This window comes from Engystomops pustulosus, chromosome 4, assembly GCF_040894005.1.
Source record: "Engystomops pustulosus chromosome 4, aEngPut4.maternal, whole genome shotgun sequence".
NCBI classification, from domain to species: domain Eukaryota; kingdom Metazoa; phylum Chordata; class Amphibia; order Anura; family Leptodactylidae; genus Engystomops; species Engystomops pustulosus.
In genome coordinates this window covers 81,921,231-82,209,588 of record NC_092414.1, presented here as the reverse complement: position 1 = coordinate 82,209,588, position 288,358 = coordinate 81,921,231, and the positions used below count along the sequence as shown (strand labels likewise).

The window sequence follows — 288,358 nt, the reverse complement described above, 5'->3', positions numbered from 1 at the left end:
TGGGGCCGCTCATATACTGCCGACGCCGAGAATTGCGGGGCCTACCTCTGTCACGGTCTCTCAGGTCTACTATGCCTCGTCCTCCTCCTCCCACCCCTCCTTCACTGCCTCCTCCGAATTACCATCCGTGGGCATGGCGCCATCAGTCGGTAGCTCTAGGCGCAGCAGCAGTGTCGTCGCTAAGCGACAGCAGGCGGTGCTCATACTGCTGTGCCATGCCTGCCCATGTGTTAAATCTGATATTTCATCGGTTCCTCAAGACGTACCCCAATCTGTCTGATTTGCTCACGAAGGTGCGCCTATTTCAGAAAGTCGACCAGAGATGCTGCCGCTCTCAGGGCAGCGCAGCGCCGCCTCCAACTGCACGCTCACCAACTGTTGTGCGGCATGCCCACGAGATGGAATTCCACATTAACCATGTTATCCAGAGTTTACCAGCAGCACAGAACGATTGTAGACTGCCAGATGTCAACTTCCATCAGAACTGGTAGTCAGGTCAGTCAGCTTCCTCAAATCTACAATGAGGAGTGGACAAGGATGTCTGATATCTGTCAGGTGCTGAGTAACTTTGAGGAGTCAACACAGATGGTCAGTGGCGATGCCGACAATCATCAGCCTCACCATCCCGCTGCTTGGCCTGTTGAAAAACTCTCTGGTCAGCATGAAGTCGGAAGCTTTGCGCTCGTCACAAGAGACGGGGGAAGAAGATTCCCTTGTTGATAGCCAGAGCACCCTCCGGTCTGTTTCTCAGCGCATATCGGAGAAGATGGAGGAGGATGAAGAGGAAGAGGAGGAGAATGTCGGCGAGACAGAAGAGGAGACCATTGCTCAGTCGTAATTAACTGTTCAGCGTGTATGGGCAGAAGAAGAGGAGTTGGAGGAGGAGGAGGAAATAGAGAGTCAGGCCAGTGAGGGGAGTGAATTCTTGCGCGTTGGGACTCTGGTGCATATGGCAGATTTCATGCTAGGCTGCCTATCCCGTGACCCTCGCATTCAAAGAATTTTTTCCAGCACCGATTACTGGGTATGCACTCGCCTGGACCCACGGTACAAGCAAAATCTTTCCACTCTCATCCCTGTAGAGGAAAGGAGTGTGAGAGTGCATGAATACCAGCAGGCCCTGGTGCACAAGCTGAAACAGTCTTTCCCATCTGACACAGCTAGCGTCAGAGGGCGTACTTCTGCGGGACAAGTAGCGAGGGAGAGTAGGCAAGCAGGCAGCTTGTCCAGCACTGGCAGGGGTATGCTTTACAAGGCCTTTACCAGTTTTATGTAACCCTAGCAAGACACTGTCACCTGTCCCCAGTCTCGGAAGAGTAGGGCTGATCTTTACAGAAAGATGGTAAGGGAGTATGTAGCTGACCATACCATCGTCCTAAATGATCACACAGCTCCCTACAACTACTGGTTTTCAAACCTGGACATCTGGCCCGAACTGGCGCTGTACGCCTTGGAGGTTCTTGCCTGCCCTGCCGCTAGCGTGTTGTCAGAGCGGCTTTTCGGTGCAGCTGGTGGCATCATCACCGATAAGCATGCACGCCTGTCGACTGACAGTGCTGACAGGCTGACGCTTATCAAGATAAATCAAGCATGGATTTCTCATAATATCCATTCTCCACCAGGTGAAAGCAGCATTTAATTTTTCTGGAATGCCACCTAACCGGTCCTCTGTTTTGAAAACTTTTTTGGACTGCCACATACAGGCACTATCCATATTTAATTGTCTCAATAGCAGCCTCTACACGTTCCCAAATTTTGGCATAATGGTGCAATTAGGCAGCCTCAGAGGCATCCATGCATGCTGCCCCTGCTGTTTCCTGTCCATTTCCATGGTAATTCCATAATTTCCATGGTTTCCAGGTTTTTGGTCAAGCTTCCCTGTGCAGAGCCTTGGTCCCCTTGAAAAATGCTCAAGTCTCGCATTGACTTCAATGGGGTTCATTATTCGAATAACGAGCACTCGAGCATTTTAGTGCTCCCTCATCTCTCGCTCATACATTAATCAAGTTCACAGCTGCACTACTTTAAGAAGCTTAGTTTGGGTGCTCGCCCTTCTCAGTGGTTTAACTCTACACCTCTTCATACATAAAAGTAAAAAATAGGCTGCACACCACAATGTAAAAAGAGTGGGTACTTTATTCACCCAAGTGTTTGCTATTGCTCTGTACACTTTCTTTGGATGTGTGTTTTTTGTTAACATGGAACATACAAGAATCCAGGCTACTGGTAACTGGTTGTTAATCTAAGGGGAAATGATACATAGATTTAAAGGAAACCTTCCTTAAAAATCATTCATGATAAACCAGAGACACTAACATAGAGATACTGGCACTTACTGGTCATGGCACAAGTGCTGAGAGTGCAGGATATAGAGTGAGACAGTGCAACAGCCCCCTGAGGAAGCGGCAACGCGAAACACGCGTCAGGCTACCACACAACACAGAACACGGGTAAGCTGACCTTGTCATCTCAACTTACTGTGAGAAGGGCATATGGCACTTTAACTTTACATTACATGTTTACACCGGGTTGGACTACCATTGATTTTTGCACTGGCACTTTACGGTACTTTTCTGATAACTTAGTTGTAGTCATTTATCCTGATTGATATTTATATACTATATACCTGTTGTTTTGTGAAGTGTGGATGCTTTTTGTGGAACTCCAGAGGGCAACATACCCTTGATTGTATTTCTACGCCATATTGTCATACTGTTGATTTTTAAAAATATTTATGTTTAAATAAAAGAGAATTTGAATTTTAGCACAATGGCATAATGAGGAATTTATGAACCAGACAGCACTCATATGTTTTTCTAAGGTTTTATCAAGTTATAAATAGAGCGGGTTCGCATAAACTTATAGACAAATGACATGGTTTAATTCTGTGCTAATTTTTTGGTTTTCTGTAGAGTAGAGCAAGATCACAGAGGGGCTTAGGTAGCCCCTGAGGCTCATTAGCAAAATGTAAAAAGATTTTTGAGGAGGCTATGGATAACAAATATAAGAAGATTACCACAAATCACAGTCCTACCACAATCCTTGATTTTGATGGTAGCTTTCCTTAAGTGGTTGTCACAACCAATTCTCCTAATTCCACCAGTCATTGGGCCAGATGTATCACTTTTCTGCGTGTAAGTGTAGTAGTTGTGACTATATTCTAGCGCATTGTTGCACCTGAATTATCACAAGCTACAACCATCTGTGATAAGTTGAATTCCTGCCTTTTATTAATCACTTTACTTTAACACAGTTTAGGTGCAATGTTAAAATGGGGCACTTACATGTGATCCTCCTACAAACTCCTCCCTGCTTCTGCAGCACCAAGCTGTGTGACACCCTGCACCCAGTGATCTCCTCAGCATTAGCTTCTCCTGGAGGGGATCCCCCAGTGCTGATCTCCCGCTGCCCCCCTGTAATTCTGGCCAGTATCCTCCTCAGGGATGATCCTGCTACACGGGGGACACTTCTCTGTATTATCTACAAAATCCTGCAAACTTCTCTTCTCTTCTGCTCTGAGCTGAGGCTTCTGAAGATTGTTTAGTAAGTAGAAGCTCATGAACTGTAAATAGAGTCTGCAGGTCCTGTCTGTAGTGTCTGCAGTATCTGTAATGTGTGCACTAGAGTCTGTATTATCTGTACTAGTGTCTGCTGAGCTCTGTTGCTAGGGATGAGCTGCTCTGCACAAGAGCTCAGTGTTCTTGTTCTCTGCACAAGAGCTCAGCCTGAATGAAAAGGCGTAAGAGATGAATATCATAAGGCGCAGTAAAATTTCTGGATTGCTAGGATAAATGAGGGAAACATGATTATTTTTGCCGTGCGAGTAGTTTAGTCGCAAAAATGCAGCAAAAACAGTGCGACAGTATGAAAAGGTGCAAAAACACCAGGAAGAAACAAGTGAAGCGGCCCAATATCTTTTATTGGAGGCTTTGCTTATTCATAAATTTCTACTGCAGCCATTACTACAGGCAGAATGTATTATTACATGTTGGCTTTAACCCCTTAATGACCGCCCTATTGGGAATCTACGTCGGTCATTAAGGGTACTTCTTCTGACGCGACGCCTTTCTACGGCGCCGCGTCAGAAGAAGATTTCGGGACATTGGGTCAGTATAGTGCCGGTGTCGGGCTGTGATATCTCCGATCCGAAAAACTCAGATCCCGGGTGTTTAACCCCTTACACACCGCGGTCAAGTATGACCGCAGCGTGCAAGTGTGTCCCATGTGGATCGGACCGCCTCGGTGTGCTTACCGGGGGATCCAATCCCTCCAGCCGCTGCCCCCGAGTCCGACGAGTGACCCGAGGCTTCCGGATCCTCTTCTCGCCGGGTTCTGCCTTCCTGGCAGGACCCGGCTGTATGTAACTGAGCATGCGCAGTTACATACACTGCAATACAAGTGTATTGCAGTGTAGAGGCTTGATCAAGCGATCGGATGATCACTTGGTCAAGCCAAAAGGTGGAAAATGTATGAAAGTAAAAAAAAAAAAGTGTAAATCATTTTATAATAATAATTAAATAAATAAATAAAATAAAGTCCAATAATCTCCCCAGTTACACATATAATGCAAATACAGTATATAAAACACAAAAACACACGAAAAATTTACATATTTGGCATCACCGCGTCCATATTAATCTGTATAATAAATCTAAATCAATATTGAACCCGCTCGGTGAACGACGAAAAAAAAAAAGACGAGAAACTTCCCGTAATATACAATTTTTCATCAAACACCATCACAAAAAATGTTCTAAAAAGTAATCAAAAAAGCTACGTTCCCTAATATGATACGACTGAATAGAACAACTCTTTTCACAAAAAATAAGTCCTCAACCAGAACTGACAACAGAAAATTACAAAAGTTATGGCCCTGAAAAGTTGTCAATAGTAAAAACAATGCGATTTTCTCCAATATTGGTTTTGCTCAGTAAAATTGAGCAAAGATAAGAAAAACGATATAAATGAGGTGTCACCGTAATCGTAGTGAAGCAGAGAATAAAGATGAAATATTATTTTTACGTTACCGTGAGCGGGGAAAAAAAGTGCTAAAAATCCAAAATAGAAATTGATGATTTTGTTTGTGTCACCCGTGAAATAGTTAATAAAATCTCATGAATAAGCTATAGACCCCCAAAATGAATTACCTATACATTGTAACTCACCACGCAAATAATAAGCCCTCATATGTTCGCATTACTTATAGCTTGTACAATATGACAATACAAATCTGCTGTACATGCCGCTGCTTTGATCCTATGCTCGGCCGTGCTCGGCCATACAGCTCGGCCATACAGCAGTTTACCACCAAGTATGGGGTATCAGTACACTCGGGAGAAATTGGGCATTAGACATTGCAGAGCGTTTCATCATTTTATTTATTATGAAACTGTCAATTTTGGCCTAAATTAATGTATTTTTCAAAAAAATCCCAAAGTTTCTAAATCGCAGGTCCATATTGTTTTAACCCATGTAAAACACTTAAAGGGTTAATAGACTTAATAGAAGTTGTTTTACATACATTGAGGGGTGAAGTTTCTATAGTGGGGTAATTTATGGGGTTTTATTATCATATAGGCCTTACAAAGTCACTTGGAAGCTGAGTTGTCCCTCAAAATGTGAGTTTTAGCAATTTTCATGAAAAGAAGAAAAATCGCACCTAAAGTTCTGCACCTCATAACATCCTAGAAAAATGAAAGAACGCATAAAATATCATCCCAACATAAAGAAGACATTCCGTAAATGTTAATTATCAAGCTTTTTGGGTAGTTTTATTTCCTTTCTGGAAAGCAGAACATTTCAAACTTGGAAAATGAAGAATTTTTAGAAACTTTTGCCAAATTTTCATTTTTTTTCAGAACGAAATGCAAAACTTATCACTTAAATTTTATAACTAACATGAAGTACAGTGTGTCACGAGAAAACATTCTCAAAATCACCTCGATATGTTAAAGCGTTCCGAAGATATAAAAAATTATCATGATACATGTCAGATTTGAAAAATCGAGTCTGGTCATTGAGCTGAAAACTAGTGTCGGTGATAAGGGGTTAAATGAATGAACAATCATACAATCATCATGGGAAGTACTATCCATTCTGGCTATATTTATTCATGTTCATTAACACTGTTAATTATTCCATAGCTGCAAACATTTAGAAACTAGAAATGCTCCCTTGTACAATGTTTTCAATTATTATACCTTCGCTACCCACTTAAAGATTCTCTAAATAGTTTAGTACTTTCCAGAAATCTTGCTGTTATAAGGTCAGTTCCCCTGTATACTCTATAGGGGTTTTATCATTTATTAATAGTTATTTGGTGCTCATGATATTTATAACTCTACTTGATGAATCCAGAAATTCTGGAAATGGCCATATGTTGTTTACAGCTAATATACCTAGTTCCCATGTTTGTGAAAAACAACAGTAATAATGGAGTCAAATGAAATGCAAAATCAAATTATTTCACATAGAAATTATTTGTGAAAGGTCAGGAATAAGCATTACAATATCACACCAGGTTGTCATTTTATCCTTACATCTGGCCAAAGCCAGTTCTCATATATTATTCATTGACATGGGAACTGTTATTTGGTTTGTACACCTTTAAATAAATTATATACCAGCTGCTTGTTTTATACTTTTAACACATTCAGAATGTGAATAGTAAAATTGAAATCCTAAAGCTATAGAAGTGTATGCAGTTGACCCCTACGGTAATTAATTATTTTGCTAGATGTTACAATGTTTGATTAACTATCAATGAAAGGAAAATGATACATAGATGTCTTTTTGTGTATAATCTCACAGGAAGACTACTAAAAAATCATCTATTATAGGCAACAGCGTATGAATCTGTCCATATTTCTGCTGTACAACAAAGATACAACGTCTAGTTCTCAAATCACTCTCAATTTCCAATATCAGTTCCTGTACTGGTTATTCATCACAAAATAATCCATTATGGTATAGCTACCATGATATTTGAAGGCCTCCGAGTGAACAAAAAGCATCATAAGAATCAGGATAAACGAAAAGTAAGTAATAAAGTTATGGCAAAATATTTTGTTCAGTTAAGTTTCTAAGCACTAAACATCTTCAAGGAGCACTGTTTGACCCATCATCTGTATATAGAAATATGACAGAACTACATACTTAATAAGTAGAGATGAGCGAGCACTAAAATGCTCGGGTGCTCGTTATTCGAGACGAACTTTTCCAGATGCTCGAGTGCTCGTCTCGAATAACGAGCCCCATTGAAGTCAATGGGAGACCCGAGCATTTTTTTAAATAAAACTGAACAGTAAAAGAACAGTGCAAAAAAAAAATTCCAGATGTTTGCAGATGTTTTACTTGTAAGAACACATTGAAATAACACTATTATTCACTTTGCAGGTGTTCGCGCGTGTCTCCCGCTAAGTTAGGAGATGTGCACGAACATCTGGAATGTGAAGAATATTGTTCTTTCAATGTGTTCTGCACTTAAATGTTCGTGTTTTCACTGTTTTTAATGTTTTAATTCTATTCTTCACATTGCAGGTGTGCGCGCGTGTCTCCCGATAGGTTCGGAGATACGCGCGCACACCTGCAAAGTGAAGAATAGAATTAAAACATTAAAAACTGTGAATACAGGACCATTTAAGTGCAGAACACATTGAAAGAACACTATTCTTCACATTCCAGATGTTCCGAACATCTCCTAAATTAGCGGGAGACACGCGCGAACACCTGGAAAGTGAAGAATAGTGTTATTTCAATGTGTTCTTACAAGTAAAACATAAAAATACTTTTATTCAATTTATTTTATTAATTTACTGCTCGATCTCGAGCCGGCGAGATACTCGTCCGAGTAACGAGCCGGTCCGAGTATGCTAATACTCGACCGAGCAGTATACTCGGACGAGTATACTCGCTCATCTCTATTAATAAGACATTAACATCACCCTAAACGGACATCATAGAGAGGAAGAGGAGCCATGGGTCACTGGAGGAACTTTGGAAATCCACAGGTCAGATTGAAGAATCCACAGATTGACTTTGCTAAGTATGGGAAGATCTGGTCAGATGAGAACAAAATGGAACATTTTTGCCTAAATACCCAAAGCAATGGAACACATCTTTTAAAAGTAAGTGCAAGCCTTATGAGTGTGCAGTGTGCACCAAATTATTATTAGTACTGATGCACAGTCTTCAATAACCTGGACCCCCATTCACTGCTCTGAAAGTTTGGACCAACTTTTTTTGGTGCACCTTTAAAATACAGTGTGCAACACACTTCTGTTGAGTCGCCGTATAAATGTGGTGCACGTTCCAAATCGGCATCGGAATGCCTCTTTAGGTGCAGATTTTTATGGCACAGCAGACACAGTGCAGCCACGCCACAAAACTGGCACAAACACTTCTTAAATACATGTGCAATTAATTAGCATGCTCTTTTTTATACAAAGTCAGCCAGAAAATGGGCACTAAAAAAATGTGGGCCAATATGTGCAGGAAAGAACACTACACATCATCCTGAACACTTCATACACACTGAGAAGCATGGTGCTGGTTAGCAGTATGCTGGGGGATGCTGTGCTATATCAGGGACTGAAAATATTGTCAAAGTGGATGGGAAGATGGATACTGCTAAATTCATAGCAATCTGTTAGAGGCTGCAAAACATTAAAGGCTGGGGTGTAGGTTTACCTTCCAGCAGGACATTCATTCTAAACATACATCCTAAACTACATTGGAACGGTTTATATGAAAGAATATTCATTTGTTTAAACAGCCCAGTTACAGCCCAGACCTATATCCTACTGAGAATATGTCACTTGACTTGAAAATTGCTTGTAGCTTGTAGTAAATGTGCCCCTTTGTGTTACTTTAAAACATAAAATATCATTAAAATAAATGTTCGTTTCTGGCAATAACATTTGAAATGAGGAAACATTTAAGGGGTAGGTATTTTGCAAACTATTGTATGTAGTAATGATGCATGCAGAGAGAAGTAATCTTCATATAAATACAGGCAGTGCCCAGTTTACATACAAAATAGGCTCTGTAGGTTTGTTCTTAAGTTGAATTTGTATGTAAGTCGGAACTGTATATTTTATCGGTCTCTGTGACAATTGGAAGGAAGCGTGGGCGAAACGCGTGTTGGGGTGTCTGAGAGCTGTTCCTACCACATCACACTATGGGTAAGACACTGGTCTTTTACTTTCATCTTCACCAATGTTTATTACTATAATTAGTAGGTGCATTCCATGGGATATATGCACTTCGGAATTTATTGTAAAAGCACCAACTGTGATAGGTCTTTGGTGAATATACCCTTTTGTGTTAGTGAAGTGGGCAGCTAACTCGGACCAATATTATTGGATATCCTCCATTTAACATCCATTGTAATCAATTTTTAATATGTTAACTAAATAAAAAAAAAAATTGAAGATGTGGTTTTTGGATTTTAAAAATGTTGGATCATAAGAACCAGGATTAACATTAATTGGTTAAGGACCGGGCCCTTCCCTGTTTTTTCATGTCCATTTTTCACTCCCCACCTTCAAAAATCTATAACTTTTTAATTTTTACACGTAAAGAGCTGTGTGATGGCTTGTTTTCTGCGTAACAAATTGCACTTCATAATGATGGTATTAAATATTCCATGCCATGTACTCGGAAGCGGGAAAAAAATTCCAAATACAATGAAAATGGTGAAAAAACACATTTGCGCCATTTTCTTGTGGGCTTGGATATTACGTCTTTCACTGAGCACCCCAAATGACATGTCTACTTTATTCTTTGGGTTGGTACGATTAAGGGGATACCAAATTTGTATAGGTTTTATAATGTTTTCATACATTTACAAAAATTAAAACCTCCTGTACAAATATAATTTTTTTGATTTTGCCAACTTCTGGCGCTAATAACTGTTTTATACTATGGTGTACGGAGCTGTGGGTGGTGTCATTTTTTGCGAAATTTGATAATATGTTCAATGATATCATTTTTAGGACTGTACGACCTTTTGATCACTTTTATAGATTTTTTTTTATTTTTCAAAATGGCAAAAAAGTGCCATTTTCGACTTTGGGCGCTATTTTCCGTTACGGGGTTAAACGCATTGAAAAACCGTTATCATATTTTGATAGATCTGGCATTTTCAGACGCGTCGATACCTGATATGTTTATGATTTTTACTGTTTATTTATATTTATGTCAGTTCTAGGGAAAGGGGGGTGATTTGAAATTTTAGGTTTTTTTATTATAATTTTTTTTTTTTTTACTTTTTTTTTTTTTTATTTATACTATTTTTCAGACTCCCTAGGGTACTTTAACCCTAGGTTGTCTGATCGATCTTATCATATACTGCCATACTACAGTATGGCAGTATATGGGGATTTTCTTCCTCATTCATTACAATGTGCTATCAGCACATTGTAATGAAGGGGTTAAAACGAAATAGCCTCGGGTCTTCGGAAGACCCGAGGCTACCATGGAGATGGATCGCCGCCCCCCGATGACGTCACGGGGAGCGGCGATCCCAGGTAAGATGGCGGCGCCCATGCGCCGCTATCTGTTTGAGGCTGCCGGCAGCTTTGCCGGCAGCCCATGCTGTGAAAACACCCGCGATCGGTGCTAGCACCGATCGCGGATGTTACCGGTAAGCCTTTACTGCAATATGCAGCAAAACTTACCGGCTATGGAGAGGGTTCAGCCCGTGAGCCCTCTCCATGCAGCTTGACGCGACCACCGCCGTGAATACACGGCGGGCGGGCGCGAACCGGTTAAAGCTTAATTGCAGACACCATTGATAACCGTTATAGCTGTTTATTGTCACCTAGGGCTATAGTACAGTAACTTACCAACATCCAGAGGTCCGCTTGTAACTAGGGGTCGCCTGTAAGTTGGGTATTCTTAAGTAGGGGACCGTCTTTATAAGTAATCTTGATATGCTTGATATAATGTGGTTATGAAAGTTATTACAAATATCTGGCATGTGTAAGGGATCATCATCTAAGAAAGTCCATGTATGTAGAATGAATACAGGCGGTTTCCTGCTTAAGGACACCCGCCTTACAGACAACCCATAGTTACAGACAGACCCCTCTGACCTCTGATGAAGCTCTCTAGATGCTTTACTATAGTCCCAGATTGCAATAATCAGCTGTAAGGTGTCTGTAATGAAGCTTTATTGATAATCCTTGGTCCTATTACAGCAAAAAATGTTTAAACTCCAATTGTCACTGGGGCCAATTTTTTTTTTTGTCTGGATCTACAATTATAAAATATACAGTTTCAACTTACATACAAATTCAACTTAAGAACAAACCTCCGGACCCTATCTTGTACGTAACCCGGGGATTGCCTGTAATAGAAAAAGGGCAAGAGCAGCAATAACCTGTCCCACAGTGTATGGAGCCGCAGTTGCTGCTGATGTTAGTTATCAGAGGGGGGTTTAAGGTTTGAAACCCCACCCCACCATCTAATATTGTTAATAGATGTTCTATCCTAAAGATACATTATCAACTTTAAAATCCTTAATTCCACATTTTCCACTTGCAGAGTGGTGTGACTTGGTTGTGCATTATGTCCTATAACAAGGATTGATTTTTTTTTTACTTAAACTATTGACTTTCTCTAGAAAATAAACACTTGCCAGAGTAAATCGTCCACCTCCTTCACAAGCCCTAGAACGGAATTTTAATGTGGGTATGAAACCCGCCCATCTGTTGAGTTTTAATGTCTTGTTTATATGTATATCATTGGTTGAAATGAATCATTAAGGTTGTAATCAATGTAATTGCAGTGACATTGGATTCTGAAGTGTTTATTTGATATCTTTGATTTGTAGATATGTGTGTAATGTATAGTGTGGTTTATTTTCCAAGTGTACAACATGGCATTATATAGATATACAATGGTGTAGAATGGGATTGTGTGCTGAATTTCAGATGAGCTACACTGACTGTGTGCAGCACTGCATTGTACCAATTATAGGGAAGGAATGCTGCCATTCTTCTATTCAATGTGCCATAGTTAGACAATCTACATTTTTTATGTAATATGGCCTTCAGGCAAAGTAGAAAATAGAGTGACAATTCTGTATTCCTCTTCTCCACCACGTCTTTTAATACTATACATATATTCATGCATCATTTTATTCCTAATGTACCTTCACAATACACCTCCCGAGCACAGTCCATAAAATAAGACTGGAGATGAATGCAGAAACATTCAGGCATAGGAGAAACCTAGAGGGTTCACTTAGTAATATTGAATTTAGGGCCCAACATGAATTATTGTTTCACATTTGAAGCAGTAAAATGGACAGATGTGTTAACAAACAAGGCAGTTTTTCCACAAATTGTTCACCACCGAATTGCCAGTAGATTCATTAAGTGGAGAATTAAGACTGTAGAGAGATTGCAGGCCCCCTAAATACACATATGCAGCCTGCTACCTCTAACCCTACATCATGTCCACCAATTTTACCAGGCTAACCTTAAAAAGGAACAACACCATAACCAAAAAACACAGACAACATCCTCGCATATCACCCACAGGTCGTATCTGGAAGAAAGACTTTCACGGACACAACACATGAAGAGGGTTATACTAGAAGGTCAGTCAGCGACTACAGTACTGATCAGTAACAGCAAAACGAAAAATGTCACTGACACCTACAATATAATATCACCTGGATTACAGTGCAGCTCACACCACAAGTGTCCGCACTGTCACCATGTTAATAATAGGAAATTATTACATTATACCTCATTAATATATGTATGTTACACTTTAAATAATATATACAGTGTAATATAATGAATACAGCACCCTCAATTTATTGTACAATGCATAATGTCCCCAACCACATGTTTATTAATTTAATCACCCTTATAACTAAATTACACAATAAATCACTTCCTAATAAATCAATATAAAATTATATTCAGCATAGTGATATGCAGGACCCCATTATGCAGATATTTATATGCAACATGCCTAATTATCATAGCCAGCCACCTAGTATATAGCTCCAACCCTCCAGTATATACTATATCCAGCCCCCAGTATATAACTCCAGTTCTTTTTCTAATAAAAATTATGTTTGCTTTAATGGAGTGCTTGGGCTTTACGCTTTGTGCTTTCAAAACCTGTGTGTAGCTTAGAATACTGTAGAAAAAGACGCAGGTCCATCAAGTCCAAACTATAGGATTAAACAAATGTTTTTTATCCATAACATGATGGCATCACACAGTTGCCGCAGATTTGTCGGCTGCACATCCATGATGCGAATCTCCCGTTCCACCACATCCCAAAGATGCTCTATTGGATTGAGATCTGGTGACTGTGGAGGCCATTTGAGGACAGTGAACTCATTGTCATGTTCAAGAAACCAGTTTGAGATGAGATGACATGGCGCATTATCCTGCTGAAAGTAGCCATCAGATGTTGGGTACATTGTGGTCATAAAGGGATGGACATGGTCAGCAACAATACTCAGGTAGGCTGTGGCATTGCAAAGATGCTCAATTGGAACCAAGGGGCCCAAAGAGTGCCAAGAAAATATTCCCCACACCATGACACCACCACCACCAGCCTGAACCGTTGATACAAGGCAGGATGGATCCATGCTTTCATGTTGTTGACGACAAATTCTGACCCTACCATCCGAATGTCGCAGCAGAAATCGAGACTCATCCGACCAGGCAACGTTTTTCCAATCTTCTACTGTCCAATTTTGATGAGCTTGTGCAAATTGTAGCCTCAGTTTCCTGTTCTTAGCTGAAAGGAGTGGCACCTGGTGTGGTCTTCTGCTGCTGTAGCCCATCTGCCTCAAAGTTCGACGTACTGTGCGTTCAGAGATGCTCTTCTGCCTACCTTGGTTGTAACGGGTGGCGATTTGAGTCACTGTTGCCTTTATATCAGCTCGAACCAGTCTGCCCATTCTCCTCTGACCTCTGGCATCAACAAGGCATTTCCGCCCACAGAACTGCCGCTCACTGGATGTTTTTTCTTTTTCGGACCATTGTTTGTAAACCCTAGAGATGGTTGTGCGTGAAAATCCCAGTAGATCAGCAGTTTCTGAAAAACTCAGACCAGCCCTTCTGGCACCAACAACCATGCCACGTTCAAAGGCACTCAAATCACCTTTCTTCCCCATACTGATGCTCAGTTTGAACTGCAGGAGATTGTCTTGACCATGTCTACATGCCTAAATGCACGGAGTTGCCTCCATGTGATTGGCTGATTAGAAATTAAGTGTTAACGAGCAGTTGGACAGGTGTACCTAATAAAGTGGCCGGTGAGTGTACATAGACTCCGCCATCACAACCTCCTGCGGCAGAGAGTTCCATAGTCTCACTGCTCTAACAGTAAAGAATCCCCATCTATAGTGATAGGAGAACCGCCTCTACTCTAGGCATAGAGGATGATCCCTTGTCCTGGTCACAGGCCTAGGTATAAAAAGATCTTTGGAGAGATCCCTGTACTGTACATTTAGATATTTCTACATTGAATTGAGGTCTCCCCTCAGCCGTCTTTTTTCTAAGTAAAAACCTGGTATCTAAACATGGCTAGATAGAGTTGAGGTGGACGTGACCTCCTCCGGCTGAATCCAGCAGCTCCTCTCCATCCTATCGCTGGATGCAGATTCAATGTCATGTGACCAGGGTGACATCATCACAGTTCCTATGACTTTTGTAGCATTAGAAACTGTACACTAAGTATATATCTCATGTATCACATGAAATCACAGCAGCCTGCATGGAGTGGAGTATAAATCCATGCAGGCTGCTGTGATCGTTTTATGTGGTCAGATATGTATATGGGTTACAGTTTGATAATATTAAGTAGCTTAAGGACCTTTGATGATGTCACCTTGGTCACATGACATTAGGCCACGCCCCCTCAAGTCGCTCCACAGATGCATAGATACCAGGCAAGATTATAACTCTGATTTTATGTGGATCTGAGGAAAACTATTTTTAGCTAAAAGCAGGGTGTCAGATAGTTACTAGGACTCTATAGGAACCTCTCCTTACCTATATTTGTGAAAAACGTGGTGACGTTTAACTTTACAACTTTAATAAGTTGTAAACCAAATTTTAGTTACAGTAAGGATCGGCACCACTATCTATAGTTCCTTCGTTCAATTAGTAATTGTATGTGCACATTTATATTTTACAAATCTTTATATTAATGGGAAATAAGGATCTAGTGTTTCTTGTGGCTTCTAATAAACTATGTGAGTGTTTCTAATATTAGACCTCATTAACATTTTTACTATGGCATAAAACCTTTAGCACAAATTACCTTGAGGCCTCACGGAGCTGTTCTTCTAGAACCATAATTCAGAATGATTTCCCGCAGTGTCATTTTAATAATACACCTGGCTGAGACTACCCTGTCATTATCTGCTCAAGATAGCTATAAAATGTGTGTCAATTATATTCTAATGTATTCAACAAGCATGCTGGAAGGCTGATTTTCCTTGAACATTATCACAAATCAGTACAACTCGACATTATTCAGGAAACACTTGATGGATGTGTTTCTAGTACCATTTGTGTGCAGATTATACTTTGACTTTATGGTAAGATCTTGTTGTCATCTGACAGGCACAGATGCAGTCAGGTATTTATTTCATTGCAGATAACTTAATTTTGTAGTCTAAAAAAACAATAAAAAAGAATTATGAGAAATGTTAGTATAAAACAGTGCAATGTCACTACATTTGAATGTACAGACACATTCACATATCACAATAATCATTGTCATTTGGTCAAAATGATCATTTATTACCAACATTTCCAATGATCAAACTTGCATTTAAATATTCATCGATACTATACAGTGTAAACAGGTCCTAAAGACGATCTGTCATCTCACTCCTCACTGCAATGAAAAAAACTATAATAAAACCTACTTACTTACAATGTAGCATTGAGTTGTTTCTCTGCTACTAAAATTGACAAAACTATGACAACTGGGTGTTACCAGTTTTGTGGCCGGGGAAGGTGATCACCCACTTCAAAGTATATTGAAAAATATTTAAAAAACAGCTAACTTTCCCATATATACTTGTGTATAAACTTACATACTCCCATTAGGATGCTCCCCACGGTTCCTCTTCCTTTTTCTATTCACTTGGAGCAGAGCGGGTAAAGACTTGTCAATGCACTCTACCCACTGGGGCACACTGAGATGTCGCCACATCATAGAGTACGCCCACCCTGCTATGTGTGAAGAGAAGAAGGAAGAGAAGCTGCGGAGAGTATCATTTTTTTATACACCGCGGTGCTGAAGAGCATGACCTTAATAGGGGGACTGCAGGAAATTTCATTAATGGGGGACTGCAGGGCATTTCATTAGGAGGGTTGCAGAGCATTTCATTTCGGGGATTGCTGCAAGGTATTTCATTACGGAGGGTATTGGATTACTCGGAAGACTGTGACCAATGCATTTTCCACCTATATACCTTATAATAGGGTCAATGGGGGATATTTTATTTGTGGTAAAATTAGGGGCCTCATCTTATACTCGAGTAGGCTTATACATTCCTAACATAGGAAAAGGAAATGTATTTCTAAAAAATGTGTAAAAATGTACCTTTTTATCACGTTCAACAAATTATGAAAAGAAATACATCAATGTTTCAATATAAAAGTTATTGTTAGTAAATAAAAATCTGAAAGTCGTAGTTGGCAATGGCTTTGTGCCCCTTTAGCTGGGAAATGACAAAACATGTCAGTAAGGATCATGCACGGAGAGAAACAATGGAGTATTTATTATTGTACCTCACAACAATAAGCTAATCTTGTTTATGAGGGATCATTTTTTCAAATGCATTTGGTTCTGTCTCCAAATTATGTAAAAGAAGTTAAGTTGTAAACATGAATTTGTTATACTGTCACTCAGTATTACATTTGTATATACATTAGACCAATATAGAAAAGTCCCGGTTGTTGGATTTGTTTCTTGTACTTTATATTGAGTCCTGTTGTTTTGACATGGACGGTTTATTTTCAGATTTTGAAACCAAGAGCATGTGCTCAGTTTTACACATCTGCTGAAGACACTGTTCCAATCTTTCTTGAACATCATGTACTCTTCTTGCTGGACTTTTGCCAGTTTTATTATAAGACAAAACAATGCAATATATACCATGCCTCTGGCATCACTTGAAACACAATGCATTGATTTAAATTATGGGATATAACATATCTATGATTGTAAATAATATTCCATTATGTGGCGTTGGGTTTTTAAACTTGTAGGGAATTGATTTCAATTTTTACTAGTTGTCCCCTTAACAGAAAAACATGAAATATTACAATTACAATTATTATTACAGTAATTACGTACATGTCCGAGGAGTTCACCCGAAGTGCATTCTTTCGACAATAATGCACTCTGCTGCAATTCACTAAGATTGTGCCGCCGATAGCATCTGTTGCTTCCCAGATCAGGTCTGCCAGAGTTCACCTTCTTCTCGGTGTATACAAGTGCATGTCTTGCGACACAATTTTAAAGTTAAATCCCGTGCTCAGTCTGAATCCATCCGATGGCCCGCCCCCCGCCCATTTCTGTCGCATGAAAGCCGGCATGATTACTCAAAATCCCATCGCGTGCGACACAATCCCCTTCTAAATATCTGTTCCAGTCGTGCAATCCCCGAAATGCGATCTGCGGACCCTGAGTAAATAGGCTCCTATTTGTCCACCGTACAGTTTACTAGGTCTGGAGGGATTGCTTGTAGCTACTAGAATCGGGTTAAGGTTACATAAAGCTTGCGTGATTGGGGATTTTGCTTTACACACAGCATGACCAAATCACAGCTCTGCTTTTTACATCAGTCTTGAGAAGATTAGGCTTTTTACTTGGCTAACCTAAGAAATCAAATGGTGTCCAATAAAATCGGTGGACCTTTTATCATGCTATAATGCAGCAACATATTTTGGCATTGCTCAGAAAAGTCTTTCTGTTATTTTAGTATGTGTCCTACACGTACAGTCAGTTCTCTCTATACACTTAAGTTATTTCCACTTATTTCTACTTTTACTGTATTAGAAAACAAACATTTCCATTCCACTTTAAACATTAAAAATGAGCAGTCACCAGAGAGTGGATTTTCTTTTAACGTTAACCAACAACAAGAAAAATTGGATGACAGAAACTCCTCCAGTAAGTTATACTTCACAAATTGAGGTTCATGGTTCACCATCTGCTTTTCTATGTGCAATGAGGTTTCAGCTCCCTGGGACAGCTTATTCGCCTGGCTCCCATCAGAGACCCCAGACTTGGTCAGAGACTGAACCTCTGACTGCAACCTGCAAAAACTACACAAACTGCCAAATATTTCCTTAACCATAGGGTTGACTGTAAAACCACAAAAAAGGCCCTGTTAGATTTTGTACTTTTAGATTTGGATATCACCTATTTTAAGTCAATCTCTTTTTATAGATCTCCTTTCTTTTGCCTGATCTGCTCATGCATGCTAATGATTTCAATGACAACAAATCTAAAGCAGGTTTCTAAGGATTCGTTTTTCCATTTGGAATGAAATTTGATGATGTCATATATTGACTTCAACTCGGCCTGCAGCTGTTCATTTCTTTCCTATAACCTCTGCATTCAATGAACTCTGGCCACTTGTTAATACAGCTGTTCCACCTGCGAATGGAGTGTTCTGGAGATTTTTCCTCTGTACTTAGATGAAACTCTCCCTTTTGTGCTTTTCATTTCCATCTAGGGCAGTTATCTTACAAGCAATGCTGCTAGAATTTTGGTATTAAATTGTTCTATCTCAATATTTTCAGTCTTGCTTGTATAAAAGCTACTGACAATTTAGTAACTTCCTCTAAATCCTGACTTTACTGAAATAGAAACTTGTACCAAAATTTAGATCTGAAAATATAAAAGTAAACAGTCTGGGGAATAGTTAAAATGAGCTTGTGTATAAAGTCAGCTATGAATATATGTATACACATATAAAAGTTTATTACAATCAGAATGTAGTCTGCAGTGGCTTTACTACACCTGAACCAGCTGTTCCAGTCATTCCGCTTCATTAACTAAGCAACGTACAATATTTTTCTAGGGAAGTACTAAGCCATATAGATTGTTATCCCTGCAGGGCACCAGAGAGTCCAACACTGCAAAGTGCAGATTTATCACAATTAAAATCAAAGCAAAATATTATGACATAACAGATTATACTAGAAAATATACTTCATTTTATATGGCATGAAAAATACATGAATAGGGCAGATAGAGTGTGGTACACATATTAAGATTGCTTAAAGGGGTTGGCCACTTTATCTTTTGTTTTTTTTGTAATGTGTGTGTAAGTGTGGGGGGCAGGATAATAGGTAATTTACCAGTATACATCTATTAAAAGTTCTGTTCCGCTTTCTTGCTATATAAAGTGAAACCTCCCTTCTTTTATCTCTTCAGCCAGACATTCATGTTCCTAAAATGGTAGCAGATGGAGGGTCATGTGATCTCTAACTTTTCCTTGAAAGAGAAAACATTGAAACAATAAAATGGCCAGCCTGAGTCCTGATCTTAATCCAATAGAAAACCTCTGTCACCTAGGATTTTCCAAAGTTCTTCCCAAGAAACCAACAACAGTCATAGAACTGTGAAAGAGACTGTAAGAAGAATGGACTAAAATCCCACCAGAGCAGTGCGAGAGACTAGTCATGTCCTGTGGCTGCAAATATGCGTAAGTCATTCACAGCAAAGACCTGTATACTTCCTACTGACTGGTGTAACCAGGTTGTAACCTCCAGAAATGTGATTAGAATCTTTTCTGTGCTACAGTCATTGCTGTTCTCTAATAATGTTCATCATGTTGCAAAGTAAAGGTTTTATGTTGATATAAAGGTTTTATGTTGGTAATTTTGTAAAACACTGTTCTAGTGGGACACTATGACATCAGCCAGCAGCACGCAGGGCCGGAGCATCTGAGAGCCAGAGCACAGGGAGAAAGAAGAGGGGGCATCTGAAAGGTGAGTACGGAGTTTATTTTTTTATTGGCTGGGCATACTAGGGGGCAGGCGTTGGCAGGCTATATACTAGGGCCAGGGGCTGACAGGTTACATACAAGGGGCATGGGTTGGCTATAAACTTGGGAAATTGGCTATATACTAGGGGGCCTAGCCTTGCTATATACTAGGTGGGCAAGGACTGGCTATACACTGGAGGGTATGGGCAGGCCGGCTATATACTAGGGTACATGGGCTGGTTGGCTATATACTGGGGGCATGAGCTGGCAGGCTATATATCCGGTTGATGATCAATGAGGTCATATAACTCGCATCATAGTCCTAAAAAGAGGAATGTAGGTGGAGGCAAATTGACCTAAATGCTTTGTAAACTATCAACAATAACAGATTATGGGGCACATTTACTTACCTGTCCAAGAAGTTCACCCGAAGTGCGTTGTTTCGACGATAATGCACTCCGCTGCGTTTCACTAAGATCGTGCGGGCCGATATCCTGCATCTGTCTCTTCCCCACTCAGGTCCACCAGAGATCACATTCTTCTTCTCGGTGTATGTAACTGCATGTCTTGCGACACAATTTTACATTTAAATCCCGCGCTCGCCATTTATGTTGTATGAAAGCCGTCGCAATTGCGCCAAAATCCGATTGTGTGCAACACAATCCCCTTCTAAATACCTATATGTCCACCGTACTGTTGACCAGGTCTGGATGGATTGTTTGTAGCTACTAGAAGCAGGTTAAGGTTACATAAATGCTTGGGGATTTTGCCAGCTTGGGCTGGCAGGCTATATACTGGGGGGGGGGGGGGCATGGGCCGGCTGGTTATATACAGGGGGGCATGGGCTGGCTATGTAATAGGGGGCATGGACTAGCTGGCTATATACTATGGTATGGGCTGGTTAGCTATATAATATGGGGCATGGGCTGGTTAGCTATATCCTAGAGGACTTGGGCTGGAAGAAAGCAATTTACTGGGTGAAGGTTATGACCAATGCATTTCCCACCCTAGGCTTATACTGGAGTCAATAGGTTTTCTCAGTTTTTGTGCTAAAATCATGTACCTCAGCTTATACTTGGGTGGGCTTATACTCAATTATACACAGTTTATTCAAATTATTTTTTTATTGTTTATCATCTATAGCATAGTTCATTAGAATTTTAACAGCTTATTTGTTTTTGTTTTTCAGGGAGATATGTAAGCTGCTACCAGAGATATCTTGAAGTGACTTACTCCTATCTTGTCAAAGAAAATGCCATTGGCTACATTAAGCAACATGTCTAACTTTGAACACTCTATTACTTGACTCAATTTATCCTAGAACATGCATCACATTTTGGTTTTTTTTAATAATTTTGGCACACGTCCCTTCTCCTGTCAATCCATTCCTTTATTGTACTAGTTATAAAACCTTTGATAAATGTGCTGCAAAGCATTTGAGACATTTTCTGAATCAAAGCAAGACAAATTTCTGTCTTTGACACATTGGGGGTCATTTACTAAGGGCCCGATTCGCACTTTCCCGATGTGTTACCTGAATATTTCCGCTTTGCGTGATTTTCATTGTATTGAACCGGGATTTTGGTGCACGCGATCGGATTGTGGCGCATCGGCACTGGCATGCATGCGACAGAAATCGGGGGGCGTGGCCGAACGAAAACCTGACGGATTCGGAAAAACTGCCGCATTTAAAAAAAAAAGTGTTGTGGGACTTGCGCTTGCCTTCACTAGGAATAGGCTGGTGAACTTCAGTGCATTCCGGTTGGACTGGGGAACTTCAGTGCAGCAGCTGGAGGAACTACCTTAGTGAATCCCGGCCAGACCCGAATCCACCGCAGAGAACGCGCCGCTGGATCGCGAATGGACCCGGAAAGTAAATCTGCCCCATTGAGAAATATAATTGGTCAAAGTGTGGAAGGGGTTGGGTGAAAGTGTTTGGCCAACATCTTCAATTTCCTGACTGACCTTATAAACTGATGCCAAGCTTTTACTGTTGTTCCATATGAATATATTTTCATTCTGTAATTGTAATGTCTTATTTTATTTGTATATGTCCCAACATAATTTGCAGAGTTCTGTGGAATATAATGGCACAATATAAATAAAGATTATTATTATTATTATTATTATTAAGTTTAGCAAAATATTTAAAGGGGTATTCCAGGAATAAGCGGAATTCATATACAAATGGGTCATTAAAATATAAGCTAATATGTAAATAGTTTACATACACTGTAACAAAAAATGTATATGCTACTGGCCCTTTAATCAATTCTATAGATTTTTTTCCGTGCAGAGCAGACAAAGGACAGAAGATGGCCCCTGGTCACATGTCCACATCACATGTCCTACACCTGCCTGGGCAGGTTACGTAATCACCATTATGTTTGGCTGTAGTCGGTTAGTTGCAGTACATCCAGTATGGCCAGTGTTGTTATTATGATACTAGCGCAAAAAAGTCTGTAAGATCATCACTGGGAGAGGGAGCATAAGAAGGAGTATGGGTTACTAAGAATTATAGGATCATGGGACTTGTAGTTTCTTGTGTGATAACTCCGCCTACTTTTGAAAGCCCATAATATTTTGTGGATCATAAAATCAAACTATTTAAGCTCCATTTGGTGACTAATAACATGAGTTATTAAGGTTAGAGTTATTAAAGTTATTAAAGGGCCAAAGCCACATTAATAAATCTAATGGGCAGTGGAGCTCAAAAGACAGTAATAGAAATGTTGCAAGGAGCTTACCTAATAATAGATGTCTGGTATAAGCAAAACCCCCTTTCCCCTGGAAACCTTAGACTCCTCCATTCAGGGGTGTACCAAGCCTGTCTGCTGCCTGAGGCGAGCCACAGAGACGCCCCCAACCCCCCCCCCCATATACGTAATATATCAGGTAGTGTCAGGACCAAATCCATCATATTGGTTTGGTGTGAAAATAAAGCAAAGCAAAATGCATATAATGTACCGCCATGTAGTATAAAATGCATACAGTGTACCCCCATGTAGCATTAAATGCATACAGCGTACCGCTATGTGGTATAAAATGCATACAGCGTGCCGCCATGTAGTATAAAATGCATACAGCGTACCGCCATGTAGTATAAAATGCATACAGCGTACCGCTATGTAGTATAAAATGCATACAGCTGGAGCGGAGGTTGGGGAGCGGAGGAGAGGGGAGGGAGCAGAGCAGACCGGGAAGGAGCAGAGCGGAGCAGACCGGGAAGGAGCAGAGCGGAGCAGACCGGGAAGGAGCAGAGCGGAGCAGACCGGGAGGGAGCAGAGCGGACCGGGAGGGAGCAGAGCGGAGCAGACAGGTGCTCATGGGGATGTGGCGGCCGGTGGGTAAAAGAGGATGTGCCGGCTGGCGGGAAAGAGGATTTGCCAGCTGGCTTGCATGGGGTGTCAGCCATGGCGGCGGCACAGGCCGCATGGTAGCACGAGGTTCCGGCGTCAGCATGGTGGGAGGCAGCATGAACGGGCGGGGGCACAACCCCGCACCCTCGTCCAGCAGGTGGCGCGCCGGCCTGAGGCGAGATTTTCAACTCGCCTCATGGCAGGTGCGCCCCTGCATCCATTGCTATTGTAAATTGAATTCAAGAGCAGCCATTTCCTCTGTTCCACTAAAGGGTAAAGCTGAAATGTTCTGACAAAAAGCCAGGTAGTAAATCCATAGATTAAATTTCTAAAGTTTTAATAGATAAAAAGTTTTGGTCAGTTTGTTTATTTTTTTAATTTATTTTTTATATTAGTTGAATGACTGGGGTTGTAATACATTTTTTGACTGTTATTGTTTATTTTTTAGCTATGTTAAACTCAATAGTAATATTTCTCTGACACTTTGGTCTGAATAATCTGCATATGAAACAGGAGTATTACTCGTTTGACACTTTAATCTAGATGAAATGCAATGTCAGCAAAACGCGCCAGCACAGATGTGTATTAAACAAAGCCAATGTGATCTATATTGTACATGAATTTCTCAAGACAGTAAGGCAATATGTTCATGCATCATGTATTTTGTCACAGTATAGAAACTCTTGCATTTATCAGTAAGACATTTCTTCAGGTTCAGGTTCAAGTTTAGTAATAAATAAAATATAAAAAAGTCATGTAATCATACAACCGTTTCCTCTATGAGAAGAGATGGCATACTTAATAAAAAGGAAATGCTTAAAATGTCCACTAGGTCCAATGCCATCTTTAGGACCCATACTTGTCCCCTGCTGTTATTTATGCTTGCCTTATTGTTGGGCGCCAATAAAAGTGAACTGAGAGAGACATATATTTAATTGAATTTCAGTTTTTTTGTCATTTTCAGGTGACAAAAATCAATGTTAGATGATTAAAATATTCACAAATTAAAAAGGCCCCAAAACTGAAAATGTAGCAAGGTTTAGCATATTAACTTGTAATAAAGATTATAAAAAGACCAGATGATCTAATGTTTTTTTTAGGTTAATATGCAAATTTTCCAAAGTTCCACTTCCACTTCATCATGAGGTTCCATAGCTCGCCCATAGTTAATTCCCATGTTTTTGCTCAATATACATTTTGTAGGATGAGTCTACAAAATGAGTCAACTATGCTTTTCAATACAGCTAAAAATATTTTTATGCATTTTTTGGTCAATCTAAGCCGTAGGATTCATTTAGCACATGGATTGATCAAAAAATAACTTTGACTTTGCTACAAACTAAGTAGTTGAATCAGCAACATTGTAAATTTGCAGACTAGTATTGCTAAAACATCATTATACACCATGAAATCTCACAGTTCTAAAGGTAATTTTAATTTTCTCGTTGTCGGTTTAAATACAGTATAATTGCTTTTACAGAGGTATGACTGCCCATTCCCAATAACACTCGCCAGCAAATGAGTTTATCCAAAGTTTAAGCCTTGTTAGACCTCTGCAGCCAAGATCTTAAATAAAAATGATTTGTCTTGCTACATGTTATAGAAAGAATGTACATTCCTTGTTTTCCCAAGACTGTAAAGTTGTCAATTTCAATGTAACCAAATGTGTGAAAATTTTATCCCGGAGACAATTTACAAATATTTAACAAAGGAAAATTTGGATTAACGTGACATGTGGCTTTATGGAACACGTTTCATATATAAAAAAGTGACATGGAAAAGGCCTAGAGCTATATTTAAAGAACTCTTTCTTTTCATTTTTTTCCTTTCGCTTTTCTTTACATTACAGTCTATAGTGCATAACCATGAAACAAAAATATTTCAAATATAGAAAACATATAAAAAATAAATTATTGCATAGCATATTCGGTAAGGGCTCCTTTGTGTGGTTGAGTTGTAGTTACTATTGATATGTATGTTGTGGGTGATATGTATGATGTCTTGATCACCTTTTATTAATTTTTTGGTGGGGTAGTGAAGTGGCATGGGACAAAAGGTTTGGAGGTTTTAATTTGATTTTTGTTGATTTTTATTTGTAAAATAAGGAAAAAGCGGAAGATTTTTAGTTCTATTTAAATGTAAAAAAAAGGAGTTCAAATGTTTGTACTGTATATTTAGCCCTTGTTTTGGGTTTGGAACTGTGATCTCTGAAATATTATAGTTTTGCAATATCTGCAAATCCTTAAAAAAGGTTTTAACAATTTAGCAAATTAAGAGTTATGTGGCACAGAGCCCCTTAGGCTCATTTGTATAATTTTGAAAGGCTTTGTTTTATAAAAACAAGGGCATAAGAAGCTAAAAGAAAAACAGTTCCTGCCAGTGGGGTCGAACTCCTGCATGTAAGTGTGCTTGGTTTATAATCCTTCATCCTGGTGGTAGATTTCCATTAAATATGATTTATTATTATGGGATTGGGTTCTAACTTCTTAAATGTCACACTCGACTACACTACTGTAACTTACAAATAATTGGTGTTCCTCTTACTAAACTATCTTCTCTACAATCTATCTTAACGCAGCAGCCAGGCTTGTCTTTCAAACAAAATGTAACATGGATTCCTCCATTCTTTGCCAGTCACTGCACTGGTTGCTTGTCTCCAGTATAAACTTAGTATAAACTAATCCCCCTCATCCAAAAATATCTGCTCAATGCTGTACCTTCCTGCCTCTGTTCTCTCACCTCAGTCTATTGCCCAACCCATGCTCTTTGGTCTGCCAGGGATCTTAGATTGTTCTCTTCTATTTTTCGAACCTCTCACTCATGTCTCCAGGACTGCACCAATTCTCTGGAATGCCCTACTCTGGTCTATCGACCTAATACCCAAACGCCAAATCTTCCAACTTGCTTTAACTCTCTTTTTACTAAGCCATCCTGTGTCCTCCTCCCTTCTGTTATCCGGCAAACACCAAAAAACAAGCTACAGCCTTCACTGCAGTCCCATTAACCTTGGACACTGTATATACGATGGAGACTGATGACTGGTTCAAGCAGCATTCTTATTTATTGAATTATTTTGATACTATAATAAAGAATGACTGGGCATTATACACAATCTTATACCTGTGGGAAAAACTACTGACTCGAGTATAAGCCGAGGGTGGGAATACAGCAAGCCCCTAATAGTATACAGCAAGCCCCTAGTAGTATACAGCAAGCCCCTAGTAGTAAAAAGCAAGCCCCTAGTAGTATACAGCAAGCCCCTAGTAGTATACAAAAGCCCCTAGTAGTATACAGCCAGCCTGCCCCCACGGCCCTTAAAAATATAAACTTAAATACTCACCCTCCGATGTCGACGCGTCTTACCGATGTCCCCGATGTCAGCGCACCCAGTCTTCTTTCTTCTCCGCTGCTCCTCTTCTCTCTTCTTTCTTACGGCATGGACGCGGCCATGTTTTCTTCTAGCATGCGCATACTATAACGCGGCCGCTGCTGACGTCATAGTATGTGCGGCCACGAAGAAAACATGGCCGCGTCCATGACAGAAGAAAGAAGAGAGAAGAGGAGCCGCGGAGAAGAAAGAAGACAGGACGCGCTGACATCGGTAAGCCGCGCCGACATTGGGGAGCCGCACTGACATCCGAGGGTGAGTATTTAAGTTTACACGAGTAAACTTATATACACGAGTATATACGGTAATTATTTTTACTTTACTAAATCTAAACTTAAACCAACCTAAATATTTTACATATTATTGGAATCACACAATATTTGTTATAAAAATTGTATCTTTATGCATCATTAAATATTAAAACACCCCAAAATTATTGTTATACAAATCTATCTGCAGGGCACAACTCATATACAGTATATGCACACTATCTGGAACAGACCTTCTTTCCCAATACCATATTATAATACATAAGACAAAATATATGATTATCCTACATAGAATTACATACACATTTACATGTCCATCTTTCGTTCATACAATTCCTTTGGTAAAGGGAGTAACAATGTTCATTATTACTACACCTGGAAAAGTCTAATAAGGGAAGTGAGGAGGCTGTGGGAATGAAAGACGGACATGTATATAAATCTATGTAGGATAACCATATCCTTTGTGATGCATTATAATATGGTATAGGGAAAGGGGGTACGTTGCAGATGATGCGTATACTCATGGGTTGTGCCCTGCAGATAAATTTTGTGATGCTTTAATATTTTATGATAAAGATACAATTTTTACAATGTATATTGTGTGATTCCTCTAATATGTGAATCATTTAGGTTGGTTGCCTTTTAAGCAATCGTTTTCTAAAATGTCCTTTTAATTAATATTTCCTTTACCCAGACAAGAGGACAAGTGAGGAAAGGTGGTAAATTTAGAATAAACAGAAGCTGCAATCTCGCTGGTACTCACTTCTTGCTCATCCAAAAGTTATTCATACATTGTGATAGCTTCTAATACCTCCAACATAGGAAAAGGACCAAAGTACAGTATCTGATTTTAAAGTTTTTTTAAAGAGGAAATTCCTTGCAAACAAACAAAAAAAATTTATTGTCATGATATCATCAAAAAAGGGTTCTGGACAAATGGTAAGGCCCAGGAAAAGTACTGATAAATGGTCACGTGAAAAAAAACTATATCAAGTTGTGCCAGCACATTTCCCTCAGATGTATTAAGCTTTTGCTTCACAAGTATCATATCTTCTTCTGCTGATCAAAAACATTTAAGCTATCAATGACTCAAAATACAAACTAGAAAAAATAATTATAGTGGTAAATAACAAACCAAATTACAATCACATATTACAACTTCAGTAAGCAAAAATAATAAGCATCCAATAACTATTGACTGCAATTATTTGTTGGGTTTCTATTATTGCATCCATCATTATTCCAGACAGCAGTGGTAGCTAATGAAATCTCTGATTCAGATGTGAACTTGGCTTAACATTCATAAAAAATATATAAATTAATTACTTAAAAAGCATTCAATGATTTTTATGTCTCTTTTTTTAATAGCAGAAAATAGAAAATCTGTATAGATATAGAATGTAGTTTATGGTAAAATTGTACAGTCTTTCATTAAAAAAACCTTTATTTGCTAAAGGTACAATACTTCTGCTATTTTATTATATTCCGCAATGTAGTATCTTCCTTCAAATATTCATGAATGATTTTAATAAATTAAGACCATCAAGCCAAGCCAATGTGGTTTGTGCTAGAAAACCCAAGAAATCCAAGAAAACTTATATAGCCCTGACAATGTTTCCAAAACTTACATATCTAAAACCCATGACCCACAAAAAGTTCACATTGGATTATAAGTTTTAAAGAGGTTATGTCTAGATGTGAGCGGACCCGATGTCCACTTTGGGGGTTATGCAGCCTGGACATATTGCCGGATTGGAGGCCAAACAGCCAATGTGGCAAAATGATACCCCTAGCAACTAACCATAGCTATGATTGGCCAGGGGTGTCTCTGGCCTATAATATTGTAGTGTAAGTGGTATTCCACCTTAACCTTTATTTCAGTAGTAAACCATGGACAAAAGAGGTTCTGTTTTAGGGCATGTATTTCTAATCTTGGGGATTCCCTCATGTTATAAAATAAAATGAAATGATAACTTTTATTGAATAACAAACATCACTCCTGAAATGTGAAGTTTGTTTTAATAATTACATTTCTGAATAGTCTTCATTTTTATAACCTCCTAGAGTACAAAACCTCCAGCCGGAATGAAACTTGTATGGTCTATTGGGATGGCGCACTAAAATGGAGACGGTAGACAAGAATGGTGATTCAGATGGGTTTTATTAACATTGAAGTCTTGACATCTCAACCTGTTTCAGGGTGAAATGCCTTAGTATGGTACCATTGGTTGCTTCCTTTATAGAATGGATCATCAGCCTTAAAATATTTACATCACAAAGTCTTTCGTGGTGAAAATACCCTTTTTCAAGTGTAAAAGACTGCCACAATGGGGAAAATCATGCGAATCGGCAGTCTTTTACACGTGAAAAAGGGGTATTTTCACCACGAAAGACATTTTTCTGTTAATATTTTAAGGCTGATGATCCATTCTATTAAATGAAGCAACCAACAGTACCATACTAAGGCATTTAATAGTGTTGTGCCTATCCTTAACGGAACTGTGAGCCTCATTTCTCCTCTTTTTTACATATTATTTAAATGTTATCATACTATTAGTGATTTTTTTCTGGTCTTCTCTCTTGCCACATTGTACTATACACGTCCAGCTGGTAACACCCAGTTGGCTTATTGATTACATCAAGATTGAATAACATAGAACTGTCACTGGAAAATGGTTGGTGGGAATGCAAGTATTTAATACAATAGCAATGAAAAGTCCCCTTGAACATTTTTACATATACAGTATATTGGTAAAAATAAAAGAAAACAGGATGACACTTGTAGAAAAATCACATTGTTAACATCTGACAATCCTCTGACAAAAAATATGTAACTTTGTGCATATTTCTGTTGGTCCAATGCAATCACTGGCTCAAAGTAAATGCTAGCCCACAAGAAAAAACACACAATGATCTTCAAAGGGCCGTTTGTCAGGGATGACATCATGGAAATAAGAATTTGTGATTAGTAATTCTGTCAACGGAATAAAGATTCCATGTAATTTATTCCTTGGAAACGCTTGTTGGAGCTGATGTCCAAGGTTTTGATCTCTAAATATAGTTTTATATTAAAATAAAAAAAAGTCTGTATGACAGAAAAAAATAAAGCTGTGGAAATAATAAAATTGAGGAACAACCTTGATGCAGTATTCCAGAGGATTATGATTTTACATATGATTAAAATACCGACATATATTACAAAATATAGATAAAGAATATTACCATAATAATAAAATACAATAACCTGAGTATCAATAATACTAACATACAGTCAGTCATAGCACACAAAGGCGGTTCAGGTGGCATCACAGATATCTAATAAATGTACCACTTGATCGCTTTTGAATAGACAGTTTACATGGATTATCCTTCCCCTAAAATATTAGTTGCTAGAGGCATGTCTTAATAGAATTCTTGTCATTCACTATTGTAAAGGCATAAACACTGCAAAATATATGTATTGCAGTAGATGATATCAAGCTTCCTAAAGGTAAGTACCCTAGTTATCCTGACTACAGTAAATTTAAAATTCTAATTTTAGTCTATAAAGAATAGCCCAAAATGTATAGCTCAAAAACCTAAGTCAGAATTGCTAATTTGGCCACCTCTAACCCCCACCACCCAAAAAGAATTGAAAAACTTTTTCAATACATTGTTTGAACCCTAAAATGGTGCTATTAGAGTGCACAATTAATTCTACTATAAATCATCCCCATCTGTGGGTACATTAACAGAGAAATATAATGTTACAATTGTTTATTAAATAGAGAAATCCTGGCAAGGGCTACATTAACAGACTGGATCATAGTCCTTTTGGAAGATGAATTTTTCCACTAATCAGATTCCCAGAGGGCACTGCAACAGGCATTGATCAACAGTCTTGATTGATACTATTGGTATTGATCAATAGTCTTTCTATCAATAGTCTTTATATACATTGCTCCATTTATCAACCTGCAGTTGAAAAGCATATCAACTGTATGATGCTGCCACCCCCATGTATTGCCACAAAGATGGAAGTATACTAGATATGAGCAGCGTCAGTTTTTTTTCCTGGGAATTAGGGATTAAATTTTAGTCTCATCAGAAAAGCTTGCAATATTCGGTCTGAGAGGGTCATTTATCTTATTATTTTCTTTATTCTCTTTCTTATATCCGTGCAAAAATTTGCAACTTCTTCGCTAGGCAAGTAAAGTTCCCCAAAGTTTTTCGGTGTTGCACTTGGTAAAACTTTAGAAACCAGATGCACATTTAAAAAGTTTAAACTTTTTGCACAATCGTGGTAAAAAGTTAAGGTCCAGTCCCGAGCATGCGTTGACATTTTTTTTTAAGGGTTGCAGCCTTTTGTGCAACTGACTTAGATGACAAATATATTACCTTCTAAGATATATATCGAGTCAGCCCAAAACCAGAAAAAAAAGGCAGGCACAAATTTCCATATTAAAGTTAAATGACCCCCTATGAGTCCTTACTTGGAGGTTCAGGTACAAAGTCCTATAAAGTGCTAAGGAACAATGGCGTATGTTCCCACATATGGTACTACCAATAGGAAAGATAAGGAAAAACACAACTTATACCAAACATTCTTTAAATAAGAGCAGAATTTTTTTCATTAGAGTTTCAAACAGTGTTCGGAATTGTGCTGTTTTTCAAAATTGAAAAATGGAAACATTCATACTACAAAAAATAGCTACATTGTGAACATTAACAAGCACCAAGCCAGAGAAACAATGTGTCTATAGTTTAAATCTCAAGAGATGAATATGACAAAAATCTTTTGACAGAAGTCAAATGAAAGATAATAAGATAAACATTGCAAAAACAGAGGGCACATTAAGACGACAGACCAAGGAAGCTAAACATACAGGAAAGATATAGAATTACAAAGGAAAATTTCAGTAAAGGCGTATTGGAGTCAGCAAAGGAGACAGACTTCTATCAACTTCCATTTTAATAGCAGGGGCAGAATGAAAGAAAAGAAAATTTTACGCTGCACACCCAGGTAGATGATGCTAAACTTAGACAAGAATTTCTGTTACATCTACGTCTTTGACCAACTGCAAACTCCAACTGGTCATCTTTAAAAGCACATATACTACACAGGTATGAAAAGCTACATTCATCCTAACTCCCTTTAGGTGAGCTACTAAGAAAAGATAAAGTTCAAATAATTAAAGATGCCTAAAAAAGGTCCAGATAAATAGTAAAAAAAAACAAGTAGTTACAGTACGTTTTGTGTTGTGAAACAGGGGTATAGGTCATTGCCTTCTCCCACCTAAAAACAAATATACATTTTGCCCCTAATGAATTTATCTATGGTGCCAACTTGAATGTGGCCAATAATACGGGTTACTTACCTGTTAGACAACAGAAAATGGCAGCACTCCAATTATGTGAAAAAAAGGGTGTTTATTCCATCCTATGCAACGTTTCAGCTGTATCCCAGCCTTTGTCAAGCATCATGTGAGGTGTTACAAACAAGCATATAAAGGCACAGGCCAGTGACATCATCAGTGGGTCATTAACATATTCGTGCAAAAATATCAAGAATCACTTAGAGAAGTATATACATACAGATATCCAAGCACATCAAAGTTACATAATAACACCTGTATGTACATCAAAAGACATAAATAGTGAAAAAGTGCAAAGACTTGTCTAGATATTAATTAATATATGCAATCACCTGTGTGATGAGGGATGTAGGATACCCTCCTGACCAACCAAGAGTCGCAAGAGCGATTAGCGTCAGATGAACGCGACTAGCACATGTCAGTGTTATCGTGAAGAGCCATGTAAACAATAGACGCGTGCGCCAGAATACACGGCGCGTGCGCACAAATAAAAGGGCGCATGCACGTGCGCACAAATAAATGGCACATGCGCACCAAAGGATGTAACTAAGGGTGCGCCATCTTGTGTCCAAGCTGCGACACATATATGGCGCATGTGCACAAGTCAAATAGGAACAAAGCAACCATCTTAGATGAGGTCAATAATAGATGAGATCAGACCTAAAGAAAACGGACTGAAGTGGGGAGAGAAAATTTGGAAGGCTGATATACCAAACAAAAGTGTAGATATAAGTGTTAACACTGGTGTCTATGGCCTAAGAAGGTGTCAAATATGACACCTAAAAAAGAAAACCAGGTAGTCACAAAATATGGGCTGGGTATATGAGTGAAAAGAAGAATAGGAGACTGCAAAAAGATGAGTCACAATGAGTCCGACCCACAGACGTGGGTGTGACGCAAGTGTGGGGTAAGTCACCCTGTAGTCAGAAGGGAATACCAACTGATCGCAAGGGACAAACCTCTCCTCAATAGAGGAACCCTATCTAAAAAGCACTAGTGGTTACCTAGAATCTAAATGTAAATTGCCAACCAGTGACACTGCGCCTAAGAGAACTCAGAAGAAAAGTCTAATATGCTCAAACGATAACACCATGACATGTAATTTAGAGATGGTTCGAGAGGAGGCTCGAGTGTGGTGGGATGCAGAGACACTAAGCTCATATATTGAGAAAAATATGATACCCAGAGGGTTGAGGATCAAGAAATTCCCCACCACAGAGTACTCCAAATCATTCCTGGATAGTTGGCATGATGTCCTGAGCGAATGCTCAATAAAACTGATGCGCCTTATAGTGGAACAGGAACGAACAATCCTGCAGGAAGTTAAAACTGAAATAAATGAGGTGAGAGATTCACTTCAAAAAAACTTACCAGAATCAGTATTTATACAACAAACATCAGCTATAGAAGAGAAAGTTAAAGAATTGGAAGACATCATCACTACAACAAAAAGAAGGAAATTCGAACGTGATATCATAGACTATCGCAATAATGAAGTCTATGTCTGGAAACGATATGAGCAGGGTACGCACATAAATACCAATACACCAAGATCAATTTTAAAAAAGCGCAACAAGAGAGGAAAGAGGAGAAACTATAATCCTTGAGTGAGCTTCTCAGATACAGATGACTCCATGGATAGCTTGTCCTCTAGTCAGATGTCGACTCAAAAAGAAGGAGAATCAAGTGGAGCAAGACCAAAAAATCCAAATAAAAACATTATGAATAAATCCAAATCAACAGATGACCTGAGACCTCACAACAAACCGTCAAAAAACGGGTTAGAAGGTCGGGACGGAAACACAGGAGATATGGGAGTGAAAACTCGGGCCAAGAAGCCCAAATGACAGAGTCTGTTGTGAATCTATCCGGCAGGATTCTATCTGAGGACCAATTAAGAGTACTTGCCAAAGGCCTTAAATTCTCTCCTACAGTGGACTTCAACTTGTTTAACACTCTGCTGGACATTAATAAACTAGCACGAAATATCACGTTAAAGAAACATTTTAGCGATGTAATTGTGTCTATATACTGATACAGCAGGTCAAATTGATAGCCCAGAACCAGCGAATAATAAATACAATGAATACATAGCAGATCTGATGAGGTCTGATATGAATATGGGTTCCTTTCAAGAACAAGGAAATATGTTGACACTAAGGTCACTAATATGTGAACAATGTGAAGTTAACAATTCAGTCAACAGTAAATATCAAACTTCTAATGTAGATTTTTATCCCATTAACTCCCGTGTCTCTGTTCTGGACAATTTCCAGGACATAGTAGAGAGGGAACTTGTCACACTACATAAGAAAGTAAAAAAGAGGGGCTCACATCGCACACATCAGAATTTGTGTAAAGGCGAGAAAGAAGCCTTACAACAACTTAAAGAGGATCCAGATGTTGTCATTAGGTCGGCAGATAAGGGGGGGGCCATAGTGGTTATGGATGCCGCCCTATATAAACTTCTCAATGAAAACATGCTTAAGGATGGGAACACCTATCGCACTCTTGAGTCCAACCCCACTAACCTAGTCCAGAAACGTCTATTAAACATCTTAGATAAGGGGCTAACATCGGGCATCATTTCACAGAGGGAGAGGGACTTTCTGTATGTGGAAGACCCGGTCACTCCAGTCTTCCACTCACTCCCCAAGGTCCATAAAAATGTATTTCCACCACCTATGAGACCAATAGTGGCTGGGATCGGGGGAGTGGGTGAAAGGCTGGGGGAATGGCTTGACCATTTCCTTCAACCGATTACCAGAGTCACTCCGTCTTTTTTACGTGACACCAAACATTTATTACAAATTATGAAAAATTTTGAATGGCATGAAAACTTTAGCTGGGCTACGTGCGATGTCACCGCACTATATTCATCTATCCCTCATGAATTGGGATTGATATTCCTACGGAGACACTTGGATAGATATAGTACGTATAGTTCAGCTTTAAAGGAGTATATAATTTTGGCCACGAATTTTTTACTTCAGAATAACTTTTTTTACTTCGATGGGAGATATTATTTGCAAGTGGAGGGGGACCCAATGGGGGCAAAATTTTCCCCCTCCCTTGCCAACATTTATATGTCACAGTGGGAGGAGGCATATGTTTTTTCATCATCCAACCCACACCAGGCGTCTATAGTATGGTTTGGCCGATACATAGACGACCTGGTGTGGGTTTGGAGGGATTCAGAAGCATCCTTTAAAGATTTTGTAGATTATCTCAATGATAACCCCATGAACTTGAAATTTACATCTATGTTTGGGGGAAGATCCATCCCATTTTTAGATGTCACTTTAATAGGGGAGAATAACAGAGTCAAAAGTATACCCTATAGGAAGGAAATGGCGAGGAATACTACTCTTTTAGCCTCATCTTGCCATCCCCCACATGTGACACAGAACATACCATACGGAGAACTAATAAGACTGAGAAGAAACTGCACAGACAATGATGACTTTGAAAAGGAGAGAATTAGTCTTAAATCTAGGCTTTATCAAAGAGGTTACAAAAAAGACAACATAGAGAAAGCGGAATGCAAGATTAAACACATCAAACAAGAAGATTTATTAAAAGATAAAGAACATAAACATAAAGATGAAAATAGCAATGCTCCAGACACAAATAAATCCGGAACTCCTATAGTGTTTACCACAACATATAGCAGACAATATAAAGAAATAACTAAGATTGTCCAAAAATTTATCCCGATTTTGTTACAGGACCCAACTCTATATACCATATTAAATAATGGCATTAAATGTGTGGCGAAAAGGGCTCCCACTTTGGGTGGGTCTTTGTCACCCAGTTTATTCAGGAGTCAGAACTCCAGTGGATCATGGTTAAATACCAAAGGTTGCTTCAAATGTGGACACATACAGTGTAAAGCCTGCAGTTACATCACGGTAGACACAAATATAACATCGAGTACCACCAATAAAAGTTATCCTATCCGGTCATATCTCAATTGCAACACATGCAATGCGATATATTCCATTAAATGTACTAAATGCAACATCCAATACATAGGACACACTACAGGCCCCCTTAAAGTCAGAATACGTCGTCATTTATCAGACATCACTAATGAAGCAGTAGGAATATCAGCAGCCTCTAGGCATTTTAGAGAGTCACATAAAAAATCTACAAATTTTTTCACATGGACTGGGTTTGAAAAAGTCAGTCAACCAATTAGAGGAGGCAATATGAAGAGGAAACTAATAAACAGGGAAAGTTACTGGATCTTCATAATGGAAAGTAGAACTCCACAGGGTATGAACAAGAGGCAGGACATAATTCTAACATATTAGATAGCGTTATGTCACATTCCCTGTCACACTCCCTGACTCAGCCCTTCTAAAAACTTCCAGCCCACTTTATGACTTTATAAATTTAGGGGATCCTAAGACTATGGTTATGTATCACAAGTATTTTGAGTACATAGATATGTCATGTATGCACATAAACAGACAACATAATGCATAGTGCTCATGGGATACATGAGATATATATTTGGGTTTATATGCCATTCTATGTGTATTGCATGACGTTCTAATTCCAATTCCTTTTTCCTTTAAATCTTCTAGGAATGTCACTAAAGAATAGACTATAGTACATTATTTTTATACTCTTTTTGATAACCAGAATGATATAAGTGTAAGGTTTTTTCTGAATAAGAGACTTGCATTAAGAATAATTTATATTATATTCCGCTATATCATAGGTTGTTCCCTTTGTACAAATTTACTGACATCCATTTGGTAAACATTGTAAACAACTGACACCAATGGATTTGCCAAAATGTTTTTACGTAATTGAGGTTTTTAAGTATGTATTCACTCACCTGAGCTGTGCATTCTCGAGCCGCGTTCCCGGTCATGTGACTAAGGTGGGAGGAGTTTCCGTCATGTGATTCGGGGGCGTGACTCGATCCACGTGACAACTGCACAGTTTAAAAGGTGCAAGCTCAGAGAGCGTTTGGCAGGTTATGATTAAGACGGTCTCCGTCGAAACGCGTCAACCTATCAGTCCTCGTGTCATGGCGTTTTAAAACAATAAAGAAAACACTTTGTTATCGCACCCTGTGACGTCCTTCTTGAAGTGCCGGTATTTTGTGCCTTTTCCCTGGATTTGCTACATGGCTATGGACTAGTTATCCGAGCACAAGAGGACCCTCACGGAGTGTGGACAACCAGGACGGTCTAATGGTTGGGTGAGCCGGCTTATTTTTCTACTTTCTCTTGAAAGTGTTATGTTTTTTCTTAGAGATGGTTAAGTTACGGAACAAGAGAAATCACGTTAATACGGAAAGGACTTTTGTCAGGAGGGGTCCATATGTTGTAGACAAGTATATTCAAGTGCAAGTGGTTCATAGTGCAGATAGGTGCAGAAGTGTTTCAAAGTGATGTATAATCTGAAAAAAAAGAAACAAAGTATTAAAATCTTACACCAATACCAAAATATCAAATATCAAAAAAAGAGGGAAGTCGCAGGTAGTGGGTCAGAATGTGAAGGCAAACAAGGATCCCTAGAATAAACCACTAGTTTTGAAATCCACATTGAGGCCATTGGGTTTCAAGGTATTGAGTCTATGAATCCACTCCAATTCTCTCCTTTTGAGTAACTTCATACGGTCCCCACCTCTCCTAAGTGGTGGGATCTTATCTATCAGTCGAAATCGTAGTTGGTTCTCCCTGTGTCCACATTCATTGAAATGTTTGGGCACAGGGAGGTCCTTTCTACCAGCTCTGATTGTATAGCGGTGTTGGTTAAGGCGGGTCTTGAAATCCAGTGTCGTTTCACCTACATTCCAAAGGTTGCAAGGACACTGTAGCAAATATACGACATGGTCAGAATCGCACGTTAGAAAATGTTTAATCTCAAATTTGACATTAGTGGTTGGGTGTATGAATACATTCCCTTTGAGCATCATCGTGCAGTTGATGCATTTTAGGCATGGAAAGCAACCCATTTTAGGTGGGGCAAAGAAGGTTTGTCTTAGTTTTTTTACCAGAGCCTACATCGGCCCTAACTAATTTGTCTTTAAGACTAGGTGTACGTCTGTACAAAAATAAAGGTGGGGCATCAAATTCCAAAATGTTGGGATAGGCATCGGTAAGGATATGCCAATTACGGGAAATAATTTTGTTGATCTCACCACTAGCCTCTGTGTACGTAGACACAAACGGGATACGTTGAGTACCAGCTTTTTTGATTTTAGGTTGTAGGAGGGCAGCCCTGTCTAGTGATTGAGCCCTTGTTTTATGTTCCTCTATAATACTCATAGGGTACCCACGGGTCTTGAATTTAGAGGTCAGAGTGGTGAAGTTCTTGTCAAGTAAGGTATCATCCGACACAATACGTTTGGTTCTCAGAAACTGGCTAAATGGCAATGACCTTACCATTTTTCTGGGATGGTTGCTCATAAAGTGAAGAAGATTATTTTTGTCTGTGGATTTAACAAACAAATCCGTTACAATTTTACCATTGACCAGTTTAACATTTACATCAAGAAACTGTATCATCTCACGGGACCAAACCAGTGTGAACTGTACATCATTATCCACATTGTTCAAAAACGTCTGAAACGACAAAAGTTCATCAATATTACCCTTCCAGATAAGGAAGATGTCGTCTATGTAACGCCACCACTGCATAACATGTGCAAAGTGGTGGGATACATAAACTGACGTCTCCTCAAAATTACTCATAAAGATGTTGGCGTAGGTTGGGGCAACATTCGCTCCCATCGCCGTCCCTCTTAACTGAACATAAAACGAGTCCTGGAAGAGAAAGTAGTTACAGGTCAGCACAAGTTCCAACAATTCCATAACAAAGCTGGTGACAGGTGTAGGGTAGTCGGTGTTGTCAAGTTTACTCCTGACTGCCATCAAGCCTCTGTCATGATTGATCGAGGTATAGAGACTAACCACGTCAAAGGAGGCTAAAATAACATCATTAGGTAATGTGTCGATGTTTTGAAGTTTTGTTAAGAAATCCCCTGTATCTAAAATGTATGAGGGAGTTTCAACAGCGAAAGGTCTCAGAAAAGATGGCTATATTGTTGAGGATAGAACCCATCCCAGCCACAATGGGTCTCCCAGGGGGATTGAGTAGGTTCTTGTGGATCTTAGGCAACAAATACAAAACTGGGGTCACCGGGTGATCTATATTAAGGAAATTAAACAATGCTTCATCTATCAGGCCATCAGTCTTAGCTCTGTCAATCACTTTTCTGATTTTTCTGCCAAACTCGAATTTAGGATCGTTGGCAACTTTTCTATAGACCAAGGTGTCCTGTAATTGCCTCTCTGCCTCAGATAGATAAGTATGTGTATCCATGACGATGACCGCACCCCCCCTTATCGGCAGGTTTGATCGTGAGGTCGCCGTCATGGATCAGGTCTTGTAATGCCTGCCACTCCTGGCTAGTGATATTTGGATGATCAAAAGTACGTTCTCTTTCATTTTGTGATAACTTTCTGATCCCTGTCTTGACGCCTTGTATGAATGAGTCAACAGCTGTGTTAGTAACTACTGGTGTAAAATTACGCTTGGTAAACAGATCAAAATCTTTAAGTTTAAGCATTGTAGAGGTAACATTACTCACACTTGGTTGGATAGGTCTCTCTGAGAACCATATCTTCAATTTGACATTTCAAAAAAAAATTTCCAAGTCAATCTCAGTCCTAAACCAATCGGTAGGGGTGGATGGACAAAAGGATAACCCTATGTTCAAAAGTGAAGTTTGAGATGGTGTCAATGTTTTTGATGATATGTTCACCACTAAAGTTTCTCCTTCTTCCTGGTCACGGTTTTGTGTGATGCAGTTCTTCCCCTCTGGTTTCGTTTTTTTACTTACCTGTTAGTTATCCCATAAATTGATGACTGACTCCTCTTTTGGGCTCTTCTCCCCAAAAGGACACATCGGGACAGATTTACTTACCCGGACCTGTCATGATCCCCGCTGTGAGTTGTCTGACGAGGATTTGGGTCTGCCGCGATTTACTAAGGTCATGCGTCCAATTTCCTGCATGTGTCGCACCCCCGCTGAGGTGCACCGGAGTTCACCTTCTTCTTCCTGGTGTATGTAAGTGCTTGATCTCGTGACACAATTTCGTTTTTACATTCCGCGGTTTGTCAGAATTAGTCAGGATGTCTGACGGCCATGCCCCCCGATTTGTTTCGCATGCAAGCCGGCTGCGATGCTCCACAAACCGATCGCGGGGCCAAAAACCCGGGGCAATTTGGCGCAAAAAGGAAATATTCGGGAAACCTGACAGAAACGCGGTCCGCGGACCCTTAGTAATTGTGCACCATCATGTCATTAAGCTTCTAAGGAAGTTATGCTTACAAGGAGCAAAAGATGCATGGTTTTCCTGACCCATCTAGGACAACTTATTTGCATATTACCCAGAATCCCCCTAGTGGAGCATCAACAGCTATAAGTCTCCACGCACCTGCAAGGCACCCTTAATTGTCAAACTCTTACTCCCTGATTCTAGTAGAAGGACACGGGTAGTGCCATGGAGAGGGCCCAAGCAGATGTTTCTCAATTCCTTTTTTACCATGCCAATAGTGGGTCCAATGTCAATGGTGTAGTCTGCCTGCATTGGAGGCACACTACCCTTGAAAAGCATTTGGAAGAACCACTAAGAGACTTTAGAAGCTTTAGCAGAAGGCCGGTTGTAGACATGCAAGTTTATTCTGTGTATGCAGGACTATCCATTCAAAATATACAGCTTCACCGCTGAACACATATGCTGAATTCAGTTGGGCAGTTCCACATTCAGCCCAGGTAATCCTGCAGTCTTGAGGGGCAAGTTTGTTGGATCCAACTAACTTGTGTACAACCAGCCTAAAGATAATAATAAAGTCTTGAATGTGTTGCAGAATTCCTGGTCTTCTATAAAATATAAATGGTAGAGTTAGTGGTAAGTAGATATATCATAAAATTACTGTAGACACTGCATAAGTAAAAACCGATTTATCACAATGTTATTGCTGATATGGGTTTATAAGTATCCATAAAATAATAATAATTATCCAGATTTATTGTTTTCCATGCAAGCCCAACGCTTTATATTTGGAGTGAACACATATGAAAATACTTTATTTGAAATAATTGAAGTCATTGTAATGAAAATTTGTATTCCACACATTTCCATTTGTTACATTTTGATTCATGAAGTTATTATGATTCCTGGTTATTGCTCTAAATTTGATGTAAGAGATAAGCTACTATTTGACTAAACATACAAATTAATAAAGAATTGAAGGAGCTTAAGCGATGGAAGAAATAATGTCTGACTTTTGGTGAATGGACTAGAGCACATGTTATAGTATTTCCAACCTTCATAAAAGAAGAAAGAGAAAAATACACCAAGTAGAGGAACAAATAATAATTCAGCTTTATATGATGGATCCAGATATCAAAATCCAAATATCTCATGCTAAACATTCTTTACAAAGAATTCTTAAAATGACCGAATATTCTACTGTGAAACTGTTCATAGGATTCCACTTTTTGAGAACAGTGATTGATTTTCTCCGACATGTCAGTTGGCCCTTGCAGAGCACTTAAAGGGTTCTCTCTCAGCAGCCTTTATTTTCATGTTTAAAGTCTCAGCTGGTAATTCTGATGCATTTATTCTAAGAGAGAAAGGCGCTTGTAAGGAGGGGATTGTTTCTTGGATGACACAGAAAGAAAAGGCAGATTGTTTCTTGTTTGCTGTCCCTGTACACATTACCAGCTGGCACCAGTGCCATCTCCAAAAAATATAAACACTGTCTAGAGAAAATAAACCATTCTCCTTAGCATGAAAGGAGCATTACAAATATGCAAGCTTCTGAGTCATAGCCTATGAATTGGCAACTGTTCTTAATTGGCTCATGGGAAAGTACTCTAAAAATAAGTTGCAATAAATAGAAACAAAAAAGGGCTCATGATCCAAGATTTGCTGTCAAGAGACATGTATAGGTTATGTATCTTATCTCAAAAGATATTGTAGCATGCTGATTTACCCTTTCACGCCAATGCCTTTTTTGATTTTTGTGTTTCCATTTTTTTGCTTCCCAACCTCAAAAATCCGTAACTTGTTTACTTTTCTGTATACAGACCTATATAAGAACTTGTTTTCTATGCAACAAATTGTCATTCTTAGTGCTGGTATTTAATGAAGTACGGGAGATGCAGGCAGGTGCAAGGACTATGTTGCACAACTGTTTTTGACCCAGGTTGTAGATCTTATTCATAGATTATCTAGAGACCATATTTAGAGAATACCCCACCCACATTGCAGTTGTCCATGATGCCAATTGCAATATGGCCGCAGACAAATGCTCTCTGATTGGCTTCCTATTGATAGAAACCAGATCCTTAATTGTGAGATTATGTAAGGCCACCTGTATACATACCTGTATACAGACCACACCTGGAATGGTTTGCAAAAGATCTTTTACTTCAGAAGATGGAACAACTCAAAGCTAGTGCCAATCACACCAGTAAGAGATTTTAGAAAATCCCAGGAGTACACTACTTGCGTTTAAACTGGAGATACCATGTAGATGCCCCTCTCCCTGATTGACATACTTATCTGAGCCTCCTTCCTCTCCCACTCCCCGCTTCTTCCTTTCCCTCTAAATGTCCTTCCCTTTCCTGTTCATGTTTTGTTTTTCTTTTAGTCTTTAGGCTCAGATACATTAACCCAAAAAGTTACCTTGTTAATGTAATTTGACTTTTTGTTCCAAATTATAATGCTAAAGTGCTCACCCATCTTACTGCCAACATGTTTTGACTCCTATGAGTTATTGTGTTATTGTATTGTGCGCCATCTTTGTATTAGAATAAAGATCAAATTTGCGGGTTTGTTACCTTTAAAGGGGTATTCCCATAAAGACCAGTTTCTTAAATGTACTCAGGATAACAAAATAATAACACATTCTCTAATTCAATGTTATTATGAAAAATACAGCATTTCACAGATATAATTCCAACCTGTCTCTATCAGTCCTGGTGTACACAATTTCAGTTGCCCCTAGACACGACCCAGTAGCTTCTAACTTTAGGGTTGGCAGCCATCGTGCCTGAGGCTTCACGGAGCTTGTCTGTCTCTCTCTGCACTCTATCTTCGCCCCTTGCAGTCCAGGATAGAGCTTACTCACTGATGCACACTGATACAACTGCCGACAGCAGTATGAGAAAGCTACAGAAAGATAAGTTATTTATGGGGGAGGAAGGCACAGGAGATCTAGTGTTTTGTGGAAAAGCAGACATGTAGCAGACTTGACATTGTATGTAATAGGCATCTCATGGATCTCAACATCTGTAATCTGTCTCCTCTCTCTTTCCATGTGGCAGATACTAGCACAATGTTCAGAAGGTAAATGAAAGAGAAGATAAACATGTACCCTGATATTTTAACCACATTTTCAGCCCCCAGAACTAGATGGATCATAATGGGGCAGATTTACTTACCCGGTCCATTCGCGATCCAGCGGCGCGTTCTCTAGATCGGTGGATTCGGGTCCGACCGGGATTCACTAAGGTAGTTCCTCCGACGTCCACCAGGTCCGCCGAGGCCCGCCGGAATGCACTGAAGTTCACCGGCCTATTCCAGGTGAAGGTAAGCGCGAGTCCCGCAACACTTTTTTTAAAAAATTTCTTTGGTTTTTCCGAATCCGTTGGGTTTTCGTTCGGCCACGCCCCCAGATTTCTGTTGCGTGCATGCCAGCGCCGATGCCCCACAATCCGAATGCGTGCGCCAAAATCAATACAGGGAAAATCGGCGCAAATCGGAAATATTCGGGTAACACGTCGGGAAAACGTGAATCGGGCCCTTAGTAAATGACCTCCAATGTGTCTGCTTAGAGAGTCCACACCCTGGAATTTTACACTGATCCTCAATGACTGATAGGAGCTAAAACAGCAATAAAACTGAGTTAAACGGAGTAATTGTGAAGTTAAGGGTTAAAAATTTACTTTATTGTGTAAACATTACTAGGAGGTTGAGATTTGAGAATTTTATTTCATGGGAAAACCCCTTTAACTCTGTACATTTTACGTTATATTTGTACTTGTTCCAAATCTCGATGATTGACATAACTTCTCTATCTGTACATGTACCTCTTCCTGCATGCAATTCTGGTATACATTGCTTTTAATGTTTTACATGCTTTGAAACATTTATGCCAATAAAGGAATGTTAAAAAGTTTTGCCCTTCATAGCTGCATACAGTTATGAAAAAGTTATATGAGAATATGGCGAAATGATTGACATTTTTAAAAGACATACTAAAACTACTACTAAAACATAATAATGCCTATATTAATTTGGTATCGCCATGAACGTACCAACCCAAAGAATAAAGGGGAGGTTCGCAATTTGAATGCACAGTTTAAGCAGTAAAAACAGGATCCAAAAGAAAATGGCACAAAAGTTTTTTTTGGTCAATTTCACAGTATTTAGAACTATTTTCCAGCTTCCCAGTACAGCATGGAATATTAAATACAATCACTAGCAAGTACAACTTGTTACACAGAAAACAAGCCCTTATGCACCCCTGCACATGGAAGCATAGAAATTTACGGAAGTTTGAAAGTGGGGAGGGAAAAATGAAAATACAGGTTAAAGACTCCACTCCAATGTACAGCCTGAGCCCAGGTTCTTTCAATCCTGGCTAAAGCCTAATACACAGGGGCGTAACTAGGATAGGCTGGGCCCCATAGCAGATTTCTGCTATGGGGCCCCCCTTCTATATATATATATATATATATATATATTTATATATATATATATATATATACATATGGCAGGCACACGTCTGGCGCACTGGAGGGGAGAAGAGGTGGTCGCAGCTCACCCCTCCCCTCTCCATAGAGAATAGAGCCGCATGGCCGTTCTTACAGCCAAAGATTGAGCACGCTCTATCTCTTTTACTCGAACCAGTGAGTACTCGTTGTGCTCACCGTACCGAGCCCAGGCAGTATAGAAGCTTATGGGAGAAGTATATCCGGCAGCAAATTTGCAGCCAGATATACGTCCCCCATACGTTCTTGAGAATGTACCCCTATACAGACATGTTTATACAATTACACACATTTATACACTGATATACATTTATACACTAATACACAGAGTATATACAAACCCATTCAGTATATACCCACATACAGTATACACATTATATACATATACACACATATATATATATATATATATATATATATACATACAGTATACACTGACCATATATACACATACATGCAGGATAAAAACACCATATACACACATGCTGAATATACATACAGAATATACACACATACAGCAAATAAACACACATTCAGTATATACAGCATACATACTTACCATATACACAGCATATACAAAAACACACATACATCATATATATATATATATTTAAATGTGCACATATATAAGCTTATATAAATACAGTTTCTGCTTCTACGCATTTATACACAGTATATACATATATATACATAAATACACCGTAGATTCATATATACACATATACATAGTATTAAAACATATACACAGTATATACATATATACACAGCATATATACAGTATATACATAAATACACACAGAATATGTATTTATAAACAGTATATACATATATACACAGCATATTTACAGTATATACATAAATACACACAGAATATGCATATATAAACAGTATATACACATATACACAGTATATACATGAATACACACAGAATATATAAACATATATACTGTTTATGCATATATACACAGTATATATACAGTACATACATATATACACATATTATGCATATAAGTACATATATACACACAGATAAATACATCTGTATATACTTACCTTTCAAGAAGTTTGGGGGCTGTATTGGCGTCAGGTGGGTGTTCAGGTGCCATTCAGACGGCAGGGGGGTGCGAGCGGGGGGGGACGAGGGGGGGTGCGAGCGGGGGGGTGTGTGAGCGGGGGAGGGGGGTTTGGCGGAGTGTAAGCAGTGCTTCCCTGCAGGGAGATTAACGGGCGGGTCAGAGAGGTAGCAGGCGGGTCATTGAGATGAGCGGGCGGGTTATTAAGATGAGCGGGCGTGCCAGGGAGATGAGAGGCAGGAGATCCAGGAAAGAGTTGGGCAGACCAGGAAAGATGTGGGCGGTGGCCGGGATACAGTGGGAGGGGCCCGGGGGCACGATACGGCAGGCACCCGGCAGTGCAGCCCCCCCTGCCGTGGCAAAGCACTAGTCTGCAGGGAGTGGGACCGTGCACTTTTAATTTAGTATTCTGTTTTATATTGTACTTACATAAATATGGGAGAGATAATAAATATTATATTGTTTATAAAAACCCTGGTAATCAGTTCATGCAACAGTTATAGGGTTTGAATATTGGTGCTCTGAACACTTCCCATTATCAACATTGGGTTTGTCACTGCCTAATTTGGAGAGCAAACGCTAAGTAATCTGCTCACTCACCTCCCTCAGTGGTATATCAGTGTTAATCAGTGATTCTATAGCAAATAAAAAAAAATTACTAATGTGCCTCCAGTTTCCTTACGGCACACAAACCCACAAAATGCTACCCTTTAAGCCTCAGCCATTCTTTGCATTGTGTTTAGTCACTATTGTGCACATATACTAAGGTTTTTTGGAGCACATAGCTAGGCTCTGCTCTGCTCTAGATGAGCAAAATTAGAGTTTCTTTCCATCTAGAACTCCTGATGGAATTGGAGAACATAGATTTCTATGTAAGTAATTGTGTCCTTCACCTCTTGGATGTTACATTGAGTACACTTTTTATGACTAGGTGCGCTAGCTTCATAAGTAGGGAAAAGGGATTTCAGATGTTAACCTAGCATGTCTGATATCATTCATTACAACACAATTGTCTTTATTCCTTTACTTGAATTAGAAGCATTTAGTGAATGCTACCACATGATACATAATCACCTTTCACTGAACTGTACATTTCACAATTTAATGAGGTCACTCACTGCCATTTAGGCACAATCTATAAATATCCTCTTATAATTAGCTATGTTACATATATTGTGCTCATTTATAGGGCCAATTAATGACCAAACAATATCCTCGCTTTCCTCACGACTGCAGTTGCCTTGAAAAATTATGATAAAAATGACTTGTTGTTCTGCGTGATTCATTTTAATGGGGAATAGGAAGAAATGATAATTCTTTCTGAATTACAAACTGCACAATGAATTTCTTACCAAAAGGATTTTACACAGTGAAATGAGAGCAGTAGCAATACCAACGAGGTCACAGTAGACGAACAACATCAACACCTGAAATTCAGATGGGTACAGAAAATGTCATGCAGAAGTCATTCTGGTGAAATAAACTGAGAACAAGTTGCAGTATGATTTATTAACCTGGAAGGTACTGAATAAATACAAGCATGTCAGAGTCTGGAAGATTAAACTGAAAAGGGAAAGGCCTCATGCACACAAATATATATCAAGAGACAGGGTTCCCACTGAGACTCCAAGCATGACCTACCTTTCTAAGTCTCAGGAATATCAAATGTTCTGTAAAATAACAATAGCAATACCCTGATAATGGATGTTCACCAAACACCTGATTCAGCTCTGACACAAGGAACAGATAATATACTCCTAGGTGGAAGTACAATATGTCATATATACTATGAGGCTATGGTCTCTCATTATACAGTGTGTCTAAGTGAATTCTATGCCAAGTACTGCCTGGTATAGAAATCTGCTTGCCAGGCCCACTCCTGGCCCTCCATGCCCACATGTCATGGAGTTGGCATACAGGGAAAAAAAAGTCACAATTCCTGGCCATGCTCCAGGAATTGCAATTTTTTACGGCTTGTATTTCAGAAAACTGGCATATAAGCAATGATAAATTATCCGGTTAAGGACCGGGCCCTTTCCTGTTTTTTCGTGTCCATTTTTCACTCCCCACCTTCAAAAATCTAGAACTTTTTTATTTTTACACGTAAAGACCTATGTGATGGCTTGTTTTCTGCGTAACAAATTGCACTTCATAGTGATGGCATTAAATGTCCCATGCCATGTACTCGGAAGCAGGAAAAAAATTCCAAATGCAGTGAAAATGGTGAAAAAACGCATTTGCGCCATTTTCTTGTGGGCTTGGATATTACGTCTTTCACTGAGCGCCCCAAATGACATGTCTACTTTATTCTTTGGGTCGGTACGATTAAGGAGATACCGAATTTGTATAGGTTTTATAATGTTTTCATACATTTACAAAAATTAAAACCTCCTGTACAAAAATAATTTTTTTGATTTTGCCAACTTCTGGTGCTAATAACTTTTTTAGGACTGTACGACCTTTTGATAGATTTTTTTATATTTTTCAAAATGGCAAAAAGTTCCATTTTCGATTTTGGACGCTATTTTCCGTTACGGGGTTAAACGCATTGAAAAACCGTTGCCATATTTTGATAGATCTGGCATTTTAGGATGCGTCGATACCTAATGTGTTTATGATTTTTACTGTTTATTTATATTTATGTCAGTTCTAGGGAAAGGGGGGTGATTTGAAATTTTAGGTTTTTTTATTATAATTTTTTTAAAACCTTTTTTTTATTTTTTATTTTTACTATTTTTCAGACTCCCTAGGGTACTTTAACCCTAGGTTGTCTGATCGATCCTATCATATACTGCTATACTACAGTATGGCAGTATTTGGGGATTTTCCTCATAAAACGAAATAGCCTCGGGTCTTCGGAAGAAGAATTGCCTTCGCTAATCTTCACACGCTGTGATCACCTAGGAAAGAAACTTATAATTAGAAACCAGGAGCATAATGCTCTCCGGGATGCTAATTATGTGCGTCCACTTCATGGTGTCACTCCCTATCCAACATGGGAGAGAAAGGCATGCCTCTTGTCAGGCAGCACCTCCCTGTTTTTAGATAAAAGAAAGGTGTCAGTTACTTACTAGGGCTCTAAGAGACATTTATGAATAATGTCTTTTGCTGCAAACATATGTATTTCTTACTCTTTTTGTTGCAGATTATACAGTTTTTTGAGCCCAAGCCAGGTGTGCATTTTAAATGAAGAGATTATCTAATACACACTTTCATAAATCTCCACAGATAAGATGCTACACACCCATATAGTACCTTGTGTGTCATCACAGGGTTTCCTCTACTGGAGCTGAATTGTCCTCTTGGTATGATACATTCTGGAGTTTTGGAAGTCATTAACAACAGCTTCCCTTCAAATATAATCATCACCACTTTAATATTACTATAACATTAATATTATTATAAACATTTATATATAACATAATATTATTGAATCATAATAAAGTACTATTGTATCGTAATAGATTTTATTTTTTTAACATTTATTTAACTTATATTATACTTCACTGGTCTGGTAATGAAATACATTTTACACTATTTCTGTTACTGAGAACAGGTCTATGAACCCCAGTTATTAAAGGAAACCTACCATTTCAAATGGTAGGTGTAAGCTGTAAACACCGAGCACCAGCTCAGGGTGAGCTGGTGCCGGTGCTTAGTTTCGTTAGTGTTAAAACCGCGGTATCGCTGGTGCTCGGTGTTTACAGCGTACACCTACCATTTGAAATGGTAGGTTTCCTTTAAAGAAGCCACCCTGCAACCATATGGCAGGGTGCTACCAGAGGTAATTACTTATAAATGCAATGCCACTCGTTGAGATGCTGCAGTCAAGCTGTAAAACATGAGTATGTATAGTACACTTCTGAAGTGCAGAATGTTTCCAGTATATACTTATAAATGGTTTATGCATTAAACAGGTCAGTAATATGAGAAATAATATTTTCAAGAAAATTGCCTTCTGGGAAAGACTTGCTGGTATGGTTACCAGGCATTTCATGTTACAGGGCTTCTTGACAGTTGGGCATTAATCTGTAGAGAGCTGCTTCCTTGAAGATAGCAATGGAAGCATATTTTTCCTTTTCCTCTTACTGGAAAATGTATTTGCATATGCATTTCCCATACTTTCTAGTGAAGCATGCATGAACTTTATGGGGCACATTTACTATGGACTTTGTACCAGTTTTCTGATGGACTTTGTCTGTTCTTTTATGTAAAAACTGCTTGCACATGTATTTAAGAAGTGTTCACACCACATATGTGTCGCATGTGACCTTTTATTTTGTGGCTGCACTATTCTTCACACAAAATTTAGTTACTGAAATATGCTTCTGGTGCCACATTTAACATGCAAAGTCCCACAGAAGTGTGTGTCCAATTCCCCAGTGCAGTTTGCACTGTGTTAGTAATGTGCCCCTATTACTCCGTACACCTACAAATATGCACTAAAAAGCAGCCTCATCATGGACACATTTTACCCATCCTGACCATGATAAAAGTACATCAAAATGAGAAATTGTAACCAGAGTTAACAAATAACGATATTAAAAAGTGTCTTTCACATTTTTATGTCTTTAGTTATTGCTTTACTTATCTTCTCATAAGTCTCCTTAAGAAGAGTTGGTAAACTAACTTACACACCATCTGTCATTTGTCGCTTTAATGTGTTTGCAATTTGCGACTTATTTATATATCTTGTAGTCAAAGAATCAGTTATTTTCTGCTTCCAATTCTGCATCCCACGTGTGAATGTGACATATTGCAACCTCTGATATGATGAATTCACTAACATCTGCCAATATAAATATCATTTGTTGAAGCAAGAATATGGAAAGAAAAGTGAAAAAATTGACTCAAATAAACTAATAATAATAAATTGCGGAAAAAAGTTGTAAATGTAAGTAGATTAGCGCCTAATGAACTAGAAAGGAAACCTGGCACATTATTCTCAGAAACCTACATTCTACCACTTAGTGAAAGAGAACAGGGTGTATTAAAGGGGTTATCCAGTTTATTTGAAAAAATTTTCAACTTCAAACAACATAAAATAAAATGGTGATGAATTACAATAGAGAAAGGGGTTCAGGCACTAAACTCACCCACAACCCCTGTGCACAGGAAAGACAAAGGACAGAGCAACACAAGAGAAAATAGACAGACATGCTAGGTGAGGCAGAACTGGGTAAAATCCGGCAGAATTGAATAGCAAGAAAACTGTCAAATAATGTAGCAAGGGTAAGATACACAGAAGGCAATAGCAATGGCAAAAGACAAGTGAAGTGGACAAAGTGTCAGAAGACTGAATTAAACAGCAACCAGAACTGTGCAGATATAAAAAGGACTTCCTGGATGCCATCCCCAGCAGCTGTCCATCAGTCAATCCACAGCAAGTACAAATTGAACTCAAATTGACACACCAAGGGTTTCACTAAATGTTCCTAAAAGGCAGTTGTGTATCAAAGCACCACTGGGAGTGTTTTTCAAGCACAGAAGCCTGAAACCTAATCCCATTCAGACTTGTGGCTTGATATGTACAAGAAATCTGTTCAATTGTGTATTCTGATTTTTTCCAGCCTCCTATTAATTTGTACTCAATATTAAATTGGACGCATTCCGAATTACGATTTATAAAGAAGAAAACAAGCCCTACTTAAAAACGTTATGGCTTCTGAAAGGGGAAATATAAAAACACAATAATGATAAAGGGCTGTGGCAAAAAGAATTTGATAAATCACCCCGGGATCTCTTTTATAGTAAATTCTATGCTGGCAATTTGGGATAGGAAGTTGATGTGTATACCAATTAAAATTTTAGTTCTACTTTAGTAGATATGGTGGGGGAGAATTATCACTGCTTCTATGCCAATTTTCTTGTGCAGTGCAAGAATTAGCGATTCTTAGAGCAAGTACATCACCTCCACATCATGTGGGGGTAGAGGGAATGTAAAGGGGCACGGTGGCCAGCAGAGTGGGTATCGCGCCCATGCATGCATAATTTTGAAAAGCCTGTGAAACTAAGCTGTGCAGCTCACCACATGCACCCAGAGGCCTAAGCTCTTGTGTTGCTCTTCTTATATCTGGCGCTATCACACCAGCACAGAAGATCTGGCATATGATAACTCTCACCCATTGTTTTTATTGATACCCTATATAATGTGTACTAATATTCCCTATTTTTTGTGAAGGTGCTTTATAATAAAATTTGCAGCTCCTAGAAAATATTATAAAATTAGTAAGCAACATCATAATATCTTCAAGTACATGTCCTCTAATATAAATTAAAAAGTGGCTGACAAGCAATACAGTATTTAGCTGCTGTGCTTAATTTCTTGCTGACGGAAGAATAAATCTGAACTGCAAATCCCATTATTCCTCTTTTTATGCTGTTTTTGTAGAATGGTAAATCATACAGCAGCACAACCATGTTGATTAACTAAAATCCAGCGAATGAACTCATTATCATAAATGAAGCAATAAATTCTTATTACCCAGCGAGACACTAGAAATATTTGAAGCTCTTTCTGCATGGTGCACATGAGCGGTGATTACACGCATAAGGATATTTATATAGCTGGGCATCACTATTGTAGAATGAATCCATTTACTTAGCAATGTATTAAAGCAATACTCCAGTTTGCTCATTTGGCCTCCACTGGGAAGCTATATGATGCTATAATTTTTCATGCAGACTGTGCTTTCTTATGCAGAGGGCTAAGACAAAGTATTCTGATATACACCTTATTTTTTGTACAAAAAACACATATAAAATTGGTATTGCGATATTTGAGCTGGGCCCCATTATTAAACTGTACTGAAGAAACACAACCACATCGTAGCAGTGCTATCTACAGTTGGAGATCCGTTTAATCTGGAATAGGTATACTGGTTAGGCTTTAATAACGTCATTAGGCTTTATGAAAGTCATGCCTTACAAGGTACCAAAAGAGGTGTGGTTTTCCTTGTCCCACAACGTATCTGGAATTCATAAACCCTGGTGAACCACACAAAAGACACTTTAATATCAATGTCCACATGACTATTTTCTGATTTATAAAACATGGAATAAAAAGTAATGCAAAAAAATAATTCAACTCTTCCTGGAAAAAACATATGGCTCTCAGTATAAGCAACACAACTTAATTTTTTTTATATTTTCTATGCAAAACTAGTAAAACAAATAAAACAGAAAAAAGGGAGAATAAGCTGAAATGTCAACTATATTTCAGAGTAAATAAAAATCATTTGTATATAAATTATTTTTGAAATTTCATTTTGAAAAGAATCCAGAAATGCTATTTGTTTGCTGGTGGAACTGCCATTTTCATATTTCATATTTGTGAGCCTTAACATGAATCCTTCATAAAATAACTTAAAATGATTTAAATAAAAGAAAAATCTATAGTACATGCTTTATGAAATTTAGGCCCATTCATGAGTTTGGATTACAAAGACTATTTAAAAGCACCTGGCAGAATACTGTGTGAAAGTGACCTTAGCAAAAACTTATTAAACCATTTCATGTAACAAAAAAAAAAAAAGGTCACTTCAAAACTACCCTCTGACTCTGTGTCAAGGAAAGAGAATAGGGTGCAGGCTCTGAGCCTGTGGTACTAAAAATCACAAGAGATAGTATAACCAGCCCTGAGTAAACTGAGAACTGAATACTTACGGCCATCTTCCATCAGTTCACGATGTTCCTCAGGATTTCTTTCACTTAAACTTTGAGTTATAGTGCCCCCGTAGCACTAGTGGTCCCGCCTTTCCTCTGCTCTATGCGCTCTGGGGGTAATGGGGGGGGGGGGGGCGGGCAGCACTGCTAGTGGTACAGGGGAATGCATAAAATAAAATACAAGGCTTCCTGTGATGCGCAAGGGTAAGAAGCATAACTATATATTTCTGGAATTGTGGCATATAGAGATATATAAAAGAAGTCACGAGGAAAGATGTTCTTCAGGAGCTTCTTGTACTTGTACTTTAAGCTGTTCCTGGACCCTGCCCTAGCAGCTGACTGGCTAGGCCATCCATCACTCAACCCACTCCCGCAAACCCCCAACTCAAACAAGATGAAACCACCCAGCTTTCCACAAAACACACCCCCAGCTCCAACAAGGGAATTAACTCTTCAAAGCAGCTGTCAATCACAGCTCCAGAATAGTTTCAGAGCATTTTGTCCTTATGTTTACAGAAAAATAAAAATATCATCAACCAGTACAGACCACTTGATTCCTATTACTAGGCAGCAAAAATTACTTTCCTCTATTATCCTTCAATGTTCATATTTGGTAGTGATTTGGAATGTTAACCTGATACATTTCTACTTCACTGAGGGTATTATAGTAAATCTTACATTATTGCATGAAATACACTGTTTATCTTCAACTTTCTAACACAGTATGCCAGAAAAGATTATCTGCAAATTGCCAAAGTTAACAATATGGAAAACCAGACAAAGTAGTTTGTAGAATTTATGGTGAACTTCACAGTGTCAAAGTTCATAACTGTCTGCTCCCTAACTACTAGTTGTTACACTAATAAATCTTTCTGAACATTGGCTAGGTCATGAACATTAGTCTTAATTTATCAGATTCCAGAAAAGCTGTAAAAATAAAACCAAGGATTACAGTCACATTCATCATAACTTGAGATCTTTATATTAAACCACTACCATGTCAGTTCCAGAATACATAGACCATCATAAAAATTGATAGATAGATATTTGGTCAGGTCCTTGAAATTGATTATTTTGTATTGTGCATGAATACCAACATTTAAGAAGATCGATTATAGTATTTGGAGTATGTACAAGCATCATCACAATTTAGCAAGCTTGGAAAGGTAACTACTTGGTGCTTGAACTTAGGCTTGCTCAAGGTGGAAAAACAATGTTTTCTTTAAGATTTGGTTTTCTGTATTGTACCCTCTCCATTGTTTTCAGTTTCAGTTGTTTTCAGATTCTGCTAGTGATGTGTTCAGTAACAGCTTAAAAGTAAGTTTGTGGCGCTTATTCATCATTTGTTCATATATCAATGTTAAAGGGTGAGTAAAGCGAGACGTAAAGAGGACCTGTCAGATCCATTTTAGATGCTAAACGAACTACAGATCCTTATGGATCTGTGGGTTTGGTTCTCAAATTGACCTGTATGAGGGCTGTATGTGTGGAAAATTTTTAAAAATAAACTTTGATACGTACCTAGATGTGTACCTAGATGAGGCACTGGCACAGAACCACAGCTTCACTGAGCATGCACCATACCTGCAGCACCTGCACAGTGAAGCCAGGGTGTACTACTCCGGCTTCAATTGCCCAGAGGGAACAAGGCTAAAAACATACTAGGTTATTTGGGACACTGAACCACCAGCCCATGAGGTGAATCCAAATCACTCTGACAGGGTCCCTTTGAACACATTAATCTACTAGTCCTAAAATAAGATAATCCCTTATTTCTACCATAGTGGGGAAATTCACAGTGTTACAGCAGCAGAGAGAATACAGAGAGAATACAGCACAAATGATGACGGAACAATAATATTAGGGATAAATGAACAAAAAAGAAAAAGGGATAAAAAGACAAGAAAAAGAAGACCAGCAATGATTGTCAGTTTGATATTCACTCTGTGGATGGGTCCAGCAGGGACTTGTTAGGTGGGGGAGGGGCACATCTTACTTCTGTTTGGGCTTTGTTTGTTGAACAGCCTGATCACAGTGGGGAGGAATGACAATAAGCGAGGGTATGAAATCTCCTCTCTAGAATTCCCTCTTGTAATAATAATAATAATTCTTTATTTAAATAGCGCACACAGATTAATCAGCACTGCACAAAGCTTTCCAAATTGGTCCCTGTCCCCATGGGGCTCACAATCTAAACAACCTAACAGTATGTTTTGGAGTGTGGGAGGAAACCAGAGGACCCGGAGGAAACCCACCCAAACATGGAGAGAACATGCAGATGTTGACCTGGGTATCTCACTCATTAACCCATTAACTCATGTGAAAATGAGCAGAGAAGAGTCATTTTTAATGCGGCTAGCCATGTAATGAACCCTGAGAATTCTAGGGTGGTGATTAGTTCAATGGGGTAAAATCTGCTTTAATTTGACAAAGGATGTCTTCCTTAGCCAAGGTAATGGGAATACTGCTGAATACAATTTTGCCTGCAATGTGTGGATATAGTTTTGAAAGAGAAGTGCATCATTTTATACACAAACATATCAGTCTCCATTTGGCTTGTTTGTGAATATGTAATTTTAAACACAAAAATAACCCTTATGAGATACCAGTCAGTATATTTCAGAACAGGTGCAGTGTTGGTTGGAGGCGCTATATATTTTACTGTCAGTTTCACAGCATGAAGCAAACTCATAAAATGTGTGAACAAGTCATGTAATAATAGAGCACTGATGCTCAAATTGTTCTCTTTAAAGTCAGGCCCAAAACATTGGACAGTTTATAGTGTGATAAATGTGTAAGCTTTGACGCATGTGTTATGGATGAAACATTGATGCACTAAGAAAGGAATGCTTACTCCTATAAAAAGTGACAAATTAAACATCCTTTTGAGCAAAAATACTATTAATCACTAAAACGTGAGATATGAAAAGTCATTAATCTATTCCATCCAACACATCAGAGAGTCTACCCAAGCTGCCAGCCATGTAATGAACCCTGAGAAATGCAAGGTAGTATTTTATTATTGAAATAATATGAAACAAAATAGATTGGCCATAGAGTTCCAATGAAGAATGACTGCATTATATTTCCTCTTAGTATGTCAAGCACTGTATTCCACTTTAGTCATACCTGTTAGCCAACTAGGCACAGTTATAGGCTTTTCAACTTTACAACCTTGAAAAGTTGACCTTGTACCATGCAGTGTAAAAGCTGGTTCTAAAACGTAATTTATTCTTTCCGAATTACATACTGTGCATGTACTGAATACAAATGGGCGGTCCTATAAAAGCTAGAGCACTTTGTTGAATTTGGTCACAATTGAGTGACTTCCCTCAGTAGTGGGTTATAATATTGGCACTTTGATTAACCCAGGTACAAAGCCTTCTAGGAGCCCTGGGCCACCCAAACTACCTACCAAACTTTATAGGAGGACCTTAAAAGACAACTGTCATCAGGTCTCGGGCACAATTTCTGTCATCTCTACCTGTTGGGGTATCCCAGCCTTTATCTAGTCAATTCATACATTAATCATTATAAAATCAACTATTATTTATTATGTAAATTAGGCTAGTCACATGGTCAGAGGCAATGATGTCACTCCTGTTACCCCTCCCCTCTCCTCCCCTCACGCTGCTCATGTCCGTGTGAAATGTATAGTAAAGCATTGCTAGTGCCTGTGCTTTATCTGCTGACATGCTCTGTGCTCCCATACGCATGTGTGAGACACAGACATCAGCTACACAAGTACCTGACATGTTCTGCTATAACATGGCTGCCTGGAGCTGTTGTATCTCTCCTATACCACCAAGCACATGGAGCAGCCATTCCACCATTATAAAGGCTGTCAGTCAAGCACTGGGGGTGCGGCTGTGCCTCCCATTCATGAATAAGCTGGAAATCTTGAATATGCTAATGACTCATTGGACATTTCACAGGTCATTTGCATACAACTTTAGGACCTCATTGCTTAAGTTTACAGGCATGTAGGGGGACAATGAAGGGATAAAAGCAATGCTCTCTAATGGCAGTTTATGAAAATATATTTAGATTAGGGGGTTATTTTGCCTGACGGGTTCTCTTTAATTGGCTAAATATCAGAATGGTGGGGTCCAACCCTCAACACTCCCACAGATCCGGACAATCGGACTGGAATCAGACAGCTCAGTTCTCTTCATTAAGGGTGGTGGGGGTCCCCCAGTAATACTTATGTACAGTCCCGGGATCCCTCCCCATAAGGGACAGTTATATTGCATTTAATTTAACCATTTGCCTTCTGTCGTTTACATCTGCCTTTAGACTTATGGTTGTCATGTTTTTAATAACCACCAAACCTCTGCCCAAGGGCCGGTGATGTCGCCTGGCCCTTGGGAATTCTCGTAAGTACAAGCGCTTATTCCTGTTAAGCAGCTGTTAATTGCAGTACCCAATATGCTAACCACACTAACTTCTGTCAGGTGGGTAGTACTGAGTTGGAAAAGATATGCCTACCATATATACTCATGTATAAGCCGAAATTTTCACAAAATATCTGCTGAAAAACCCCACCTCGGCTTATACATGAGTGTATAAAAAAAATAAACTCACATACTTACCTTCCAATGCTCCCTCTGGCTCCTCTTCCTGTTTCTCTTCACTCTTAACAACGCAGGCCGAGATACGTCCATGCCCTGTGCCCACCAGCTAACACCATGGTGTAGCAGTATCGCCCCTGCTGACGTCATAGTTTGTGCCAACAGGCAGAGCGCATTGACACCTATCTGTCCGCCCTCTTACGAGTGAAGAGGAGAAGGAAGAGGAGCCACGGGGGAACATTGGAAGGTGAGTATCTAAGTTTATTAATAGGGGGCTGGAGGGCATTTCTTATTTGCGGGGCTGCATGGCATTTCATTACTAGGTGGGCTGCTGGAAGGAATTTCATTACCAAGGGGGCTGCTGCAGAGCATTTCATTACCGGAGGATGGCTGCATGGGGCATTTCATTACTGGGTCTAGCTGCTAGGAATTACATTACTGGGGAAAGCAGCTAGGAATTTCTTTACTTGAGGAGGCAATGACAATGCATTTCCTACCCTAAGCTTTTACTCCAGTCAATAAGTTTTCCTAGTTTTTTTGTGGTACATTTAGAGACCTTGGCTTATACTCGCGTTAGCTTATATACGGTAATTACCACGTTGAATGTTTGCTCGGGTAAGGGCTAGTATAAAAATTTCAACTGTTCTTCAATCAGTGGAATAAAAACAATTTAAGAATTCCAAGAGATAAAGTAAGTGAGAGTGGCGCATATGTTTAATATTTGCATATCAAAAATATGCGTTCAAAGAATTTAAGCAATAAGATTAAAAAATATGGGTTCTTTTTTTAAAAACGAAAACTTTGCCGCTGTCTACATGGAGTATTTGGTATTGCAGTTAACTCCTTCTTAATAGGCTTTGTTATAATTTTTATTATTTTATAAATTCTATTCCTTTTATAACCTTTTGATGTTAAACCAATAAAAGTCATAGTGCTAGGGCTGCACAAATATTTTAGCAAAATAGTGTTATTTTTTTATTGGGGCCATAAAGGCAACTGGTAATCTATATTTTACAGTTAAACCCAAAAGTAAAAATATACCATGGCAAACGCCCCATCAAATAAATGTACAGAACAGGCCTAAAAGAAAAGACGGAAATTATTGTCTATTGCAACCAGTCAGAGCACAAGTTTTATTTTCTAAGATAGTCTGAGAAGGAAGCCTTGCTGTGATTGGTTGGTAGATTTTATTTCTATTATCAGGCTATTCCATTTGTAATTGGTTAAAATGGAAGATTTCTTTGCTACTTGTTAAACAATAACATTTATATGTTGATAGATATCTGAATCTGGTATCTTGTGAAAGACCTTAATTTTCTATTGGAAAGTCAAATATATAGCCATCTGAAGATTTATTACCCAGTAATGTTCTGGTGTTGCGCCACAGAGGGTATAAAAATTCAAAGCTGAACATGAAACATGAAGTTTAGCATCGGAATTAGAACTTTAGCTCCGAGCAGATGTCTTTTTTATTGTACTTGTTACAATTTGCAAGGGCATGTTAGGTTTGTAAGCCATTGTAATGTCTCTGGCTTTGATGACAACCTTCAGGACTGTGGAGGATAATGCTAGGCCCTTGATTCATGTATATTATGTCTTGATACAAAAAACTGCTATTGAAGATCATGTAAATTATTATAAATTATATGTGGGACTTGAGCTAGATCAGTATAAAATAATGGGGCAGATTTATCAAGCTGTCTGAAAGTCAGAATATTTCTAGTTGCCCATGGCAAGCCAAAAACCAGGGGCAATACAGGGAAAATCGCAGCAAATCAGAAATATTCGGGTAACATGTCGGGAAAACGCAAATCGGGCCCTTAGTAAATGACCCCCAATGGGTACCAAATTAGTAAAATGCACTAAGGAAGGACCAGTACTGTAGTTGACACAATTACTTAGTGTGAGTATCAATGTGGAGGTGGCTTCATTATTACTTTCTTGGACTAAAGAGGTGCCATCATTATTGTGTGCAGTGTAAAAGAAGGTTGATATTGGTTTAGAAAAGTAAAGAGCCAAAGATACTGTACCGGGGCTGCAAAAGTTATAAACCAGTAGTGGTTGGTAGGAGTTGTGATGTGATCTGGGTTGAATTAAAGAAAGAAAAGAAACCACTTATGAGTTACTGGATGTAACAGTAATATATCAGCTGGAGCGGAAGTTTGTAACTTTATTTGTGTATGTGTCATCTATATGTACAGCAAGTGTAATGTACACAAATATACCATGAGTATATGTGGAATATGTGCAATGGGTTATCAGAGCTTGTATGCCTGAAAACTGGCATACAAGCCCTGAAAAAGTTGCGATGACTTACGCCCGGACAGGAATAGCAAGTATTTACGCCCTTACACAACCTCCATGGCAAGTGGACATCGGGGGGCATGAAGGGGGCAGTGTCCAGCAGCAGCGTGGACTGGCATTGGGTATTCCTGCTCTGCTCACAAGCTATAGAATGTGCAGGAACCAGTGGAATCCATCCGCAGTTAAGGCACGTGGTATTGACTGGACTCACTGATGCGTCAGAGCTGGGGATGTGAGGAAAATCCTGGCACAAACGGAATGCAAATGGTTTGTTACCCTAGATACTTTGGCACCTAGTGATGTGAATGAAAAGCTAAGCTTCTCATTTTTTGTATGTGATATCTCTATTCTCTTGATTTTAATGTTTCTGTTTTTCATTACTTTTAATGTGTATGTTTTTATGTATTTTTCCAGTGTGATTAATGTCTGCTTACCTGTTATCTACTTTTCCCTTGGTGAAGTTCCACTGTGGGACTTTGGCCGGTTGGATGTGTCCATCTTTTTTGGCAGCTGCTTCAATGACTACAATCCTTTTATACTATTTTGTCATTCTGTTGTTCTCTGCATTCTCCATTTTAGTGCAGCAGAAGTCAGGGGACATTTTACTGTGTGTCATTATGGATTTTGTAGGGGTGATGTGCGATGCAAGACCTCTGGGGGCAAATACAGGAACAATGTCATGACATGAGTGAGGTTACCATGCAGTTCTGGATTCCAAGGAGAAGATTCTCAACTGTAATTTGCTAGATGTAACGTTTGCCACTATCTGATGAGTACTGCAGTAACCCTGCTTTTTTTCCTATTTCCGACAAATTTAGCGACTTTTCCATTTGCCTAGCAATGGCAAGAAAAATATATAGAATATATATATATCTTTAAAATCCAAATGTGGACGTATATAAAAAAAAAAGGTAGCGATTCTGGTGCAAATTGTGGTAAAATGGTGCAAATAAACTCCAGTCCCAAGCAAGCGTAGGCAAAATTTAGAAGGGGGTTACCAAAGAATTTGCGACTTTTGTGCAAATTTAAAAAAATAAAGGTGTTAAAAACCAACAGACACACATGCCTGATATATCACCCTCTAAGATAAATTATACAAGACCAAAATGCAGAATAAGCAAAGAAAGACATTCACAAAGATAAATGAGCCCCATTGATATTCATGTTATATGATCCATGATGCTATACTGTAATGTGTACTGGAATTGGGTACAAAATCTTGATGAGTAGCCCTGCCAAAAAAAAATTTCATTGGGATGACAATTTAAAAGAAAATCTGGGGAGCTTACAGGGTCATTCCCCTTGCATTGAGGGCTGATTGGCACATGAATAAAATTGACTTTTGGACAAGGTATAGTTATGTTTCTAGTCATCACAAGGCTCAAAATGTCTTAAATTTTATAGCTGTACCCGTTTTACAAAATTATAACATTCACCATGTGTCATATGTGTCGCCCAATGTGAGGCTAGCCATGCAGGATTCCTAGCTTCATTGTAGGACACTGATCGAGATGACTGATTATAGATGAAATTTAATGGTGTGGATACCTTTAGACACATTTCTTTCAGTGAACGGGTATTATAAAGTTAAACAAAAAAAGGCAGGGGAAATGCAGAGTTGTTTCATTTGCAAACCTATTTTAGAAGAGTGACAGCTGGAACACCACAGTGTGAATGAGAATCTAAATATACACTTCTTTTGAATGTTTAAAACCAGTGCCCATGATGCAATTAGGAAATAGTCATTCAGTTGATATCATATATCCATATCCATCTCTCTCTCCCTCTTATATATCTATAGATATATATATATACACACACACACACTATGTTTGGTAAATGACAGACCTTTCGCTGATCAATCTGTCAGACACTGCTCCATCTTTAGCACCATATATGACCAAGCACTATGTGTGTTATCACCATTGATTTCTTGAATGTTTGGGTTCTATACGCTCTTTATTTTAGTTCTCTCTACAATTAGAAATAAGAGCCACTAAAGACATGTATTGCACAGACTGTGTGTACAATAAGTTTAATTGTGAATATTTCCATTTTTGCCTTAATTGGTCAAGAAAATAATATGAACACATTAGATTCTTACAGACTACATGACATTTAAGAGAACCTGTCACCTGAGATGAATTACTTGAAGAATATACAATATTTTATCTACAGAAAAATGTTCATGGCCTGTTGAAAATTCTGAATGCATTCATTCACTCATGGAGATATGTTGCAGGGGCTGTCACTATTAGAACCCCACTTTATCACAGCAGTTTGGAAGCATATATCTTATTATGAAGGACTCCGGATGAAGCCTCCTGCACACAATTGTGTGAAATCATTGGATACAGGCCCGATCCCACCGACTGCATACTATGTACAGAAGGGGAGTCCTTGCATTATACCAAAACATGATGCAAGAACTTCCTGTATGTCGCCTTGGCTTCAGTGTATTAACTCCTCGTGTGCAGGAGGTCTGAAGTAAAAGGACTCAATTTAAGTTACAAAAAGGTTGAACTGCTGTCTGTGGATGAATAATATCAACCAAAACTTTGAAATTCCAGAGGATACCTTGATACCTTTCAACAGGTGACAGGTGCTAAGCAAATATCCTGCATATCTCAGAATCAATTGCAATACATAACAATGTCAGGTACACTTGTACGATGCATTCCAAAACGGATTTTGACTCATAGTAACCAAAAATCTGGAGTTCAATGGTTTTCATATACATAGAGAAGAAAAACAACTTAAAACATGAATATGTGTTACAATTCTTCATAACCGACATCTGGTTGGAACAGTAAATAATAAATTCACATTCTGAGGCAAAACATAATACACTGCAGTTGTTTTTCTACAGGATTAATTTATAAAACAAATGCCCAAACTGCATTTTAATGTTGCTTTGATATAAAGACCCTGTTAATAACTTCTACAACCCTGTTAACACATAATAATTCTGGTATTAGCCTTAATTAGGGAAAAAAATATTGTAGCAAACCTGTGTTGCATAACCTTTAGTGCTGGAGTTACGCTACTCACGGAGACAAATTGTGTTCTCATTAGTGCAAATCTTTGAAAGAAAAGCCTCATATATTAAGGTAAAAACTCCTAAAAAAAATCTGAAGTCTGTCGCAATATTTCTCACCGAATGAAATAACGTCTAGAAGAAAATATTTCATTACTTTTTCCATAAAGTCCAAGAAAAATAAATCTCTAAAAAGTACTGGCTTTTAATATCACACAGTGATAAACATAATGCGCTATGTACATTAATATTCAGAATAAGTTATAGAGAAATCATAAGACTTGCATGTAAAACCCAGACGAGTTAAGAGGGGTGCGTTACCGTACACATTAACTGAGAAAAGTAAGAACACTGATGAGAGAAACAGTTGGTAGTAAACAATAAATGGAAATGTCCATGATGCTGCTGGCAGGTTACCGGGGTTACTTCCTCTGTTACGGCATAGTGTACCGTCTGCAGGTAGTCAAAAAAAAAAACCCAAACCCTATTTATACAAATAAAAGCATATGGCAGCACAGCAAACCCATCTGTGCTCCACAGGAAGTGGAAGACTGAACACAAAAGAGGAGCACAGAGTAAATGCTACTTTATATTTAAAAATCTTTTTACATGGTTTGTGCGTGGAAAATATACTGTAATGAAATACAGATTGGTTAGTATAGCTGCGGACCTTATTATATTTTATAATTTGGGCTTTTATTTAAATTTATTGACAAATTCTATTTTAGAATGAAAAAAAAAAAAAACGAACAAGGTTGTTTAACCAGAACAACATATTTTGTAAACTACAGAACATATTTAAGAATAAAAATCAGACTTGATTTCTCTGCCTTATAAACATTGTTTTTGGCTGTGAACTACCCTTTGTTTTAAAGGATAGTACAAGACTCCATGTATTTCTAGGGGATCATTGACACAGCTTGGGTTATGCAACCTGTGCATGAGCTGACTGCCCAAAGCACAAATCTTTGAACGTGTTCGTCTGTCTTCAACATGTGAGCGTACCTCACAAGTTGATGGTACAAGGGCCGCAAACACCTTGGTGTACAGGTAGCCTAATTCCTGAAGTTATACATTCTGTTTAGTATCTGATAAAAGAGCAAAAATATCTGATCATACCTTTGAGGACAGACTTGCCTATAAAAATGTATCAGTACTTAGATGTGATTTGTACCAAAGGACAAGTGAGAATGAGGTAAGGCCTACAATGCCCGGCGCTAATAATATGGTACAGTTTTAGATTGTGTAGTCTAACTACTAGAACATTACCAACCAGGAGATTTTGTGCTATAAGTGAACTTCGGAAATCCTTGCCCATTGCTGTTAAAGCCTACGGAACTATACAATTTTGGACTAATTTTCTTTAAAATTATTTCAACTAAGAGTTTTCTTCACTGAGTGAGATAAAGCTTTATGAATCATTTCCAAATGTAATTAAAATGTTTACAAATCTTTGGGGCTGAATCTGCATTGCATATATGTGGAAACCTTGCCCACTATTGGACATGGCTGAATTTTGTGTAAATAAATAAATAATACTAGAAGGAATATTTACAAATAAGGCCGACAGATAACAGGAGCATTACTTGATATCTAAAACGTTTTTTGGGGTTTTTTTGCATTATATTGGTTATTTTTGTAGTGTGGCAATTACCCTTTAGTGACATTTTGTGGTATTTATGTTGGTGTATTCCCTGTTTACATATTTATCTACTAGATATCTAAAGCTAATCTTTATCAGGTTGGGTTTAGATGTCTAGGATATAACCCAGAAGCAGAAATAAAAATAATACTGGAAGGAACATATGCCAATAAGGCCTACAGATTACAGGAGCATAACTAGGCATCAATGACAAACTCATCTTTATCAGTTTGGATTAGATGACTAGGAAAATCAGGGCACTGAGTACTTTCAAACAGAAAGATCACATAACCCTAGTGAAGAGAAGGATCACAAGAATTTTAGAAAAAAGTAACAGAATAAATCCAACATATTGGAGAAATGGGACATAATGAAAGAAAATCTCTTCGATATCCTATGAATTATTGTGTAGTGTAGTAGCTCATGCTGTATAGTCATGAGCAGCAGGAAGGTCTGATGAAGGCTGTGATACCTTAACATTTACTATAACAAATATTCTATGCAGGTACTTTTGGATTAACTGGTGAAGATAGCCTGGTTAAAATCAAAAGGATGTATAATTGATCATTTGCACCAATACACTAGTTGCTTAGGAAACAAAATATCCAATAAAATACTTGTCTGTATTAGGATTTTTTTCACTCCTGAACCCCAGATTTTTATTGTTTTGCTAATAAAAGCATAACAGACCAAATGTTTAGAATGACAATTGCCAATTTTTCCCAATGTGGTTCATTTGGACTCCATTAGGGTGTCTGTCACACAGGGCAGGCCTGCGTGCAGGTTACTGAAAGGGTGTCCTAAAATCACATTAACCCTATTATTACATTGCTTTTTAGCATTTTTATGCTTTTAGAAATATGGTAAGAAAAAACAATTAGGAAAAAGAAATACAAGGATTACACCTAGTAAATGAGGAGACAGAACATAAAACAAGGATGAAAAGTGATAATAAATCATATGCCACTTCTTTGCTCTACAATTATATTAATTTTGCTTCTGGATAAGTATTTATTTATACTTTATTTTGAATGAAATAGGGTTATTGTATACCCAATACACACAAGTGTATGACATAGCACTGGGCTTCAATGGACCCATGGCAACCCAATATCAGGTAGGAAAATGGAAGCTCAGCACTTAATGCAAAGTTTGCTATCGTTCTCTGTATCATAAGCAAACACTACAAAAATAAATTAAATTAAAAGACTGCACTGGAACAAAGACAGAAAGTAAGAGTCTCACTCCCATAGTAGGGAGATTTTTATAAGTTTCAGGAGTTATGAACACTTTTAGCTCTTCTACACTTGTATAACATAATTACTGGAACGTAATCTAACATTATATAGAAATCAATAGAAGACAATATTGTGGTAATCAATCTTTTTCATTTTTACAAAATAAATATTTTATTTGCCTGAAAATAAAGGAAAATCTTATGGATTTAAAAAACACACGAAAAGTAAAAAAAAAAGGTCCTTCATCACCTTCATTCACTGCCACATATTAAACTTCCAGCAAAGGCAGAGCATGGGTTGTGTCACGCTTTGATATTTCCTTGTAAAAACAAACTGTCCAGTACTAAATGTAACTATGAAGGAGGCAGAATATTAAGATATACCAATAATGGATTGTTTCTTTGTTAGAAGCCATTTATCACTGTTCAAGCTAAATCACACACACAAGTAAAAGAATATAACTCATTCTTAACAGAACTGGCAATGGAATGAGCAACCCTACCTAATCTCTTTAGTTAAGCAGAAAGTAATTGGGCAACATATTAAATAAATTTAGTGAATTAGCTTTGTAATAAGAATGTAAATAACTGTTAATTATTTTAGTATTGAAGATTACTTATATTGTTGTGTTACAATTTTATACTACTTACTATCGATTTCAGCTTACCCAAGAACCAATTGCATTGTGATGAAGACAGACCTCACTTTAAGTGCCTTTCATTATTTGGGCTAATGCAAGCATTTCCTAATCCCTTTGTGGATATTTCATATCCCCATCATTCCTGTTTTTATACTTTTATCAGCTACTTTGCCAAAGAGCAAAAACACTTTGCTAACATTTTGCAGGCTTTCCCGACACTTGCAGGATGCCCAGTTTATAGACCCTCTGGTCCCTTCGCGTCCAATATCAGAATCTAACATTTGGTCAAAAGTCTCTGGTCCTCTTTGTCACGTTTTTGACGTCTTAAGCCCTTGTTTCTCCATGATATTCCATAACTTGCGAAGGTTAGACTGAGTGATGCCATCATCCGGCTTGAACTGAAGAGCTCGGAGGTAGTTGGCTTCTGCTTCTTCTAATTTACCATTGAGATGAAGAATGGCACCCAAATTCATCAAGGCGGCAGGATACTGAAATCAGAAGACTAAAATTAGGCAACTTTGTCCAATCAGAAATGCAATTGCAAAGTTGTTAACATTGAAAACATTTAGATTGGTATACTCCTCCAAAATCATCATCCTAAAACAGATTTTACAAAATTAACTTAAAGTTATACAGAAGTCTTAATGCCATTGATCATTTTGTAACAATTTTGGAAGGCTGCAATAGTGTCTGAGCAACTAGCTCTTGTGTGGTAGGGCCACAGCTTGTCTACTTAACTGTAAAAACCCTTTACAAAACCAATACATGGATTGCTCTTCCTCTAAATGTACACTGTCCCTTTGCTCTCGGTATCAATACATACACACATTACTTAGGTCACCTCTATTGTATTTATAGTAACTGTGTAGCAGCATTGCTAAACCAGCGGACTATTGCTTGTAGCTCCCCAGCTATCAACAGTTCCAAACACTATTCAAAACTGAAAGTAACAGCATTACAATTTTCAGAGGTCAAAACTATGTATCTGGCAGTTTAACATGAGCTGTTTCAAAGTACATTGCATAAAATTATAGTATAAGTGAATGGAAGAGACAATATATGGTGTTATCAGGAAAAAATGCTTTTCCTATTTCTGTCTACCTGGTAAACTCACCGCTACATCCATATTCATTAACTTTGTGAACTCTAAGGAGACGGCAAGGAGAGGGAGCTATTGAAAAGAGACCGAAATAAAACAAAGTTGTATTATTTGTCACAGTGACCCTGCAAGAGCTGGATTCCAAATATGCAACTCATTACCACCACACAATGTCATTCATACTACTGCTATTAAGGGTGTGTTACAGAGATATAGGGGTGCAGGATTTCCTCTCATCTGTGTAGTGTATGGAAGATGTCATAGTAGTCTCCACCCAAAAGCTCAGGGAAGCCAGAAACAGTATTCGTATTCATTAATACACACAACAGCTTTTTCTGAAGAGTCACCTGAAATGACAAGTAAGCTTTGACTAGGCGAAGAGCCATTTAAATTTTATTATTCAGTGTTGTTCTATATACACTCACCGGCCACTTTATTAGGTACACCTGTCCAACTGCTCGTTAACACTTAATTTCTAATCAGCCAATCACATAGCGGCAACTCAGTGCATTTAGGCATGTAGACATGGTCAAGACAATCTCCTGCAGTTCAAACCGAGCATCAGTATGGGGAAGAAAGGTGATTTGAGTGCCCTTGAACGTGGCATGGTTGTTGGTGCCAGAAGGGCTGGTCTGAGTATTTCAGAAACTGCTGATCTACTGGGATTTTCACGCACAACCATCTCTAGGGTTTGCAGAGAATGGTCCGAAAAAGAAAAAACATCCAGTGAGCGGCAGTTCTGTGGGCGGAAATGCCTTGTTTATGCCAGAGGTCAGAGGAGAATGGGCAGACTGGTTCGAGCTGATAGAAAGGCAACAGTGACTCAAATCGCCACCCGTTACAACCAAGGTAGGCAGAAGAGCATCTCTGAACGCACAGTACGTCGAACTTTGAGGCAGATGGGCTACAGCAGCAGAAGACCACACCGGGTGCCACTCCTTTCAGCTAAGAACAGGAAACTGAGGCTACAATTTGCACAAGCTCATCGAAATTGGACAGTAGAAGATTGGAAATACGTTGCCTGGTCTGATGAGTCTCGATTTCTGCTGCGACATTCGGATGGTAGGGTCAGAATTTGGCGTCAACAACATGAAAGCATGGATCCATCCTGCCTTGTATCAACGGTTCAGGCTGGTGGTGGTGGTGTCATGGTGTGGGGAATATTTTCTTGGCACTCTTTGGGCCCCTTGGTACCAATTGAGCATCGTTGCAACGCCACAGCCTACCTGAGTATTGTTGCTGACCATGTCCATCCCTTTATGACCACAATGTACCCAACATCTGATGGCTACTTTCAGCAGGATAATGCGCCATGTCATAAAGCTGGAATCATCTCAGACTGGTTTCTTGAACATGACAATGAGTTCACTGTACTCAAATGGCCTCCACAGTCACCAGATCTCAATCCAATAGAGCATCTTTGGGATGTGGTGGAACGGGAGATTTGCATCATGGATGTGCAGCCGACAAATCTGCGGCAACTATGTGATGCCATCATGTCAATATGGACCAAAATCTCTGAGGAATGCTTCCAGCACCTTGTTGAATCTATGCCACGAAGAATTGAGGCAGTTCTGAAGGCAAAAGGGGGTCCAACCCGTTACTAGCATGGTGTACCTAATAAAGTGGCCGGTGAGTGTATATCACTTTGTATTTAAATGGAAATCTACCACATGGATGCAGTGCCTCTAAACCAAGTACATTTACATGCTAGTAGCGGCTGCTACTAAAATGCAGCTGCTACTGCAATAAAAGGTCTATAAGCAGCCGCACCTCATTAATGAAATGTACACAGCAGAGCTCCCCTTAAATGAAATTACCACAGCAGATGTTCTCTTTAATAAATTTCCATGGCAAAGCCCCTGTAAAGAAATGTCCTCAGCAGAGCCCCCCTTTAAAGAAATCTCCTCATCCGAGCTCCTGTTTAATAAAATGTCCACAGCAGAGCCCCCCCATTAATGTTATGTCCTCAGGAGAGGACACTGCCGCGTCATAGTGTATGTGCCCAGGTAGGAAGGAGAAGACGGAACAGCGGGGAGCAAAAGCCAAAGGTTAGCATAGATTTATTATATAAAGACTGATGGCGGATCTTCATATAGTTTGGGAGGGCTTCTCAGAAGCCAAGGGCTACCGGGCGCCCTCCTATACCGCCAATAACAAGATCCACCATTGCACAGAAGCTTATAATGGTTTTGTGGTCTGTTAATTATTTGTCAATTTGTGTAATTAGCAGACGACGGAGACAGAACGGGGTTTTGTGACTTTTCAGGAGCCCCTGAAGCTCAACTGCATAATTTTAAAAAGTGGTTTTCTGAAAAGTTAAACTATTAAAAGCAAAATTAAGTTCTAAACTTCAAGTTCTAAGTGTACTTGGTTTAGAACCACTGGACCCATGTGGTATATTTCCTTCAACAGAGCACAAAATATCCTAAACTTTTTAAGAAAAGAACATGGTGGGGAAGACTATGCTTGCTCTATAGAGGGTTAGCCTGGTTTTGTTTGACTGTATTTTCGAAAATATCAATGATTGAACACATCTTTTTAACATCAACAGCCTATTTTACACAAGATGTTTGTAATAAAATGGAGTAAGTACATCCACATGAAGAGAACAAACAACAAATCTCTATGCAATTGCTCTATAACAATGCTTCAAAGAAGGGATAAGCCCCTGATACATGCTCAATATTGTTAAACTAAAGCAGTCCCATATTCATATAATGGCAAGATGGCAAATAGAAAATTTCTAAGAATTCTTTCTTCACAATGGATATAAAATATGAATTTGCTCCTGTGGTGTCTTCAAACTGTGATCTCATTGGTATTTATAAGGCATAGAACTCTTCTGTGCTGAAATTCAGTATGTGACTGGAGTAAAAAGGGAAATGGCAGTTCAAAATGCAAAGAAAACAACCAAGCAACTATTACGGGTTTATGTGAAGTCGCTATAGAAATCTTCTTTGGCAGAATTATAGAAAAAGATAAAAGCAGATAAGTCCATTGATGAAAGAATAAAATCTACCTCTTTGTAGTATGCAAGTTTGTCAATCTCCTCCACAAATCCTGCTGTAAAGAAGTGACCTTAATCCAACGGTTCTTGCAGATGTTAAACTTCAACCCCCAACAGGTAACTTGCTCTATATAACATATCTGGTGCTCTATACTTTATTATGTTAATACAAAAAACAAGCCATTTCCATCTACGTAAGTCACTATATAATTAGCATCATCATCACCCAGATCCACATTAAAATAGACCTTGTATACGACCAAGGAATAAGGGTGCAGAACCGCATTTTTACCCCCATGTAAATTGAGCAGTAAAACTTCTATTTAACCGCAACTCATAGATGATAATTTCACCTTTGAGCTGTACAAAAATGTTAAAAGAAGTTATAGACAAGCCCCATGCTTCTATTCTTGGCAGGATATGTCCAGATTGAGATTTTTCAAGGTTTTCAAAATCATGACTGACTACCTACTAGCTAAAGTTATAGTTAGATACATTGTGCATGCAAAACTATGGCATTCTTTAAGGGGTATTCTGGTTACAAGAAGTGCAATCTATTTTCTACTATTAAACTACATGCTTGGCTTTGTAATAGCATGTTATTCAAAGTTTCTAGGTATTTTAATGTTAACATGTTACCCTTGGGGAACACCCTGGCCAGTGTTTTCCCACAGTTTGTTATGGTTATAGTTACTGTTGTTTTTAACTGACTCCGGTTGTACATGCTCATTTGGCATCTTCACAGTCCTACCAAGTGTCTTGTCGCATCTTTTTATGTGACCCCTGGCCTATGTGCATACATATTTGTTCTCACTATGGCATTGCATAGGCAACTGCATAAGGGAGTCTGGGAATCCTGAGCTCATCTATGCTTATGTTAAATAAAGCTGCTGTCATGTGTCTATGTTTAACATCGACTAGCGTAAATGTGCGCACAAACCTCTCTACCAAGTTTACCCGAAAATATGACTGTCATTAAATTTTGCTAACAAAGACGCACTAGGTCTTATTTTCATGGGATGTCTAATTTTTTTTTTTACAAGAACTCACATTTATTGTTGAGCAAAATAAATATCAACATTTATAAATATACTGTAGCCATGTCATCACAAACATCAGCATAAGCAGCCAAACTCTGAATTCCATCAAGAATTTCTTTTGACTCTTTTTCCATGTACAACAATCTATGGTGTATTTTCCCAATCCCACTATTTTAAGACAGTTGTATCAATTAACTCTCCATAACCTGAATTTTATGCTGAATTTCTTAGGACTCCCTTTCTTTAAGAACCGTTGGCCCCAATCTCTCATGCAACAGCACTTTCCTCAAAAGAGGATTTCTGGTGCAGTTAGCCTACTCGTTGCACATTTTCATCACTGACTTTATTCCATGAATTCTTCACCCATGTCACAAACTCTTGAAATATCTAAATGATCTACTAATCTAATGTATGACGCGCGGGGGGTGGGGATGTTGCTGCAATGACTGTCGCTAGGTCATATTTTCAGGGGACGCCTCATATTTATAAGCACTAAAAAATTGCACTAGGTTTTATTTTTTGAGGTCGTATTTCAATTAAACTTGGTAGATGTCAGGGGAACATGGGAGATGTAGTTTGAAGAGCTTGAGACAAAAGTGATGCCACCATCTTGGAGTTGTAAGATGCCTGCAATGCTTATGGCCTTGGCAAGAAGATGAGAGCTAAAAAAGACAAACCTATTGATTGCTAAATTAGTTTTGGAAAATATGCCAAGTAACCAGAATACTGCTTTAAAGGGGTATTCCCATCTGGGCATTTACATTTAAACATGTAAACATTTTTTTCAATTGGATGTTATTAAAAAATGTTCCTATGTGAAGATAATTTCTCATAAATGTAGCCATGTTACAGCCACCTCTGCTGGAGTGATTGCACAAAGAAACAAAAGGTTTTTGTATATGAAATGTCCAGGAGTTACTGTATATCCCCCAGCGTTTTTGTGGTAATGAACGCTGAATCCAGGTGGTCCGGCAGGGCTCTATAGCACATCTCTGGCCACTGAGGTGGTTGTATCTCGTGAGGAAGCTATCTTGTTTCTAAGGGACAACATGGCTACATTTATGAGAAATTATCTTCACTCAGGAACATTTTTTTAATAACATCCAATTGAAGAAATGTTTACATATGGCAAATGAATTCAGTTAAATGTAAATGCCCAGATGGGAATACCCCTTTAAGGACCACAGCCATCTGATGGTTGATGTAAGCTGTAGAAAAGTCCAATATTTACATTTACAAATTATTATAATAGAGAAATAAATATAACTAGAGATCTAATAATTATTCAGAACTATCTGGCATCAAAAACAGAACTGGCACCCACCAAATATTTCATGTATGAAAAAAATATTTTCTTTGCAGTTAACATTACTTTCCCTTTTAAGACACTTGTGTCCACTTGCAATTACTGCCTGAAACTGGATTAAACACATCAAAGTAAATAGCAGTCTTTCATAGAGAAATATTTACATGCAATTTAAGCTGCTTTACAGTAAAATAAACTAATTTATATCTCATCATTGCCTGAAGCCATTGTCCCACAATAAAATGTTCAAAGACCAAGCTAAGCCTCTGAAATACCCATCTTTAATTTCATCTGAAACTTACAACAACCATGGGAGTTCACTGGGAGGCTATTATCATTATAAAGGTAGAAATATATTTAGCTGAAATTTATTTTCATTTGGAGAACATCAAAACAGCCAAAAGCAAAAGCAGCCATGAAAAAGAGAACTGCCAACCTCTATGGGCTATAGTCTCAAGCGTGCCTGCAATACAAGTAACACTAACACCATGAAACATTCCACCCTAATAAATATTATACTGAACAACCTGTTACTTGACACCCATTAATATGTTACCTCCTAAAGTCTATAAAACATTTGTTAACATGTGTCTAACAAGTCTGTATATATCATGTACATGGAGAGGATGTTTACTTGTTTCAGTGGTTAGTACATTGGAAATTATTTTGTTGGTTATGGTATCTCCCATGAAATAGCCAACATACAGTAGTGGATTATAATATAGACGATTTGGGCTCTAGCCTGGGGCCAAAGACTTGTAGGGTTCCAAACCATCCACCAAATTTTATACTAAGAAGGACCTTCACCCATGAATTTCTTGTATATCTATACATGCTCTCAATACACATGTACACAAGAGCCATTTCAGGACTTTAATGGTCTTCCAAGGGTCAGACTGAATGCAGGTAGATGGGGCGCATCCTCCATTCCACAGAGAGCTTGATTCTAGTACCATATGTAGGAGAACTTATTTGGACTTATAGGGGCTATAATTCTGATACAGCCCAAGGCCCATGGCTGTCTTAATCTGCTCCTTCTGACACACGATCATAATATTGTAGTGACTAGCACAATTAACTACTGGACAACAATCGGTTAATGGGTTTAAATTTTATCAAGTGTAACATTTTCTTAGCATTCACATGTCCTCTTTTTGTGGAGGTTTCCTTGACATTGGATGGTTATCTACAGATGAACTGTCCTCCCATTAAAATTGTTTGTTAAGTGCTTGTGAAATAGGTAAAACTAGACATTAGGGAAATAGACCAATTACAAGATAATACAATGTAACAGAGCAAGAACGTGTACACATAAGCAAAGTGAAAAAAATGTCATTGAAAACATTCTAAAAGACAATCAAAAACACCTAAAGGAGAAAACGAAGACCGGAAGCATATGGAGTGCTGCTAAAAAGTAGTGGCTTTCAAATAGCCAAATGCACAAGGGGAATTCCTTGGGGTGTGGCGTCTTATTAACCATACATTGATGTCAAAATTCACAATTGCTTCATGTAAAAACATATTTCCTTGGAATGAATAATCATCTGCCATAATCCGGGCCTTTTGGTGGGGGCCCCTGGGTGCAAAATCTGGTGGAGACCCGAACTGAACATAGCATACATGCACATCCTCCTGCTCACTACTACACCCCCAGTAAAACATCTATATACAGCTGCCAGGGTCGTTTTAGACAAAGTGGGGCCCTGGGCAAAACTAAAAGTGGGGCCCCAAAATAAAACTAATTTATGAACAGTCACATTTTGTAAGATACTTCCTTTAGCCCAGCACAATAACAACACTTGGTACTTTAAACGCAATAGTATGGCAAGTATCTGTAATATGGGACTGTAGGACAATGTTATAGGAGATAGCCAGAAGATAGGTAGATTGATGATAGAAGATGAATATGAAAGATGATATAGATACAATATAGATGCATAAATATAAAGACGATGATACATGGATAAATGGATGGATGGATAGATAGATGGATAGATAGTAAATAAGAGATAGATAGAAGATATATAAATAAATAGACCAAACAATAGATAAATGGTTATATAGACAGATATATAGATATGAAATAGACAAATTATAGGAGTTACATAACTAGACACATACATGATAGATGATAAGTATCTACACCCGGGCATTCAACTAAGGGGTATTAAAAAAGCAATACTCTGGTAACAAATGTCCACTTGCAGGGGGGCCCTTTAGGAAAGGGGGCCCTGGGCAAATGCTCAGTTTGCTGTCCCCTTACGCCAGCCCTGGCCATAATATATAAACACAAATAACAAAGTGGAATATAAAATTATTATTAAGTGGATTTAATCTTTTTATTGTACTATTGGTAGTATGGCGCTCCTCTATTGTTTAACAAAACACAGAAATAATCAGCCAGTGTGAAAGCAGGATATCCGCAATCACTTAGGAAACGGAAAGCAAAGTGACTTTACTTACATGAATAATGTGGGAAATCCCCAGACAGACATTTGTGGCACTCGGGAAAGTTTATACAATTATTTACATATTTCTTTCATTATATACCAATTCTGCATTGCAGTTTGGTTAGATTTTTACAATTCCCTCTAATCTTCGTTGACGTTTACCTCTTCAGTGGTCATGCTCATAGACCGATTGTGCGCCTTAATTTCTGTTTATATAAAGGCAATCTGTCTGAATGTCTGTAAACTGATCGCTTACAACCCTAACAGAGTGATTGCAAAAGAGGAAGTTAGCCTATACTTGAGAGGCTTTCAATTAAACCACTCAGTCCCAGTGGGATTGTTTTGTCAAATTAGCTATATTCCAACATCATGTAAATTGGTTTCCTTATTACAAATAGAATATGGTGTAATTGCTAAAGAATGTAAATGGATACATGCTGTGTATATATATATATATATATATATATATATATACACATATACAATAAACATAAAAGTACGCACAAACCTAATTTTATTGGCTTTTTTGTTTTACCATGTGATATTGACACTCGTATACAGATGTCACGTTCCACAGATATTTATTTGCACTCACATGTACTAATCTTCTTAAGGTTCATCTGGTAAAATTATATTAGTAATACAATCATCAATGTTCACTAACCATCTAGCCTTTTGCTCTGTCTTAATCTTTCTGACACTTGACTAAGGCTAGATGAACACAGGTATAACAAAAGGCCTTGTGCTATACGTTTTTTTGGAAAAACAACAGATGGCTGCACTAAATTCAATGATTTTTTGATTTATTAATGGCCAAGGGGTTATTTTAATAGACCTGTAAACAAGTAGAACATGTCCTTTTTTAAAGGATCACTCCTAGACACATTGAGGATCAGTGAGAAATGGATACCAAATGTAAGGAAATGGCAGTCATAATGTAGAAATGATACGCTAGTGTGCGGGAAGCCAAATATTCTTAGCGCTGACAGACACACATTTCTTATTATAGGAGTTTACAAGATTGAATTATCTTTCCCAAATGCAATAAGCGATCAGAAGTTTTCGGATATAAGGCATGTAATGGCATAGTCATTTAGCATGATTTGATTGAGGAATTTTTTGTCCAGTTCAATTTATCAGCATACTAATACCCTGCATATAATTCAGATAAAGTGTTAAAATGAAAGGAATATCTTCTCCTTAATCCAACCATTTCAATAAAATATGAACATGTAGCTGCCACCCTGGCCTCATATGGACATAATTTTTCATAAAAACCGGTTGGGCAAAAAACAAACTTCCTACAGTCGAAGGCTCCTTCCACAAGAAAGTGTGCTATGCCCGGGCCAGGACGTAGCATCTATTGGCTGCAGAGGTTTCTGCTCTGTCTCCCTATTCAAAGTGCAGCAGCTTCTGCATCTTCCTGCCACCCACTAAGATTGCATCCTTGTTACTCGCAATCTGAGATAGCAGTGGCTTGCAGGAGGAAACACAAGCCACTGCATCGGAGTGTAGAGAGTGCAATGAGACTTATTAGCATCTCATCGTTAAGAGAAGCTGTTTAACGCTTGTTCTGCTTCTGATAGAAGTGCACTGGACAGCACTAAGAAAAGCTCTCCTAGTTACGCATGACTGGTGAGTTTAAAAAGGACCTGTCATCCATAAAAAAAGACCCCCACAATAATCCTCTCCCCAGCCCCTTTCTATATCTGCCAATTTTTTTCAAATTTATGTTGGGGAAGTTGGTTGTAACCGATCTGACCACTTACCAAATAATGGGTTGAATCCTCGTATCCTCTGTGCTTGAAGTTGGCTATATTCACGAAGGGGCCGGCCGACACCCCACCACCACGCCCCTGTCAGGGGGGACCTGTAGGAGAAGCCAGCAGCATTGCATATATTGCATAATCGCTGCCGGCTCTCTGCAATGCGGCCGCATCTGCAGGGTCCTTATTCACAGCGCAGCTGTTCCGCACTGATAGCAGCTGCGGCTTCTTGTTCACAGCGCCGGAGAATATATATAGAACATTCGTCGGGAGCTGCCAATAAGCACAGTGCGTCCGCAGCCGCTGTCAGTGTGGCGCAGCTGCGCCGTGAATAAGGACCCTGCGCCCGCAGCCGCTGTCAGTGTGGCACGGCCGGCGCTGTGAACAAGGAGCTGCGCCCGCAGTCACTTTGTCACGGACACGCTGTGAATAAGGACCGCAGCCGCTGTCAGTGCGGTTTGAAGTGAATAAGGATGCATCGCGGAGAGATGGTGGGGGTGTGTCCGCCGGCCCCTTCATGAATAAAGCCAACTTCAAGCACAGAGGATATGAGGATGTGACCTCTTATTTGGTAAGAGGTTGGATTGGTTACAACCAACTTCCCCAACATAAATTAAAAAATAAATGGCAGATATAGAAAGGGGCTGAAGAGAGGATTATGGGGGGCATATTTGTTGGGGGTATTTTGGGGGGTAACAGGTCCTCTTTAAGGGGTCTGCTTTAGGGAAGAGGCAGGATATAGTTTAGAGCGCCTATCTTCCTCTTCACAGTGGTTTGTGTTTCTTCCTGCAAGCCGCCGATATCTGTACTCACAGGAAATCAACCACCTTTGCTTCCTTGGTTACCCACAATGTCTGACAATTGAATTTACAGTATACCTAATAAACCAGTCCTGACTTTCAAACAGTTTCGACTTAAGAACAAACCTAAAGAACATATCTTGTAAGTAAAATTGAAATATAAATAGAACAATGAAAATACAATTGTTAAAACATTTTTCAGCAAGTACACTTTGTACTCTTTCAGTGCCTTTGACTCTATATTGCACCATGAATTCCACTTTCACAAAAAGTCTGTGGGGTGTGGGTATAGCTTCGCTAAAAGGACATGGGCATGTGTATCTGAGGTTTGCATCTTAATGAGGACTGATGTGTCCATTTCACATCCACAAAATATGCATCTGTGTTCAGTTAACGTGGTGTATCCGATTCCGTATTTTTCAACTATTGCATGGTGGACAACACACAGATGTAATTCATGTACTTCTTTTTTTCATTGTGTGGACTCATTGACTTCCGTGGAAGGCTGTAGTCAACAGGCGAGAAAAAAAGGTGCACTAGAAAACAATGGTCTGGCACACTATCCTTAAAAATCACAGATGGCATATTGACTTTAAAAAACACTTGTCTGAATAAGTCCTAAATTAGGTGCTTCACACAAGGGATGGAACACCAGACTTGATCAATTTCTGTCAACCCTTTTAAATAAAACAAAATGATTCCTATAGTAAACAGTTTAATTGGTATTCACATTGTTAATGAAAACAAATATACTAGAGGGGTGCCACTTTTAATAGTGAGCTTTTACTAGAAAATTCCCTTTGTATAACTCCATTTCACACTATTATCACCAGGTCTGGCTGCAAATTAGAAAATACAGGCAGAAGTGCCTATTTCATGCTGTGAAACTGCTAAATGGCATGAAACCTTATAATTATCACATAAGCACATGCTAACCCACTCTTAATTTAAATGGGCTCACCAAGAGGGTAGGGACAAGGTGCCTGATCCGGTTATGCGACAAATCACTTACAATGGAATCTAGCAGCTGTTTTGCAAAAGCTATTAACATCATTATACAGCTATTTATACTGCAATATGAAATATTTCTGAGGCTTTTAATTACAAGACTGTGTATAGGCACTACACTAGAAAACTCTTCTTCAGTACGAAGGCAATGCAATTTAAAGAGATTGTCAAGTGTAGGGAAAACTCCCTCAAATATAGATTAAGGAAATTCTGAATTAAGAGAGTCATCAACTAATTTCCATTTTCTTCACTTCTATGTATAGCACTGAAAAGAAACTTTTACCGGAGCTCCTCGGACATGTGAGACTGGTGTCCTAGTGATTACTTTTATATGCACATTTTTACATTTCATGTTTGTTAGAATATTTTATATGGAAGAAAATGTGACTAATCTAAAACGTACTATGCTATCTATGTGCAAATTTCTTCCAGCGACCTGCGACAATCTGTAGTGGGAACGGAGGAGGAGAAAACCTAGCGGTGGTGTCGTCTGAATAGCGGCTTATTCTTATCAGAGGATCTTTTATATTGTGTGAACATATCTGAGTGATCTTAGCCATTGAAGGAGAAAGAAACCTGTGGAATTGTAAATAAAGAAAAAGGAAAAGAACAAACAGCTCTGGTCAAAGTAACTTTTCAATATTTTAACGTTTGGACCTTTGGATCGGTCCTTGGCTGTATGTAGCAAAATTAGTGTGCAAAACAATTACTCTTTTTCACAGTTTTATAGCACTGTATAGCACTGTATAGCACTGCTGAGGAAATTAAAGGCTGGTCCCTGGTTGAGGAGGAGAACCTGCTACCAACTTTATTTTAGTGGGAGTAATTTTTTAAAATTATTCAAATATGGCTACCCTATTGACATAATATCGAATGACCAATAATTCATTCATTCTTACTTCTCATGTGCAAGTTTCCAGGGCTACAGAACCCAATGAATGGTCTTAAAGGGCTGTACAACGACAAACTGCTCTGAAATGACATCTCATTCTACGACTATTTCTTGCTCGTTGGTTGCTGGCTAAAGTCCCTTGACCTATACATTAGACAGAACTCTGATTCAATGCTATGCACACATAAGATGTTTGTTGATCTCATCTTACTGGAGAAAACACAAGGCTCTTGGATGTCATCCTTGTGTAGTCACCTGTTTTTCATGCTTGTATTTCAAGGAAACAAAATCATATGTCAGAACTAGGATGACACTAGGACTACCAAATCAGATTTCTGCTAGCACTAGTACTGAAATCATACCAAACTTGTCTGAACCTGAAAGTTCTGGCATCAGGATGACATCATAGGGAGCACCAATGATTAGGAAAGCGGCTGCATTTAAAGAGTTAAGCTTGCAGTGCTTGGCACTGATCGCAGGTGTTACCAGCAGGGGGCGACCCTAACATCTGTCTAAAGTCCAGATTTGGGGAACAGAACACACATTGTTTTGCATGGACCCGAATATTCAGGTCGGCTCATCACAAATGATTTTCACTGGCCAAAATCATAGGATTTGAAAGTTGCTTAATGAGCACCTGGTCTAAAGTGCCACCTCACAGACCGAGCCCGCATACTTTATGCACTCTGCACATAAAATAGAATTCTCAGTATTTCCAGTTGTATTACCCTTCTACATTTAGTACAAGGGTTCAAAATATTAGGCCACAATATTTGGATTTTGCCGATGGTTTTCAGGTGGCTCCGTCTACAAATATTCCTCAATGGCCTATGTATTTCTACTAATTTTGTTACATTCATTTTTTTAAATAGATTTACATATATGTTCTTTCCAGTGCTGTGGTATTGTGCTTATTTTTCAAACTTAGCCATCTTGTCTTGCTGTGAAAAAAATGTTACAAATGTCTGCCGTACCATAATGGAAAATATTTTGAGAACAGAGTTATGCAGATGAATATCGTACATCACAGAAAGCAAGCTGTGTTAAGACCGGGTCAGACAAGCCTTGCAGGTAGCACTATTTATTTTATATGAAGACACGTGAATGCCAACTATCTAAAGATGGTGGCCTGGGCCTTGTGGATTTCCAGAGCTTTTGTTTCATATGCTTTAGGCCAGACTTCAAAGACTCGTCTTAATGTGACTTCATAGCCAGATGTGGGAGATACTTAAAAGTGATTTCAGTCAAAGATTAACCAGTCACAGTATTCCATGAAAAGCTTGAGGCATATGTCACACCTCAAACATTATTAAAAATGTTTTTTTAAAAAGAACATATGGTTGAGTAGTGACCTGACAAGTACAAGCACGCCAAAGATATTTTATTCCAGTGAGAAAATGTTCTTACTTAAAAGGCAATATATAATGAGGTCCAAAACAGCAATTCACTAAGAATATATAAAATCAAAATTATTACTTTTTTTTTTAAGTAAAATAATAATAGAGATGACCAATCATAGTAATGGAGAGTCGTTAGGGGCATCAATTTTCTGGATTGGCTGTTCGGCCACCATTACAGAAATGCCTCCCTGTTTGACAGCCAAACCTGAACGGGAACGTCGGGTGATCTCTATTAATGAATCAAGGAAAAAATGAAAATATGCCGGTACTTTCAAGCAGATCATCAGCAGACACAGACTGTTCAAGACAACCTGCCATGATCACGACTGTTGGATCGTTGTCATCAGCTGTCTGTATTTTGCAAATAAACTGTGGTATATTCAACTTACCAATGATTACAGTGCTCTAATATTTGGGTGCTCCCACCCATAAATATGTGATTGAAATAAGATTTGTAGATCACTGTCGATGCCTTATATTTATGAGCATCATATGTTTCCCATACATAACATTTTATTTCTATTAAAATATAGAATATTGTAATCAAACCCTTGAAATTAATTATGAGAATGAACCCCCCCCCCCACTGTTTAGCCCTATAACTTATATGTGACATAACGGACAAACTCTCTCACCAATTTAGCCGACACTGGATTACTAGACTGTGCTTTTAGTCTCTCAAGAGCCAAGATGCTCAGTTGTGTTAAATAAATTATCCCTGGGCTCTAAAATGTTGCTATAAACATATTCAGAAACACTTTTGAGCAGAGTTCATCATTAATGTCCTTTAGGAGCATTAAATATAGTCCTGCATCCACAAAGCAACAGATAAAAGCTCTGCAGGGAACAGAGAACTGCTCATATTGTCCACAGTAGTATTCCACCAAATGCTGAAAAATATCTGCTAAAATGGTTACAGCTTCTAAGTAAGAAATGATTTGTTGCCATTAATGGAAAATAAAATTACAAGTGATTCGTTTGTCTCCGGAAAATGTATCCAGTGAAAATTTCCACTTTCAACGGACATCATGAGTGCAAATCTAGGTAATGCTAATGTTTTTCTTTGTAGTTATTTTATAAAATCTGCATTTAAAATTGAGAAGCTCATAGGGGAAAATTTACAATGTGTTCCAGCCATGTGTTTTATTCTCTCCTTACTATCTTGTATCTGCATGTAACTGGCTATTGCTGGAGACTCTAAGTTGGAAGCCCAAATTATTACACTAGAGACCCCATATTTGTAGTTCTATTTATAGAATATTATGCTATGTATGGATTTCCAGAGAAGTGTTTAGAGATTACTTGACATTGTGCCATTAAAAATGACTAGGAACGGTTGCAGTTCTGAAATCTGTAACACATCTCCTCTGTTAAATGTGATATAGTTTAAAAATATCAACAATTTAAATACGACTTGTCCTTTCATATGCCGTTTTTCAGGCTCTGCCCCGCTGCCCGTCACGGTGAGAGTCATGGACCGGGACATCTACTCTGTTGCCACGTGATCTCCCCTCTTCACACTTTCACTATGAATAGACGGCCACATTATCATTATCCTCGCACATAGAAGAGTCCACACCCATCTCCTTTAAGGCAATCCCCTGTCCACACCCACCTCCTCCGCTTGGCCAATCCTCTGTTCCCACTCAGTGCAGTCATGCACTTTATCCTCTCCATTTCCGGGAGTAGAGCTTCAGGTGTCACGTGACTGCAGCTCACACTGCTTCCTGTTGTGTGACTGGCAGCATGCAGCTCACAGCCGGAGCTGTCATTAGTAGACACACAGCGGGCAGTACAAGTCTCTTCTGTCTCCTCATGTACCTGCAGGTACCTCTACAGGTATTGTGTGAGACCTGATTATGTACTTCCCCTGGGCTTGTCACCATTTGTAGTTTGGCTGTATGCCTCCTCTTAGTCCAATTTAGATACTTGCCATCATCTTTACCAGATTCCTGTATACCCTGTGCCCTATATACGCCTTCTGCCCCCTGTGCCCCTTGCCCTGTACACCTTGTGCTCTCTGTGCCCCCTGCCCTGTACACCTACCTTCTGCTCTCTGTGCCCCCTGCCCTGTACTCCTTCTGCCCTCTGTGCCCCCTGCCCTTTACTCCTTCTGCCCTCTGTGCCCCCTGCCCTGTACTCCTTCTGCCCTCTGTGCCCCCTGCCCTGTACTCCTTCTGCCCTCTGTGCCCCCTGCCCTGTACACCTTCTGCTCTCTGTGCCCCCTGTCCTGTACTCCTTCTGCCCTCTGTGCCCCCTGCCCTGTACTCCTTCTGCTCTCTGTGCCCCCTGCCCTGTACTCCTTCTGCTCTCTGTGCCCCCTGCCCTGTACTCTGCTCTCTGAGCCCCCTGCCCTGTACACCTTCTGCTCTCTGAGCCCCCTGCCCTGTACAACTTCTGCTCTCTGAGCCCCCTGCCCTGTACTCCTTCTGCCCTCTGTGCCCCCTGCCCTGTACTCCTTCTGCCCTCTGTGCCCCCTGCCCTGTACTCCTTCTGCCCTCTGTGCCCCCTGCCCTGTACTCCTTCTGCCCTCTGTGCCCCCTGCCCTGTACTCCTTCTGCCCTCTGTGCCCCCTGCCCTGTACACCTTCTGCTCTCTGTGCCCCCTGCCCTGTACTCCTTCTGCCCTCTGTGCCCCCTGCCCTGTACTCCTTCTGCTCTCTGTGCCCCCTGCCCTGTACTCCTTCTGCTCTCTGTGCCCCCTGCCCTGTACTCCTTCTGCTCTCTGTGCCCCCTGCCCTGTACTCTGCTCTCTGAGCCCCCTGCCCTGTACACCTTCTGCTCTCTGAGCCCCCTGCCCTGTACAACTTCTGCTCTCTGAGCCCCCTGCCCTGTACTCCTTCTGCCCTCTGTGCCCCCTGCCCTGTACTCCTTCTGCCCTCTGTGCCCCCTGCCCTGTACTCCTTCTGCCCTCTGTGCCCCCTGCCCTGTACTCTGCTCTCTGAGCCCCCTGCCCTGTACTCCTTCTGCCCTCTGAGCCCCCTGCCCTGTACTCCTTCTGCCCTCTGTGCCCCCTGCCCTGTACTCCTTCTGCCCTCTGTGCCCCCTGCCCTGTACTCCTTCTGCTCTCTGTGCCCCCTGCCCTGTACTCCTTCTGCCCTCTGTGCCCCCTGTCATGTACTCCTTCTGCTCTCTGTGCCCCCTGCCCTGTACTCCTTCTGCCCTCTGTGCCCCCTGTCATGTACTCCTTCTGCTCTCTGTGCCCCTGCCCTGTACTCCTTCTGCTCTCTGTGCCCCCTGCCCTGTACTCCTTCTGCTCTCTGTGCCCCCTGCCCTGTACTCCTTCTGCCCTCTGAGCCCCCTGCCCTGTACACCTTCTGCTCTCTGAGCCCCCTGCCCTGTACACCTTCTGCTCTCTGAGCCCCCTGCCCTGTACACCTTCTGCTCTCTGAGCCCCCTGCCCTGTACACCTTCTGCTCTCTGTGCACCCAGTGCCTCCTGCACTCTGTGTCCTGTGCGCCTTGTGCCTCTGTGCCCCTTGCCCTCTGTTTCCTGTGCACACCCATGCCCTATGTGCGCCCTGTGTCCTGCTCCTTGTGCCTTCTATGCCCCATGCCCTCTGTCCGCCTTGTGCCATCTGTTCGTCTTGTGCCCCCTGCCCACCGTGTCGTGTGCGCCTTTTGCCCTCCTAGCCACCTGCTTGTGTTCTCTGCAGTTGTGGTGCATGTATCACATTGTGCTAACTACTGCTTCAGTCTATCTTCATATCACTGCTGGTAGTATACACTCACCATTGTCTGGACTTAAAGGGAACCTTTCACCGCTGTTTGAAAAAATTAAGTTGCGGGCAGGTTCCCACAGAGCCCTTATAGCATTAGGGCAAGCTTTCTTCAGCTAATAAAATCGCTGCACAGAAAAGGAAAAAAAATTACCATTTATTCTCTGCCTGGTAACCAGATAGAGAGCCTAGCGAGTCGTGGTGGGCGGATACATACGTGCGAGTCTGGTGGCTTGCTCACACCTCCTTTCCCTACGTCATCTGGCTGTCGGCTGAATTATAACACAAATGCCTACGGCATATGCGCGGAAGCAGGAAGCAGGAAGGCATTTGTGTTATAATTCAGCCGACAGCCGGATGACGTAGGGAAAGGAGGTTTGAGCAAGCCACCAGACTCGCACGTATGTATCCGCCCACCACGACTCGCTAGGCTCTCTATCTGGTTACCAGGCAGAGAATAAATGGTAATTTTTTTTCCTTTTCTGTGCAGCGATTTTATTAGCTGAAGAAAGCTTGCCCTAATGCTATAAGGGCTCTATGGGAACCTGCCCGCAACTTAATTTTTTCAAACAGCGGTGACAGGCTCTATATAAGGACTTACTTTTGATATGTAAAGTGTATCCATATTGTTTGTTATACTACCACTTTGAGGAGATAAATAAAAGTGGGGAAAAATGTGAAGTAAAGCGCTGTGGAATTTGATGGCGCTATATAAATAAAGATTATTATTGTGAGTGGAAGAAAACATTAAATAGGGGGTTATATGTTGCTGGGTTGAAATAGGGGCTATTATATAGGTCCTTTGGGGGTTTGCCACAGGACAGGTGCATTATATGTGTGGGCCGCTAAGGTCGATATTATACTGTTTGTTTTCAGTGGGTGTGGTTTAGGGGAAATGGGAGGGCTTTGTCCCTCTTTCTCTAGCCCAAAAGTTGGGAGGTATGCATATGTCATAAATGCATTACCTATTAAAGGGGTTGTCCCAACTTAGGAAGTTATCACCAATCCACAGGCTAGGAGATAACGTCCTAATTGGTGAGGGTCCGAAAGCTGGGAACCTACAGATCATGAGAACGAGACCCCCCAGCAATTAGGAATACCGTTTTCACCAGTGGGTGAATTGGCAGTGCTAAGCATGTGCCATGGGGCTCCGTTCAATTTCAATTCCATGAGAACGGCCAAAGACTGGCATGCACAGCACTCTTATCTCCTGCCAATCCCACAGAACTGAATGGAGCAGCAGGATGCATGACAATGGGATCCCTGTTCTCCTAATTGCTGGGGGGGGAAGTCTCATTCTCATGATTGGTGGGGCTCCTAGCTGTTGGATCCTCACCGATTAGGAAGCTATCCCCTATCATGTAGATTGGGGATAACTTCCCAATTGGAACAACCCCTTTAAATACCAATTCCAAAGAATCTTTATGAGAACTGTAAGTTGTGCCATCTTCTAATAATTCTACAATAAATACATGGACAACTTGGTACCATATTACCTACTACTTTTAATACAGTTCACCCGGAGGTGATAGTCTCAAGGTCTATATGGATGCGCCCATGTGTCAAATTATTTATAAATTCATAGGAAGAATTAAGACTTAACTTAAACACACCTGTGGTGGGTGTTTTAAGAGCTTAACAGCTTTTACAAAAAAGATATTTAGCATGGAAGTTATTACAAAAATATTACTGTATATACTTGTGTGTAAGCTGAGTTTTTCAGCACAAAAATGTGCTGAAAAACCTCACCTGGACTTATACACAAGTCAATAAAAAAAAATAAACTTACATGCTTGGCGAGGCTCCTCTTCTGTCTTCTCTATCTATCTCTATCAGCCGGAGCACACTATGATGTGGCGGTGTAGCCGCTGATGACCTCATAGTGTGCTCAGGCCGGCAGATCGCATGGATGGTTCTCTGCCGGCTGGTACAGCAAAGAGAAGAAAGAAGAGGAGCCGCGGGGACCGGAACATCAGGGAGCAGCAGTGGCCATCGGGACGACCCCAAGGTGAGAATGTAAGTTTGTTTTTTTTATGTGCATGGCAAACTGCGGGCTGGCTGGGTGTGTACTACATGGGGCTGGCTGTATACTACACGAGGCTGGCTGGCTGTATACTAATGGGGGCTGGCTGTATACTAATGGGGGCTGCCTGGCTGTACACTACATGGGGGCTGGCTAGCTGTACACTACATGGGGGCTGGCTAGCTGTACACTACATAGGGGCTGGATGGCTATATACTACTGGGGGCTGGATGGCTATATACGATTGGGGGCTGGCTGGCTACATGCTACTGGGGGCTGGCTGGCTACATGCTACTGGGGGCTGGCTGGCTACATGCTACTGGGGGCTGGCTGGCTACATGCTACTGGGGGCTGGCTATATGCTACTGGGGGCTGGCTATATACTACTGGGGGCTGGCTGGCTATATACTACTGGGGGCTGGCAGGCTATATATGGGAGGCGGTGACCAATGCATTTCCCATCCTCGGCTTATACTCGAGTCAATAGGTTTTCCCAGTTTTTGGTGGCAAAATTAGGGGTTTCAGCTTATACTCGAGTATACATGGTAACTATATGGATAAAATGTATAGACACTCACATTAGGCCGCAGTCCGGCTGCCATTTTGTAGTAGGTTTCTGCTGCTTCATTTAGACTGGCTTGCCTGAAAAGAAAAGACCAAATCAGTTATTATTTAGTAATCACTATACAGTGATGCACTGGGAGTACATCTGTGAAATATAATTTATTTACTACAGATAATACATAATAAAGTGACCCTTGTCTTCAGGGCACAAAATATAAATTATTGTATTATTATTTGCCCTGGTCAGGCCTTAGTTATTAATTCACATCATTTTGATTGTATTTGATTATTTACATTTTTCATTAGAGAAAAAGAATATTTCTGGAACGAGTGAGTAATCAGCTCATTAGCAGCGACCGTCCACGAGATCTCTACCCATCTATCACTTTCAGCTCAATTATGAACACAAGGTCACATGGAATACACAAAGGCATACTTATTGTAAGTACCATGTGTGAAGACCTGAGGTTCCAACAAGAGCGAGATTCACTCATTAAAAGCATTTATTTTTAACTTAAGGACCCCTACTTAAGGACACCCAACTTACAGACTGACCACTCTGCCCCCTGTGACCACTGATGACGCTCTCTGGATGCTTTAATTTACTCCCAGGCTGCAATGATCAACTTTACGGTGTCTGTAAAGAAGTTTTATTGATAATTGGTCCCATTACAGCAAAAAAATGTTAAAAATCCAATTGTCACTGGGACAAAAAAAAATTTGTCTGGAGCTACAGTTATAAAATATACAGTTCCGACTTACATTCAAATTCAACTTAAGTACAAACCAAGGGAACCTATTTTGTATGTAACCCGGGGACAGGCAGATTTTTACATACAAATTCAACGTAAGAACAAACCTACAGACCCTATCTTGTATGTAACCCAGGGACTGCCTGTACCTGTATTATGTACATCTCCTGGAGGTGTTTTTGCATATTTCTAGGTTACATCATGAAAGAAAATTTTGTTCTTACCCTGCCTGCTGAAGTGAGAATGACATCATAATTAAGAGGCAGGCAGGAATGCAGATGAATGGAGTGGGCAGAGCAGGAGGCGGGGTTACCTGACTGTGACTGCATCCTACAAAAGGGTAAAAATTGATTTTTCATTCATGCTGCAACCTAGACATATGCTAAAGCACCTCCAGGGGATGCACATATTACAGAAGGAGGTGCTGTTTGTAGGCTTGTGGGGTTATTGTGGTAACAGGTGTGCTTTAAACTATGGAATGCTTTACAACAGGAGGGAGTCATGGCAGAAAGCAATGCAGCATTAAATAAAGGACTATTTGCCTTTTCAATCAAAATTACCACGATGTGGCCAGACAGTTGTGCCGCAAAAGATGATGTATGTCCTATGTTTTGCTGGATTTAGGGCCACTGCCACCTGGCGCGTATGCAGATGTGTGCATGAGACCTTACTATGTAACAATGACTTAACCCCCTTAAGACTTGATTTTCATAGTCCGGTTATGTTTTTTGGTGCTGTGTTTTAAACCAAAACCAGTTAGTCAAACAGTTAGTCAAAAATGTTAAATAGTAGTAGTTGTAAAAAAAATTAAAATACATCTAAATATCTGAATAAATTAAAAAAACAGAAAAAATAAAATAAATAAATAAATATATACCTGTGCTGCTGCTTCAATAATCATAATCATCACTCAAATGAATGTTAATGTGCAATAAGCCCCAAGGCCATTCAAAATCATAGTATCATAGTAAGGCTACATTCACACTACAGTATGGGGGACGTATATACGGCCGACGTATATACGGCCGATATATACGTCCCCCATACACTTCTATGGGCTCACGGCCCTGTACGGGAGCGGTACGGTGCAGCACACGTGAGGCACCGTACCGCTCCGTAGCCCGGGGAAAGATAGGACATGTCCTATCTTTCCCCGTATTACGGCGCCGTGCGCCATTAGTTCCTATGGAGAGGGGCGGGGGTGAGCTGCGCTTACCTCCTCCTCCTCCTCTCCCCGCGCTGCCATGTGCCCGCCGTGCTACGTGGACGGTCGCTGCTAATGAGCTGATTACCGTGTGAATTTAGCCTAAAACAGTATCTTGTTGCTTAGGCCAATAACTGAATGCAGAAGTGATATATTGCACTTATGAACATATGAACATCAGTTAGGAAATGTAGAGCATGGTGCACTGGGAGATGGGAAGAAAATTGCTGCGAATCCTTTATTTTATTTTTTAATTAAAATTATTTGAACTAAGCTATGTTTTTTGTAACTTTCAAGATCCCCTTTAAGACTGCTGTATTATGACATGACATTGTAGGGATGCCAACTTTAAGGCTTCACAGTACAAAAGGAAGTTGTGAAATCAGCCAGGGTAATAACCCCGTATAACACTGTCCTCTGCTAATGATAAAACACTTTCCACATATTTGGCAGCTTTTATTCAAGTAATTAAGGCTATTTTTTAAATCTAGCAGAATTGAAATATTTTATTGAAGATACAGAACAGTAACTATAAGTTTTACCAACATCTGCTCTTCTATATGGATTATAACATTTCCTGAGAACTCAATTTTCTCTGGTTAGTAATCCAACAGTCGTTCTCTCTAAGCTTGACTGAGCAGGGAAAGAAGATCATTTATTACATAGTACAGTATTTTTGTCAATAACAAAGTCAGTTTATAGAAAATCGTAAAATAATATTATATATAAAAAAAGTGATCAAAAGGTTGTACAGTTTTCAAATGGTACCAATAAAAATGTCATCCCATTGTGCAAACAATGACACCTTACACAGCTCCATACACTGAAGTATAAAACAGTTACAGGAGTCAGAAATTGTTGACACAAGGTTTTTTAATGTAAGGTTTCTGACATTTTTAAAGGTATTAAGAAATAACTATATAAATTAGATATTTCTGCGATCACACTGAGCAAAAGAATAAAGAAGAGGTGTCATTTAGACCGCACATTGAAAGTCGTAAAAATAAAGCCCATCAGAATATGGCCAACAGTGTTTTTTTTTTGCTAATTCCACCACATTTGGAATTTTTTTTCCAGTAAATGGCACAGAATATTAAATGGTGCCACTAAAAATACAATTTGTCGCACAGGTAAAAAGCCCTTGTATCGCTTTGTAAACAAAAAATTGAAAAGTTAAAGCTTGAAGAACGGCATACAGTTTTCTGGCATACAAGCCTGGAAATAATTGCAATTCCAGACAGGACCTAGTGTAGAATTGTCCAGCAGCGCAGTCACCCACTGGATATCTCAGGAAGTCAGAGCCTCCTGGCACATCCCGTGGATTTAATAATAGCGAATGATGCATCAGCACATGATAAATCTTTTTCCCCCCAAATATTACGGAGGAAAGTGTTGTGTCCTCTCAGAAACCAGGGCCTAGAGGTAATATCCCTCTACGGCTATATGTTGTATGAAACAAAATATCAACAGGCAAAGTGGAATTGTTCCGAGCAATTTTGAATATGATTACTATTTCTCAGCCTGGAAATAAGCATGGCACCGCAGCTCAATGTACTTTCATCTACTCATAAATAATAACAATAAAAAGAGAAATCATACTTCCCCTGCCAAAGCCTTAACACATTTAAGTTGGGTTTTCTATTTAAAAGACTGATTGGTTTGCAAGCTGCTATGTAGCATATTGCTATTTACAGCAAGCATTAAATAATTCTCCTACTCTGCCACGTAATATAAAATATTATAGCTAAGGAAATCATTATTCATCCGGAGATGGTTAATGGATTAATGTAACATTGCCCAGATAACAAAGCAGTAGGATGAAATATGAAGTCCACTTTTTCCTTTATTTTTTATGTTTATTTTTTTTCCTTGTGCAACTGTTACATTAGTTTCTGCCTCCGAGAGCAAACTACTAAGGAATTCATGTCAGTAGAAAAAAATGCTAATAATATTTCCACAGCTACAAGCGTTACTACTGTCTCGTTTGCAGTCTGCTTACAGAAATATGATCTGCCATGCAATGCGCAAAACGGATGATGGTTATTACATTCCCCACTATTCAAGTAGAAATGAGGAATTAAAAGACTGCTGGAATATTTCTCCACAATCACATACTCCGAGCCTGTATTTAGCCAATGCTCCATAAAAAGCAAAATCACTAAAACATACATGAAGTACAGTCCTCCAGGGAGTCCCACCATTTTAAAGAGAATAACTGATAAGGGATTTTGCCTCCACATGAATAATGGTTTATCTATTTCTCAAACATATTTCATGCTCCTAAAAATGAAGCCCTGCGTTTATCATTTAGAATGATATTGTTGCTCTGTTGGGATTTGTCTTGTTATTAGATCAGTAGTTTAAAGATACCGCTGAAATCTTGTTCTTTGGTTTTCACCAAATATTGACTGATTAATTTATATTTCTATAAGATAAATAGGTATAACAAAGGTGAGTTCATGCAGGCGCTTAAAAATTGGCCAGCCAGTGTTTTCACTTCACATCTCCTATGGAAAATTCTGTTGTTGGTATTGTTACTTCTTGCCTATCTATTGTAAGGCAGTGGCTGGAAAGGTTCTTGGCCTTTAAGTTTCAGCTAGGTTTCTCAGCTATACATGGTAAGGGCTGGCCATTGATGATTAATCCAGGTTCTGAGGCAGCCATAATGCAGCTCATTAGCCCGCACCTGGACCTGGGCTTTATAATCTATCTGCACCATGGGAGGGTCTCTCTCTGAGCTGGAGGTTGTGCCGAGTCAAGCAAACTTAAAGGTACAGACTGCCAATCCATTTGTTTGCCGTTATTGGTAAGGTAGAGAGGGAAAGCCACAATGTTAGCTAGTGCTCAGACAAGCTGGTCTTTTGTTTGTGTTTTGTTTCTTTCTATAAATCTGTATATATTGGGTCTGTGACTGCATTTGTTTTGCTGTTATTGGTGAGGTAGAAAGGGAAAGCTACAATGTTAGCTAGTGCTCACATAAGCAGGTCTTATTTGTTTGTGCTTTGTTTCTTTCTATGAAACTGTATATATTGGGCCTGTGACTGAAACTGCTAATAAAAACTGGAAGACGCACCAGTTTTGGGACAACAAGTCTGTCTCTGTGCTCTGGGAACTGTCTTTGCTCTCACCAGTGAGATGAACCTCTACATAATGTATGGTTTATTACAGGTTTGTGATATCCATAGGGATGTACATAGGGAGATGACACACTTATGTTGTGTATAGGTTCCTCATGCGATATGTTAAAAGAGAGTTGTGTATGTATAGTAAAATTGTCATATACTTTTGCGCCTGGGTTATTTTGGTTGCATTTTATATTGTAATATTCATCAACTTAAAAAAAAAAATAAATTTATACTTTTGAATTTGAATCAGCAAATAAAGATTTTTAAAATCTGCCGAGTATAAAAATCCAGAACTCTAGATAATTAAAGGGAACCTGTTTCATATCTCACTACATCAGTGCCATCAAAGGCTGAATTAAAAATAAAACCTTTACATTTATTTAGAAATGAGTATGATGGTTTAATTCGGAGTCTTCTCTAGTGATGACTTGACTTAACCCCTTAATGACCGCCCTATCGGGATTCTACGGCGGTCATTAAGGGTACTTCTTCTGACGCGACGCCTTTCTACGGCGCCGCGTCAGAAGAAGATTTCGGGACATCGGGTCAGTTTAGTGCCGGTGTCGGGCTGTGATATCACAGCCCAGACCCGGCACTAACACCCGGGATCAGAAAAACTCCGATCCCGGGTGTTTAACCCCTTACACGCCGCGGTCAAGCATGACCGCGGCGTGCAAGTGTGTCCCCCGTGGATCGGACCCCCCCGGTGTGCTTACCGGGGGATCCGATCCCTCCTGCCGCTGCCCCGGGTCCCGACGAGTGACCCGAGGCTGTCGGCTCCTCTTCTCGCAGGGTCCTGCCTTCCTGGCAGGACCCGGCTGTAAGTAACTGAGCATGCGCGGCATGCTCAGTTACTTACACTTTACACTGCAATACAAGTGTATTGCAGTGTAGAGGCTTGAATAAGTGATCGGATGATCGCTTATTCAAGCCAAAATGTGGAAAATGTAAAAAAGTTAAAAAAAAACAATTAAAACTTTTTATAATTAAATAAATAAAATAAAAGTCCCATAATCTCCCCAGTAACACATAAAATGCATATACAGTAAATAAAACACAAAAACATACATATTTGGTATCACCGCGTCCGTATTAATCTGTACAATAAATCTAAATCAATATTGAACCCGCTCGGTGAACTACGTAAAAAAAAAACTCGGAAAACTTCCCATAATATACAATTTTTCATCAAACACCATCACAAAAAATGTTCTAAAAAGTGATCAAAAAAAGTTACATTCCCTAATATGAAACGACTGAAAAGAACAACTGTTTTCGCAAAAAATAAGCCCTCAACCAGATCTGACAACCGAAACATACAGAAGTTATGGCCCTGAAAAGTTGTCAATAGTAAAAACAATGCGATTTTCTCCAATATTGGTTTTGCTCAGGAAAATTAAGCAAAAATAAGAAAAACTATATAAATGAGGTATCACCGCAATCGTAGTGAACCAGAGAATAAAGATAAAATATTATTTTTACATTACGGTGAGCGGGGGGAAAAAAATGCTAACAATCCAAAATAAAAATTGATGATTTTGTTTGTGTCCCCCTTGAAATAGTTAATAAAATCTCATGAATAAGCTTTAGACTCCCAAAATAAATTATCTATACATTGTATCTCATCCCGTACATAATAAGCCCTCATATGTTTGTATTACCAAAAAAAATAAAAATTTATAGGTCGTACAATGTGACAATACAAATCTGCAGTGAATGGCGCCTCCATTCATTCTATACTCGGCCGTGCGCCCGTACAGCAGTCACCACCACATATGGGGGTATCAGGACACTCGGGAGGAATTGGGCATCAAGCGTTGCAGTGCGTTTCATCATTTAATTTATTCTGAAAATTTCAGTTTTGGCCTAAATGAATGTATTTTCCAAAAAAATTCAATAGTTTCTAAATCGCAGGTCCATATTTTTTAACCCATGTGAAACACTTAAAGGGTTAATGGACTTAATAGAAGTTGTTTTACATACGTTGAGGGGTGAAGTTTCTATAGTGAGGTAATTTATGGGGTTTTACTATTATTTAGGCCTTTCAAAGTCACCTGAAAGCTGAGTTGTCCCTCAAAATGTGAGTTTTGGCAATTTTTATGAAAATAAGAAAAATCGCACCTAAAGTTCTGCACCTCATAACATCCTAGAAAAATGACCGGAAACATAAATTATCATCCCAACATAAAGCAGATATTCTGTAAATGTTAATTATCAAACTTTTTGGGTAGTTTTACATCTTGTCTGGAAACCAGAACATTTCAAACTTGGAAAATGAAGAATTTTTACAAACTTTTGCCACATTTTCACTTTTTTTCAGAACGAAATGCAAAACTTATCACTTAAATTTTATAACTAACATGAAGTACAATGTGTCACGAGAAAACATTCTCAAAATCACCGGGATATGTTAAAGCGTTCCGAAGTTATAACCAATTATCGTGAGACTTGTCAGATTTGAAAAATCGAGTCTGGTCATTGAGCTGAAAACTAGTGTCGGTGATAAGGGGTTAAAGGGAACCTACCAACAGGATTCTACCTATAAAGGTAGAACAGGTGGTAGGTGGATAAATGGGATGTGAGGATAGCCCTTATTAGAGCTAATCCTCATGTCCTCGCTATCTTTTTAAAACTTTAATACCCTAATATGTAAATTTTCTTAAGCAGCTACTGGGGCGTGGAGTAGCTGGACAAGAGGCTACACATTGCAGCTACTCCAAGCCCCAGTAGCCTCTTTTCTCCTCCTACCATGACATCTTCGGTGTGCAACTACAAGGAGCCCTACGCCGAGTAGCTTCAAGCAGTAGCTGTGCATCTGCATTACGAGGAGCTGCGCGCCAAAGATGTCAGGGTAGGAGGAGAAAAGAGGCTACTGGGGCTTGGAGTAGCCATGATGTGTAGCCTCATATCCGGCTACTCCACGCCCCAGTAACCGCTTAAGAAAATGTACTTATTAGTGTATTAAAGTTTTAAAAAGATAGCGGGAACATGAGGATTAGCTCTAAAAAGGGGTTTCCTAATGTCCAATACGTTTACCTACCACCCGTTCTACCTTTATAGGTAGAATCGTGGTGGTGGGTTCCCTTTAACTCCATATGTGTTGCAGGTCTAAAGCCGATGTATCCTTCCCCAGCTTTAGTACAGCACAGCAGAGGTGCCAGGAGCAGTGGAACCTGGAAAGAATAAGTGTTTGGTGTCTATATAACGTGTGGGACCTGACTGGTTTCCTTTAAATATTTTGATTTTTAAAGATTAACATATAAATATCCCCATTCAAAGGATAGGTCATCATTGTTACCTGTTGCATGTCCAGAAACTCAGATGTTTGCAAGCATGCTAGAAGTAAAATGTGCAAGAACCATCCACTGTGTAGCAGCCAAGTAGGTGTACCAAAGGTTTGGCACCCATTTATTTCACTACAATATTAGTAAACCTGCCACAGTGTGTGTATTCATCCGAAACATCTGCTTCAATAGTTATTTTTTTTACTATACACAGCCACTTATCGCCTTGAACGTTACTTAGCACAGATTACTGCCTACATAAGTACAAAGCCTCTCTGAGCTACTAACACAGAGCTGGAATCCAGCACAGTGTGGACATAATGAACTTTCATGTCAGAGAATACCACAAATATTTCATGGGCAAAGTGTGTGAACCAAAAATAACACCAAACAGACAAAACATTTCCTTCTTAACCAGAAATTGACCAGACATTTACAGGAGAAGCCATGTTTAGTGACCACAGATGATGAATAACACTTGAGAACAAAGCATCAGTCATACATCATTAGAAACTGGTCCATACAATGTTATATCTGGACACATTAATTTCTCTATGTTACAAAGCTTTGGTTTCTTTGGAGGTGGATGAGGAGGGTGGTGGAGGCTGACAACTAGAAAGCAGTCTTGGAAGAGAGGCATATGAAATGGTTCAGCTCTGGCCTTTGATAAAGTTGACTAAATATTCCATACAATATATTTTGTTAAACAAAATGTGAGCTTTAAAAATCCTAAACTAAGATAGTGTATGTGGCATCTGCACAGACTCCTTCTATGATAGCACTGTGCTGTCCTTCTCACTATATCATCATGGGAGCGATTTGCAGCTTTGGAACACTCCACTTTTCTCCGGCTGGAAAAATACAGCATTCAATAGCCCCCATGTGACAGCAGCCTAAGTGTGAAAGGCAAAACAAGAAACTAGAGGCGTTTTTTTCCTAATGAAAGGTTTAATGACATTTTTATTACAGCTTTCCAAAGGTAGGAGCATTATTTCAATTAAATCTTTTAATTAGAAATATATAACTATTTGGAAGCATTCTTGTAAATCACAGTATGCATAATACAGGACTAGGGAACAGATATGTATATGAGGTTAATAGCTATCAGGGAACATAATTAAGGTTTCCAGCTGCACATCATGAACTATCCAAGGACAATGAAAGGGTAATATCTCCCCACTCAGAAAAGAAGTTCTGTAAATTGCCTCATAACTAGTGAGATGGTGGAGCTCTCATCAGCCACTATTACTCATTGTGTTGTAGCCGCACTAAACATATACTTTGGTCTCCTTAAAAGGAAAACAACCACTTTGTTTAACAAAAACAAACTAAAAATACTCTCCACCCCTCCGCTTCATCCCAATCCCGGCGGTGTTCTTCGCTAATCTAGTAAAGGCACTTATAATTAGCAGACAGGAGCGTGGAGTACAAGATGTCCGGCACTCTGGACAGCTAATTATGCACGCCCGCGATCCTCCCTCTCCCATGCTCCCAGAAATGATGTCACGTGAGAGGTGTCAGATGAGCATCTGTAGTTTGTTTTTTGCTAAACGAAGTGGCTGCTTTCATTTAAAGACTATTGAAATGTAGTATGCTTACATAGGAAGTTCTGGTTTCTTGACAACTAGTACTCCTGGTGTGCAATCCCTGGAGTGTGTGGGCTGCAATGTAAGCAGCTATTCATCTAATCCTTGAAGTTTACATATTTGTGGCTTTTCCCAATGCTAGAAAACCATGTATAATCCCTGTAGTTGATATAAAATTATATAAAGTGTATTTTTTTCAAAAGAGTAAAATATACAGTGAAACATCAGATTTGACACTTATTTTCCAGTACTGTGAATTAACCCCTTATCGACATGTGACGTAATAGTACATGACATGTTGGGTCCCGGTGCAAAGGCTTACCGGTAACACCCGCGATCGGTGCCGGCACCAATCGCGGGTGCTTTCTTGCTGATGACCGCCGGCAAAGGTGCTGGCGGCTTCAAAAAGATGGCGGGGCATGAGCGCCGCGATCTTTCTGAGGATCGTCGCTCCCCGTGACGTCATCGGGCAGCAGTGAACCGTCGTCATGGTAGCTTCGGATTAACCCATTCATTACAATGTGCTATCAGCACATTGTAATGTATGAGCAGTAAAATACACATATACTGCCATACTCTAGTATGGCAGTATATGATAGGATCGTACAGACACCCTAGGGCAGTGATGGCGAACCTTTTTGAGGCAGAGTGCCCAAACTACAACCAAACACACTTGTATAAATAGAAAGTGCCAACATAGCAGTTTAAGAAGTAACATGTTTCTACCTGTTTTGTCACTGTTTTTAATTGTATTGGCATCCTAAGGACATCAATACAGTTGAAATAAAGAGGAGAAATTCAGATTATCATTGTAGCTTCCTTCCAGGGTCCCCTGAAGAGGAAGAACTGCGGGGCCCAGAGCTCCTTGCTCCTCCTGTAGTCCTGGGCAGCTAACAATTTGTAGTTTTAAGATAGCACTGATCATAGCACATCCTTGGTGGCCAGGGACTGCAGGAGGAGGTTTTGAGTCCTGTCTGGAAACACTGTGCTGGGGTGATGGCCTAGGTGCCCACAGAGAGTGCTCCGAGTGCCACCTCTGGCACCAGTGCCATAGGTTCGCCACCACTGCCCTAGGGAGTCTGAAAAATAGTAAAAATAAAAAAAAAAAGGTAAAAAAAAAAAATATAATAAAAAAAAAAAAAAAAATCAAATCACCCCCCTTTCCCTGGAACTGATATAAATATAAATAAACAGTAAAAATCATAAACACATTAGGTATCGCCACGTCCGAAAATGCCAGATCAAAATATCATAATAGTTTTTCACTGCGTTTAACCCTGTAACGGAAAATCGCCCCCAAAGTCGAAAATGGTACTTTTTTGCCATTTTAAAAAAATAAAAAATTCTATAAAAAGTGATCAAAAGGTCGCACAGTCCTAAAAATGATAACATTGTAAACGTCATCAAAATCCAAAAACTACACTACCCACAGCTCCATAGACCAAAGTATAAAAAAGTTATTAGCCCCAAAAAATTTTGTACAGGAGGTTTTAATTTTTTTAAATGTATGAAAACATTATAAAACCTATATAAATTTGTTATCACTCTAATCGTACCGACCCAAAGAATAAAGTAGACATGTCATTTGGGGCGTACAGTGAAATCCGTAATTCCAAGCCCACAAGAATATGGCACAAATGCGTTTTTTTACCAATTTCACTGCATTTGGACGGTCAAGCTGCTCCAGCAACAGCACAAAGGGGTCGAGATCTGGTGACTGGGCGGCCGCTCCATTACAGATAGAATACCAGCTGCCTGCTTCTTCCCTAAATAGTTCATGTATAATTTGGAGATGTGCTTTGGATCATTGTCCTATTGTCGGATGAAATTGGCTCCAATTAAGTGCTGTCCACAGGGTATGACATGGCGTTGAAAAATGGATTGATATCCTTCCTTGTTCAAAAGCCCTTTGACCTTGTACAAATCTCCTACTTTACCAACAACAAAGCAGCCCCAGACCATCTCATGACTTCCACCTTGCTTGACAGATGGCGTCAGGCATTTTCTAGCATCTTTTTACTTGTTTGGGCTCTCACAAATGTTCTTCTGTGTGAGCCAAACATCTCAAATTTAAATTTGTCTGTTGAAAACACTTTTTCCAATCTTCCTCTGTCCAATGTTTGTGTTCTTTTGCCCATATTAATATTTTCCTTTTATTACCCTCAGATATGGCTTTTTCTTTACCACTCTGCCCTGAAGGCCAACATCCTGGAGTTGCCTCTTCACTTCACTTTTGTTTTATTTTGAAACCTTCGGAGATGTATTATAGAGTGATATGTTGGATGAAGAGCTCCGGTCAGACTATTTATTTATTATGTATGATCTTCACTGTAGAGGTTGACACTATGGGTACTAGTGGTACTATAAAGCTGCCAGTGGAGGCATCAGTTTCTCAAACTAGAAACTCTAATGTACTTGTATTGTTGCTTAGTTGTGCAGCGGGCCCCCCACTTCTCTTTCAACTCTGGATAGAATCCATTTTTGCTTTCCTTTGAAGGGACTAGTATACACTGTTGTAGGAAATCTTACATTTCTTGGCAATTTGTCACATGGAATGGCCTTCATTTCTAGAAACAAGAATAGACGGTCCAATTTCACATGAAAGTTTTTTTTTTTTTTTCGGGCCATTGTGAGAGTTTCATAGAACACACAAATGTGATGCTCCAGATTCTCGACCAGCTCAAAGGAAGGTCAGTTTTATAGCTTATCTAACTAGCCAAACTGTTTTAGCTGTGCTAGAAAACTTGAACAAGGGTTTTCTAAACATCCATTAACCTTCTTATACAGTTAGCAAATACATTGTACCAATAAACCACTGGATTGGTGGTTGCTGGAAAGGTGGGTACGGAAAGTATTCAAACCCCATTTTTACAGCCAGTTGGAAAGTTTAAAAAAGTTATTTTTTGTTCATTAAAAAGGTTAGCCACTTTAAGATAAACATTAAGCATTGGTGAGGGGCAGGATTATCAACATTTTTCTAACTTGCCTTTATTAGGAATTCTCCAGAGTTGTCAGGTTCTTGGGTGGCGATCGGTTAGTCACCTCTCCATCTTCTCCACAGAAAGGAGGAACAAGTGATGTTCCTCTCGTCCTGTGCTCTGAAGCACAGCGCATGTGCAGTGCTACATCACTAAGAAGGCACACGGCCGATCCCACCTACTCCGGAGCAATGCCGAAAAGCTGGGGACAAGAAAAAGAGACCGGGTGAGTAAATTCACCCGGTACTGGCCATTGGGGTGGGGAGGAACCTATTTTAAATACAAATGCCCATATTTGTTTTAGTTTTTAGCCAAGGTGGCCAACCCCTTTAATGTACACTCTGCACCCCATCTTGCATGAAAAAAAACTGAAATGTAGATATTTTGCTAAATTATTAAACAGGAAAAACTAAAATGGAACATGGTCATAAGTATTCAGCCCCTATGCTAAGTATTGAGTAGAAGCATCTTTCAAGTTAGTACAGCCATGAGTCATCTTGGGAATTTTTCAACAAGTTTTTCACACCTGGATTCGGGCATTCTCTGCTATTCTTCCTTGAAGATCCTCTCCTGCTCCCTCAGTTTGGATGGTGAACATTGGTGGACAACCATTTTCAAGTCTCTCCAGAGATACTGAATGTAGGTCAGGGGTCTGGTTGGGCCAGTCAACTAGTTGTTCCGAAGCCACTAATAAATAATTTTAGCTGTGTGCTTAGACTCATTGCATTGCTGGAAGGTGAACCTTCATCCAAGTCCAAGGTCCAGAGTGCTCTCGAAAAGGTTTTCTTCCAGGATCTCTCTGTACTGCATCGACTTTCATTAAATTGCAACCAGTTGTCCTGTCCCTGCAGCTGAAAAGCACACTCATAGCAAGATGCTGCCACCATCAAGTTTCACTGTTGGGATTGTGTAAGCCTGGTGACAAGCAATGCATGGTTTTATCCACACATACCACTTAAAATTAACACCAAAAAGTTCAATCTTCGTCTCATCAGAACAGAGAATCTTATTTCTTACAGTTTGGGAGTCCTTCATGTGTTATTTTGCAAACTGTATGAGAACTTTCATGTCTTGCACTGTGGAGATGCTTCAGTCCGCACATGGTCATAAAGCTCTGCCTGGTAGAGGGCTGCAGTGATAGTTGACTTTGTAAAACTTTCTCCAATATCCCTACTGCATCTCTGGAACTCACACAGTGATCTTGGGGTTTTTCTTTACATCTCTCACCAAGACACTTCTCCCACAATAGCTTAGTTTGGGTTGATGACTAGGTCACGGAAGAGTTGTTGTCATCCAAAATCTCTTCCATTTAAGCATTATGGAGGCCACTGTGCTCTGAGGAACCTTCAGTGTTGCAGAAATTCTTTTGTAACCTTGGCCAGATCTGTACCTTACTACAACTCTGTCTCTGAGCTCCTTAGGCAGTTCATTAGACCTCACGATTCTCACGTGTTCTGATATCCTATGATATCGGAGGTCTTATATAAAACAGGTTTGTGCCTTTGCTAATGAAGTCCAAATCAGTTTAAATAAACACAGCTGGATCATAAAACAACAACTGTGGAGAGAGATTAGAACTTTGCATTGTCCTGTTCTTCCTGGACATAAATGAATAAACTGACAATACATTCTTATCTTCCCTTTTAACTAGGGCTTATTTAAATAGACCACTGTATCAAACTTTGTGGAGTTTTTGTCATTTAATAATTTGTGACTGTTTAATTTTTGGGCAAAATTAATACATGGTCTAAAATAAAAAAAAAGAATTACAGCTTGTAAATACCACCTCCATTTTGTTTGTGAAACATCCAAAGGGTTAGCACACTTCTTAAAGTTGATTTTTCACACATTGAAGGGTGTCGTTTCTAAAATGGCATAATTTATGGGGTTTTACTGCTATTTAGGCCTCTCAAATTCACTTAAAGCTGAGCAGGTTCCTCTAAATAAGGGTTTTCGCAATTTTCATAAAAATGGGAAAAATGCACCCACAATTCTGAACCTCCTAATAACCTAAAAAAGAGAGAGGATGCACAAAAAGCTCTGCCGATATAAAGCAGACATTTGGGAAATGTTAATTATAAAGTTACTTGGGTACTATGACTATCTGCCTGAAAAGCAGAACATTTTGAACTTTGGCAAAAATTTCTAAAAATTATTCATTTTCAAATTTTAATTTTTTTCATAACTAAACACAAAAGATATCTTCAACATTTTTCTATTACTTTGAAGTACAATGTGCGACGAGAAAACAATCTCAAAATCCCCTGGATATGTTGAAGTATTACAAAGTTATAACCTCCAATAATGGACACAGGGCAAATTTTAAAAATCAAGCCTGGCTCTAAGGCCCTCAAATGGCTTAGACCTGAAGGGGTTAACTGGGTAAGAAGTTATGGGTTTATTCATACATACATTCCATGAAGGAATAATACATTATTTACTAGATATTGGTCCATGACAAGGCTATAAGGGAGATTTATCAGGGCTTTTATTATTTTTTTTTCCCTTTTAATGTGGCAGCGTCAACAATAATAAAATTGATGCAACCCAGTCAGCTTTCTAGATGCTTACTGCTCATCAATCTTTTAGTATCTTAAAAAATAATTTCAGGAATGTAAAGGTAGTCTAGGTGCTCCCAAATCACCTCACAAGTAAAAATAGCAATGTTTAGGGCTCTATAATAAGAGCTTTCATTTTTTCCTTGTCATGTACTATGACAGTGGTGGCGAACCTATGGCACGGGTGCCAGAGGTGGCACTCTGAGCCCTTTCTGTGAGCACTCAGCACAGAATTTACCAGATAGGACTCAAGTTTTCCTCCTGCAGTCCAAGACAGCCCAGGACGCACCAGGCTGAGTGTTATTTTGAAGTGACACCTACTTGTCTGCCAGGACTAGAGGAAGAGCAAGAAGGTGTGGACAGAGATGGATCGTTGGAGCTCCTGCTTTGGGTCCCCTGATTCTTCCTCTTCAGGGGACCCTGGACAGAAGCTACAATCCAAATGTCTCCTGCTTTCTATTGTGTTGGTGTCCTCAGGACACCAATATGATTGAAACTTGTGATACAGCAGAGATCAATAGGTTACTGCTTAAATTGTCATGTTGGCACTTTGCGACATAAAAGTGGGTTTTGGTTGTAGTTTGGGCACTCTGTATCTAAAAGGTTCGCCATCACTGTACTATGACAAGGGAAAATATTTATGAAAATGAGGGTTTCATTACACCTGGGGTTTACCTTGCCAGTTGGTCCACCTGGTTTCTCCTTCCTATGCTACTTTTTTTTTTTATGATAACGACATCCCATAGTAGAATAGTAGAAAATCACATCATCATTGATCACCTATTGATGACCTAATTATCTTATGAATAGGTTATTTACTGTCTAAGTCTGGAAATCTTCTTTAAAGAAATTCCACCATCAAAATCAAGCATGATAAACTAGAAACACGTACTCATAGATCCAGGCACTGTGACTGTGGTAAGTTTCCTATATTTGCTATCGATGGCCTCCTTTCTTCTAAAATACACTTTTAAAATTATGCTAATAGTTATAGGTGTGTTAGCGGAGCCCCTCTGTCCTGCAGTTTCATAGGCTGTCATGAAAGCACTCCCCTCTCACTGTGTGCCCACTGCTACTGAGATTACATGAACTACAGGGGAAGGGGGAGACTGAGACATGCTCCATAGCCCTTCTGTCTCATTAGCATAACTTAAGTTGCTTTTAGAAGGAAGGAGGCCATAGATAACAAATATAAGAAGATTACCACAGTCACAGTGCCTGGATCTATGAGCAAGTGCCCCTAAATTATCATGCTTGATTTTGATGGAAGATTTCCTTTTAGAAGGGTAGGCCACTAGTACAAAAGTTTAACAAGGTACATACAAGTACCCATTTTTTACTCACCACAAACTCACCATAGGAGCCCAAAGTCACACGACCCGGTGGTAATAAGACTTCCGGTGGCGGCCGTGGTTTGAGAGGTGAGCATATGTGCTTCAAAGTGCCCAAGTCTTTCTCCTGGTGGTCAGTAGGCCAGGGGCCAGTGTCCCTGGTTTGTCATGCATTGATTTTGATGCTAGATTTCCTTTAAGGCCAGATTCACACTTGCTGTAAAGGCTCCACCCGCGATCGCATTTTGAGGTAACATTACGTTTCAATCGCTTTTATTAAACACAATGTTACCTCAACATTTGGTTGTGTGTAGAGCCTCTGTGTCGCGTTTCAAAACGCAACACAAACACCACATGTGAAGGCAGCATTTCTGTAAGTAATGGTAAAGTTATGCATACTACTGTTCTGCTTCATTGTGCAGATATTACATACGCTAGAATGTTACTTACCTGAGCATGTGGGCTGCATTAAAGACAACATCAAATTCTAAACTGTCCAATTCTGCTGCTTTCGTAGCCATTTTTGCTGCTTCTACAATTCGCCCTTCTTCCAGAAGAAACTGGCCTGCAATGTATATGCATATAATCAGATGTCAAGAAACAGCACTACTGAATTCAGTGGTGAACAAATCTGTCAACGAACGCATTCAAGCCTTATATCGGTGATAGATGTTGTCTGCCTCTTTCTACCTTCTCCTGTGCTGCCATCACTCCCCTGCAATAATTCAGTCCAGCAGCACTGCATGCAGACTACTCCATTTCTGCCTCTATACAAGGAGCAAGGCCAGGAAACGTTTCCTCCCAAGAGATTAAATCTGACCGTTAAACATTCATAGCCAATTAGCGCAGTTATCAGATGACCACATAAAGCAGTGGTTACCTGCTGTTTGCTTTTCGTAAGTCTCCAAAATGACTCATCTGAATAGCAGTCAGTCTGTCCTGAACCATACGTAGTTGTGAAATGACTATAGTGAGGTGTGGTTCTCAATTAATTATAAGTGTAAGGATCTAAAAAAGAACAAGATGAAACCAAACTTGTGGTTATAAACAGCTAATTCGATAAGCATGAATGAGATGACAAGGTGGAGGTATGCATAAAAGAATACAAGAGAATGGTGGCTAGATAAAGCAATAGGAAAGATTTAATTTTCTTTACAATTGTGAAGATCATTGTAAATTGCTAATTTTTGGTTTAACAGAGTTCACTTTTAGTCTCAGCCCTAAAAAGGGGCAGCAACACAGAATTTTAGAGATCAGGTGCAACAATAATTTGACATGTAATAGATCCCAAAATCTGCACGTTATGTCACATGTCATGTGTGCACATGAGTGTAATAAAATCTTATTAATTAAAAATGCACTCATTCATGCAAATGGAAAATCTGTACTGTGTGTTCTACTGTACCCTAGTTGGCAATAAATGTAAGAAATACTGACACTGTAGCGGTAATAATATGTTGTAATTGAATCACTTCATTGCTTAAATATTCTCTTGATTACACATATTTTTTTTAAAATTCCAATTAATAACTGTAGCTAGCTTATTTTTCAAATCACTGTACAATGCCTTTGTATCAAGTACGGAAATGACTGTTGGGGCCAACTACAAAGAGGAGGAGCGCTAGTTTAATAGGGTTCACATATATTTTCAGTGGGTCGCGTTACAGTCTTCCTTTGAAGTTAATGATCATGAATCAATCTCTGACAAAATTTAAGAACCACACACACACACACACACACACACACAACATAAACGGACTGTAAGTATTTAATTCAATGAACTGAGAGAAAAGTTCAGTTGTTCATGATGTCCCAAAAAACAAAGCAGTGTCTGCCTTCTTTTTCATGCAAGCAAATTAATTTAAATAAATGAAAGCCACCCGTCTGGGGTCTATAAATAAACATCAGATGTATGTTTTTTTTTCTACCCAGGTATTATCTGTCTATGGATGATGAATTTGGCACATGTAATAATAATAATATTACTTTTGTTTATATAGCACACAAAGATTATGCAGCGCTGCACAGAGTTTGCCAAATCAGTCCCTGTCTCCAATGGGGCTCACAATCTAATTAACCTACCTACCAGTATGTTTTAGAGTTTGGGAGGAAACCAGAGGATCAGAAGGAAATCCACGCAAACACAGAGAGAACATACAAACTCTTTGCAGATGGTGACCATGGGACTTGAACACAGGACCACAGCTCTGCAAGGCTGTAAGGCCAACCACTAAGTAGTGCACCAGAATGTCATTGGTCATGTCTTGTGCCTGACACAACTGATATTTGTGAATGCACCAACATAGTAATTCTACTACATTACTTTTTAGGGGATAGTAGCTTTAAAAAGATGCACAATAGAAGAGGACCATTTGGTGAAACATGGCTGAATACCTTCCTAATTGGTTACAAATTAGTAAAAACTAAGGGGATTTACATTTTCTTATAATTACAATAAGCAAATTCCCAATTTTATTTCCTAGAACCAGGATTAATGGAGTATCAAAGAACACCTTGAAGTTTTCCCTTGACTAGAGCATTGGAAATAGCTAAGAGGCTATGTGTTGTGTGCATCATTAACCTATTGGGTGGTCCTTCCTGAGCGCCACACAAAGACATTCCTTGCTGTGCAGAGAACATGAAGCAGAGTAAGTTAAGGAGACCAACTGATTAATTTATTCAAAATTAGTTTCTTTCAAATCTGTGGTCAAGTGCCTGGAGTTTTAGGTTCACGCTGCTCTCGGAATGCAGCTTGCTCTGTATTGCTTTTGGCAATACAAGTTTATAGAGAAGGCTGGATGAGGGTAGAGACCCTTCTGTTGATCAGTAATAATGGAAATCATTCAATCACTGTGAAATACAGAAAATAACTGTCTGTGATGCTGGAAGTAAAGCTCATAAACGAGAGTCAAGGACCAGTGCCAGCGGTTTATTTCAACCAATAAAAACAAATAACTTTAACATATAATGCGCTCTTTGATCTTTAAGTGATCTGTGTGTTCTAATGTTTTTTTTAAAAAAAAACTCAAACTATTTGAAATTATGAAATGTATCCTAAACAGATGGTAATGGTTTGGATACTTTGTTGTTTTTAAAACCAACATAAATAACAGAATATTAAATAATTTAGCATTTCAAAAACATATCTTTATAAGGGGTTGTTCAACCACGTGTCAATACTGCCTGACAAATTTTATACTTTAAACATGGCACATGATCTGTAATAAATGATGATGCGAGCTCCACGAAAACAGGACAAAAGTAATAAAAATAACCACACAACTAATACATTTGTTAAAAGCAAAATAAGAAAGTTGATGCTGATGAGTGATGCCCAAAATTTATATTTTACAGAAGTTTATATCCAACACAAGTATACTTGGGTAGAAGTCTAGCACCTGAGATAATATATAGTATAATATAGTATGCCATGTAGCCTTCCACTAGTTCATCATGGGGTTCACCTCTCTTCTTCTATCTGGTCTAGTATTGCAAGTATTGTATTTGTCCAGGTCATTTTTACTAAGTGTGTTGGGGAAGGGAGTAATGGGTGGGGGGGAATTAGTCTGGTGGAACTCCATGTATCCAAGAGATCCTCATGATATGAAAAACTGAGCCCTACTTGGACTCCTACTTCACACGCCTGCCATTATTTCAGGGGGCATTCTAACCAATTTACTTTAAAACTATTGCAGATGTTACATGTATTTTTCATTTTGTAGTATTTTATATTGACTTAGGGTGGCAACGCCCCACTAACTCTCTGTTTATAGTGTCACATTGACAGCATGTCCCCATTGCAACCTTATACTGTCCTTTGCCACACACGACTAAAAAAAATGAAGTTACTAGTGCTGCCTCTGTTTACAAAAAGTAAACTACCACACAGAATTTTAGGGGTGGGGGCAAGTATAACTTCTTTGATTGTTTTATATCAATCCCTGCTGTGTGACAATTTAATATTCTGAAAAAATGCTTTAAATATGGCCATTCAAGCTTCAAATGAACAACCTCTATGTTTATTGAAGATAAAAACTTACCATAATGCATATAACAATTTCCTTTGGTGGGATCCAGCTGAACTGCTTTTAAAAAGTAACGCTCAGCTTCACTTTTGCGACCCTAAAAATTAATACAAATATTTAACTTTATGAGGTACAACAAAAAAGTACAAAAATGTAACTTTTACTTTTCTTCGTAAATCTTACTGACGACAAAAAAGACCCAACAGAAAGCGCTATAGTTTGATATTATTTTGGACAGATACAGTGGAACCAAGTGATGATATGTAGGAAAATCATGAACATAATCTCCTTCACCACATTAAGCTCTTGGGTGGTCCATCCCAACAATCCATGCAGTCTTGTGGCGATGTTACTATAATTTTAGGACTACTTTTTAAATAGTTCAAAAAACCTCTTTCTTTAGAGACTTTGCTCATCATTGTCACTTACAAATTACCATTATGCAAATAATGGTTTACTGTTAAAATTAAGCTAAATCTATATAAAAAAATGTTATATATACTGTCCCCATTCAGCAACCAATATTCCTTTTTAGTCTTCGGTCATTATTCCACACTTTGATCTGCAAGGGGTACTGTACCATTTTCTCTATTAGTGCTTATAACTAGTGATGAGCAGACCCATAAAAGTTCAGTTCGGAACCCAAACCACACTCCCAGTAACTCTGCAATCGATGCTGGCACCGTAAGTGGCTCTTAAATGATTAAATGACATTATTTGCATATGAATTGATGTAGCGTGTGCACGGCACCATTTTGGGGAGGAATGGTGGTCTCCACAACATCATCAGGGTACCCAGCATCGTCGTTATGTAAGCATTAAAGGAACCACGATATTGCTGTGCCGTTCGAGTGCATTATTATGAGGTGCCGGAGAGCACACTCGCGCATGTGCACCAACATGGAGCGCACAGCAATATCATGGTGCGCCAAAGGGGGATTTGAATATACCGCTAAAAACACTTTTTCCCCGGAATACAGCGGCTTCTGCTACTAGTCAAGATATGGTCCGGCATCAGCTCATCCTGAGCTGTTGCAAAGTATTTGTGGGTTATAAGTCTTATTTTAAAGTGGTAGGTTTCCTTTAATTTATTATGCCACCAGTGGCTTTGCTAACAGCATTTAAAATGTTAATGCCCACGATCAGTGCTTACACCAATTGCAGGTGTTACCAGCAGTGGGTTAAGCCATACCCAAACCTCTGATGAAGTTAGGGGTCAGGTCCAGAGGTCCAAAGTATGGTCACAGACCCAAACTTTGCAGCTTTACTTATAAATGTATTGTTCCCTTATTCACACACTGAAAGACTTATTTTCATATTCCGTACCCAGATTCTCAGAAGAGCGTACATGGCCCTTAAAAGAGAACCGTGAATGTCAGTTTTGACAGGTTCCAGTAGCCTATGCCTTGTTGATTTTAAAGATGGCTTTATCAGCATTCTGAATAATTTCAGTAGTTTATAAGTTTACCCAGCTTCCTATCTGCAGCATGTGGCTAACCCCGGAAGAGAGGGCAACTGCAGCCTGTGTGTGCCTGTGTCCTCATGCATTCTTCCTGTACTCCACACTATCCCCCTGCAACTCCAGCCTGCTCAATAAACATGTCAGGGAGTGGCGAGGGAGCTGTAGAAGTTTGGAGCAGACTGACAGAAGCACACACATGAGATGCCTCCTCCCTGGGGACTCACCACTTGCTGCCTTGCAGGGAGCAAGGTTTATGTTGATTAAACTTATATAAACTACTAAAATTATTTAGAATGCTGATAAAGGCATATTTAAAAATCAGCATAGCACAGGCTATTGAGACCTGACACCAGCTAAAAATTACAGTGCTGGTGCTAAGTTTGCTTTAAGACTTGGAACAACAGTAAAAGTGGTCTGCAAAGGCTATCTCCATAAGTAGAATGAATTCCTTACTGACCTTACAACTAAGCACTGGGTGGCAGTGTTATTACCCCATGTTACTTTCTATTACAAAAAACAAAAAAAATTATCCAATACAGACACCTAATGGAACAAACAGAATCTAAATGCAGAAATAATGCTGTTTTCAGAGTGGAAGGAAGGGATGAATACGTCTCTCTATATACCGTATGCAAAAATATTGAACCATTATCCAAAAAGAAATCCCCTCACAATGCTTTGTAATTTTTTTTTAAACTTTCTGGTATTATATAGTCCTTTGTCTTGTAAATTGTTCTTAAATTGCTCTTCACGCTATTAACATTTATAGGGAAGTGATCTTTACCTTTCTGTTTATTATAGGAATATCCTATCTATTTAAATAAAATGCCCTCCATCTTCTGCATAAATCAGCACTATATCGTCTGTATTGTCTTTCCTCTGTAATTCAACTAATAGATTAACAGTTTCAAGTTTAGTGTAAAAATAAAGGTATCATAGGAGGTACAGAAGCGGGAGAAGATTACACAGACAAGGACACTGCAAATTGTCTATGTGCCTCAGAAAGGGTCTCCAGAGTGCGTACCCTTAGCCTCAATATTTTAAAAGCATTCTAAAATTCTGTTACTATGTTCAAGAAAAATAACATAATATTTTAGCAACCGCACAAATATTATGGTCTTTGTTGTTTAGATATTTCTTAGATTTATTATTTCCAGATATCCATTTCTAATAGTGTCAGGATTTCCTATAAAATGACAGTGGTAGTGATGATGTGGCTTTTAGAACAATTCCAAAGGAGACGCCAGGGTGAACAGCACACGCCAAAGCTAGCGGGGATTCTAAGTATGTAATTCCCTTATTGTTGACAACAGAAAAAAAATATGCTTTAAATTAAAATATTCAAAATGGAAAAAACAAAGCATGGAACCATGTATGAGTCACATTTTACAAAACATTCCACATTTATACATTGCTGTATTAAACTTCCCTGACGTGATAAGTAGAATTTTCTTATTAGCACAGGCTGATATTAGAATGACAAGGGGAGTGTAAAAGTTCTAAAGACACCAAGCTGGAATGTAATAGAGAGATAAGAAAGTGAACGCTAACATCAAACTTTTCCAAACAGAAGAAATAGCAGCGGTACTGCTCCAAGAAGGCTGCGATAGTAATCGAATGGAGCGAGACGATGGCGAGGCGGCTTATAGTGGGGGTGCTCACTCATAGCCGAGACACCACAATGCGGTAATGGCAAAGAAGAACAGAAAAGGTGGCATTCACAAGTCGTAGAAAATCCTTCATTTGTAGCACATGGGGAAGGTGAAAAGATGCCAGACGGAGGACAAGCCGCTTCACGTCTGCACTCTTTTTCAGACTTGTGACTGGTCACAGGTCTGAAAATGGCCCGCCCTCCTCTTTGACACGACTGGGGTCTTTTCCCCTGCCAGATGTGCTACAAATAAAGGCTTTTATTGGGAACCTGCCATTCAAATGAACTCACCCAAAATAAATACACTATTAAAAAGGATTATCCCTAAATGGTTCCTTTCTATGGCTACAATGTGAAAAAAATAAAAATCAGCTTAAACTTATATGCAACTCACTAGCTGTGAGTCCAATAATATTAATGGGGTCCTGCATATGCAGTGATCACCGCACTGCCCTGACTGACAGGTCTCACATCTACAAGCATGTTGCTGGTACACAACTAGGAACTGTCTGCCAATATTCAAATACAGGCTTATACAGTTCCCTTTACTTTTCCCTGCAGGGGCTGTAGGGAAGGTAAAGGAAATTCTACACAATCCCTTGCTGGGATGTTGAGAGAGATAGAATGAGACAGAGGCTGTGTGTGTCTCAGCACAGCTACATTATTAACCACTCCCTTTGAAAAATGGGGGCTGAGAGATACCTGGTTATATGAAGAGAAATCAACCTCATGCTGCCTGCAGGAATCGATTAGCAGTGTCAGTTAGAGTTGGGGTATACAGATTGTATAACGCAGCTCTCCACCTCCATGTATGGAACAGGGGACATCAATCACAATTTTTTTTAAAGGAATAGTGGCTCTAATCCCATGGATAGAGGCATCGGTGAAATATGTATAGAGACATGGTTTGTGGTATGTTGGGGGAGGGGTTCCCTGGTGACAGGTTCTCCAAGTTTTCTACTACTGTTTAGTGCCACCTTCTCTGTTCTTCTTTGCTAATATCAACCTTATAATTAGAAAAATGATACAAGACTATTCACAGATTCTATACACAAATTTTCATATCTACCAATATGTAAAGACCTTACAAATTTGCACAAAGACAGGTTTTACAAATTGTTTTTTTATAAATAGTTTTCAATGTTCAGTTAAAACACACAACTCTTAAAATGCCAGTATAAAAATCCCATAACAGGTATTGCTATTTAAGTGTAGGGACACGCATACTGTTACGAAAACTGAAGCACTAAGAAATTCACATGGGGTTTTGTACCCCGGACCACACACAGCGATAGCTACCTCTGGAGCATTGAAGTAATCCACCCACTCCATTCCCTGAGAAGTCAGATTGTAAAATGTAACAGAATCAGAGACGCTCCAGCCTAAGCATTATGTCTCGCATTAGTTACTGCGTTAACAACTCTATTTTCCGTATTGAACATTAACGGACTTTCCAAATGGAAGAATTTGCACACTAACAAGCAAAATTAGCATACAAACAAGGCAAAAAAAAAAAACACCAATTACTATCCCCAGCACTTTTAAGTGAGCATTAAAGGACATCTACCACCAGGATGAAGGATTGTAAACCAAGCACACTGACATACTGATGTCTGCCCCCTCTGGCAGGATCCACTTTTCTTTTAGCTTCTTATACGATGGTTCATTTTTTATTTTTTTATGGTTTTAAATTTAGGCAAATGAGCCTGATATCCCTTTGCAATCTGCCACTCATGTGCCATGTGTAGATGCCAGTCTCCATTTTACATGAAAAGTTTACAGAAAATTTTGTAGCTAGCCTATACAAAACAGTTCATAAAACAGCTGTTCCTTCTGGAATAGATATACTTGTTTGGCTTAATCCCACACCATGTTTTTAGACTTCTTTTAGGCCATACTTGGTGTTAAGGGGGCTGCCTTTCCATTTAACACCTTGAAAGACATATTTGCATTCTTCCTAGAATTCCCTAGTGAAGCATCTATGGCTTTAAGTCTCCACATGCCTTTAAGGTGGCCTTAATTGGCAAACTCTCCTTAAGGAGAACACCTACTGTCTGACCATAAAACAGCAAGTAAGATACTAAAATATATATTTTTTTTTAAATTGTATTTTAGTATACTAAAAAGTCAATCTTTTTTGTTCAAAATGCAGACACTTCCAATAAGTTTTAAATCAAATCTTAAAAGGGGTCTTCCACTAGTACAAAGCTTTACCAGGGTAAATACAAGACCCTAAAAGGGTGACCCATTTTGTAATTCTCCTGGAAAACTTTCTCTGCAGTCCATATTAGCCCAGAGTTATGACCCATGACCTGCTGGCTGCAGGACTCAGGCCTTCCTGTGACGTGGTACGAGGGGTGTATGTATGTCCATGCCACCAGTCCTGCTGCTGACGAGTCAAAGGACCAGGGGGCCTCACAGAATATGGTTTAAAACGTTTACTGGGGTATGTACAATATGGAAAAAGGAACAAGCTCCTTAACTTGCTTCAGAATCCACAGATGCAACTAGTTAGGAGTGTGCTAGCAGCAGCTGGATCATGTAAAAGTCATATGTGATGGTGAGGGGGTTTCCTTACAGGTTAGCTAAGCTAAGTTTTCGTTATCCCATCCTTGAAAATGTATTTTCATGTATACCAGTAACAACAATTAAATTTATTATCACTGATCAGCATCTTGTCCTTCCTTGCAATGAACACTCATTAAGGCTCAATGTAAATTTCTCTCAGAATCTGAATAAAATGTCTACCAAAATCTTCTTTAGAAAAAAAAAAAATTACTGTAATTCAGACAGTAGTGAAGTATGTAATTTTCAGGGAGTACTGTAGATTTTGCCGTTCACAGCAAAAAAAGGATTAATAAAACATGTCTAAACTGCCAAGCATGGGCGCCGTAAGCCTCTTTGTTGTTTAGTGGTTTGATTAACAGGCCACCCAATTCACAGATCAGTGCAACTGCAATCATGTCATGCCAGAACAGGATGAGTCTGGATGAGCACTTCTTTCTCGCATTACCACAAAAAAATTACACATCCTTGAAGCCAAACGCTGTCACAAGAAGAAATACTGGACTCTGTTATTTTAGTAATCTAGGCATACCGTGCCAACACGGATCTACTTTAAAACATTTTTGAAGGTTGAACTATGATACACATATTTTGTGCTTTAGTGCCTTTGTTTGTATATTGCACATTTGACTGCAGCAATAAAAGAACATTTTTGGACCAAATCCACATTCTTACAACAAAGTAAGTCTTGGTGAAGGTTTTAGAATTCTGTATTGGAAGTGGAATTGGAAAACAAGCACTTTCTACATTCAATTGATGGTGTTGCCTTACAAATATGGTATGACTAACTACAAGTGATGTAAAAATATCTGTTAAAATAATACACTAGCTTCAGCGCTAAAGTATCCCAATAACAGTAAACACTGACATTCAAAAAGTTTGGCACTAGTTACAGGGCCACATCTATCATGGCTAGAGTTCGGAACCTGGTGCTTGCTGACTGGATCTAACTTAGGTTCAGAAAGGGAGCTTGCCAAATCTCACTGGACCGTGCTCCGACAGCTCTCCGCCCTCCAAGAACCTAAGTGATATAGCTGCCACAACTCATCATATGTAAGCTTACGAAACAACCAAGCCACTGCCGCCAAGCCACCATTGGTGTCTATGGGGACTTATATGCAGCTGCATATGCATCCCCACAGACGGTCCAGTGAATAAGGCCTAACATATATTATGCACCAATTTTAGCTTACAGTCACAAATTAAGCAATAAATCAATGTAGGTAACGTCTCCTCATAGTTATGGAATCGTTATGCAAGGCTCTTATTAAAATTGGAAGTTTAATATCAAGAGGACAGTGTGTACAACTAAAAAGGGTTATTATACAAAAAGGGTGACATATTATTATACAATGCAAAAAATAACAGTCTGGTAAAATAAACAGGGATAAAGAAAACAAATTTAATACATTACGTGATGCTTTAAGTCTGGTGCCTGGGAAAGGAGAAAGCCCTGATCAAACTGTCTGCCTTGGACCCCCAAGGAATGACCATTTTTTTTAGATGGAGACTTTCATCCCCCTTTCTTGTGATGACACCAGGAGGCCTGGCATATGATAACTGCCTTTTATCACTAGAAGCTGTGTAAACCAACCTTGTATGCCTCACAATCTTTCTTTACTGAAATAACTATAGGTGGACATGCTAGGTCGGACCTGGTGTAGAAGAGTCCTAGCAGCGCATTGCGGCTTTGTGCTGACTAGGGGTGGGGGCACCATCATACCCTGGCGCTAAGTGATAAATGTACCACACATTGTTAAAATTCTGCACATATAGATGCGAATAAAGATGCGAAACACATATGAACATATTAGTAAATGAGTAATAATTGAGACTGTTTTCTCTTAGAAAATATTCTTCCTTCCCTCACAAAAACGCACCCTTCCTGCTTGCACTCCTTTTGTGGTCTGGAACAATTTGTGGGGGCTGCTTCATTACAGCACTAAAAGGAAATATTACGTTGTGCACTTCTCCAGATGTCATTTGGGATTCATTTGCATCCCATAAAAATATACACGTCAAAACAGCATAAAAAATTATACTAGCATGAGCTATCTGCAGACTATTAACCACATGACAACTTATATATTTTCAGAAAGTCAAATATGGAAAACAAATGTGAAGGATGGGGAGCACAAGTGCAAATGTGTAACCTAAAGTAATATTAATCAAAGACCTAAATCATCAAACCCATACACTGTTTTTCCAAAAAAAAAAAAAATAGGGGCCAGATGTCTCCATTACATATGGTGCAAGTCCTACAATACAAGGGCTAAGTGCACAATGAAAATAATGAATACATTTTTTTTTTAATTTAGATTCTTATAGAGCAGTTTCAGAAGCTGTGCTAGAAAGGAGGACATTGTGCCTATGACAATAGAAAGATCGATGACAGACCCAGGCTGCGAGCTTAGAGAATTAATGATTTACTAATGTTCATTTTCAATTAGGATTTCAGTGGAGAATGCCGAACCTTTTTATACAATTAATCTAAAAGTGTAAATTCAGCCGCATGTAACTATAACCAAAAAACAAAGACTGTTTTCGAGCATATGTATGGACTGTTTAAATTGCTACTAATGTAATAAATGTATTGCTGCCCAATCCCTATAGGACTCAAGGTACTATGTTACGGGTGACTAGACCACTTAAAATATTATATGTATTTTTCAAAAAAGTGTTAAAAAAGTACAGCATTTGAAACCAGGGCTTCAGAAAGGTGTTTAATCTTGTAACAATTTGTAGGCTGCTCAAAGGCTTTAAGATGCATTTTACAAGGGCCTGAAGACCTTTTTGTTGCCATTGTTCATCTCCTCTTTATTCGTGTGTACTTTACTTCTAGTGGTTGGTGGCAAGACAGAGCAAAACCAATAAGACCAGCATAAGATTCAGAACAGTAAGTGAGGAATGAGCTGATCTGGTGACCTGTCCATGTGGCTCACTATGTAAAGGGCAAAATGTCAGAGGACCATTATAAATTAAAGAGAGCAAGAGAAGGTCAAAGGGAGGACACAGGATGAGGAATGTTTCCATAACGGAGAAGTAATGCAGCTATCTTGTCAAATTGATGTAGAATTTTTACACGGAATATAACATTATTTGTAACAGCATTCATCCTATCATATTTACTTTATTGCACTGTGTAGGGCTAGATCACATCGGTCTTCCAATGAGGTGACAAGTGTATACATACAGTGGGTACGGAAAGTATTCAGACCCCCTTTAATTTTGTCAGTCTTTGTTTCATTGCAGCCAATTGGCAAGATCAAAAAAGTTATTTTTTACAGTCTGCGCTTCATCTTGACTGAAAAAAAGAAATGTAGATACATTTGCTAATTTATTAAAGAAAAACTGAAATATCACTTTAATGATTTAATGATTAATTTCATGAAGTTTTCAGACCGTTTGCTGTGAAAACTCATAATCCTTAAAATGGAAGAAGTTTGGGACGACCACAACTCTTCCTCGATCTGCCATCCAGCCAAACTAAGCAATCATGGGTGAAGAGCCTAGGTGAGAGGGGTAAAGAAGAATCCCAATATCGCTGTGGCTGAACTCCAGAGAAGCAGTCGGGAGAAAGTTCCACAAAGTCAACTATCACTGCAGCCTCCACCAGTCAGGGTTTATAACAGTGTGGCCGGAAGCCTCTCCTCAGTGCAAGACATGAAAGCCTGCATACAGTTTTAATAAAAAAACACACCCACACACACAAAGACTCCTAGACTAAGAGAAATAGGATTCTCTGGACTGATGAGACGAAGATTGAACTTTTTGGTGTTAATTTGTAGCAACGTGTGTGAGAAAAATCAGGCAATACTCATCACCTGCAAATACACTCCCAACAGTGAAACATGGTGGTGGCAGCATCATGCTATGGGGGTGTTTTTCAGCTGCGTAGACAGGACAACTGGTTGCAATGGAAGGAAAGATGAATGCAGCCATGTACAGAGATTTCTTGATGAAAACCTCTTCCAGAGTGCTCTGGGCCGAAGGTTCAGTTTTTTAAAAGACAATGACCCTAAGCACACAGATAAAATAACTAAGCACTGTATTCTCTCTGACCATTTTTGACTGGCCCAGCCAGAGCCCTGACCTAAAAGATCCCTCTCTAGTTACCAGTGCATGAACCCTGTGTCACAGTGAAGTTCTTAGTTACACAAAATCCTCCCATTAACAACCACTAAGCCCATAGTCTAGTGGTTAGAGGCTCTATATCTCTATAGCAGGTGGAGTGTTGAGGCTGTGGTTTCAAATACGGGGCACTTTGTAACTTCTATTTTTGCAAAGTCAGTGCAAACAGGAAAGTTAGGCTGTCAGTTAAATAGGGTTTGTCAGATAATTATGGGAATTATCACCAGGCTCCAGATTAACACTAAGGTATCTTAAGTGGTTTCTAATTTTGATTAGTGTTCTTTATCATTATACTCCTTAACATTTTTATTCTGTGCTTTAGAATGTATACAATTTAAGAAATAAGCTTAAAGGGAACCTGTCCTCAGGAGCCCTTTTTCTGGCTCCACCATGTCCTCATAGAGAATAGTGTATACATTGCCAAAGAGTTTTTGTAGTAAAATTGTCTTTTTTAAAAAAAAAAAATAGGGACACAGCTCTGCATACAGAAAGGCAAACTTTGATCCAATTTATCTTTTTTTTTCGGAAAAAGCCAGTTTTACTATAAAAACACTTTGGCAATATGTACACTATTCTCTATGGGGACCTGAGGGAGCCCGAAAAAGGGCTCCTTATGAAAGGTTCCCTATAAGATAATCCTATTTTACATGCTAGGATATATTCACATAGGACTACACAATGACCTTGATCTCCAGTGTTTATCATTTAGTGTAATTGTTTTTTGTATGTTAGTTTAGGTAGAGCAAATATGGTACAGAATTAAAGGAAATCTACCACTGGCCCCCAGGTACTTTTTAGGTAATCAGACTTGCATACTGATTGCAGGTTCCAGAAACAGGATCTTATAGATTTATAAAAATATGTAAATTAAGATTGGGCGCTCCTGTGAGTGTCAGCTAATTGGCACTCAGTTAGCTTATAATTATTCATGCCTCTGCTAATGCTTAGTCCCTTCTCCCGCCCAAATTTTCATATTTTTATAAATCGATTTTCTCCAAATTTGAGAATTTTTAGCGTTACTAAAGAGAAGATCCTGTTGCAGGTTCCTACCATCGGCATGAAAGTCTGATTACCTAAAAACTACCTGATGCCAGTGGTAGATATCCTATAAGGATGGACCTGGTCGTTCTAAAAGATGTTTCTATTGCTACGATTCCTACTACATAAATTCTCAACCATACATGAAAGTTCTGCAAAGCTCCATACACCGAGAAGTTCAAAGAATTGAAGTATGTGCTTACAAGTACAGCAATCATTAGCTGAGAAAATGTACACTGGCAATGCAAGGCACAAAAGTTTTTTGTCAGCAATTTCTATAGAGTCTAGTAATTAGAATAAAAAAATGTCAAAAGGGGATTTGACCTCCAGGAAAAGTTGGTCTGTTCACTTGTTCATCTTATGTACTGACACAGCTAAATGTTCAAACACTCTTAACTGTGAGGGTCTGCAAAGCTCTCTTTATAATACCAATAAAGAACAAAACCCTGCACATGGCCGCCTGGTGTGAAGATGTGTATATTAACAGCCCTGCACCTGGCTCTGTCAATACTGACGAAGAGCCTCAGTCATGCCACAGAAATAGGAGACCTTCAATTAGAAGACTTAAACAAGATCTATACTTCCTTTGTGGGAAGGAAATAAATGACAACTCATAAGCCTTCACATCGCACTCCTGCAGGAAGATACTTTTTTTCACAGTATAGTTGCAAAATGGCTCCAGATATTTCATTAAATATGTGAGGTCGTACTTGCTACTTCCAAAGCCTTCAGTATTGTTTGACCACAAAAACTAACTTATTGAAAAAGTTATATAACCCACAAAAAAGATATGTATCTGAAGAATATCCAACAACTTTATTTTCATGTGCTAGCACTTAGCTTTTGAGCTATTCTGTCATTGACCGTAACAGTATGTACTATCTTCATAGAACATAGCTTTGTGAAGCATTAACACAATAAGGGAGATGTATCACTGTTTACACCATAAAACTGAAGAAGTTTTCACATTTACTGAAGGTTTAAGACAATTTTTAGCCAGTCTTCCAACTGGACTGAAAAAGGGGCATGTCCTCGGTACCTAGGGTGCTGGACAGAAAATAGCCTAGCACAAGACAATTCAGTCCGTGCACCAAAAAATTCAGTATTGTGGTGCAGAAAACCAGACCAACTAATAGGAGGTGCTCACTAGTCTTATACTATATTAATCCAGAGCAGCAGAGACTGGTCTAGTGATAATCACCAACACATTAATCATGGGACTTATAAAGGATTATCTTATCTTAATCTGACACTTTAAAGGGAACCGGTCATCAGAAATTGACCTAATAAACCACTAGCAGTATGTTTCCAAGTAGAAAAACACCTTCCAGATTGTTTCTTTCATGGTCCAGTGTAATGACATCATCCAGAAAATCAACTCTGAAGTGAGATATAAACTGGTTGTATAAAGTCAAGGAGGCAGAGATTTTAACACTGAAGTCAAGCTCTCTCTTCCTCAGAAAGCCCCTTCACTTTAATTGATGGTCCTGCATCCAGAGACATCACTAACCAGATCTGAGGTCAAATGCATGATGTCAATTACAGAGAAGGAGGTGTTCAGCAATCCCCATCTTGGATTCAGTGTTAAACTCTCCTCCTTGACTTTATACAACCAATTAACCAATTAACAGCTCACTTCAAAGTAGATTTTCTGGATGATGCCATCACACTGGATCATGAAAGAAACAAAAACTAGTAGGTGTTACACTGCCTGACAATATACTAGTAGTGGTTTATTAGATCAATTGCTGATGACAGGTTCACTTTAAAGGAAAACTGCAGGTGTTTTTTTCCATCCTACACTGTGGCCTTTCCTATGAAGATAGACACTAAGTTTTCCGTTGCTGAATATTTAATAGGTCTAAACCTTACGTCACATATGCAAATTTATTAAGTAGTCACAATGGTGGAGAGAGGCTTCATCATTACAAGTGACATTTTGAGGGCAGTTCAGACAGTAAGGTGCAGATCATTCACCCCTCACAAAACATGATAAAACAATGACTGAATAATTAGGTGTAGCTGCTCTCTGCCTGTGTGACAGGTTAAGGTAAATTTGGATAATAATATTCTGAGGCTATAAATGCTTCAAATTTTCCTCCTGAATAAGGGATGTGTTGGTTGAATGCCCGGGTGAAGATGATTAGTATCTATCTCTTGTCAATATATACATCATCTATCTCTCTAGTTATCCATCTCATATAATTTCCTTTCTATGTATCTGTCTAACCATTTATCTATCTAGCTTTTTGTCCATTTATCTAAATATCTTTATCTTTCTATCTCCTATCTTATCTATCTATCTCTATCTATCTATCTATCTATCCATTTATCAATCAACCTCTCATGTCTATCTCCTACCATCTGTCTAGCTACCTATATATAATCTATTTTAGATTTATGCATGTATACATCTATCATCTATCTATAAATCTATATCATCTTTCATATTTAGCTTCTATCATCAATCTACCGGTCTTCTGTTTATCTCCTATAACATTCTCCTTCAGTCCCACATTACACATTGTAGTTTAAAAAGTTTGTTAAGGCAAAGTGTTATTATTGTGTATGGTAAAAGAGAGCAAATCAAATAGTTTTATTTTGGGGCCCCACTTTTAGTTTTGCCAAGGGTCCTACTTTGTCTAAAACCGGCCCTGCTAGTCATTCCGTATATTTAGTTAAAGACCAAGTTTTCTACACTTCTTTTATAACCTACATAAGGCAGATGGGCTTGCTGGCACCTTTGTGAAATATTTTAAAGTATTGTAATGTTGTTACAGTAAACAATAGACAATTAAAAAAAGATTCCCAATAAAAACATACCATAATACAAGTTTAGTTATCCCAATGCTCTAATTTTTTTTTTATACTTTGATAGGACTCCTCCAGGATCCATTCCCTTTATCCTTCATCTAAAATGGCCACAAACTATCTCTAAGCATACTGAACTTTGGAAGTTTGGGGCATTTACTCCTGTTCTTGAATAAGTTATCTCAGTGGTGGGCATTTTATGGAAAAAATAAGGACGGTAAATTGGAGGAACCAGAAAAAGATATTAAAGAGTAGGGCACTTGGTATTTATTTGGAACCAGTGTTCACCCTGATGTTAAAGGACACCTGTCATCAGGTCTCTGTCACTATTTCTGTCACTTCTACCTGTAGGAGCAGCTCACAAGGATCCATCCCAGCCTTTATCTAGTCATTTCATACATTAATCATTATAAAATCATAATTTCTTTATTATGTAAATGAGACTGGTCACATGGTCAGAGGCAGTAATGTCACCCCTGTTACCCCTCCCCTCTCCTCCCCCTGCTCATGTCTGTGTGTAATGTATAGTAAAGCATTGCTAGTGTGTGTGCTGTATCTGCTGACATGCTGCATCCTCCTAATACACATGTGTAAGACACAGACATCAGCTACACAAGTACCTGACATGTTCTGCTATAACATGGCTGCCTGGAGCTGTTGTATCTCTCCTATACACACAGGCTGCAGGGGGCGCCAGCACCAGCAAGCACATCATTATACAGCCTCACATCACTATACAGACTGTCAGTCAAGCACTGGGGGTGTGGCTGTGCCGCCCACTCATGAATAAGCTGGACAGCTTGAATATGCTAATGACTCATTGGACATTTCACAGGTCATTTGCATACAGCTTTAGGACCTCATTGCTTAGGTTTACTGGCATGTAGAGGAACAATGAAGGGATAGAAGCAATGCTTTATAATGGCGGTTTATGAAAATATATTTAGTTTAGGGGGTTATTTTGCCTGATGGGTTCTCTTTAAGAGACATGCAACACTAATCTAATGTAACATACATTAAAAGCAGCAACTACTTTACCATCCACACTGGCCAATTCTTAGCCTCCTGCTAGGTGTCCTAATAAATAGAGGTCTAATTTTCATCAAATTCCATCCTCGGACTTCAGAAAAGTTTACAAATTGTATTTACTAATAAGCAATATGAAAGGATGTTTAGAATTGCACATTTACAAAGAAGCTATAATTTAAATATGCAAAACTGTGTTCTAACAGAATCATTTAAACGGAACAGGATATTGATGTAATTACATTTTCCATTAACATGTGCTTTCCATGAAACATGCTGATTAACCCCGTTTAATAGGTTCAACAGCTGTTTGATTGTTACTCCATGGCAATATCCATGGTTTGCTGTACAATTCCAGAGTACTGTGCACATATTGTATGTGCTGGATTATAGCATGTCAACCTGAATTCTTCAAATAGGTCTTGATATATTTACTATGGTTACTAGATTTTAACCCCCTTAAGAACACAGGTCTTATTTGTTTGTATGTTTTCAATTTTTGCTCGCCACTTCCAGAACTTTTTTATTTTTCCGCATACAGAGCTGTATGATGGCCTGCTTTCCGTGTAAAAAATTGTACTTCCTTGTGACAGTATTTAATACTCCACATTGTGTACTGGGAAGCTGGAAAAAATTCCACATGCTGTGAAATGGACAAAAAAAACACAAATGCACCATTTTCTTATGGGCCCTATTTTACAGACATTACAATCACGGAGATACCAAAGTTGTATAGGTTTTATTATGTTTTAGTAGATTTAAAAAATGAAAATCTGTTGTATAAAATAAAAATTCTTCATTTTCCATACTCTGAGATCATTAACTTTGTTATAATTCGGTGTACAGAGCTGTGTAAGGCGTCATTTGTTTGCGGGATGAGATGACGTATTTCATTGCTACCATTATGGGGAGTACGAGCTTTTGATTGCATGTTATTATAATAATTATCATGTGGCGCAAAATGCCATAAAATTGCCGTTTGGGACATTTGGGCACTACTTTCCATTACAGGGTTCACCGATGGGAATTACCATTTTTAAAAGTTTTGGGACGATACCCAACATGTTTATGATTTTTATTGTTTATTTTTATATCAGTTCTAGGGAAAGGGGGCTGATTTGTATGGTTATTTTTTTTTTTACATATATATATATATATATATAATTTAAAAAAAAAATGTTACTATTTTTTTGGACCCCATAGGGTACTTTAACCCTGGATTGTCTAATCGATCCTAACATATACTGCTATACATCAGAAGTATATGGGGATTTTGCACATTTTCAGAAATGACAAGTCCTTGGGTCTTTAAAGACTGCAGGTTGTCATGGAAAAGAATCATCGCTCCCCCGATGATTTCAATGGGAGCGGGCATCACAGCCAAGATGGCGACACCCACATGCCGCCTGTTACATGCTGTTGGCAGCTTTGGCTGTACTAGCTCAAAAGGGTGCTTCTACTTAATACTGAGTAAAAGTTCTGAATACTTGTGACCATGTGATATTTCAGTTTTTCTTTCTTAACAAATTAGCAAAAATATCTACATTTCTGATTTTTTTAAAGTCAAGATGGGGTGCAGAGTGTATATTAATGAGCGAAAAAAGAACTTTTTTGATCTTACCAATTAGCTTCAATGAAACAAAGAGTGAAAACTTTAAAGGGGTAATCACTGTATTTATGTATGTCTAGTCACTGCTGTTTTGCCTGTTTCATGTATTAGAAATCTATATTTATATGTGCACTAGAGGCACATTTGCTTTATGTGTGCTATAATTACTGCTGGTAGGCCTGATTGTAAATGACCCCATAGCAGTTTTGATTGTTATATTTATTTCTTACGATTTTCAGGGGGGCAGGATGCCAATTAGTTTTTCCACTCAGAAAGCTAATAGGCCCCAACTGGCCATGGGTCTGCAGAGTTATTGCTGTGTGTGTGTGGGAGAGCTTCTTTACTGTGAGAACTTTCAATCTGTGGAATAGCCTGCCTCAGGTGCTGGTCACAGTAGGGACAGCAGAGAGCTTCAAGAAGGGCCCTGGTGCCTTTTTATACCTAAATAACATTGATGGTTATGTTATATAGATTTGTTTTCCCTAAATCCCTTACTCATCCAATCCCTTTCCCACCTTGGTTGAACTTGATGGACTTGCGTATTTTTATTTTTGTATAAGCCATGTATCTATGCAACTGTCTTGAGCAAGAAATTCACAATAGCAAACCGATGTAGATAACACAGATGGCCCCTAATCGGTATCAATAGGCGGATATGGAGCATGTGGAAACTTCCATCAGTATACAAAGAAAGTTCATGCACAAATGGCTCCATTAAGCAACACTACTGTATTTAATCTTTTTCTTGTCAGTATAGATTCAAGCAGCAAAATGCCTCATCCCGTTCCCGACATCAACTATGTTTTATACAACCAAGAACGCCATGCTAAAATTATTATTTTTGATAAAATATGTAGGAAGTCTATAGCAATTTTACACTGCTTTTTACTGTACACTTTAAGGAGTCAAAAGTAAATGGTCTTTTCTCACCGTGAGGGTCAGAAGTTTTCCATAAGTAAGATGTGCCGGTATGTGGTCCGGCTTTGATCTCAGAGACTCTGTGTACCAGTGCTCAGCTTCAGACACCTTGTTTAACCTCATGTAGGCTTCTCCTGTTAAAAGATCAGATAAGGGTTCAACATTACTTGTATCAATTACTTCATGCTAAAACAGAATATTGTACCCATGGAAAAACTCAATAAGAGCAGCAGACACCGATTATCCATCTGGTAAGTAAAGATATGGAGGGAAAAACATTGAGTCATGGCGGGAAGGGTGGAAGGAAGTTCTTAAGTTCATTCTCTTTGCAGTTAATCTGAAAGGGGATACACCACATTTCATATTGTCTGAACTTTCTGAATTGAGCCAACCTCATTTGGGAGATTTACAATGCAAAGCAGTTTATTCTAGGAGTTCATCTGTCCCATAGGGACAGAAACAAAAGGCAAAAATAATATGAAGAATTTACTAGCAAAATTTCAAGAAATCCTTTCTTCTTGATATTGTAAGCAAGACATGTTTCAACTAAAGATGTAACATATTTATTCAAAACTCAACCATACACATTATGCTTTATTTTGATGTACTGATGTGACTTTAAAGGCCGGGTCCACCCTTGCTATCCCAATGTATTATTGTTCCAAGGCAACTTAAATAAATTTACTTTGCAAATGCTTGCTGATAGGGGTTGTCTGGGATCTACATACGGAAAAGACTTCCTGAAAAGCACAAATATTACAGCCGCTGTACTTGATACTGTAAGCTCAGCCATATTCAATTAAATGTGACTAAGCAGGCAAAAGACCATGTGCCCATGATCTTCAATAAATCATCTGAGGATAGGTAATCCCTTTTTAAAAATCATTAAACACCTTTCAAAATATCTCCCCACTTCTGCTTCTCCTGGGCATTACACATAAACCCCTTTTTTAGTCCAATACAGCAGTCAGTTTCTCTTCAATGTCCACTTCCCCCAAACACTTCCTGTTTATTTTTTAGTCATCTCTCGAGTATCAGATTTTTATTGACAACTGATCTTTTCACCCATTCTGCTCCATAGAAGGAAAATATAATTCAAACAAAAAAAAGGGAGGACCGGCTGATGTTTTAAACATAAAGGGAACCTGCAATTCAAATTAACCCACCCAAAATGGGTTCCTTTCCATGGCTACAATGTCCAATCACAGTGGGTTCTGCATATTCATGTTCCCTACATCGCCCTGACTCCCTGTTCCTGATTGACACTTTGCTGCCGGTAAGGAACTATTACTTAGGGACTGTCTGCCAATATTGAACTATAGATATATACAGCTTCCTTTACGTTCTCCTGCAGTGGCTGTATGAAATGCAACACATTGCCTTGCTGGAGAGTGAGACCAGAGACCTAAATTCCATGACGGAGCGGTGAGAGCCAGTGGTTGTGTGTGTCTCGGCACTGCTACATGATTAACCACCTCCTCAGGAAGGAGGATGTGAGAGTGATGCTGGCTGTTCGCAGAGAAATCACCCATCCCTTACGAATTCTCTTCAATTGGGACACCAGTGTCAGCGTCAGTGAGGAGGGCAGAATAGCTTGACTGTATACTACAGTTGCCCACTTCCATGCCTGGAACAGAGGACATCAATAAAAGTCGTTTTGTGTCTCAAATACCAGGAACAGAGACATTAGTGGAACATGTATGAAGACATCTAAATGGTATTTATTGTGTGTGGATTCTTGGAGGGGGTAGCTGGTTACAGTTTATTTTTAAAACAGAAATTACAGGTCAGACACAATTTAAAAAACAACCACAAGCATTAAGGTCAATTTTTACATTTCCTCAGAAAGAGCAATTCTAAAACTACAATGAATTTATTTAGGATCTTTCCAGATAACATTCTCTAGAGAATTTTGCATTGGCAAAAATACTTTGTTAATTTGCTATGACTGATGGGAAGAAGAATTATTTTCCCCAGGAACGCACGCAAGCTTTAGAGATTTAGAGGTAGATTTACAAACAGGAAGTTGACTCGCACATGAAAATCCCACCAAAAATTGGAATTGCAGTAAAACCATATATGATTTTATTGGAAGCAAACTAGACAAAAACAGTGAATAAAGCAGCACAGCTGAAATATCTGGCCATGTTTCCCTAGATTTGATGTTTGCTTCCAAAATCTATCATAGTACAGACAAACCAAATTTGTTAGCACACTTTTTGCTGGATAAGTTAAAACTATATCTTCACCCAATGACTGCCAAGTTAGGCTTAGAACACCAGAAAAAGTAATACAAGTTAGGCATGTTAAAAGTTAGAATACCGGTATGTCAACAGTAATCCTGGAAAACTGTCTGGGAAAATGTTAATGTGCTTCGCATTTCAGTGTTGCAATGGTCTCCAGTTCTTCTTTAGTTATGGGCCAGAAGTGGCCACAAGCAGTCTCAATGCCTGCTTCAGCCAATCAGTAGCCTTGAGACATATTTTATTATTCATGAATTTTGGTGCACCTCATTCATGAATCTGCCTCCCTGCACTGCTCTGGAAGTGTGCACCTTTTTTTTTTGGTGCACTCTGTTCATGCTGCAGAATTGTGGCACAGACACAATTGTTGCAGACAATTCGACTAAGCACTAAGACGCCACTTTGGGTGCACATTTTTTTCTGTCTTGTTGGAAACAGTGAAGCCGCGACACACTGGCATAGACACTTCATAAATACATGTACAAGAAGTTTTTTTCTTTCTAGTGTAGTCAGAGAGAAAACTGTTGCAAACGCTTTAATAAATGTGGACCAAAGACTACCACAAGACTGGAATCAGGAGCCACAACTGGGTAAAGATACTTTTGTCTTCTAGGATTCTTGGAAAAGCCCTCTAAATCGGAGAATGTCCTATTGCTAGGATCTTTGTAATCTTTAAGGAAGTATGGAAACAATGGGTCAATTTTCCTGCAAGACTGCATAGCTTTAAAAAGTACCCATTATTGTAACAAACATAAAAAAGTATCAGTTCACTTTACAGTGCATTTCTGTTACTATGCACAATAAATTCTTTGATTCAACATAACAGAGATGAAAATGGCAATGTGAACTCACTCAAAATTAATTGCAGAAAATCTGACAGGTCAATGGAAGCTAAATTAGTGGTCTATGCAGATATGCAAAGTGCTCCAAGTGCGACCCCCCTCCCATTTAAGTGACTCTGAACTCCCTAACAAGGCATTAAAATACATTTTATATGCTATACAATTCTGTTGAGGACTTAATAATATGTTTATGTGCATATATATATATATACATATATATTATCATATGGTGGCATGAAACTAGACAGGACTCTAAAAGAGATAAGGAGACTTTGGGAAATTTTAACCGTTGCCGTTTAAAGTCATGATATGATGTGTTTCATACATTCTTGGTTATGAAAGGGTTAATCAACTTTTAATGTAGCAAACAAAATGCTATTCTATATATTTTACTCTTCTTTGAATTTATAGGCCAAAAACAGAGAGACAATACTTCCTGTTCTGGCTCTTGTCAGAAGTGAAGTCATAGAGGCCTAGGTAGGATTCAAGTCACTGAACTCTGGCTAGAACCTACTATACCCTCTTAGCCAGTCTCTTTTTTACGTATTTGGTGATTTGACTCCACATACTGTAGGTTCTCTTCTATGACAACTCCGCACCTGACAGAATTCAGTGGGGACAAGTTGTCATCACATTCTCTTTTCTGGCTTTGGGCCTATAACGTGAATTATAAATCCGCAGCAAGGTAGGACAGAAAAGTTAAGAGTTTTAATATAATAAAAGAACTTTTTTAAAACTTTCTTTTATGCTTATCAACATTTTCCTTGTATAACCCCCCCCCCCCACCCAAAAAAAAAAACCCACATTGAACAAGTCTAATCGCCAGGCTATCCATTCCCTGTCTACTTTAGGTTATGTTGTCTCTGATTTACCACCAAAATGCTAGGTGTCACCTCAGTTGGACCATTGCCTTTTGGAGGTCTCTTACAGCAATAACATGCACATAAACCGGCTGATGCACTGACAGGCTAACACTTCCCAACTGCATAAAACATCTGTTATTGAACATGGATGCTGCAGGGGTACAGTACCAAATTACATATTTACATGGTGCGATTTGCTGCTGGCAACTTGCAACTTTTATGCTAAATATCAGATGCACCTAGATGCATAAATCCTATATGAATTGGATTTGAGACTTTTTGATGAAAAGTCACAAAAAGTTAGCACATTTTAACGCAACTAATTCCTAAGCATTTCCTACGTCAAGTAGGGACTGGAAAGAATTTGTGCCTAAATTTGCAACCTTTTCAAAAGTCTCACTTGGTAAATCTGGCTACCACAATGTGGATTCACTTGATAATTCTGATGTTAGTGGCCGAAAGTGAAAAGTGCAGTAGGTTGTCAGATGTCGTAAAAAAGGCACAAATGAGCAGTTGGGAAATTTGTATGCCAGAAAATTGATACGATAAATTCCCCCCAATAAGTGTTCACATGAATCTATAGTCCCAATTATTGTACTGTGAAACCAAGACAGAAGCCAACATATATTGGTTGATATTGGTGCAGCCAGCTTGAATTCAGTACGTCCCCCCATGTGATCAGGGAACGAAATATGTTAAGGCCCTATAATTGGGCACCAAGTGACTTTGTATATTGTTCATTGGCCCTTGTTATGGCTCCAACATCGGCTGGTGTAAAAAAAGCTCCAATACAACACATGTTACAGATACAACTGCGTTATATAAGCTATGACTGTGATGGATTATCCTATTGTGAGGGGTAATAAATTAGCTGGAATATCTGACCACAATATTACCTTGTTTGAGCAAATCTACATTTACAACAAAAATTAGCCATCCAGTCGTTAAAGGGAATAAGAAACTGTCCTAGATAAACACATTGTGAATCATACTGTTATCACATCCAGCGGAAGAGGCAAGTCCCTTAACATCAACATGTAACCGCTGACAACAAATGTCATTATCAAAGTCCTTAGAAATGTTATCAGCATGAAACAGGACACAAGCTCTGAAAAGACAACTTCCAAAACCCTACTAGGCTCAAGAAATGGTCATTTCCGGATTTTATCAGAAAAAATATAGAAGTATTGCTTGTCTGGAGCGTTGTTTACTGCAGGACTTGCTTATACTACGACAAGTTATAAAGTAAAACGCTGAGAAAAATGGAATAGCATAGTGAACATTTCTCCAGCTCGGACAGCTCGGCTCGTGCTGGGATAAACATGCTGTAACCAGGTGAAGCATCTAAAGCTATATTAGCTGCTAGAGCAATTTGTCAACTTTACTTCCAGTTGGAATTTATGATCGTATTGTTCCAGCTCCGAGGAGACTGCAAATATCATCTCTGCGCAGAATGCTGCTATCCCCTCTATCTACCAGAGCTTGTTTCATCTTTTAACTGCCCGATACCTGATTTATAGGGAACTTGCATTAAGCTATGTGGTGGAAAACGATGAGTGGGAAGCCAAGAAACTTGGAAGAAACCTTCTACTCTGCGGCTGCAATTATTTTGGCTGCTTGTGACTGTGCGCTTAGCTAAAATAATTAGAATACCAAAACGGAATTCTCAATAGGAACACCACAAGCCAAAATTCTCAAAGCTTTGCTAGACACCAAAGGACACTAGATATATGGAAAGCAGTTTAACCTTTGATGTGCAGTCAGATTGGAGTCACTCTAATTAGTTTTATTGAAAAGTTAATGTGCCTACAGGGCATCCCCTTTAAGCGATGCTACATGTGGCCATCCAGATCTAGACAAGTTAATTAGGGACTGACGGAGAATTTGTTTTTCGTGCTGGATTTTACATTGAAACACAAAACTCCAATCAGTTAGGAGACTCTAATACATCAGAAATGAATTGCAATACCTTGTGCGTCGAGTCATGTTTCCACACTCCACAAGTTTTTACAGTCACCAATAACCGATTACACGCTTAATGCCGGGTGGGGGATGGGGGGGGGGCTGCATAGACAGCACTTATTTCTACTTTATGTCTGTGGAGTATAATCTAGAGTTCTTATTTGATCCAGACCAAAAATGGTGATTTATAGAAGACAAATATATTGCAAGATTATGATAACATTAGTTAAACATTCGGCTGTTTGTGTTGCGTCAGATAAGCCAAGAAATAAAACATTCTGCCTAAGAAAAAGCAGATTGGAATCTCTGCATTTTCCTTCTCATTATAACCTGTGTAGTTCCTGTAACGCGCTCTGCATGTCTCCATCTACTAGTCAGTAAGAGATCTCTATCTAGCGTGACATCACAGTATAAAAATATAAATTAGAGATAAGTCTCTCAATATGTTTTTGGACTTAGAATCAGGAAAAATATTAAATGCAAAACTGTGATAAGGAAACATACAAGGTTTGTGCTATCTCTTAAAAGCTGCTGCCACCTCTGCTCAATTTATTTGTGAGCAGAGGGGGACAATAATGCATATCCATCAATAATGCATCAGTCATATCCATACACCATATGTACCAGGACTTTCCCTCACATGAAACGGTTACCATCAAAAATGTCACTATGAACAGCATATACTGTACCTTAACCAATCATTCTACCAATAATGATTAAATTCTGGAGGGATAATAGATGAACAGAAAAAAAAGGATAATTAATATTTTTGGCACACAAAATAAATAAAGGTAAATGATCTTTTTGACAACCCTTAATGTGGTCATATGTTTTAGACATTTTCAGGGGCGTAACTAGGAGAGGCACGGCCCCATAGCAGACTTGTGAATAGGGCCCTCCTTCCCCCTTGTACATATTTGTTTATTTACACTAGTGAGTTACTATCACAAACATTTATACACTCATATATAAACATATTTATATACATATAGTACATATACATACCATATATACATGCAGTAGATATATTATACCCATGCAGCATTTACATACACATACAGTCTATACACACACCACATAACACAGAATATACACACCACATAACACAGGATATACACACTCAATAAGTACCCAATACCCCAGATGCTTTGGACCCCTGACACTGCTATAGCTGCTACCCATGGAGTTATGCCTGCCCCTGGACTTTTTTTAAGGTGAAAACTTGGTCAGCCAACCATCACTTCTGACCCCCTGCAAATGCCTGCTGGGCTCAACTAAGTAAGGCGACCCTGGCCTTAAGGACACCTGACTTTTAGATGACTGCTAGTTACAGACAGATCTCTGAATGCTAATAATTTACTGCACTGTGTTTAAAATCCAATTGTCACAGGGACAGAAATTTTATCTGGAGTTACACTTGTTGGTTTAAATAATAAACTTTTCGAGAAAAAGAGAAAACAGCCCCAAAAACAGGTCTATCAGATAAGAGACAATTTCACATTCTTGTCTACTTTTTCTATTATTTAACAAAAATGGGGGGGAAGGGGAAGGTTTGTAGACTATATCAATTCATACTATGTTTAATATACCATAGAGTAACATGTAAATGTGGTATATGAAGTGTCAGTATACACACATGCAGTAAAAAAACAAAAACCGCTGATGGCCACCTTGAGGACGTAAGCATTTTTTTTTGTTATTTTGCTACATGTGTATGTACAGTATTTACACTTCAGTGACTGTACTAAAATTCTTCTGATGAGCCCATGTGATTTGGGTGAACCTCGTAGAGATCAGGGACAAGCTATGGACACTTTATGTATAGATGTACTTTCTTTAAATCATTAATGTTTATATGTAATGTCACTCCATGGGAAACAGTTCGGTATGACTTCTATATTAACCACATAAAATCGAGAAAAGGTTCTTAAAAGTAAATATAATAAAAAATACAGTATACAGTCAGTACGTTCTACACTTGTTTTCAGAAAATAGGAATTAACTTTGGAAAAATTAAAATGTTATGGTTTTATACGGGATTATAGAAAGTTCACAAATCTGATCACTCAATTGTGGAAAGCAAAAATGAAGACATGCCTCTAGCATTCCAGTTATAAAATTACAGCATTACACTAGAAGGCTTACATTTTCGCACCACTAAACGAATAGAAGCACAAATTACTGTAACAGGTGGCCCCATGTGGTTTTACATGCAATGTAATACAATAAACCGTACAATATCAAGTTTCCAGGAAAGGAAAAGACATCTAAACCTGAACTTGATCCTTAAGCAATCTTTAATTTTGGCATTAAAGCGCACAAACTCCCTTAAGGATCATTACATCTTTTGACCCAAACTTTTAATTGAAACTTTAAACAAAATATATTTCTTTCCTAATACATTCGAGCTTGATCTAACCTTCATAGTACACACTGTATGCTAGACAAATGAATCTCTCTAGGTTCAGCATGTACTTCTAGATTAAAGTCATAGAACAAGGAATAATTGGGATTTTCTAACTGTGATGACTCTCCACTGTGTAAGAGTTTAATAAAAAGACTAATAAGACTTCTCAGTGATGCACATTTCTACACCTATATGAATGCATGATATTGACAAACATGCATTTATTGTCAACTAATGAATGAGGTAATGATAAAAAGACCATATCAAGATATTACAAGTATATACCACAGTTATTCATGTAAAAATATTGGATTTATTAGGCTTGGTATTATAACTGCAGCAATCAGGTCAAAACAGTGCTGTCTACAGTTGGGAATCTGTTCCTTCTGGAATAGCTATACCGGTTTGGTTTTAATTCCGTATCATGTTATAAGACCTCTTATAGTTCATGCCTGATGTCAAGGGAGTTGCCTTACAATATATACTTTGAATATTTTCCCAGAAATCCCTAGTAGAGCATCCATCACTATAAGACTTCCCACACCTACACGGTGGCCTTAATTGTCAGTCCCTGTAAGGAGAACTCTTACTTCCCGACCCTAGTCACAAGCCTCTCACTCAGCCAAACCAGTTCCCTACACTGTACTGAAGAGACCCAACCAGGTTGAAACAGCCGTCTACAGTTGGGAGTCTGTTCCTTCTGGAATACATATACTGGTTTGGTTTTGATTCTGAATCATGTCAAGGGAGTGGCCTTACAAGGTAGCTAAAAGATGTGTTTTACTCATCCCACTCTGGAAAACATTGCATATTTTCCCAATGTTATTAAATGACATCTACCACCAAGATCAAGGATTGTAAACTAAGCACACTGACATGCTGGTGGTTGCCACCTCTGGCAGCATCCAATCTTCTTTAAGCTTCCTATACCCTTGTTAAAAATTATGCAAATGAGCCTGCTATATTTACAAGTTCAACATGGTCCATAGGGTAAGAAACGAGCAGATATTTTGGATGATGAACCTCCCACAAGCTGAAAAAAAGCAGCACCAATTTCTACCAACATGGGAAGGCTTTTGAAGATCTAAATTGATTAAGATACATCTAAATTGTAATATTTATATAACCTACAAAAAAAAAAAAAGCCAATATGTTTTTATATTTTTTTTACATGTTTTTTTTTTTTAGCATTTTAAGAAATTCTAGGTAGGTAATGCACCAGCATGAAAAAGGGACAGGGCATCACTGTGCCTAAACAGTAATTTGGGACACATTTACTGAGGCGATTGCACCAAAATGCAATAGAAGTGTGCTGCACGCCATATGTTACAGGCGCACCAAAAAAATTGGTGCACTCTGTCAGGGCTATGCTGGGAGCGCCAGGTTCGTGAAGAAAGCGTGCCACAAATCCTGAATCTATTTCCCTCTGAACACTTCCCAGGCAAAGAGCACATCGATTTTTGATAAATGTTCCCCTTTATGTACGAACGGTTTAAACTTGAAAATCTGTAGTTTTATTGTCCATGATATAGACTACCAATTTTTATTCAGATTAGCAACAGAACAATGAAAAGATGGCTGCCTTGCTTTCCTTGTCTAGTTAGAAAATAAATGTAAGAAGAAATTTTCTTAAAGTAAAACTTTTTTCCTTACCCATCATGTTATATAAGCTCTGTGGGGCAAACTGCCTTGGCATCTTCAGTATTGCTTCTTTATACACAGAAAGTGCATCCTAGAGTAAAAAATAGAATACACACGGATTAGTATGAGATCATAAATAATATTAATGTAAAAACGATCAATTAATGGTCTTACATAAACATAACACAAAATACTGAGACAACCAGGCACATTTGAATTGAAATGTGGTGTTCTGGGGATGGTTCTCCCTGAAAAAGGTCAATATGTAGAATAAATGGTGGAAGTGAAAATAGGCAATATGGTCTTAAGTTCGTTGTCAAAATTGGGGTCCTTGTTTTGAAATTATACTGAAAATACAGGGGATAAAGACTAGTAAACATATTGGCAAAACTCTATGAGGGACATTTGGCATAAAAGCCCTTAAATAATCACAATTTCTTGTTGTTTTCAAGAAATTGTGGATTATTCATGCCATTACTCCGGCTCCACACCATGTGGGCATGTAGGGGTGTGGCTAATGCAAGAGTTGGCTGGCAGGGGCTTTTCTGCCCCATGCCTGTGCATTTTCTAAAAGCATGCATTCATGCACAGCTTAATGTTCACAGGCTTGTGCACAAGACTATGCCAGGTCGGACTTGGCATAGTTTTGGTCGCCAGCGCAATGGCCTGACGGATACATGATGAGGTCTAAGCCTCATGGTACATCCAGCATGGCGGCAAGGGGGCGGGCCTTTATGATACACTGGTGCATGGAGTACTGGTGCAGGTGTCTGAGCTTGTGAGCCATGCCCAGGACTGCCTCATTGGGACATGGTTCACAGCTACCTTGTAGCATCTGATTACCGGAAAGTTGGAGATTCATTCTGGATCCGCTGTGGGTTATGTCATGCAGGGGCTACCAAGTCAATTGGCTAAGGTGGTGTCCAGGATTTGGGTAGAGCTAATCTGTAGTTCACTTAAAAGGGTATTCCCATCTGGGCATTCACATTCAGTTTCACTAATCTCTCATTTAGAAACATTTCTTCAATTGGATGTTATTTAAAAAAATGTTCCTGTGTGAAGATAATTTCTCATAAATGTAGTCATTCTGTGCCTTAGAACCGAGATGGCTTCCTCGGTTACGACCACGTCACACTCTGGCAGCGGTGGCCAGACATGAGTTATTGAGTCCTGTCTGACCACCTGGATTCAGCTGCAGGACATACGGTAAATCCCGGACATCCCATATACAAAAACCTTTTGTTTCTTTGTGTAATCCCTCCAGCAGAGATGGCCGTATCCGAGGAAGCTATCTCGTTTCTAAGGGACAACATGGCTACATTTATGAGAATTTATCTTCACACAGGAACATTTTTTTTAATAACATCTAATTGAAGAAATGTTTACATATGGCAGATTAATGAAACTGAATGTGAATGCCCAGACGAGAATACCCCTTTAAGGTTGGCTCCTCTGACTTCCAGTACTTCTGTCTGTTTGGATTTGCTGGACTTGGAACTTTGAGACGGTACCCTGAACCCCAGCCTGCTCAGGAACCTTGAACCTGAATCTGGAAACCTTATATCCTGCCTGACCTGAAACCCAGAACACTGTGTCTTTAATCATCCCCAACTCTGAACTCCAATCTTGAACCTGTTGTGTCTGCATTTTTCTTTGACCATGATACATAAATACTGGTACATGACAAAATCTGCATTCTGTGCTGAAAATATTGAAACATCAGTCAAATGTAAATTGACTTCTTTCATTTCTACAACTTTTAAGCCTGAAATTAATGGTCACAAAAAGACCTATACGGTTAAGCTCAAAACTTTTACAACAACACAATGAGTAAACGCTTTAGTAAAATGTTGGACAAATACTTTTTCAGACACCAATTCTACTGAACTCCCCTATAACCTAGCATATTGACCCTAGAATATTGATCAGTATTGGATGACCATGGTAGAGGGGTCAAAGCCACTGTCAGACACCTCTAAATGAGATGCAAAAACAGGCATGTTAAAATTAATCTTGCCTGGTTTTTCTATTCTGTAGCATCGTCTTTAGGGCCTATAGTCATCAAATACAGAGGAGGGCTATTAGTACTTTAGGAAATTCAAGCTAAAGAAAATGAGCATCCAAAAACACTACTGCAGTGACTATAAACAGTACAGGGGTAGGGCAATTGTAAAAACAATTATCAATACTCACCCAAATCTGACACCCTGCTACAATGTAGCCCTCATTCCCTTGGATTCAATGATATCTAGGCTTAACATGTTACATGTGCAAAAACTGATGTCACTGCAGACATGTCAAAATTACACAAAATAAAACGTGATTCACAAAAACTATGGGGCAGATTTATAAAAAGTGTCCAAAGGTTAGACAGTGCAGAGTTAGACTAGACAGGTTTATTCTGCACCAGATTCAAAAAAGTGTCTAATGCTGGATGATAAATCTGTATAAGACTGTCTAGTCTATTCTGCACCTCCTTTTAGTTGGCTTACTTTACTCCAGAAACTTAGGACAAAATTCTGTCGGGTTAGTATTATTTCGGGCGAACAGACCTTTTTGGCAGAGACCACGTCCCCTTTTCACATACCTCGCCCTTTTGTCGAGCTGGTCGTAGGAGAGCCAGAAAACTCTCTAAAATCCTTTATAAATGTGGTGCAGACAGTTTTTTTTAGTGCAAACTATGACATAATTCTGTAATGGACAGATTAATAAATATCGCCCAATGATTGGACATAGTGATCATGTGATTTTTACTTTTTTTCAGTCCACCTTCATCCAGAGGCAAAAGAAATAAGGAACACAGGAATAAGGTACCGAACATAGGTAAAGTAGGCGAGATTCCCTTATTTTTTTTGTCCCATGCCTTTAAAGGAAACCTACCACTTGAAGTGGCAGGTTTCCGATGGAAATACCGGGCACCAGCTCAGGGTGAGCTGGTGCCGGAGCTTATTTTAGTTAGTGTTTTAAACCGCGGTATCGCGGTTTAAAACACTTTTTAAACGCTATAGCCGGCGCAGGCAGGTACGCGCTCGGCGCTTACCGTGCACGCGGCTACATAGGAAGTGAATGAGAGCCGCGTGCACGGTAAGCGCCGAGCGCGTACCTGCCTGCGCCGGCTATAGCGTTTAAAAAGTGTTTTAAACCGCGGTACCGCGGTTTAAAACACTAACTAAAATAAGCTCCGGCACCAGCTCACCCTGAGCTGGTGCCCGGTATTGCCATCGGAAACCTGCCACTACAAGTGGTAGGTTTCCTTTAATGATTTGTGGAACTCATTGCTGCTGTTAAGGGCAGTTAATGTATTTAGTAAGCCATGTCTTGTGAATATTATGCCTTAGAAGAAAAAATTAATAAATAAATAAATACTTATTTAATTTATTTTGCAGCAGGAATACTATATTAAGTTGTTGAGTTTGCAATTTGAGATAATTTATTCACTTTTCAGATTGAGGTAATTAGAGCTTTCACTGATTAAATCTGCAAATATTTTAATTATATTCCTAGTCTAAAAATTACAAGATGTAGATAATTTTCACTTATTATACAACCATTATGTACATAAGAATTAGATACTTGAGGTGGGAAAAAATTTCTAATGTTCCCCTGTAGCCTGAGCAGATTTATCATTTGCATTTAAAGAGATGCTCCATAAAGATTACATTCATACTACATTAAACTTACAGAGTTACTTTATGCTGTACAATAATCTATACATATCACCGAAATTAGCTTCCCTAGTTCATAAGAATTATATCAATAGAATGTTATTACATTGTCATAGTCTTTGATTTTAAAGCTACAGCCGGTGTCAATATTCCAACTAATGCAGATCCCTTGCCTCTCCCCATTTCATGTCATGTGCATTGAGCAGGCAAGGAAGGTGATTGTGCGAAGAGAGGAAGAGACACGAGTACACACAGGCTGCAGCTGCCCCTCCCCCCTGACTCGGAGCCAGGTTATGCAAATCAAACTATCATAAAGTACTGAAATGATAACATCGGCTATTGGAACTGGACATCAGCTAAAAATCACATTCCCGGTGACAGCTTTCCTTTAAGATAACATGTTAAAGGTCTTTTGAAGTTAAAAACCGACTGGAACCAGAGCAGGGGCAAGATTATAAAAAAAAAAAAAATAATGTATCTTTTTCTGACTCCAACTTCCCATGATATGGCCTCCACTCACTTTGTTGGCATTCAAGGCTGGCCTGGCCTGGTCACAGTAGCAGATTAGTGACATTTATTCACTGGTCAACTATGTGTGGTGTCAACAAGTAGTCGGGGTACTATCTGTCCATGTATTAATAAAATAAAATGTATACCATCAATCTTAGCAGCTATAACACAAGTCTTCCGATTGTAAACCAGATGCTGGCAAGATGAATTATTTTAATTAGCCTATCTATCCAAAAGTACAGATGTATACAAATGGAGGGTTCGAGTACACCATTACACCGATGAGACAAAAAAACTTACCAGTTATCCAAACTACAAATCACCTGTAGTTACATGCTGCAAAAAAGCATATGAGTACAACATTTACAGGTCTTCACAACTTCTTATGAGAACCTAGCGTGGCTTTCCTTGACAAGACATGAGAGTCAATACTGGGGATGTTGAAACACCATCAACAAGTGAAATAAACCTGAAAATGTAGCTGTCACTAATGAATCCAATGTGCAAACACTTTATGGATAACTTACCTCATACTGGCCTTGTTCATGATACAATTTCCCCAGATTATAAAGGCAACTGGTCACTGAACTCTTGTGAGCATTTGGATCTTTTAAGTTTTCATCTGGGATATCTGCGCATTTCAAGAAAGTCCTTCTGGCTTCTTCATTTCTTCCCTGATTCATAAGAATTATACCTGTATTCAAGTATGCTGCTGCAAATGATAATTAAAAAGCATATGTAAATATCAGAATATGTAGTAAATTAAAAAAAAAAAATCAATGAAAACAGTGGAATGTTCTGGAATGTTCCTCTGATACAAAACTAAGTTTAAATTTAATTGTTGACTGTGTGTCCTGCCAATGATTTTATTTCATAAAGTGGGGACCACCATGGGCGATCAGTGGTTCCTCTTACATGCCTTTTAAGCTTTCATCTCCCTGCACACTGCCAATTAGGATGCCAGTTGTGATGATGGTTTTGTGGTGAGGTCTTAGCCCTTCATCTTATTTCAGAAAACAGTGAGATGATAATGATAAACAGATGTGACCAGGGAAGATAAAAATGTAAATTCATTACTCACATGCCAGTGTAGGCCTGCTACCAATTGCTAACTTGTAGTAGTGAAGAGCCTCTGCAAACTTGCTGTTTTCCTGAAGCAACAAGCCTCTGTAAGAAAAACACAGTAGGAACGTTAATTGATTTGCCCATACTTAAATAATTTAAAGATTCAGCATAGGTAAAAAGGTATAAAAATGGAAACCCCTTTTGTTATCTTATAAATATATTTGCAGGCAGCTCTATGTCTTAATACTCATAGATATGATTAAATAATGGTTGTGAAAATTTCTACCATATATTGTAGTCTATTTATGTGCCGAAGAGCCTTATTTATTGGATTGGATTAAATGAGAATATCTGTTCAGTCACATTTGTAAAGGAAATAACCATCAAAATCCATCAGGATAATCCAGGGCCACTTACTCATAAGATCCAGACACTGTGACTGCGGAAATATTCTTTTATTTGTTATCCATGGTCTCCTTCCTTATAAAATCAACTTTTAAAATTATTCTAATGAGTCTGAAGGGATCTGGGGGCGCTGCAGATTAAAAAGGTGCACTCCCCCCTTCCCCCTATGTGCTAAAATGTCCTCAGCTTCTGTGAGATTACAGCAGGCAAAAACTACAGCACAGAGGGGCCCTGGCTACAACCCTTGAAGCCCTTCAAGTTAAAATAATTATAAAAGTTGATTTTAACAAGGCCATGGATGACAAATATAAGACGATTACCACTGACACAGTGGGGCACATTTACTAAGGGTCCGCGGACCGCATTTTCGGCGGGTTTCCCGACTTTTTCCGTTTTGCAGCGGATTTAACTAGGGTTTTTGACACACACCGACTTTCATGCAACACAAATCGGGGGCGTGGCCATCAGACAACCCAACTGATTCGAACTAAGCGCTGGATTTAACATTCAAAATTGTGTCGCAAGCCATGCACTTACATGCACCGGGAAGAAGAAGGTAAACTCCGGCGGACCTGAGTGGGGAAGTGACACATGCAGGATATCGGGCGCACGATCTTGGTGAATCGCGGAAGCTCCGAATTCTCATCGGACAACGCACCTCAGGGATCGCGACGGGACGGGTAAGTAAATGTGCCCCAGTGACTGCCTCTATAAGTAAGAACCCCTTACTAATCACGCTCGATTTTGATGGTAGATTTTATTTAAAAGTGGGACGTTCCTGTTATTTATAGATATTAGATTATGTAAATATAAATGATTAAAATAATATATATATACGCTTATATACGGTGATTACCTTGCTCTAAAGATTCAGCATTTTGTCATTTCATATTTCAGATACATTTTCCAAATTTATATGCTTTGAAAAAATACATTTTACCACATAATAGATGATATAAGACACACCAAAATAGTACAACACTTTCATTATATTTTCAATCCTATTACCGAAATGGTTGTAGATACAGCGGCCATGACGTGACAATTGACAGAGATCCAATCCTGTTAGATTTCTGTGCCAAATGCAGTGAGATCTGTGATCTTGATTGATTTGTAACATGACCACAAGTTGCTATGGCCATATTTTTAGGCAACTCTCCTTTTAAGCCTTTACTACAAAACATCAATAAGGCACATTCCTATTTTTATGTGTGTGCAGTTATAAACTATACAATACAAGGGAACATATGAAATATTTCCTAATGTAATACACATGCATGAAAACATTTGGTTGAAAATACTGCATTGGGAATTACTTTGGCAGTTTATATTTCCAGGAAAAAATTATGATCTGACCAAAATAAATGTAACTGTCTTGACATTGAAGTTACACTATATATACTTATGTATGTATAAATACATACACACACACACATATACACTAGCTGTTGCGTTGCCAGGGATAGTAAATAACTGCTCTTAGCTATAACAAAATAAAATCAGTTGACAAAAAAATATTTTATTTTTATCCTCCTTCTCCGACGGTCTCTGAGCGTTTCTGTGTCTGTCCCCGACTTTCTCAAACCGTCTCTGTCCCTGACCGTCTCTGTCCCTGACCGTCTCTGTCCCTGACCGTCTCTGTCCCTGACCGTCTGTCACTCTCAGCTTTTCTTGGTCTGTCTGTGACTGATTCTGACCCTCTGTATTTGTCTCTGTCACTTTTTTCTATGGGGGGGGGGGCAGAGATTTATCAGAAGTGTCTGGTAGCAGAACTGTTCTAGTTGCCCACTGCAACCTATAGGAGCTCAAATTCCATTTTCCCACAGCCATTTATAAAATTACAGCTGATCTCTGAATGGTTTCCTTGGGCAACTGGAACAGTTTTACCTTAGGCATGTCTGATAGATCTACCCCATCTCTGTATCCCTATCCATCTTATCTCACACATAAGCTGTCTTGCACATGCTGCCTATAGTAACCAATCACAGCTCAGCGCTCATATTAATGCATTGTGGCAAAACAGACTCACTTCCAACTGCCACAGCAGCAGACAATGGCTCCTGTATATGGTGGTTAATAAACGTATTTTGGAAAGTGTGGGGTGGATATTTTAGATCAAAACCTAGTCTATGACGTTCCCTGAGTCACAGAAAGCAGCTATGCAAAATTTGATGATTGTAAACGTAAATGTGCAGATTCTTTTAGCATACATACATATGTACATATATACACACACACAGCTTTATTTATTAGATATAATACATAAGTTTTTATACTAGTAGCAGAATTGTTGCACATGTCACAGGTTGGTGCATATACAATATTGGTATATGCTCAGGATTATAATGGTTCATCCATGCTGGTCACATAGACTAGCAGTGGGAGACTGATATACAGCAGGATGTCATCAGATCTGTTTATCTTGGAATATTTTTGTAATCCCAGCTGAATCAGGTCTCATTGGGAAGCTCATTTTACGCAGCAGAACAGGGAAAGACCAGATCCATATCTCATCAGCTGCAAAATGTTGTAGAATTTAAAATGAATTATTCTATAAAACAGTTTTAAAGCATAATAAGTTTAAAGTTTGACTGTAATAGAAAATAAAATAAAAATGGCACTATGAATATCTCACTTTAATGCAAAACTGCATGAAGGTGTTGATGAGGGTGGCATTCTCACAATGTACTCTAAGTAGATATGCCATAAAAATGCAGCCTCTTTGTAACCCATTTCAATCCTAGCTAATAAGAAAGGACAAATTGAGAATTTTTAAAAATCATTTTTGCATATTCATAAGAAAAACAGGATTACAGAATAAAATATTCCAGGGATACACATTCCATTAACCCCTTCCCGACATTTGACGTAATAGTACTGCATCGCGGGAGGTGCGTTCCCGCAAAATGCAGTACTATTACGTCAAGCTTCTGGCGCCGGCTCCTGAACGGAGCCGGCGCCAGAAGCTGCGGGTGTCGGCTATATATTATAGCTGACACCCGCCTCTAACACCCGCGATCTGAGATTTCTCCGATCGCGGGTGTTAACCCCTAACACGCCGCGGTCGCGCTGACCGCGGCGTGTTAGATGCATTTAAAAGGTAATAAAAACTGAATCGGACCCCCCCGCGGCGCTTACCGGGGGGGTCCGCTGCTCCGAACGCAGCCCCGGGACTGCCGGTGCCCGGGGCTGCGAGATCTTGATCCGGAAGCCGGGTCCTGCCTTCTGGCAGGACCCGGCTGTAAGACACTGGGCATGCGCAGCATGCTCAGTGTCTTACATTGCACAGTGCAATACATCTGTATTGCACTGTGTAACCTGTAAAAAAAGCTTGAACAAGTGATCAGAAGATCACTTGTTCAAGCTTAGATGTCAGTCACTGTAAAAAAAGTAAAAATAAATAAATAAAGGTTTTTTACAATAAAAATAAATAATAAAAGAAAGTGAAAGTCCCCCCAAACACCACATTTCCCTTTACACAAGTAATAAAGTATAAAAAACACTAAATCACGAAAAAACCCCACTTATTTGGTATCGCCGCGTCCATAACAATCTGTACAATAAATCCTAATCATAATTGGACCCGCTCGGTGAACGTGGTAAAAAAAAAAAAACCAAAAACTTGCCAAAAATTTAAACTTTTTATCAAATTGCTTTACAAAAAATGTTCTAAAAAGTGATCCGAAAAAGTTACAAGCACCAAAATGATACCAATAAAAAGAGCAACTTGTCACGCAAAAAATAAGCTTACAACCAGCTCCGTAAACCAAAAAATACTATAATTATGCCGCTATAAACATGGCAATACTAAAACAAATTCAATTTTTTCTATTCTAGTTTTCCTTCAATAAAATTGGACAAATAAAAATAAAACTATATAAATGAGGTATCACCGTAATCGTAGTGATCCGTAGAATAAAGATAATATATTATTGTTATGCTACAATGAACACCCCCCCCAAAAAAATGCTAAAAATCCAAAACAAGAATTGAAGATTTTATTTTCCTCCACACGTAAAAAGTTAATAAAATTGCTTCAATAAGCTAAAAACCCACTAAAATTAAGTTTTTTTTACAGTGCATCTCATCTCGCAAAAAATAAGCCCTTATTTGTCTAAATTGCTTAAAAAATAAATAAAGATTGTATAGCCTATTCCCAACGAGCGTTGTTATAGAACGGTGCGGCGAGTAGTGACTTTCCAACACCGGTCAGGGTAAGACGGCGGCTGTTCCTCACAGCCATCCATCCTGCCCCATGGACCAGAAGGGTTACGTTCCCCCCACACACCCCCAGTTTATTATCGCTGCTATTGGCTCATCAATTCAGACGAACCAATAGCAGCAAATTTACTTATGACGTCAGTAATACCGGTCACCATGTCTGTAGACACGGTGATCGGGGCAGGGTGGCGGCTGTTCCTGACAGCCACCAATTTTGCCTTGCGGTCCAGAGGGGTTTTGTTGCCCCCCTCTGTCCATGTTTGCCGCTATTGGCTGGTCGATTTGGTCCAGCCAAAAGCAGCAATATTCGTCACAATGGGCATCGCTAAGGTGAATAAGAGCAACACTTGGTGATAATTTCCCTACTAAAACGAAGAAAAGCGCTGGCCGTGCACATTGTTCAGATGATGCTGTACAACTCTTACGTGCTGTTCCAATGTGCAGGTCCTGCCGTATCATTTCTCCGTTTTCAAGAGGAACATATTAGGAAACTAATATTGGGACAAGAAGGACGGGGCCCCAGTATCTCTGGTTTAGATGTTTCTGTGTTTTGCCAGGACAGCATTTTCCCGGTGAATTCTGCTGCTTCTAATGGTAGGACTCAATAAAGATTCTGTTCCAAAAGAGGAGTTAGGATGGACACTATATACTACTAAGAGACCTGCGACAACTCCAGAGTGACAAAAGTTTAGTTGGTCCCCTGGTATATTCTACCTCCTTATACACTAGACATTCACAATTCACGCCCAACCTATTGTGAATTAATTTCAGTAAAATGAATAATTGTAACAACTGTTATGTCCCGTTGCTCCCTATACCCCTCCATTATTTCATAAGGGGCGCCACATAACAGGCACTGAACTTTCCAGAAATAATTGAAATTTCCATCTTGGACTCCATTGCACATCATATTTGGAAACCACCTATATGTTCAAAATGCTCATTTCACCACGTGTATTACACTACACCACATATTACACCTTGCTAAATTCCCCAAGGGGTGAACATTCAACAATTAGGGTCACTTTTCGGGTTTTCCTCTGTTTTGGTACCACTACAGCTCTCCAAATGTATCCTGACACATGTGCAGGATTTCTTGCAAATTTGGCCTCTAAAAGACAAACATCCCTCTTTTCCTCTACTGTACCCCCATAAAGCATTTTATATGCACATGTGGGGTACTTCTACACTCGGGAGAAATAGTTTTACACCTTTTTTGGGGTTATTTAATATATTATCCCTTGTGGCTTACATAAATTAGGGGTAAAGTGACATTTATAGGAAAATTTTCACGTTTTTAATGATTAGGGCCTAATTGGATCATTCACCTGTAGGGGCAAATACATATATTACACATTGCAAAATTCTCTAAGAGGTGTGAATTCAAAGATTAGGGTCACTTTTCGGATTCTTCTCTGTTTTATACCACTAGGGTTCTCCAAATGCATGTCAAACATTTCTGTCAAATTTGGCTTCTAAAAGGCAAACATTCCCCTTTCATTTTACTGTGCGCCCATACAACATTTTATATACACATGTGGGGTACTTCTACATTTGAGAGAAATAGGTTTACACATTTTGAGGGGTTATTACATATTTTTATCCCTTGTGGCTATAAAAAATTAGGAGTAAAATGACCTTTATAGGAAAATGTTCACCTTTTATCTATTTAAGTCCTAATTAAATCAAACACCTTTACGGACAAATACACATATTACACCTTGCTAAATTCTCTAAGGGGTGTGCTTTCCAAAATGGTGATACTTGTTGGGGTTCCCCTCTGTTTTGGTACCACTATGGCTCTCTAAATGCATCCTGACATATGTAAAGGATGTCTGTCAAATTTGGCTTCTAAAAGGCCAACGCCCCTCTTTCCCTTCTGAGCTTCACTGCGTACCCATACAACATTTTATTTGCATGTGTGGGGCAATTTTATACTCGGGAGAAATGCTAGTACACATTTTTTGGGGTTGTTTCATCTTTAATGCCTTATGGGATACAAAAATTAGCCGTAAAAGTGACTTTTTTGGGAAAATGTTCACCTTTTTCCTTTTAGGGACCTAATTGAAGCAAACACCTGTAGGGGAAAATACACATATCACACCTTGCTGAATTCTCCAAAGGGTGCACTTTCCAAAATGGTGACACTTGTTGGGGTTCCCCTCTGTTTTGGTACCACTAGGGCTCTCCAAATGCATCCTGACACATGTAAAGGATGATTATCAAATCTGGCTTCTAAAAGGCCAAAGCCCCTCTTTCCCTTCTGAGCCCTACTGTGTACCCATACAACACTTTATATGCAAAAGTGGTGCAGTTCTGTGCTTAGGAGAAATAGTTTTACACATTTATGGGGGTTGTTTCATCTTTTATCCCTTGTGGCTTACAAAAATTTGGGGGAAAAGTAACTTTTTTGAGAAAATTTTCACCTTTTTTCACTTTTGGGGCCTAATTGAATCAAACACCTGTTGGGGAAAATACACAAATTACACGTTGCTAAACTCTCCAAGGGGTGTACTTTCCAAAATGGTGTCTCATGTTGGGGCTTTTCACTGTTTTGGTACCATTATGGCTCTCCAAATGCATCCTGACACATGAAAACTTTTTCAGCCATATTTGCCCTGCAAAAACGAAACAACGCTCTTTCCATTCCAAGTGCCCCCATGTGCCCGTACAGCAGGGTACAGTGACAAAATGGGTATTGGCATACTCAAGAGGAATTGCCCTCAACATTGTAAAATGCATTTTCCTTTTTAACCCATTGTGAAGGTGCAAATTTTAGTGTTCAATGAATCCATAGTGAGATAAAATTACATTTCTCTAATTTCACTTTCATTTATCTTTCACCCTCATGAAACGCTCAAAGGGTTAACAAAATTCCCAAAGGTTGTTTTGAATATTTTGAGGGGTGTAGTTTCTAAAATGGTGTGATTTGTGGGGGTTTTCTGTCAAGTAGGCCTTATAAAGTCACTTCTAACTAAATTGACCCTCCAAAAGTAGGTTTTGATGATTTTCGTGAAAATCTGAAAAATTGCACCTAAAGTTATAAGCCTCTTAGCATCCTAAAAAAAGGAAAATATGTTTGAAAAATGATGCCAAGTTAAAGCAGACATATGGAAAATGTTAGTTATCAAGTTATTTTAGTGATATGACCAACTTTCCAAAAAGCAGAACATTTTGAATTTGGAAAACATTGTTTTTCTCAAAATTTTTGCCAAATTTCCATTTATTTCATAAATAAATACTAAATATATTGATTAAATTTCTCAACCAGCATGAAGTACAATGTGTCACGAAAAAACAATCTCAAAATCAACTGGATATGTTAAAGCTTTCCAAAGTTATAACCACTTAAATAGACACATGTCAGATTTTAAAAAATGGGCCGTGTCAGGAAGGTGAAAAGTGGCTTCAGCGTTAAGGGGTTAAAAGTAATAACACTTTGCAGAAAACCACAATAAATTACTTGAATAGCAGTCCCCAACTATTAACTAATAATTTTAGTTTTGACAGTAACATCCAGTGCAGGACTGAAGACTCTGCAGTAGGTCTGGATAGTAGGTCTACAGGTCGCAACAATTTATCAAAGAGCTGCAATATAAACAATTCACCTATAAGGTCTGCGACCACTGTGCACATGTAAGTGAGTGGATATTTTGGAAGTTATATTGCATATTTCATGTGCGTTAGAAAAGGTTGCTGAGGATTTATCACCAACCAGATTACGTCTTGCTGTGGCTTTGGTCTGTAAGAAAACTAACCTCTATTTTGACCCTAGCACAACTCACAGGATGAGCTGTCAGGATTGGCAGACTTCCCATTTACAGTTGTAACGTAATTCAAGAAGAGATTCTGTACTACCTTCCACAATACTCAACAAAGCTCTTTCTGTACTTGTGAAATCATTTTCAGCAAGGTAGTACCCACCACTTTCTATCTACTTGTATACAGTTAGCCATAACACTTTATCAGCAAGGGGACTGCCTGTGATTGGACAGCTCCATTTCTCATCCTGGGAAAGCTGGGTGTGTCTTTGAACACATTTTGTCTGCAGCTTTGAGTGATGGACGGCTGAGCCAGTCAGTGCTGGAGGTAGTGTCCATTACTGCCTTATATCCTGGGTGTTGGTTATCCAGTCTCCTGTGTTCTCTAGTGCTCTATCTAGTGTTCTATCTTGTTTGCTATTCTGTGTATCAACTTCTGCTTTGCCTACTGATCATTCTATTTTGCTATACGATTCTGTACCTTTACTGATATCTTGGTTTTGACCCGGTTCCGTCCGACTCCGCTAGTCTGTCTCTGTTGTTTGTCCCTCAGTGCTGTGTCTCTCCTGGTGTTATCCACTTTCCCTGTCTCAGTCCTGTGTTAGTATTCTGTGCACCAGAGTGAACACTGGTCTATACCTGTAATACCGTTACCTGTCCGCTCCACTATCCAGTAGCTGCAAGACAAAGTAAGCCTTCCCTGTCATCTTGTAGGGTCACTCAGGGACCGTCAGTTGGGTTCCTGATAGTGGGTTCAGCCTTATCAGGGCGGTTTATCTGCTGCAGGCAGGGTCTTAGCCCACAGGGACGTCTCAGGGTGAGTTTGCCACCACTTACCTAGTCTGACAGCTAGCGCCAAGCCTGGTTGCGCGGTTGCTGTACAGGTGCTGACAGGGGCATTGGTGGAATTGTTAAACTCAACATATACTATATAAAACCACCCTTACAAACAGACCCGCTGCAGATAGGAAACAAGAAAAGTAAGAATTTTTCAGCACCATTTAAATATGTAAATATTCTGCATAGGACCAAAAATAGGGATAGGGCCTTTAATGGCCTCTTTTCGTTTTTGCATCATCAATATTCACTCTGCACTCTCAAAAATGTATAATTTTTTTCCTTGTACAGAGCTTGCTCTTTATGCATAACAAATTGCACTTCCTGGTGATGTTATTAAATATTCCATGCCAAGTACTGGGAAGCTGGAAAAAAACTCCAAATGCAGTGAAATTGCTGAAAAAGCACTTTTGAACCATTTTCTTTTAGCCACTGTTTTTACAACTTTCACTGTTCGCTCCAAATGACACTTTGATTCTTTGGGTCAGTATGATCACAGAGATACAAAATTCATATAGGATTTATTATATTTTAGTAGATTTAAAAAATTCTAATCTTTTGTATAAAAAAAACAAACTTCATATTCTGATAACTTTTATACTTTTATACAACATACAGACCTGTGTTAGGTGTCATTTAGCAGGAGGGCTTTTAGGTTTGTATTAAAATGTAAAAATTTTTTAACTGTATTTTTTGACCCCCTATGATAGTTTAACCCCAGGAAGTCTGATCCTAACATATACTGTAGTAGTGCAGTCTACAGTATATATTTCTCAACTGATCAATAACGGTGTGCCACAGGCACACTGTTATAGATCAGGTTAAATGTCAGGCTTGAAAGTCACAATGGATCAGAAAAGGTTGGCAAAGAATCATCACTCCCCCAGTGACAACAGGAAGGGATAGGGGAGTTGGGTTTTGGGACAACCTAGCCCAAGGTGGCGGCTACATCTTTTCCTCTTTGACATCAGTGGTTGTCCCTGGTTTATCATGCTTGATTTGAAATCAAGCATGGATAAACCAGGAAGCCTGTGGAAATAGTGTTATATTTGTAATCCATGACCTCCTTCCTTCTAAAATCAACTTTTAAAGTTATGCTTATGAGTTTGAATGGAAGAAGGCCAAGGATAACAAATATAAGATGCTTACTAGAGTCACAGTGCCTGCATCTAGGAGCAAGTGTCCCTGGTTTATCATGCTCTAATTTGATTGTAGATTTCCTTCAAACCTATCTCAGGGTGGAAGAAGCATATACTTTTGTTTTTTACAGTCATTTTTCTGTGAACTGCCATATTATATCATTAATCATCATTACTATGAATAGCTCCAGAACCCTAGAGAACCGATGTCAGCAGAATGTGGAAAAAAGAGCAAAGTGGAATATGGACATCTATTTAGCTCAAATCACCATTCTCCATTTCCTAGTTTTTCCTTCTTCCATATCTCATCAGTGTCCGATAACAAAAATCATATTTGCCTAATAAGTTGCTGTGTGGTTCTTACAATCTGCTCCCAGAACTAAGGATATAAAATATTGGAGGAAATGATTAATTTAGATCTAAAAAGCCTGCGCTGTCATCCACATTTACTTCATATAGTTTCATGTATCTGATTTCGCCAGCCAACGAAAAGTATATATGGCGCCATGAATTAAGGCTGCTTTAACCCTTTATCTCTGCACCTATTTTCCATGTAAATGCCCAGGCTATTTTTTAGTTTTTTTCATCAATGCCTTCTAAAAGCTACAGCAACTTTTTTATTTTTAAATAGCTGTACTGGGTAGTTTTATATTTTACCTGGGTTGTATATTTGAAAAAGAATGCAAATCTGAAATTGATTTTTTTTAATAAAATTTTTCTGCATTTATTGTGGAATCTAAATAACATGCAAGCGGTTTTCTCTGGGTCAATACACATACAGCAATACTAAATTTATAGCCTTTTTTGAATTAAATTACCTTAATTTGTATAATGAAATCCTTTTTCATCATTGCCTTCCAAGTGCCCTACATTTATAACTTTTTTGTCAAGGTGGCTGTGTGAGGGCTTATCTTTTGCTTAAAGACCTTTAGTTTTTATTTACCACATTTGGGGTTCGTAATGCATTTAATATAATTTTTTTGGGCGATGGAAGAGTTTAAAAAATTTCAGTTTGGGCATCAGTTTTCCTTTTAAAGTTTTTTGTCACACACATTATTTAGCCTTGGTTGGAACTGGTGTGAAAGTACAAAATGTGATTAGATTTTATTTTTTTTCACAAAAACTTTATTTTTTTATACAGTTTTTATTACATCAAGGGAGCATGGACAGGAGATCACTTGATCTCTACTTACAGGACTCTATTAGGCCATACCTCTGGCCTAGCCTAATAGAAAGCCCTCAGAGCATACTACAATAGCTGATGCACAGTACCAATGGGTGCCAGGGGGAACTCACTCTCTCTGCACCCGCTTAAACACCGAGGTCCATGTTTGCCCACAGTTTCTAAGACATTAAAAACTCCGGATCAACGGAGTTCATGAATATCAGTTTTCAGTAACATTCAGACCTCACTCTTTGTTAATTGGCCACAGATATACAGCACAAATTTGACTTGGATTTACAAAATGTTTTGTTTTGCTTGTGTAGCTTATTTTTGAAACAGTAAATATGTTTCATTTCAATTTCACATCATAGTAATGCCAAGGAATTCTAATAAAATATTGGCATTATATCTAAGCTGTGGACTCCGATATATCACTTTTTATTGGTCTACAGTTTAAATTCAAACGTTGTGAAAAACAACAAATGCCCTACTCCTTACTACCCAGAAAAAGGTTTGGCTAACATACACTAATAATAACACCTTGAAATGGAGGATCTAACAATGATACATCAATAATAAGTAGGAAGAAACACTAAGCTTGTAAAAAGTCAGACATTGGGGCAGATTTACTTACCCGGTCCATTCGCGATCCAGCGGCGCGTTCTCTGCGGTGGATTTGGGTCCGGCCGGGATTCACTAAGACAGTTCCTCCGACGTCCACCAGGTGTCGCTGCTGCGCTGAAGACCATTGGATTGTATCGGAGTCCTACCCTGGGTGAAGGTAAGCGCGTGTCCAGTGACACTTTTTTTTTTTAAATGCGGCGGTTTCTCTGAATCAGTCGGATTTTAGTTCGCCCACGCCCCACGATTTCCGGCGCATGCATGCCGGCGCCAATGTGCCACAATCCGATCGCGTGCGCCAAAACCCTGGGGCAATTCAGGAAAAATCGGCGCCAATCAGAAATATTCGGGTAACACGTCAGGAAAACGCGAATCGGGCCCTTAGTAAATGACCCCCGATGATGTAAAGGGAGCACCTTATTTATACTGGCACTGAAGGCAAAGCTTTCTTTTTTCAAACCACTTAACATTTATTTGCATATTCCTTTCCAAGAATCCTCAGTGAAACATACTTTTCACTTTGTCCATACTTACATACAGCGGTTTCTTTGTTTAAGCCGTTAGTGACACTTTGCTCACTCAGTAGATAGGGATGAGACCAGGTGATGCTGCTCTATGCTTTAAGTAACAGGGCAACGTTGTGTCGGAAGGAGACTTTTTCATGTACACAGATACACAAAGAATTATGAAAGCTTTTTCCATTCCCATCACAGTCTGTAAAACTACAGCACTTTGGGGCACATCTATCATAAACTGCTCCTGGATCTATAAGGAGGCTCTGGCCTCCTGATAAATCCCTGCGGGTAGCTGTGTTGGGCTGTGCCGGCAGGGCACTTCTATGCCAGGTTTAGTTTTGCATTCAAATGCGCCATAATAACTGCGCCATAAATGCCCCACCCCGGCCCCCTCACCTTCCAGCCATGCCACCCCATTACATCCCTCTCAGCACCCATGTGACTTTTAGGTGGCATGAGGGGAGAAATGGCCACAATTCCTTGCTGTATCCCTCACTCTACTCTGCAGGCACTACCTTCACAGCAGGGAAGGTTTTAACCCTTGGTGTTCACAAAGCAGAGAATACACACCATGTAACGATTTCACGGCTGGATTTTACATATTCCATGCACCTCCAAGTGATGAAAGTTGCCAGGCTAGTTATTGTATAGATCCTGCTTGTACAGACTCTGGAAATCTCATTGGATTTGCTGCTAAGTTCCTTTATGGGAGAGCAGAAGACATCATGGGAGGGGAGTATAGTAGGCATTTGACAGGAAGACTTTAAAGGGGTTTTCCCACAAAAAAAAAAATCGCAAATTCCAATCCCCTAGTGATGTTTACACAATAATCATCATTTTAAACCCTTACTTTTTGCTCAGTTTTATTGCCATTTTAGCTCCTAACCCTCAGTGATGGTCAGTGTAAAATTCCAGAGAGTGGAAGCAGACACATTATTATCCCTGTAGTGATGATAGCTGACAATGTGCTTAGATTATCAGGATACAAGATTATATACACTTTTATTTACCTTCTGAACATTGTACTAGTATCTGACACATAGAAAGAGAGACCAGAAAGATCAGATATGCACACATCTATACTCACATATATGTGCCTGCCCCCCCTCCCCAGATAACTTATATCTGCCTGTAGCTTGCAGCTTCTTTCTCCTCACCATGTGCTGTTTGCTGACAGGAAGTGAGTACCTGTGAGCTCTGTCCTGAACTGCAGGGGGCGGAGCAGGGTCATGTCTAGGGGCAACTGAAATTGTGTACAGCAGGCCTGAGAGACAGGCTGGACTTGTATCTGTGAAATGCTGTATTTTTGTTAGTAACAGTGAATTAGAGAATGTGTTATTTATTTTTCCTGAGTACATTTATGAAACTTGTCTTTCTGGGAATACTCCTTTAAACCCGAGGAAATCTTTTCAGAACTGTGAGCAACGCAGTTTATAAAAAGTGGCAACAGATAGGCCAGTGCAGAATCAGAATCTACAGTCTTAGTTTGCACAAGATATATCATGCTGGGACATGGTCTGAATTCCACAGTTCTATACTACTGTAGATGCGTACATCTAAAAATTGGTCTAGTTTATGTCAGAATTTTCTGCACAGACTGAATGTTAGGCTATGCACCCTTTTCCGATGACCCTTTTCTGAGCAAGTCAAGAAACTGACGGAAAACAGTCTAATACTCTAAACAAATGTGTCCTAAGGTATTTCAGGCAGAAATTAATTCAGAATTATGGCTAAGACAGAATAATACCTACTTTAAAGATAAAATTGACTGCATTTGCTAGGAAATAATTTCCCAATCCACTCACTCCATTAATCCCATTTCCTCTGGTACATTACCCTGTTCACGCTCTTTATTTGAGCCAGTCACAGAGGAAGAAGTTTCCTCTTCTTGCCCCACTACCTGCATCAGTGACCCCATCCCCTCACACCTTGTACAGCCCCTTTCCCAGCAGTCACTTCTCACCTCACTAAAATCGTGAACCTCTCTCTCTCTCCTGGTGTCATCCCCTCTTCCTACAAGCATGCAGTTGTTACCCCATTCCTAAAGAAACCTTCCTTAAGCTCACCCAGTGCTACTAATGATCGACCAGTTTCTATTCTCCCTTTCATCTCCAAACTCTGTAATTTATTTGTATATGTTTACAGAATCTGTAAAGCGCTATGGAATATGATGTCGCAATAGAAAGATTATTATTATTATTAATCTGCCTCAGTATGTGCACTGTTCTGTTTGTTTTGAAAGAGTGAAGCTCTTACAGTGAACCTTTAAAGACAATCTTTACTGTGAATTTAGTTTTTCCAGGAAAAGCATTACAGGAGCTTTTCATTAAAATGTTTTATCTATTTTTATTATTATTATTGGATCCTATACACAAACACAAATGTATCCTCTACAGAAGGGAGCTAGCTTCAGTATAGGTTTTCATTAATTTTCTTTAAAACATGTGTACAGTCTTTACAAGACTCTAAAAACTCCCCTTAAATGGGGATTCAGATTAATTATTTGTGAAGGAAATTAGATCTTCTAGAAATTTCTAAAGTGACCCATGCTTTTCAACATATAGTGCAGTGGTGGGGAACCTATGACACGGGTGCCATGGACGGCACTAAGAGGCCTCTCTGTGGGCACCCAGGCTATTGCCTCAGCACAGAGTTGACCAGACAGGACTCATGGCCTCCTGCACTCCCAACCACAACACATTCTTTGTTGCCCAAGAGTGTGGGATGAAAGAGGAGGTGTGGACAGAGCTGGTTACCTACTGTGAGCCTCTCAATTCTTCCTCTCATCCTGGGTGGATGCTACAAATGATAATCCATATTTCCCCTATTTCTTTTCACATATTGGCGCCCTCAGGTCGCTTATACGATTTAAAACGGAGGCAGAGCAGTTAAAAATAAGCTACTGCTTAAACTGCCATATTGGTAGCGTCCATAAAATAAGTGGGTTTTGATTGTAGCTAGGGCACTCAGTGTCTAAAAGGTTCAAGATCACTGATATATAGTGTATTCAGTGATACTGTACTCTAAGAAAATGTATTATTTATTTTAATTCAGTTGAGACTAATTTTATATTTCACACAAAAGTGCAAACTTTAACGCACTACTTCAGCTAAACTAATAGTACTAGTGCCACTAGAGGATGTAGATCACAACTAATAAGCCAGAGGACCCAGTTTTTGTTGAAATCACAGAAGGAGGGAAGGGTCATACAAACTTTCTCAGCTCGGGCTGAAGTGACACCAAGTGAAGTGACATGTTTCAGGAACTATTTGCTTTCCACAGAACACCAACTGGTATAGAACTACTAGAATCCCTCATAAATTGAGAAACTGTACATTTTATGATTTGGACTTACTGATATATCAGTGTTAAAATTTACTATATTTTAAAGACACTTAGAAATTATGATAATTTACTATATTCAGGTTTGGGCTGGTTTTAATTGGCAATTAAAGACCAGAATATGAATACACATGTGGTATTGATTTTTGTTCATACCACGTTTGACAACATCTGTTTGCCTCTTAATGGATTTCTGATAAGAAGAATTCAAAAACCATTCATTAATCTGTGCAGATGGAGAAGCAGCCAAAACTGTTTTGATAACCGCATGAGACTCCATAGACACAGGTAGGAATTGCATAAATTCACAAACTGTGTTCATGTTAGCAGAATATATTCTAGATATTCAGAGCTGCCATATTAGCAATCAAAGCCGGCTTCCCTTGTGGCCAAGTGGGCTGAAAAATAGATGAGGTGAATCTATTAAATTAAAAATATACAGGAGGCACCTAGTTGGCAGTTCATGAGAACTTTGCCTTAGCTTACACAGGTAAGAACAAGGGATGTCCCTTCAGGGACAGCTGGAGGGGAATAAGGTCTCCACCCTGGCATGGATCCATGTACAAGGCTCCTCCATGACGCTAGTCCATAGCCAAAGCATTATTCTAAAGCTTGCCCTATTTACTAGCCAGCTGTAATTCACAAGTGCCAGGTTTAAGTTACTTTGCTAATGTTAGGAGGCTAAATGGCCTGCAATTATGTCACTCTGGTCACATGACATGAATGTAACACAAGGCACTGTGTACAAAAATGGAGACAATATCTCCTACAAGTAAATAGAGCTTTTTAAGTCTGTAGTTGAATATTAGCAAGACAGTCCCCAAGTACAAGGAGGTAGGGCAGTGATTTGAAGAGACACAGACCTGTCAGTCAAAATAAGGGGAAGTGGTTCAATGGCAGCCTGAGAGAGGAGAAGAGTCAAAGCCATGAACCAGGAGTCAGAAAAGCTAATTTGCATATAAAGCACGGTGGCTCAGTGGTTGGAACAGCATTGCAGCGCTGGGGTCCTGGGTTCAAGTCCCATCCAGGTCAACATCTGCAAAGAGTTTGTATGTTCTCTCCATATTTGCATGGGTTTCCTTAGAAACCTCCAGTTTCCTCCCACACTCCAAAACATGCTGGTAGGTTGATTAGATTGTGAGCCCCATGGGGACTATGACCGATTTGGCACTCTGTGCAGCGCTGCATAATCTGTGTGCGCTATATAAATAAAGAATTACTATTATTATATTAAAAAGTCTGTAATTAAGGTACAGTGCCTCACTGGCAGCTCATTTTAGGTAATATGGCTGTGTTGTTTATCTGAGATTGTATTTACCTAAGTTTAAGACTTATGCCATATGTCTTTTTTATTATGTCCTAAATGCATAAACTGAAAGAGGGTGTAATTTCCTTTTTTCAATACTGTAGGTATTTTTGAAAGCCTACTCTTTCAGTAATGGTTTTTCCTTTCAAGAGTGAGAACTGGAACAGACTTTCATTCAGGTGGGAATTTATACTTACATGTATGTGTGAATTTATTTTTGCGGAACAGTTTTTTTCTATATGTTTATTGGGACTTTAAGTGAAAAATCCAGGCAGCCCGAAGGTGGTTTGGAAACCCTGCAATTTACGAGGCTTTTCAATCCAAGTGTGGATTACTATTACCTGTAGAACTCCGGAAATTTCCTTATTTTCTAATATAATCTATCAAGCAAATACTAGAAAAAAAAAAAAAAAAGAATCATTCATTAGTACCACCATGCGAGTCGCGCGGAGCCAGGGATAAATATTTGCCTTAAAATGCTGATGTAATGCCGATTTCTTCTTGGCTTTCCATGAAGCAAAATAAACAGAGACCAAACGAATCTGGGAACGTGTTTCGTGTCATACCTACAACAACCTGCACGAACAACTGAATCAATTAGCAGCTTTATTGAGTGTTTATTAAAACTGTGATTTTCTTTGGCAGTTTATAAATATTGAATTTGCACTGTAGAAAGTGAAACCCATATATCGGCAGCAATATATAGAAGTGTCGGTACAGTTTTTCTGGAGTGTCATTAGAAAAGGATAAACTGCATATCCCGACTCTAATTAAACATGGAAGCAATCAATAAACACCGGCAATAAAAGGGCTCAATTAGTCTAGTGTAAGCATTAGATATATGCATCTACCCAAAGATACAGCGATACACATAGACTGATTAGACTCTACAACACATGAACAAGCCTTCACAATTATGGACATTAGCAAGACTCCAATCAAGAGACATTCCCTACTAACCATATGGGATTTCTTGCTTAACATCGCCCATGTCTTGTTTCTATTGATCGGGAGTTGGATAAGGTCACATAAAACATTAAAACGGTGTATGTTTGCGTATGGAACCAATTAAGCTCTGAATGAAAAGCGGCCTGATGTTTGGCATAAGCACCACACCAGGATAATGTATGACACATTACGGAAATGGTCTTCATCTCGTCAGGAGTACAAGTTGTTTTCACAGCAAGGTAAAATAAAAAGAAGGCCGAGATAAAATATATGTATCGTCTTGGAGATGAAGCATATTGCATATTGAATGCTTACAACAGAAAGATTTATTTTGCACATAAAATCTAATGGGGTCCCAGGAAAATACCAAGCCATGCCTCCCACTGGAACAATACATTTTAGCTATTGCATTTGCTTTGTTATAATAACCCACATGCTTCTTTTCCACGTGTGACAAACGGTTAACTTGTCCTAGAAACCTTTCCCAATAATGTTAATCCAGGTGCACTAGGAGTCTGTAATAGGAAATTAAGCTTTCCAAGTAAAAGATTTCAGTTGGCAATTAGGGGACACATGGGAACCCCACACTTATGCCCAAAATCTGTCTGACTTCACTATAAGCCAGTCCCACATGGACAATGCATCATTTCCTATTTACTGGCAGATTTTATTTATACACATAGCATTGGTATGGTTACAGCTAAATACTTTTTAGGTCTACATCATTCCTTATTGCAGAGAACTGGTGTTTTAACATTTTATAATTCCTTAAAATGCCTTTTTTCAGAAGTATATTAAATACTTTTGGTGCAATAAAATACATACTTTGGTGGAGACTGTGTACAGCAGAATTCTGTTGTAATTTGCACTATGACTAGTTCGACAAAATGGAGCATGGCCTATGAAAAGTTGCCATGGTTTAGGTCTAAAGTTTATGTGCACCGAAAATAATGCTGCCCAAATGAATTTTGTCCAAGTTTTTGGGCATAAAAAAGCCAACTAATAGGAGGTGCAAGGTTCAACTAGACTTATACATGGCAGATTTTTCATCCAGCAACAGGCTCTAATATGAATTGTGTGCAGCATAAGACTGTCTAACTCTGCATTGCGTTACCTTACAACATTTTTCTTAAATCTATGGCGTTTCAAACGCCAATCTTAAAATTCCCCCCACCACCAATCTGCTGCCTAAATCTACTTAGAAGCTCCCGGTGCCAGCTCCACCAGGTCAGACCTGTTTAGAATAGTTCTAATCTGGTATAGATTTCAGCAATAGTCTGTCATTTTTCTGGCAGTGAATATAGTAAATGCTGCAGGCAGAAGTGCCAGCCCTGCTATCTGCATTAACAAGTCCAAAGTGGCATGCAGAGCAGAAAAGTCTCTAAACTGGTGGGGATGGGGAGATTTACATGATGTTAACACAATAAAGATTAATTTGAACCGTTTACTTAAAAATTTTACTCAGTTTTATTTCTGTTTTAGCTCCTATCACTGAGTGATTGCAAAATCCCATTTCTGTGAGCTGACAATGTGGTTAGATTATCAAGGTACGGGTTTGTATACACTTATGCACTGGCTTCTGAACACTGAACTAGTATCTGACACACAGAAAAAGAGTGATGAGATCCATTAGATGGCTATTGCACACAATAACATTCGGCTCTCCTACATCTCTGCTATTCCACAACACATCTCCCGTGCCTTCCCAGATATAGCTGTTATCTGCCTGTAGCTTGTAGTTAGAGAATGTGTTATTTTGTTATCCTGAGTACATTAAGGTAATGGTGCTTAAATGTAAGTATATACTTTCTTCCCTTTTGATAAATTTTTGTTCCTTAAATTCAAAATTTTAGCATGTACTAATGCCAATGCTCCTCAATATGGGTTAAAAATTTGTGGTAACTATTTTTTAATGTATCCTTAGGCTATTCTTATGCAACAGATTTTAAACTCTATATGAACATGTATTTTACAGGATTTGTCATTTTCGTTGGCATATTGCCACTCATGGGATTAAATCCTAGAGGGAGCAAAGTAGATGCAGCAGACTATTTATAATGTGAACTATAAAAAAAATAAAAAATGAATAATTAAAACTAAGCTCCGACTGTAAACATACAACAAATCTGTGCAGAATTCTGGATTTAAAGCATTACTACGAAGTTATAATGATTTTGCCAAATTGTCAAATGTGAAACAGAAAGATGCCCATATTGTGTTGCTTGCCCTTTTCTTTCAGAACAGAAAATGCTATAACTTTGGAAAGTGTTTGAAAAAAATCTTTTCCCCCAATGATGAAGTGGACGAGACTAGCCTCTTCTTGTATCTGCCCTGAAGCCGAGTCCAACACACTCTGCTCACAGATCCCATGATACCTTGTGTCCAATTATTTCCGTTATTTTGTAGCAAATCCAGTGACATTTCTACAAATAAATCCAGTGAACGCTGCATAGTATACATAGAGGATTTATATACTGACTAGCCTGGCAGCTTTCATCACATGGAGGAGCATGGAACATGTAATAACTGGCAGAAATCATGAGTAAAAAAATTACATGAAGTGTAGTCTGTGCTGTTTGAGCACTGAGGATTAATAGCTTTTCTGCACTGTGCACAAAGTTGCGAGTACAAGGTGGGAGAGGGGGGTGCAGCATGAAGTGAAGAGAGAGACAGAGAAAGTTCTTTAGAATTACAGACTAAGATGGAGAAACTGATCGGGAACCTTACTATTCTGTGTAGGAGACATCTGTAGCCAGAACACTGAACACATTCAGCTCTCTATACACACAGAGCATTAAACAGAATATCTGCGGCAGTTCTTTTGGCCCTAGATGAATCTGTTGGTAGTGTCCTTATACAAGAGGGTTGTTTGCAACAGGTTCATAAAAAGTCAGAAACTACTATTAAAAGTTGCAGCACATAGACCAAGCGTGCGGACTGAGGTCAATAAGCGCCAGAACTTACACAAAAATGGAAAGTCACAATTCATGAATTCAGTCCTTTTGTGGAAACTTAGCTTTGCAAATTTTATGAATTTTGGTGCAAAAGGGTCTATGTCAAAGTGACTTTGCTTTGTGCTTTGTTCATATCACACAACGTAAAGTCCCAAAACAGTATTTGCACCACAACTACGCCAAACCAGCCACACACAGACTAAAAATAAAATTAGACATTTATAATTACCATGCCTTTTTCAAGAATATAGAAATTGAAATTAAATTTCTATGCAAATAAACATTTTGGTGCACCATGGGTGTGGCCAGAAGTTTGAGTGCATTCTCCATCAATACTCATTGGGAGCAGCTGCACATTCCCTTTAAATATAGTATGACTTGTTAAAATTAGTGTTAATTGTCAATGGTACCAGAGGAAAGGCATGTTGTCTAACTCCCTTTGACATGAAACTACTTGACCCTACTTTTAAGAATCCAATTGAATGCTGTAATGTTCTTTACTATATACACCTCAATTTTCATTGCCTGATTTTGCTTCTATTTTACTGGTATCCTTACTCGCCTCAGTCATAAATGGGGGTTCTCATGTGAGCATTTACATTTAATTCATCTGCCATATACACACATTTATACAACTGCATGTTATTAAAGAAAATGTGCCTGTGTGAAGATAATTTTCCAATTTGCATGTTGTACCTTAGAAATTAGATTGTTCTCCTTGGATATGACCACAGCTGCTGGAGTGGTTGCACAAAGAAACAAATACTTTTTGCATATGTAATGGCTGGAAGATACTGCATGTATCACAGATGTCTTGTGGAAATTATTGGTGAATTCAGATGGTCCGGTAGGTCTCAACAGTGTATGTCTGGCCACCGCTGCCAGAGTGCAGGGGATGACCGTATCCAAGGACAGCAAGGTCATTTATAAGGGACAAGAACACTAGATCTATGGTAAATTATCTTCACACAGGAACATTTTGTGAAAGAACATGCAAATGAAAGAAAGTTTATATATGGTAGCTGAATTAAATTAATGTGAAAGCCGAGATTTATGGCACCGTGACTGTGTTATTCTTTTTATTCATGGCATCCTTACTTCTAAAATCCCCTTTTAAAGTTATGCTAATTAGCCTGACAGGCTCTGGAGGAGGTTACTAGAGCCCCTTGGTGCTGCAGCTTTAAAGGCTGTTACACTGTGCAGAAGCATTTCTCCCTTGCATTGTGTGATATTACAGCATGCAGAGGGAGGGGAGATGCAGAAGGAGCAAGGGTGAGATAGTGTAACAGCCTGTGAATCTGCAGCACGTAGGGTCTCTGATAACACCAATTGTCAAGTTACAGATCCAGCTTATGGAAATCTTCTTTATTTGTGCATGATTACGTCATGATTGAGTCACGATTAAGAGCAGGTCATCGGCTTGAAACGTGTTGACAGTTGAATTTATTGCAAACCTGGATGTCTTTTATATACGCAAATAAAGAAGAGTTTTAAAGATTTCCACGAGTTGGATCTGGAACTTTTTTCAATTGCTGCTATGCCCTTGCAATGAGGTGAACCGTGCTTAAGGAGATCTATCTCAGGAGGCTGGTGAGCTGGAACGTTCATCCTTACGTTGTTGCTTCTCTTGTAACACCCCCCCCCCCCCCGAGTCCTTCTAACTCATTAGCATAATTGTAAAAGTTGATTTGAGAACGAAGGAGACCACGGATAACAAATAAAAGATTACCCTGATTATAAAAGATGTCCCTGGTTTATCATGGATTTTTATGGAAGATTTCCTTTAAAGGGAACCTGTCACCAGGGACCTCATTTTCACTAAAGACAGATTTTAGAAGCCCATCTCACCTGCAGTGCAAAAATGCCTCTGTGCCTTTTCTAAGCATTTACATTACAATATAATTGTGTGTTATAACTTCCTCTTGCATCCTGGCAAAATCCTGGGGTAGTCACAGGGGCTGGATTTTGGTTTGGAAGCATTTCAAAAAACAACATGTGTTTTGTCTGTATTACTCACTCCTCAAGTTCCCTTTAAGATTTGGTTGCCTTTTTTGGTGTTTGCTCACTTTATGGTGCCATCTTACAGTACATCTTACAATAATATGCAGGTTTAGGTGTTATTTTTCTTCAAGCATCTGGATTTTTGGTAAACAATACAACCAAAAACCATAGGTTACCTACTATCACACACTTTGGTGAATGATGGTTTTGGGCTTTTTCTCTTGCAAATCTCAAAAAAAAAAAATACAATGAAGAAAAATAAATAAATTCACCAAAGTAAGTTTATGTTATTGCTGCTGCATTTCTTTTCCACACTGTTTTGGACCGTTCATCATAGCTGAGCGCCACCTATAGTCATATGAATCCCTGCATGCCCGCATCCCCTCTTCACATGTGACCTAGTATAAATGGATTGCTGAGACCAGTAGTGCCAGTGCTCTTTCTGATGTTTTAGAAGTTTAAATAATAGACATACAAGAAGCTTTGTTCAGCATTAAAGATTGTTTATTTTTAGATTTGTTCTATTTTTATGCTTTTGTCACAAGCTCAGGCGGAGAAAATGACTAGAGCATCATAAAAGGGAACCCGTCATCAGACACTGGTCTAATAAACTACCAGTATGTTGTGAAGCAGCTGAACAACTTCTAAACGTGTTTCTTTGATCTTTCTTTCTGGCCCAGTGTGGTGGCATCATCAAGGAAAATCTACTTTGAATTGTGATGTAAATTGGTTGTAAAAAGTCAAGGCAGTGGAGGGAAGGAGTTGTTTAAGGGAACCTGTCACCACATTTTCACAAATACAGCTAGTGACAGGTTCCTATAGAACTAAAATTAACTGACACCCTTCTTTAAGTTAAAAATTGTTTCCCTTACATCCCCATAATATCAACGTTATCTTATATTGACTGGCATCAGAGTGTGCCCTGCTTGGCAGGCCCCTACCATCTATTCCTCTTCATTCCTAATGCCTCCTTTCTATTCAGCAGTTCATGTCAAGTGACCAAGGTGATGTCATCTAAGGTCCTATACCAGTGATGGCTAACCTATGGCACTGGTGCCAGAGGTGGCACTCAGAGCCCTTTCTGTGGGAACCGAGGCCATAACCAGAGATGACTCCAGGTATCTTCCTGCAGTCCCAAACAGACCAGGACTTGCTGTGCACAGAGGTATGTTAAAGTTACAGCTCTACCTGGGACTATTTTCTGCTTTATTTGTGTCCTCAGAGTGCTGGTATCAATGAAAACTGTGACAGAGAAGGGAGTATAAATCACAAATTACATTTCTGTGTTGGCACTTAGCGATAAATAAGCGGGTCTATGTTGTAGTTTGGGCACTCAGTCTCTAAAAGGTTCGCCATCACTGTCCTATACCATTTACATTTTTCCAAAATGTATCCCATGTAAGTATCTGATCATATGAACAGCATGCCTTCATGGACTTCTACTCCTCTCCATCCTCCATGGAGGCTGCTGTGATTTCATCTGATCAGATAGATGCATGAGGAACAGTTTGCTAATGTTAAGAGGCTAAAAGACCTTAGATATTGTCATACTTGTAACATGACATGAATATAAGACAATGCACTGTGTATAAAAAAATTAGTAAATAGTAAAAAGTAAATAGAGCTTAAAATGTAGCAGACTGTCCTTAAGTACAAGGGGTCGGGGCAGTGATTTAAAGGGACACAGAAATGTCAGTCAAAATAAGGGGACATGATTCAATGGCAGTCTGGGAGAGGAGAAGAGTCAAAGCCAGGAGACAAGAGTCTGAAAAGCTAATTTGTATATCATAAAAATGGCTGTAATTAAGGTATAGTGCCTCACTGGCAGCTAATTTTAGGTAATTAGGGAAATACTTGTAATCTTTTATCAGTAAGCATTGTTTGTCTTGTGGAAAAAATATAGTGACAGGTCTCCTTTAAAAGGTGAGGAAAGCTTGACTTTAGTGTTAAAGTCTCCGCCTCCTTAACTCTAAACAACCGATAAACATCTCACTTCAAAGTTGATTTTCCGGATATCGTCACCACACTTGGCCATGAAAGAAACATGCTTGAAAGAAGGTGCTTGACAACATAGTGGTAATAGTTTTGTAGTACATTTTTTGATGACAAAGTTACCTTTAATTGTATAATAGTATAAAAAGGGCTCCTTATGTAATATATTTAGTAGTGGAAGAGCAGCATGCAGTACTTACAAGTTATACAGCATATCAGCCATATTGCTTCGGTAGTACAAGGCATTCCTATAAGCCTTTTCAGCTTCAGAAATCTTGCCCTGGCTCTTCAGAACATTCCCAAGGTTACCCCATGCTGAAAAAAAAGGTAAAAAAATTTAAATTTTTATGTTCCCCTTTAAGAGAAACCATATGAAAATCCAATACATCACGGTGTGTATCTCATCACAATTTAGCTTAGCAAAGAAACTGATGTCATTTTTTTAGACAGTATCACGATAATGACTTTCTGGTAGGAAATAAATTATTTTCTGCTTGACACCAGCATACAAAATAGGTCCATTCATTTCTGACAATGTCACACTCATTACTAGCCTTTGCAAACAGTTGATGCTGGAAGCTTTCATTCTCGGATGGGTCCTGTATCAGCTCCCCTGCTGTCAAGCAATAATGCTATGCTACAAAGATCAACTAATAATGACAAATGTTCCTGCACAAGTAATTACTTTAGCTCAGGAAGTGTCTGCTGAATCATGAAGAGCTTTCACAGGAATCAGTCGGGAAAAAGTCAGCAGAAAGAATAGCTATAGCTGTCCTCACCAGGACAGTGCAGCTGAGGCCACAGCGCCGGTGCTCCTCACAAATAGGAAACTCACCAGCAATATTGGATGAGGACATTTAACTGTAAAAGCATAAATAAAAAAACAAAGTGTTTTCTACGGTGAATCAAACTCCATAGCAGCAGGTAATAACACAATCCCTACAACTACAGACGGCCCCCTACTTAAGGACACCCGACTTACAGACAACCCATAGTTACAGACTGACCCCTCTCTGCCCACTGTGACCTCTGGTGAAGCTCTCTGGATGCTTTACTATAGTCCGAGACTGCAATGATCAGCTGTAAGATGCCTGTAATGAAGCTTTATTGATAATTCTTGGTCCAATTACACCAAAAATTTTGAAACTCCAATTGTCACTGGGGCAAAAGAAAAAAAATTGTCTAGAACTTCCATTATAAAATATACAGTTTCGACTTACATACAAATTCAACTTAAGAACAAACCTCCAGACCCTATCTTGTATGTAACCCGGGGACTGCCTGTACTGTATGTAGCTAGTAACCTCACAAGTGCATTGGAGAGACCTTAAAGAAACAATACAATATACTTAATTCTTTCTAACCACATAAGAGAAAAATAAATCTATGCCATGCCTACTACTCCGCATTCACTGCTGTACTGTATATAAGAATATTGTTTGAAGATCAGTTATAAAAATGAATACATTTAGAAAATAATATATTCAATGTGCACTATATTTATAAAATTCTGGACATCCTCTTTAAAGGGAAGCCATCACCTGCAACTCCTCCACCCCCCACAAAGTAGCTTTTAAATGTCTTTACACATGTTCCACTTATGGCTATATCCATGGGATTAGGGCTACCATTCTTTGACAAAAATAGACCTTTATTGGTGCCCACTGTTAATAAAGATCTGGTCATGGAGGCAGGGGGTGTTCCAACTACTCTTGCTACCCCTCCTCCTAACTGATGCTGACAATGCTAACCTGGCCTGCCTCAGGAATGAGGGAGTTGAGAGATACTTGCTGTGTGTGATTGGCTGAAGATTAATCAGCTCTCTCATAACCCATCCCTCTAGAATGCTCTTCAGTGAGTCATACAGCCAGCATCTCTCTCAACTCCTTTATTCCCTAGGGGGCAGGGTTAGCAGGACCATGCTCCATCTTTTGGTAAAAATACGTTGAGGCTGCATGGCCCCATATGGAGAGGGGGGTGGTGAGGAGCGTGAAACCCTGCCTTTCTCCAGCCGATCATAGCATAGGTTTATGTGCATGGTGCACTCATTCACAATTAGCCAACCACCAGGGTTCAATGTACACTGTTTATTGCAGTGGGAAACAAGGGAAGAGTAGCCTTTGAGTCTTTGGGAAAGACCCTGTACACACAAGTTGATAACCCAATGGCTGGAAAAGAGCAGCCAGCAATCTGGTAAGTACTGGGCATTCCAACTCTTCAACTGAGATAATTGGGTAGAAAAAGATCAGAAGGGTATTGGGCCAGCAGATCACGCACCTCTTCCTTTTCAGAAAAAACTGAGCATTCCTGTGCATGAGGTAAAGGGAATAGGTTGGTAATCTAAAGTTGCAAGGCCATGAACAAGCATTTTTCTCTCTTTCTTGGTATCCACCCATCAAACATTTGTCAAGTTCCTTTAATTTACACCTCTACATTACTTTTGCAACTCACAGTTACTGTGGCTAAACAACCAAATGCATCATCACCAATTCAATCTAAGGGGTTTGTCTTTTTCAAAAAGTTGTCAGAAGGTGCTAAATTTGAATAAACCGAAAACAGTAGAAAAACAAAACAACTGCTAATAATTCCAGCTGTATATTCGGGTTAAAGGGTTAAAATTTTCTCTTTAGACTTAACTCATGTGTACTGAAATATCTAACACAATTACATAAAGGAAATGCAAATTGGATTGGGGCATAGCTGGCATGTACACCAAGCTGAATGGAAAGTTATGTTTCTCATTAGCAACGCATTTCAGGCTCTTAAAACACAGAGGTATTAGCAACACTTTGCTTGCTTGCTCTCCAATTTAATAGTGTATCATCTAGAAAGTTTTCTGTGTGGGTGGTGACACAACCTGCCTCCAGGCATACATTGTTTCAAGGAGTCTTTCAGACTAGAGATATCTGATTAATTCAATTGTCGTACACAGTCTTTTGGCCCTCGCTGTGGAAAATTGAAATAGGAAACAATGCTTAAATATTCAAATACAAGCAATTTAAAATCTGACTTATTTAGCCACAAAGTGCACAACCCTCCAGCTGGACTTCATTAATATAAGGCATGAAGAATGTTGACACAATGTTCACAACAACAAGCTCAATATCAGTTAGAAAACTAAGCGTGAGCACCTAAACTACAACGTAGGTGCACTAGAAATAGTACTGCATAAATAACAATTCCCTTTGGTGATCTAACTATAGCTCTGCTCTTAGATATGATTCCATTGCCCCACAAGAATTAAGGTCGCCTACTGACTAGATGAAAAGACATTGTTACAGTGTTGTCTAGATTTGGGAATCTGCTCCTTCTGTAATAGATATACTCCTGCATCAGGTCATTAGCCTTCTTGAAAGCCATGCTTGATGTTAAGGGGACTTCCTTACAAGGTGGCCAAAAGAACATTGGAGTAGGGTTGCACCGATACCAGAATTTTGAGTGCGATACGAATACCAGGAAAGGATCAGGATACTCGATACCGATACGATACTTTCAAGAAAAGAAAAAAAGGATTATGTGAATGTTTAGGGTGCGGTCACATGGGACGTTTACATTACATTTAGAAATGCAATGCAAACATCTGCGGGCGCGGCTCAGCCTAATCACATATGCATTTCCATTGAAACACATGTGATCAGTAATGGTCCACCAGTGATTTGCCAGGAGAAGCTTTAGTGTTTTATGACAGTGTAGTAGATGTATTGTAAAGGTTATCCTGGTGATGTTAATATAAAATCGTATGCTAAATAGTTTAATTTAGGGCTCATTTACATGGATGTTTTTGATGTCCATACGCTACCCTTTTTTTGCGGATGGCAAACGGACCCACTGTTCCCTATGGGTCTGTTCACATGTCCAATTTTTTCCCAGATGTGCAGACAGTGAAAAAAAATTCCAGCATACGTATTTTGTCTTGCATGCGGACCATGTACATCCATAGAAGTCAATGTATCTACCAAAAAAATAGACGGGACATGCATGACATCTGTATGCAGACTGTTTTTTCTCAAATGTTGCTAGGCAACCAACTGGGCAGGGCAAGAAGTAGATTAGAAACCCATCAGTTTTTTTTCCATATGTGAAAAAAAAAATAAATAAAAACAGATGGCATACGGATGTGAATAAAACGGAAACACAGGTATCATGACCACATTTTATGCAGTCTTATACATTTTTATTAATGTGATTTTACTTCATTACACTCTTATAAAAAATAATGTCTTGATATAAAGAGAGATCTCTGAGAGAATCCATCTCTATATACCAGTGCATTGAGCCTATGTTACAGTGAAGCTCTTAATTACATTAAATCCTCCCATTGGCAGCCAGTAAGCCTAGTGGATAGAGACTCTGTCCTGCATCTTTAAGGCAAGTGGAATGTGGGGGTTATGGGTTCAAATCCCGGGCTGGGCAAAAAATTATGTAATTTCATAATTTAGAGCCTTGTGTCTGGGGAAGCCCTGGGAAATGTAGAGACCCATATGATGGTGATATCTCCCTAATGACGTGGTCCCTGCTCTGCCGCTAACCCAACACATCTCTCAAAAGGATTCCCTGCCTGGAATATACACAAGGAGTCTATACAACAGTAGAAGTCTTTCAGCACTGTTCTGACTTTGAAAGTATCGCACATGAACCGAGATTTCGATGCATCGTGCAATCCTACATTGGAGTTAGAAACACACCTGTGGATGTATTTGAAAACACATCTGAAACACACTGGTGTTTTGTATAACATCATGTGAAAGTCTAAAGAAATTAGCTGAGATATCCGGAAGAGGATTGTGGAGTTGCAGAAGTATGGTTCATCCTTGGGTGCAATTTCCAGATACCTGAAGGTGCTTTGTTCATCTGTACAAATAATTAAACAAAAGTAGAAACATTATGGCAATATTCAGTCATCATACCGCTCAGGAAGGAGATGGGTTCTGTGTCCCAGAGATGAGCGTCCTTTGGTCGCTTGCGGCCATACATACGTCCACCATAGACGGCAATGGCTGCACGGAGCAATATAGTGATGCACACATGCGGCACCGTACCGTTCCATACACGGCAATAAGATAGGACATTTCCTATCTTTTCCCGTGTTATGGACCGTACGCCATGGATTTCTATTGAGAGGGGAGGGGTCACCCCTCCTCCTCTCCATGGTGCTGGACGCATGCCCATGGGCCGACAGGCATACCTTTGAGTGCATGTAACCTTAATCATTTTGGTAATACTTATTCACATGAAAGGGAAAAAGTTTGTTCGGATTTCATGTCAGATAGTAACTATCCTCAACTCCAGAAAACCTTTTTAAGTTGAATGAGGATGCCAACAACAGGTCACATTGAAAGTTACTAAAGTTTAGTGAGCCAATAAAGATGTGTTGTTCTAGTTTCCACATACATCTGGCCATGCATTTCACCACTTCTAGATACACATGTAATGTTGATTGTATGTATGTATATATAGGCACAAGCTTTATTTTCTCTCTACAAATATCGACTCTTAACATTACCGTCCACCCACCAGCCATTATTCATGATCATTTTTACAGCTAACCAAACAGGTCTTGTTTAACCTCTTAATTCATTTGCTCTGGCTCTCATTTTCGAGCACTCATATTAATCTTCATGTTCAGTGTACAGGCCAACCGTATTAAGCTATAGAAGGCAATTCATTATATCGTAACTACAACAAAATCATGTCCAACATATACTTTAAGTCAGACATAAGTGATTAGAATGTGCCTTGGACACACAGGTGGCCACACAATATTGAGTCCCCATGTGTTAATAAATTGTACAATGTCCTGGAGTAACAACAAGGGGACGAGGAAAGGAATTAAAAAGAAAAATAAGTCTGCTTCTAAATTAATTAATTAGAATGTATAGGAAAACGTCCAACATCTTTAAGGGGTAAATGCTTCTAGAAATACATTCTAAAATGAATGGAAAGGATTTCATGGAAGGAAAAGAACTTTAAAGAACGAAGTTAAACCTACTACCCCGTTATTTAGGATATGAAATTTCCTTTCTAGAATTGCCTTTTTTTTTTTTTTGCTAAATTTTGTCCGTTTACCAATAAAAAAAATCTCTTCCATAGTCATGTAAAATAAACAGAGAAGAGTCATAATTTTGTCTGAGATTAGTGAACTTTAGAGGCCGCAGGGGGTGTCATTTTGGACGCCCCCATCTTCAGTTCTACAGCACCTAAAAACATGCTGGTGTCACACTAAAGATGAGAATCTCAGCTAGTGGTGACCTCCAGGGCTGGATATGCAGGAAGTGAAAGGAATAGGCTGAAACGGGATGACAGTTAGCAGGCAGAAGTGTATTAATGTATGCAATGATCTGCCAAGGAGAACAAAGAAAATGGGGAACAACCAAAACACAAGAGTGGTAACGAACACGTCCACCATGTCTGGTTACACTCACCAAGAAATTATGCTTCGGATACATACAGTTCCGACACCCAGGGCTGTATTTATGCCTGGGCCCCAGGAACATTTATTTATTTATTTTAATTTGATGGAGGGGGGGGACAGGCTGTTGGTGGCGGGTGCTGGGGGAGCAGCACAAACTTTATATTAGCTGCAGTACATGTGGTCTAAAGGACCTTTGATGAAGTCATGACCATGTGACCAGGTATAGTCCGATTAATGCTTAGCGCTGCTGGGACAAGGTTGGGACGTGATGAAAAAGCAGTCTGAGCAAGGGGGGGGGGCTAGAATGTGAGGTGCAGGATCTCTTTATACATACGGGCTGGGAGTGATGGGGGGCACAGCGCTGGACCGGAGCAGCAGAGGGGTAAGTACAAGTGCTTGCTTGTTTTGACAACCCCTCCCCCCCCCCCCCCCCCGACTTCTTCAGCTCGGGTAACCTCTTTAATTATGGAGGGTACTATATATATTAGAGGGACAATAGCTTAGGGTTAGTAGGACTAGGTGTAGTTGGCTTAGGGTACACCTAGGTTCCTGGTGTTTACATTCACACAATGTACTTGAATTACATTTAGGAAGGCAATACATGCGCAGTGGGGAGGAGTCTCCCGATCGCATGTGCACAAAGCACATTCCGTCGCTCCCCGAGATTCCCGGAGCAGCTAATCGTGTCTGCACGGCTGCCAAGTTCATCTCTATTAAGCTGACAGAGAAAGCTGAGTGCCGTATTTGCTAGATAGAACAATCCCTTTAATAGTGATCACTAACAATGTCACACACATGGGCTGCTACTAGGAAAACGTATTTACATCATGAAATGTTTTTCCCAATGCATTTCAAAACACAAGGCAAACGCATTGTGTGAACACAGCCTGAAGCAGTTTTTGAATCTAATGCTGGCAGTGGATCATTAGAGAGACTCCTCCTCCTGGGTCCTGCGCTGATATCTTATAGTAACGTGCTGCGGTCAGAGGCTTTAGGATGAGGGCTCCAATAGTGGGCGTAAGCACTCAGAGTGCCTGGGGCAGCATCAACACTAAATACGGTCCTACCGACAGGGTCGGCTCCGGGTTTCAGTAGGACCCTGGGTGACAGAACCTCAGTAGGCCCCCTTGCAGTGAACTCTTGTGGCGGTAGAAAAAATTCAGAAACTGAAACTGTCTCCTATTCCCTAAAATATTCCCTACTTTATCAACCCAAACAGAACCTCATGGTTCACCCTCCTCACCCCATGGATTCCTTATGTACAGCCTTATGTGCCCCCCCCCCCCCCAGGAGCACTGGGCCCCGGCACTTGACCAGGTATGCACAGTGCTAGACAGTAACCAAGTTAGGCAAAAAACAACGCAGGCAACTGCGTTCCTCACGCACAAGCAGTACACCTCAACAGGCACAAGAATCGCAAGCAGCGATAGCAGCTTCACTCGGTGGTGCGCTCCAAAGCAGGTAAATCCAGACTAAAGTAAAACATCAAATGAAATAGAAGAAAGTCGGGTCACTCACCAAAACGTAAACTTTATTGTAGCTGAAGTAAACAGGTAGAGTGGTGCCGGGCACGCCACAAATGACAGACCGCTTCACGCTGGAAGCGCTTTCTCAGGTCTGTGACATCAATGCCCAGTGCTGGTACAAGCTCTGCCTGCCGACACCAATGTGTGCTTCCATGGACGCAATGCAACCAACATCATATTCTTGCTCTATTAAAGTGTAATAACTAAACACAGATTTGTAATATGGGCCATGTAAATCAGCCTTTAGGATGTTCCATTCCAAAAAACTAGGTAACATTACAGACCAATATGTTCACGTAAAAGATAAGCTTTCTATTATCCAAGTCAATTAATGAGAATTCGTGTATTCAACTGTTATGTCACTTTAAATCATCATATGACTAAATACCTATTTTATCCAGATATTAAATATTCACATTATTGCCAGTAAAAACAATAGGACACAGGCTTTTACTGATTAAATTTCCAGATTTCTATGTAACAGAACAGATTTACAAATTAGGATTTCTGGGTCATTCTAAGGTCTCTGTTTGCCCTAAAACTTTACAAAACCATAAAAATCATGATGCTTGCTTTGGGCAGCCCTGAAGAAATTGTTGAACATAAGGGTAGTTTCACATTGGCGTTGGAGCCGCGCTTTAGTTGAGAATCCATTTTATTTGGTCTTTGCGTCCGGGAAAAAAACCTGAAGGTTTAACGCTGCCTAGAAAACATAACACCTGATTTCTCAGCCTCAACAGTGAAAAAAAAAACCTGACCTGTTATCAGGATTTTTTTTGTGCACCGATAGACTTCTATGGACTTCTGTAATTCACATCCGTGAAAAAGACAGGACAGGTTTCATAAATATTTACACGTACAATGGATCGGTGAAAAAACAAGCCATGGCTTGGGAAGGGGAACTGGGGAGGACATTCTCACAAGACGATTGGTCTAAGGCCTACGAACTTTGCCATAAGGCATCCATCTCAGGGAAGGCACAGGAAACAAACTTTAAAATCTTATCCAGGTGGTACTGGACACCTGCGAAACTACATTCAATGTACCCTTCATGTTCGGCTGAGTGTTGAAGATGCCGACAGCTGTAGGCTATATGGTACACATCTGGTGGGAATGCCCGGTATTACAGCCCTTCTGGAAACGGAGTTGTGGATTTAACTAATAAACTGACTGGTCACACATTGAAAAATGACCCTGCACATCTTTTGCTGTTTATACTTTCGATCTCCCTGCCCAAGATTAAAAGATCTCTGACTGGCTTTCTGCTGATCACAGCACGCTCTGTGATCCCGAGACTGTGGAAATCCACCCGGGTACCATCCATGACCGATTGGTTTACAGAAATCCTTCATTTACAGAGAATGGAGGAACTATCTGCGGAACTGCACCGATCGGGAGCCATAGTCAGACGTGGGGCCCTTGGATGGACTTCACGCCCTCCTGATTACACCACACTAGTAGACTAAACTACCCTTCCCCAACCTTCCCTCCCCCGCTTCTCCTCACCCTCCACCTGCCCCTCACCGCCATGTTGGAGTCCGACTCCGTTCTGTTTTATTGTTCTTGGAAAATGAACATGATTTTTTATATCAATGAGATGTTATCAGCAAATATGTATCTATTGTATAACTGCTATGCTCTACACTCTTAAGCTTCGATTACTGTTATATGCAGTGAATGTTGTACAATCATATGCCTATTGTGGTTGAATCATGTATATTCCTCTTTTATCGTTTAATAAAGGAATTTGAAAAAAAAAAAAAAAGCCATTGGCTTTGTGAGGCATCCGTGGAAATCACTGTACCACGAAAGTGAAAAACAACGCCAATGTGAAACAGATGTTACTCATCTCAATTATTCAATTGTTAATTGATTTGGGATAGAGATGATAGGATGACAGCTACATCTACAGTTACACCTCCTGATGAGTAACAGAACAGAGATCATTATTGAATATGATTTTTTACTTCTCCTAAAATTCTTTTGAGTTCTAATGGTAAAGGGGTTAACAATCAAAATTTTTGATGGGCAATAGTTACAACAGGTCACACATATCAGATTGCTGAGACCAGCTGACGGTGGTGCTAGGTGTCAGACATCCACCAGTCAATACACAGAAAAGGGAACTGAAATAAACCGCACTATACTCCATGGAATGGCGGAACGGAGGAATTACAGCTTCCCACTTTAGTAAATGGGAGTTGCTCTGCCGTCACTTGGTGTGACCACTACACAGTCATTTTATGTGCCCTTGACTAGTGAACAGTGTGGTGCAGGCGACAGACTCCTCAAGCTGATAGGGATGACTTATTGTAAGCATTACATTTTTGGCCTAGTAGCAATATATGCGTTTGAGCAACAAGAAAAAAAAAAGCCCAATTAACATCATGCAGTAAGATAAAAAAAATTGTTGGAATCAATAAAGAAATCACTTGTATAGATATGGTAAAAGAGAGGAATGGATGCTATAGAACCTCTTTAGCAGGTTTCATGAGATTAACATACAAATCATTAAAACTCGGAAACACTTAACAACAAATAAAATAATAACCACGTTCTGTCATTCTGTGAAAAACAACATTGACAGCTAATACCATTAGCAACTGAGGCATCAATATACATGTCACATAAAGAAGTGATAGCTAATTAAAGGGAGTCTGCCACACAAAGAGGATGGCACCAGATTTCCAGAGATACCCTTCCTCTTCCCAACAAACTGAGGTTATAAAGAAAACTCATTCTTTATGCAACTTCTTAGTGCAAGGCCCATAGTGCCATGGCTGCTTACGGCCAGATGAAGGGAGCTTTGAGTGTGGAAGGAGTCTTGTGTCACAATGGACAGAATGAAAAGGAGAAAACAGGCAAATAAGGGAAATAGGAAATAAACACTTCCACTTTACCCCAACATTATTCAGCCTTTTAAAAATGTTTATAACTGGCTGTAAAATAAAAAAACCCTTATACTTATCTTCTCTGTCGCTCCCATTGTCCTGTGACACCTGTCTACTACTGCATGCTTGATACAGCATTGAATCTAATGCTATAGCTGGCAAGTGGAAGTAGTCGGAGGGAAGTGCCTTTCTCTGTAAACACACAGGGGCGCGGTGCAAATGCATGGCGCTGTGGCACAACGGGAGCAAAGGAGAAGGCAAGCATCATTTTTTAAAATACAGTATTTTTTGGACTATAAGGCGCACCGGAGTATAAGGCGCACCATCAATAAATGCCTGGTGTTATCATCGTGTGCTGCCATCTATCAAACGACGGCAAAACAAATTGCAGACTGATTGATAGGTTAGTTTGGATTTGGCAGCCATTTGAGTAAGACGGGGAACAGGTTACATATGTATTGAGATAAAATCCTGCATCATTTCCATGAAATCAGAATCCACAGTCCTAGCTCAGAAATGCCTTCCTACTAAGCAGCCTGTTTCTTCTGGAGGAGGCTGCAGCTTCTGGTTCTATGAAAAAGGTGCAGAACTTTATCTGAATATATATTGGTAAATTGTTTAATATCATGTCCCTGGTACATAAAAAGTGGCCAACCCCTTTAATGATGCTGATATACCTGCAATACCTGAGGTGGACATGTTTATACATGTGCACCAAGATAGACAAGAAGAGGAACACACATTGTCAGGTTTCAAGATTGGAAAATATGTCAGCTGACACATGGGGGGTCATTTACTAAGGGCCCGATTCGTGTTTTCCCGACGTATTACCGATATATATTTCCAATTTGCGCCGATTGTACCTGAATTGCCCCGGGATTTTGGCGCACACAATCGGATTGTGGCGCATCGGCGCCGGCATGCACGCGACGGAAATCGGGGGCGTGGCCGAACGAAAAACCTGACGTATTCGGAAAAACCACCGCATTTAAAAACGGAAAATGTGTCGATCGGGACGCGCTTACCTTCACTCAGCTGGCCTCGGTGAATTCCGGTGTGTTCAGATGCTTTTCAGCGCAGCAGCACCACCTGGTGGACGGCGGAGGAACTACCTTATTAAATCCCGGCCGGACCCGAATCCAGCGCAGAGAACGCACCGCTGGATCGCGAATGGACCGGGTAAGTAAATCTTCCCCAGTGTGCTTGTAAAAAGCCATAGAAAAAAGTGCATGATGTACATACTGTATTATTTACAAACCCTATCATCACTACTGTCCTACAGGAGGAATTGACCATCCATATAAAAATGAACATTGCCAAATAAGACCTATCTAAAAAGAATAATTTTTCTGATTTAGAAATAAAATGCATAGCTTGCTTTATGCTTGCTGAATGCTGAAATACTCCTCTCCTCATCATTCACAGAATATACAGTGCCTACCCTGAGCAACGTTTCATCTGACTACATAATCCTACCCAATGATGTCTTTTGGGCTGAGGATTCTGCCAGCTACCATTAACCATCACTATCAGAGACTAGTCTAGGAAATTGACCAAAGGATTTACACCAAGAAAGATCATAGCTACTTGTGTAGTTTAAGGCCCTGTTCACACATCAGAATTTGCCTTAAAATCTGTCGCTCAAATTGCTTTCCCATCAAAGCTCTGTGTTTTGTGGAAAAAAGAACCCTATTTCCCTATATTGCATGTGCCAAAAAGTCAGACACTGGATTCTGATGAAGTTTTTAACAGGAAGATTTAAAAATTCAGGTCAAAAACTGTTATGTAAATATGTCCCAAGAGCTGAAAAAGCATAATCCATTAGGGATAGTTTTCCCAGATTTGGGCACTAATTTTCAATGAAGAATGTCAAAATCCCTCTCCCATCAAAATTAAAGGAAGGCTGTCGGGTCAAACTGGAACAAATCGGCCTATTAAAAAAATTACCCTATCCATTATCCATTAGGAATAGTTTTCCCAGATTTGGGTACTAATTTTCAATGAAGAATGCCAAAATCCCTCTTCCATCAACATTAAAAGGAAGGCTGTAGGGTCAAACTGGAACAAATCGGCCTTTTAAAAAATTGACCCTATATTCAGAGCAAAATCTATGTAAATTCTGCTTGAGAAAAAGCAAGTTTGTCAAAAAGCCTCACTGTGTAGTTTGCGGAAGATGTCCAAATTCTACCATGTGGCCAATCTTGTTTTAAGTGTCCAAAATCACCCTAGCGGGTTCCTTTGTTGGGAGACCTATCACCAGGGACCTCATTTTCACTAAAGACAGGTTATAGGTTAAATACGCCATTCTGCTTTTTCTAAGCATTTGCAGTACAATATAATTGTGTGTTATAACTTTCCTTACATCCAGACAAAAATCCTCTGTGTAGTCACAGGGTTTGGGCTTTGGATGCATGTGAAATGTGACTTTAAAAAAAGTGCCTTGTCTGTGCTGCAGACTGCTCAGCTCTTGGCCCCCAGCTTTGTGCTCCTGTACAGTTCCTCCCACTGATGTCATCTCACCACTGCTGTGGGCTCTGTGAAGAAGCAGAAGGGAGGAGCTGTACAGGAGCATAAAGATGGTGGCCAAGAGCTGAGCAGTCTGCAGCACTGACAAGGCACTTTTTTAAATGCTTCTAAGCCCATCCCCTAGGACTAAATATAGACTAAACATTTTTGTCAGGGTGCAAGTTAAGTTACAACACACAATTATATTGTAATGCAAGCGCAGGCAGAAAAAAAAGGCAGAAAGCATATTTGCACTGCAGGTGTGATGCGCTTATGTAACCGGGTTTTTAGTGAAAATGAGGCCCCTGGTGACAGGTTCCCTTTCACTTACCTATAAAAGTAAAATAAATAAATTCACATATGACATTTAGTGATTTAGTGTAGAATGTATTAGTCTCTTTTCTATGGGCCCCTTAAAACGAGAAGAAGCTATGATACACGTAGGGTTTAAAGGACAATCATCATATAATCATGAATTTAAGCCGGCAGACATTCCTGTTAAACCGAGAGACATAAAGTAGTACAGAAATACTGCCTAATAGAATTTGGCTACGGTATTCTGGATAGAGGATATAATGATGCTGTAAAAGCATGTTTTAAAGGCCTGTATTTCAGCACCATCTTGTAAGTGCATAACAGCGTGAAAGGCTAGAAAAACAAGCACTAAACTTGCCACTCATCTTGGAATGGTTTGTTTAAAGGAACTTAATGAGGCTATAAGGACATCCAGTCTCTTAACCTGCAGATAAGCATACTAAAAACCTAAGCCAAACACATAAAATGCACGCCCGGATGCAAAACGTACAAGTAAAACAAAGGTTGCATTGACAAACGGTTGCAGGAGAATATAGCATAGGTTACCTTTAGCTGGATTCACTTGTATTCCTGATCTATACAGCATCTCTTCATTCTTCCAATCCCCGTTTCTCACAACAGTTTTCAGTCCATAAAAAAGTAGTAACGCAGTGGCAGCATAAAAAATTAGGCTTTTAAGAAAGTTTTTTTGGACCTTAATATAAAGAGCTCGGGCCCCTACAGTTATTAGTAAACAGAACCCCATACTGGGAATATAGAGAACACGCTCTGCAATAACAAAGCCAACATAGAAAAATAGATTACTAGCGGGCACAAAAGGAACTATCAAGAGAGATAAAGCTAAAACAGCAATGTTTTCTGTAGAAGGAAGTTGCAATCCATGGTTAATATGGTTTTTTACACCATTTTCAAGTTTCGAGACAATGGTAGTCCTCAGCTCAGAGTTCTTGTATTCTAAATCTGATTGACAGCTATGGCCATTAGTATTCTGCTTGCCATTCATGAATGCTTTCCCATTGCATTCTCTTTTTGTACTGGAGCTCTTGAGACTTGTGTAGGCAAGGAGGAAGAGCAAAATGTAAAAGGCCACAGTGTGTATATTCCTCCAGTCAATGACTGATTTAATCAGAGGCACAGCATCCATCGACCAATCAAAGCTGAGTGTATCCGGGCAAAAAAGCAGCCAGAGGTTTTTAGTTGGTAAGTATAAGAAGGTCAGGGTACGTGTGAGTAGGATTTCGCAGTCTGCAGCTGGGTTGTCAGAGTTTGAAAAACTTGGGGGAGTATTTCCCATCCAGTAGAAACGAGCACCCAATAACAACACTCCCCAGGCAACCAAAAGTCCAACACTAAGAATAAGAGAAAAGTTCTTGCCCTGTAAACAAAAAAATAAAAAAGAAAGACAACAACTGTTAGTCCAAAGTACAGGCAGATAAACAATCCAAGTGTATTGAGTATTTTAAGCTTTATACACAAATAACTATCCAAACACCACGTCTTCTATTACTACTGCGAGATGGGCTTCAACATCAATTTGGACATTATTACTTGCTAACCACCAGTTGAATATTCTTAGGCTGTACTCACAACACATTTTAGAGATTCAGTATTTATTTATTTTAATCTATAATGGCACTGAATCCTAATTAAAAAAGAGACAGGAAATGATGGAATAAAGTTCCAGAGATGCTTGTGTACTCAATGGGTAAGGGACCCATATGGTGGTGGGTTTCCTTCCCAAAACCAGAAGGCCAAATTCAGTACAGAAGCATGTAACATGTATGGCCAGATTTACCGTGTATTCATTACATCATGGAGCTGAGGTTAGGGACTTTTTGCAGGTCTTTGGATGTTCAAGGATGTTTTGCTTCTTGGATGAGTTATTACTGTGTCCTTGGAGTAATTCTGGCAGACACAATACTCTAGAGAAGATTAACCACAGCTCCAAGAATTCTCCATCTGAAGATCATAGCTTTCACTGTGGTTTGATGAATTACCACAAATCTAGAAAATTTCTTATTAACCCATTCCAGGTTTCCCAGGTTTTTTTTTTTTTGCAGGTTTCATCAACTGAGTTTGATTTTCTTTCATGAAGTGTGTGACAGAATGATATTATTTACAGAAAGAGTTTAGCTAACTTTGCTGTATATGTCCATTCATCTACAGTAGAGGGTCACTGCCAATAATATTTAAGGAGCTCTACTTCTTTTTGATACATTTTGGATACATTTTTATTTCAAGTAACTAAAACCCAAGTCTTCCTGACTTCCGTAGCCCCTGGAAGCCTCCATCACTGATGGGAAAGTAGCAGTCTATGCCTGAGAGGGGCAAGGAGAAAACAGTGGGGAGAACAATCAGGTATGAAGCTATACTGATGCTCTGATACTAAACTTAATCCAATGGGAGACTCCAATGTAAATCCTGTTATAAATTCCCATTCAACACTAATGTCATTTTCAATTTCTTGCTCATATGATGGACCAGCAAGCCACAAATGATATGCCCTGGGTCTCACTTCCATTCTTCAACATCAGATATGTACATCCTCTTGGGCAAGAATAAAGGAGCATAAACCAATGTACAAAAAATAAAAAACACAAACCTAAACCCTTTCTATTGGTCATATCTATCATGACTTCTGAAAACACCATAAATCTAAATGAAAAAACTATTTGTGGCATACCATAATAAGCTTTACATTGTTTTGTTTGCGTGAGATCTACAGTTAAAAACAGAAATTAGGGTTTGGATGCTTACACTTAAAATATCCATTATTCCAGCAAAATCCTCTAATCCATGGGATTGCCAGATTTTAACCAATACATGCAGCGCACAGCTAAACTTTCCAATTATGTAAGTTATTTAGAAAGAGTGCTGCAGAAGTCCTGGCATTGTCTACGACGGCAAAGCTGGAATTTAAATCATGTCAGCTATAGCTTGGACTACGAAGACATCGCAAACCAGATGTCTGACATCCGTGATGCCACTTATCAAACGTCTCATAGGAGAGGATGAGGAGAGAAAACAAACATGGCATTACATGTGATTACTTTCTATTTCTGGGGCTACCACACAGGCAGCTGCTCATGAAACAGCAGTAAACTATTTCTTATGTTGCAAGTCATTTATTTGGAAAACAGGGTTACCGTTAGGCCAGTTCTTCCCAGTGGTTCTCTAATTTATAATGCTGTAGAAATGAACTTTCCTCGACAACATTATTAACCAGTCAGAATAATCGGACGCTCGCTCACTCATTTCACTGTCAGTAGTGCGAGAGTTTGGAGGCTCTGTTGAAAGGAAGCTTCCACTTTATGATTGGTGATCACATTAGTAAGTCACCACGTGTATGCGGACACACAGCCTGGGTGATCAGTCAGTGATGGAGCACCCGCTTCTCATAAATTGTCTGGCCGATGCTCATCCATCTTCACTGCTCTATTTTTATCTTTCAGCATCAAACTGTAAAGTGATTAGGGACATATGGACTCACTGAGGAGCCTTGGTGTCCACAGCTGGATGCAAACAAACAAACAAACAAACAAACAAACAAACAAACAAACAAACAAACAATCTCCTGTATAGATTTGGGTCTTCAGTTTTTTTAAGTTGCTCAGGACCATCTAAATTTTAATATATTTTTATAGAATATACTGTATTTGCATGCATAATTAGATGGTTACTCAACTTCACAACCTGCATAAATCAATAACACAAGATAATTGCAAACTTAAAAAAAAAAAATGTATGTCTTAGTCAGTTATTCTATACCAATACCAGGTGAGGCAGAACACATAGAACAGGTGCTAACACAGGTGTAATGGAAAGATTTACACTGTTCTCTGTGTATACAACTGCTCTTGGTTTTGGTTCAAAATAACGGACATTTAGTCTACAATCTATGCAAGACGCAGATCCACTAGACTCACATGACAGCTTCTCTGCACATGACTGTCATGAGTGGGTGAGTATATAAAAAAACTCAGGAATAGGCAGGAATAGGACCTGCTCCCTCTTTAGTGGCCAGGGAAGTCGGCTCATCCTCATGGCCATGGAAAATGGTCACATGGCTGATACCATACAATATAATGTGGGAGTCGTGAAAAACGGCTACCACACAACCACAAAAACGGTTGTAAGCAGGATGGCCAAGTAGAAGTCTATGGAGAAGGAAGGGAGAGGGCAGAGAAGAGAGGTGTGCAGACCACAGCTCCTAGAGCTAAATAGCAAGTCTGTATACTATCCCAAATGTTTTATTCATATATAGTAAATACTGGTCAAAACTTTTCTACTGGTGTGCAATGTGATCCTACTTCATGTGCCACCATATCATACGGTTGCCAGAAAAAAGATAAAGCATGCTCTAACTCAGGGGTAGGGAACCTATGGCTCGGCTTTTGTTGGCTGCATCTGGCTCTCAGTGATGGCTGCTGTGTGTCTCTTAGACTGATCACTGGACACAGGCAGCAATGTTACCGCTGCATACGTCCTTTGTGTGACCCATGCGCTATCGCCTAAGCCTGGGTCAAAGAGGAGAGCGTGGGAGCGATGAGGAGCTGGCTGCAGTGAGTGCTGGTAAGTGAATTTTTTTTTTTTTTGCTGTGACTACCTGTCTACTGGGATCCATGTGCCGGGGCTACCCATCTACTGGGAATATGTGCTGTGGCTATCTATCTACTGGGAGTATGTGATGTGGCTATCTACTGGGAGTATCTGCTGTAGCTACCTATCTACTGGGTGTATGTGCTGGGGCTACCTATCTTCTGGGAGGCATGTGGTGGGTGTCAGGATTTGGAGTAGTGACCCCCTGGACGATGGATGTAAGCAGACACCTGGGACCGGAATCTAAGTGACACCCGGTCTTCACCAGAGCCCACCACAAGGCAGGATGGTCTTGCTGCAGCACGGTACCACCAGGTCGTTCCACAGGCGCGACTTGTCCACGGTGGCAGCCAAGGTCAAGGTATAGGATGATTTGGCAGTCTCGTGGTCAGGAGTAGGGAGACTGTCAAGGCAGGCGGCAATGATGCGAGGTCAGGGACGGAGCAACAGGTCAGGGCTGGCAGCGAAGGAGCAGAATCAGGAACAGGTCCGGGGTCACAGCGGGAGGTCAACACTTGGGAAGGAAACAGTGCTTCATGCCCATGAGGCAGCTTTCCACAGTAAGGTCCGGTGGGGAATGCTGGGAGCTGCCGATCTTTATAGGAAACCGGGAAGTGGGCAGCGACAATCAGCGGCACACTGGCCCTTTAAATCTGCGAGTGCCAACTTGCACACAATGGCCAGCCGGGATGGGGGCCGGAAAGCGGTGAGCCAAGTTAACTCGGAAAGGGGCACCACCAGGAAGAGGGGCATGGGTGTGACGTAGATAGCTGGGACTACCCATCTACTGGGGGGCATGTGCATATGGTACGGCTCTTACGGAATAACATTTTAAAATATGTGGCGTTCATGGCTCTCTCACCCAAAAAGGTTCCTGACCCCTGCTCTAACTTCTCCCATGAGTATGACTGGGTACCGGGCGTACTTATGGAGAGTGCAGGGATGAGGGGGTAGGGTAAACGTGTGCTAGGCCTGGGTCTTGGATCGGGGGTAGCACAAGTTCATGTGCAGTCCCCAACTTTGCTTAATTTGCATGGCAATGCTTTTTCCAGATGAACTGCAAGTAAGGTGGCAGGGAATAAGACTCAGGATTTGCTGCAATTTTCTGCAATGTTCTTCTACTCTCAGACCTCAAATCAATGGCAATTCCAGATGCAGCTCACTAACTAGAAGAAAATTTGGAGCATAAGTGGCCTCTCCACACAAAATATGGCTAGATATGGTCCCAAATGGGATCTACAAATGTGGGTTATGCAATCATTGCAAAGACAATAGCCAATTAAAGTGATCAACTTTGGTGGTCATTGTTCATATTTCATTTCCTTCTCCTTGACGACGTCTTCTGGCGATGCCGCATTTAAGCTGCAGCAGACAGATGAAGTCAGTGGTTTGGGAAAGCACTTGTAGGCACGAAATGGCTAGTCACCACACACTGTATTTCCCATCTGCATTTTTCTCTCATACATGGCCCCTGCTAATGCATGCGAAATAGCAACCCAAGGATGTGAAGTAGAGGATAGAGAATTCTTCACTGATTGATCTCATTATATAGCTTTATAAGTAACCTTTAAAAATGTAACCATCTACTCTGATTATGTATAAATGCTAAACACAGTCTCAGCTAAAAGCCTAAATAAACTGATGAATATTCAGTCTAGCCTCTTCTGATGGCCAACAGAAATAGCACTGGCTTCTTAATTATGTTTCATGCATCTGCCATCAATTACAAGTTTGGAAAGGAAATTTCTAAATTAAAATTAAAAAAATGCAGACTGGAAGGAGTCTTAGGGTTCAAGTGCAAAGCAGCAGAGGTGACATCACATCTGGATTACTTAGCTGAATAATATACATGGAACAAATGCAGCCATCTTTAAAAGGAAATCGACCATCAAAATCAAGTATGATAAACCAAGGGCACATACACATCTTCTAACATTTGTAATCCACAGCCTCCTTCCTTTTCGAATTAACTTTTCAAATTGTACTATTGAGCCAGAAGTACTATGGAGGGCAATACCTGTAGCTTCACAGGCTGTTAACCTGTCTGCCCCCTCTGCCCTGCTAAGTCAGCACTTTCACCTCCCTCTGCCTGCTGTAAAAATCACTGCAGCAGAGAAAACTTCAGCACACAGAGGAAGAGGGGAGAAGTACTTTGCACATTGTAGCAGCATGTGAAGCTACAGCAAAGAGGGGCTCTGGAAACACGCCAAGGAGTCCTTCTGGCGAATTAGCATATTTTAAAGTTGCTTTAAAAAAATTAAATAAAATGTAAAAAATTAACTTCATGGTACTCCCAAACTTTGTAAACTTGGAAAATGCTACAACCGTATTACTTCACCTGGAACTAACTGTATATATAGAATGGTTATACTGGTTGGCACTGCTACCAAGGTTTTTCAAATATGGAGAATTCAAAATATCTTAAAATATCATATTTACTTTTACTTATAAATAATTTTAAAAGTTGATTTTAGGAGGAAAAAAGCAATAGATAACAAATATGAGAACATTGCCACAGTAAGTGCCTAGAGTAAGTGTCTCTGGTTTATCAGAATTTATTTCCTTGAACGATTTTTAATGGCCTTTCTAGCTTGTGTGTGTATATTATGTGTGAGGCATGGTCAATGGCTTAAGAAACCAGTCAAATCAAAAGCAATTGCGATTTCTATATTAAAACCATCTCAGACAAGAAGCAACATGTACACTCACCGGCCACTTTATTAGGTACACCTGTCCAACTGCTCGTTAACACTTAATTTCTAATCAGCCAATCACATGGCGGCAACTCAGTGCATTTAAGCATGTAGACATGGTCAAGACAATCTCCTGCAGTTCAAACCGAGCATCAGTATGGGGAAGAAAGGTGATTTGATGCCTTTGAACGTGGCATAGTTGTTGGTGCCAGAAGGGCTGGTCTGAGTATTTCAGAAACTGCTGATCTACTGGGATTTTCACGCACAACCATCTCTAGGTTTTACAGAGAATGGTCCGAAAAAGAAAAAACATCCAGTGAGTGGCAGTTCTGTGGGCGGAAATGCCTTGTTGATGCCAGAGGTCAGAGGAGAATGGGCAGACTGGTTCGAGCTGATAGAAAGGCAACAGTGACTCAAATCGCCACCCGTTACAACCAAGGTAGGCAGAAGAGCATCTCTGAATGCACAGTACATCGAACTTCGAGGTAGATGGGCTACAGCTGCAGAAGAGCACACCAGGTGCCACTCCTTTCAGCTAAGAACAGGAAACTGAGGCTACAATTTGCACAAGCTCATCGAAATTGGACAGTAGAAGATTGGAGAAACGTTGCCTGGTCTGATGAGTCTTGATTTCTGCTGCGACATTCGAATAGTAGGGTCAGAATTTGGCATCAACAACATGAAAGCATGGATCCATCTTGCCTTGTATCAACGGTTCAGGCTGGTGGTGGTGGTGTCATGGTGTGGGGAATATTTTCTTGGCACTCTTTGGGCCCCTTGGTACCAATTGGGCATCGTTGCAACACCACAGCCTACCTGAGTATTGTTGCTGACCATGTCCATCCCTTTATGACCACAATGTACCCAACATCTGATGGCTACTTTCAGCAGGATAATGCGCCATGTGTTAAAGCTGGAATCATCTCAGACTGGTTTCTTGAACATGACAATGAGTTCACTGTACTCAAATGGCCTCCACAGTCACCAGATCTCAATCCAATAGAGCATCTTTGGGATGTGGTGGAACGGGAGAGTCGCATCATGGATGTGCAGCCGACAAATCTGCGGCAACTGTGTGATGCCATCATGTCAATATGGACCAAAATCTCTGAGGAATGCTTCCAGCACCTTGTTGAATCTATGCCACGAAGAATTGAGGCAGCTCTGAAGGCAAAAGGGGGTCCAACCCGTTACTAGCATGGTGTACCTAATAAAGTGGCCGGTGAGTGTATATCGTTTATGTGCTTTAATGCTAACTTTTCTCAAATGTCTGTAGTCATTTTAAGTATCAGCTACATTACAGAGGGTGAGCAAAACCAGATATGTGGGCACTTCACGCAGTCAATAAAAATAAGTAGGCAAATGGTCATAAAAATAAACCATAAAGGCTGAGTTCACACTACCGTTCTAATCTCCGTTCCTTACCGCTGTTAAAAAAACAACGGAAGTTTAAAGTATGAATTAAAAATCCCATTTACATCAATGTTATGTCATCCATTATGGTATATTTAGGCAGTTATCCATTATCAATACGTTTTTTAGACAGAAAAAAAAAAATTATGGAGGCTGAGGTACTTTTCCTCCGTTTGAAAAAACCCCAAATGGATGACATTAAATTACGTTACTGTCATTTGGATTTTTTGAATGTTTTGATTCTTTGATTTTTTTGCTAAACCTCCGTTATTTACCTTTTTTTAAACGGAAGTAAGGAACGAGGTTTGAACGGTAGTGTAAACTTAGCCCAACACAAAAAAAAAAAAAAAAAAAAAAAAAGGTTCAAGATATTCAAGTTTCATTAATAGACCAAAAATATTTATTCACTTGACACATAGTAACAAAACGAATTGTTTAACTAAATTAAATTCTTAAAAAATTGTATTAACAATGTGCTGCTGCATATCCTCTAATACCAACCTTGTACTGTTAGAAAAGGATAATGGTGGTAGATCAATCCATGGTGGACAACAATCCCTTCATTACTATTTCTAAGTGGTTCTGCAGCAACTAAGTGTGCAGGAAATGTAATAATCTTCCTCTTACAATAGATTATAAAGCGTATTAGGTGTGGCTGTTCTGTGGCTCACAGGCTCTTGAGAGACATATAATAATCTTTAAATGCAAAATGCTGTTAAAATCCAAATTCTTAATAAACTGTGATCTATCTGTAGCATGTTAAAGTCATGTTGGCATTTATTACACATTGGGGCACATTTACAATGGCTACATTTACTTGACTGTATGGGGGACGCATGTACGTCCCCCATAGAAAGCAATGGCCGCACGGATCGATAAGGTGCTGCACACGTGCGGCACCGTACCGCTCCGTACACTGGGAAAAGATAGGACATGTCTTATCTTTCCCCGTGTACAGCCTGTGTGCCGTGGATCGCTATGGAGAGGAGAGGGGTCACCCCTCCTCTTCTCCATGGCACCGTAGTCGTGCGCAGGGCCGCATCTGCCATGAGGCGAGATGAAAATCTTGCCTCGGGCGGCAGAATGCGGACCTCTTTAAAAGCGGCATTTTGCCGCTCCAATGTGGGCGATTTGGGCGCCCGAATCGCCCTCCAGGTAAATAGCACCTGTCTCTTTAAGAAACAGGTGTGATTTACATGCGGAGCGACACAGTGCCTTTCCGGCTGCTGGCGTCGCTCCGTACAGTGCAGTGACATATAAATGTGGCCATATAAAGGCGATTACTGCTGTACTTCTATATTAACTAATATGAAGCCAGATTCCTATTTTTTTTTTTTTTTTTTTTTTTTTTACTGGGGAGGCTGTGTACATTTATAAGGGGCCAGATCCCATTTACTCTGGGGGGGGCTGTATAAATTTATATGGGGGGACGTATTCTGTTTATTCTGGGGGGCTGTATATATTTATATGGGGCCAGATTCTTATTTTCCTGGGGGGGGGCTGTATATATTTATATGGGGCCGGATACTGTTTATACTGGGGGGGCCTATAAAAATAAATTATATATATTCATTAGGGGGTGCTATATATTTACATTAATCAGGGTAGCACTTATATATTAGTTATAAGATACATTAAATTACCTTGCATTATGTAAAACAAATGTTGGGGGTCTGTATATTGATGTGCTGTGCATGCTATAATTCCAGTAGAAATATATATTATATATATATAATGAAGGGATGTGTTATATGTGGGGAGAGTGTGGTCAGTTGTGTTGTGAGGGTTATATATTATTTAGGAGCACAGTGTTGTTATCCAGGAGACTTTATACTGTAAGTGACTGTGGTATTTTTAGGGACGCCGGGTGGAGATGCTGCACGGAGCTGAAGATATCTGGCCGTGAATTCAGCCGTGATACGTCATGGATTGGAGAAGTCCTCCTGAGATTGTCATCTATAAGGTACTAGATGCCACTAATGCCTCTCAGATCCTGTAGTCAGTCACACAGTGTCAGGGAGCTGCCTGTGGGGATGTTAATTGTTAGTAAAGTTTTCAGCATTTACTGAACAGGGAGCGAGGGGGGGGGCAGCATTTTAATATGCTAGAATCGGCCCTGGTCGTGCAGGCATACTTTCATGTAAATACAGCCTCCGGGCCATGAACCAGTTTTATGGTGCAGTTTGCACGTTCTTTCATGCTTGCACGGGTTTTTAAAAAGTGTCCAAGACACATTTTTGACGAGAACACCACAATTGTGGCGCACACTGCATGATACCCTGCACTGCTTTTAGTAAATGTGTCCCATTTTCTCTTTCCTGTGTTAATACCATCATGGAGGTTAAAGTATTAAATCATATCACATGTCATTTACTGAAACTCCAACATAATAATGCAAGAAGGTAAGGATATTTATTATTAAGATGGGGCTGTATAATAAATAGAATTCTTTCACCAGTGATAACTTTAAGGATGTCATTTTATTGATTTTAATATCTCTGTTAACATGTTTAATTGCTGCAGTCAGCGTACACTTTGCCCGTTCTATATTTATACATCTGCGGTTAAGACACTTTGATGAATTGCATTGATTTCCAGTTATTTTTGCACACAGCTGTTTATAACATCTGCAAATGTCAACTTAGCACCCAGCTTCAATTAGAATGCAAATTGCCCGGCGTGATCTGTGCTACAAAGCTTTCACTTACTACCAAGGTGAATGCATGTTACCATAAAGCGCAACCTGACTACACAAACTATCACTTGGTCAGTGGAAAGTTTGGGAGGCTTCCCCAACTAAAGACATTGATTAGGGTAAGAGACTTATTCCTACAAAATATAGATATTATTGCATACAGGAAAAGTTCTGAATATAATGTGCCTTATACCGGGATAGTGACACCTCTGGGCACCTGCTCTCCTAGCCGTAGAAATGGGTGTATTAAAAATTTTGTACAGGCAGGTTATGTACAAGATAGATTCTGTAGGTTTGTTCTTAAGTTGAATTTGTTTGCAAGTCGGAACTGTATCGTTTATAATTGTTACTCCAGTCAAAAACATTTTTTGGATTGGATTGTCATAATAACCAGAATTAACAATAAAGCTTAATTGCAGACGCCTTAAACTGTTATAGCCGTTTATTTAAGCCAAAAGGCTACAGTATAATAAATTACTAACATCCAGAAGTCCGGTTGTAACTAGGGGTCATCTGTAAGTCGGGTGTTCTTAAGTAGGGGACAACCTGCATGGGTAATGAGTAGGCCTCACGTAATACTACTCACATGCAACATTTGTCTTTACTAATAAGATCCCTTTTCACAGAATTCAGGAGTCTAAGGCTCCAGAAGGTGCCATTTACATCAGTGCAGTCTTTTCAGTATTCAGAATAGCCATTTTAACCCCTTCTTGGCTGAGGGTCATTGGTACCTGAATCAGCTGAATTTTTATTTTAATAAGCTGAATGACTATATAACCCTTTACCGGAATATATTAATATAAAAGTATCAATCCATCATTACGTTCCATGTGCAGAGACAAAGGAAGAGGATGCATGTACTTTTGTAAAGTGTCTACTGCAACTCAGCGGACAGACTGGACAGTGGCCACTTCAGTCATATCTTGTGAACTGTGGTACCTAAAAACAAAATTCTGATGTCCTATTAAAGAGGATATCCACTCTTACAGTTGGCAAATGAGAACTAAGGCCTCTTTCATGCTAACCTATCCCCTACCATACCATCGACTAGAATTGCACCAATACCAGAATTTTGAGGGGGATACGATACCTGGAAAAGTTTCACCATACTTTTCCCAAAGCGAAAAAAGTGTCATTGTAGTGCAAAGCAACACCATCCTACATTCCTGGGGCTTGTTACTTGTTGTGTGGGTGCACGGCCCATACAGGCGGTCCCCTACTTAATAACACTCGATGACCCCTAGTTACAAACGGACCTCTGGATGTTAGTAATTTACTGTACTTTAGACTTGGGGTACAATAAACAGCTATAAACAGTTATCAAATATATGTTCTTAGTTAAGCTTTATTGTTAATCCTGGTTCTTATGACAACCCAACATTTTTAAAATCCAATTTTCACAGGAGACCTAAAAAAAAAATTTGTCTGGGGTTACAATTATAAAATTTACAGTTCTGACTTGCATACCAATTCAACTTAAAAACAAACCTACAGAGCCTATCTTGTACGTAACTCGAGGACTGCCTGTACTATTTTGCAGTGGCTATGCATCAGATTTTTTCCTTTTTCTTGGTATGCCCCATATATCTTAATAAACATGTTACCGTCATTCCATAGGTCAGTACAATTACAGCAATACCATACTTGTACCTTTTTTCTTTTGTTTTATAAATCATGCAGATTAAAACCTAAAGTGGGGAAAAATCTAAAGTTTTTGCATCACCCCGTCTTCCAAGTGGTATAACATTTTTGACTGATGGCTTATTTTTTGTGGGACATGCTGTGCTGTACACCAGTACCATTCTGGAGTAGATACCATTTTTTAAATCCATTTTTATAGAATTTTTTTTGTGTGATGATTTTCACGAAAAGAGCAAGATCAGAACCGGAAAGGTATCGAAATTTTGATGCATCATGCATCCCTGCCTTAGATGGGTAAAATATAGAGCATGCTATAAGTTTTCCTGTATGTATGGCCGGGCTGCATGGCTCCCTATGGAGAGGAGAGGGGTGAAGAGCACTCATTCCCCCTATCTCCAGCGTGAAGAGGTTAATGTGATTTGACTATATTAGCCCGCCTCAAGGTTCTATATACCATTGAATTTACTTATTTCAGAATACTGAGCTGCTAGGAAATTACTTAAAATTGAGGATACCCTGACTAACATGGAACCCCCATTTGCAGAAAAGAGAAGAGCTAGCCCTCTGGCCTAGGCAAAGGTTCTTGTTAGTTTCTCTGTTTGGGAAATGTAAAAATATGTTTTCCAAGGTGGGAAATATATTTGCATATTTCCCAGAATCCCCTAGTGAAGCATCAATGGCTATAAAAGTCTCCACACGCCTATAAGGCAGCCTTAACTGGAAAATCTCGACCCACCCTAAGATTTGTGAGCCGACTCACTTGCATTTTTTGCCTGGGGTCCCTTATTTGTGGCCCATATGTCATTGGAGGGTGAAAACCATTGAAGAGACTGCACAAGACTCAAGTTGTGCACACGGTTCTGTGGAAAAAACGCCATGTGTAGGGACCTATAAAACAATATGGGCATATGAAAGACGGAAAAGCTAGCATACATCCATGTGCAAGAGGCCTTGCCCCAAGGTTACACCTCTGGAACACCTCAGAACATATTATAAAACAGAGTTAAAATTGAAAGAATATAAATCACTTGTGATCTAGACTGAAGCGTCCTGTCCAGGACAGCACTACAGGAAAGCCAAAATTAGACTTCTGTTATTTAGATATTGGTTAGGAAATTCTCAAAATCTAAAACTTAACCATTCGTAGAGCAGAATAAAGCCAACAATAATGCTTAATAAAGCAGAATTAAACTTTTTTTTATCACTCTAATGCAAGAAAATCCTCCAGCTATTAGCAAGGTAACTAGAGACTTAAAGGTCGAATATGTGAAGGAGTGCTGAGGCAGCATCAGAGAGGCTGGAGCATTACAATAAAAGCTACCTAATGCTTACATCACTTGTAATCTCATTTAGTATGAGGAAAGCACTTTAACAAGCTTAGCAGGCACTTCTAAGTGTAATGCCACAGAATGGCACATTTCAGAAAAGGGAACATGCTGCTCAAGGATTTTATGACCCTGGAATTCTTCTAATCATGAGACACCTAATAATCTACAAACGGATCTTTAAGAACTGTACAGTAAATCTGCAGTGTGAGTACACACAATGAAGTAGAATATGTTGGCGTTATATTAATATTAGCAATAGAAGCAAACAGTATGTCATGGGTGTCCCTGCAATCCATGCTTCAGATCGCAGACACACCCCTGCCCCTCTCAGTGGCAGCGCTGCCCCGTCCCCTGGCCCGCACTCCCCTATCCACGTTCCCGTCCCGGGTAGGCTGCGCGCGCGTTCCCGCTCCCTAGGGCGCACGCACCGGCACTCGAAGATTTAAACGGTCAGCGCACCTCTGATTGGTGCTGGCACTACCGGGTTTCCCATAAAGACTGAAATAATTCATAGCAGAGACAGACTAATGGTTTAAAAGGAAGGTAATACCAAGTTTTTCTGTAAAAGAAATATTAAATATGGTATACGGGTTATCTTTGATTTACTTATACTTTATTGCAAAACAAATCAAAAAGGTTCACCTCTGCATGAAGTCTATATGCATTAACACAATTATTTACAGTGCCACACGAAAGAATTCGGCTCCATTGAACTTTTAGCACATTTCAGGCTTCAAACATAAGTATATAAAAATTATTTATTTGGGAAAGACATGGTGGGATTCAATGGCGAAGTGGAATTAAATTTATTGGATATTTTAAACTTTTGTAAAAAAAAAAAAAAAAAAAACTGAAAAGTGGCGCGTGCAATATTATTCCTCCCCTCTGTCCCCCGTATCTCTGAATGATCCGATGTTGTTCTGAATGACTGATGATGATAAATATAATCCACCTGTGTGTAGTCAAGTCTCAGTATAAATACACCTGCTCTGTGATAGTCTCAGGGTTCTGCATCATGAAGACCAAGGAACACACCAGGCAGGTCTGTCATACTGTTGTAGAGAGATTTAAAGCTGGATTTGGATACAAAAAGATTTCACAAACTTTAAACATCCCAAGGAGCACTGTGCAAGCTATTGAAATGGATGGAGTATCAGATCACTGCAAATCTACCAAGACCCGGCCGGCCCTCTAAACTTTCATCTCAAACAAGGAGAAGACTCAGAGATGCAGACATGATCACTCTGGATGAACCGCAGAGATCTACAGCTGAGGTGGGAGAGTCTGTCCATAGGACAACAATCAGTCATACACTGCACAAATCTGGCCTTTACGGAATAGTGGCAAGAAGAAAGCCATTTCTCAAAGATATCCATATAAAGTCTTGTTTAAAGTTTGCCAAAAGCCACCTGGGAAAAAAAACATGTCGAAGAATGTGCTCTGGTCAGATGACACCAAAATCAAACTTTTTGCCCACAATGCCAAACATTATGTTTGGTGTAAAAGCAACACAGCTCATTACCCTGAACACACACAGTAGTGACAGCATCATGGTTTGGGCTTTTCTTCAGCAAGGACAGGGAAGATGGGCAAAATTGATGGGAAGATTAATGGAGCCAAATACAGGACCATTCTGGAAGAAAACCTGTTGGAGTCTGCAAAATACCTGAGACTGGGATGGAGATTTATCTTCCAACAAGACAATGGGACTAATTTACTAAGGGCCATGGCCATGGTTTTCTGTTGGACTTTGCACTTTCTTTTAGGTGCAAACTGCTTGCACAGGTATTTAAGAAGAGTCTGTGCCACCTTTGTGTCGCATGTGACCGTTTTGTGGCGCGGCTGCACTATGCTTCACGGGACACTAATTTCTGCACTGAAGCGGGCATTCTGGTGCTCAGTCGGACTGTGTGCAAGATTAAACACGCAAAGTCCAACAGAAATTAATCACACCCCTTTTGTTTAAGATGCACCAAAAAAGTGGTGCACTCTGAGATCAGTGCAAACTGCACTACCTGCAAACAAAGCTAAATCTACAATGAAATGGTTCACAAATAAACATATCCAGGTGTTAGAATGGCCAAGTCATCGAGAATCTGCGTAAAGAGCTGAAAACTGCTGTTCACAAACTCTGTTTTCTAAGGAAGAATGGCCAGGAATTTCCGTCTCTCCATGTGCAAAACTAAGATATACACTAAGCAACTTGCAACTAGAAAAAGATGGAGCTGCAAAGTATTAACTTATGGGAACAAATAATATAGCACACCCACTTTTCAGTTTAGGATTTTTTACAAAACTTTAAAATATCCAATAACTTTCGTCCCACTTCACAATTGTCTCCCACTTGTTGTTGACTCTTCACCAAAAAAAATGACAATTTTAATCTTTATGTCTGAAGCCTGAAATATGCCAAAAGGTAGAAAAGTTCAAGGGGGCGGAATACTTTTGCAAGGCACTGTAAACGTACACACATACATACACACAGAGTCATTGTGGAAAATTATCATATGCCCGCACTTGTGCACCGGCGTATGATAATCTCAACACCCTCTGGCACCACTGGATGCAATAGGTGGAATTTTTCTGGAAGTAGGAAAAATAACACATCTGTTGCTAGGGGTATTTTCTGCGCCAAAATGTATTATCATAAGAGGAAACACTGCCTCTTGTATCAGAATTTGTAACAAGTCATAATACATCTAACTGCTCTGTGAAACCACTAGGTCTCGTCATTTACCAAGTGTCACGATTGCCAATAAATTTAGCCTTTTGTAGGAACATGAGCCAACAACATGACATTTTACATATAGCTCTGAGCAACATGAGGTCACTATGAAAAGCAGGCTGTCATATTACTTATACTTGGCCGGCTCTAATGTAAATCCAAATGATCAAATTACAGGTTGTGTTTGACTGCTATAATCTAAGCTCAGCCATCTGTGGACATGTGTCATATACCAGAGGCGGTGACTAATGAAATTTGGGTAACCTGGCCCATCTCATCAGTATCCTCATACATGCTGAATACATTTTCAGTAGCTGGGAGGTTAGGGGTATACCAGTACTGCAATCCCTCAATAATAAACTTATTTCTTTCATTTTACTATACAGTAACTACATAATCTAAACTGTACAGGTGTTATCGTCACTGTCCCGAGTGAGACTCACCAGAGTCTCAAAATTTCCTATTAGTATCTTTCTGGAGCAGTCCTGAAACTGATGCTGCAATAGCTATAACCAGTTATCTGTGGGTGGGTCTTTTCTAAAAGGGCCAATGTAGCTGTAAAGATTTTCCTGCCTATTCATGCAATCCCGCAAATATATACAAAGTGCCCACAAAATAAGTTTGATAAATCCAGCACCTTAAAGCGGTTGTCCTAGGGTATAAAAAATACCCTTGGGTGGCCAGGATGGGGCGGGTTAAAAAAAAACCCAAAAAACTATGTATGTGCAACACGTTCAGCTTCGTCCACCCATGCCCACCCGTCCTGCATTATACAAAGCTGGCAACAGGGACGGGTGGGCAAGAGCGACCGGAAGCTGAATTAAGCACAACTTCCGTACCCCTGTTTGTTTACATCGGGCACGGACCGGAGAGATTGCAGCGCTGGAAGCCAGGAGAGGCTGCAGAGGCAACTACGTTTATTTTTTTTTAACCAAACTCATCCCGCTCACCTAAGGTTTTTTTTTTCCATTTTGAGAACACTCTTCATCATGGCCTGCCCCTATCCCTTGCGCCTAAGCTAGTAAGTTAGTACTAGCCCTGCTTCTGGAATGTGTTTTTCCACGGACTGTTCCAGTTCTGTTCATTGGCTCATTCCCCCCATGACTGCTTCAGACTACCAATTTACTAGTAGCTCGTTGCTGACCTGCACTGTCTTGCCTACCCTTGCCTGCTGTCCACAGGAAATTCTGTCTGTATACTGCCCCAACCTGTCATTGCCTCTGCATCTCATTTGATCCATGGTACCTTGCCCCCTGCCTTCTACACCTTTGTGGGAATCCACACCTGCACCTTATATCATCTCCTTTGTGTTTTACTTCTGTATTTGGATGGTTACATGGACTGTAGATATATCCACTCCACAAGGGGGAACCAACCACGCTTACAAATACTAAACAGAAAGGACCCCTTTACACAGTTAGCTAAAGGGCAAACAGCTCAGTCCCCCCCGACTACATACTCATATCTCATATTATTTAGGGAACATTTAGCTGGCAGCGTGCTTGCCCAGATCGGATCTCAGGCGAGCACAGAGCCAGGAGGTGGATGGGGGAGAAGTCAGCGCTCTTCACCCCTCCTCCCTTCACAGACAGATGAGTGCATGAGTTGGTGGTGGTGCGGTGACACATCGTGTGCCACCACACCATGCCCAGGAACCATAGATCTGGTCGCAAATCATGCAACCAGATACCAGCACCCATAACGGCTGTGTGACTGAGCCATTAGGAGAATATAAATTCATGGAACAGCAAACAAAAACAGATAAAGCTCAGAAAATATAATAAAACACAACAGAGTCTATTTATTATTATTGTTAATATGCGCTGAGTGTGTGATATACAGTCTCATGGGTGTATGGGGAGAGAACGTGGTCTGGAGATTTAAAAGGTTTAAGTTTAAAACACTAAAATAAACTTAAAATGTAGAACAAAAACTTGTTTTTACAGCAGGTAAAAGCAAGACAAGTACAGAATCAAGTTACATTTTATCTACAAATTACAAGCTCCCGTGAGACAGCGACAAGATTAAAAAAACCACACGGTTACAATGATGCAAAGCCTAAGGTTAACTAGATCATATCAAATTGTAAGAATTCTACTGAATAAAGATAATACAGGCGGTCCCCTACTTAAGGACACCCGACTTACAGACAACCCATAGTTACAGACGGACCCCTCTGCCCACTGTGACCACTGGTGAAGCTCTCTGGGTGATACTATAGCCCCAGACTGCAATGATCAGCTGTAAGGTGTCTGTAATGAAGCTTTATTGATAATCCTTGGGCCAATTACAGCAAAAATTTTGAAACTCCAATTGTCACTGGGGCAAAAGAAAAAAAATTTGTCTAGAACTTCAATTATAAAATATACAGTTTCGACTTACATACAAATTCAACTTAAGAACAAACCTCCAGACCCTATCTTGTATGTAACCCGGGGACTGCCTGTATATTAATATGAGGGGTACATACAGTGCTCAGTGCTAGCCTCATGCAACACAACCCCAGGCAGTGACATGCACATAATGTTTTGTTCACATCTCATTTAGGGTCAGTTATTTTTTGAAAGTTTTTATGGCAGTTACAGTTTTTGTTATTAATTTTGTGATTGGAATGATCTACCTACTGACTGCAATTGTGGTTCAATGATTTGTATGTGAATGGAGAATACCTGAATGCACATGTGTACATGGGATACTGATTCTTAGTAAGGACTCTTTCACAATGGCGTTGTTTTTCACATTCGTGGTTCAAGCGATTTTCTTGGATTCCTCTACTGAGCCATTGATTTCTATGGGTGTTTTCACATTGAGTTTCTCCCACTACTCTCTGGTCCGCGGAAAAAAAAAATTTGAATACAGTCCATGATCTGCATCACTGAAAACAACAAAGGGCAATAGCAGTCGGAGTCCGCCAAAAAAACTGATGAGAGGTCAGTTTTTTTTAACTGATGAGGCTGGGAAACCAGGCGTTATGTTTTCAAACCAATGTTTTACACACGCCTAGAAGGCGATTTTAATTGGAGAACTCTAACTTGCCCCATTGTGAAACCATGCCTCAAAAACACGAATCAGACACCAATAGCATATTCGCCATATTTGTAACAAATGCTTAACCCCTTAAAGAGAACCTGTCATGCAAATTAACCAACCCAAAATAAAGACTTAATTTAAAACTATTAGAAAGCATTGCCCTTATCACTGTAAACTTATGTGCAATTCACCTGGTGTGAGTCCAATGACATTAAAAGGGTTTTCCCATGAACACAAGTTAGGCCCTATCCACGGGATAGGGCCTAACTTGCTTATCGCATCGCTGATGAGACCACCACAGAGAACAAAAACAAGGGGTCCGTCGGACCCCTCGTCGCTCCGCCAGAGTAGAGCGGTCGTGCATGACCGCATGACTGCTCCATTAATCTCTATGGAGATGCCGGAAATTGCAGAGCGCCGCACTCGGTGATCTCCATCAGCCCCATGGGAAGGAGTAGGTATGGGACATAGGAAGTAGACGGGAGGGGCCAGCCATAGACACTGCTCCTCTGAAGCCAGGTAATATCAAATAAATGATTTATGGGAATGTAGGATAAACTGTTTAAAGCTACAAGCAGGGTGTAAGTTAATAGGGCTATGTCACTAGCTGTATTTGTGAAAATGTGGTGACAGGTTCCCTTTACGAACAAGCCTATTTACAGCTTTTTTTAGCCGGACATACCAAATCCCATACTTTATCATTTCCATTATCATAGCCGTATTGATTTTTTTTCAGGTTCAGTTGAATTTTTATAATTGTACCTTTTTGTGTACATCAAATTTATTAGGAAAACTTGTTTATTTTTGGTTCCATCTCTAATTTATAGTGATGGTTCTGGTAATGATAAAAGTAAATTATCAAATTGGATGGTTGTTAATTTTACCCCATTCTATTTGCATACAGAAAGGGCCTTGGTGTTGATGACGCTATGATTCATATGCTGCATAAAATGGTGATGGCCATGGAGGAGATACTATGGTTCGTAACACCTTTCTTGGTATGATTATCGCTTTCAACACTTGATACTTGAATGTAGTAGACAAAACAATTGATTGTATTCGGGATTATCAAGCGGAAAGGCCTCAAAAAGTCAAACTAGGGACAACATTGTCAAATAAGGTCTCTATGGCCAATATTCAGAAAAACAGTGAAAGGTGCTTTCTTCAAAAAATCTTTAATAACTCAATTGTTGTCAGTTGTATACAAGACAATAATGAAGCAGACTACCAAGCTACCATGGTGCAGTTAAAACAGACTCCATATAAATGAAGTCACTAGTGATAGATTTCAGGAAGTTAAGGGGAATAGAGATTTTACCAATAATGAGGGCACAGAGTTAGAACAGGTGTCAGAATACAAATATCTGGGCCCCAAACATAATTGAATTCCCATATGGAGAGGCTGCTTAAGAGAGGTAGTAATAGACTTTAATATTTACATTCATTAAGGTCATTGGATACCCAAAAAGTTTCTTCCAGTTGGAAGATGGAAGTGTACAGCAGTTGGAAGCGTTCTGTTTTTTTGCAGTGGCATCTAGGAGATCTGGCATTTCTAAGTGGGGGCTGGATTGGTTATAGGTGTTAGACAAGAGTGCTAGGATGATATCATAGGAAAACATAATGGCCCATTTTCAAAAAATTATGGACCCCAGTCACCGTGTATATTAGACAATTAATGACCCAGAGGAGCTGGTTTAGTAGTACATTTAATCTACTAAAATGTAAAACTGAAATGTTTAATTAACGCTTGTTCCATTTGTGATATTAAGAGTTTGCAATAAAGGGTAAAGTTGATCAAGCATTTGCACTTTAATAACTGATAAATTGAATGCTGACTGGTTAAGTGGGTCCCGTTTCTGTAACATGTTTTTAATGTACGTCTTTAATGGTCTGATTGTTTTTTTGTAATGTCAATTCATGTCTGATGTCATGTATGCAACATCAGAATATACCTATTGTATGAATTATTCATTAGTATTTGTACCCCTGATGTTCCACTGATGATTGTGTTGCATGACGCATGAAATGTGTAGGGATTGTATATTTAATGGTATTAGGGACTAACAGTGATTGTTAGGGACAGTATCGGGACCATCCTTGTCAGGGCGGGAGTATTTGTGGGACCAGGACATATATTAGACATATGCTCAGGTCAGACCAGCGGGCCTTCAATAGGCCCACATCTGTCCTTGCAAAAAGAGAAAAAGAGAGCACAAGTCGGGTACCTCACGGTTTGTTCTAGTTTTTTTTTGTTAGTTTTTTTACTTATTTTTAACTATTCAGGATGACCAGCTCCTCCATTGAAGTCGTTTGCAAACTAATTTCATTTTTGTAGCCACAGATAAAAAAATGGGATGAACTGACTTCAATGTGCTGGAAGGACAATTAAAGTTTCATAAACACCAAGCATTTTTCATCCTAAATTAAAAAAAAATTGTGGTATGGAATTTCGGAGCTGAGCACAATTTGCAGTTTTAAAATATTTAAAAGGTATCAAAAAGGAAGCAGTCTCCAAAGACTGGAATAACACATGCAAAGATAAAACATATGAAGCAAGTCACAGGAGATGTATGCGTTCACTTCAACATCTACCAGTCAGCAATGGCACATTTTCAAGCATCTTGGCTAGCACAGATATTAGACGGGCCAAGCCACAAGTAAAGTCATTGTAGAATGTATAATTAAACAGAGTGGGAAAAGAAATCTGTCCAGAAATTCTAGCAAACTTTATTTTATGGGCTTGGCACAAATATATTTATGAACACTAACACATTTTATACTGTTATTGAAGATGCAAGTCTGAGACGCTAACCATGTCATAAAGAAGCACACCGTCTTCTTAGTTACTATTACAGGGAATCTCATCTTTTTTCGAACAGTGGATTTTGTTGTGGGAAGTCTTTTTGTCTAGAGCAGCATTTTAGACTCCCCATTTTGTACAACTTTTAAAAACTAGGGCAAAGACTTAGTCACCCAAAAGGAAAATACCAAGAGATTATGGACTATGACCATGTAACAATAGGTTTCCATAAGGTCCTTTATAACTCTTCAGGCATTTTATAGATGTGCTACCCGATGGTCATAAAGATACCTTCAAGTACCTATCCATTCTTCAGCTTCTTAAAGCTCCATGACCCATGTTTGCCTATTATGGGGAAACAATAGGCAACATTTAATTACCACAAAAGATCAACGATGTCTCGTTTAATAGCTTCCATGATTGTCAACAGAGTTAATTAAGACTACGGTAAACATACAAAGCTACTGATTAGCTCATTCTATTAATTAGTGCATTAGCATATTTCACAATTAACAAAGTAGACCTAATAATTGGCAGTTAGCTGCAACGGGTAAGAGATTAGTTTAGAGGAACCCAGGAGATGATTGTTATTCTATCACAAGCCAGGCTAATGTGTTCTAATCTCGGCTGTTCTTTTCAGTAAAGTGGGAAAAGGAATTCATTAGGCTTTCCAACGGATTGCCATTCTCCAGCAAACACAGAAGACAGTGACACTGCTCCGCACCCATTCCCCCATCTACTTGGTCACTTTATACTGGATGTCTTATAAAACACTGGGGGGAAAATGAAAATAATCTAACAGTAAGACTCCACCAAAAAGAGTTTTGGGAAACCTAACTTCTATGTGAATTGTGAAACCAGTTTTCCTCAGAAGAGCTCTACTTTAGAAAATATTGGGGTACATCTATAGAAATATCCAAGCATACAGTTATGCAGACCATTTGTTTTAGTTGTCAGAATTATGTAAATCAACTATAAGCCTATTCTAAGCCACTCGGTTGCTCAACCGGGTTTCAATAAAAGACTACAATTCACTAATGACATGTCATTCTGCATCATTACATCTGTAAAGCCTGTAGACTTGTTCAACACATGGGACATAAACATTGTAGGCTTCACTTTTATAACTATTCTCCACATCTTTGGTACCTTTCCCTTGTCTTCTCCTGGGAGTCCCATGCACATGCACATCCCGCTGGGGAGAGGGCAACAGGTTGATGCTATGGGCAAGGAATTCATTACAATATTAGGGTACCAAAAACTTGTTCTACATGTACAGTCTACCTTGCATGTGGTGTCAAGCTTTTAATAATAAAGGACAGAGTTTTCTTTTAAAGTGCTGGATTCCTTTATTTGTTGTGTACCAAAAACTTTCCTTCAAGTTCCACTTGACAGAGATAAAATACTATACAAGTCTGACTTTTCAACTAATATTAAAAAACTTAGTAAATCCAACCTCAATCTCTTTTGTTGCCAAACTGCTCAGTACAACTATAGTGAAAGCTGCTTGGATAGTCAAATTCAGTTTGTAACAGAAAACCCTAAAATTTCACCCAAGTCTGCATCCAAAACCTAATGGGTGTTTCATATACCCGTATTATTTACAGTATCTTTCACAAGCCTATAACCCAATACTCAGAAGAATTAACACCACAGCGCCAGAGCTGGACCATCATGTCAAGCGTTCTGATGTTACCATCATGTACACACATGCTTTCCCAGGGGCGCAGCTTGTCTACCCTGAACTACAAATAAATTAGTAAAACATGCCTTAGCTCAACCAACACCATCAATCCTAATCTGCTCCTAAGGGATTTTGTGACAAGTGCGTGCCTCTGCATTTCTTTATGTTAAATTAGAACTTTTAGACAGCTGCACATTCCGTAATTATAAATCAGCCTCCATTCACCCTTCCAAGCCAGACGTGGCAGCCATATTGAGATCTGCTCTGTAATCATCTGGAAAAAGTCATGCCTTTAAGCCATTTGTTACATTATGCCCCCAATAACAACATGAAATATGGCCCAGACTACTTTAAAGGAAGTCAGTTCACATGAAACATGACTTTATCCTTAAACTAAATACATAGCAAAATTTTGTCCATCAGACAGATCTGGAAACAGATTGCAATTGACATTGCTGTGTATGCAACCAAATGCACTAGATATGACACTGTGCACACAGTCACAAAATATAACTTCTAATAAGCAGACTCTGCTCTGCTTATGTGAATCTGCATTTGTGGACCTGGATATTCTGCTCTGCTATATTGTCCTTATTAGATCTATTTCCTGCGCTCAGAAGCTTTTCTAATAAAGCCTATAGTGGAAGGTCAGTCTGAAGTGTGGACGAGTCTTCATTCTTATTTCTGAGGTGACGTAGGCAATTGCCTGCCTGCACCAGACATGTTGGATGTCCTGGCTGAAATGAACATTATTGCTTATATTCATGTTATTATGTTTAATGTTTTTGTCTCCTATATACAACTCATAACAAATTTTCAACTTGCTTTACTGTGGCATGGTTATGTTGCTGAACCAAAGACTGTCAGAGCTTTGGCCTTCGGTGCCCCAACCTCATTTACCAATAGGAAAGTACACGTTGAATTATTATTCATGGGGTTATAGGTAATTTTAACAAAGTAGAAGACCCCAATAGTGTGACCCATATTATACCTACCCTGATAAAGTTTTCCGTTCTTTGCCATGAGCAATGGGTCACGAGACTCCCGGTAATACCCAGTAATTATCAGTGCAAGTATACAATTGGTGACCCTTTTAGGGCCTTATACTTACCCCTTTTGTAGCCTCCCCTTTAAGCTAAGCAGACAAACTGGGATGATAACCAAGCCTCGCTAACCAGACAGACTTAGGCAATACCTAGGCCTCTCCAGATGAACAGGGTGGTCTTCCATGGTAGAATTAAAGATATGGGGCATATTTATCAGGACCTCTGTGCCACGTGAGTTGTGCAGAGGCCCTGAAATAATAGCAAATGTTAGCTTATTGCTAGCACTTGCAATTATTTTGCCCTCTCCGCCACCTTCACAGCAGTGGGCGTGAAGGGGCGCGAGTGTGGGGTGCGGCCGGCCAAGCAGAGGGCGTGGCCAGCCGGGAGTGGGCCGGCGAGGTGCGTTACGATCATATGTGAAAAGTCCTATTCTGTCCATTTCCTTCTGATCCTCCTTGAGATGGTTCTATTCTTTCTTTGGAGTCCAGTTGTGTTTACTTAAACTGATTGGACTTGATTAGGAAAGGCACACAACTGTCTATTTAAGACCTCACAGCTCACAGTGCATGTCAGAGGAGAAAACAAAGGAATTGCCCAAGGAGCTCAGAGACAATTGTGGCAAGGCACAGACCTGGCCAAGACTAAAAAATAATTTCTGCAGTACTCAAGGTTCTAAGAGCACAGTGGCAGTCGTAATCTTTAAATGGAAGAAGTTTGGTACAAACACAACTCTTCCTCGACCTGGCCATCCAGCCAAACCAAGCAATCGTGGGAGAAGAACCTTTGTGAGAGAGGTAAAGGAGATCCCTGTTGTTTAGCTCCAGAGATGCAGTAGGGAGACGGAAAGAAGTTTCACTAAGTCCCCTACCACTGCAACCCTTCACTGGTTGGGATTTTATGGCAGAGTCCTCTCCTCAGTGTAAGACATATGAAAATGTGCATACAGTTTGCAAAATTCTCTGGTCTGATGAGACAACGATTGAACTTTTAGGTGTTTATTCTAAGTGGTATGTGTGGAAAAAAAAAAACATGCACTACTTATCACCTGTTAAATACAATCCCAACACTACAACTGGTTGCAATTGAAGGAAAGATGAATGTGGCCAAGTACAGAGATTTCCTGGATGAAAACCTCTTCCAGAGTGTTCTGGGCCTCAGACCTTGAAAACAAGACATTGGGTCAGATTTATCAATCTGTCTGAATATTTCTAGTTGCACATGGCAACCAATCACAGCTCCCTTTTAAAATATTCATGAGCACTATTAAAATGAAAGGAGTTGTGATTGGTTGCCATGGGAAACTAGAAATATTCTAGTTGATAAATCTGCCCCATTGACCCTAAGCACAAATAGAGAAGACTTGCCCAGCCAGAGCCCTGACTTAAACAAGACTGAGCATCTCTGGAGAGACTTGAAAATGGACTCGACCAACGATTACCATCCAACCTGATGGAACTGGAGAGGATCTGCAAGGAAGAGTGGTCGAGGATCCCCAAATCCAGGTGTGAAAAACTTGCATCATTCCCAAGATGACTTGGGACAAACATCTGTTTCTATTTATGACCATGGGATATTTTAGTTTTTCCTTTTTTAGTAAATTATCAAAAAAAAAAAAAAAAAAAAAAAAAAAAAAAAGAAGAAGGATGGGGTGCAAAGTGTACCTTATTGAGCAAAAAATAAGAACTTTTTTTGATCTTACCAAACAAAGAGTGAAACATTTAAAGGGGTCTGAATACTTTCATCCATACAGCACTGATACACATGGCAAAGCAAATTTCAGAGAACCCAAAAAAAAAAACGATCTTCATGTGAACTGCTATATTATATTGTGAAGATATTCTAACCTGGAAACAGACAAAGTATTGATGGCGCATGCCACCATTTTATTTGCCAGGCCTACAAAAGGGACTAAATTCAGTAGACCACTATAGGCGCTATATATAATTAGGCATTTAGAAAAATATATGCACATCAAATTAAATTTTAGTTTGAACACGCCAAAATAAATATACCCATTTGTATTAACATTTGTATATTATCTATTCATATTTGGATGATATACATGTATTTCTATAGTTGTGGGGTTTAACATATGGCCTTTGGAGGAACGACAACAATAATCAAACCAACTGAGCTCACAATAACCATCTGGTAATACAGAGCTTGGACACGTCAGCTCTGCCCCACCTGACACTCGGAGAGCGATGACACCAAGTCATTAATGCACAGCAGGACCTGCCATTCCTCATCCATCTCTTTCACTCTTTTCCTGCACTGTAGTTAAACACACCATTATACACCTGGTAGTGGAGTCTTCTCTGATTTACTTGAATAAAAGAAAAACCTTGTAGGTGTCTGTAATTATGCATCATCCACACAAACGAAGAGGAACAAATAAAAAGCATTGTATAAACATCTCATCTTTCACAATGGAAAATATTACATGTCAGATACAAGACCCTGATAAGTACATCAGGAACACACAGTCCATATTTTGTTGTACGTCCTTTGCAGTGACTATTAAAATGAATCAATAAAGAAAACAAACACACTAACGGTTTTGCCAGATGTTTGCATTGTATTTTGGCTTTGGGCATGGTGCGGAATACATTGGGAACGATCCAAGATAATGGCGGGTAGGAAAAGGAGGGGGGGGGGGGATTACTAAAAGATGCAGCCAGGAGAGGAGAATCGAGGCCAGAAGAGAATTAAGGAGATAATTAACCCATTCAGGAAAACAAGGATTTGCAAGAAAATGCTAAAGCTTTACAAAACCCAATCAAAGGGGATTGCAATTGTCATTGGTAATAAGGAAGCAAAGGGGGATGAGCGACATTAAGCCTAAAATAAAAGCCGCTTTATATGTACTCAACAAAAACTGTAAAAGCAACATTTACAAATATATGCAAATGTCACTGGAGATTTTGCCATAAGAGCAGCTTTCATGTGGGAAACATTATTTCTCTGTACAGCAGAATTAAAGAAGCTATTGAAAAAAATAGCAGGGTGCAATTTAGTGCAATGGAAAACCAAATTGGACCAAAGTAGGCCATGTCATACACACAACTCGAGTGGTGAGTTACAAAGATTTTGAGATACCTTACTTACCATCAACAAAATAAAGAAATATACACAAAAAGTTTAAAAAGATACAATAGGTTCTACTGTTCTCTTTAACTAGCAGAATCATTTTTATAGCTCAATATAGTTCACTTCTTAGATTCTTCAAACAACAACCCATCCCATCCTTTAGTAGAAATTCTTCTCTAACAAATGAAATTAATTGATTTATGGAGAATAAGGTTGTAAAGGTCTTGAGACAGCTCACTGGTTCTACCCATCATGAGAGGTTTCTTGGGTGGCCCTTTGGTAATGTGACCCCCATCAGTTAAACCAGACGAAATTATTTTCCACTAAGTGGCAGGATTGCTTTCTAATTACCATATATACTTGGGTATGACCCGAGTATAAAATGTGCTGAAAAACCCAAACTCCCAAGCTTAAACTCAGGTAAAAAAAAAAAAAAAAAAAACACTCCCCTTTCCGATGCCCCCCGCAGGTGCTCTTCTTACTTTTGGCAGCGGCAGGCCCGTGCAATTTGGCCACACACACACTATGATGCCAGCCGCCATAATGTGTTCGTGGCCAGCGTGGGATCGTTTTCTGGTGGTGCACACACTATGATGTCAGAAAGGAGCTGAAGTCATAGTGTGTGCACAACCAGCAAGCATGGACCTACAGCTGCTGGAAGAAAGAGGCAGACCTGCAGGGGGGGGGGGGGTATAGGAAAGGTGAGCATTGAGGTTTTTTTAATGTGTTGGGCATACTGGTGCTGCCAGGCTATATACACCGGTGGGCAGGGGGCTGGCTAGCTATATACTGGGGAATGGCTGGCTATATACTGGGGGGTATGGGTGGCCTGGCTAGCTATACACTAGGCTGTAGGGGGCTGGCTAGCTACATAGAGGGTGGAGGCTGTGACTAATGCATTTCCCACCCTAGACTTATGCACAGGCCAATAGGTTTTCACAGTTTTTTTGTGGTAAAATTAGGTACCTTCTGGTCAACCTATTCTCGAGTATATACAGTAATTATAGATTTCAGCTGGTGTCATGACTTTCTACACTTCTCTTTCTTCATGTGTTCAATATCTTTTTCACTGTTACAAAGAACTTAATTTACGGACATCTATGATATATTGTTGCCAACATCTGGAGAGAATTTTAAGTCAATAGTACATTTAGGAATACATATGCTTAGAAAATTAGTAATGTGTTCAATATTTATTTCAACCAGTGTATATTAAATGTCTATATTCATTTAAAGGCAGCAACCTCCATGTTTACTTACCTTTAAGACAGCAGAAATTATTTCACTTATTTTTAATTTGTGAAACACAAAAACATCATAAACAGCAGATACTGCCAGAACTGTGACTCCTTGTTCTTTCCAAAGCATGCTGCAAGCTGCACATAATCCACTAAAAAGGATCCAGCACCAGCTACAAAGAGAATAGCTCCTGGTTGAACAATGCTTTACATAGCATAATAATGAAAGTAAAAAGAAGAGTCCAGCTCCAACATCCGCACGTCCTACGATACCGGCAACAGCTTCCGTATGGATTGGATGAGAAGCAAATAAAAGGCCAGCTAAGAGTGTCCAGCATCCACTGCCAAAGAGAGCTTTACAAAAATTTGTGAAAAGGCCTGTGACTGCTGAATGTAAGAGGATATTTACAAGATGATAGCTCCAGGGTTCTAGACCCCCAAAAATATAATTAAGGCGAAAAGATAGAGTGCATAGCGGACGGTAGGATTTATGGCTGCCACTGTGCGTAAGTAAAGTCCCCCAAAAATCATTGAAGAATATTTGGATCCATGGTGTTTCTGGAAGGAGATCCTGATTTGTCTTGATAGCCCGGCTAAAATGAAAAGGAAATGACAAAATAATTAAGATAAATATAAGCAATGAGAATCCAATAATTATAATAACTGCTTTTCACCTTGTTACACAAACTTATAGTTCTATAAATGCAACATAGTCCTTACAGGATAGAGAAATATGGCCATCCTACAGTGCCCGAACTCTAAAGTGATATTACTTGAGTGTTTCTGAGATAAGTGTCAGAAATCAATCTTATTTAGCGTAGGATGCAAAACTAATAGCTAATAAGCCATCACATTGGCAAGTGTGTGTTATACCCCTCTCTATTGACAAAATATTCACTAGTAAAGAAGCACATTTCTTCATGAGTCGGCCCATTGTTAATGTTCTCAAAAAAAGTAAGCATTGATGCACAATTTTCACAATGCTTACAAATTTACATTATTTGATAATGTCAACGGATGAATAAATACATCAAACATCTGACTCAAATAAGGAATATGAATATTTTAAAAAGAGCTGCAATATTAAAGAAAAGTTAAAAAAAAAAAAAAAAAAAAAAAAAAGGTAAAAACATCTAAAAGATACTCACCTACGCTCCTCTTGATATAAATCCCAGCACTGGTCTTCTCTAAGAGTGACACGACGGGATCACCTACAAAAGAATCTTATAATTAGCAGGCTGGAGAATGGGGACGCGATCTCTGCCACTACTGGCTGCTAATTATGCATGCCCCCTTAGTGATGTCATGGGAGAGGGAGGCATCTATCATGCAAGGGCCGTGGTGTGGGGGCATGCATAAATGGCAGCCCGTAGCACCAGACATCTTGTCCCCCCACAGCAGCCTTCTAATTAGAAGTTTCCCCGACAAGTCAAGCTTCGAGAAGACCAGCGCCAAGAGGAGAATAGGTGAGTATCTTTAGGTGTTTTTTTTTAAATGGTTGATTTCCTTTAACCCACACCACATGCTACCAAATGATAAGTCAAAGTAAAATAGAACGGGTATAAGTCAAGTGTTTTGTTCCTGTGGTTTAGTTAACACAATCTATGTGGTCTGTATTAAAACATGTAAAAGTCATGAAATAATGTTAACTCCAACAATTGTAGATCATATTTTACAGCATGCTTAGTATCATGCTCCAATGCTCCTGTAATAGTTAAGATGACAAATCTGGCTATACTGGCAATGGCCAGCAAAAAATCATAAACACACTAGTCACATTCAGGAGACATTAGAATATGCCATTTAAAAATAATATTGTATAAAATACATTTCCATCTTCGTCCATTAAGTGCCATAATTATTAATTAAAATATTGGGGCACATTTACTTACCCGGTTCCGACAAAAAGGAACTCTACGGCGATTCACTAAGATTGTGCGCCCGATATCCTGCGTGTGTTGTTCCCCGATCAGGTCCGCCGGAGTTCACCATGTTCCTCCCAGTGTATGCAAGTGCATGGCTTGTGACACAATTTTAAAGTTAAATCCTGCGCTCTGTCTGAATCCGTCAGATCGTCCGACAGCACGCCCCTGATTTGACGCATGAAAGCCGATGCGCCAAAATCAGATTCTGATTGCGTGCGACACAAAGCCCTTCTAAATCCCTGTCCTGCCGGTGCGATCTTGAAAAGTCAGCAAACCCGACTGAAATGCGGCTGCGGGACCCTTCGTAAATAAGCCCCATTGTCTCATGCCTATACATTTGTTAATGGACCTTTTCAGTATCTTAAGCCAATGTGTTTGCGTGAAAGAGAAATCATTTTCTTGAATGATTTATTGATGAATGAGATATTTATGTATCCTAGATGTGTTAAAAAGCTTGCTATATGATGATTTAGTAAAGCTAGATTAACAATGACTGGCACTATTGTTGGAGGACTAAAGCAAACCAAAAATAAATTCTCTAAAATGCACACAAAGATGGAATTCCATCATGATGGAATTATGCTGGAAAAGAGATACTGTGTACAGAGATATAGCAACAGAGTAGTCTTCTGGGAATCTAGCGGAGCATTATTTATGGGACCTGATGTGCAAATGTAACCCACAAATTAGCATTATTACTTGGGCTGCATATTTAAGTGTGGTTTACAAAGTCAGCTCTCCACTGAAGTTCAGAACAAAAGCTGGGAGATGAATGACAAGAGGCATATTAGACTTATAAGTAACAGGAAGTACAGGTTTCCATACATACACTAATATATACTGTGGGCGATTTGGCCCAGTAGAGACCGTGGTAGTGGGGTGCTGTGATGCAGTTCACGACAGTGACACCAAAGTGCAGTCCAAAATAGGTCTAGCCTGTGTTTATTTCAGCAGGAACAAAATAAAACAGCCTGCACATTCAGGCATCAAAAACAAAATAATATCCTACCCGTCAGGGTGCTAACTAAACAATGGTTCTCTGACTCACCACTAACAAAAATACTTTTGCTGCTCCAGGGACAGAGGTCAGGGCTGTGTGCTCTCCAGCCTCCACTCATAGAGACAACACTCTCAGCTCTGTTCAGCGGCTTTATGCAGGCTGATTGGGCTGTTCCCACCACCTGTGTCCAAGGTGCTGGACAACACAACCTAAGCACTAAGGCCTTGCATAATAGCAAAACCTAGGGGAAACATACCGCCCATCCACAGTTAACCCCTTCAGTGTCTCACAATACACAATATATAAAATAGGAAAAAAAACACACCTCTCTGGTGGCCTTTAAATCAAAAAATAAGTTTTTATCAATTGCTGCCATTTTTATTATTTTGTATTTTTGACTTTCCTGGGGGAGGATATCAGATAGCACCCCTTTAATATTCAATTAGATTGTTCTATATTTTGATTATATAATATATAGATTTATATACACATATACACACACACACACATACACTATTAGTACAGTAGAAAGTTACATGATGCAGATAAAGATCCAATATTCCGATCTGTCTAACTGCCCAAAACTCTGGTTCTACAGCACACAGAACCACAATCATGGTACAGTTTAAGAGATACAATTCTCTTCTTAAAATGATAATTCATTGTAATTTATTTTTATTGATGTAAAAGTACAGAACACAGTAAACCGATGGGCAATATCCTACCTATGTAGTGGTGACCCATCCCTATTACCGTAAATGGGCAATTGTAATCATAGTACCCTTGGTATGGCAACCCAGGGCTCCTTTTACTAGAGTTTCTGTAAAGGTTTAATTAAAAAAAAGGTTGACTTTGCTAATAAGTTCCTTTACATCGGTCTATGTCATGAATCAGGAGAAAACAAGGCAGCTCATATATTTTCAAGTGGAGAAAGGACAAATCTCTTTTGATCATCCGTTTAAAGCATAGAAAATCCAAAGCAACCGGAAACAATTCTATAAATACAGTCTGTGGTCAACAGAGAAGGGAAATAACGTTAAAAATACATTGCTAGTCTTGAGCTTTGAACTGATACATGCAACTTAAATTATAATTCTAATCTTAGCTACAACCACTCTTTGTACCCATGCTGCCATTTATTCATCCCACCGAATAAAGATTTTTTTTTTTACTTTACAGATAGAACAGATAACACAGAGGCAAACCTACGTGATATGTAGAGGTCCTTTACAGAGTTGTCTTGTTTTAAGGTTGGTCATCCATAAGAGAGTTTGTTCTGACAAAGAGGCTCTGTGTGCCTTCCGGATGTAGCAGACCAAACACTGGATTACTGAACGGAATTTAACAAGTCAGTTCAGTACTCGTAGGTTCGGTTTGCTAAATGTGGCATGCATATGGAGTAAGTTTGATGTAACAAACTTGCTTGTGGGCAACCAGCCTAAGACAAGTGTCTTAAAAACACCGAAAGGTGCAGTAAGCTTAAGACTGTACACATTTGATTATGTTTTTTTGAAAATTAAAAAATTCAACATTGGCAGTTAATTGTAGTAATCTAGAAAAACCCTTTAAAATCAGATTACCTGATGGTAGATGATTATTCCTTGACCCCCCATCCTGTCCAAGGGTGTACCAATCTTTTTTTCTTTTATATTTTACACTAAAATGCAGCCATTTAAATTTATTTCACCGACTCTTTTTTTCAAATCTTGCGCTGGGCAGCAAGAGATTGGGACATTCCCTGCACTGCCAGCTGCCTAGCAGGAGATTTGAAAACCGAGTCGGTAAAGTATCTCAGAATGCTCTTGGGGTTGTGCCAGCTGCCCAAAGGCGTGAATAAATTATATTACAACAGCGCCTGCAGGTGCTCTGCAGAGCACCTCAGGCCAATTTGCATAGGTCATAAATTCACTATATTTCACTGAAATGTGACCAAAGGAGACGGGACATGGAGGTAAGTAATAACCATCTAACCTCAGGTACTCAGATGTCCTTTAAGATGCATTAAAAACGCTAAATTTTTCGGTATCATTTGTGTTTAACGGAAAATGTTAACAAAACATCAATTACAGATATGCCAAGAATGTCTAACTGGAAATATACTTTAAGTATAACATGCGTAGTCTATAAATAACATCACATCACATCTGTAAGGAGAACATCGGTAGGAATGAATGAGAAGAGGATTGACTTTTAGCAGCAGTACTAATAGTTAAATGCGACCCATGTTCACCCACAGGGTCGTGTCCAAAGTGTACCTTAGTTTGTTTGTATACACATTTTAATGTGTTTTTTTACTTGTATATTTTTATGGAACAGATAACTAACTTTTTTTTACTCAGCTCGTGGCAAAGGATCTTCTATATTTTTTTTACGAATGGTTAAATACTGCCCAATCATAGTGAAAACTGTGTCCTAGGTCCAATGTTATCATGGGGATCTACATAGCACAATGACTACTTGGCTTGGATAGTGGGACTTGTGTGCTTTTGTAGGAATGAAAATGTACTTGGAGATCATAGAACTCCATGACTTGTCAGAAATCAGAAAAGGAAATGTAGTCATCATTACAAATATAGCTTTAAGCTTTTGGACTGTACATAAATATCCTCAGGCCAATTTTAATTCCATTTTTATTGCCTTTATAGCAGATGGTCTTAAATATATATCCAAGTTACTAGTTATGGGAGAAGCTTACCAGTTATTAAGTTTCCGCAATGCTGACTACTTTTAGCTTTGTTCTACATTAAAAAAAAAAAAAAAAAAAAAAAAAAGATACCCACTCATTGGAGGATTGAATACAGAGTCCCCAAGCTTTATACTTATTACAGGTTGGCTTTTATGCATTGCAGACTAACAGAAGCCATGCAGGAAGCTTATTTCCATTACGGAACGGCTGAATAACAATATCAACTAAACCATTTCCAAATCATTTACACCACACATACACTGTAGCAAATGATACTCACTAAGGGGATGACCGTAGAGATCTACGATGTAACCTTAATTAACCTAAACATCATATGTATCATACGGTCCATTCAGACTTCTGTGACTTCAGAAAATTGCAACTTTCTATACAGCAGTCATGTTTGTATTTCGCAAACAGTATAGTAAATCACATTTCATGTTCATTTTACCCTCCAGTCAGGTGGAAGAAAGGAAATGCATCTGTTTACACTAACCTCAATTGTTCTTCTCCGGTAATTTGTAATGTTGGAAAGTATGAAAGTAAAATTCTATCAGATTCAAGTCTATGAAGCTGCAGTGAAGGGATTTTCTAGGCCCTGAGGGTGTTCTGGTTTGGCAAGTGTCCAGCAAAAAAAAAAAGAGCATTGCATTTCCATGATTACAATGACTATTGAGGTGATGTTAGATAAAGAGAAAACATATATAGGGGGACATTCATCATAGGCTTGCGTTCATACGCTGGCGTATGATATCCCCGCTGCTGCTTTTTGGCAGCCTCTTGATGTATCCGGTGGGGTGCTGCGCAGTGCTTATTCTAAACACAGCCGCCGAATTTTAACATGTGAAAAGTCGCCGGCTGCAGCAAGTCCGCAGGTGCAGGGACAGTAACACCCTTCACGCCCCTGCATGCTCCACTGGCGTGAAGGTGGCAGATTGGGGTAAAATTATCACCCATAGTATTAAGCTACCATCTGACATGGCACGGAGGCCCTGATAAATATGCCCCATAGGGTCTATAAAATCACTAGTTCAACCAAAGGCTCTGCCAAACAAAAGGTTGGTCCATAACATGAAACCATAGGCACCATACTTACCATTACAAAGTGCCTATGAAACGTGGCATCTAGTGATTTGTGTTTATCATGAGTATAGGGACAGCACATGTCAAAACCAGGATATAGGTGCCATATTTATAGAACAGTATGTCTTCGATTCATTTATTTTCTTTGTAGCTGTGAATATACCTACTCACCTACAGGTGATTTAGGTCCAGTGTGTACCGCTAGTCTCCCTTTGTGTCTCTAGGCTCCAGTATCAGGTTACAGACTGGGCCCACCCGAGGATGCTCTGATCCTCTGGTGGGCCAGTCTGACACGGCTTACCATAGTTATACATAGCAACACTCAGTAACATTGTAATTATAGGGAGCTTTTCTAATCACATCAGTCATCCAATAAAGCAATAGTTAAATTCTGGGGTGCAAAATAAAATATATCAATGTACTTCAAGTCCAGTTTAGTCAAGTAGCAATGTATCATGTAATTTTAACCACAACTAGGATTACGAAAATACCAAAAACTAAGCAATGTGGATATCAATCCACACAAAGCAAATACTGCATGTTGGCATGCTGAGTTAGAGGAAACACCCAGTGCATATGATAATGTAAGACAACAAATGTCATGGAACAGTATTAGACAGCCTTATTCCGGCTTTGTAAGGGCAAAGCACAGAGTAAATATACAGCTCTCCTTAACATCACACTGAGCACACCTGCAAGTGCAACAGCGGTCATGATAAATGGCAGCATTGTTAAAAGCTAAAAATCTAATCTAATGGGCAGGCAAACACAACATTACAATGGAAAACCTGATCGGAAAGAAGAAACTGAGGTTATACTGGTGAATGAACTGGTATTCAATCAACAAGTTCATTAAACAATCTCACTTCTTGAATACAAGTACTGTATTAATGTCAGAGTGTTATACAGGAGGACCTTTCATGGTCTCCTCCAAAATCAATTTGTTCCTTTAACAGGTGCCGTTCTATCGATTCTCGTACAGGTGGAATATATTTTGAAGCCCCTTCTGTCCTTCAGATCAGTAAATAGCAGTGAGCACAAATATGATATTGTGTGCAAAAACACGTGGGCAGTACAGCGCTGTTAGTGTTATGGCGCTGAAACCACAATAATTTCTCAAGAAGATTACCAAAATCCTTAAGTATCAGAATCCGTGGTCACAGCAGCTATTAAGGGGTACATATAGTTAAATTACATTTTTTCTTGAATATTTGAATGTTTCTAGACAATTGATCCCGACAGTCTGAATGACTGCTGTAAAGCATACTCCTAAATGCTGTTAACAGCAGCACAGGCAAGATGGCTTCTTCCATAAACATGAACACACAATAGAGTACAAAAATGTACTACCGCATTAAATAACAATGCATGATGATAAAAAGAAATTTAGTAAAATAAAAAAATTATTGGAGCATTACAAGCTTCCACAGCATTGTCCGGGCCTTGCCCATCAATAAGCAATGTTTCAACCTTTTATTAAAAGGCATTTTCAAGCCTTTTTAAGGGTTGTTTTGGTGGAATAAATTTATTCTTTACATATAAAAATGTACACATAAATACATACAAACCTGTCTGTCGCAGTGTGAGAACTTTCACTGATGAAAGTTAATGGTTTGTAGAAAGTGTGCAGTCGTGGGGCAGGAAGGTCCTACTTCAGTGCCAAACTTCCCCCACTCCCACTGTGACGGTGGCATAAAAGGGGATAATGACCTTAATGCCTGTCGGTTCACAAGGCATTATTTCAGGCCCTGATAATTCTCCCACATAGTACACAGGCGGTCCCCTACTTAAGGACACCCGACTTACAGACAACCCATAGTTAGACAGACCCCTTTGACCTCTGGAGAAGCTTTCTGAATGCTTTACAATAGTCCCAGAAAATTATCAGCTGTAAGGAGTCTGTAATGAAGCTTTATTGATAATCCTGGGCCCCATTTTAGCAAAACAATGTTTAAATTCCAATTGTCACTAGGGCCAATTTTTTTTTTTCTGGATCTACAATTATAAAATATACATTTTCGACTTACATACAAATTCAACTTAAGAACAAACCTCCGGACCCTATCTTGTACGTAACCCGGGGACTGCCTGTATATAGTTTTAATTTCAGCAAAATAAACGTAGTTGTAGAAAGTAGTTAATAAACTTGGAACTTAGAAGAAACCCTAACACAATGAACATACAGACAATGCTAGCCCAGGACACCAGTTCTACCTGCATACAGTCTATACTTTTAATAGTTAAAAAGGTAGGTCTTATCTAATAAGATTACCATCTTCAGGAAAGCTTCTTTGCCAACTATGTGCTACAGCAAATACTTTACAACAGTCCAGTGTTCACGGATCCTAGTACTTCTACTAGTTACCGCAGTGCTCGGCTTTTGTGATGGAGCAAAATATATGCAAGGTATCACAATGACTGCATTTCATTATAAAGGTCACGCTTTATTATGGAAGGAAAAACACAACAGCATTTGTGATGCTGCCTAGAATTAAGCCTTTTTGTGCCTGTCACAGCAATGACGAATGAGAAGCAAATCACCCGTCTGGGAGCTGGCTGGAGCCCACTTGTTCCTTGGGTTTAGAGAGATAATGTAACAGATCATGTTCTATCCCAAAACTGCGAGGTAAAGTTGGGTATCAATCTGTTACAGGTCTCAAAACTGTAAATTAAAAACCAAAAACATTTACTAGTAAAATAGCAAAATTAAGTAAACCCTTTCAACATAAATCTCCTGAAAAATTAGAAAAATGTATATCCACCTATTGCGGAAATACCAAGGAAAAATATACATTTTATTAAAAAAAAAAATGCATGCATTTTTGTGTTTAGGTGAAAAACCTCTTTAAAAAAAACATAAATCAGTGTTCTGAGATCAACACTTCTCAGATAATGTCGCTGGGTGTCCAGTCAGTAAAGCACATGTACCGATGCTCCTAAGATGACTGAGCACTGTAATCTGGTGTGGACACCATTCCTGTAGAGTGAAGCACCAAGACACACGCACCTATCATTCTTTATAAACAAGACCCTCACTCTTATTATTGTGAGGGTCCTAGAAGTGAAGAGGTACTAAGTGTTGATCTTGAGACAACCCCTTTAACTTTATATAACCTTTGAACATTTAAACGAAATCTACCACCCTCTCACGTGCCCCCTACCTGCACCATTTCTAACCAGCCTGTTGCCTTCTCCAGCCCTTCCCTCCCAATAACATCAGACAGCTCTTGAAGCAGACTGCAGGAGGGGAGCGGCTCAGTAGTGCTCCGGTAACACCCCACCCTGATGCCTAATTTACATAGATTCACATTTTATTTACAAGCAATCACCCAGCTATTATCTTTGCATAAAAGAATGTCAGTGTAAGGTTTTCAACCCCTATAAGAGCCCTGGTGGTGCTTTGCACAGGGTAAATGAGGTGGCAGATTTAGCTACTTCATTTTATCAAGACAGATCTAATGGATTAAACATGGAAGCATATGCAATACACGGACCAGAGAGAAGAATATGGAAGAGGGTGGAGAATTATTAGAAGCCAAAATGTGTCCAATTAAACTGAATAGAAATGTATTTAAAACTGTAATAAACAGAATATGTGCCCAGGCAACCCTTATTCTAGCTGGTAGCTAGAATTGTCCAATCTGAAATATTGTACCTTAGAGTTGTTGATCTGAATAGAAAAAACAGTTTTATTACAAAACAGAGTATTTGGACTGTATTGGGGAAGACATTGAATGTTTCTATTTGAAGGGGTATGAAAACACACAAAATCTATATTATAACCCTAAACCTAAAGATAAAGGATCACTGTACAAATCTCCACCATTGCCAATACTTCTTGCATATAATTCTAATTCAAATAGATGGGAACAAAAGTTGGTGACTTCCAGGATCTATAATTAGAACTTCGGAAGAATGTTTGCTTTCTCATGACAAAACAGAAACTTCTCTTTAATTCATCAGTGTCCCATAATACTTCTCGTATGTAGTCTCCATAGAAACATCCCATTGTTCTTTGTTATTCAGAGGCCAGTTTCTATAGGGACAACGGAGAACAGGAAGACCAGACAGCTCAGGACAAATTCTTTTTCCATAAATGTTCAAGGGAGGTAATAACTCCTTGTTTGGGATGTCACTGCTTTCTCACAGATAGCTTGTGAATGCTTGTCATTTCCTTGCTGAATGGGCAGAATTCATTGCATAGCAAGTTAGAGGGGGAAAATACAAGCCTCATTCGTAACCCAACACACTAACAAAAGACACGCTGAATTTCAAAGTGACAGTGAAAGAAAGGGAAGGAACAAAAAGCTTGAGTCTAGTGGCACACCAAGAACTGGTAATGGCTGTTCAAACAAGGGTAACTATGCCCCATCCCACACTCAACATCCTATTCTGATGGGAAACCACCAGGAACGAGCCACGAGAGCCTAATTATCACTCGTCAACTGTCCCATTGCTCACAGAAAGTAGAGGAGCTAAACACTGCAAAGAGCCCTATCAACTTTTGACAAAATGGAGAGATCTTCATTTTGGACAACCTTATGTACCAAGTCTAATTATCAGTATTGCTAAGATTAATGCTTATGCCTCCCATCTACACACTCTCCAAAAAGCTATGCAAGAGTAAAGCTAGCCATAAGGTAGAGGTACCATTCATGGTCTTCTACAACTGTGTGGTATGACCAACTACTTATTTGGCCCTTTCGCTGAAAAGGACAATTAACCTTTTCTCTAAAAACTAGCTCCCTGTGATTTCCCATTTGTACACACTTGTAAACAACATTTGGTTTGTTGGGCTTCATTGCATCTATCCAACAGAGTGGTAAAATCAATGCAATCTACAAAACAATCCAACAGATGAGCATCAAGTTATACATTAGATTTAATATGTGGCAAACCTGTTACTGTACAAATCATAAAAGACCATAAACCTATAATGCACTGTAAGCTTTACAGGTGAACTGTTTCTTTACTTTGCACAACATTCTATTCTCCAACATCAAAAATCCAGGTGTTTGTTGAATGAATCACCCAATAAAAATGTTCTGATTCAATTGGAATTGGTATTTAAAAAACAGCCCTCCTCATCATGCTGTTCACATTTTTGACATTGTGAGACCAAGATGACATCTAACAATTGATCAACAGTACCCTGCTAGTTTGTTCTCAGAAGGAAGTAACCACAGGTTGTAAAAAGAGTCAGACACTGGAAGAGTGAATGTTCCTTGGCCACATCCTATACTGATGACCGCTTCCCACATTTTAAATAGTGACAAGCTAATTTCATCTTCATGGCTTACAATAAGGGAGCTTATCAAGGCTGCATCTTTAGTTAATGCCTGCTAGAAACTAGGGTTCCTCAATGGAGTGGCCTGCACTTTCTCCAGACGTGAATCTCATTGAAAACTTATGGAATCAGTGGAGTCATCATGTAGAGGCTTGTAACTTCTTCAAGAAGAGTGGGATTCCATGTGTCAGCAGACAATCATTCGACTTGTGGACAGAATGAGTCTTGTTGTCAAATACTGTTGACCGGACCAAACCTGCAAAGTTCAAATTCTGCTGTTGACTTTGCCAGCAGCATTTAAGACATAAAATGTCCATTAGTGGTTGGGATCCGAAAAGAATTTTAAAATTCTCGGGTCCACACATCACTACTCTCAAGCTGTAAATGATTCAAGGTAACATGACAAGTTATTGAGATGGTGACAGTTTTGTGGGGGTATAACCACCACTGCTGTTGGCGTTTGTTTCAAGAAATTGTTTGAGGGGAGAAAATCACAATTGCATAGTTCCACTTAAAGGGGTTTTTCCACCAATCACATTAGGCCCTATCCAAAAGGATAGGGTCTAACTTGCTGATCAGTGGGGGTCTTACTGATCAGACCCAACCGATCAGCAATTGAGACCTGCTGTGGATAGGGGCCAACTTGGTGGGAAAACCCCTTTAACTTCCAAACATTTTGTGTGTCAATGTGTACATATACAAAAGTTAGAGGAAGTGCTCTTAGTAACAAAAGCTATATAGCAGTATGCATAACTGTCAAGTAGTTCATTACAGACATAAGATGCGCTCTACCCAGAACCAGCTAGAAAACAGAAGATACAATAGTATCTTTAACTATCATTTAAAAAGCAGTTCTCACAGATCAAGGAGGAATTCAGGATGCCGTTGAATTTCAGAATAATATTTAATAATAAGAATTCCTTTATTAATATAGCAAATGCAGATTACTCAGCGCTACACAGAGCTTGTCAAATCGGTCCATGTCCCCAATGAGGCTCACAATCTAATCATCCTACCAGTATATTTTGGAGTGCGGAAGAAAGCCGTAGAACCTGGAGGAAACCCACGGAACCACAGAGAACATACAAACTGTTAGCAGATGTTGACCCTGAGACTTAAACCCAAGTCCCCAGTGCTGCAAGGCTCTAATGCTAACCACTAAGCCACCATGCTGCATCATCCTTTGCTGCCCTAATACATGGGGATAAATGATTCCTTTAAATTTCTATTAGGCATGGTTCATATTCCAGTAAACATTGACTGGATGGACGGAATTTGTGGATTGAATAATATGATAACATTTAGAACTTGAGCATTTAGGACACAGCAGTGACCAGTACAGAAGATTTTTTGACTTGCTTATTTTGATATTATGCCATAGTATAAACTTCCTTTAAATGAAAACATAACTTCTACCCAGAGATATTTGGATAAAAGCTACAAGGCTAGATTAAGATCAATATGTCTCTAAAATCATTAAATAAAACAACGGAAGACAAAAGACAGCCTGGAATCACACTGAATGTCTGTTTATTTCATGAATGTCAAAAAGGAAGTCCATTTCCAGTGCTGAAAACATAATCCTGTAAACAGCATTCAAGACACAGCACAACCTTGAGTAATATCCAGCATCACTGCATCCAACAATGCCTGGAAGCTTCTTGATGACACTGGCTTACCACTTATTAAGGGACATTGACAGAATCCAGCAACACTTGTCAAGGAAATGCCACATAGTGATCATATTAGAAGTCCCCAAAGATTTTCTAAAGTCATGGTGACGAATATTCTCAGAGTTCTGCTCAAGCTGTGAAAGGTGAAGCTTCATATGAACCAAAACAAAAGTGTTATAAGGAGACACATTTTAGATACTTTTCCGACAGGGACAACAAAAGGGATATGGCCCTGGAAAAGTGGGAGTGGCTACACTGGAAAAAACTATTTTATGGCCCAACGTACAACAAGACAAATACTACACCAGATCATCCAGCATCAAACACATAAATCCAGTGCAGCATAAGACTGTCTAGTTTTACTCTGCACCAGTGTCTTGTCATAAGACCCTTTTGACAAATTTCCCCCATAGTTCTGTAGGATAAGTTTTGTTCGGTTGTTGAAGAGGACCTGTTACAAAGTACAATTATCACGTACGCTAGAAAACGTGACCAAGGCTAATGGCCAATCCTCCCCCTGCCCACTTTTTTTTGTAATTGGGTGGCAAAAAAAAGATCCAAACTAAGATCCTATGGTTTGTGATTTATGTTCACCCAAAAAAATAAATAATGAAACATGCCCCCCATTGTGTCACATTTAAAATTTTACCATCTTCATTAAACATAAAAGGGAACCTACCAACACGATTCTACCTATAAAGGTAGAACCGGTGGTAGGTGGATGTATGGGACGCGAGGATAGCCCTTTTAATAGCTAATCCTCACATCCCACCTAAGTTTTTAAAATCTTTAATACCCTAATACTGGGGCGTGGAGTAGCCTGACATGCTTCTTGGATGAGGGCTGCGCGCCGAAGATGTCATGGTAGGTGGAGAAAAGAGGCTACTGGGGCTTGGAGTAGCTGCGATGTGTAGCCTCATGTCCGGCTACTCCACGCCCCAGTAGCTTCTTTAGAAAATTTACATCTTAGGGTATTAAAGATTTTAAAAAGATAGGGGTTATGTGAGGATTAGTTCTAAAAAGGGCTATCCTCACGTTCCATACATGCACCTACCACCCGTTCTAAATTTATAGGTAGATTTGTGATAGTAGGTTCCCTTTAACACAGGTAAAAATGCCTATATTTCAGTTTCTTCCAATATAAAAGTTGTAAATATCTTTCTATGGCAGTGAAGTTCACTTTACCTACTTTTATGTGATTTGTAACATCAACTCCCATTACCTTTCCAACTTCTATAGTTTTGACTCTACACCTCATAATCCATCTGTCCCCTTGCTCCTGAACACATCAACCACAGACTATTTTTACAGAGGTTTACAACCAATTTTGAAGCCAATAGCATCAACTTGTACGCTGCATAGGATGTAAATAACATTGTGCTGAAAGAAAAAGTTACATATTTTGAGAACCACAACTGTAAAAAAATGAACTAAAAAGCAAACTTAATTACACATAATTGTAGCCTTTATGGATTGTAAATGATAGTGCAACTTGAGTAATTTCAGACCACCAAAGTTGTTCTGAAAACAATTGTTATTTCCCATGCGTAGACGTGTAAACAAGAATTAGCATAAGACAAGTCACTAGAACAAAGGGAAGCCATCAAGAGTTGGCATATTGAAGAGCAGTTCAAGCGTTCTCATCCCTTTATACAACACTGACAGTAGTCTTCCCTCTCTATTTCTAAACCAATCTCTGTAGAATAAGGCAAAGTGGTTATTTGTGGTAAACACAATGCAGAGAGCATAGCCCCTCTCTACGGGGATGAGAAGTATTTATATCACCAGGACTATCTATGAGGTCCTTTGTGCCACAAGCAGATGCCTTCTTAGATACAAAGCTGAGAAAAGAATAAAACAATAATGCAACGAACAGAAAGTTCTGCTATCATACACATATACAACAAAAATGCATATATGTCATATTATGGCTAATACAAAAAAAAAGTGTGTCAGGCTCCTCTGACCCTGGAAAAAAAAATAAACATGGTATAGGTTCATTTACGGACATTAGTTTTAGAAAAGAGAAGCTTTAGGGTATCTGCACACACATATATTACCTGCAGAATCTCTGCACAGTCCATAGAGTAATACAGTAGCAGCGTAGTGTATGGGATTTATTGAAATCCCATACACACAGTGTAATAAATCCACACTATGAAATATGATTTCTGCTGTTCTGATTGCAATGCAGAAGGTGATATCCCCACATGCCACAGCAGAACTTCAATATATACAATGCATGAGAAAGCAGACTATTTCAGATGCTTGCAAAATTGCTGGAATTACTGCATTGTAAACCTCATTGCCATTACTCTACAAGTATACTACCACTACAATACTGCACACAAAGGGGAGTAATAAAATGTATACGTTTATACAGTGCAAATAAAACAATACAAAAGTGGACATGGAGACAGCCAACGCGACCTATACGTTTGACCTAACAGTCTTAAAGTGAACCGGTCATCAGGAGCAGGTACGATAAACCTTATTCAACATCCCCTAACCCCATTATTAAGCCTGGTTGTTAAATCCGCCTCGTCCTATGGCAAGTAAAATCATTCCCCGCCTTTGTCTAAGTTGGTCACGCCCATCGTCGCTTTACTCTGACAACTGCAGGTCGGTGAAATGTAGTGAGATGGACAGCATTCTGTTAAAGGAAACCTACCACTTGTAGTGGCAGGTTTCTGATGGAAATACCGGGCACCAGCTCAGGGTGAGCTGGTGCCGGAGCTTATTTTCGCAGAGAGGTACGCGCTCGGCGCTTACCGTGCACGCGGCTACATAGGAAGTGAAGGAGAGCCGCGTGCATGGTAAGCGCCGTGCGCGTACCTGCCTGCGCCGGCTATAAAGTTTAAAAAGTGTTTTAAACCGCGATACCGCGGTTTAAAACACTAACGAAAATAAGCTCCGGCACCAGCTCACCCTGAGCTGGTGCCCGGTATTTCCATCAGAAACCTGCCACTTCAAGTGGTAGGTTTCCTTTAAGGAACGGAGGAGGACTTCCTGCTTGCTCAGGTCTAGATTTGAAGATCTGACAAAATGTTGGAGGCTTGCAGAGATCGCATTAACGTCTCACCAAGCGTCAAAGACGCCTGATGAGGCGCCATTACTCCCCAGAATAATTGCCAAGCGTAAAAGTACGCTTGGCAATTATCCCTGGCTGTAGTGTGTGGGCTGAGCGGTCCGGAGCGCACAGCACTGGTGTGCAGGACATTACACTGGCAGCGCGCGGGCCGGCACTGCTCAGCACACACTACAGCGCTGGTAGCCTCTAGAATGGAGCTGCCCTGAGAAGCCGTGATGTCACGGGAGGGGGCGGAGCCTCCGTGAAAGGGGCGTGGCTTCCTACGGAGTCTCCTCACAGGAAGTCGAGCTGTAATGGCTGCCTGCAAGTAGAATGTGTACAGGTACTGTGTGCATACAAGTGTATGGAGGTGAGGGGGCCTGACAGGAGTGGATGTGATAAGGTCAGGGAAGACCTGTATGTTACATGGGACTGCATGGCTTGCAGGTGCTGAGTTGGCATGAGGTGTATTTTACATAGGACTGCATGTCTGACAGGTGCTGAGGTGGCAGGTGTATTTTACATAGGACTGCATGTCTGACAGGTGCTAAGGTGGCAGGTGTATTTTACATAGGACTGCATGTCTGACAGGTGCTAAGGTGGCATGAGGTATATGTTACGTAGGACTGCGTGTCTGGCGGGTGCTGAGGTGGCAGGTGTGTGTTACGTGGGACTGCATGTCTGGTGCTGAGGTGGCATGAGGTATATGTTACGTGGGACTGCGTGTCTGGCGAGTGCTGAGGTGGCATGAGGTGTATGTGAAACAGGACTGCATAAACAGTAAAAACACGTAAAAAATGACAGACACAAATTCAATTAATAAAAAACCTAAAAAAACGCCTCCCCCCAACACAGACACCAAAAAAAATAAAACAAAATTTATTTTTAAAAAAAGCATTTTACAAAGCAACTATCATGGATTTGCAGTGTTGGCTGCAGTCTGGCCAATGGGGCTCGGCGGCGGCTGCCACAGTCTGGTCACATGGGGAGAGGGATACATTGTGCTTTAGCCACAGTCTGGTGGTGGGAGGTCTCGGCGGGCCACAGTCTGGTGGTGGGAGGTCTCGGCGGGCCACAGTCTGGTGGTGGGAGGTCTCGGCGGGCCACAGTCTGGTGGTGGGAGGTCTCGGCGGGCCACAGTCTGGTGGTGGGAGGTCTCGGCGGGCCACAGTCTGGTGGTGGGAGGTCTCGGCGGGCCACAGTCTGGTGGTGGGAGGTCTCGGCGGGCCACAGTCTGGTGGTGGGAGGTCTCGGCGGGCCACAGTCTGGTGGTGGGAGGTCTCGGCGGGCCGCAGTGTGGTGGTGGGAGGTCTCGGCGGGCCGCAGTGTGGTGGTGGGAGTTTTTCGGCGACTGTGGTTGGAGGGTTGGTGGTGTCAGCTCCAGTCTGGGCAATGGTTTTCTTATATAATTAGCGTCTATCAACATTATATACAGCTATGAGTTATATACTTGTATTACTAAAAATTTCATACTCCTTCCCGGCTAAAAATACTCCTCAAAAATAGTAAGAGGAGTATTATTACCCTTCTAGAAATATCTTAGTGCGACCTCTGGAGGCTTGGTTCATTGACAGCACAAGAGAAAACTCTACAGCCATCTCCTGTACTCTGAAAGAAATTAATGCACCACTAGTCCAGCACATACATCAGTGCTTCATCTAGCTTTCAAACACATCAGTGAGAAGACATCGAAATATGTGTGTAATCATGGATCTGGATGCATCATAGGATGTTTCAGTCATTCAAAACCAAAACAGGTCAATGCCACTGGTTATTAAGCACTGTTACTAAATAACAAAAGACTTACTATGGAAATCTGACATTTTAAAGATAAAAATGCATGGCAAATAGACAAAACCCTTGAAAACAACACAATAATACAGAACATACTGTGATAAAACCGGATTTAGAAGAATACGATTTTCAACAACTCAATGACAAATCATCATAATGGAAAATTCCCGGTTTGAAATATTTGGAGAATGTGGAAGAAAAGTATAGAGTAACCGGAGAAACTAAAATAGACTTTATACTTGAGATGATGGAACAGTGTAATCTAGACTGCATTTACAGTTGGCGTTTTCCAGTATAACCATCAAGTATTGTGACCCTGAGATAGCCCGGTGAACATTAAGGAGCTGGGCTGGAGGCACTGGTTGATATTCCAGGATAGTATCTTGTAAGTAATCCTCCCAGTACCAGGGCTTTGAAATAACTCCCATTTGTCTAAAAAAAGGAATATCCATAAATTGCAGACATTTAGTGGTCGTTGACAAGTATGGCTATTTTGCATTCAAGCCACATAACAGCCACAAGCAGTGTTTCTTCAACAACAATCGCCAGTGCATACTAACAGCCTGCTTTACAAGGACATCCCTGTGTGCACATACAGTCAGTCATTTTCTACATTCTAATTAATGAGTTCACTTCTACAAACAAGGCCCGCCAGCACAACACAAGGAAAGGACAATTTGTTGCCTGTGTTCTTACAAGTTTTTTCTTTCCATTTTCTGTTAGGGTGAAAGCACTAAATACAGGATTTTTTCCGGATAGTAAACTTTACAAACAATTGAAATACAACTGTATTTGTTGCCATTGTTTCCAAACAATTTTGAAAAGTGATTTTTGTAACCATAATGTTAAGACTGTAGATGCGCGACCAAGATTCTTCAGAATAACACAGGAAAGAATTTCAAAGCTCAAGTAGAAAACTTATAAGGGGGGGGGCATTTATTATACCTTCTCCACCAGTTGGACAAGGCATGTATCAAGCCCCATTCCCACCGGTTTGAAGGTTTTCCCCAAGCCAGTTTGGGCATGGTGGAGCAGAGAGTTGGGCCCCACCAGCCATACTTTAGTCTGACAAAACCAGTGGAGACTTTAGCAAAATTCTCTGGATCTACTGAGAGGCCGAAGCCTCTTAGTAGATCCGCCAGCATAGGAGAATTTTAAGAATGGTGTTTAAAATCCCAGTCCAAGAAAATTCCCAGATTCAATGCGGGCAACAAGGTCCACATCTCAGATGTGCATCTGCATCTGGCTCGTGGGCAGATATTTAGTACATAGTGATTGCTGCTGTGTGTGTCTTCGACTGATCACAGGAAGCAATGTTACTGCTGCCTACATCCTTTGTGCGACCCAAGCTACTACTGGGGGTATGTGTTGGGGCTACCATTCTACTGGGAGGCATGTGCATATTGTATGGCTCTTACGGAATAACATTTTTAAATATGTGGCGTTCATGGCTCTCTCAGCCAAAAAGGTTTCTGACTAGAGATGAGCGAGTATACTCGTCCGAGTATACTGCTCGGTCGAGTATTAGCATACTCGGACCGGCTCGTTACTCGTACGAGATCGAGCAGTAAATTAATAAAATAAATTGAATAAAAGTATTTTTATTGTAAAAAAAAAAATATTACACATGTTTGCAGATGTTTTACTTGTAAGAATACATTGAAATAACACTATTCTTCACTTTCCAGGTGTTCGCGCGTGTCTCCCGCTAGGTTCGGAGATGTTCGGAACATCTGGAATGTGAAGAATAGTGTTCTTTCAATGTGTTCTGCACTTAAATGGTCCTGTATTCACTGTTTTAATTCTATTCTTCACTTTGCAGCTGTGCGCGCGTATCTCCGAACCTATCGGGAGACACGCGCGCACACCTGCAATGTGAAGAATAGAATTAAAACATTAAAAACAGTGAACACAGGAGCATTTAAGTGCAGAACACATTGAAAGAACACTATTCTTCACATTCCAGATGTTCGTTCACATCTCCTAACTTAGCGGGAGACACGCGCGAACACCTGGAAAGTGAAGAATAGCGTTATTTCAATGTGTTCTTACAAGTAAAACATCTGCAAACATCTGGAATTTTTTTTTTGCACTGTTCTTTTAATGTTCAGTTTTATTAAAAAAATGCTCGGGTCTCCCATTGACTTCAATGGGGCTCGTTATTCGAGACGAGCACTCGAGCATCTGGAAAAGTGTCTCGAATAACGAGCACCCGAGCATTTTAGTGCTCGCTCATCTCTATTTCTGACCCCTGCTATAGATAAATGGTTGAGATTTCAAATAAAAGATGGAATTCTACTCTCTGACAGGATGCGTGACCTTTACTTACTACCAATTAAATAATTTTACATTAATGAGAGTCAAGGATATCACAGAAGAAGACTGAAACTTCATTCACGTGGCTACTAGGGACAGCTCAAACCTCATGTATTTTATATTTTGATATCAAAAAGCTCCCATTAAAAAAAGACATCACAGCAAGTGTGCAAATCCTGGGTCCCTAAATGCAACCCATGCTATTGGCCGTTCATGTGGTAGTTGGGAGATTAAGAACAAGGAGATTTGTCCCAGGTCTAATTTTCATTGCAAAAATTGGCTTTTCATATCAGTATCAACAGTGGTGAATACACAAATGCACCATTTGATGAAAATGGACAGGGTGTAAACATTAGGACACAAAGAAAAGCAAAGTAAGGGTACATTTACATGAACATAATGGGGGCAGATATCTGGCCACATCATTTGCGGCCAGATATTGGGCCCCTAGGCTTAAATCTTAAACCAGAACTACCAGAACTAAGCTCTATCCAGTGCTTAGAACATTTGAGTATAGGGCATTATGCATTGAGGCTGAATCACAGAATGCTATGCAAGTTCATGTCAAGGAGTCTACATTTAGGGAAAAAAAAAAAATGTACGACACGCACAGTGGCGTGCAAGAAGCACTAGAAGAAATCTCTGGAAAAAAAAAATTAAAAATTAAAGTAAACAATGGGTCTGTAGACTGTTCAATAATTTGCTAGTAACTTCTGGCCACAGTATTTCTGCCCTCAAATAGACAACAAAAATGGCAATAAAAATGGAAAAAAATAAAAAATAATTAAATCAGCAAAATACCAGAATTGGGCATTTCCACATCATTTAACACATTCAATTTCTGATACAGCATCTGGGAATAATGACATACATCCTAACACAAAGTTTATTTTTGGTAATGTGTAATGCAGGCAATGTAGACTTTTCACTCCGGTTGTTAAATACATTGAATCGCACTTGTTTCCACGGTGATAGAAATAAAAACGATTACAAATCACTTGTCAAAAAAATCTAACAATGTTATTTAATTTAGCAGCCAATTTAATTTAGGAACCAACTGGGGACAACATTAAACAATTTATGCTCTTTGTAAGTGCCTAAGCAGTATGTAAAGTCTGATTTATTGGGAAATGATGCTCAATTTTATTGCGCAAGAAAGCATTTATTACAATACAGTTACTGAGAGGCATTTTAGAAATAATAAATAATAATGTTTTATTATCAACTGAGTGGAAAAGTTTAGAGTATGTTATTTTGACTGTGGGGTGTCCACTCCCCCCAAACTCTCATACACCTACTTCTCCCACAATGTTACCAAATTTAAAGTGTATAATCCAAATCAGCATTTTCTGTGGACAAAATTTGTCCATACAAGGACTTACATTGTTTCTGTAGAAGAAAACATGTATTTCGGATGATTTTTAGTTTGCATTAACATTTTGTCCAAAATGTGACGCCGTGGTTTAAGGCTTCTTTAAAAGGGAACCCGTCACTAGATTTTACCCCGTGGAACTACAAGCCCCCTCAGGTTGCGTATGAAATGTCCTTTCTAGAATTCCTTCTTTAACGTGAGATCTTGACCATTCATTTGGATATAAAAAATAAAAATCTCTTCCAAAATTGTCTGAAAATGAGTTGAGAAGAGTAAAATTAAAAAGTTTAGGGTATGCATGGGGGAGGGGCCTCACTTCAGAAGCTCCCATCTTCAGTTCCTGTATAGTTGTATAGTACCTGTAATTGTGTTTCTGTGAGCTACAGAACCAGAGATAACAAACTTGATTATGGGAGTGGATACACTGAGGGAATCTCGTAAGAAATCAATCAATCAATACCTTTATAGTTGGAATACATATTATAACAATAAACCACAGGCTGGAGAGGACTCTAAGTTTCCCACAGTTTGCCCTGGATACAGCCTGTCATAATCTGCTGACAGGTTTTACATCAGATTGTGTCTGCAGTGACATTTCCTACAGGGAAAACATGGGAAGATTGAAATTCAGTGAAAGCCCTAGAGACTTGCATCAGATGCTTACTCGTATATAAGGAATATCTGTAATAGTATTATATTAGGTAACTGCATTGTATGAAATGATATAGACTGTAAAATACAAGAGAAAGCGGGCAGGCGGTACTTGCGAGCTTTTTGAGTAAGAATAGTACTCCTGTTTCTTTGTTAGCAGAAAAAAGCTGTGAAGGAAGCTAGGAAGTAGCACAATATCACTCTAGTCTTTCAAAATTAAATTTAGTTTGACAAGTGTAGGGTTCGGCAATTTCCTGATGCCGCTCGGAGCAAGAACCACTTGAGCACAAATCCTTTAATTATCAGCAAAAGGCGACCCACAGCTGTGCCGAATATAGTGATATAAGTACATTGCATGCAAATCAATGGAGATTACACAATGACAGCTACAGCTTAAGAAAGTGGGAAGAAATGGAACAATTAACCTCGGCTCCACAATGTACATGTCCCGACTTACTGAAATGTATCAACAGTTTTCATCTCACAATTCACAGAGATCAACATAAGGAAAGAGCAGGTAAGATGCCTCCATAAACTTAGAAATAGAACTATAATTTGACATTGCTTAAAAATAAGCACGGAAGCAACATATACAGAGAGTTGTGGCTATAGTTTCATACTAACATGCCACACTGTGATATTACTCTGTATGGCACTGTAGAATACATGGCAGAAAATCAGCTCATCAGTCTCACCTCAAACTACATCTCCATGTGGATCACATCCCATCGGAGCATACACATTGAATCCAGTAATGCCTTGTAAAGATGGCATCTCATATAAGGGAATACCAAGCATACAAAATAAGAATACAGCTATGGTCACCAATTTGTGACATAATTTACTTCTACTCCAACAATTCAACAAAAATAGCAGAAGAATAAAATATTGGACAACTTAAACAATTGAAAAATTCAGTAAAACATTCCCTAATGTCAGCCTGGGGTGTAACTACAGGGTTATGAGGCATAGCAGCTGATATGGGGCCCTCAGGTGTCAAAAAGGCTCAGACACCCGACCTCCCACACTAAAGAATGTGTGTACACTGCTAAGCCGTCAGCACAGATATGAAATGTTGGAATAGGGGAAGATACAGTAGGATTAGGAATCCTTCATCAGAACTTCTTGTTGTCTACTTGCCCCCTGTGTGTGCATATGGTGTGTATGTAGTGTAAGTGTGTTATATTCTGTATGTCTGTATATGGTACTGTACTGTACATATGGTGGCTTAGTGGGTAGCATTACAGCCTTGCAGCGCTGAGTCCAGAGTTCAAATCCCATCCTGGTCAACATTGGCAAAGAGTTTGTAGGTTCTCTCCGTGGTTGCCTGGGTTCCCCCCCCCCCCCCTTTGACAAATCTCCCACCTTACTGGCACCAAAGCAAACACAGACCATCACATTACCTCCACCATGCTTGACAGATGTTGTCAGGCATCTTCCAGCAGGTTTGCATGTCACAAATGTGAAGGCCTCAAACTTATATCAGTCTCTCCATAACACTATCTTCCAATCTTCTGTCCAATGTCTATGCCCATATTAATTTTTTTCCTTTTATTAGCCGGTCTCAGATATGGCTTTTTCCTTGCCACTTTGCCCAGAAGGCCAGCATTATGGAGTCGCTTTTTCACGTTAGACATTTCACATGAAAGTTTTCATAGAACAAACAAGTGTGATGCTCCATATATTCTCAACCATCTCAATTTGTCTGTTTACAGTTAGCAAACACAATGTACCATAAACCCCTGGAGTAGTTGTTGGAAATTGGCCTATATACACATATGTAGTATTGCATTAAAAACCAGAGGTTTGCAGCTAGAATAGTGATTTATCACATTAACAATGGACAGAATGTATCTAAGATTAATTTAATATTAGCTTCATTGAATTAAACTGTGCTTTTCTTTCAAAATTAAGACATTTCTGAATGACCCCAAAATCTTGAGCGGTAGTGCACAAGACTTGTATGTACAGTACGTATATAAGATGGGTATATGTAAGTCTATATAGGTGTGAATAAATGTGTGCGCTTAAAGAGAACCTACCACCACGAATCTACCTATAAAGGTAGATCGGGTGGTAGGTGGATGTAAGGGACGTGAGGATATCTCTTTTTAGAGCTAATCCTCACGTCCCCGCTAACTTTTGGGAAACTTTATTAACCTAATATGTAAATTTAGTTATGCGGCTACTGGGGCGTGGAGTAGCCGGCACGAGGCTACACAGCGCGGCTACTCCACGCCCCGGTAGCCACATTACTCCTCCTACCCTGTTGTGTCCGGCGCGCAGCTCCTCGTAGCTGCGCGCCCTCGTCCGATATGATGGCGTTCTGCGCCGGCTGAGCAGTCCCAGCTCCGAGGCGCATGCACAGTAGCCGGCTTGTCAGACGAGGGCGCGTAGCTACGAGGAGCTGCGCGCTGCACACAACAGGGTAGGAGGAGTAATGTGGCTACCGGGGCGTGGAGTAGCCGCGCTGTGTAGCCTCGTGCCGGCTACTCCACGCCCCAGTAGCCGCATAACTAAATTTACATATTCGGTCAATAAAGTTTCCCAAAAGTTAGCGGGGACGTGAGGATTAGCTCTAAAAAGAGCTCTCCTCACGTCCCTTACATCCACCTACCACCCGATCTACCTTTATAGGTAGATTCGTGGTGGTAGGTTCCCTTTAAGTGTAAGCCTATATAAAATGTGAGTGTATGAGTGTAGAACTGTATGTGTGAATATAAGAGGTGTCAGTCACTGGGAGGATGTGAGAAATCTTGTGGCAGGTAACCGACATAATGGATTTTATCTTTTCCATTGTTGTTTCTAACTATGGTTTTTGACACTTCGATTAATTGCATTATCTTTAACCATTTATCATGTATCAGTTTGACTAATTGTCACGTCCCCCAGATGTATAGGTGATTGTTCTAGCATCAGCTGACATTTCTGTAAAAACATCTGTCCCTTTCCTAATTTATGGTTTTTAATCAATAAACTTTTTTCATATTCTTTGTAACAAAAAAAAAAAAAAAAAAAAAAAAAAAAAGGCATATCTGTGCAAGTCTGGCTTTTTTTGAAAGGTTGGATGTGTGAATATATGTATATAAATGTGTGTATGAATGTATAAGTGTAAATGCCTTGTTATACCACTGATGTCATCTAAATATTCAACTAAGATCAATAGAAACCCTGCTGGATACATATCAATCTTACATGCTTGTAGAATGCTACACAGAAGCTTGTGAATGCTAAACTATTTGCTACCTTCTTCATAAGTTACCTTATATACTCGAGTATAAGCCTAGTTTTTCAGCGCAAAAAAATGTGCTGAAAACCCAAACTCGGCTTATACTCGAGTAAAAAATATATAGGTTTTGCCAGGTTTTTGTGGTAAAATTAGGGGCCTCGGCTTATACTTGGGTCAGCTTATACTCGAGTATATACGGTACTCTTAACTATGAATAACTATGCCAAGACATAAAGCAAACCACTCCATAAAGAATGTGCCCAGCCCAGGGTTAATCCTTGCAATAACACACTGCTAGTAATATATCACATTTATCACTCCGAATACCAACACAGGAAAAATGATAGTGTAAAATACATACTATAGGAGATGTTCGTAATCTGAGATTAACTTGGAGCAGAGATATAACTGTATAATACCATAAGATATTTCCATTTTATAGAGGAATGCATAAGAAGTAGTCGCTTATGAAATCTCTCTCACTTGTCTGTACAGTGAGCAAAAAACTGCAGACTCCCGTGAATGGGATCATCACAGACCAGGAATATTTACCCTTTGCCAAAACCCTTATAAAATACACTTCCATCTTGTCTTGGACTTTATACATTATTGCGCGACACCATCACTGATGCACTATGCATCACAAAAGAGAAATAAGTATATTTAATAATTTTATACAGTATTTATCAAGAGAGACTTCGGTAAAACAAAAAAAAAAAATGAGAGAAAGAATCCCAACGTGTCAACGGGCAAGCAGTGGGGAATTTACTTTTATATTTCAATATATTTAAGCCATTATAACTTTTTTAATTAAAAATAACATTTTTGCCAGAAAACCTGTTAAAATCAAAGTTGTACATGGTCTCAAAAAAGCCTTCGATGCAGCGAGTTATTATTATTACTATTATTAGAGAAATAATAACCTTATTATTTCTATTAGCATGCTTCTGATGAAACCTATCCCACCACTGTATGATAAAAAGGGATTGCTCCATGTATCACATGCTCAAAAGCAAAAGACAAGTATTTGCTAGGCAACCTGAACTATGAGCAAACCAATGGGAATACTTCATGCATATGAACATTGTTTTTGGACATGTGCTTGCTGTTGTTTCAATGGCTATCCCATTTCCCCATTTATTTTTGTGGGTTAATACACATGGCAGTGATTTCCACAGCCCCATGTATGAGCCGATTACCCAAGCTACAAATTTTGTTTCTGGTCCTATTAATTTCCTAGTCAGCAGAACAGGCAGTCCTCTTCTAATGTCAACGGCGCACAAGTGGACATCACTCGGCCCATTTTTTCAGCCCAGATGTTGCACACAATTTTTGAAAAGGAAGCCTTAGATATTTTACACCACATGGTAAAAGAATTGCTATGACGTTTGGTAGAAGTTTAGCATTAGCACATGCTTGCTTGATACAATTTTTTTTTGTTAATCACATTGTTCAATAGATGGAACACTTTGAAAATTGCTCTACAGTTACCAATACATAACGCATTAGCAGTAAAGTGCATGCTGTGAGCCGGTACACAGTAATGACCTCTCCCTTAATAGCGATCCTCTGAAAGCACTGCAAACCATGAAACAGAATGTCAAAAAGCTTCTAGATGAACCTTTCCCTATAATGTGTACCGAGCTGTGCTTATTTCTCATGTCTCTGCAGGCACATCCATTGAAGGACATAGAACAAGCAATCGGGAGTTTCAGCACTTTGTAGTAGACATTTAGCAGGACACCAAGCATAAGCGACATTAAAATAAAAAGGCACCTCTGAAAACATCCACGAGTTACATTACTATAGAAAATACAAGCTAGGATGAATTTACCAAGACTACAAAATGCAATAATCGGGTGAACAACCTATGATATTTGCTATGATATACATAGCAAACAGCTAGGTTTTACATTTCAGCACATGATAAATAGTAATTTCATTAGCAAGAAGTTATAGAACCATGACAAATATGCCATGCCATTCAGAAAAATACAGAAGTATGGAGCAGCCCCAATTTGTAGATTAAGAAAATCATCTAGCTTTAATCCTCATGAAAAGGGGTATAGAGATCACACTGACACATCTTGGCTTATACACAAACCTTACAAAACAAACACCCGTTTCCAGGGGAATAAAGTGAGAAGATTATCTGCATCTACAAGTTGGAGCCAAAGAAAGTTTGGAGGGGTAGTCGCCCCAGGGTACGTGCTCAACTACTGATCCAAGCGCGGTCTGACTGCAGCTCTATAATAAAGAAAAAGAAAAAACATCTGAAGATATATAAAACATAAATGATTAATATTGATTATTTAGACCCTAAGGGCAATGCTAAAAAATCTACTGAAAAAGATACAGGTTTCCTACCAATCAAAACATTAGACACATCAAAGTTTTTCTCCCTCAAGGTTTAGTGCAATTCAGCTAACAATTCTGAAGTCTGTATATACTCACTGCCGTTCCTGGTGACTGAATGGAAGCAAATATGATAGACTAAGCAAAGAGACTTCCTGTGAAAATTGATAGGAAACCTCAATTCCCTCCCCAGTCCTTTACAGTTCCTAAGAGTGTCTCCTTCAAAGTGCTGATAAGAAATCATTCAGCTCTAAAGTGATTTGTCCAAGTATGAAACTGGAATTCTGGCCCAACTTTAAATAAGCAAAGGATCGCTGCCGGAATGTCCCTTTAAGAAGCAAATTATAAAAAAAAAAAAAAAAGCAAGTACTATACTCTGTATGGGAATCCCTTGGCAAACCGCCAGTTCAGTAGAAGTGGAAAGATGGTAACGTAGCCTCTGCGGGGAACACGCTTAAAAATAACATTGCAACAAATTCTATAGCAAAGCATCAAGAATTTTCATAATTTATCATGGTGCAAAAACATGGGTAGCCTGTCAGGCGTTTCTTAAAGGGAACCTGTCACCAGGGACCATATTTTCACTACAGACAGATTACAGAAGCCCATCACACCTGCAGCGCAAAAATGCATTCTGCCTTCTTTAAGAATTTTCATTACAATATAATTGTGAGTTATGAAACATACCTTGCACCCTGACAAAACCCTCTGATAAGTCACAGGGGTGGTCATTGGTTTAGAGGCTGATTGTGTCAGGGTGCAAGGTAAGTTATAACACACAATTATATTGTAATGCAAATGTGCAATGCAGGTGTGATGGGCTCCAGCAACCGGTCTTTAGTGAAAATGTGGTTCCTGATGATATGTTCCCTTTAATGATATTGTGTTTGGCATTAATAACCATCTTCCGGAGTACTTTGTATTCTTGCTTCAGTAGCAATTTCTCCCCTTCTAGATAATAAATTGTAATGATGCACCAAAAGAGCAAAATCGTGATCATATTCTGACTGTGTGCAAAATACCCTAAGGCTACATGCACATGAATGTGTGTAGAAATCCCTCCGCAAAACAATCTACAGCAGATTGTGCACACAGATGCAATAAAGTCCAAGCCGTAAAAAAAAGGCCAGGATCTCTTATCCAACACTTCTGTTAAATCACCGTTCATGTGGCTCATCTCTAGGCAAATCTAAACTCTAAATTTTATAGCAGATCCAGCCAGGCATGTAACAGGGCTATTTAGGACATTAGACCACAGGTCCACAAGGAACTGTAGTTGGTTTCCAGTGACACAAATTGAACTGACGGTTTACTGAGGGACCTCAGGCCTGCCTGTGTTAAGTATATATTATGCCAGCCTGGCCTTATAGATGCTTGTTTGGGAAGACATAAGGTACTGAAGTTCTTAAGTAGTGCAGGGCATTATAGAAGAGATCAAACAATCTCATGTGAGTGTCCCCTTGTTGGAGAATGTAAAAAATAAAAAGGCTATAATATTATATATATATATATATATATATATATATATATATATATATATTACACACTAAACAAAGTAAAAAAAAAGGTGTAAAAAAAAAAAAAAAAAAAAAAAAACACCAAAGCAAAACAAAAATTTCCCACTCTGTTAAAAAGTTGAATTGTACACTTTTTGACACCAAAAAATCCTATAATAAATGTCCCCTTCTGAGTGCATTTATCATAACCAGTTCACATCTGCTTTCGGACCTCTGATATAATCTTTCACTAAAATGATTATTAAAGATTGATGAATAAACAGATCTGATAATATTATATCTTTGATTTCAATTGACTTCAGCATGGGGTAGGTGGAAGAAGAGAGAGGATCTGGGAGGGGTGGGAGAAGAGGAGTGAGGCTGAAGAGAGGAGAAATGCAAATGAGCTAATGAACACTTACATTTGAAATGGCTCACCCCCCCAAGGGACTCCTCACTGAATTCTAGCAGGGAGCCGGGCAAGATACAGTAAAGTAAAGGATTAGAATGAACTAAAACCATTTAAAAGGCTAACCAAAAGCAGATTTGTATTGAGCATAAAATGGGCTTTTGGACCCCTCGTGTCATCATTGAAAAAATGCCCTTCATATTGACAGGTTCCCTGATGATGAGGTTTGATGATGGAAGGTGATAGCTGAGCTCCAAACGTAGGTGTGAACTGGGTCAAACTATACTGGCTTGGTTTCAATCCTACATCATGTCATTAGGCTTCATTAGGTAGCAAAATAGGCAGTTTTTCCTTTTCTCAACCTGAAAAATGTATTTGACACTCCACTGGGGGATTCTGTGAAAATATGCAAAGTCTTTGTCAGATCTTACAACCCAAGACTAGGGTTAACATTGTCACTCATTCATTCGGTTAAACAATATATTTCCTCAGCAAACAATTGGTGTTATCGCCACTTCAAAACTTAGGAGAAAACACTCTTGATTAGAACAGAACTAGTATTAGAACTTCACCTGAATACAAGAATGTACAATGTGCCATGTAAGGTAACATATCTGCAAGCATAAAACTATGCTTGTGCAGCACATACCCACATTTATGACTGCTACATTACTTATCTTTTATGATGGATAAAGAAGTACTTTGGTTATCCTAATAAAGGTTAACCACATTACACTAATCCAGATACAATTATTGCTGTTTCCTGTAAAGTTACACATGTAACCGTAAGAGCTTATATGGGATTCCAGAATAAACAATAAAAACAGATGAAATGTTAGACGTCTAAATGACCAAACATCCTCAATACACAATACATTACACAGTTTACAACAAATGTGCTAATAAAGAAAGCTTCCCAACCAAAAATACTTTTCATTGGTGGTTACAATGAAAGTTGTCTCTCCATTTCAGGAAATTGTAAAATTATACGAGGCGTCAGAGATTAAAGATGTTTAACATTGGATTTTGATGCAAATTCTGCAAGAATTTTTTTAGAAGCATGGGCGTTTATCATACAATACCATTTATATAATAAAAATACTTATACTTATTTATATAGCACCATCATATTCCATAGCGTTTTACATATACAAATATAATATTACAATACAGAGTACAAACAGTCATATGGAACAATAGGAGTGAGGGCCCTGCTCCCAAGAGCTTACAGGCTATGAGGAACCTTTGTCCATTAGGCAAGTAAGCATATGAATTTTATAGTAAAAGGAGCTCAGCAGATTATAATTAACCATAAATGTAATGACAAAGTTACGGAAGAGTTATTTATCGAGAATAATTCTTGACGTTCTGCAAGTTATCAGCATTTAAATAATGCTTCCTAATGATACATTTCCAAACCTGACTGACCAAGTCTCAAAGTTTCTGCTGGTTCTTAAAAAGGAAATCTAGCATCTGGAATGTTCTTACCTAGGTAGAACTGGTGGCAGATTCCCCAAAGCACGGTATGTTGTTTGTGAAGCCAGAGACACAACAGGAGCCACTGTTCATGCGTCGGCCTATGACACCAGGATAACTCACTTTAAGGGTACATTCACACGGCGGTATGCCCGCAGTGCGAGCATACTGCCGTGTGCTGGAGAGGAGGCGCACGGCCGCACACACGCCGAAAGATAGAGCATGCTCTATCTTTCTGCGGTGTGCGGCCCGGATCGGTGCCACACGTGTGGCACCGTATCTGCACCGCGCCGCTATTGTCGTCTATGGGGACGTACATGCGGCCACATGTACGTCCCCGCAGACGGCCATGTGAATGTGCCCTAAGGGAAATCTACCATCAAACATGATAAACCAGTGACACATACTCATAGATCCAGTCACTGTGACTATGGTGATCTTCTTATTTGTTATCTGTTCTTCCTTCCTACAAAAATCAACTTTTAAAATTATGCTAAAGAGGATGAGGTGCCATGGGTGTGTTATGAGAAGTCCTCCATGCTGTACATTGTGCAGGAACACTTCCCCCTCCCACTGTGTGATCAGTGCTGCACAGATTACAGGAAGTGCCAAGGAGCAGAGGCGGAAGAGGGGGGAGGTTTACTGTTGCAGTGTAACAACAGTTCGTGAAGCCAGAGCACAGAGGTCTTCTGTAACATGCCCTTCAAGCTCATTAGTAAAATTATAAAAGTTAATTTTAGAAGGAAGGAGGCCATAGAAAACAAATATAAGAGGTTAAGTGGTTTACCATAGTCACAGTGCCTGTCTGGATCTATGAGTAAGTGTCCCTTGTGTATCATGACGGATTTTGATTTTAGCTTTAAGTCATGTTATCCAGTGCTGCATCTGTAGCTCCAACCCACTGCACTTGAATGGCATTTATACACCCAATTCAAATGCAGTTTGTGAACGTGCCTGAAACCCCTTTCACACTAATGTTTTTTCACGTGCGAGTTCTGTGCTTGTGTAGACCCTCCATGTCCCTCTGACCCATTGGGGCACATTTACTTACGCATCCGCTGTAGCTCACTGAAAGTGCAGTGTCCAACGATAATGCACTGTGCCGCATGCGCCCGATATCCTGCATGTGTCGCTTCCCCGCTCAGGTCTGACAGAATTCACCATCTTTTAAGTGGTGCATGTAAGTGCATTATCTTGCGACGCAATTTGAAAGTTAAATCCCACACTCAGTCCGAATTAGTTAGATAGTCTGACGGCCTGCCCCCCAATTTGTGTTGCATCAAAGCCAGTGCAGCTGCTCCAAAAAATCTAGTGTCCTACACAATCCCAGTTCAATCTACGAAAAAGATGAACAGTCCGACAAAAGTGTGATGCGCAACCCTTAGTAAATGAGCCCCATTGTATTCAATAGGATTTGTCAGTAATTTTTTCACACATTTTTTAACACGTATGAAACTCTGATGAGTTTCATCAGATTCTGATCAGTTTAGTCAGTGAAAAACTGACATTTTTCATCAGTGTTCATGTTTGATAATTTTTTTACTAGGTTTTTCACTTGCCGACAATGCACATATAACACGCATGAAAAAGGCTCATGACTGTGGCCTATCTTTTCTATGACAACTGATCAGTGAAAAACTCATTGGACTTGCATGTGTCTCAGATTGAAAAAGTGTTTTTGATTCATCTCCATAGACTTGGATAGAGCGTTTTTCACTTGCATGACTTGCAAAAGTAGAGCATGCCGAGAGTTTCACACGCATTAAAAAAAAGGGGGGCTTAGAGGACTAGAGAGGGTGTAACTAATTTAGAAAAAAAAAACCTATTGCAATTCAAATAAAGTATGTTTTATGTGCTACATTCATCACCTTTTTGTGCAAAAGCATACAAAGACAGTATTAAGTTCTCTTAAAGAACTGTTATTGCTAATGATTGCTGTTCCTTAATCATATATTTAAGAGCAGGTAGGTAGGACTTGACATTCCCAGTACAGCTCTTCGATGTTGCGTTGCAATGCTGCAGGGAACGGTCACATGACTGAGTGGTTTAAGAGGGAGAGTAACAAGGACAGCTCACTTAGAATTAATTTAAGGAGGCAGCTATGTGCTCAACTTTCTCTAATTCAGACACAGCAAGGAGTGAGACAAGCTCGGAATCAGGCCATGGTTGTAATAACAGGTCAACATTCCCGCATGCACGTTTGACAGGCATAATAATCCTTGTGTTGACAGAAAAACCTACAATAAACTGTAAAACTAAATATTGGCTTAGACCATCTGTCAGAGGGGATATTTAAAACCCCATAGTAATTGAAGACTGGTAAAAACGTCTGTTCCCACTGATAAACACGACAAAGAAGTAATTTTGTATACAAAAAAGCTCCACACGGTTCTTATTGAATTTCTCTAGACTGATGTGAGATTTTATTCATTTGAGCTTTAAGGGTCTATGGATTTTCAATGTCTTTCTCCTTATCATTATGTGGAGTGGGAATCTTGGCAGGTCTGGTATGACGAAGCCACGTACCACTGGCATCATCAATCACAAATACAATTTACAATACATAATAGGGAGAGAAAACTGTAGGGAGTTACATGTGGGATTATGGATAACATTGCTAGTGAAGAAATTCTACATCTCAAACAGAAAATCCATTGGGACACACTAACTAAGGGCTTTGCACCAGTTTGGTCAGATTTTGCATGTTCTTTTTAGTGCAAACTGCTTGCGCAGGTATTTAAAGGGGTTTCCCCACAAACACAAGTTGGGCCCTATCCACAGGATAGGGCCTAACTTGCTGATCAGTAGGGGTCTCAGTGATGAGACCCCGACAGATCATGAAAACGAGGTGTCCGATGGGGTCCCACATACCTCCATTGGACCCTTTGTCACTCCGTCAGAGTAATGGAGCAGACTGCCACGCATGACCGCTCTGCTCCATTCATCTCTATGGAGCTGGCGGAGATTGGTGAGCTCAGCAATTTGTCAGCTTCATAGAGATTAACGGAGCAGAACGGTGGAGGTCCATGGGAACCCATCGGATCCCTCGTTTTCATGATCAGTGGGGGTGTCTGCACTGAGACCCTCACTGATCAGCAAGTTGGGCCCTATCCTGTGGATAGGGCCCAACTCGTGTTCGTGGGAAAATCCCTTTAAGAAGTGTCCATTTGTGCACTGAAGGGGCATTCCGGTGCTCAGTCGGACCGTGCACTACATTTAAAATGTAAAGTAAGACAGAATTGTGTCACCCTCCCTATGTTAAAAGTGCGCCAAAAAATAAGTGATGCACTGTCTGCGCAGTGCAGGTGGTGCCAGATTCATGAAGAACGTGCGCCAGAAATCCTGAATTGGGCGCACTCTGCACACTACACAGTTCTTAAATGTGCCCCATTATACCATAACATCTACATTTTGCTACATCTGTTACTGAATATGGAGATCAGTTTACTACAAATGTATATATGCTCCATTACATCAAACAATTATATTATGAAGTAAACTGTTCATATGAAGACTTTTGAGCAGATTTTTATGTGCTTTTTGCTTAAAAAGCCTACAATCTAGTATGGTAGGCACAGTATGCCTAGCACAATTAATGGGGAAATTACTGGGTTTGAGAGTTCAAGTAACTTAATGGTATCTAACACCCCTGTACCATTGAATGGAGCAGCAGAACACATTCTCCTCATGTCACTATTACAGAAAACGGGACCCCATTCATTAGATTGCCGGCGTCCTGTTCTTGCAGCAGCCAGACTCTCACCAATACCCTAGTTATTTCTTATGCTGTGGAAAATGGATGACATGCAAACTAAGGACAATGGCTTTAAAAGGAGTCTGTCTTGTTAAACAAGACATGTGAAATGAAGGCAACTTGCTATAGGTATACAGGCAGTCGCCGGGTTATGTACAAGTTCTTTAGGTTTGTACTTTGTTGAATTTCTATGTAAAAACTGGTACATTTTATAATTGTAACTCCAGAAAACATATTTTTTGTCCCTGTGATAATTGGATTTTCAAAATGTTGTGCCTTCATGAGAACAAGGATTATAAATAAAGCTTCATTACAGACACCTTACAGCTGATCATTGCAGTCTGGGACTATAGTAACACATCCAGAGAACTACAACAGAGGTCAGAGTGGGCAGAGGGGTCCGTCTGTAAGTAGAGGACCACCTGTATAGGAGAACACAATATGTACGTGAGCCTTTGAACAGAAAATGTCACCAGTAATTTAATTATTAAACCCAAAGCTCACTCAGGTATGGGATTAAAATCCTTTCAGCTTTCTTTTTTATGGTAAAAATTGCCTGTTAAGAAAATCCACAATGAAAGTTGCTGAGAAGTGTCACACAGTGCCAGTTATCTAGGGAGATAAATCACACCAAAGGATGGAAAAAGTCCTTCCATAGTCTGAACGTGAAATGTTTACATAAATGAGATTTCAGTGACTGTACTTCTCATCACTTGGGATGTAAGTGTGTGATAACAGGTCAGTTTCAGAGCTGGCCTTGATAAATATGGCATTCAGCGAACCCCTATTTTTTTATACTACAAAGGTAAAAAATTGGGTAATGACAATAATAAGTGTAATGTCTGTGTAATCTCTGAAAATCCCTTCCACGACTGACAGTTGCTATAGAATAACTAATCTTGAATAAAGTTACCTTGTTTCCAATTACAGGTACATTTGTGACACTGGTGGGTGAAGAAAAGAAGCTTTAAAAGTAAAAGAATGTGTATCCATTAATAACCATTACTTGCCAAATATACAATAAAGTGGTTGGTACTTTGAGCCCATTAACAGACTAATGAGGCAGAAAGCAATTAGACATAAACATTCCCTGCACCCAAGTATATTATACACCCTAACACTATTCACCATATAGGACAATCATACATACTATAAAGCGCAGATTCGGAATGAAACCATTACATACTTTTTTGTGACAGTTCTTGAAGCTTTCTTAGTCTAGAGGCTTCTCAACTGTGAAAAAACGTGTTATTCACAGCCTATTTGCATTAGTTTGGCATAAGTATTTCAAGGACCCTCAAACTATAGTCTATGAGTGATGGGTGAAAAACTGTTCTGCGTAGGACATGCACTATTTTACTGAATTAAAAGAACTGCCATGGGCACAATCCATTAAAAATCATTGCGTTTATAATACTAAAGTACACCCTGTATACATATAGCCCTAAGAACCAAAGCCAAAAATGGATCAATATTATGTATGGGAATATTAGGGTATTTTTCTTAGCTATGAAACTGGATTACATTTTGGATAGGTATACCTTAACCAGCTTTGTGGCGGAAAGATTTCCACAAAAATTTCAGATAAAGGCACACCAAATGGGAATGAAATTATGCATAGGTTTGTGAGGAATTACCAGCAGAAATAAACTACTACTATACTCACCTCCACTGGTACTTCTGTGCCAATATTTCCTTCCCTCCCCTATCAGGTTCTGTACCACAAAATTATGCTTTTAGCTTTATTGGCCTTGCTGTGCACATAATTTACACAATAAGAACAGCTTGCACATTTCTTCTTTCCTAAATCTATTCTCTTTCTACAGCTAAATTTTGTGACACTATAAAGTTGACATCTCATAACATAAATACACAGGTGTTCTTTCTGTATTTTCAGTTATAGGTGGGTGCATGCCATCTAACAAGCTTATACAGGTAGGCAGAGCAGTCACGTTTCTGGACCACAATGCAAAATCTGTAAAAAAAAAAAAAATTGTCCCAAAGCATCATTTGTAGTACTAGTACTGTGGCCCCTCAGTCTCTAAGGTCAAGATCTGACCAAAATCTCTGCAGTTCTTCTAGCTAAAGACCCTCTGGTGTTGTGATTCTTGCAACTTTGGAAAAGCTAATAAAATTGCAAAAAGAAAAACAAGAAGAAATAAATGAGGGCTCCATCATACCGTTCTTTTTCCCTTAAAAAGTATCTTCTAGAAAATACAAACAGCAGCAAGCAGAGTAAATCAATGTAATGAAAGTTCAGCATCTCTTAATGGTATTGGGCACAAAGTTAATTATAGGTTAGAAGACTGTGGTAGGGAACACAGACTGTGTGCGCTATACTAGGTGTCGGTAATTGTGAATACCACTGCTTCAGCTGTCAAAGCAGTCAACGGGAGATTAAGCTCGACTAGGTGTACAGCAGGATCAATGCACAGAAAATCAGAGAACGTCTGACTCTTTAGCATCCCAGTTCTGATCCTTTAAAGACACACACAATCTACGGAGGACCCTGAGCATCTGTTCCACATTTTAACAAACCGGGAAAAAAAAACTTGAAACCACCAAGCACTTGTCAGTTAATGATGGCTGTAAAATAAAAAATAAAACTGGTAGGTGGTGATGCCTGTGGGGATATTCTGCGTGCAGCACAGCCGTCAGGAAAGCCATTGTATTCATTATAGCTCTACACGTGCAGCATTGTGGTGTCGAGATGGAAATTGGATTCATAAAGAACCAGAACAATTTATATTCTATATGTTCTGTTTTTTCATCTTTGCCAATAACCTTCCATATGCCCATACAGATGTTATTACGATTTTACACTTTTCTGATAAAATTATCTAATAAAAAAAAAATATGGAATGGCATAGATGTAAATAATAACGCCATATGGTGTACTGACCCCAAAAACCGTTCTTAGGAACCAAGCAGATATTCTCTCGCTCTAAGTTGGTGAACAAAGGGAGGCAAAATATGGCTGTTTGTGTAGCTTGTTAAATGGCGTTTTTAGCAGCATGTGAATGACATGTCTTCCCACACGATTAAAGAGAGTCTGCCACCTCCCCAATTATACTATAATCTGTTGGCAACATTTTGTAGAATAATGTAATAATACTGTATGTATAGGCATTATGAACAGATTTCAAAAATATCTATTACGTTTGTGCCTTATGCCATTCCCATGAAATCTGTATGCGAATGAGGGAGTTGGTGCACCCAGGTTGTCTACTTAGCACCCAGTGCACTGCAATTCCTTTGTGTATTGTGTAATTTGTATTGTGAAAAGCATGGGACTACAATGGAAGAGAAGAGGAGTGATGCTCTAGATGCTGACAACACTGGGTACGTCAACTGATTCATTAGAATAATACCGAAATATTATGAAAATTGTATAATGGGCAGGAATAATAAGTTATTTAATAAAATAATGTTGGAGATCAGAAGTGCATTTCTCTACAACATACTCCCAGCTGATTATAATGCTTTTTGCAGTTGGTAGACCCCCTTTAAATTATTTTAATCCACACTGAAGACACATACTCGCTCAATGAAACCAAGAAGATTTGTATATAGGCCTTTTAAACCAAATATTTCAAGTTTGTATAAACACTCATTATTTTTATTAGCAATAAATGAGAAGGCTGGAAATTTTAAAGGGGCTGTTATCTGTAGTAATCTCAGCAAAACACATTGAACTTGTTTTCCCAGTACATTTTTAATTAAGTTTTACAGACTTATTTCCAACTTCCTTGATTTAAAAGCAGACCATCTTCTCCCTTTGGGCTATTTAATGTTGTGTTATGGTAATAAACAAACACAATGGGGAATGGGGAGGGCTTCCTTATAGCAGTATTAAGATGATAGGATTGAGTCCACTTTCCCGCCCCTTGTTAAAATTCAGCAGACATATGACTTGTCACCCTCTAACTTACCCCTCATTATAGGGTTAAGGCTGACAACAATGCACAGTGACACGAGTAGTTAGGCTTCATTTAATATATTCAAGAGCAGAATGTAAATCATCTCTACAACACTTTATGCTAACGACATATTTGAGGTCCCTATTATTACTCAAGACATTGAGCACAACAGCTTAATCCAAAATAGCTGCAACATGTCTCCCCTAGTACAGATCAATAAGATGGATTGTATGTCCATGCTGATTAGATTGAAGCACAACATTTCCAACTTTTTAATGAAATAGATGATGGAATTGAAATAAATGCTGCGGTGGCCAAATTTCACGTGTTCATGCCAAATACTGATTCAGCAGAACACCAGGTCTCTGCCTTACTCCTGGATTTCTCTAAAGTTTGATGGCAGGAAAGTGATGATACTTGATAAATAAGTCTTAGCTGGCTGCAGAAATTAAGGAGCAAGGTAATAGGCAAGTCGAGAAAAAATAAAAAGTCAAAATCAGACATTTTACTATACCTAGACATCCCTGTAACCACAATATAGAATAACTACCTCTATTTGATCATTTATGAAAATCCCACACACACATTTCGACAAAATATTCTGCAAGGATTTGCAGCAAATCCTGGTGTGGAATTCAACACCTGCAATTAAAAATGTGAACGCCGCCCAAATGATGCCACAATGCGGGTGGCTGAGGAATTACTACTGGGGTAAACTGCACAGCCATTCAGCTACATTGGCAGATAGTATGATCTTTAAAGAACTGCTAGTTTATGGGGAGTACAGGTCTTTATTAAAACAGACCAGTCAGGATAAGGGAAGTTCCTGATCCAACTACCGTATATACTCGAGTATAAGCGGACCCAAGTATAAGACAAGGCCCCTAATTTTACCATAAAAACCTGGTAAAACCTATATTTTTTTACTCGAGTATAAGCAGAGTTTGGGTTTTCAGCACATTTTCTTGTGCTGAAAAACTAGGCTTATTCTTGAGTATATATGGTAATGAATAGTCACCGAATTTGTACTTATATATAGTATGTCTGGTCATAGGTCTCATTTCTAGAGCTGTATGGGACAACAAAATTACCCTCTGGGACAAATAAAGTCATTCCTTTGCAATCATTGCGTTTGAATACAAATAATGAACTCTGCCTTCTCTTTCTTTTCCTAGGCACATTTTATACATTCCATTATTCAGCAATTGTATCAAAGTTTACACTATCAATCAGCAGTGTCTAGAAAAACTAAGGCAGTAACACATTCAAGACATGCAATCCAAAGGAACTGATGAAGAATCCTCATTATCATATACAGAAGGTGACATCTCCAAGTTCTCACATTGACAGGTTAACATCTTGAGCACAAACAATGTAGACCAGACACCCCTCACAACACCAGAAAAAGGTCTTCAATGTCAAGTGGAATTAAGGCAAAGAGAACCAGGCACAATGTATTGAAAAATAACTCTGTCTTATCTGCTCACCAATGTTATGCTACAGATGAAGGAGTAGGATCATTGTGAATACAGATAAGAGGTACTATAAATGGGATGTGGGTCAAAGCCTCACACTAACCAACAATAAACACAAGAAGTTGATGTTTAGTAAACCTTTTTAAAAGGACATCTATCATTAGATAGACTGATGTTTGACTAGTCCTTCGCAAATGCTCCTTAGTACTTAGAAACTTATTATAATCTTGCCCAAAAAAAAGTTTTTTAAAAATTGTGCAAATTAGCGAGAGCCGCTCAGGATTACATCACCAAAGCACCTTGGTTTAGAATTTATTCACTCATTCAATCCGCAGGTGGGACTGGAAGAGTGAGGGGAAGTGAATACACTGTAAAGAGGCATTCTGGTACATAAAAAAAACTTTTCATTATAATCTAGAACATTGCAGAAAAAAAAGTTTCTAAAAACCTGCTCGACTTTCCATTATACAAAGAATGAAATACAAAAACTCTGCTCTCATTTCAAGGATTGGAAAAGAAAGAAAAAAAAAAGAAAAAAAAAAAAGGTATAAACACAGCTACAGGCAGTCCCCGGGTTACATACATGATAGGGTCTGTAGGTTGAATTTGTATGCAAGTCGGAACTGTATATTTTATCATTGTAATCCCAGCCAGAATTTTTTTGGTCTCTGTGACTATTGGATTTTAAAAATGTTGGGTTGTCATAAGAACCAGGATTAACACTAAAGCTTCATTACGGACACATTTAATAACTGTTATAACTGTTTATTGTAGCCTGGGACTAAAGTACAGTAAATTACTAATATCCAGTGGTCCTTTTGTAACTAGGGGTCGTCTGTAAGTCTTAAGTAGGGGACCGCCTGTATTGTGAAATGGTTAAGCATCTTAAAAAACTCCCAGACTACATTTCCGCATACATCTATAACCGAAATTGTTTATTATTCACAAACGCTGAGCATTTGTACGAACAGATTGCAATATAAAAACCGCAACAAAGCAAACATTAAAGATCAAATGAAACAGATGGAGTTTTCTTGCAAATTGTTTGGAAACAGAGACAACTGTAAAATCAAAGTCTAGTTATGTAGCACTGTGTTAAACAGAAGACACAGAATACATCTTTATACATGAGGGCATTATGAATGATCACCCAAATCATTATCATTAGCCGGGCTCCGATAACCTAGGGCAGCACTGTATTAATTGTACGCCTCCAGATCGACAATTACAGTTTGCAAAAACGTTCTCCATCTAAATCTGTTACACAATGTATAGATACGTAATAGTGCGGAATCCAGAATATCTGTAAGTCATCATTATGTTAAGGAGGGGGCCATCAGTTAGTGACAGACTGGTCATCCGTCAGTCTCATCATACATTCTATAAGCCCAGAAGGGGCCTCCCAGCATAAATCTTATCCATCCCCATCAAAAGTTCATTTCCTTTGTCATCTCCCAGAATATAGAAGCACATTTTTGTGAACCTGTTACCATCCAGGATCATAGGATCATAGTTTACACGGTTTAAAAAGACACACGTCCATCAAGTTCAACCAAGGAAGGGATTGGATGAGGAAGGGATTTAGGGGAAACATTTCTATATAACATAACCGTCAATGTTATTTAGGATAATGGGTTTGTAGTGGTTTGTCCGACATTTTGCCATCCTGCACTCAGAACTTTCAGCTATAAAACGCTGCTCTTATTTTGGAAGTAACATCCACCAATGTAAAAAGGAACACTTTAATGTTGTCTTTCCGTGGTTGTGGCACAGTAGGAAAAATGAACACTTACCAAGCATAATGGAGAAGTAAGGTAAGGCCTATAGCAATAATTTTATGATAAAAGAAATACTATATAAAAAAGGTACAAGCCGCAACACTACCTTAAAACTGTACTTCGGTCCAATTTATCAGTTTCTGGCAGGACTGGCCTCTACAGCAACTCCTGACTCTCCCAGGTGGCAAATGTTATGGAAGAGGTTTTGGTCCAGCTGGCTCATAGCTCAATAAACCCTGCATGTATATAAGCGGATTAGGAGAAGCAATTTCTTTGCAATTTGGAATCTCTCGTATGTATGGCCAGCTATTGATAATCAGTAGGAGAACTTAGCCTCTACAGTAGGAGAAATAAGAGCTCTCCTTACAAAGGATTTGCCATTTTCACACAGAGCTAGTGACAGGTTCCTATAGAGCCATAGTAACTAACTGACACCATTCTTTTAACTAAAACTAGTTTCACTTACATCCCCATAAATAAACTATTAGATTACCTGCCATCCGAAGGATAATGCCCTGCTCAGCCAGCCTCACTATTCAGCAGTTCATATCATGTGTCTAGGGAGATGTCATCTGAGGTCCTATATCCTTTACATTTGCAAAATGTACCCATGTTTGTATCTGCTCACATAAAGCCTCCATGTACTTCTACTCCTCTCCATCCCCCATGGAGGCATAATGTGATTTGGTGTGATCAGATATTGGCATGGTGTCCAGTTTGCTAATGTTAGGTGGCTCGGTGATGTCACTCTGGTCACATGACTTGAATGTAACAAAAAATTTACACAAATAGTGGCAGATGGTACCCAAGTACAAAGAGGCAGGAAAGTGATTTGAAGAGACACCAAGCTGTCAGTGAAAATAAGAGGCCGTGGTTCACTAGCAGCCTGGGGGAGGAGAAGAGTTCAAAGACAAAGACAGTGAAGGTCAGGAAAGCTAGTTTATGTATTAATTAAGGTATTGTGCCTTACTGGCAGCTAATTTTAGGTGATGTGGGGAGTCCCTGGATAACTAAAAAACGCTCTCATCGGGCATCGAATCCCATAATGAGTGGCACAGGGTGATAAGTATTGGTAAGTAGGTTACATAAACCTCTAATAGGTATCGTCCATGTTCCAGTCAGCCCTAAAAGCCCTGATGACGCCAGTATAGGTGAAACATGTTGTGTGGGCTTAGCTGAGCAGCATGCTTATTTTTAATTTGCAGCAGACAGTTCATAGAGATGGGTTGATATGTAGATAGTTATTAGATAGACTGGCACGGAGAGGCCAATTATATGGTGAGAAAAGTTAGGATAACACCATACAGGTGGTTGTTGCAGTATTCTAAAAACTGGGGGTGGGGTAAATGATCAAACCCCTCTGAATAAAGCTACATTGTTCTATAGAAGATAGAGTTCCCCAGTTGCGATCTACCAGCATCTCTAGGTACTGTCTGTTTGTGTTCTAAAATGAACTTCACTATAACTGTTCTTAATATAAAGGTTATTTTTTAGCCATTCACTTCAGCCCTGGTGGAAAAAGGGCATTATTGGTCGCAAGCTGGGCGACTATTGGTTCTTTAAGTGGGGAGTCCCTTAAATTCCAACTGTAGACAGCACTGATTCAGTGTCTTTGCATATCATTAGTATGGTGTAGGGAACTGGTTTAGCCAATATACATGAAAATACAGGTTACACTTTGATTTGGACATGAAATCTCCATTAGGAGAACTATTAACTTCTAAAATATTAAAGGGTTGTAGGGAATTACTATAGCTCACACTAAATGAAGCTTTAAACAGCCACTAAAAGTACAGTATATACAGATTCTTTAAAAGAAAATACAGAGGCTGTCACAATAGCTCCCCAGACTATAATGTAAACTTCCATTAGTTAGTTTTCCACCTCCTTCGGCAGTAAATGCGATTTGTACAACATTTCATGTATGTCCAGCCCTACTTTACTAGGTTAAAGAGCATGCTGCCATTTAATAAATAAATGATGACAAAAACACATCTTTCTATGTAAGGGATTATAATAGCTGTAACTGTACATTAATGGGGATATCATTACAATGTATGTAATATAGTCCCAATGTAATTTAAAAAAAAAAAAAATTATATATATATATATAATAATAATAATAATAATAATAATAATAATAATAATAGAATCCCTGTGTCCTGTTTATTTAGATAAGATCACTGAGGACAGTCGGTGATGTGCAGAATCAGGGCCGGCACCAGCACTGTGCATAGTGTCGGGGTCCTGGGAGGCCCACATATGGCTCTACATAAGAAATCCCTGGGGTGGAAGGGGCTGTATTTAAAGAATCCATAGAGGCGAGGGTGGCTTTACATAAACTAGGGAACAGGAGACAGTTTTCATTTCTGAATTTTTAATGCCACCACATGAGTCCACTGCAAAGGGGCCTACTAAGGCTCTGTCGCCCAGTGGCCTAATGAAACCTGGAGCCGACCCTGTGCAGAACAACGTTACCCAGGTTTTTTTTTAACAATTGAAAATCCCCTTTAAGAAAGATCTCTCTCACAGTGCTGTGCCTTTTTTAGATGTTACAGACATTATATGTTATAGACATTTTATGGTATTAGGCGTCATGACAACAAACATGTTTTTGGGCCAAGTACTAGTCATTTTTTTTTTTTATCGGTTTGCACAGTTCACCGTTTCTTTCTACGGTTCATAACCCACCATAAAAAAGAAACATATCCAATTGTTGCCCTTATTTGCAGCTGGGGAAGATTTTATTTTTCCTGGGTCGGGGAGTTCTCCTTAGGGAGAGTTTGCCAATTAAGGCCGCCTTGTAGGTGTGAGGAAACTTGTAGCCAATGACGGACCACTTGGGGATTCTGGGAAAATATGCAAATATTTTTTTCAGGATGGGATAAGGACAACCATACCTCTTTTATCTACCTAGTAAAGCAACTCCCTTAACATCTTAATGATGCAAGATTGAACAAAACCAGTATATCTATTCCAAAAGGAACAGATTCCCAATTGTCAACAGCACCGTTTTGATGTGGTTGCATCTCTTCAGTATAGGGAACTGGTTAAGGCCTTACAAAGTAGGCATGGTTTTCCGACCCTAGTCAACAGCCTCTCACTCAGCCAAAACAGTTCTCTACATTGTACTGAAGAGATGCAACCACATCGAAACAGTGCTGTCTTCTGGAATAGATATACTGGTTTGGTTTAATTTTGAATCATGTCATGCTTAATGTTAAAGGGAGCTGCCTTACAAAGTAGCTAATATTTCTATGGTCTGATGACTCACGAGCTGCATAAGAGGAATCACGGCTTGAGAACTACACATGTTCATGTGCACACATCCCACATAAGATAATATGAATGGATAATGGTTACATTTCTCTTCATTTGATATTATAGTTTTCAAAGAAAGTTAAGCCCAAGTTAATCAAGCAATTTTTTAAGGAATATTTATAAAACAATGAAATAAATTACAGATCCGTGATAAAAACACAACTGTGCTGCTAACACTTTTCTTTATAGTTATGGTGAGAAGAGATGTGTTATCATACAAGACCCATAAGAGAGAAGAAGAGACATTTCCTTCACACCATGGAAATGAGGCTGAAAATATAACAATATCACACCATAAAAAAAATCAAACCGATAAAAAGATGCAAAAAAACTGTAATCCATAATGATCAAGCAATCACCAGACGGGAGATGAGCTCATAAACATGCCGCTACATCGACACTGCCTCGCTTATTAATTTACTAAATGAGACAGTTTATGGTGGAGCATGGAAATGAGTTCAATGATTTCTGTGTAAACATAAGAGGGTTCATGGAAATGCATCTAGCATCAGTATATGGCCATTACAGCAGACATTTTACTGATACAATATACTCTCCAGGCTCATAATCCAAATATTACAGCTAACAATACTGTATTACATTCTGAAGACCAATAGACTGCTGAGTGGCTAATGGTAAAGCCAGGCAATAATGAGCAGTCAACATGTCCAGTCACACATCAAGGCACAGACAGCAGGAGCAGGCTTTAGGCACTCAGCATGCTCACATACAATGACCAACATAAACGCTGGAAAGAGGGCCAACACAGTCAACGTGGGCAAAAGACACTGGTCTTTTGTTTTTACAACTCACCATCAAGTGTAGGATACTATGTATATACCATAAATCAATGGTAATGTTTACATAAATTGGGGGAGGTTCTAAGAAACCAATCCAAAGTGTGCCATGGATTAAATTCAGCAGACCAATGCTAGTGCTCCCATCATTGTGCATTGTTTACAGTGAATTGTAAATGCCATGGAAGAGTCACAGGTTGACCAAAATTTACATGCTACAAAAAAAATCTGTTCTTGCACCTCTAGATAGCTCAATAAGCATTTGTCCTGTGCCAAATATACATTAAAATACAAGTTACCATTTTCCTCTACAGTAATATTCCTACTACAGTAATATTACAGATGTTAATGCCATCACTGATAATCAATGGTTGACCATCAATGTGAAAAAAAAAAAATGAGAATGTTGTATAAGGCAAGAAATACAGCAAAAGCCCCAAAAGGACTTCCTTGTTACCATTCTTCACGTACTCACCAAATATGCAGGGCCAACCCTACAGCTCTATAGGACCACTGAACTTGAGAAGGAAGAGGAGGAGTCTTTTCTTTTAGTATAAATCTCCATGTAAGAAAACAATGGAATCCATGTATTGGACCCCAATGTGACTAAGGACACCCTTGACAGCTGACATGCTTAACTATTACCCTAAACATTTCCTAGCACAAAATCTTTACACAACTGGGAGAAACCTTAGAGAAAACTATAGAATCACTTTGGTCTCCAGAACTTGAGCCATGGCTTTGTCATTAATTTACAAACGTGTAATATTATGTAAATCTAAAACAACATGGAGGGTCCTAGGATAGAAGAAGAGTTGAGGTAGAATTTCTCATAAATATTGGTAGTAAATAATAGGCCTTGGTCAACCACAAAGGCGATAGCAACCGCCCGGTCTCTAGTCTCATCCCAGTTATTGCAGACTATACAATGGAAAATCCATTTACTGACAAAACAACACAGACCTGGTCACAAAGGCACCTTGTCATATATACAGGAAACAAAAAGACTAATTACTTAATGAGCAGATTTCTCGACAGGATTACATCAAAAAGAAAAAGCACATGTGAAGCAACATGAAGCATCCCGTGTGCCGCTTGTAAAACCGTATAAGAGGGGGCAATCTTCTTCACAGTGAATAGAAAGCTCCACATTTAATTAATTGCTCATTTCAAGTCATTTAGTGAAAATCCAGCCTCCAACGCAGACACAGAGAAGGATTATCAGAAATGCTTTATCTAAAACTATTCTAATTAAGATGGAAATCAATAATCAGTACCATTAATTATACAATTACCAAACACAAAATAATTCTCAGGGTCTCTGATACCATCAAATCTTTCCTGTTATTAGTCTAGGAAGAGTCAGATTTTACAGCATTTGTTGAGTTATATGAAAGTCATAGCAGTCAGGCTAATAGAGATAATACATTGAGAGAGATATTTAACTGCGGTCCTTAAAATTTGATCAATATAAGATGGTTTTAAAATGATTAAATGTCACATAGGATTATTTAATCTGAATTAATAAATTACTTGGAAAAGTTCTCACAAGGATATAGTAAGGCTTATTCAGAAGATGTCTACTGTCCATGGTCATTACAGCTCAGGGTCCTCTTGATACTACAGATTTGTTTAGTCCATTTGGCAATTCTGTGCCAGACAGAAGCCTAGTCATGACTACAAGTCCTGGGGAGTATCAAGCAAGACTAGGGCAGGATGAACACCAGGCAGGGTACTTTGCTTCACAATGAAGGAAACGGCCATCGCTAACACCAACCGCGGGTGTTAATCCTCTGATCTCCATCTGCATATTGGCTCAGATTGTCGCTCCCCGTGACGTCATCAGGGAGCGGCGATCCGTTGCCATGACAGCCTCAGGTCACACGAAGATCTGAGGCGATCATGTTTTAGATTTGCACATTGTAATAGATGATGTGCAAAATCCCCATGTCATAATGTAGGATGGTGGTATATGCTAGGATCAATCAGACAACCTAGAGTTAAAGTACCCTAGGGTTTTAATAATTATTATTTATACAGCGCACACAGATTACGCAGTGCTGCACAAAGCATGTCAAAATTATCCCTGTCCCCATGGGGCTCACAATCTAAACAACCTAACAGTATGTTTTGGAGTGTGGGAGGAAACCGGAGGGACCAAAGGAGACCCACGCAAACACGGAGAGAACCCACAAAAACTCTTTGCAGATGAGGGGGGGGGGGGATTCGAGCCCAGGACCCTAGCGCTGCAAGGCAGAAGTGCTACTCACTCAGCCACCGTTTTCTCCTCTTTTTCCTTCCCAGTCCCCTTTAAAAAAAAAGTCCTGCTATAATTTGCCCTCTCCATATCTACTCCCAATATTTCAATGTATTATTTTTATTGCAATACGATTTTTCAAATGCTTTTATTTGGTTTATCCTGCTTGATTTTGATAGATTTCCTTCAATTCCACAAAAAAAAAAAAAAAAAAAAATCTAAGCAATAGTCATAGTAAAAGATAGCAGTACATTTACATTTTTTATCAATGGGGGAAAAAAAAATGGTTCAGCATTAGCCAACTTGAAGAGTGCAGAAGAGCGCGCCTTATAAATCAAACCTGTCCATTAATAATGAGATGGAAATGTATACATAAATTCACAAGCAGATGGCACTTCTACTTCTCCCCAACGTACAGCGGCTCTTTCTTTGGCTTTGTGTATGTGGGTCACTTGCTTGATTAGATCTCAAGTGGCAAACCAAAGGGACCTCGCTTACAAACCCATTCTCGCTCACAAGCCTGGCCTGCTGCTAATTCATGCATCAACTTCATTATTGTTTAGGGAAATTGAATTTCCAGTTGCTCACTACACAGTCTTAAGACAAGCAAAATAACATTGCCTTTGTGTTTTACATTTGTCCAAACATGAAAAGATTCTGCCTTGCCGAAATACTAAACACATACTGTACTTTTATTGTACAGAGAATGAGTTTACGACGTGACTGCTGGTCTGAAATAAATGGTCCAAACAGAAGCGCCGCATCGCAGCGCAGAACATGTGCCAGTGGCCTGCAATAAAGAAAATCCCATTAAAAGTGTTTATTTACTTTCATTAGTTTCCAACAACAGCACAGGCCAGTTGGAATTCACCTTAATCAGCCAACCAAGACAAAAAGCAGAGATCCATTCCAGGCCTAGTCCATTATGCGATGTATTTTCTGAGCTTCAGTTCAATTCAGTGCCATTTCTCTTTAGTTTGAACTATAACAGAGACCCACGAGGCTCCGAAAATACTTCACCGGTACAAATATTTTAATATTTGCACTATACTAAGCAAACGTAATCCAGGAAAAAAACTCAAACTATAAAATCTGTCACAGAGGAACAAAGGAGAGTGGGCAGCAAAAATAGAAATGAAACCCTAAATTTTATTAAAAAGAATGAACTAGAAATTTCAAGAGAATTCTAAGTTTGTATGGAAGATATGCAGATATGCAGCTTACTGACCAAGTTTTCAAGATTACAGAGGGGGAAAAAGTGCTTTATGTTCTTTTAATGGCTCTGTAAGTGGGTATCATACAGAAAATCAGACTTAATGTAATATACAAATTTGTAATCATGGAGGCGGAGATCCTTCCACGCCTTCTCCATCAACTCTCCTGAAGTCCTATGCATGAGCCATGGAGTCCTGATAGGAGGCGTTTCGAGATGGGAGAGCTTGACTTCAGCGTTTAGCTCTCCAATAACATGATCTTATACAAAATAATCTAATAAGATTTCAAAAAGTTGATTTTCAAGATGAAACCAGCATGCCAGACAATAAAGAGAACATGAAATCTGCTTGATAAAAAGGTACTGGCAGTGGTTTATTAGCTGGAAGAGGCCACACAGCCCAACATATTCATTCTAATGGGGTTCTAACTAGAGATGAGCAAATATAGTATTTGGATGAATCTTTTAAAATGGTGACTAGCTAATATGGTAATTTATCCCAGAGCTTAGGGATGGGCATCCGAAAATTAATTTAAATTAAAAAAAAAATAAATAAAAAAAAAAGCATTAAAATAAACCAGATAGCAGTGTTTTAACTGAGAAAATTGTTTTTTTTAGAGGACTATAGGTGGTTATATACCAATTTCCTGGACAATAGCAGCAACATAGTTTTGGAGTCATTTGATCCCAAACTGAAACTTTTGAAAATTTTCATACAAAATGTATCTACATCTCCAATTGAATGCAGGAGTGAATAGCTACAACGTATAGGAAAATATGTTACGATTTGCCATAAAATTAAATGGCCCCCTCTGGATTTTTCATGCTGGAAATCTATCCTCAGCTCAGTGCCTATTTAAGTGATGGACCCTATGAATTACATACAGAAACTATACTGTGAATAATTCAAGAGTATCGATGCTGGGGAGTGGAAAATTCTTAACCCTTGGAAAACCTACACTGGTTATGTAATTTTCTAATAATGAATATCAAGGCAGTTTCTGGGTTACGTAAAGGACAGGTTTCGTAGGTTTGTGCATATGTTGGATTTGTATGTCAGAGCTGGTTACTCCAACAAATTATTTTTTGTTCCCTTTGACAATTGGATTTTAAAAATTGTGTTGATATGGGAACAAGGATGATCAATAAAGCTTCATTGTAGAAGCCTTACAGTTAATTGTCGCAGCCCGAGACACAAGTTTAGTAAATTGCCAGCATCCAGAGAGCTTCCCTAGAAGCCACAGTGGGCAAAGAGGTCCATTTGTAACTAGGGGGTTGTCTGTAAGTCGGGGACTGCCTGTAATAGAAAACGCTATTTCTCCACAAGAAACCTTGTGGAAAATGTAGATTTATTAATTTATAGCTCTGCTCTTTTAAAGATGATTAGTCAAGAGGGTGAATCTGTCCTATTACTGAACAGGTTTAGTTATTCACTTTACAATCCAGGTTAACATCAACCTGGTCAAAGATGAAATATGAATCTGCAGGTTGTAAGAAAATTCTGTAGCATGTTCATCTGCTGAGCAATAAACGAAAAATCAAGCTGGTATTACATAAATGTGGAATATGTTGCTTTTAGTATGTGTAAACCATGCTATTCATTAGCATGCTGCACTTATATAAACCATAGGACATGTTATAGCAATATTTGTCTTGGCTTCTATGCCGTATTAACCTTTTGAATGCATTTCTGTAATAAACAGACATTATTTCACATTATATATTTACATTAAGCAGTTCGGAAACTTTTTTAATGCATTGCTAGTAAAAATGTCTGAAATAGTTCCTTCATAAAAATTGTTGTGAAAACAGGTGAAGCCTGTTACTGGGCATATATTAATTTTTATACTCCAACCCTAATTTATAAATTAGAGGACGAACAAGACTCTTTACATGGATAATGGAACACAGAACTTTCACAAAATGTGGAAAAATGTATCCTCGCCGAGGCTTTATGCCCGTCACTTATTCCATTCAGTCAGGCTTTATGTTTGTATTTACAGAAATGGCCTGGCTATAGTGCCAACCTATCAGATACCGCCATTTATTCTCTATCCTGGAATTATATATGAGGCCCAAAGTGTGGATTGCAGGGGGTCCAAAATTACAATCAAAGGTTGGATCTATTAAAACGTATTATCACCAATGGGCCTCAAACTACCATCAGTTTCCAGATTAATCTAAAGGGCAGATTTATCACTATTTCGCTAGTCTTAAGATGAACCTCTTTAGATGTATTATAGTGGGTTGGATGGCTTTATAAATGTGGCACATGAGAGGTTAATATCTACAGTGAATATGCAACTACCGTATTTAGTTAAAAAAAGTTGCTCATTAAGCATAACTAGTTCCTAAGTTTTTCCTACACCAGAACAACAAGAGTTTGCACCTAAATTTGCAACTTATTAAAAAAAAAACACACACATCTGGGTTCACATGATAAGTTGTTAGAAGCAAAAAGTGGGTTTGGTGGGCAAAAACTAGCAAATTTGCCCCAAATTGGCAGAAGAGAAAAATGATGTAACTAATCCCCCCACCCAAATCTTCCAACTCCGTTCACACAGCTCTAACACATGTCAAAGTCTGTATTTTTTCACAGATCCCACAATGAAAATCCAAGGCCTACCTGGATGATTACAAAAATATATTGTATCCCTTTACTGTGGAAACAGCCCAAGGGCCTATGAAATTTTTTTTCTCTTCCCAACTTTGGCGATTTTCACTGAACCATTCTTTCTGTGCTTTTTAACAATTAAAAAATGAATAATAATAATAATAACAACAACAACTGAAAGCCAGGTGATGAAAAACCTATGAACACTTTTGTGAAAAAGCCCTAAGTGGGGCTTATTAAGTTTGTGAAAAAGAGAGCATGTGACGGTTGTATTTGCTGGACTGAACAGGGATCTGGACTACAATATCAGTCATCTACTGCCTCATCTCTGACAGTAGATGACCGATCCCATAAGTCCAGGTCTTATGGTTGGCCCATGTAGTAGTTAGGCCTCCTGTGCAGGGCCGATTGTTGGCCCGGCAAGTTGTGCAGAGGATAGAAGTCCTTAGAGTATAATGTGTGAGAACTTACAGCCATTTCTTTTTTTACGGATTGCACACCATCGTGCGCAAGAGGCTTCAGTCACAGGAATATGGCCACTGTGCAGTCTATGTTTAATGGACTAAATACAGGCGGTCCCCTACTTAAGAACACCCGACTTACAGATGACCCCTAGTTACAAATGGACTTCTGGATGTTGGTAATTTACTCTAATTTAGCCCTAGGCTACAATAAACAACTCTACCAGTTATTAATGGTGTCTGCAATTTAGCTTTATTGTAAATCTGGTTCTTATGACAACCCAACATTTTTAAAATTCAATTGTCACAGAGACCGTAAATAGTATACAGTTCCGACTTACATACAAATTCAACTTAAGATCAAACCTACAGAACCTATCCTGTATGTAACCCGGGGACTGCCTGTATACCCATCTGAAGTCAGGCCAATAATGAAAGAGAGTTTACATTATAAGTAAACAAGCACAACTTCACCTGTCCCATGTACCAACTCCTCTCTGAACTCTCTAGTATTTAACATTCCTACAACAACAATTTCATGAAATACTCCAAGCCCCACTCCGCTCCAGACCCCTGTGTAATGGAGGGGTCAACAAGTGATGAGATCCAGGAGATTCCCATTTGCAGCTTTGTCTAGCATATACAGCATACTTCACAATTCTTCAGCCAGGACCAGACCTAATGAAAGCAGTATGTGGTATGCTAGCACACTTTATTGGTAGGCAGATAAATGTATCCAAACATGTGAAAAGCTAAAAAGAACACATGATAGTAATATTCTTCAGACATTTCTTTATAGGTTGTATGTCAGTGCTGCATATACAATATGTCCTTGTCATTAAGATGCTAAAACAAAACAGACAAACTAATGCATTTTATTTTATATTCTCTCATCCTCACAATGATAAAAAAAATAAATAAACATTTCCACTTGTCAGTGCCCCGTCTCTCCTGTCTGAAAACGTACCTTGTGCCCTGTCTGTCTATGGGCAGAGGTGTCACCAATGTTACCACCTGCAGCAGTAACAGAAGACCCACAAAGAACATTAACATCCATTTTTTTTTCATGGGCAATTTGTTTGGCTTCCTTTTTTTGATTCATCAGTCCGTTTTTTAACACACTTGTTTCACAAGTCTGTCATCTGCCTGTATGATTTTTACAAACACAAAAACTTTGTGATGGTCAAGATGTCATCCAAGTGTTGTCGTTTACAAATGGTCCGTGTAAACACTTCTTGGCATGTGCTTTGTTTTAATGGATTTGTCTTACAGTTTGTTAAAATAACATGTGCGCTGATCCATTAAAACTGATTGCATTTAATGCACCTGCTTTCCCTCTGTCATAGTCACGTGCATCTTCCCTTCTTCCTATTGTTAGGATGATACTTATATAAAAGGTGTAAAAGTAAAAACTTAAGTTAAACGCATGTTAAACACAAGGTCCCACATTCATTATTAGAGGCAAACTGCATGAACGTGCAGCGTCCACCACATTTCTGTGGGACTTGTGGCGGCCGGGCTAAGGCTAAAGTTACACTACCGTCCGTTAAAAAAAAAAAAAAAGTGAAGAATGGAGGTTTAAACGGAGGTTGAACATATCAGTTAAAAAAACCTATTGACATCAATGAAAATTTTATGTTATCCCTTATGGTCAGTTTGTCATGTATCGGTTATCCATGCTTCTCCCCCCCCCAAACAGTGGAAAAGTACTGCAGCCTTCATCATTTTTTCCCAAAAAAAAAAAAAAAACACATAGATAATGGATTCCTGCCTAAATGGAACAAGACAGATGACATAAAGTTTACATTGGTTTCGTTAAAACACTGTTAAACCTTTATTGTTTATTTTTTTGACGGAGGGAAGGACCAGTAGTTTGAGATGAACCTAATAAAACCCCTGTATATCGGCATGCACCGACTGGCTGTCTAGTAGTGCCAATCTGCAGTACCACATGTAGTGTATGGCTCTTTACTCCTTCCAGGATGAGCTTCTTCACATATGTTTATGGTGTACATTGCACAGAAACGCATGTCCTAGATACCAAAAGTAACTTACACCTCCCAAACTTTCTTATTTATACCAATACTTACTTTCTTAATATGAAATTGGCCTTTACTCATTCCTTTAATAGTTAATGATTTCCTTATTTTGTGACTTTGGAACCAATAATATGCTTTTCAAGTTACAAAGGTTTCAAATGACAACAGTACAAGTTAAAATGAACTTACAGGAGTACTCAGATTCTTATATACGTCACTTATTGTGAGTCATACAGGACATATATGATATGACATGAAGATCTGTAAAACTACCCCACCAAGTACAGAATTTCTTTTCACAGACCATGAAGCAATCACAAGTTTACTTCTCCTTCTTCTAAATTACACTTCAGCTGGAGGAGCATTCTTCATCTCCAAAGAGGAAAGTGATGGAATACTTGTGTGGACTGTAAACACCAGGAACGCTATTGGCATGGTTCATTGTGCTGCAGAAGGAGCTGAACTCCGTCAGAACCATGCCGAGCAGGCCAGCTCTTTCTGAGCATAGGAGAAATTGTTATGCAGCACAGATTTGCGCTACAGCTGCAAAGTGATTTCCAAATGAGGCTCTTACAGCACGCCTAGAATAAGAAATCCCTGACTCTCCATTCTATGTATCATTTAACATTTAGTCACTGCTCCTGGGTATCACATTATCTTGTAAAGGTTAAAAAAGATCATATAATGACATGAATTAAAAATCTAAATATCTGCTGGATGCAATTCTGCTATGGATCTACCATCGCTGATAACTTTACTGCCATCTACGGAGGTGTAAAGTATAACAGGTGGATAACAAGAAACATACAACCCAGCCTGCTCTAGAAACCCTTTTCTGGGGGCAAAGAAACTGTTCTACATTATTAGTTTTTACCATTTAATTAAAAAATATATTTTTATATTAAAAAAAAATATATATATCAAATTATATGAGAAATAAGTTACACTGACAACCCACCCCAATTCCTTCTGTACTTTTCTAGCTATGTGTGCATGAAAAGGTCACTAAAAATTGTTCAATGACCTTACTTTTTTTCTTTTCTTTTCTAGGAAATTACCCAATAGTTATGTCAGACATGACATTATCAGGAATAAATATAGAAATCTATAGTGAGAACTGATCTATCTAGTTGCAATCATCATGTGTGTGTTTTATCTATTACATTTGTTGCGGTTGTTTATTAGTAGTAAAGATTTATATAAATCAACATATAACGACAAAATTCATGGACTGAAACCTAAATTTTAAAGCTAATCCCAGACGTAAAAGACAGTGTAAAAAACAGACAAGTGAAATTGGATGAAACTGATGTATTAAACACACAGCAAATACATTCCACAAATTGACGTTTTGACAATATTACGGTATGTTCACCCATCATTAAACCTGAAAAAAAAAAAAAACCCCACACAGATTCCCACATAGTAGTTAGCAAGCATTATATGCCAACCAGATCCTTCTATACCATCTACAATTGTTACCACACATCAAAATCTGTACAAACTGACCCTTAGGCCCCTTCTCCACTGGCGTTTTTCACGCGCGAGTTCTGCGCGTGCATTTGACGCTCAGAACTCGCATTGCACTCTGTCCCATTGTATTCAATGGGTCTTTCTCCATTAGCGTGGTTTTTAACGCGCGTGCTTGCGTTCGTTTGCACGCGCGTCAAAATCGCAGCATGCTCTATTTTTGCGGGTCACGCGCGTTTTTCACGCCCCATTCAAGTCTATGGAGATGCATCAAGAACGCATTGCACTCGCAATCATTGCAAGTGCAATGCGAGTGCAATGCGTTTTAAACGTAAGGGTTGCTAGGTGACCAGAATAACATTATTTCCCCTGCTCGCGATCGAGCATTTAATTAAAAAAACACAATGAAGAACAGTGAAGAATAGAATAAAATCATTGTACACAGTGAACACAGTGACCACAGGATCATTTAAGATAAAAACACAGTGCAGAACACAGTGCAGAATAGATTACAGATGTTCGGCACATCTGCTTACTTGTCGGGAGATACGCGCGGAACGGTGCGAACAAAATAGCATGTGAAGAACAATATATATGTGTGAAGAACACATTGCAGATGTATTTAAACATCTGCAATTTGTTCTTCACACACATATATATTGTTCTTCACATGCTATTTTGTTCGCGCCGTTCCGCGCGTATCTCCCGACAAGTAAGCAGATGTGCCGAACATCTGTAATCTATTCTGCACTGTGTTCTGCACTGTGTTTTTATCTTAAATGATCCTGTGGTCACTGTGTACAATGTTTTTATTCTATTCTTCACTGTTCTTCACATCTGCTAAATTGTCGGGAGATAATATACGCGCGGAACAGTGAAGAATAGATCGCCGATGTTTGCAAATTATCAGAAGACATTATTTTTCAATTAAATAACACATTTTAATCCCAAACCATGGTCCCTTTGAAATATGCTCGAGTCTCCCATTGAATCGCGCGTCAAAAATGCGCCGAAAACGCAAAAAAAAACGCAAATTACTCCAAGGAAAAATGGAACAAAAACGCAGCCAAAACGTCAGTTTTTCACGCATTGCACCCGCACGTGAAACGCAACGCTAGTGTGCAAGAGGCCTTAGATGGCACTTTACTCACATGTCAAGACATACTACATAGAGAATTGCAGTTTTGCCTTTAACAGGGAGCTAAGGTTTGGGATATGTCAGAAAGAGATATTATCGGAGGGGTAAAGTAATTAAATTATATGAAAGTAAAAACCAAAAACGCAGCAATTTCCCCATTAAATCATGAAGCGTTCTGACATGTGTACGAACAGAAAACTACGATGTTGCACATTCCCCAATATATAACCCCGAGACATTTCTATCATTAAGAACATTTTTTTTAACAAAAACCTCGTACTGAAATAAATACATTTTCATTGTGTATATATACACCCATAAATTTGTTGAAAAATTGTTAGTATCCGTTAAACTAGATTCAGTAGCACTTGATTTTATCTTACACCAATAACCATAATGTATTTCGCAAAAAGCAATGCAATGCTGATAATATATGCAACAATTTAGGTAATTCTTCTCCTGCCCATGAGACTAGCAGCTATGGAGATGACAGTGTTCCAGGCTGAGCAGACATTGATCACTCATCACACAGTGCAAGGACTGGCTCAGCAGTGAATGATGAAATCTCAGAGATAACCTATTACTAGTCTCAGCTATCAGTGATGCCACCAGTGGCATGGGCACTGCAGAGGCATTTGCACACAACTATCCCATTAGCAGTGCATGTGGCATCTTGTAGACTCCACTTCCCCATGGCCTGTCACAAAGAGCTGCATTACCAGAGCCCAGGGGATCCATTCACTCCCCACAGTAAAGAGAGGCTGATGAAAGCTGTCAGAGTAAATCTATGCTCACTTTTTGGATGGTTTAATTTCAATGGAGCATGAAACTCCCCAGGATGGTTAATAGGCTTAGCCAGGCGTGCCGTTCTCCCTAATATATTTTAATTATGCATCAGTCTTAATTGTAATCAGATTAAAATCCTTGAATAAAGCGGCACAAATCTGAGGTTTCCCTTATGATTACTTAGAAGGACTTCATCTTTCTAAGCAGGTCCACAACTACTGGGTGACAGAGAAAGATGCCGTCTCTTCTAACACATCAGATGTGTGGGACAGGTCTGAGGATACAGAGGATGGCTGCTGGAATATTCATAGAAATATATAACACAAGATGTGTGGCAAATTATTCAAATGGAGTTTCTTAAAATAGAAGATGACAGACATTGGAGTCATGGCAGGTACAGGACAGACTTGTCACACTGCTGCTCTGTGCAACTAGTTGTGGGTGACATGTGTGCAGCAGGTCTCAGAAGCTGGAATTTCACTAGTAGGACAAATGTCACAGAAAACTCAGGATACACGAGATGTATAATAATGAATTATGTAATACGCATATATGCCATGTATATGAGATGATGGATCAGTACCGCTATAGGCTGATGCCCTGGGCTTTCCCCTGTCTTGCTGTATAGTAAATGGGAGATGTTGTGTGTGTGACGGGTCGGTACCACTACAGGCTGATGCACTGGGCTTCCACCTGTCTTGCTGTATAGCACATGGGAGAAGTGGTGTGTGACGGGTCGGAACCACTACAGGCTGAAGCACTGGGCTTATACCTGTCCTGCTGTATAGCACATGGGAGATGTAGTGTGTGACGGGTCGGTACCACTATAGGCTGATGCACTGGGCTTTCCCCTGTCTTTCCGTATAGTAAATGGGGGATTTAGTGTGTGTGACGGGTCGGAACCACTACAGGCTGATGCATTGGGCTTTCACCTGCCTTGCTGTATAGCACATGGGAGATGTGGTACCGACCTGTCACACACTACTATAGGCTGATTCCCTGGGCTTTCACCTGCCTTGCTGTACAGCACATGGTAGATGTAGTGTGGGTGATGGGTCAGTACCACTACAGGCTGATGCCCTGGGCTTTCACCTGTCCTGTTGTATGGCACATTGGAGATGTATTGTGTACAGGCAGCTAGTATGGAAAGGATGAGATCTCCAGTAGTAAAGTTACAAGTGTGATGTGCGTGATGACGCCTCCTGCCCGGATCAGCACAAAGTTTTCCTCTTACCTGTCATCATAGCAGAAATCTGCGCCCAGGGTGTTGAGGTACAGGACAAGCCCCAGGGCGCTGCTCAGCACCTCAGCGATCATGTCTCCCTTGTCCTTTGTGTGCTGCTCTCCTGGGTGTGAGGATCACAGGCCGCTCTCCATATCTTCTAGATGGCCAGTCCCAGGATGGACGCTCCCTAACCCATGTCAGCTCTCCCTGTGGTACACAGCGGCAGGGAGGGAGATAGAAGGATGCTGCTTCTGTGCTGACACGAGGAGGAGGAGGAGGAGGAGGAGTAGAAGGACCTGCACCGCTCCACTCCCAGCTCTCTCCAGCAGCGCACTCATTCAATGTAGTATTCCAAGTTGCACTCCTTGTGGTGCTATGGAAGGGGGATCCTACCCCACTGTGACGTTCCAAGACAAATCCAAGCACACCGAAATGAAACGAAAGAGTGATGCTTTTATTGTGGCCCAAGAACACGTGACGATTCGACTTGCATTGAGCCTTTGTCAAACACTACAATATAAAGTGCATAAACAGGGTGTCAGTCACTTGACAGAAATACAACAATAGGGTCAAGGGTTATATACAAATTATATTGTACAAAAGTTTACATCCAATAAGTCTTAGGATTCTCCAGATTTCCAGGATGAGGAACAGCAAGCGAGAAATAATGGGATCATGCTGTAATTCTTACTCTCTGAGTAGATATACTACTTTGTATGGACAGGATTATGGACAAGCAGCAGACATAACAGAGGGACATTGCCCTACTCCTGCTATAGCACCAGCAGTGTCAGTCAGAGGAGCCTTCTCATCACACATAACAAAGGAACATCACAGAAGGGTGCGGGTAAGTCAGTGTATAGGACACATGTGAGGACCGGAGCAGAGCTTACCAGGGTGCTGCTGGGTGAGGAGGCGCAGCACTAACCATGGACGGGAAAGCACGGCGGGGCTGTAGTGAGATGCTGATGTGCGTGTGGGCAGATGGAGTTTCATACACTCGTCCCTCCCCATGGGGGTGGATCAGCCAGGGATGTACCAATCAGCTGTGGGGAAGTGTGTGTTGTACTGCGGCTGCGTGCAGGGGAGGGGGAGGGAGAGAGCAGCTATCAGTCTGTGTGAGCTGAGAGAGAGGAGCTGCCGGCACCTGCATCAGCTGTTGTAGCAGAGAGATGAATGCCATGGGAGGCGTGCTCCTGATAGATGGAGTATTTGTGTATGAATGAGTTATATGACAATTTGTAAGAACATGTTCTATTGCTATTTATTATTATCTATATGTAGAGCACCATTCATTCCATGGTGCTATACAATCAGTAGGCGGTTCACATACATTCCATTAAAGAGGACCTATCACCCATACATGGGCACTAGGAGCTGCTTACTAAAGTAAAGTAAGCAGCTCCTAGTGCTTGAACAAACGCCGCAGTGTTAGAAGGATAGCGTTACCGGAAACTTAAGGTAACGCTATCTAACACTGTGGCGGGGTACAATGTAATTGTCGGACCGCTCGCAAAGCTGTCCGGTGTATTCATGAGGGGGTGGTCCGAGCAGCTGCCTCTTCCCCGTCCCCACTCGCTCCATAAGCCGTGCATCATGCGACAGTCACCGCCTCTAACCACGCCCCAACTTTAGTAAGCAGCTCCTAGTGCCCAATTTATGGGTGACAGGTCCTCTTTAAAGGAGTTGTCCGAAAGTTCTGAAAAATTAGTACTGGGCTGAGCTGTTTTAAAAAAATAAATGTGTACTCACCTCCTCCATGGCTCCCAATGTCCCGTCCTGTGGTCTGTGTGATCCGCGCCCCTATAAGCTATGCTCAGGGGGCACGCCCACCCATCCCTATCTCTCAGCACTGTATAAGGCGCTGGGATATAGTGACGGTGGGCATGCCCGGCTGGCTGGAAGCTCCCCAAGAACAGATTCCTTGCTCCTATAAGCAAACAGGAGCACGGATCAGAGGGACTACGGTGCGGGATATATCCGGCAGACCATCCCAGCCCCTATCCTAATTTTTTGGAACTCTCGGACAACCCCTTTAAAGAGACCCACGCCTAGAAAGAGTAGAGTAGCGCGTGCGCAGATGAATGCAGAGTACCGCACCATAAAAATATTTTATTATTTTTATTCTATGGATCGCCATGATTACGAAAATACCTAATTTATATAGATTTTTTTTATTTTTACCCCATTTTTACTGAATAAAAAGTAATTTGGCGAAAATGTTAATTTTGCCATCACTGTCCTTCATATGCATAATTTTTGTATTTTTCGACTGACAAATCTGGTTAAGGCCTTTTTTTTGCGAGAAGAGTTGTTCTTTTTAGTGGTCTTATTTTAGAGCGTGTAACTTTTTTATGACTTTTTACAGAATTTTTTAAAGGGTATTAATTAAAACATATCTTTTGTTTTTTTGGAGTTGTTTTTTACGGGGTTCACTGTGCAGGTCCAATAATGATTGTGTTTTATTATGCAGATTGTCACGGGCGCAGCGATACCAAAAATGTGTGGGTTTTGTGTATTGTGTATTAAATTTAACTGAATAAAAACTAATTTGGAGAAAATCTTGTTTTTAGCATGACCATCTTTTCATATGCGTAACTTTTTTGTTTTTCAGCTGACAAATCTGGTTAAGGGCTTATTTTTTGTGAGAAGAGTTGTTCTTTTTAGTGGTCTTATTTTAGAGTGCATTACTTTTTTAAATCAATTTTTTAGAGCATTTTTTTAAAGGTATTAATTAAAAATTATCTTTTTTTGGAACGGTTTTTGCGTTCCCCCCCCCCCCCCGGCGTTCCCCCCCCCAGGTCCAGTACTGATTCTGTTTTATTATACAGATTGTTACAGATGCTGTAATACCAAATATGTGGGGTTTTTTTGTTTGCTTGTGTTTTTTATTCTTCATTAAGTGTTTTTATGGCAAAGTGACGTTTTAGGGCTTATATTTTTATTTATTTATTATTTATTCTAATGTTTAGTGTTTTTTTACTTATACAAACTTGAACTTAAATCAGAGAATTTCTTATCGCTTGTTCAAGTCCAATACACTGCTCTAGAATACTAATTCAATGTAGAGCAGTGTAAACTGTCTGAGCATGCAGAAGCATGCGCAGACAGTTTACGGTCAGACCTGGAAGGGGTCTGACAGCAGGGAAGATCGGGCAGCCCAAGGGCACTTGGCAGACCTCGGGGCTGCTCAGAAGAGAATCGGATCCCCCAGTAAGCAGCACGGGGGATTCCCATCCATTGGGGGATGACCCTTACACACCATGGTCATGCTTGACCGCGGCATGTAAGGGGTTAACACTCGCGATCAGAGCCGCGATGTCAGTAGTGATTTACAGCTGACAGCCGCTGCTTCTGGTGCCAGCTCCGTTCGTGAGCCGGTGCCAGAATCAGGGCGTTTTAGAACGTCCCCGTGTAAGAAGTATCTTCCCGCAGGGACGTACTACAACATTCTGGTGCACATTGGGGTTAAAAAGCTTTCTCTGAGCTGGCCCCTAGTCTACCATGGACTTTGTAAATATATATAAACTATATTGCCCAATGTCTGTTTTTCTCTTTTAGAACTGTTGAGGTCCACTACAGGGGAAGCCACTAGTAGTTTTTCATCAATATCCTTTTTTCAGGTTTTACCTTTGTTCCCTTGACCTGTCCTCCCCATTTGTTTTCTTTTTCTCTCTTTTCCACTCCATTCTTCTTCAGCCAGTGTTTGACAAAGGCTTATTGCAATTCAAAACATTGCATCTTTTTGGGCTGCAATAAAAGCATCACTCTAGCATTTCATTTTAGTCTGCTTGGATTTGTCTTGAATCCCAGCAGCAGACTGTCAGCACTGAGAGCAACCGGCCAGCAGCATCCCAGGAGCCACCTCCTCATGGCGCCTACACCCATGTCCACCCCTCTGCAGCAACACCCCCTATTATTCTCCACCTGTCACTCTACAGTCACTGATGACACATGGACCGTGCATTGTCTTTATAACTTGACTAGTCACACTGCTCCCCTAGCTCTATTCTACATGTACGGCTGACATTTACAATTCAATTCTCATTTAAGGTTAAAAAAGAACATAAAATTCTAAAGGTATAGATACAGAATTGTAAAGATTCATGAGGGCCACATGTGAATAAGCTCTGCAAGCAGTCATTTACTAAGACAAATGAGTCTCCAGAGACATCTCAGGCTGTGTGCACAGAGCCGTATTGGGGGCATTGAGCACACCGTGTCTCACCACACCATCACCGAACCGGGCAGAAAGCTGTGCTGAAAAATATAGGATTTGCCATATATTTGGTCAAAGTTGCAGTGCAGCTGCTCGGCTTGTTATGGCGAAGAGAGGGGTGAAGCCAGGTCCTCCCAGTGCTCCCCCTCCTATCTCCATTGTAAGCCAAGTGTCCGCAACCCAAATTTGGCAAAATATAGGACATGTTCAATATATTTCCGGCTTAGTCATGGTGCGGTGACACACTGTGTGCTTCATGGAGGCCATGATCTGATTACACATTGTACAACAGATCCATTGCCTGTATTTGTCCTACATATGTGTCCTATTTTTCTTCAGTTTCTACCCCGTATGGACACAAATATAGTCCAAGTGTCACCCATATGTACAATGTATTTATGGTCCTTATAAAATACATAAGTCTGGCAAATTATATAATTGGCTTATTCCAGTGAATTGATTTAATGTAACCTAGCAACCAATCTGCAAATATGGGTGGTATACGTATTACACGAATGACACCTGGGTGGAATCAGTATTTTTCACAGCTCCATGGACTTCTATGGGAAGGAATAGTACCTGCTTAATAGAAAATTTTGCAGATGTAACAAAAAAATTGCAGTGTGCATAACTACATTAAATAACATTGAAACATGAGGCTGCTGAATAAAATACGGATAAGACACATCCGTGAAACAACTTTGTGTGCATGTCCCCTAAGACTGTATCCATCCTTATTTCCTTTCCTTTATTTATATAGCGCACACAGATTACGCAGCGCTGCACAGAGCTTGCCAGATCAGTTCCTGTCCCCAATGGGGCTCACAATCTAAGCAACCTACTAGTATGTTTTTGGTGTGTGGGAGGAAACCCACGCAAACATGGAGAGAACATACAAACTCTTTGCAGATGTTGACCCAGATGGGACTTGAACCCAGGACCCTAGCACTACAAGTCTGTAATGCCACCATGCTGTCCACTTGGTTTCATTTCTCACAAGCCAGAATTTTATTTCTTTTAAAATTGGTGTCCATAAAGACTGAATGAAAGTCTATTTATATTCATCAGTCTGGCATTCATATAAAGGTGTAATGTCCCCATAATAGTAGTAGTACTAGTATGATGCTGTGTTTATATATATATATATATATATATATATATATTGGCGTGAAGGTGGCGGAGAGGGCTAAATAATCGCAAGTGCTAGCAATAAGCTAGCATTTGCGATTATTTCAGGGCTTCTACCCTAATGCGGCACAGAGACCCTGATAAATATGGCCCATAGAATCTAGCATTGAAGTTGCATACCTTTTCTGGCACATTGCTGTAGTTTCCCCTAATGTATCCAGGACCAATTTTAGGGAATCATTTATGTGTGTGTATATATATATATATATATATATATATATATATATATATACACTCACCGGCCACTTTATTAGGTACACCTGTCCAACTGCTCGTTAACACTTAATTTCTAATCAGCCAATCACATGGCGGCAACTCAGTGCATTTAGGCATGTAGACATGGTCAAGACAATCTCCTGCAGTTCAAACCGAGCATCAGTATGGGGAAGAAAGGTGATTTGAGTGCCTTTGAACGTGGCATGGTTGTTGGTGCCTGAAGGGCTGGTCTGAGTATTTCAGAAACTGCTGATCTACTGGGATTTTCATGCACAACCATCTCTAGGGTTTACAGAGAATGGTCCGAAAAAGAAAAAACATCCAGTGAGCGGCAGTTCTGTGGGCGGAAATGCCTTGTTGATGCCAGAGGTCAGAGGAGAATGGGCAGACTGGTTCGAGCTGATAGAAAGGCAACAGTGACTCAAATCGCCACCCGTTACAACCAAGGTAGGCAGAAGAGCATCTCTGAATGCACAGTACGTCGAACTTTGAGGCAGATGGGCTACAGCAGCAGAAGACCACACCGGGTGCCACTCCTTTCAGCTAAGAACAGGAAACTGAGGCTACAATTTGCACAAGCTCATCGAAATTGGACGGTAGAAGATTGGAAAAACGTTGCCTGGTCTGATGAGTCTCGATTTCTGCTGCGACATTCGGATGGTAGGGTCAGAATTTGGTGTCAACAACATGAAAGCATGGATCCATCCTGCCTTGTATCAACGGTTCAGGTTGGTGGTGGTGGTGTCATGGTGTGGGGAATATTTTCTTGGCACTCTTTGGGCCCCTTGGTACCAATTGAGCATCGTTGCAACGCCACAGCCTACCTGAGTATTGTTGCTGACCGTGTCCATCCCTTTATGACCACAATGTACCCAAGATCTGATGGCTACTTTCAGCAGGATAATGCGCCATGTCATAAAGCTGGAATCATCTCAGACTGGTTTCTTGAACATGACAATGAGTTCACTGTACTCAAATGGCCTCCACAGTCACCAGATCTCAATCCAATAGAGCATCTTTGGGATGTGCAGCCGACAAATCTGCGGCAACTGTGTGATGCCATCATGTCAATATGGACTAAAATCTCTGAGGAATGCTTCCAGCACCTTGTTGAATCTATGCCATGAAGAATTGAGGCAGTTCTGAAGGCAAAAGGGGGTCCAACCCGTTACTAGCATGGTGTACCTAATAAAGCGGCCGGTGAGTGTAGACACACAAACACACACACATATATATATATATATATATATATATATACAAAAAGTAGAGTTCAAGTCCGCACAGCTTTATGGAACCCCTAAGGAGGGGGGTGGATGGTGCAAAGCCCACAAAGGTCCTGGCTTGGTCCTTATGCAGATACAAATTGGAAGAAGCGAGCCTGCCGCAAAGCAAGATGGTCTCGTCGCCACCAGGTGGTTCCACAGGCACGACTTGTCCACAGTGGAAGCCAAGGTCGAGGTACAGGAACGCTAGGCAGTCTTGTGGTCAGGAACAGGCAGATGGTCAAGGCAGGTGTCAACTTCGCTGGCAGCGAAGTCAGGATCAGGTCTGGGGTCACAACGGGAGGTCAGAAGACAGGTAATCGCAGAGGGAAGCTTTCTCAGTGGCATGAAGCTCAAAGATCAGGCAGGGATTGCTGGAAGAAGCCAGCTTATAAAGAAACCCGGAAGTGGCCGGAGGGAATCAGTGGTGCACACATGTTACTGTTGTTTATTTATGTAGATGGTGAGATGACTAATTGTATTTATAGCTTTCCAGTTTCCAGTTTTTTATTGTTGGAAACTTTTTGATGCACCTGTAGTCATTGTTCCCTTCCCCTATCCAAGCTACTTCACATTTGGTTAGGGCTGCTCTTTAATAGTACAAAGCACAATTTAATCTTCCTCTCCAGTGAAGTATCATCTGACAGCACTACACAATATATGAACTGAAGTGTGGAGATTTCATCCCTGGCTCATTTGCAAATCTAAAACATGCAAAAGGACCAAGACTTTGATGACAATCCATGGGCAGAGATTTGTAGAACAAGACCAACATAATATTACAGTGTGCTAAGACTCATGCACATGAAATGAATCACTAATAGCCAAGTCCAAAGTCAACAGCTGGAGTTGGTCTGGTGTTGTTTTCTCCACTCACAAACTGCACTGATGCCCAGTGAATGGACCAATGATTTCACTGATTTCTGGTTACCCTAGAAATTGATAACTTTTTTTCAGATTTGACTATTGCTCTTGCACTGTGTGTTCTTAACTATTACAGCATACTATTTGTATGGTTCTTAAAATAAACTTTGTTCAAAGTTGATTTGCTTGATTTATGAGGATCTTGGTGCAATTTCTCAATTATGAAAAATATAGAGTTTCTATAATATATAAAATTGTGAACTTAATTCAAAATTACAATACAGGAAAAGTTCCAGGAAAGTAAAAATTGGAGACCTACTAACAGCGTTTTGAGTCAAGAAAAATGGTTACTATGGCATTTTGGAAAAGAGATGTTTGTGCTTCTAAAATTTCCTGGTACAGAAATACACATGAGAAGAAAGTCACATACAAAATTAACTTCTGTCTGTTTCCATAAATATAGCCTAAACTGGAACTTAACCCATACCTGGCTTTTGTTCTAGACTTACAATATACATATTGTCTCATGTCATTGTGTTGACAATATATCTAGACTTCAGTTCAGCTTTAGACTTTTACAAGAAATACAGAATTTTATACACTGATAAAGGGGAGATATAATGGGAGATATGGGTGGGGGGATATAAACAATAAAAATATTATCCTTAACTCCTCTGGCACTCTCAATGTTGTGCAGCACCACCCTTTACTGCCAAGCCCCTGTTTATTGACAGAGGTCTGCGTATCTACAGTGGGTAAAATAAGCATTTGATACACTGCCAATTTGCAAGTTTTCTACCAAGAATGGAGATTTTGATCACATGTACACTTCAACTTTGACATACAGATTCTAAAACAAATCCTTATAATCATACTGTATGATTATTAACTAATTAATTTGTATTGTATTGCATGAAATAAGTATTTGATACAATAGAAAAACAGAACAAAATGGTTGTTATGGAAACCTTTGTTTGCTATTATAGAGATCGGGCGTTTCCCATTGTTCCTTCGTAGTTCGCTTCATTGGGCCGGCAAGGATTTGGGCCTACTCCTCTATACAGATCTTCTCAAGATGTTTAAAATGATGGGGTGTCAATGGATAATATCTGGGCACATTTACTAAGGGTCACATGGTGCACTTTTGTCGGACTGGGCATGTTCTTCATAGCTAAAATGGCTTGCACAGGTATTTAAGAAGTGTCTGCACTGAGATTGTGTCGCACACCACCCTTTTGTGGCCCAGCTGCGCTAGCCTCCATGCGACACAAATTAGGGGGCATGCCATCCGACTGATTCGGACCAAGCGGCGTATTTAACTTTCAAGTCGTGATGCACGCCCTATGTTAAAGGTGCACCACAAAAAAGATGGTGAACTCTGTCGGACTATAGTGGGGAAGGGGCAGATTAATGACCTTAGTGAATCACCGCATACAGCATTGTAGATGGACTGTCCCAATTTGAACTGTCATTGTGCCCCATGGAGTTTAAGCACCCTCCAAATATTTTTGATTCTGTTTAGATCTGGAGACTGGCTTGACCACTCCATTCTATAAGAGTTCCCATGGCTTTGTGTTTGAAGTCACTGTCATGCTGGAAAATCCAGCCACAACCCATCTTCAATGCTATTACTGAGGGGTGGTGGTTGTTGTCCAAGATCTCACAATACCTGACCTCATCACCCTTTCTTCAATAGGGTGCAGTCGTCCTTTCTCCTTAGCAGAAAGCACCCTAAAACTATGATGTTACCACTCCCGTGTTGGGACGGTGTTCTTGGGATTAAAGTTGATCCCAAAAAGTGCTGTTTTGGTCTCATCTAACCACATGACTTTCTCCCATGCCTTCACTGGATCATGAAGAGGGTCATTGGGCCTGGATGTGTGCTGACATGAGTAAGCGGACTGAGGATAAACTGCAGTATTTTAATCAAAGATGGCATAGTGTGCTACTAACAGTAATCTTTGTGTCTGTGGTCCCAGCTCTCTTCAGATCATTAATTAGGTCCTTCAGTTTAGTTGTGGACTAGTTCCTGAGCTTTCTCAGAATTATATTTACCCTATGAGAGGAGGTCTTGCATAAAGCCCTAAGCCAAGGAGGATTGACAGTCATTTTGCATTTCTTCCATTTTCCAACAATATCAACAATAACAGTTGTTCACTTCTCATCAAGACCTTGTGGAGGTCTACAATATTGTCCCTGATGTCCTAAGCTCTTTGGTCTTGACCATGCTGGAGAGGTTGAAAGTGTGGACAGGTGTCTTTATATACAGGTAACAAGTTCAAATGGTTCACAGGTGCAATAAATACAAAGTGCAGACCAGTTAGTTTTTAAAATAATTCTGGCTTGTTTGGAGGTACTTGTGAAAGGCTTCCGTATTTCTGGTGGGTGACTAGGTAGGCCATGAGATGCTTGGGGGCGGATGGCCCACATTGTGATAATCCATGGGTTCCAGACTATACAGCATCCTCTTCAATGGCAGAAGCCCTGGCCTCAAGATCTTTCTTTCACATACATTCCTGTCCACCAAAGTTCAGGCAGCACAGCGCACACTTCCTACATGCTCCTGATCTCTCACCAATTGCAGTTCCCACCCTGTGAGTTTTTAGAGCAGCCCTATGACCCCACTGGTCTTGTTAGAACCCATCACAAGCTTATTCCACTTAACCTTAACGTGATAAATGGCAATAAAAAATGTTACAAATTGTTGTATATATTATAGTGAACCAGGAAAAATAGTATGTATAGTGATGATAATCTACCACACCCTTACATAACCATGCAACTTCACTGATAAACCAAGTCCAAGAGTAACTTAGTGAGGAATGCACTGATGCTCCAGAGAAGCTATTTTGCCCTGCAGTGAAAACCTGCTGAGTTTGTTTAAATTATGTGCTGTATCTTTTGAGTTCAAGCAGGAACATCTCCTAAAAGAAGAAATAGTTAAATACTGTTTCTGTTCTATTTCATTTTGATATAACAGTGTTCACATTTGGTCATGGCCAGATCAAAGACCTTTCGAACTTGTTTAAACAGCCATGTTTGCTTTATTTTGTTACTCAATTTTTGCTGAAAACAAGACCACCCATAGCACCTCATTCCTGTTAAAAAGGAATCAAAATCTCCTTAAAGAGGTATTCCCACGAAGAAAAGTTGCTTAAATGTACAGTACTCAGATAACAAAATAACACATTCTCTAATTCACTGTCATTAACAAAAATACAGCATTTTACAGATATAAGTCCAACCTGTCTCAATCATTTCTGGTTTACACAATTTCAGTTGCCCCTAAACAAGACTCTGTAACTTAGGTTCGAGGAAGCCATCTTGGATTTCTGTGTGACTCTGTGCTGCTGAGATTTCTGTCTCTCTCTGCTCTTTGCGCTCTAGCCCAGCCCCCCTGCAGTCCAATATGGAGTTTAAAGACACTCATCACTTCCTCCACGAAAGCACATTGAGAGGAGAGAGAAGCTGCAAGGGGAAGGGGGATGCAGGCACATATCTGTGTGAGTCCCCACCCACACTATGGAATTTTACACTGGCCATCACTGAATGAAAGGAGCTAAAACAGCAATAAAACTGATGATCTTTAAATGATCTTTATTGTGTAAACATAAGTAGGGGATTGAGATTTGAGAATTTTCTCTAAAAACCCTTTTAATGCAGACACCTCTCTGAATAATGTAATTGAACTACTTTACCTGGTTTTAGCTTCAGAATATGAGGGATTGTCCTTTATTAATGTCATGGTGACTGGTTGTGAGCTGGGTCACAAGGTTTACAGATGTGGACTGGGTTACTACAGAAAAGGAAAAGGGTTAACCAGAGTAGCAAAGTCTAAAGCATTCTAAGTTTTTACTTTTATTGTAGTTCCCTAGAGCAGGTGAAGATTGAATTTGGACATTCATGTACATATGCATATTTCCCCTATACAAAATCGTCAACTTTTTACTTTATTTCACATAGAGATTGAACTATTTTAAAATGTTGTGTTTGTTTGTACTGTGTCTGTATAAAACAGTAGAAAGGGTTAATGAACATCGAGATACATTTCTTATAGTACCACATATTTTGGAGGGGAAAAAATCCACACAACCATACCTTTTAAATGCCAGGTACTATCTAGAAACTAATGTAACCATTTATAAATTGCTGCATCATCATTACCACAGAATATTATGGGGGCTCAATGTAAATGTATACAGCACATTGTTTGTGCTGAATTTTTCCACTCCTCTCCCATTAGAAGGTATATTGAGAGAAAAGCCATTGTCCTTAGGTTCCCTTATTTAAGGTACAGTGCTTGGAGAAGAATACTCTACAACAGTGATGGAGGACCTTTTAGAGACAGAGTGCCCAACCTACAAGCAAAACCTACTTTTATGTCGCAAAGTGCCAACATGACAATTTAAGCAGTAACCTATTGATCCAGCTGTATTACAAGTTTCAATCATATTGGCGTCCTGAGGACACCAATGCAACAGAAAGAAGATGGAGAAATTATGGCTTCCTTCCAGGGAAACAATTAGGGGACCCAGAGTCCATGGCTGTCTTGGACCGCAGGAGAAAGCCATTAGTCACAACTAGCAAATTCTGTGCTGGGGTGAAGGCCTGGGTGCCCACAGAAAGGGCTCTAAGTGCCACTTCTGGCACCTGTGCCATAGGTTCGCCACCACTGCTCTACGATAATGACAAGAAGAAGAAGCTGTGACAGAAAACTCTGCCATAGACCTTGGAAGCTCTTTGGCCAGGGCACCAGCCTTCTCAGAAATAGAGGGACAATTAACCCAGGCATTTCTTCAGTGTAAACACTTCAATTGAATTTCTTTGGTAAAGAAGCCAACTGTTCACTGCAGACCCTGACTCTCTGCTCCTATTTCCCATTGGGGTGCACCATGCCTTCCCATTCATTCCAGAGAGCAGCAACACACGGCGCCACCTCATCAGTGTCCAGGGTGACCCAGTGTACTTGTGGGACCACTCCAACCTCGAACTGTATAAAGTCTTGCAAAAATGTGGTTACATTTCCACAGAGATCTGCAGGCTGCTACTTCTGGTGTAGTCTTTGTTAGCAATAGTTGATATCTACATTGACTGGAGTCAATAATTTAAGGTACCAAATCAGCAGAAGGCAGAAATGGTAGTCAAAAAGACTGAGATGAGGGTCAGTAAAATATATTAACTACTTCTGTAGTCAGGTACATGTAGGCAGTGTTGAGGCAAAAACAATACTACCAATAGGTTGATGAAATCAAAAGACAGACCAGGTCCAAAAAATACAAGTTCCTTTGTAAGTAATGATACCTAAAGAACTTTATTGCTTAAGCCAAGGCCAATGGGTGGAAGTCACATGATAAAGATCTGGATAGCTTTGATTTAATTGATATCAGTAACTGTTGGAGATAATGGATAACATCTATAGCTTTTATATCTACAGATAGTCCCCAACTTAAGAACGTCTGACCCACAGAAGACACTAATTTACAGATAGACCTCTCTACTCACTGTGACATCTGGTGAAGCTCTCTGGATGATAGTGATTTACTGCACTTTATCATCAGGCCACAATGATCACCTATAACAGTTCTAAAGCTTCTGCAATGCCTCTTTATTGTTAATCCTTCTTCCCATGACAACCAAAAATTTTGAAGATCCAGTTATCACAGGGACAATCAATTTAAGATTACCGTATATACTTGAGTTTTTCAGCACAAAAAAAGAAACAGTGTACTCACCTTCTGATGCTCCCCCCCCCAGCAGGTCCTCTTATATATTCGGCTCCATGTCCCTGCGCTGTGATTGTACTATGTGTGCCAGCATCGGCACACACTATGATGTCAGCAAGCTTGTGAGGTCATGGTTCCTGCGACCGACCACGCAGGGACACGGAGCTGGTGCCGGAGCATCGATGTATGGAAGAGGACCTGCTGGAGAGGCGTCGGAAGGTGAGTACAGCCATTATATTGTACAGCCATTATATTGGGGGCAGGGGCAGGCTATATACTAGGGGGGTCGCAGACAGGGGGCAGGCTTCTTGCTATATACTGCAGGGGCTAACAGGCTATATACTAGAGGGACTGGCAGGCTATATACTAGAGGGGCTGGCAGACTATATAGTACAGGGGGCTAGCAGGCTATATACTACAGGAGGCTGGCAGGCTATATACTACAGGGGGCTGGCAGGTTATATACTACTAGGGGGCTTGCAGGCTATATACAACAAGGGGCTGGCAGGCTATATACTGCAGGGGGTTGCCAGGTATATACTACAGGGGGCTGGAAGGCTATATACTACAGAGGGCTTGCTGGCTATATTCTATGGGGGGATGGTTATATAGTACAGGAGGCTGGCTGGCTATATACTACAGGGGGCTGGCAGTTTATGCACTATTGGGGGGCTGGCAGGCTATATACTACAGGGGGTGGCAGGCTACATACTATTTTCCCATTTCCCACCCTCGGCTTATACTCGAGTCAATAGGTTTTCCCCGTTTTTTTGTGTTAAAATTAAGGGTCTCAGCTTATACTCGGGTCAGCTTATACTCGAGTATATACAGTAAACCTTATGAATTTATCTTGTATTTAACCCAATAAATGCCTGTATGGCTCTACATATCTATCTCAAAGTTTTTTTTTCTTGCAGTGGTTTTTTGCATTAAAAAAGAAAATTTGTATGCAGTTTTTGGGGTATATAGAGTTAAAACGGGGAGATTTCAGTGTCCCACGATTTCAAATGCAAATGTTGAGATTAATTCTTTTTCTACAGTTTCTGAATTTTGCATTCAGGTGGTGGATTGTAGGACAATGATATTCATACCTTAGGCGCCTGCAGGTGTACCAACTCTTAGTGCTGCCAATAGCGTGATATATGGACTGCATTGTCTTATATCAAAACAAATAAAACCATTTGTGCAGGTTTGGAAATGAGAAGCAGCACTTTCTTTGACATCTTAAATAAGCATATTCAATACTGATAACAATTATAATTGTAATATTATTGCTAACATTGCTCATATTGATAGGAAGATGACAAACATTGTTGGATGAAATTGGCAATGTGAAATTAATAGCAGCACAGAGCTGCCAGTCAAAAGTGTAGATGATTAATCGAGCTGTCACAAGAAATGTTGTACCAGATACATTAATGTACATTTACAGTCATTGTTTACTCTTTTCTTCTTTTTCTCTGCTTCCCAGTTCATTTGTCATGGAATATAAAACTAGTACACACAGGTCACATACAATATATACAGTTCCACATTATTACATGTATTCCATTCTCTTGACTAAAAAGTAAAAACAGGCCTCCTGAGCTGAACTGACATCAAAAGAATATTAGAAAAAAATAGTTTTCTTTCCGCAGTCAACCTGGCTCCATATGACATGAATCATACCCATTGGGAAACACTCATACTGCCTTCCCGAAAGAGGCTTTTAGTGTTTCATTACAAACATTGAGCATGCCAAAACCAATGTTACATTCAAAACTGGTTGCCCTTTCAGCCACTTGGCCACTTTCACCGCATGGCCTGTATTTCTTACTGTATACAAATTATATATACTGTATATACAGTATATATAGTATATGTAATTAGCATCTTGTTCACAAGTTTACTATCCTCACTTTTACAATAACATACTGTACAAACAGGTCATACTACTGCTTCCTAAAAAAAGGGTCAATATTAATTTTTCTAAATCCATCAATGAACAACATATAACTTTACAATGTATATTGTGGCTGTAAAAAAGAACATCCTCACTACTGACAATACTGACAAGAATTTTATTAAGACGTTTGTAGGATAATACATTCACAGTGAACAACTACTTGCATGCACAATACCCTGTTTTCAGACAACAGATGCAGAAACAGAGGTGACTGATGTGGGTCAATGTCTGATGTTTCTATGAAATCTGTATTGCTCTCTAAAAGTCAATCTACATATCTAAGGGGAACAGTTGGAAAAGTATAAAAGAAATTAAATGGTGGGATATCTAGAGAAAAAAAATATATTAGAAATTAAAATATCATATTAGCAAAGAGAAGCAGGCTCTTTGCTGATAACGTATTGCTAAAAAAAGGCTTTATTATCATTTAATAATATTATTATTACTCAAATTATTTATTATTACTACTGTATTACAATTTTATTTTTTTTAATGAATATTTTTATTGAAAATGTCAAAACATTATACAATTCAATAAATTCGACATCATCCTGTTACAGGCTGTGCATTAATAAATTGATATTTAGTTTAGTCATTTCACTTAACAAATACAACAATTCAATCAGCAACAACAATATGCATCTATATATCAAATGTCATATAGAAATGCACTACCTATCACAAATGCAAATTTAAATTCAAATGTGATGAAACATAATCCCTCCCTCCCACCCTCTCCCAAGCCAGAAGGGATAGAAGAAAAAAAAACATTCTACATGCCATAATATCTACACCCAGATCTTTTCCCATTTGATAATTTTCTTTCTATGTGTGTAGTGTATTTTTTTCATATTTTTTTAACCTTCTTGCGTTCTTCCAATTTTTTCCAATAATCACCTTTGCCAAAACAGAAAGTTTACATATGGCTTCAATATGATTTTTCCCTTAGAACTAGACACAGATCACAACAAAGCATGTTAAGGATCAATACCTTCACTGACTCCTCTATTGTTATTCCTATCCGTTGTTCCATCTTCTGATGGACCCCTTCCCAAAATGGTCTAATCTTTGGACAACTCCATAACATATGATAAACCCCTGCCTCCGTTGCTCCACATTTCCAACAGAGTACTGTTCATGCCTGCCCACTCTCGCTATTTTTCGCGGAGTATAATATAATCTGTGTAGAAAGTTGAAATACAACATCCTGTGATTCATACTCAATGAAGAATATTTAATATTGTGAAACATACTATTCCAGTGTTCATTAGTCATTTCTCCTACTTCTGATTCCCAATATCCTTGCACCTTAAACTTCCTGTGCCTCATGTTTTCTGTGTTTAACATATTATAAATTCTAGATATGGTGTACCTACCCTTTTTATCAATCTAAATTCTATCAATCATAGTGTCAACAACCCAATAAAGTGTTTTATTTGTGGTCCCCCTATATGAACCCATATATATGAAAAAAACTTGTATTTATCTCCCACCCCATACTCATTCTGTATTTCTGAAAAAGAAATTGTTCTTCTAAAACATTTGTGAAACCTTCTTAAAGAACTCCAAAAGTATGTTGAACAGTGGTGTGCCTTCTATTGCTCCGGCTATTTTTCCTATCATCCTGAGGCCCCTTCTCCACTGGCGTTTTTCACGCGCGAGTTCTGCGCGTGCATTTGACGCTCAGAACTCGCATTGCACTCTGTCCCATTGTATTCAATGGGTCTTTCTCCATTTGCGTGGTTTTCAACGCGCGTGCTTGCGTTCGTTTGCACGCGCGTCAAAATCGCAGCATGCTCTATTTTTGCGATTCACGCGCATTTTTCACGCACCATTCAAGTCTATGGGGACGTATCAAAAACGCATTGCACTCGCAAACATTGCAAGTGCAATGCGAGTGCAATGCGTTTTAAACGTAAGGGTTGCTAGGTGACCAGTATAACAGTATTTCCCCTGCTCGCGAACGATCATTTAATTAAAAAAACACAATGAAGAACAGTGAAGAATAGAATAAAAACAGTGAACACAGTGACCACAGGATCATTTAAGATAAAAACACAGTGCAGAACACAGTGCAGAATAGATTACAGATGTTCGGCACATCTGCTTACTTGTCGGGAGATACGCGCGGAGCGGTGCGAACAAAATAGCATGTGAAGAACAATATATATGTGTGAAGAAGACATTGCAGATGTATGGAAACATCTGCAATGTGTTCTTTACACACATATATATTGTTCTTCACATGCTATTTTGTTCGCACCGCTCCGCGCGTATCTCCCGACAAGTAAGCAGATGTGCCGAACATCTGTAATCTATTCTGCACTGTGTTCTGCACTGTGTTCTGCACTGT

The 288,358-nt window shown here is 39.5% G+C and overlaps 1 protein-coding gene across 1 annotated transcript; it reads right to left on the bottom strand.

Annotated features, from left to right (window-relative positions):
* Positions 1-62,815: 62,815 nt before the first annotated feature.
* Positions 62,816-271,602, bottom strand: TMTC2 (transmembrane O-mannosyltransferase targeting cadherins 2). Its single transcript, XM_072146509.1, has 13 exons — positions 271,482-271,602; positions 270,598-271,098; positions 210,541-211,111; positions 181,083-181,911; positions 167,088-167,202; positions 141,697-141,782; positions 141,143-141,327; positions 136,453-136,531; positions 126,495-126,616; positions 109,287-109,368; positions 105,697-105,811; positions 88,443-88,506; positions 62,816-67,841 (listed from the first exon to the last, which is right to left on the bottom strand). Exons 2-13 carry the CDS (start codon positions 270,678-270,680, stop codon positions 67,662-67,664), a joined length of 2,511 nt encoding a protein of 836 aa, XP_072002610.1. The 5' UTR covers positions 270,681-271,098; positions 271,482-271,602; the 3' UTR covers positions 62,816-67,661.
* Between the last annotated feature and the right edge of the window lie 16,756 nt (positions 271,603-288,358).

Bases quoted from the DNA above. Each gene is read 5' to 3' on its own strand.
- TMTC2 (XM_072146509.1), bottom strand. From the start codon at position 270,680: ATGATCGCTGAGGTGCTGAGCAGCGCCCTGGGGCTTGTCCTGTACCTC. The intron at 181,912-210,540 runs GTAAGTAAACAT...TTTTGTTTACAG, and splicing joins TAATTTCTGCTGTCTTAAAG to GGCAAGAACTTTTCTCTTAT. The intron at 141,783-167,087 runs GTAAGTACTGCA...TTTTTCTTACAG, and splicing joins GCTGATATGCTGTATAACTT to AGGCTTGTTGCTTCAGGAAA.